We start from the raw sequence: 283,858 nt of genomic DNA on the forward strand, positions 1-283,858 counted from the left end.
AGCGGGGTAGGTGCAGGTCCAGGTCACAGTGGACCCCTTACACTATGTAAACAAGGAGCTTGGCCTTGATCCTGCCCGTGATCAGAGCCATTGAAAGTGAAGGAGGGACAGGATCGATTTTGTGTTTTCCTTTGCAGTTTACTCTGGTAGCTGTGTAGATGGATTTGATGAGAACAAAACCAGTTTGGAGACTGTTTAGGCCTGAACTAGAGACAGAGGTGATCAGATTCGAGAAAGATTTAGGTGCAATTGGCATGGCTTGGTGATTAATGAGATGTGAAGGATGAGAGTGAGAAGGAGTGAGGAATCACAGATGACTTATGGGTTTCTTGCTAGGATGAGTGGGTCCTTGGTAGGAATACCAGCTGAGATAGAGAACACAAAGGAATGAACAGAGGTATTGGGGGAGTAATGACTTGAGTTTGGACATGTTGAGTATTGAGTTTGAAAGACACTGGGTCTTTTCTAGGAAGTGATTTCAGACAGTAAGTGTGATGTATAAAACTGGATTTCAACCTTAAGTTAATGATTTACGCTTCATCAGGCTATGGGCAGTAGTTTAAACCAGGTTACCCTAAGTGCGGTCTGAGGATCGGCAGATCAGCATCGCCCAGGAATTTGCTAGAAATGCAAATTCTTAGGCCTGATTTCAGAACTATTGTATCAGAATCTCAGGGGTTGGGGCCAGGAAGCTGTTTTAAAAAAACTCTGCAGGTAAATTTAAAGTTTGGGAAACACTGGTTTAATTATGTAAATGGATGAGATCTCCCATTGCTGAACCCACTTTTTTTTTTTTTTTTTTTTTCTGGTACGCGGGCCTCTCACTGTTGTGGCCTCTCCCGTTGCGGAGCACAGGCTCCGGACGCGCAGGCTCAGCGGCCATGGCTCACGGGCCCAGCCGCTCCGCAGCATGTGGGATCTTCCTGGACCGGGGCACGAACCCACGTCCCCTGCATCGGCAGGCGGACTCTCAACCACTGCGCCACTAGGGAAGCCCTGAACTCACTTATTAGTTTTAGAAAGGTTTTAAAATATAGAGTCCTTAGGATTTTCTAATCATGTCATCTGTGAATAGAAACAGTTGTTTCCCCTTGTTTCCAGTCTTTGTGGTTTCTATTATTTTATGCCTGATTGCACTGGCCAGAACTTTCAGTCCCGTGTTGATAAGAGTGAGGAGAGCAGACATCCTTGACTTGTTCCCGAGCTTAGAGAGAAAGCATTCAGCCTTTCATAATTAAATGTGATGTTAACTGTAGGGTTTTTGTAGATAGTCTTTATTAGTTTCCCTCTATTTCTAGTTTTTTGAGAGTGTTCATTATGAATGTCTGCCAGATTTTGTGAAATGTTTTTTCTGCATCAGTTAGTAGGATCATAGAATTTTTCTTCTTTAGTCTGTGGATATAGTGAATTATGTTGATTGAGTTTTGAATATTGAACCAATCTTGCGTATATGGAATAAATCCCACTTGGTCTTGACGTATTAGTATTTTTATATATTGCTGTATTGGATATGCTAATATTTTAAGGAATTTTACATCTAAATTCATGGGCGATATTGGTCTGTATTTTTCCTTTTTACTGTTTTTGTTTGATTTTGGTGTGAGAAGTTTCATGTGGGTATGGGTGAAGGGGTCAATTGTATGGTGATAGATGGTAACTAGATAACTAGACTTGTGATGACCACTTTGTAGTGTATACAGATGTTAAACTATAATTCTTACATCTGAATCTTACATAAAAATAATTTAAAAAACTCATGAGAGTAAAACTGGCCTCATAAAATGAGTGGGGAAGCCTACCTTTCTTTCTATTTTCTGAAAGAGAATATTGTTTTTTTTTTTTTTTTTTTTTTTTTTTTGCGGTACGCGGGCCTCTCACTGCTGTGGCCACTCCCGTTGCGGAGCACAGGCTCCGGACGCGCAGGCTCAGCGGCCATGGCTCACGGGCCCAGGCGCTCCGCAGCATGTGGGATCTTCCCGGACCGGGGCACGAACCCGTGTCCCCTGCATCGGCAGGCGGACTCCCAACCACTGCGCCACTAGGGAAGCCCGAGAATATTGCATTTTTAATGAAGTTATTTTTTTCAAGCTTGATAACGTCGTTCTGGAGAATCCCTTAGCGTGGTAGGTGTTAAGGGAAGGAGGGACTGGCCCTGTGCATTCCTCATCCACATTTAGAGTGTTCCTCTCTAGGGTCCCTTGTGCCTTAGTAGAGTGGGAAGCTCAGTCTGGGAGATTCAAAATGTGGAGGAGATGCGTTTTTGATGTGTGTCTTCCGACTCACTGGTATTTTAAGAAACACTAAAGAAAGATTAGAGATTAGCACTTGTGTAAGCAGCTTATAGGACAGCTAAAATCTTAATTACTTTCTAATTACTTAGTACCTGCCCTTTAACTCTTTTCCTGTATATAATTAACAAGACTTTCCCATCCATCAGAAAGGATTAAGAGCTAAGGATTATAGAGCTATGGAACAAAGATTATTTTTTTAGAAAAGTATTTTATGATATTTAGATTTAAATTTGACATATAGGAAGACTCACTCTCTGTGGTGTACAATTCTATAGGTTTGGCCACATGCATAGAGTTGTATATCCACCACTATGATCTAGATACCAAACCATTTCATAGCCCTTCAAAAATTCCTTTCATTTCCCGTTATAGTCAACTCCTCCTCTCACCCCCTGGCAGCCACCAATCTGTTCTCCAGCCCTATAGTTTTGCCTTTTTGAGAATATCATAAATAAAATCAGACAGTATAGAGTCTTTTGACTTTGGATCCTTTCACTTAGCAAAATGTGTTTAATATTCATCTATTAAATAATGTTATTACATTTATGTCACTCCATCCATCTATAAATCTTCTATTTTTCTTTCCCCCCAGCAAGGTTCCTGCTGGCTTTGTTTCTTTTGTCTGTGAAATCCAGGCACACCCAAGCTTCTTCCAGGAAATTACTTGGTTATTGATCACCTTGTTCATAGCTGCGTGACCCTATTACCCGATTGATAAGATCTGAGATAGATAGACCAAAAGTTCACCACACTGGGCAAGGCAATGACCAGTGAAGTGACCTGGTAGAACTCTGTCCAACAGAGGCAGGGGGTGTTGATTGGCTAGTCTACTCCAATCCTCTAAGACTCAGTAGAAGTAGTGGAGGCAGAGCAGAAAGAGAAGCCACTTGGAACAGGGAAACACGATGCACTTCCTGAAGGTACCAGGTGACCAGGTCTTTAGAACTGCAGGGTCTTGAACAATGTTTCATTCTCCACATAGCCTTGCCGAAGCTCACCGTGTTCCTTGTCTTTCATACGCCTCCTTGTATCCCATACTTTTACTCTTTTCATCGTTGTTTCTTTCTAGATGTTCAACATTTTCTTCTTCTGTCATTTCCTTTCTGTTTCAAGAACTTCCTTTATTATTCTTTCAAGGTATTTTGATGACAGATTCTTTTCATCTTCCTTTGTCTGAGGATGTCTTTATTTCCCCTTCATTCCTGAAGGATCAATTCACTTGATAATAGAATTCAGAATTGACAGTTCTTTTCTTTCAGGATGTGAAAAGTGTGCCACTTCCTTCTGGCTTCCACTGTTTCTGATGAGAAGTCCTCTGTTCTTCACCAAAGAAATGGAGAATGTGGCAGGGTTTGACAGATAAGCATCAAGACATCCATGGGTCTGGTGTGTAGGAGTAGAGAAAGATGTGAAAAGTAATGGAGACCAAGGAGGGAGTGGAAAGACCCATCCAGAGACAAAACACCCTGCTGCCTCTGCAAGGTGTTTGCTGTCTTCAGAATCCTCTAATTTTGGTAAATACCAAGGGAAAGATTACTGAAAAAACCCCTTAAGCTGGTTAGCTGCCTATGTAACCTGCTTGGGGCTGCAGGTTAAGAATCATTCCCTGCCTAGAAAGGATACATTGACATTCTTTCTCTATAATCTCATGGAGTACAATTCTCTTATAAGTAACAATTTAGAGAAGCACACTGTAGTTCACTAGCAACGCATCAGAGTAACCAGCAACACAGGCATCTCGGTCCAGGTCTGCTTTGCTGTAGTGGAGTAGAAAGACAGCTGAATAAACAAGATATTTGCAGGGCTGGGCCTTGCTCCTGGCTCCCCTACTCACTTTATATGCAATCTTGAATAAATCGTTTAATTTCTTTATGACAAATTTGTCAAAAGAGCTTAATGATGCTGGCATATGAGTCAAGGTCTATTCAAAACTGTATAAAGTGATGTACAAATTCATATTAGTGGCTCAATGCAATTGGAAGATGGGTGTCAAGGGTCCCACTGAAGGGGATTGTAGTCTGGGCCTCACACCCTGAAGCATTTGGTGCGAAAGATCCAGCAATCAATTCTCGAATAAATATCATCAGTTAAGAGTTCCCAGCTATCACTTGCGCTCTTTCTCTGTCACGTATCACTGAATTTTAGGTTATTCCTGATTTGTGGTTTCATCTGTCTGAGAAAATGCCTATAACACCGATTAGGGAGAGATACTGGTCTTTCTCAATGGCACTGCTCCCAGGATCAATGTCTCCAATGAAGCAGGGGACACTGTGAGAATTATGTGATCATCTGTGTGTGTATATGTGTGTGTGTGTGTGACAGAGAGAGAGAGGAGAGAGAGGGACAGTATGCAAGGGCTTGTGTGTGTCGGGAAAAGGGAAGAATGGGGGGTAAGGACTAAAGTTAACAATGGAGAAGGAAAAAGATTTTGAACTACAATCTGCAAGTCTCCCCTTGGAAATCAACACTTTGTGTGTGAATTCGATACTTATTTATGGACAGGAGAGAGCCCAAGTCCGTTTGTAAGAACATCCAATTAACAGAAAAGCCTGTCCCAGTCTCACCCCACACTCTTGCAGCTTCTTTGCACCTGGGCCGATGCTCCTAAGCCTATGATGATGCGCTTAGGTAGCATGAGGGTATTACAGAGATAAATCAGGATGCAAAGGTCCTTTAGTCATCTACTGTGAAGAAGGCAACTGGACAGCTCATTGGAGAAACACTCAGCTCTGTGAGTATTTCTCAACTTCTGGAGAGTTTAAGCAGGATATAATCAAAGGGCTTTTGTTTGCACGGGGTGGGGGGGTTCAATTTGGCTCTAAAACAAAGAAATGGAAGAAAAGAACACATGAACCTGTGGGCCTGGACCAGGGATGGGGATGGAAATGGGAGAAAACATGGAGGAAATACACCCAAACTTCCTTATAATGCCCTGTGACAAGCTAATGAGTGAAATTTGATTATTACAAGGTCATTGCAAACCTTGATTACTAAATTCACTTAGAAGCAACCCCAAACTGACCCTCCCTTTTGGCGGCTCCATAGCAAACAGTCTTCTGGGAAAGGAGGGATCTGGGGCACTAAGTGACCACAGAGCAAACAGTTCTTTACTCCCAGGGTGTGCTTGAAAACTAAGTCCAGGCACCAAGAGGCTGATGTGGGAGCGTGAGGGTGAGGGGAATGATACCAGAACCAGTGGGGGAATGACCGCAGTGCAGGACAGGTGTGCTAAACCTTCTCCCTCCGAGGTTAAAATGTTTGTTTGCTCCTAGCTGAAGCAAGGTACTTGCTGGATTTTTGGTTTTGTTTTTTTCACGGCTTTGGTTTGGATCTTCCTTGGCTCTCCACATTATTAGATTCTCTCTGCCTCAGCGGGACCCTGGGTGACGTTTATAGGTCCAACCACATCCGTGGAGGAAATTGCTCCTTCGCCTATATTCGCCCCATCCTCGCCCATATCTTTGCTGAGAAAGAGGGAACTCGAAGCCTAGGGCGATAATAGTAGCATTAGAGAACCTGACTCAAGAATCTTCAGAAATTGCCCTTCCTTAGCTGGAATTTGTGGAGCATCACCTGTAGCTTCCTACAGCTGAGCTCTGCTGCCTTGGGTCTAAGGCAACAGTAACCTCAGTTCCCTCAAACCTATGCCTTGAAATCTTACATTGCTGCATCCACTTTCTGCAGAGGAAGAGCTTGTAATTTTCAAAAGGGGAAGGGCTAACCGTGTATTTTTTGTTTGTTTTGTTTGTTTGTTTGTTTTTGTGGTACACGGGCCTCTCACTGTTGTGGCCTCTCCTGTTGCGGAGCACAGGCTCCGGACACGCAGGCTCAGCGGCCATGGCTCACGGGCCCAGCTGCTCCGCGGCATGTGGGATCCTCCCGGACGGGGGCACGAACCTGCGTCTCCTGCATCGGCAGGCGGACTCTCAACCACTGCGCCACCAGGGAAGCCCCCTAACCGTGTTTTAAAAACAGGGAAACCATTCTGTCTCGTGAAGGAATGAATTACTTGGCACTTTGCGAGGCAAAAATGTGAAACCTCTGCTTGCAGCTAAAATCAAGTCTGATACTAGATTCAGGATTATTCAGCTTCCAGGGATGCCCTTGGAGTTCTCAGGAAAGCACAGTCAGGATAAGTTCAGCTGTAGGTGATACCTGTGGCCGACAGGACTGATTTCCAAGGCAGGACAAGGTCATATTTGTTCTGCTCATCCCAAAGATGTTACAGGGAAAACTGGAGGGTAAATCTATGACAGAAACACCCTAGGGATTGGTTGACTGTCCTAGGTACTCAAAAATGAAATATTGTACTCAAAATGCACAATAAATGTAAAAACAGTTATTATTCATAGCGCAGATCCTGAGGGCCATGAGGATTCAGGGATTAGCCAGGCAACTGTTACATAACGCTTTCCAAGGACAATTCTTTTATGTAACGCATCACACTTGGAATTAGTCAGGAATTCGGTCCAAGCCTAGAGAAACTTGCAACTGCAATTTCAGAATTATATAAACATGCAAAAGAAACTCACCAGAGAAAAGGGGAAGTGTAATCAGGGGTACATAGAAGTCAAGTGTGAATTTTAAGTTCTTTGGGGTTGCTGTTAGGGTTGTCAAAGGAATCCAAAGAAGTCCTCTTAAGACAGAATTGTGAGAGCAAAAATAACTTAATAGTTGGGGCATTTGAAGGATGCCGAGGATTTCCCAGCAAGTGCAGGTAGCAATTACCTCTCTGGTGCTTGACAAGGACCCTTCAGCAGATGGCCTGGAGGAAGGGGTGTGGGAGTCCGGGTGAACCTATGTCGAAACCATCAATTTGTTTGCAGGGCTTCCTTGACTGTCAGAAGGTCTACTATAAAAAGGTTACTCCTTTTTGAGTATTTTTCACCGAACACTCTACGTTATTCCCTCTTATTTTCCCCATTACCCTAAAAAGAAGATATTATTTGATTCATTTTATAGATGGAGTGAGACCTAGAGAGGTTATGCAACTTATCCAAGGTCACATAAACAGTTCTGTGGAGCAGGAATTTGAGATTATTTCTATTTGATTCTAAAGCATCTACTCTTTACACTGTTTTGCCCCCTAAAGGGTGATTTGACTGACTAAGGTTACCTTAGCTTAGACCCTCACATTATAGACTTTGGATCTAACATAGTAGAATCCCAGTTAGAGTTGCCAGATAACATAGAAGATGCCCAGATAAATTTGGATTTCAGATAAACAACAACAAGACAAGTTTCTAAGTATAAGTAAGTACCGTGAAATATTTGGGATATACTTATACTAGAAAAAAAGTCATTTGTTGTATAGCTGAAATTCAAATTTAACTGGTCTTCCTGTATTTTTATTTGCTAAATGTGGCAATCCTAAACCTAATAGGCACTCTAGATTAAAGAAAGGAAAGTTTGTAGTTTCTTATTGCTTTGAAAGAATTGGTAAGTCCAAAAGCTTGATCTGAGGGAAATTCTCCAATTTTCCTCTGTGGCTTTGGCGGAGCTGGGACGTGTCTGTTACTGGTGGCACAGTCAGAGAGTAATGCTTCTCTCGGCTGCCCGCCAAGCCACTCCCATGCTCCCAACCACACTTGGGAGAGGCACGAACTTTGCCTGTTTACCAGAGCAGGAGAGGGCCCGCAGCACAAGAATTGGATTCAGGGAGTAGAGGAGCTGGCAGCATATTTTCTAAAGCCACTGAGGGCTTTATGAGGTGAAGATCAGCTGACGCTTTACATATGGTTTGATGGAGAAGGTCACAGGAATGTCACAGGATCTCAGGACCCAAGTTTCAAAGTATTAGTTCTCTTTATTTATTTATTCACTCATCTGACAAATATGTATGTGGCATACCTACTATGGGCCGGGTACTGTTGTAGGTTCTGAGGCTACAGAAATGAACAAAGACTGAAAAAGCAGCCTCATGGAGCATATTCCAGTGGGGGATTAAGACAAGATCCATTGCATGTATAGGTGATCCAGGACCCTGGCCAGCTTCACCATCCCTGGTTCCAGCTCACAGAGTAGTCAATGTGTTTTTATTGAACAAGTTGAGGACTGGCCAGGATCGAAATAAAATAGTAATTGGGGAAGAGAAAATAGGGAAAAATATCTTGGAGGCAAGGAGTTATTAATAATTTTACATGATTTTGAGAGTAATAAGAAAAAGTTAATAAAAGTTACACAATATAAGTTTTGAAGGGTGTGCAGTGTGGCAGAGAGAGAGAAAAGATGGTTAGTATGAGCTAAACATTGTTGGGAACAATTGAAGTTAAGAATATTAGCATAAATCTATAATGAATGAAATATGGAATTCTATGAAAACAAGCTCCCAGGCGGTAGATTATGGACAGGTTGGCTCCAGGTGGGAGATTAAGGCTGTTTGGAAGTTCTGTGGAGGTTTTTCAGAATCTTCCTTCCCAGATTAAGTGCTATCGACTTTTGTTATAGAGTAGGAGAAAGAAAAGTATTCTTTAGCTTAGCATAAATCATGCTAATTCGTTATTACATGTTATTATAACATGTAATAAAAATTTGTTATGTTCTTTTATTTGTACTTGAAGAATGACTATGTACATTTTTGTAGCTAAAATGAAAGTCTGGGAAAATTATATTGGATAGCTCCTTGATTTAGATAGGAGAAAATGTTGAAGATTTCTGAGGAATATGTGGCTAGAAAACTTTATATCTGGCTGTGGAGTTAAAGCACACACTTACTACTTAATCACCCCACACTGTCTTCTGTATGCTTGTGTGTGTGTGTGTGTGTGTGTGTGTGTGTGTGTGTATTGGGATGTATTGAACACTTCCGTGGTGTTGGTACACCAGGTTCAGAGTTTCCCCTATCCAGACTACTACACTGTCATCCCCAGAACTAGGAAAGAAGTCCCTGCATCACATGAGAAGTAAATAAAATAAGGACCATAAAGAACAGAGGCCATAAAAAATGGGTCAATAAACGTTTAGAGTCAGGTTATTTTACAGCTAGATGGAAATATATGTAAAGCTTAAAGAATTTTTCAGTGCTGCAAAGACTGTAGACATTCTTTAGTTCATTTCTCTCCCTTTATAGATGGTAGAACTGGTGATCAAACAGAAGGACATCATTATAATAAATTCACATAGAAAGTTAGTGGCAGATTTATTGGAGCAACAAATCCATCCAGATTTTTGAACTCTATCAGTTGCCAGTTTATATCCCACTCTACTGATCGCCTCCCTTGATGTATACCACATTCTCTTAAAAATCCCTTTAAAAGATAACTTCTCCCTTTTGGTGTCAACACAAGATACTGAGCTTCTTTATCAAGGTGGTTTTCTCCCCACCTCCAGTTTACCGTCAGGGTCTAATACGTAATGGTTCTCATACCTTGAACGGTCTTCTTTTTTTCTCTTACTGTCTAAGGAGCCTGAAAGAAAACCATCAGCCCCCCAAGGACCAGCAGAATGAGTGACAATTCTACTGTGGCCCCTCCAACTTCAAACCAAGGTCCCACCACCCCACGCAAAGGACCCCCCAAGTTCAAGCAGAGGCAGACTCGTCAGTTCAAGAGCAAGCCTCCTAAGAAAGGTGTGAAAGGGTAAGACCAAGATTAAAAATTAGACTTTCTATTGTTTTTTTCCCTCCATATGGCTGATTCACTTTGTTGTACAACAGAAACTAACACAGTATTGTAAAGCAATTACACTCCAATAAAGATCTATAAAAAAAAAAGAGTGCTTTGGCTTTAAGAAATTAATGCTCACAATATTAAATAGACTTAAAAAAATTTCCAGCCACACCCTCTGTTTTCCTGTCTAAGAGAATCTTTGCTGAATCATGTTTTCAGTCCTGGAATCCTTTCTACAGGAAAGGATTCCTGATCTACAGCCAGAATTAACATGGAAAATGGAACCTTCACAGTGACCTGCAACTTGACCTTTCAGACTTTTCTTGACCACTCTCCTTCGCTGATGTGACCTGTGTTTTAATCTGGAACACAGAAACACTGGCCACTTCTAGAACACACCATTTATTTTCATGGCTTCAAATCTTCTCTCTTCAGTTCTTTGTTTTTCTCTTTCTCTTCTTGGCAAAATCTTGTTTATTTTCAACACACACTCATGTTAATTTCTTCTGAAAGCCATTGCTGACTCCCTTAGACAAACATTATCATTGCTTCCATGTTTGCATTTTGTACATTCAGCGATGGTAACTTGTGTTATTTTATATCACATTTATTTCTTGTCATCTGTTCCCTGAGACTGAGATCCCTCAGAGAAAATTTGTGTGTTTGTTTTTTTCCTTAACTCCCAGGGCCTAACACAATGCCAGGGACATAGTAGATGCTTAATATGTACTTTTGGATAAACTAAACAAATGGATAAATTAATCATTTTAATGACTTTCATATTGCTTTCTCATTCTAATTTCTATTTTAAAAAGTGGAGCTTGACTAAATTGCCCCACTGATCTCTCTTTTTTTTTTTTTTTCTGGCTCTCAATTGTCTTGAGCTAAATTTTTACAGAGGGGAAACTATCCCTCCTCTGGGACACATTGTCTAAAACCTGCCTGAGTGCCACTTCCTTTGTGCCAGTTCAATGCAGACAGAAGGGATTTCTCAAATACAAAAACTTAAACTTCTTCTTCTTTCTCTTTGAATCAGGAAACTCTTCACGTGACTTATTCCAGGATCCTTTGGCTCCGATATCAGCTAATGTCTCTCGTATTTTTTTCCATAGGTTTGGAGATGACATTCCGGGCATGGAGGGACTAGGAACAGGTGAGCCACCCGAAGATTTCAGTGACTTTCACCCTTGGAATTTCACCTTTTTTTCTCCTTCAGGCCACATGGGGCATTTGAAAGTTACCAGAAATACCTAAGGCAGCAGATTCTTTAAAGACCTAGAAAAGTGGGGTTTTAACTTAACTTCCAAAATAAGTATGTGTATGCCCAGAGGCTAAAACTCTAAAAGAAATCAGACTTGCCCCAAAGTTTAATGAATCTTTGTGTTTTGTTAAACACTCTTGAGGGCGTACAACGATGAATTGTAGTCTTTCACCGTAGAAGGATTCTTAGAGTGAGTCTAGACCAACTTTATTTTTCAGAAGAGAAATCTGAGACAGAGAGGAATTAAGTGACAATCTGAGACCACAGAGTGAGGTACTGGAAACAAGGGTGGGGCCAGGAGAGCCTTTTCACTCTACAGGGCCAACCACTCCCTCACCTACTTCCTTTTTTCACAAATCCTCTGGCACCCAGAACAGGGCCCTACATACTGAAAGTATCCGGTACAATATTTTTTAATTGGCTAGAATTTTTATTTGTTGGATAATGCATGCAAATTACTGCACATCCTTTTTAAAAAAACTATTTATTTTATTTATTTATTTTTGGCTGCACTGGGTCTCTGCGGCTTCACACGGATCTCTCTAGCTGCGGAGAACGGGGACCACTCCTCGCCGCGGTGCGCGGGCTTCTCATCGCGGTGGCCTCTCCCGTTGCGGAGCTTGGCCTCTAGGGGCGCGGGCTCGGCAGTCGTGGCTCGCGGGCTCCAGAGCTCAGGCCCAGCAGTTGTGGCGCAGGGGCCCAGTTGCTCCACGGCATGTGGTGTCCTCCCAGACCAAGGCTTGAACCCACGTCCCCTGCACCTGCAGTCGGACTCCCAACCACTGCTCCAGCAGGGAAGTCCCCTGCATGTCCTTTTAAAAATTAATAGACGTTATTTTTTAGAGCAGTTTTAGGTTTATAGGAAAATTAAACAGAAAGTACAGAGTTCCTATAGACCCCCTCTGCCACCTTCCTCTCCCTGTACATCGTTTCCCCTATTATTAACATGTTGCATTATCGTGGGGCATTTGTTATACTTCATGACCCAATATTAATACATTGTTATTAACTGAAATAGCTTGTTCATTCTCTGTGTTGTCCAGTTCCTTGGGTTTTGACAAATGCACAATATCCTGTATCCACCATTACAGGTTCATACAGAATACCTTCACTAGCCCCCCAAATCTCTTGTGCTCTACCTGTTCATCCCTTTCTCCCCGTAAACTTCTGATAACCACTAATCTTTTTACTGTCTCTATAGTTTTGCCTTTTCCAGATGGTCCTACAGTTGGAATCATATAGTATGATTTCTTTCACTTAGTAATATTTATCTAAGCTCCCTCCGTGTCTTTACATGGTTTGATAATGCATTTCTTTTTATCACTGAATATTTCATTATATGGTTGTGTCACAGTTTATTTGTGCTATTGATAGGCATCTTGATTGCTTCCAAGTTTTGGCAATTATGAATAAAGCTGCTATAAACTTCCTTGTGCAGGTTTTTGTGTAGCCACATGTTTCCAGCTCATCCAATACACTTTTGATAAATGGTGGCACTCATAGCAATCAGTGTCCTTTCCGGGCAACTCTCAGTTTATCTACTTTTTATTGTCTAATGCCACTCCTCGGATCTCAAATAGAATTTCTAGCCACTTTGATAAAGCTCATATGCTACTCTTTTAAATCAAATGCTTCTCTATTTTGGCCAGGTGTGTATAAGACCAGCAAATTCACTTTTGACTCTGGAATACCTCCTTAACTCTGCCAACATATTTGGAACAGTGGCAAAAGGTTTATACTGATGGAAATTCTGAAGTCTTTGATCTGGTTCTAGTCTAGTCTCTACAACTGTGAGATGTTTTGCTGGGTGTTTAATCACTCTGAGTATCAGTCAGCTTCCCTGTAATTTGGGAACAATAATATCTTATTGCTGATGCAAGAGACTGGATGAGATGATGCCTTGAGATCACTTCTCAGTATGCGGTGGGATATAAGCATTTCAGAATGTAAAGGAGCTTAAGAGCAGTCAGAGAAGCCCAAGAAACACGTCTGGATTGGTAAGGAGTAAGGAGACTGGATTTCCAGACCGTGGGAATTTAAAGCACCCCTATTTCTCACTTTAACCCTTGGCCTAACTAGAATTCCACCTTTCTTCCCTCTTTAGTGGTTTTGTGAGACTCTGTGTGATCAGAGAGCTACACTCCCACAGGATAGCCCCAGTCAAAAGCCTTGGATCATCTCCCCAAAAAGGATGCAGAATAAAACCAACACAAATACCTTGGGAGCCTGTTCTGGGGGAATCAGAGCCCTGCAGAGGATTAATCAACTCGTCTGATCCTTCCTGGGATGAAGGGCCATTCTAGACAACTTCCCGGTCATCTAGACAGCATATGGAAGGGAGGGGTGAGGGCTCTCTGCCTGAAGGATGCCCTTTTGAGCAGAAGAGGCTCTCCTAGGGGTGAGATTGGTTTATAAGTTCTTCTTTTTTCCCTTGCAGATATCACGGTGATTTGTCCTTGGGAGGCATTCAGCCACTTGGAGTTGAACGAGCTCGCTCAGTTTGGGATCATCTGAGGCACCAGAGGTTCTGCCACTCTCAACAGCATCTGCTGTAACTTTGGTTACTTCTGCCCTATTGATCTGCCAGAGTCTTGACATAACAGCTGTCGGAAGTGGTTTCTTTGGCTTACACAGTCGTTTCCCTTAAGTTACTATTAAGAGTTCTCTTAGTGTCAGACTCTCTCATGCAGTATAGTTTAGCTCAGAAGAGTGGGTGAAATCAACTTTTTATAGGGCCTTTCAAACATTACCACTTTTTCCTATCAGCTGGTTAGAAGTCATCAGTATTTCTCCAAAGTTTAAGTCTTTCAAATCTGTTTTAGCTAGGCATTATTTATGATTGGTATTAGGCTTTTAAGATACCATTTATGTCACTCCTCTACCATTTTCTTTAATAAAGGAGATACCTCGAATCTCATGATGAAGTTGTATTAAATGCTATATGCAAATATCTGATGTCCTGTTCTGAGACCCAATTAAACAAAGAAGGCACAGTCACACGGGAAATAAGCACAGTGCATGCAAAGCAGCATAGGATTAAGAGTCAAGTTCCGATTCTGCTTTATAATTTTGTAAATCACGGCCTCTCCGGGTCTAAATTTTACTGGACTAGGTTATCCCTGAGATCTGATGCAGCTTTAAATTGTACAGTTCTGAGTTGGTGGCAAACTGGAGATTTAAACTCAAGACTCTGAGCCTTCTGAGTGCCTTGATTCAGTGGATTGAAAAGATTTGTATCCTTTAAAGTTTAGACTCAGATGCAAAAGATAGGTAGCGGAATCGGAAAAATAAAATAATGGTTTGCTTCACCAGTGAAGTAGTGTCAGATGTAATGTGCACATATTTCCCCAATACTTTCAAGGCAATTGTGCAATTCAAGGGCTGCCTCTGTGTGGCTTGGATGCTTTGGGTACTAGCAGTATTAACTTCTTCATTTCAGTTTTGTAATTTGTGGCAAAAGAATGGAGTAAATTAACTGAAAAGAGAGGCAGGATGATAGAGGGGAAAGAGATTTGGGTTCTAATCCTGCCGCCATCATTTTGGGCAAAGATCTCACTCTTGGGATCCTTCAGTTTGCCTGAATTAAGTAATCTAAGGTTCACGGTAGCGATAAATTCTGTGACTTTGTCTGAGCACGGGAACGAGAGATGCTCAGCGCTGGGGAACATTTCTTCGGAACATTTCTTCGGCTGCAGGCTCTGCACTCACTGTTTCGCACAAATGACATTGTTACCTTCTGGCCAGAAATCTAAAAGCCCAAGGAACACATCTGGATTGGAATGGGGTAAGGACACTGGGTTTCCAGATCATGGACATTTAAAGCATGCCTATTTTTCATTTTAACCCTTGGCCCAACTAGAATTCCACTTTGTTCCCTCCTCATGTTACCGAGTCCAAGCTCGTACTGCTCACTGCATGACAGGCCGAAAAAGGGGCAAGGAAGAGCGACTTTATTCAGAAAGCCAGCAGACCTAGAAGATGGTGGACCAGTGTCCCAAAGAACCATCTTGTCCAGGTTTGGATGCTAGTTTATTTTTCTTTTAAACTGGGGTACAGTTGTTTTACAATATTGTGTTAGTTTCTACTGTACAGAGAACTGAAGTGGAGTTCCCTGTGCTATCCAGCAGGTTCTTATTAGTTACCTGTTTTATACATATTAGTGTATATATGTCAATCCCAGTCTCCCAATTCATCCTACATCCTGCTTTTCCCCCTTGGTGTCCATACATTTTTTCTCTACATCTGTGTCTCTATTTCTGCCTTGCAAACAGGTTCATCTGTACCATTTTTCTAGATTCCACTTATATGGATGCTAGTTTCTTTTCTATAACAAAGTGGCAGAGGTGTGAGGACGTAAAATAAAAAGGTGATAAATTGTTGCAAATATTTTCTGGTCCTGGCCAGACTCTGGAGGGGGTTGTTAATTTCTTCTTTCCTGTAGCCATTCACAGGTGGCCTAGTCAGGATGTTTCCTCTGAGCTTAAACAAAGGCATTTTAGCTTAACATTCAGGCATGGCAGCCAGGGTTCCAGGCGGGCCATTATGCATACTTTAAGTTATAGGAAACATCCCTTTAGTGATTAACTTGTATCAAAAGCAATAAAATACAAAGGTTAAAGTAAAAGAAACAGATCCAGTATGGAGTCAGATTTGTTCTTCCCTATTATACTTAGTGAAAAATAAAAAGTATAAAAGAAAAAGTAGGGGGCTTCCCTGGTGGTGCAGTGGTTGAGAGTCCGCCTGCCGATGCAGGGGACGCGGGTTCGTGCCCCGGTCCGGGAAGGTCCCACATGCCGCGGAGCGGCTGGGCCCGTGAGCCATGGCCGCTGAGCCTGCGCGTCCGGAGCCTGCGCTCCACGACGGCAGAGGCCACAACAGTGAGAAGCCCGCGTACCGCAAAAAAAAAAAAAGAAAAAGAAAAAGAAAAAGTAGGGTATAAATTCAAAAGTAAAGCCATGATATGCAAGGAGTGTAGTGGTAAGGATGTTTTCCCCCCTGCAGGAGCTCATGCCTCCACCCATGTGCCTGTTTTTGAGCAGCTGCTCCGTTTGGCAGCCAGAACCTTCAGTCTGCACTTGCTCATCCCAGTGGAAGGGTGTGCCTTTCACTCAGGGATGCCTGTGCTCTTCTCCAGCTGGGGAGATCTGTCCACATTTGGCTTACTTTGCAAACGTTTCCTAAACATGAAGCAATAATGCTGACACAACAGAATTCACCCAAAGGAACGTAGCCAATGGCCAGGATAGAGAAGGATCTAGAAACCATGCTATGTGAAGAACTGTTGAAGAATGCATAATATTTAGTCTGAAAGAGAAAATGTTCATTGCCAATAAATTTTTTAAAAGTTGCAATGAACAGGATGGAGCAGACCTAGTTCATGTAGGATTCTAGTATTTAGTAGTAAGCTAGAATAGATATAATTTATTTATTTGTTTCCAGTTTATTGAGATATAATTGACATACAATCCTGTATAAATTTCAGGTATACAGCATAATGATTTGACTTACATACATCATGAAATGATTATCACAATAAGTTTAGTGAACAGCTGTCATCTCATATAGATAGAAAATTAAAGAAATAGAAAAATGTTTTTCTTGTGATGAGAGAACTCTTAGAATTTACTCTTAACAATTTTCATGTATAACATACAGCAGCATTAATTATATTTATTATATTGTACCTTACATCCCCAGTACTAATTTATCTTATAACTGCAAGTTTGTATCTTTTGACAGCCTTCATCCAATTCCCTCTCCTCCCATCCCCCACCCCCCCTTGGTTACCACAAATCTGATCTCTTTTTCTATGAGTTTGTTTGCTTGTTTGTTTGATTTTGAAGTACATTTGACCTACTACACTATGTTAGTTCCTGTTACGAAGCATAGTGTAGAATAGACATAATTTAAAGCTTATTCAAGCACTAGAATTTCGTTCTTTCTATTCCTAAATTCTAATTCTATTTTTTCTATTATTTTTAATAAGATACAAGAAAACCTTTATTACACAAATAGCACATGTGAAAGAGATAACGGTAAATTATTACCCCCAGCAAAATCCCGAGAGCAGAGATGCCATACTCAAACAGAGTAATTGGGGAAATTTTAACAAAGGGACTATTTACAAAGGCTTGGGAAGGATTAAGGAGAATCTACAAAAGGTAATAGAGTAACTTGGGGCTAGCAACAATCTTGGGGCTATGTGACCAACATAGATCTGGAGGAACCCTAAGAGGTCAGCTCTAATCATAAGGAAGTGCACCCCCCAACCCCGAGAGGGAGGTGGTCTTCAGTAGTAAGATACAGCCAGCCCACCGTGATCCCATGGGTAACCAGGAGGGGTGGGAGTGAGGCTAATTAATACCCCAATGTTGTTCTCCCATCCTCTCCTTTTCTGTTGATGCCTCCCATTGGATAAACCTAACCTGAAGTCAGGAAGCAAAGGAGCCCATTGATGTGGTGAGTAGGGTTCACCTTCAACACCAAAGATCAGGCGGAAAAGGGTGGAGAATGGATGTAAAGGGGCAAACTGGACATAGCCAGCAGAGCACTAGTATCAAAGAACAGACACTCTTTGTCAACCAGTGATCTTTACTTAGAGTTGGGAAATAGCATGGATACATTTAAAACCTCCAAAGTTGATTCTAATATAAACCCCAGAAGCGGAGGAAGCACAATGTCAAATAGGAAGAACACAATAGATGAAAAAGAGCAATTGCAGAAGGGAATTCTCTAGAAGTTTAGGGTTTGGAGGATTTTTTGAAATCTTCTGACACTTTCTTGATAATAAGAGCCACTGAGAATCTCTTGTTACAAACACATGCAATTTGCACCTCACACCAGGTTTTCTGAATAAGAATCTCCAAGGAAAAGATCTTAGAATCTGTATTTTTGATATGGGTCCCCAATGCTTCTTAATTTGTGTCCGTTTGAAAACACTGATGTGGTCCAAGCCTATATTTTAAACATTGGGGATTAGCGAATTCTTAGCGTATTGCCGTCCAGTGACTGATTTAACTGGCTCTGAGATAGTTCGTGGATGTGCCCCTGGGCTGAACAGCTGGCGTTTGTCAGGTGGAGTAAAATTGAAGCTTTGTTCGCACCCAGACACTCCAAGCACAAAGCTAGTGGCAGAAGCTGAGCTCTGCTGAAGTAAAGAGATAAGGCACCCACACCTGAGGTCAAGGAAGACCCGTCCGTCTGCCCACGCACAGGAAGCCTCCTTGGGGGTCAAAAAGGGAGGGAGTGCCACCCCATAATAAGTGTGGACATGCACCCACAGGCCTCTGCGGTGGGATCCATCCTAGCAAGAAGTTGCGCACGCATGTTGGGGAGCATCCTAGGGCAGGTCAGGTGTGAAAAAAGAAACAGGATAATTGGCCAAAGGTAAACAAAGACCTAGAAGAACCATCCTATATAAGGGATTTAAATCACCTCTTTACTGACCTTCTCCTCATTAGGAAGGACGCCCATACCCTTTCTCTCTGGGTGTGTATTTCTGCCTAGCTTCTGACTTTAAATAAATAAACTGCTTCTCTGTGGGCTCTTGTGTATTTCTGCCTAGCTTCTGACTTTATAAATAAATAAATAATCTGCTTCTCTGGGGGCTCTCCCATACGTTGTGCTGTGTCTCTATGAGTATACTTTGTACCTGTTTTTACAGTTTTTGCCTTCTTGAAATATTCTTACTTTCACTGGGTGTAAGAGCCAGGGGAAGTTTGCTTCAAGCCTCTTGCCCCTGGTGGTCTAGTGGCTAGAATTCCTGGTTTTCATCCAGGCTACCCAGGTCCAATTCCCGGGCAGGGAACTAAGATCTCTCTTCAGGAACGCTCACTGCTTTCTCTCCGAGATCAGTTCCACTTGCCCCCAAAACATATGTAATATGTGTGAGAACAGGGGCTAATAGTCGTGTGTTCTGACTCTCAGACCGTTGTGTGGACTAATAAGATAGACGATGCCTCCCTCCTCCACACCTAACCCAGTTAGGCGCTTCTTCAGTTGCAGAGAATGTCAGAGAGTTCAGAACCTAAGTGTTGGACAAATTCCGAGAAGCTAGAGCCAGACAGCCACCATTATTCCCAGGGGTGACCTTTTGCCGTTGCCTGGCGTGGCCACCCTCCCTCTGCAGCCTCTGTCTCTCACTGTCCTCATCTGCTTCCTCTGGCGGGACTAGGTGGACCAGGGAGAACGAGAGCTTTCTCTGGGCAGGTGAGGCAGTGACCTTCGCTTACCCACCACCCCTTTCCTATTCGTTTGCATCCTTGGGTAGAAGTTGGGGTTGATGGTGCTGGTGATGTAGACACCTACTCCCATTCCAGAGTTCCTAGCATTACAGTTAGAGCAGAAAACTGTATATAAGGAGAAGGTGCTCCTCTGGTGTACACACCCTAGGCAAAGAGACACAGTTGCTGTTCAACAATTGCCACTGGGCTGTTGTAAGAAGATCAAGAATCACCATAAACGGAGGAAAGGAGAGTATTTTCTCGACAACTAGAGACACGAAGGGAAAAGATACACAGACAAGAATAATCAATAAGTCCAATATTTAGCACAAGAGGAAAAATAATCACACAAGACCGAGCAACATAAAAACTAATATTATGAGAACTGAGCAGATATGACACTGAATTATTTCAAGGAGAGAAACAGAAGAGAACTTCTGTTTTATAAAAGGCCAGAGGGGAAGGCTTATACAGGCCATAAAAATTGTGTGTTTGTGTAAACTAGCATGTGCTTTTTTTATTTTAAAAATCTTTATTGGAGTATAATTGCTTTACAATGGTGTGTTAGTTTCTGCTGTATAACAAAGTGAATCAAATATACGTATACATATATCCCCATATCTCCTCCCTCTTGCGTCTCCCTCCCACCCTCCCTATCTCACCCCTCTAGGTGGACACAAAGCACTGAGCTGATCTCCCTGTGCTATGTGGCTGCTTCCCACTAGCTAGCTATTTTACGTTTGGTAGTGTATATACATCCATGCCAATCTCTTACTTCGTCCCAGCTTACCCTTCCCCCTCCCCGTGTCTCAAGTCCATTCTCTAACTCTGTGTCTTTATTCCTGTCCTGCCCCTAGGTTCTTCAGAAGCATTTTTTTTTTTTTTTAGATTCCATACATATATGTTAGCATATGGTATTTATTTTTCTCTTTTTGTAACTTGAAATGAGCTGCTTGACTTCCCGCTTCATTAGGGCAGAGTCAGGCTGCTGAAAACGGAAAATTAAAAGCGAGAATCGTGTGGACAATTGTCCACACCAGTGGACACCATCTCCTTGCGGCAAAGCAGTCGGGAGCGCTCTGTTCTGCCTGGCCCTGCCGCAGAGCACCTGCTAGGTAATCAGCTAATTCACTCGTCTTCTTGGGGCTCAATGTTTGAGGATTAAAGAAAGGATATTGGATGAAATAATTGCTAAGGACCCTTCCGGTATAAAACTCTAAAACTCAGGTAATAAATCTAAACATATTTCAAACATGAGCAAACCATTCTCTTTATGGCCAGAGGTCCAAGGCACTGAGACTGTTTCCAGCTTTTCTCAGAATGAGTGGTTAACTACTTTCCTTTCACATTTCTCCAGGGTCCCCTAAACCAAATCATGCATAGTGCTGCCACCTGCTGTCATGAATGAACACTTCATGAACCCCGGGAAGACCATTTCTATTAGACTTTGGAATCCATTGAGCTAATTCTGAGTTTGTTCCCCCTTATTGACCAGTTTAAACTGTTGTGCTACTTGGCTGTCCACGTTTATCACGTACATGTTTGCCTACACACAAGATAAACATTAAAAGAGTATACAAGTGAACATAGTACAACGTTAAGTCTCTTTTCTACCCAATGCCCTATGTCCATAATCCAATATGACTGTTGTCCTTAAGAAAAGGGGAATTTGTGGCTGAGTAGTATTCCATTAAATATATACACTACGTCTCCTTTATCCATTCATCGGTCGGTGGACATTTAGGTTGCTTCCAAGTCTTGGCTATTGTGCTGCTGTGAACGTTGTGGTGCGTGTGTGTTTCTGAACTATAGTTTTCTCTGGCTATATGCCCAGGAGTGGGATTGCAGGATTATCTGGTAACTCTATTTTTACTTTTTAAAGGAACCTCCATAGTGGTTGTGCCAATTTACATTTCTGCCAACAGTGTAAGAGAGTTCCTTTTTCTCCACACCCTCTCCAGCATTTACTGTTTGTAGACTTTTTGATGATGGCCATTCTGACCAACATAAGGTGATACCTCATTGCAGTTTTGATTTACATTTCTCTAATAATTAGCGATATTGAGCATCTTTTCATGTGTTTGTTGGCCATCTGTATGTCTTCTTTGGAGAAATGTCTATTTAGATCTTCTGCCTATTTTTTGGATATTACTCAGCCATAAAAAAAGAATGAAATAATGCCATTTGTAGCAACATGGATGGGCCTAGAGATTATCATACTAAGTGAAGTAAGCCAGACAAAGACAAATATCATATGATATCGCTTATATGTGGAATCTAAAAAAAAGCTACAAAGGAGCTTATTTACAAAACAGAAAGAGACTCAGACATAGAAAACAAACTTATGGTTACCAAAGGGGAAAGGGGAGGGGGAGGGATAAATTAGGAGTTTGGGATTAACAGATACACACTACTATATATAAAATAGTTGATCCACAAGGACCTACTGTATAGCACAGGGAACTCTACTCAATATTTTGTAGTAACTTATAAGGGGAAAAAAATCTGAAAAAGAATATATATATATATATATATTTATATATATATCTGAATCACTGTGCTGTACACCTGAAACTAACATGATATTGTAAATCAACTCTACTTTGATTAATAAATGAAAAAAACAATAGAAAAGATTAAGAAAAAAGGAAAAAAAGGAATTGGGACACAGACACAGAGAAACACAGGGAAGACGGCCATGTGGCAATAAAAGTAGAGACAGAAGTTATACTGTCATAACTAAGAAACATCTGGTACTACTATGAAGCAAGGAAAGATGCTTCCTTAGAGGTTTTGAGGGAATATGGCCTGACCAACACCTTCACATCAGACTCTAGCCTTCAAAATTGTGAGAGAATTAATTTTCGTTGTTTTAAGTCACCCAGTTGGTGACATCTCGTTACGGAAGCCTGATTTGCCTCTGTTATGGTAGCGTCGTAGGAAATGAATATACTGGTTAAGTCTTGAAAGGAATACGAAAGATAATTATTTCTTCAGTCACCAAATTTTTCGAGCACCAATTCATGTCAGGTGCTCTTGCTAAGTGCTGCAGACATGATAAGGAACAAAACCAGACATAGTCCCTAGCTTTGTGGTACTTACCCTCTAGTTGGGAAGAAATACTTGAAACAAAATTGACATATAAAAAATATTTCAACTGTGGTAAGGTCTATAAGTATTTGTGGCACATAAATCTATAGGCCTATATAGTGGGGAAATAACCGGGTAACGTTGTCGGGACAGACTTTCTCGAAGAAATGACAACTGAAGTGAAATCTGGAGGGAAAACACAATTATCTAGATACTGGGGTAATGAAGGCGTGGCTGATGGGAGAACACCAGGCAGAGAGAAGAGCACATACAAGGGCCCAAGGCAGGAGTGAGGCTGGCAACGACAAGGAATTGAACAAAGCAGTTAACCAGTGTAGGGGGGCAGTGGCAACACAGTGCAAGAACAGACAGAAACAGAAAATGTCCGACACTTTGTGTCTCGTAGGCCACGCCAAGAGTTAGACCTTTATTTATCCATTCTAAGAGAATGGAGGAGAAAGTCAAGATATACAAGTTTAGTCTAAAGAAAACAGCTGGTGGCTGAGGGTGGGTTTGTACATGAATGTGTCCTGGGTTCTTCCCACTTAGATTATCCTGTGTCCTGAGTGCCAGGGAAGAGAGGCCGTAACCAAAGACCATGTTGCTGAAATCTGGGTGAAGAAATTAAGAGGACAAGGGAGCACGAGGATATTCAAACCCCTGGGCGCTGCAGCTTCAATAGTTCAGAAGGAGTACTCCAGACACCCCCAACGTAAGCAGCACCGGCAACATGTGCATCTTTGGGAGCTGACATTGCCCCAAAGAACCCATCCCCCCCAAGAGGGAGGAAAGGAGAATGGTACAAAAACGGTGATGGTCAGTTTTATGTACTAACTTGGCAAGGCTACAGTGTTGAGTTATTCAGTCAAACACTAGGTATGGCTGTGAAAGTATTTTGTAGGTGTGATAAACATCTACAGTCAGCTGACTTAAATAAAAGAGATCGGACTTCCCTGGTGGCGCAGTGGTTGAGAGCCCGCCTGCCGATGCAGGGGACGCGGGTTCGTGCCCCGGTCCAGGAAGATCCCACATGCTGCGGAGCGGCTGGGCCCGTGAGCCATGGCCGCTGAGCTTGCGGGTCCGGAGCCTGTGCTCCTCGACGGGAGAGGCCACAGTGGTGAGACGCCCACGTACAGCAAAAAAAAAAAAAAAAAAAAAAGATCATCCTTGCTAATCTAGGTGGGCCTGACCTAATCAGTTGCAACACTTTCAGAGTAGTACTGAAGTTTCCCTGGAGAAGAAATCTGGTTGTGGACCTGCTTTAGAGTTTCTTGCCTGCCCTAAAGATTTCAGTCTTGCTAGTCAACTCCCACAATCATGTACATTAATTTCTGCCATAAAATTATTTATTTATTTATTTATTTGAAATATAGTTGATTTACAATGTTGTGTTAGTTCCAGGTGTACAGTGAAGTGATTCATATATATATATATATATATATATAAAATATATATAGATTCTTTTTTAGATTCTTTTCCCTTACAGGTTATTACAAAATATTGAGTAGAGTTCCCTGGGCTTTACAGTAGGTCCTTGTTGGTTATCTATTTTATATGTAGTAGTGTGTGTATGTTAACCGCAAACTCCTAATTTATCCCTCTGTGTTTATATCCTAGTCGTTCTGTTTCTGTGGCAGAACATTGGCTGATACAGAAATGAAGTTGTAACAGGTTTGGCTGATAAAGTACCTGCCAGGAATCTCAGAAATAGCTGGAAGGCATAGGGGAATGAGCAGCAGACTGCTTTCCTACTGTGATAATGCAGGTCCAAAGCAGAGAATTTGGCTTTGTGATCGTTATTTTGAACTTGTTTACACTCGGGCTGTTAGGACTTGTGACAGTGCAATTCACACGCTGTTGGAGAGGTTTGGTAAATGCTTGAAGGTTGGGGGAGGTAAGCCTGGTCTCTGGGTGTGGTTGATGGCCATACCGAACTTTTCCTCAAAATATTTCTCTTGGTTCTTTATGCTGTGTAGTTTCTACCAGCAAGTCTAAGACAATTGTCAAGCAAAATCAGGGCAGATTCTTTATAGAACTGGACTTCTACTGCCATCTTGTGGATGTTTAGATTTGCAATCTAGTGCTGACAAGAACGAATATGTAGGCGAATAAATACGCACATACCTTCTTAAGCTATGTGAAAACTGGAAGAGACTTTAGATTGTTCACGGCTGCCCTCATTTTACAGAAGAAAAAGCTTGAGGTCCAGAGGGTGAGATGACCAGTCACTCATGATATTTTCCTTTGGCCAATCTGATGGGCAATTTCGATACATCAGCCATGTCCTCCTTTCAAGCTCAGTAATGAAGACTATGTAAGTCCCAGGCTGGAGGGATATGAGACTTGGAGTGAGAATAAAGATAGGATGAGGTTCAGGAATAGGGATGAGGCTGAGGGATGGTTCTTAATACATTATTTTCTTGTGACTTACATGAAACGTTTAAATAGCCACGTATTATAGTTTTTGTTGGTTTGTTTGTGTTTTGGCTACTTGCAGGATCTTAGTTCCCTGATCAGGAATCAAATCCCCGCCCCCTGCAGTGGAAACGTGGAGTCCTAACCACTGAACCACCAGGGAATTCCCTCAATACATTATTTTGTTACAAAATTAGTGTTATAAAACCAGTGTAAAAATGCGTTTCATAAAACTAAAGAGCTTATTCCAAACAGCAAAGTACCCATTATTCTCTTTCTGTTCTCCACTTCCTAGAGTTGGCTCTTTATCTGCTTCTGTTTTTCATCTTCTTGTAGTTGCCACAACTTTAAGGAATAGATTTATACCTTTATTTAATTAAACAACATTTAGAGACTCCCTGCTGTAGAAGATGAGATATTAACTTATACCATTGGCTACTTTCCCCATCCATTCTTATTCCCTAAATTCAACCCTTATTATTTTTAGGTCTCATGGGTTATCACTATAATTTTGAAAATATAGTTCAAGTGGAATTTCTTCTTACATCAGCTTCAGTCATTGTCTCGAATCTTTGCTTATTTAGGATGAGACTGTCCGTGCCTTTATGCCTCCCTCTGACTTTCCTTCCTCTTTTCCTCATTCTGTCGCCACAACTTTTCTTTTACATTTTCATGGTTTTTAGCATTAGTTTTCTGTTCACTAGCCCTACATGAACCTTATATATTTTTTCCTATAAATTGATTCTAAAAGCAGAACTAATCAACCGCATTTCCATTATTAGGACCATATAATTTTATTTGTTTCAAAGCAAGGCCAAGGGGCTTCCCTGGTGGCGCAGTGGTTGAGAGTCCGCCTGCCGATGCAGGGGACACGGGTTCGTGCCCTGGTCCGGGAGGATCCCACATGCCGTGGAGCGGCTGGGCCCGTGAGCCATGGCCGCTGAGCCTGCGCATCCGGAGCCTGTGCTCCGCAACGGGAGAGGCCATAACAGAAAACAAACAAACAAACAAACGAACAAAAAACCAAGGCCAAGTAGCATGCTTTAGAAAACATTCCCTCCTCCATCCATTCAATGTCTACATTTCCAGGCTGCTCAATGGAACACCTTCCAGGACTAAGGTCAAAAGGACTCTCTTTCTTACATGTCATCAATTACTTAAAGTCCTGTTAAGTTTTTTGTTTTGTTTACTTGTTTATTTCTCATGTTTTTCTATTTTTTTTGGCAAAAGAATGATATGCCTTTGTCACACCCTCAAGTTTATCTGGTTTCACGATTATTTTGTTTATTGTACCAAGTCTTCTGACTGTTTTGGGGAAGTCACCCCTACCAGAGCCTCTGTCCTACTGGACCACTCTGGACTCATTGTTTTCCAACCTTGTTGCATTGCTGTGTCATCCCAGACACACTCTTTTTTTTAGATCACACTTGTGTTTTCCTTTCTGGAAATGTTTACAATTATCTTTTATCATTGGTGCTCTAAAATTTACAAAGATTTTTCACAGCTCCCACTCAGCTATCAGGGAACCCTTCTCTGTTGAAAAGTTCTGTCTTTCTAAGTTTGGGAATCTTTTTTTTTTTAAAACTGTTTCTTTGATAATATCCTCTCCACCATTTTCTCTGTTTTCTTTTCTCTGGGATTCTAAGTCAAAAGACAGGTTCTCTATTTCTCTTATATTTTTTCTCATATTATAGTTCTCTTTATCATTTTGCTTGCATTTTTTGGATGTTTCTCTCTTTTATTTTTCTACTATTTTATTGATTTTTATTTTTTGCAATCCTGTTTTTAACCTCTTTAGTTTTCTCTGCTTGCTCCTTTTTCTTCACATCCTATTCATAGATGTAAAATCTTTTTGAATACCCAAATTCTCTTTTTTCCCCCCTTTGGTTATGTTTTTCTTTTTGTTTATCTTCTTTTTTTTTCTTTCTAATGCCGGTTGTTCTCTCATGTCTGGTTATCTTTGGTTTGTCTCTTGATATTTAAGAATGAAGGATGAGATCTGGTATAGATCTCATAAAAAGGAGAGTGAAAGTATGTAGAGTCTAGTGACAGTTCAATTGCTTAAAGATGTCAGGGCTGCTCAAAGATGTCCTGGCCTGGAGTTTCAAGTCCTTTCTTTCATGTCTTCAAGATGGCTGCTTCAGCACCAGCCATCACATCCATGTTTAAGATAGGAAAGGAAAGTTCCAAATAGCCAGAGAGTAATACACTTACGCCTATCCTCATTCCAGTAGACTTCTGCTCATGGATCAGAACTGTATTACGTGGTTACTTCTAAGCAAAGGGCGCCATAAAGATTTCCAGCTGCTATACAAGGACACCCCTAGGATGAAGGGTCACAGTCACTAGGGTCTGCCTCATTTTCCCATAAATTAGCAGCATAATTTAAACAAATAAATGCCTAAGCTTACAGATTTTCCCCACAAGTATTTGCCAAGATAGTGTATTGATTGATATTCATTGATATTCATTGATATTCATCCCCTAATCTATTCAACAAATACAATAAGCCTTACTCTGAGCCAAGTGCTGTCACAATGATAAGTAAATAAGACATAGTCTGTTCCCTCAGGGACCTTCCCGTTGAGACAGATAAACGGGAACAAAGGGGGAACACCTAAATCAGCTTGAAGCTGGAAGGGCATGGGAGGAAACACACCGTGTGCCAGGCAGTGTTTGAAGTACAGGAAATACAAAGACAAGAGAGGCTCTTAATCCAGTGGAAGAAGAAAGATAAGTGGGACAAGAGATCTAATAGAGGTCTTGTTGCCCGAGGTTTTTCCATTATAAGGCCTGCAGGCCCAGGGAATCATTGCTTTTCTTATCCATTTTAAGACAGGAGTCTCTTAGATGTTTCGTAGGTCAAGCATCTTATGCAGTTCAAAGCTCAGGGCCTCAGAAATAGTATTCTTTCTAATCTCTACAGATGTGCTTAGTTAGGTGTTCTGGCAGAAACACACACACACACACACACACACACACACACACACACACTCTCTCTCTCTCTTCCTTTATCCTCTAGTTTTATGTCTTCTTTCTTCATTCCACCTTTTCTTTCTCTTCTACATCTTCCCTTCCCTCAATAGTTACCTTAAACTCATGGAGTTTCATGACTCCTTCAACCTAAAGTGTTCACCTAGGTCTGATATATAATTGATATGGCCATATGAGTTGTTCAGATATTGATATTTCCACAACATAGGCAAGTAACGACCTCCTGAGCCCCCTAAGTGTTCCCTGAACCCACACGCCCTAGCCTCTTCTCCACACAATCATAAACCAGGGGGTGAATGCCTAACATTGCCTGAGACCTTTAGGAACTCACTCTATTGTCCGTGCCTTACTGGGTATTAAATATTTTTAATACTTCTTCTAAGCTCTTCAGTGGAATGCAGAGTCTGCAAAGCTCAAACGCCTCCAGGGGCCAGTACCTGCAGAAACTGGGTGAAGCTGCCTGAGTAGAACCAGAGACTGTGCTACATTTTGCATGACGTCGACAAGCAGTAGCCACTGGGAATTTGGGCCCAGTATTCCTAGATACTCAGAAGAGGAGTCAGAATATGAGTTTTAGTGTTAGGTATGAGAAGGAATATGGTGAGATGAGTTTTTTCTTAATTTATTTAATTGACGTATAACTGATTTACATTGTTGTCTTAATTTCTACCGTACAGCAAAGTGATTAGTCACACACATATATATTCTTTTTAATATTCTTTTTCATCATGGTGTATCGCAGGATACTGATATAGTTCGTGTGCTATACAGTAGGACCTTGTTGTTTATCCATTCTATACATAATATTGTGCACCTGCTAATCCCAAACTCCCAATCCATCCCTCCTCCAACCCTCCTCCCCCTTGGCAACCACAAATCTGTTCTCTACGTCTGCGAGTCTGTTTCTATTCTGCAGATAAGTTCATCTGTGTTGTATTTTAGATTCCACATATAAGTGATATCATATGGTATTTGTCTTTCTCTTTCTGACTGACTTCACTTAGTATGATAGTCTCTAGGTCCATCCATGTTGCTACAAATGACATTATTTCATTCTTTCTTATGGCTGAGTAGTATTCTATTTTGTGTATATACCACATCTTCTTTATCTATTCATCTATCGATAGACATTTAGGTTGTTTCCATGTCTTGCCTATTGTAAATAGTGCTGCTATGAACATAGGGGTGCGTGTATTTTTTGGAATTCAAGTTTTTTTCAGATATATGCCCAGGAGTAGGACTGCTGGATCTTATGGCAGAGAAGAGTTATTTTTCTAAGTGCTCTAAAAATAATTAAGATTTATATCCATGGCATTTTAAAAAGTTAGTATACATAATCTGTGGATATTGCATAGAGTTTAAATTAGTTAAGGATTAGTAAATGTACGTTATAACCTCAGTTATTTTTTCTAACAGAGGTTATCACAACACAGACACATACACATTTGATTAATTTTCTCCATATTTTAATAGTCATAGTGCCTAGAAGAAGCAAAACAAGCTGGAGTTAAGGCGTCTGTAATATATCTTTTTCCCACAGTAAAAATAAAGTTAAAAGAATCATCTTATGATATTATTTTATCTAGGCAACTAACTGTACACTAAGCTACAAGTAGGTGATTTGCCACTGAAGTTTTAAAAGAAGGATCAGTCCCTGAAACATCTCCTCTAGGTTTTAATTTCTCCTACAAAATCTGTGCCTGCAGCTCATTGCTAAATCTCTTTGAGAGGGATCATTTCAGACACATACAAGATATATCTGGGACACCAGAACATCTTCAGAGAGAGTTTCCTGCAGTCCACCCACCTCAACGAGCTGCATTTGAGCTGATGTGTCAGTATTTTGGCTCTTCCAAGAAAGCAATAAATCTTAGATGTCGTTTTATCAGGTACACGATGTCAATCAGGCTGCTTAATATGAACCACTTGACAGTTGAAACGGTGGCTTATGACAGAGAGGATATTAACGTAAAATGTCAATCCAGGTAAACTGGAGCAATCATGCATTTTTATAAAATTTTCTGTGTGTTCATCACATTAGGAAAAGAAAGTGGATTGAATACCCTCTTTTCCCCATGGACCTAGAGCTACTGGCCATCGATTATGTATTTGTTTGTTGTCCATCTACCCCATTGGAATGTTAGCTCCATGAGGACAAGGAATTTATCTGTCTTATTCACTGTTATAACTATCTCAGCACCTTGAAAAATGCCCGGAAAGAGAAGGACGTCAATAAATACTTCTTGGGTGAATAAATAGAAGGATAAATGAATGAGATGATTTTGTGCATGTGAAACCATGCACCTCAGATTGGGACTTGAACCCATGCAACCAGGACTCGAATCCAGGCAAAACCCAGATTGGGACTTGAAACCACATGGCTGGGACTCGAACCTGGCCCAAACCCACAGTCTTCCAACTGAGATCACACACGTGGTTTCAGGACTTAATGAAGCTCAGGTTCTTGATGTCTCATCACAGAAAGAACTGAGAGACAAAGTGATAGGTAAGAAGCGGATTTATTTAGAGAGAATCACACTCCACAGACAGAGTGTGGGCCATCTCAGAAGGTGAGAGTGGCACCAGGGTATGGGGTTGTTGGTTTTTATAGGGGTGGGTAATTTCATAGGCTAATGAGTGGGAGGAGTATTCCAGCTATTTTAAGAAGGGGCGGGGATTTCCAGGAACTGGGCCACCACCCACATTTTGATCCTATGGTCCATCTTGGAACTGTCATGGTGCCTGTGGGTGTGTCATTTAGCTTGCTGATGTGATCGTATACTGAGGCTCAAGGTCTAGTGGAAGGTGACTTGTCCGCCATCTTGGACCCATTTGGTTCTAATCAGTTTAAGTCATGTCCTCGGGCTATGTCATTGTTTCAAAGGTTGTGCCCTGCCTCCTTCCCTCCTGTTTCACATGGATGGTTGTGAAGCCGAATCTGGCCTCTGTACCCCGACACCAAATTAAATCTCAGAGACAGTTTTGGGTGAAGTAGAAAAGAATAGTTTTATTGCTTTGTCAGGGAAAGGGGGTCACAGTAGGCTAATGCCCTCAAAGCTGTGTGTCCTGACCTAGAGGGACTAGTGAAGAGTTTTATAGTAGTGGTTCAAAGAGGGTGTGATCAGCTCGTGGACATTCTTCTGATTGGTTGGTGGTGAGGTAAGTGGGAGTCAGCGTCATCAACCTTCTGGTTCCAACTGGTCTGGGGTTTAGGGGTCTACGTACTTGTGGGCAGCATACAGTTAATTTCTCCCACCGGGTGTGGTTTTCAGTAACTGCAAAACAGCTCAAAGATATTGTTATGTATATCCCTTGATGGAGAACCAGGACCCTGCCCCAAGGCTGCACTATTGTTTCTCTTGACTGTTTGTCTCTCCCTTGTCTCTGCATCCTCTCCCTTCCCCAATTAACGGAACTCAGGGAAGGTCATGGAGGCCGAATGAAGCCTATTTCCTGTCGTCAAGAAATGGGGGACACGGAAAGGCTTTTGTGCCCAGGAGCCCCACAGGGTCCTGCTCGGTTTCAGTTGCAAAGATCAATATGGCATAAACAGTGGCATTCCTTCTCTGGATAGATCAATGCAAACTGCAGATGCCAGTTGAATTTGAACACATTTCAGTGGGATCAATGTTCTCTTACTTTTACACCTGCTGTGATTTGTGATTCTGCGTGAGTTTACTTGAAGGGGTTGCTAAGAAGATACTGTGCTGATTTATGAAGTTACTGTCTCTCTACTCCAAACCCACCATTCTGTCCTCAGCTTTGTGACTCTGGGTGGGGAGGCTAGTTTCGGTGCCAGGATGAAGGAGGCACCAGGGGCACCTGTGGGGCAGAGGGAGGGAGGAAGACGTTCCTGCTCTTGACAGAAACAGCTCCTGGCAACAGCTCCCCTATCTTGGCAGCAGCCGTGGTGCTGGTTCTAGCCTCCAGTTCTTGCTATGCGCCCCCTACTGTCTGCAGAGGTGTCAGCAGCAGCCAGGCTGCGTCTTCTCAGAAGTCAGCTCGGCTCCCAAGCACCCCTTCTCTACCAACTCCTTCCTTTAATTCCACCTTCCCTATGGTGGTTCCTCCTTCTGGAACTTACGTCTATTACCTCAATGTCCCCTTCTGTATTTTCAGCCTTTTAACACCTATTTAGGCAATTCCTTATAATCGATTATCATTTATTTATAATAAATTCCATCCATTAATGTAATTAGTATGCTTTCAAGTTTTGTTAACTGGACTCCAATGGATAAAGATTCTTTACTGATTTATTCACCATGTTCTTTCTCCCACAACTGTGGATGTTTCTACAAATTCTGTATTTCGAAGTTCTAACAATTCATCACTGACTTGCAGGGATTTTTAAGATTTAATTTTAACTGCAGGGAAGACCTAAATAGACATTTCTCTATCGAAGATATACAGATTGCCAACAAACACATGAAAGGATGCTCAACATCACTAACCATTAGAGAAATTCAAGTCAAAACTACAATGAGATATCACCTCACACAGGTCAGAATGGCCATCATCTAAAAATCTACAAACAGTAAATGCTGGAGAGAGTGTGGAGAAAAGGGAACCCTCGTGCCCTGTTGGTGGGAACGTAAATTGATACAGCCACTATGGAGAACAGTATGGAGGTTCCCCAAAAAACTAAAAATAGAACTACCATACGACCCGGCAATCCCACTACTGGGCACATACATTGAGAAAACCATAATTCGAAAAGAGTCATGTACCACAATGTTTACTGCAACTCTATTTACAGTAGCCAGGACATGGAAGTAACCTAAGTGTCCATCGACAGATGAATGGTTAAAGAAGATGTGGCACATATATACAATGGAATATTACTCAGCCATGAAAAGAAACAAAATTGAGTTATTTGTAGTGAGGTGGATGGACCTGGAGTCTGCCATACAGAGTGAAGTAAGTCAGAAAGAGAAAAACAAATACCGTATGCTAACACATATACATGGAATCTAAAAAAAAAAAAAAAGAAGGTTCTGAAGAACCTAGGGGCAGGACAGGAATAAAGACGCAGACATAGAGAATGGACTTGAGGACATGGGGAGGGGGAAGGGTAAGCTGGGACGAAGTGAGAGAGTGGCATGGACATATATACACTACCAAATGTGAAATAGATAGCTAGTAGGAAGCAGCCGCATAGCACAGGGAGATCAGCTCGGTGCTTTGTAACCACCTAGAGGGGTGGGATAGGGAGGGTGGGAGGGAGATGCAAGAGGGAAGAGATATGGGGATATATGTATACGTATATTTGACTCACTTTGTTATACAGCAGAAAGTAACACACCATTGTAAAGCAATTATACTCCAATAAAGATGTTAAAAAATTTTAACTGCCGCGTTTCTCTTAATTTAAACATATTTTTCTGAGAGTGGATATTTAAATACGTAAAACAAGTGGAGGTATGTACAGAATATAAGTGCCATACTTATGTATCAATTTTAACACATTTCAGTGAGATCAATGTGTTCTTACTTTTAAAAGCACCTATTTTTTAAAATGCTACGTAAAAAACTCAATGGTCCACGGATTCTGAGATCATCCCTTTCTCTATCATATTGGAGGGGAGAAAAACTGTCTATAGGTTTATAATCCTATCCTCAGACAGGTAAAAATTTTTTTCATATGGAACAATTTCAGTAGTTTCCAGGAGCACCCAATCTTGACACACCACTTGCTCGTTCATGCCAGCATCTGCTCAGAGTAAGAGGGATGCAGGTCCATGGACTTTGAGAACCATGTTTTAAGAAACTGTCCTCTCCTGGTGGGTCAGAGTCAGGGCAGCTTTCAAAGTTAATTCTTCATTAGAAACACCTGGGCTGGGGCAGAAAATGTCATCTAAAATGCCTGAAATTCCTTATATTCAATAATTTCACAATTAAGCCCACAGTAGGCTTTCTGTCTCAGAATTGTTGATTGAAGGTCCAGCAACCAACTTGACTTTGGCTATAACAGCATTTTTTTTGTGTTCTGCAAAAGATGAAAGAGTCATGCAGTGGGAAGGTTCAAGCCATCAGAATGGAGTGTCGCTTGCCCAGTGGAGCGGGAGTCAATTCACTTCTCTCCGTCTCACCAGTTACTGTAGCTCTCATCCTTCGAGTGCCTCTTAGGTGCAAAGCAGTATCCTAGGCGCTTCACACTCCTGTCCCTCTTGATTCTCCACAAACCTGTCTTGTAGGTGTTTTGATGACATCGTTTATCATGAGACTTGAACCCAGAATTTAATGCCCCACAACTAGAAAGTAGTGGAGCTAGTTCTTGGTGAAATCTAAGTCTAAAGCCGATGGTTTGCCTTTTTTCTTTCTTCTACTATGTGTACACGAATAATCTTGCAGTGGCAATTTTCCTGTTTTCCATGAATGAGGGCCGCAGAGCACTTATGTCTTCACTGCTTCTAATCTGCATGTCTCTCATGGCTTCCTTTTTATTTCCATCATCTTTCCATTTTCAAAAACAGATACCATGCCATTTCTTATATTTTCCAAAAAATTGTATAGCCTCAGTCTTGATTCTTACAGATGTTCCTTGGAGTTTCAGTTCTGAAGCTACTGATCACTCAAAATTCCTCTTCTATTTAATTTTAGTGTCACATTGGTCTTTGGAATTTCAGGTTTCATGTTTCCTCTATAAGTAGATTTCCAGTGGAAGACGGTGGCTTCCTTTACTGTTTTTCTAAAATTATGTAATTTGGGGATATTTTGTTTTGCAAGCATTGATAGGACATTTATTGTACGTTTGATACTGGTGTGCAGTTCTTACTGCAGTATGAACCTAAAATAGGTAAAAACAGCTGTTTATAACTAAGAGAAACTGAGACTTTCGAGGTAATTAATCAATGTAACTAACTAGATGAGAAAACAGTGGTACCTCCAATCAAAGTCTATTCGAAGACAAAAGCCTGTCCGTCAAAACATTAAAGTCCACTGCGTTCTCACCATCACCCAAAACTTGTCTCAGAGCAATAGTTGACAGAGCACATTCCTGGTTCCCTGGTGCCTCAGTTCACTCCAGAGCCAATGGTACCATGTTGATGCCTGCAGAGCACTGATCTGACTCTACTGTAAATGACTGTTCACTTCTGTCACCCCACCTTGACAGGGTCTTTTTCACTGTTTCCTTCCAGCACTTGGCATAGTGAGGGGCACGTAGCTGGGGTTTAACAAATATTTATTGAATCAACGGTTGAATGATTCTGGGCTCACCAATCATATGCTCAACTTTACCTCCTGTGCCTGCATCTACCTGGGGGAATTTCCATCTGCTTCAACCCCGTCAGATCTCCATCATTAAATATGTGGTGGTTGTCACATCGTTAATAGATATTTGTTGTTGACGAAGCTGATAGACTGATGTGGAGAAATAACTTCCCTGACTACCTACAGAAGCAGTGAGCAATGTCCTCGCATGGACATTGTTATAACTGTACATTTTACTGAGATTATACTGGCTGTGTTGTCTCTTGTTGCAAGTGGCATCAACCCAATTCACACTAGCTTAGCCAAAAGTATATTTATAACTTTTAATATATAACTGGAAAATGGAGTGTTGAAGCTGGCTTCAGACCCTGATGGGTCCTAGAGCTGAACGATCTTGTTTCTGTTTCTGTTGGTGTGGCCCGTCCTTTCCTTTGATTTTGTGTGTCTCACTCTGGTTTCATTCTGCAGAAAGGCTCTCCCCATTTGAGAAGAAAGGAGGGACCGGGGTAGGAAAACCATAAGTCAGTGGTTCTCAAAGTGCTCCCAGCAGAATCAGCATCACCTGGATTCTGGCTGGAAATGCAAATTCTCAGACTTTAACCCAGACCTATTGGATAAGAAACTCTGATAGTGGGAACCAGGAATCAGTGCCTTTTCAAGCCCTCCAGGTAATTGTGATACACACTAAAATTTGAGAAACACTGGTTTAAGGATGGGAACTGGGTCCTGAAATAAACGGACTTCACCCAGTGACCTTTAATGTACAGAAATGGAGAAACACAGAGGTGGCCCCAAATGAGAGCTGTACATCTGGAATTCATCTGAGGTACATGGCACTCATTTGCGAAGAGCCTAATTCATTCACCCTAATTATGTCCTTATCCCTATTTTGAAGAGTCTTTAAAAAGAAAAGGATTTGGAGAAGATTTAGTGATGGATGCTATTTTGGTTAAAGGTTCCACCTTTAAGATGGGCAGAAGAACTGGAAGATAGTGGGGTCTGTGTTCCATACAAGAAAGACATTCAGGGTCAAAATCCCAGCGTTTCATAAGAACTTTGAGAGCTCTGCAGCTTCCCAATTTTACTTTTTGTTTGAGAAATGTTTTTTAAATGTTTTAAAAATTTAAGCACTGTTTTTTTTTTTTTTTTTTTACTCTATAGTAATAGTAATCAAATTCTTGGATGAAAAAGTGTTGTTTGTTAATTAGGGGAGATAGCACAAAAACGGAAAGTTCGGGGAGAATTGTGATCCACTCTGGAACCAGTCTTGAGGAAATAGAAATCCCAGTAAATGAAAACAGAAGCCACAGATCAGAGGAGGAGAAAACTGGCTAAATTCCTTGTATTTCCAGAAATAGAGCCTCCTCCAACCCTGCGGACGCCAAAGGCTCCCCGGGGACCTCAGTTCCCTTAGGACTAGTAACAAGTCACTCTGGAAGGCTGTGTTCTAAATATCTTTCTTTTCAGATTTAACTGTTTTTATTCTTGTTTGGTCTTTTAATTTAAAAAAAAAGAGATTTTCAGGACAGTAAAGATGATGGCAGCATCTTGACAGTAGATGAGCTGAAATAAAGGTTGCAAGAGCTAAGAGAGCGAAATAATAATTATAAATAATAGAACAATTCAGAATGAAATAACTCTAATAATTATTCTGAAGAAAAATAACTCTAAATGATAATAATAATCGTAACATAATAATTGCAAACACTCATTGATCTCTTGTGATGTGCAAGGTCCTTCTGTTGTATTAACTCATTTAGTCTTCGCAACTACTGCCTGTTTTGCAAATGAAAAAAACCGACACAGCTTGTCCAGCTCAAAGAGTATTTGAATATAAACCTGTGGAGTTCTGTCCTCAGAGCTTATGCAGTTTATCTTTCCATAACGCTATCTCCTGAGAGAAAGTGAATCTCATCTTAGTATACAGAAGTTTCCCAACATTTCATGCTCGTTAGTGTTGGGAAAGCCACCACACGTAGTTTACCTTAGAGCTCATCCTGACCCTGTTATCACAGCTAAGACATCAGAGTGGAAATGAACTTCTTACTGAGAAGCATTTCTATCTGCTGACCTTCTACGGGGGTCAGTAGAGCTATCTGTGATTTATATTCTTTTTACAATGCCTTGAACTGTTCGCTGTGAAGGTTAAAGTCTCTTTCTAATGAAATAATTTTTTTTTTAATGGGAAAAGCTAACTTGAACCTAATTTGGAAAAAAAAAAGTACGTGAACTTTTGGAGGCTGCATAACCTGCAACCTGACTGCTTCACAAAACAATTGACATTCACATGTTGAGTTTCACTGGTAATCTCTCCTGGTTCTCCAAGACGGCTCAGAATGTTCATTGTATTTTTGATTTCACTGCTGGCTTAGCTGAAGAGCTGGGTTCTTCTTATCTGAGTGGCATTAGAGTCTAGCAAGATCTTACATCATTCTACAGGAATCAATTTATAAGCTTTGTTTACTTCGAGATTCTAGTTGACACATAACGTTAGCAGCTACAGAATTACAGATAGCATTACCAAAAAGCTATTAGCTATTCTCTTAGAGATAATATTTATAAATGAAATATAATCACCGCCTAAAAGCGCACTGTTTCCAGAACTAAATGCAATAAAGCTAAAGTAATAAAGAATTTACAGTTAGTTCTCCTGGGAGAAGGAGGTCTTCAGCAGAATGGGAAAGAGGCTGGGGTGAGGCCTGGGGCCAGGAAGGGGAAAATAAAAAGAAGAGAAGGGGATCACGAGAGGAACTAGGCTTTTCCAGACAGTGGGTATATTCCAAGCTGCGCTAACAGAGCACACACTGGCGCCCAGAGAGACTGAAAGTCTTCTGCCCTCACTGGGGGGAAGATTTTTTAAAGTACTTTTCCAACCTGTTAGAAACTTTCTCGTGGGAATGCTTTGTTCACAGATGTTTTCCCCAATGATTTCTCTTATTTTCCTGGATAACAGGATTTTAGAAACATTTAAATGAATGCAACTCCAGCAACCTAGATAGTATATAGCCGTTGTCCTTGATGTTTACGTTCAGGTCAGTTAATTATTGAGCAACTACTATATGCAAGATTCTTTTCTAGGTATTTTGAGAGATACCAAGATGAGCAAGATGTGATTCTTGTCCTCAAGAAGCTTAAAATTTCAAAGGGGAGAGAAGACATGTAAGACCGCAATCATTGATATTAGTTACTCTGTGCCAGGCATCGTTCTCAATGCTTTAGACATGTTAACTCATTTAATCCTCACAGCAGCCCTACAAGAAGATGACGTTATTTAATTTAATTGCTGAGGAAACTGAGGTAGAACGTTATTGTATAACTGGTCGAATGTTACACAGCCCAAAGTAAGTTGAAAGGTGAGACAGCGGGAGATGAAATATTTGCCTTGAGTCATACAGCAAATCGCTGTCAGAGCCTGGGCTGTAATTCAGGTGGAGTCTTCTGAGCCTCTGCACAAGACTCCTTTTATTAAACTATGACGTCCTTTTGTGTTTTCCTTAATAATGAATGGGACTAGAAAGGATTTCCACACTCCATCCAAGACTCCTGCTTGCTTGTTCTGAGAAAGCAATTAACTTTAACTCAAACTTTGTTTTTCTGAAGAGCCCCGAAAAGTATCCGCTGAGGGTTTTATGAAACCGTAAGCAGAGAACTGTGTGTACTAATAGCATTTTGAAAGTGTTTTCTGGCTAGAACTAATATAAACGTACATTTACTGTTGACTTTAGGAAGGCCTTCATATGAATATCGGGTTTTGAAGTTTATTTATTTAAAAAAAATCACTCATTTATCTAAAAATGTATGTTTTGGTTTAGCGTATTGGAATTAAAATTTGTTAGATAATGTTTTTATTGGGAAAACTGGTTTTATTTACATAAAATATCTAAAGCATAACTTAAAAGAAATACACTAATTTAAAAAACATCCTCTAAGCGATTATTATGTTTAGTGAAATAAGTCAGACAAAGACAAATACTTTATGTTACCACGTATATGTGTAATCTAAAAATTAAAACAAACGAATGAATATAACAACACAGAAAGGGACTCACAGATATAGAGAACAAAGTAGTGTTTACAAGGGAAGCGGGGAGGGGTGGGATAGGCGTATGGGATTAAAAGGCACAAACTACTATGTATAGAATAAATAAGCAACAGGATATATTGTACAGATCAGGGAAGTATAGTTATTATTTGGTAATAACTTTTTAAAAAAATAATTATTTATTTTTGGCTGCACTAGGTCTTCGTTGCTGAACGTGGGCTTTCTCTAGCTGTGGAGAGCAGGGGTTACTCTGCGCTGCAGTGTGTGGTCTTCTCACTGCAGTGGCCTCTCTTGTTGCGGAGCATGGGCTCTCGGAGTGTGGGCTTCAGTAGTTGTGGCACGCAGGCTCAGTAGTTGTGGCGAACAGGCTTAGGTGCTCTGCGGCATGTGGGATCTTCCCAGAGCAGGGTTTGAATCCATGCCCCTGCATTGGCAGGTGGATTCCCAACCACTGCGTCACCAGGAATTTCCCTTGTAATAACTTTAAATGGAGTATTATCTATAAAAATATTGAATCACTATGTTGTTCACCTGAAACTAATATATTGTAAATCAACTATACCCCAATACAAAAACAAAATCCTCTCAGCATGTTAATTTTCCTAATTTATTTTTAGGAAATTGGCAGGACTGATTACCATCAACTGGGACCCTTAGACAAAAGTGAACAGCAAGTGGTTTCACGTCAATATCGTATTTTTACCTGTCTTTTTCACCTTATCTGCTTTCTCAGTTCCTGGATCGCTGTATTTCCCCTCCAACCACTTGGCATGTCTTGCTTCTGTGCTTTCAGCAGCCACTGAACCTTGACTATTTTCTATTTCAGTCTTTCACATTCTATGCTTTTTCAGTGTTCAAGGGGATAACTGCATGGATAAATCAATTAGTGATGAAGGTTCTGTTAGTTCTCTAGGTCTGTCATAACAAAGTACCACAAAATAGGTGGGCAGAGGTTTATTCTGTCACTGCTCAGGAGGCTAAAAGTCCAAAGTCAAGTGTTGGCAGGTTTGCGGTCCTTCTGAAGGCTCTAGGAAAAGAAATTTCCTTGTTTCTCCCTAGCTTCTGGTGGCTCTCAGCAATCCTCAGTGTTCCTTGGCTCAGAGAGATCACTCCCATCTCTGTTCCATGTTCCTTATGCCTCCTCTGTGTTTTCGTGTCTGAGTCTCCTTCTCTCTTCTCTTATAAAGACACCAGTCACTGGGTTTAGGGCCCACTATAATCCAGTATGACATCATCTTAGCTAATTACTTCTGCAAAGACCCTATTTCCAAATAAGGACACATTCTAAGGTTCCAGATGGACATGAATTGAGGGGACACTATACAGCCCAGTACAATGGATTAGTAAGACAAAGCAGGAGGGAAAGTCTGCTCATCCAAAGAAATATTGTTTAATTTGAGAGGAATTGCAAGGTTTCATCTGCCCAGAGTTACTTCTACTATTCTGTCATAGTTTCCCTTTATGTCTGATTAGAAATGTCCAATGATCTCCTTGAATCTGACACCATCTCCAAAAAACCATGGTGACAAATGCCCACATGACTCAGGAGAAGAGGGAGGGTTACTTTGCTCAGATTAGATCAACTTCGCTAATTATCTTCCTGAAGAGCAGACAGAATTTTGTATGTCTTGAAAGGAAACGATTGTTAACGAGGGGAGAAGCAACTTGAGCATAGTGAAAAGACTCTAGTCTTTAGTATCAGACAAAGCAGTTCAAGTCTCAGTGCTGCCATGTACTAGTTTCCTAATCATGGGCAACTCTCCTGGCAGCAATATCTGGGGAATTAGATTTACATCTAGGGTTGGTTATTTTTAGGATTAAAGAAAGACACAGTAGGTATTCAAAAACAATGTTTTCTACATTAGTAGTAGTAATACTGGTAGTAGTAGCAGAGCAAGGCTGCCAAAAAGGATAGGCTGCTAGTTAAAGAGATGTCATCTAAACTGTATTTTACCTTTATACAATTTTGAAGAAGTTAAGCCTATATTCCATACCCAAGAAGGGGACAGTAGGCTACCTTAGAATGCTGAAACAAAAGATTCAGTATTTACTGGCGTGGTCAGACCTCCAAAGTCCTCATTCTTTGTATGCTGGATTCAGCTTACCCACATCTCACCTCTGGCAGAGTGCCGACGTTGGACCTGCGAACCCTCAGGGCCCAGACTCAACACTTCCCAACGTGGCACAAATTCAACTCCTTTTCTCACAATAATTTTGCTGTGCAGAGAAGGTAATGTGTCAAAGTTGGAGTATTTCTCAATAGCCAGAGGGCTCTTTCAGATAGCATCTTTCAGGATTGTGATCATATGTAAATTTCAGGTTTGTTTTTTTTTACCACCAGCTGGTAGGCCAACTTCTTTCCCCCTGCCTCTCAATCCCTCCCATTAGCCCCTGGTTTCCAAAATAGAGCGCTGGGGTGATGATTGGAACTTGCCATGGATTAAGCCTGGCTGGGTTAGTCCACAAAATCTATGAATGCATCAGAGAAACTTCTGAGAAGTAGCCATTCCACACCAGTTTTGGTCTCTGTATTTCTGTCTCAGTCTCCTCGGTGGATTTCTTGCCCCTCCTCATCTCCCCCCAACATCAGCACCATCATCACCACCAACTTAGCCCCATGGGCTGTGGCCCCGCCTCCGGCTTGTGGTAGAAAACGCTCAGGCAGAGATGTCTTTTTAGCAAATGATCACTAGGGGGCAGCACATTGAAAGGTTTAAAGCCTTTGTATATACTTTCACTGGGTGGATCCTTTAACCTTCTAAACAGTATTTTATTATAAAGGTGAAATGTATACTTTCGCATGAAGTTCTTATCTATTTTTTTCTTAGACTTTCAGGACAAAAGCAGACTGGTGATGATACTGACCTGACACTGAGTGGTTATAGAGATTTAACTAGGCTCTGTGGGACGGTGAAGTACATACAGTGTTTACTTTGTAGAGGTCAAAATACACCTTATTTTTCTCATCCTCAATGACCCATATCCTTCCATTTTGAGGAAAAAAATCAAGAAAAATGTTCTGTCACACAGTTCTCTCCACTTCCTTCAGAGAACTGAAATATCTGCACTGCCAACAGCAAAGGATTTTCTGAACAAAACAAAAACGTGTCCTTGCCAAAGGATAAAAAATAGTTGACCATGGGAAGAGACTCCAGTAGTGAATGGGAACTAACACAGCCCTAAATCCCTCTTCTCTTAGCATGATCCTTATAAGCTTGGGACCTTGAAGTGGAAGTAAGTAGAAATAAGTAGAAACTTATTTAAGAAAAAGGACTTCTATCGCCTTTATTATTTTTTTTATTGATCCATTAATTCTGCCATACACTTTTTTTTTTTAATGTTGAGCCTTCTTTTAATTAATTTATTTTTATTTTTGGCATTGTTGGGTCTTGGTTTCTGTGCGAGGGCTTTCTCTAGTTGTGGCAAGCGGGGGCCACTCTTCATCAGGGTGCGCGGGCCTCTCACTGTCGTGGCCTCTCTTGTTGCGGAGCACAGGCTCCAGACGCGCAGGCTCAGTAGTTGTGGCTCACAGGCCTAGTTGCTCCGCGGCATGTGGGATCTTCCCTGACCAGGGCTCGAACCCGTGTCCCCTGCATTAGCAGGCAGATTCTCTACCACTGCGCCACCAGGGAAGCCCTCTATCACCTTTAAATACATGAAAATAATCTCCTTTCTCTCTTTTTCTGATGGTCACACACACACACACACACACACACACACACACACAGAGTCACTCACACACAACCCACAAGTAGTTTTGCTTTAAATCGATCATGGAGAGGAGAAATGTAGAAGAGCTCCAGCCTATTTATCTCAGCAGAAGAATCAGTGAATCAGACTGTGATGCGCGGGTTGTAGTTAATTGGGATGAAAGCTCAAAATAAACGCAGTTTTCCACGAGCAGTGGTGAGTAGAACTTGTATACCCATATAGTTTCAATCCTATAGTACAAAAAGAAAAGGAGTGACGTGTGTACATGTCATGTTCTGGTAACATAAAGAAACAATAAGAGGGGAAAAATAAAAACTAAATGCCTCTTCAGTTGAAACTGGAAAGCAGTTAGGTAGAGAGCATGGAAAGGCATCAGATGTGAAACAGGCGTCAAGAAGATAGGCAACAAAATTGGTCCCAGGATTTAGCTAAGTGGGAGGGAAGAAAGTACCTTGGATTGGGAGAATTGGAGTCAGAAAGTAAGAAGTTTAAGGAAAATGTTCTTTCAAAAAACGTTAGAATTAAGTAATCATAGCGCATTCAAAATACTGTGACTACGTGTCATGAACACGAAAGTGGAGGGACAATGGGGTGAAAGGATATCTTTGTCCTTTGAGCTGCTTCCACATGAGGGTAGACAGGAGGAACCAAGAACAGAATTGATGTCAGAGAAGGAAGAAAGGATGCTTGTGGCTGAGAGTAAATTGTTCTTTGTTCTTGAGATGAAATGGAATTTTGCAGTGCTAGTTAGAAATTTACATGGCACAGGTCTCAGAATGAATTTTTATAAGTATTTTATTCTGTAGATGGAGTGGAATTAGATGACCCCTGGCTCTGATAGATCCAGCAATAGCAGACCATAGATTTCACATTCAAGTTCTCACATCTGATATGTGTTCCTCACCGTGGGATACTACATTAAAAATAATTTTTGTCTTTTTAATTCTCAAGGCTTTGCCCAACAAGTAATCATTTCCTGTAGTTGCTTGGGACTCATTGGCCCAGAACTCACCTCTGGAAGCAGGAGATCCATTGTGGGACTCACACAACAAACCTTGAGTGTCTCTGAGATGGAGAACTCCATGGTCACATTCCCTTTTTTGCTTTCCTCTCATGGCAAGGCTCTGCTGTGTTGCCAGAAAGCAGCCCTGCAAGTTTAACGTGGCTTTATGGTGTCAAGAACGATCAGTGCATACAATCCAACTAGGCTATTACTTCTGTGACCTCACTGAAAATACCACACCCTCTTGCCCCTCCCACTCCCCACTCCGTTGAATCCTATCATCTTCTCCAACTACCATGGTGACAGAAAGTCCTGATGTTGGTCATTCTTTTGGGAAAATGGTTGTAATAAATATTGTGGCGTGGGTTATTGCTCTAAGTCAAGGTTTTTCAATCTTGACATTTGGGGCACTATTGACATTTGGGGCTAGGTAATTCTTTGTCTTGGGGGGCTGTCCTGTGCATTGTAGGACGTTTAGCAGCGTCTCTGGCCTCTATCCATTAGATGTCAATAGCACAAACTGTCTCCAGACACTGCAAAGGGCACCTAGGGGATAAAATCACCCTGATTGAGAAGCACTGCACTAAACCACTACCTCCCATTAATTTCTCATGAATTGGTCCCAACCGTCTAGCAGGGCATTGAGAAAAATGAGAGGTTTTTAGAGCTCAGGAAAGCCATCAGCTCAGGAAGTCTCAGGGAGTGGCTACAACGTGTCAATATGCACTGACTCTTACGAGGCAGAGGTAATTTCCGGAGAAGCATAGAAGACTGATGAAGCGAAGACAGAGATGAGGGGTATAGAGAAAGACAGCCGAATGGAAGAAGAGATATGAAGCACAATGTTGCTTTCACTCTGGGTCTTACACAGATAACCAGATAGTCAGGAAACCAGGGATCTGGTCTCCACTCTGCTCACCTCTTTGTCTTTAGATCATGGGCTTATCCTTAGTTTCCTGATCTATGAAATGCGGCTATGCTTCCAGACCTGGGTATCTCAGATAGTTGTGTTAAGGTGACATATAAGAACATACTTTGTAATTGTGTTCTCTTTAAAAGTGTCAAGAATCACTATTTTTGTAGAGCTGTGCCTCATGTGTAAGTCAGAAGGCTGAGAGGATGTTCCGCAAATCTGTAGAGGGCTTGGGGCTAAAGAGAGTCAGCTTCATCCTGGAGCAGCATCATGTAGTTTGGCAAAAACCCAAGTCATACTTCGTAACCTAACTCTGGAGTCTTGGGCATAGGGAACCGTTATGAAGGGCATTCAAGAGCGTATATATCTGAGTAGATAGGATAGTAAAACTTAACTGTTAACATCTTCCATATAAAGGAATTTCTATTAATTTCAACGTACACTTATGGGTCTTCTCAAAGGGAAAACCTTAGTCAATACTAGTACTAAGGCCACAATACTGTTTGTGTTCTATGGTAGAAAGAAGAATACTTGCCTGGCAAAAACTTTTTAAAAAGATAGTTTAAGTAACTGTAGACAGAGTAATCATGGAATTTTTTCTCATATTTTATATGGAGAGCTGATAAAATCTTTCTCAAAACAATATTTTTTTTAAAGATGAGGATTGGCTGGTAGACAACAGGGGAACAAGTGAAAACACCAGGTTGAAAACTTAAAGCAAGAAAACCTTTTGGAACTTCCTAAAAGGTTATGTTGAGGATCAGCTCAAGTTTTAAAGAAAGATTTAGTGCTTATTTGTTCAACCCTAGTAAAAATAACTAAACATGTTTGCCTCCGGGAGACTAGACTATTGTACATGGCCAAAAGGAAGAATGACATTAGCTAAGATTAACCCAGTTCTTTCTGGAATGTATGTGTGACAGAATTGAGAAGCTAGGTAGAAGCATCATGACTGGATTATCCTCATCTTCTATTTACATAGGAATTTAGACATCTTCCTTTCTCATTTTCAGCTTTTCTGTTGACCAAACTACAAATGAAAATGTGTGGAATATGCTTTAGGCTTTCTGTATCTGAAATACCTTTGGAAATTGCAGTCATGCTAAATTGGATACTGAGAGCTTAATTATGGTAAGATCTGGTAGGGTAGGAGGTAGCCTTCAGCAGCTGAGATAGCAGACAGCTTTTTGTTTCTGTTTGGTCTTTGGGGATAAATTCAAACCTTCCTCTCTTATACCTCTCTCTCTTTTCATTCCCTCAAGCCAGAAAGCTTAAGCTTTTTGCAAAACGTTGTTACTTCAGTCATCTCATGGGGAATGATTAATCAGTAACCCCAGTTTAATGATACAAGGAATAGAATGGCTAGTTGCCAGAAAGGCAAAGGTGACTTGAAGGATGTTATGAGCTTTTGAGGAAAATCAGTGCTCTAAACTGGCATTAGATCGCTGCTTTATTTCTGTCAGATTCTAGGATTTCAATAAATGCCTCTCCAGAACGGTATAGAGAGTAGAGTAGTGGTAACTTTCAATGGTGAGGTATATTAAAAAATGGGGTAGGCACCCCCAAAGTCTGTGGGTTCCCTATCACTGAATGATTTCTGATAGGAAGAAGAATTTCTTTCCTTGTTAAAGAAACACGCAAAACAGAGGGACAAACCCTCATGATTCCCACTTAACTTGAAATTGTAGGATTTATATGTGGTGTTGGATTCTTGGAACTTTTGGGCGAAAAGTACTGAAGTCATGTTTAAAAAAACAGGTCGATTTTATGTGATACAGCATGGCTGACACTTGAGAACAGTAAGCCCATCCCAAAAAGACAAATACTGCATGATTCCACTTACATGAAATACCTAAGTAGCCAAACTCTAGAAACAGAGAGTATAAGGGTGGTTGCCAGGGGCTGGGAGAGGGGGAAATAGGGAGCTGTTCAACTGATAATAGAATTTCAGTTTTGCAAGGTGAAAAAACTCTATAGCTCTGTTGCACAACAATGTGAATGCACTTAACATTAGGGAACTAAGAAAAGTTAAGATGGTAAATTTAATGTTTTTTTTTTAACCACAATTAAAATTTTTTTAAAGCATTAAAAATTTATTTTAAACTGTTTGGCAAAGAAAAGGACTTTGTTTTAAAATTCTACCATGAATAATTGAGTAAGAGCACAGAATGCAAAGTGTATAGCTGAGCGCATGTGATTACGTTAGTCTATCAGATAAGCTTGCAGATCAGAGAAGGAGAACCACTAAATTTTGAGTACAACAAAAGAACAACAATTCTGCTGCTTCCTGTTGGTTAAGTGACTACATCATGCAGTCATTCAATAAATATTTACTGAACAAAGAGAAGGGCAAATCATTGTGCTAGGTGATGGGGATTCAGCGATGAATAAGACATTTCAATTTCACACCTCAGTCTACTGCAAATTCCCCTTGCTGAGGTTGTCAATGACCTTCTAGTGACGAGCTACATTAGAAGCATTTTTTTACAGAGCCTCATTGATTATTTCCTTCTTCTTTAAACTTTCTTCTCTATTGCCTTCCTTGACTTCACCTTCACCTGGTTCTTTTTCTGCTAAAGCTGTTTCCTCTAGCTACTCCATAAATATTGGTATTCTTCAGGGTTTTATCCTAGACCCTCCCCTTTATTCCAAGTACATACACCCTAGGAAAACTCTTCAACTAGCTAATGACCTCCAAATCTTATCTCCACCTTAAACATCTTTCTCTGGGCTCCAGAATGTTACATCTTATACACTATTAGATAGCTTTACCTGAACGTCCCAAACTCAACATATTTAAAACTCCACTTACTCTCTTTTCTGATGTCCTTCTCTCCTTACATGCTCTTTATCGGGAAATGACATCATCATTAATTTAATTGCCCAAGTCAGAACCTGGGAGTCATTCTATATTTCTTCCTCTACGCTGTCCTCACCGAGAATGACCCAACATGGTCTGTTAATTTCATTTCAAATAATTTATACATATGAGCCATCCTCTCCTTCATTTTACTGTCATTGCTTGAGTTCTCATTTGAATTATTATATTTGAATTATTTCAATAGACATGTTAGTTTCCACTCACCTAGGCTTGACTTTCCTTAATCCATCTGACACATTACTATCAGAATGACCTTACCACACGAAGCTGATTATGTCATTTTCTCTGTGCAAAATTCTTTAATAGTTTCGCATTACCTCTAGGACAAAATCTTTACACCTTTTCAGTGTCTTTTGAGTTCTCTCTCCTTTTCTTAAGCATCATCTCTTACTTATGTTACCTTTGCGTCCTACTCTTAAGCAAAATTGAACTCTTCAGTGTGAGACCATCTCTTTGACAAGAGAGATGCACTTTTCTTAGCCAGTTGGAGTCATATTTGTAAGTGGCTCGTGACTATTATTTTATTGATTTGAAAAGTACACAATTATATAACTCTCTTCTTTCTGTTCAATGTTTCCATAAACCTAAAATTACTCAAAAAATAAAGTCTATTAATTACATGTTTTAAAAGTACACACAATTCCTGAAAACAGGCAAGTAATTAGCTTGCTTACCACTTATGCCTGCTTTATTAAGCCCGTTCCCTGATGATGGGGAACACAAGAACATTAAGAAACTAAGGTAAAGATGATATTAGGGAAACACAGGCAGACACTTTTTTCTTGGCGTCGTTAGTGCCAAGCATTACAGGTGAAGAACTGGTGATCCTTGGGACACTCATGAAAATTTTTCTGTGGAGTGGAATAGAGTCTCAAATGAGCCAGCATTGCCACACTGTTGGAAGCAAATGAATAATCTGCTATTTAAAGAAAAGAAAAATGTACATCTTCTAAGAAGAGAATCTCAATGACCATAATGTTACTTTTGAAAAAATAATATTAATGCTACTGATGATCATGGTAATGATAGCAGCAGCGAACATTTGTTGAAAACTTACTCTGTGCCAGGAACTGAGCATTTTTACCCCTGAGGTAGGTGTCATCATTATTATACCCATTTTCTGGATGAAGGTTCACAAAGGTTAAGTCTCTTGCTGAAGGTCACACAGATCTTAAATAAAAGTATAATGAGAAAGCCTCTTTGGCATTATAGTTACTACTGCCTCTAAGAGAATGTAGAAAAAGAGAATTTTTTCTACATGTTCTACCAAACACTTCTCATTTCTTTACTCCGAAAGCTTTCCCTCATTTTAAGAGATCTGCACCATTTTAGCCAAGATGGGTGAGAGAGACCTTTGTCGTAGTTATTTAAAACCCGGATTATATGAGAGCTGTAGCTTCATCATCTCTACATTAAGCCGCAGCAGGGGGAAAGCTACATGAAAAATGAATATCTGGTAATAAGTAGTCTCTGCCTTGGGCAACATCTTCCCTTTGAATTTAAAAGAGAGAGAAAATAATATATCTCTGTTATGAATGTGGGGAAGGGAAAATTCATAAAACTCAGATCCCTTTGTTAGAGATTCACACAAAACAACAAAGGGAACGCGTAAATGCTTTTTACAGAACGTAAGCTCCTTTTCTGGCTTAGGCTGAACACAAAACGATGTTGTGGCAGGGTTGGTGAAGAGGAAATTAGATAGTTTGAAGTTCTCAACAAGATAGAACACAACCAGACTTATACTGCCTACAAAAACCATTTGGCGCTAGTGGAATGCAGAGAAAGCCTTGAAGGGGAAGGTTCAATGGGTGATTCAGAGCCTCTCCCCTCTCTGCATCCGGTCACACCAGGGCAGTGGGATTACAGAGAGAATTTTCCCTGGGAAAACAAAGGTACGGATGTTCTGACTTCACGTGTTATTGTGTTTTATTCTTTCCCAATCATGTTCATGTTTTATCCTAGAGACAGATTTCTGGGGGCAGCAGGGCGGATACTGTTATCCCTACTTATTCAAGAAAAGAAATTCAGAGCCAATGAGGTTGTTTGTCTGGGCTATGTTCAGGGAGCTAATAAGGGATGGGAAATGTACTAGAACCAGGGATGCTTAGGCTGGTTCTGTACTCATTGCTCATGAGGTCAAAGCAAATAGAGGAAAAGAATGAACCTCAGATCTCCTCTTTCCAAGGTCTAGGTAAGGGCGTGTGAAGTACAGAAACACACAGTGGAAGAAAAGACCATCCCAAGCTCACCAGAACTAACTCCTAGATTTGTGGAGTGATTGTGTCATTTTGGGTTCTTCAGGAAAAGATCCTAATACAAAGATTTTAACACAAGACATTTGATTTGGAGGTGGTGACTCAGGAAAAGCCAGCTGGAGCGTGGGAAATTGAAAGGTAGGGAAGTCTGTCGATAAAGGGTGCATAATCAAACCAGTTACTGCCGTTCGTGACTGGACCTTAATTCTCCCAGGATGTTGAAAATGTACTTCATAGTTTGCCCACCCAAAGGGAGAGGGTTAAGAAATGTTGCAGAGGTGGGTGTAAAGGGGGAACACTGATTCCCCAACACTTCTAGCCAGATTTATGCAGGCCCTCACCTGCAGAGAAAGTCCTCAGAAAGTTGAAAATTGGCTGGTTTTCACTCCAATGATAACATCAAAAGGGGCGTGAGTGGGGACTGACAGCATCTACATCGTAGTACCTCCCACAAAGGTCAAGAGTGGAAGAGAAAGATTGGAAGAGTAGACATAGAGAAGTCTCATTCTTGGTTAGAGAAGGATACTATCATTGACTGAGTTTTCTCAGTATCAGAGGTAATATCAGAAGACCACTTTTTAAAATTTTTCATGAACCTCCCTCCTGCCTCTTCCTTAACCCCTGGCAACCACTAATTTCTTCTCCATTTCTATAGTTTTGTCCTTTTAAGGGTGTTATACAAATGTCATCATATAGTGTGAATCTTTCGGAATTCGATTTTTTTAAACCAGCATAATTCTCTGGAAATTCGTGTTGTTGCACATACTGAGAGTTTATTCCTTTTTATTGTGAAGTATAATCTATGGTACGGATGTAACACACTTTAACTATTCAGATGTTGAAAGACATTTGGGATTTTGCTAGTTTCTAACTATCATGAATAAAGCAGCTAGGAGCATTTCTGCATAGGTTTATGTGTGAGCATAAGTTTTCATTTCTCTTGGATAAATGCCCAGGAATGCAACTGTTAGACTATATAATAGTTTCACGCTGTTTTTTTTTTTTTTTACTTAATTGCCAAACTGTTTTTCAAAGTGGCTTTTACATTTTACATCCACATCAGCAATGTATGAGTGTGGGATTACAGAGAGAATTGCAGTTGCAGTTTCTTTTCATCTTCACCGGCATTGCATGTTGTCATTATTTTGTATTTTTAGTCATTTTGATAGGTATGTAGTGATTCTAATTGTGATTTTTATTTTTACTTCACTAATTATTTATGATGTGGAACATATTTTCATGAGCTTCTAAATATAAAGCCTTGGTTGGATATGTGATTTACAAATATTTTCTCTGAGTCTATTATTTGTCTTTTCTTTTAACAGTATATTTTGCAGATCAAAGTTCTTGATTTTGATTAGATTCAATTTATTACTTTCTCCTCTTATGCACCATGCTTTTAGTGTCAAGTCTGAGAACACTTTGGCTAGTCCTAAGTCCCAAATATTTTATCCTATGTTCTTTTCTAGGCATTTAATAATTTTACATTTAAGTCCATGACCCATTTTTGTATAAGTTAAATTTTGCGTAAGTTAATTTTGTATAAGGTGTGAGATATAGGTTAAATTCATTTTTTGCCAATGAATACTCAGCTGATCCTGCACCATTTATTGAAAAAGTAATTCTTTCTCCATTGAATTGAATTGCTTTTGCTTATTTGTCAAAAATCAACTGGACATGTTAATGTGGGTCAATTTCAGGGTTCTCTATTTCATTGATCTTTGTGTCTTTCCCTCTGTCAGTAATATACTTTCTTGCTTATTTCAACTATATACTAAGCCCGAACATTGGAAAGAGGGATTCCTCCCACTTCATTTTTAATTTTCAAAATTATCTTGAAAAATAAAGGTCTAGAGTCTTTCCCCTTCTGTATAAATTTTAGAGTAAGTTTGTCAATGTCTACATAAAACTTTCTGAGATTTTGATAGGAATTTTGATAAGCATATACATAAATTTAGGGACAATTGATATTTATTATGTGGAGTTTTCAAATCCATGAACATGGCATACTCTCTCCAAGTATTTAAATTTTCTTTGATTTTTTTCCTCAGCATTTTCTCATTTTCACATACAGCTCCCATACATGTTTTGCTACATTTATATCTATTTCATTTTCTTTTGGGCAATTGTAAATGATATGCATATTTTATTTCCGTTTCTACTTTTTCATTGTCAAAATCATTGTCAATATTTTTGTGTGCTGATCATTAATCCTGTGACCCTACTAAAATGTTCTAGGTGGTTTTGTTTTGTAGATTCCTTGGAATTTTCTATCTCTACACGATGCCATTTGCAAACAGAGGTTGTTTGATTTCTTTTTTTTCCAATTTGTGTGCCGTTTCTTTTTTTTCCGTGCCTTATAATTGTGACAGAGAAGAACAAACCTGACTCCATGTTGAATCTGTTTCTTTAACTCTGTTCCCTGTGCTTAGTCATGCTGGCTCTGCACCTTTTTAAAAGAATGTTGCCTGTAGACTGATATGTGCGTGATAGCCCATTTTCAAGGCTCTGACCTCTAAAGGTATAATACTTTTCTATTCATATAGAGATAAAAAGTTGCAAAACAGAAAATAAAAATTGTCTTGTTGCAGGTTTATAGGAACATTGTGACCAGATCTACTTGGACAGCTGCAAAAATAAAGGATTCCTGCACCAAGAAGTCTGTAACAACCAGCCACACCCCCATCACCTTTTAGTATAAAGAAGCCTGAATTCTAACTCAGGTAAGATGGTTCTTTGGGACACTAGTCCACCACCTTCTTGGTTTGCTGGCTTTCCAAATAAAGTCACTATTCCTTGCCCCCAAAACTCGTCTCTCAATTTATTGGCCTGTCACGCTAAGAGCACTATGAGCTTGGACTCAGTAACACTATTGCAGTGACTAAAACTTCCAGTTCTATGTTAAATAGAAGTGAGAGATCCTTGCTTTGTTTCTGATCTTAGAGGGAAAGCATCCTATCTTCCATCATTAAATGTGATGTTAGCTGTAGATTACTTATTGATGTTCTTTATGAGGTTGGAAAAGTCGCCCTCAATTCCTAGCATACAGAGAGTTTTTATAATGAATGGAAGTTGAATTATGTTGAAATTTTTTGGTGTTAATTGATATGATCATATGATTTTTCCTCTTTAGCTGGTTGTTATGGTGAATTAGATTGATTAAAGTTTGAAGATTAAACCAGCTTACATATGTGGAATAAATTCTACTGGGTCATGATGGATTATTCCTTTTATACTATGTTTGATTAGATTTGCTAATATTTTCTTGAATTCCCAGAATTCAACATCTGAGAGTTTCAGATATGTGAATCTTATGACAATCTGCCAGGCTTGGTCTGTCTTATTTGCATGAAGAAAATGTGATTTTAGGAGTACAAGAAAGGGTTTCACCATACATGTTCTCATGCTTGTTGATGACTAAAAAAATTTAAGAGAGGACAAATTATTTTATTCTACAATCAAAAATAAACAGCTTGAAGTGTAAAAACACCTATGGGAAAATACATCAGCAGATTTTAACCTTGGGGAAAGTAGTGATACAGACATCTCTAATTTTGCCCACCGTGAACAGCAACATGTACAAATGTTGGGCATTTACCATTCCTCCCTGTTATCCATTATCCCTGCATTTCCAATCCCCACTCTTTATTAACACACCACATCAAAACTCCGAGACCAATCTTCACAATGTTTAAAATCTTGTGTTTTTTGGTTTTGTTTGTTTGTTTCTTTTTTTTTTTTTAACATGGATGTGTAACATAAATAACGCCTATAGATCTGAGTTGTTCTAGAAGTGAGTTATCTGGGGGAGGAGACGCAAGCCCAATCTGTTTTTCCCTGCCAACAGTTTAAAAACCACTTTCCTAACCCATGTTTCTCTGAAAAATACGTAGGACAATTGCTCAAGGGGAGAGGTAATACTCAAGTAAGTCACTTTCTTTTTCGTTGAAACGATGTACTTCCAAAAGTCTGGATGTGAGAGGCTAATCAAAGTCACTACTACTTTCACTCTCTCTAATTACCTTTAGAACCAAACCAAAACAGGTTATGCAGGACTAGCAAAGGAGAATCTCTATGCAGAAATCATGTTGATATCACTGTAATTAAAAATATGCTCCAGGGCTTCCCTGGTGGCGCAGTGGTCGAGAGTCCGCCTGCCGATGCAGGGGACACGGGTTCATGCCCCTGTCCGGGAAGATCCCACATGCCGCGGAGCGGCTGGGCCCGTGAGCCATGACCGCTGAGCCTGCGCTTCCGGAGCCTGTGCTCCGCAACGGGAGAGGCCACAACAGTGAGAGGCGGGCGTACCGCAAAAAAAAAAAGCTCCAAATCCAAGTTTTGACTACAAACAGGAAGTTTTCTTTGTGAGTCTCAAGACTCTCCTTCCCTCTGATGCTGTCCTTCTGTATCAGTGTGACCCCAATGACTCTCCTGTCACCACAAACAATGTTTTTGGAGGGGAGATTTTGAGCAATTCTTGGAGCTAAAGCTTTAGTAATTGTCACTATATAAACATATGTAATACATGTAATACAAAACCTAAAAGTGACACTACCAAAATAGAAGTTGTGGTAGGGTAGTGAGGTTACAGGATTTTATTCCCCCAGGAATTTTGAAAATAATATTCAAATTTAGAGTTTGGAGCTTAGTGTATTTTATACCTTATTGCTTTGATAGCAGAAAAAGATGTAACTGGGATTTCAGTTGGCCCCATTTACCCTCTTCCAGAGAGAAGGGAACACAGGACTTTTTATGGAAGTGTGGTCTTCTGCTCACCTCCCCACGTTCCTTCCCCACCAGGGAGCAATGAAGGAATGAATTTTCATGACTGCAAAAGACAAAGAAGGAAAGGACAGCTCTGGCATAGTGGGAAAATGACTGTATTTTGAGGCAGGATGCTTAGGTTCAATCCCTGGCCCTGGAATTACTAACAATGTAATTTTGAACAAATCACTTTATATCTCTAGCTACAATTTTCTCTTCTATAAAACAGAACGTTTACCTCTAAAGCGTACCTTGTTAATTTCTTCAGCGGCACACCTACATCTCTCATGTTAGGGGAGAGTCATTTCCTAAATGCAGGTAAATAGCTGTTCACACATGATGGAATTAATCTCTGTGCATTAGTGATGAAAACATTTTATGCATTGGTTCCTGAATTTGCCCAAGCCTTGGAAGTTTTAAGAGCTGAGATTTAAATCCATCCCAAACTAAGTGAATCAGAATTTCCATGGGCAAGATCCAAGGCTCATCTTTTCAAAAGCTCTTCACAGTGATTTTGATGATTGGCCAGATTTGGGGAGACCAGTGCTTTTCAAACTTTAAGGTGCGTGTGATTCACTCAGAGTTCTTGTTTATTTGGAGATTTTAATACATGGACCTGGGGTGGGGACTGAGACTCCGCATTTCTGAGACCCTCAAGGCTCAGGTCTCAGGGGACGCAGATGCTGTAGATGGGGACAGAAGCACCACTCTTCAGGTAGCGAGGAGTTAGATCTCCCTTTGGGTCTTCCTCTCTTTGGAAGGGCAGGTCACATACTGTCAAGGAGGTTCTTTCTAGGAAAAGAGAAACATGACTTCAGCCCAGAGACCCTTTTGGTTATGAGTATGTCAAATGGTAAAGGAACCATAAATTATTTCTGGCAGGACTAAAATATAAATGCTTGAATGTGTAATTAAAATGTCAACTTTAAGAAGATGTTAAAAGAAAAAAGGCAGTTGATCAAATATCATTCCTTGTTTCTATGAGATATTCTGGAAGATAGAGGCAGGAGTCATGGTTTCTTTTGCAAGTTCATAGATAGGGAAACTCGATTATTATAACAATTTAGAATCAGACAATGCTCCAGGTAATAAAATTCCATTTTTATTGGAAGATTTCCTCAACAATAGATATTACTGGGAAATTCCATGTTCAATCATTTAAATTCAGACTTCTCATAAATACTGAAATGGGGTCAGGAAACATTTTAAAAAATCTAAACAAACTTTTAATGTTTTAAATTAAGTAAACATTAAAAGCAATCTCACTTGATGAGTTTATCAGGATCCAAGGTCTCATCTTCAACTTTGTATGTTCAAGACACTGTATTATAAAAGTTAACCATAATATCAAGATTATTAATTTACACTAAAAATAAAGCTGTTTGGTATAACAATTGTTTCCTTCTTCTAATCAATATATATTTTCCTATAGGCAAATTGATGATGATGCTATCTGGAGGCATGGTTTCAGAATGAAGGAATTAATTATATGATCTAAATACTTAATATCATCAAGTTCTGATAATTTGCTGCTTCGATCTCCATACCAGAGTTGCCTTTACGATAGGTAAAACGCACACCTCAACCCATATGAACGGATGCTGTCCTCAGTTGGGACTCTGGCTATAGTCTACCAAAATGGTGGCTCCATGCTGAACACCATGCCCACTGTGCAAGGTGCGTGGGACTTTTGAGTCCATCAGGATACTCTAAGCTTGAGACAGTGAACGACAAAGTCAGTGTTTCTTACTTTACGCTTTTATTCCTGATCATCACAGTCTCTCTTCCTAGTGACACACTGAACACTACTTTTCTCTTCCTTTGGGAGAATAGAAGAAAATTGATCATACTTTTCAGTTCATGGCTAATTATGGCCATGTTTACTTTGTGATATTTATTATTTTCCTTTACCAGCCCCCATGCCCAATTCCATTTTCTTAACCCCTCAGTAGGTACCCACTTTGTATTTGTCATATAAGTCTTTCCAATCTGCCTTCCATAATGTGCTTTAATCTTTGAAAAATATAAGGTGCGATTTTCTTTCAGTTTAATACATATAAATTTAATGCTGTAAAATAAAAATTATAATTGCATTTGTTTTCTTACCATTTTCACACAACATTTATGTTTTGATGACCATCAATGTTCGGAAGTCTAGTTCATGGCTTCTGTCTGTTGCAATAATAATTCCACTCTACGTATTAATATATATCGTTACTTAGCCATTCCGCTGGTGAGACCATGTTAGACCATGTCCACCTCTGTTACCACGAGCACTACTCAGTGAATATCTTGATGCACTCAGCATTTTGACTGAGTTTTTGGGTGTATATGTCCAAGAGTAAAATCGCTGAATTAAAAGGTATAAGGACCTTACATTTTCTATTGGGTTTCCAATATTTTCTTTCCTTATTTCAAGAGTTCCTTGTATATTCTCAGTATTAACTCTTGTCAGTTATAAAAATTACAAATACTTTCCCCAGTCTGTCTTCTATCCATTTACTTTGTTTAAGATGTCCTTTATTTAAGAGAAGTTTCAATTTTTCACGTAATCTAATGTATATATTTAATTTTCCTCTTATGTCTTGTACTTTTAGGATGTTAGTTAAGACATTTTGCACTTGTAAAGTCACAAAGATATTCTCTTGTTTCTTCCTCTTTATTATTTTACATTTAGATTTTTACCTATCTAAATTTTATTTTAGTGCATGGTGTAAGGTAGATATCCAAATTTATTTTTCTCCATATAAAGACCAATTATACTAACAGCATTTACAAAATCACTTCATTCTCTCCCATATATCATATATTAAGTCAAAAGTGTACAAAAGACATTTATGAATTCTGTTCTTGTTATCTGTTCTTGTTCCAGGGGCACTATTTTAATTATTTGGCTTTGTAATGTTGCTTGCATGCAGACATATTTGTTTATCTTTTTCCAAAATGTATTAGTTATGCAGGGATTTTTATTCATTAGTATCAATTTTTGAATTAATTTGTTAAATTCCTTCTTTTCAAAATTTTCTGAGATTTTAATGTAATTTCATGGAATGAATAATTCATAAGTTATTTTAGAAGAGAACTGCTGTTCACACATACACGCACACACACACACACACACACACAAAATCTTTTATATCCTCTAATAAAATATTAAACTTTTCTCCATAAAGGTATTATGCTGTCTTTGCTAGGTTAATTCCTAGGAATTTAATAACTGTTGAGGAATATTATTTTTTAATTGTTGATAGAGGAACAGAACTAAATCTTGTATGTGGCTCTTTTATTAAGTAAAAAAAACAATTTCTTATGTTCAGTAGTTTATATAGTAATTCTCTTGGGATTTCATTAATAAATAATATCTATTTGTCATTATAGCTTTATTTATGTTTTATTTCATTTACAAGACCTACAATACTTTGTTGAGGAGTCACTGTAATGGCAAAAATTCTTACCAGGTTCCTAAACTTATATAAAGTTTGTCTAAAATGTTTATATTATGGCTGTTTGGAAGAAAGCCATAAGGCTAAGGAAGTTCTATTCATAATTTTCTAATAATTGTCACTATTAATAGATTTTTAACATTGTAACAGGCTTTCCTTCCTCTATTTGATATTTTTCTCTTTCATTCTGGTAACATGGTAAATTACTTTGACAGATTTTCTGATGTTTAACCTCTTTGTATTATTGAGTTATACCCTATATTACTACACATTAAAAAAAGAAAAGAAACATTGAGGTATATGGAGATTGATTCTAGTAATACCTTTTTTCCCTGTTAGTTTGAAAATGGTTACAATAAGATATTAAACTTTAAAAAGTTAAATAATGACCTGTTCAATAATAGGGACTTAATATTTTATTTAGGAGTTTTACATCTATGTGATTTTTCTTTAAATAAGTTAATATCATTAGTCACTCTCTTTTATAGCAGGACCGTTCAGTCTCTGAAAGGTAATTTTAAAAATTTAATCTCAAATATATTATAGCTTTATTTTTTCAGGCTTAGAGGGAAATCTTATTTCTCTGATCTCAACCCATTGTCACTTCACATATGCTCTCAAAATTCTATTAAAAGCATACTACTTGGAGAATGCTTCCCCTTTTTTTGGCCTCTTTATGGCAGAACCTGTGAGATTTAGAGCCCTAAGATAAATAAAGCAAGGTAGCTTTTTAAAAATCTTTTAAATTCTTATTTTATAAACCAGACAGATACCCTAGCTTCTGGTAATGGCAGAGTAGCTTAGTCAAGTTAGTTCCTCTAAGATAAAAATTGTAAAGTGTGGACAATACATAAAAGCAACTATTTGAGGGCACTGGAAAGTGACCAGATGCAGGCTAAAGGGAATGTACCCTTGAAAGATGGAAAATGCAGCAGGTTAAGATTTGGAAATTTACAGCTTTTTGCTTGATCACATTTCCCACAAAACTTGGAGTAGGAGACAGCCATAGCTCATTGAAAATATATGAATTAAACCTTCCACTCAAAAAGTTAGAAAAAGAACATCAAAATTAACTTTACAAAAAGCAGAAGGAAGTAATTAGTAAAGATAAATGCAAAAACTAATAAATTAGAAAACAAAAACTAAATAATTAATAAAGAAAATATCAAACATATTTTTGAAATTATCAACAAAATGGAAACCACTTTTCTAGTTTACTTAAAAAGGCAAGCTCTGATGCACAAATACATGATAAAAAGTTGGGAAGTGCATAGCAAGACTAAAGAATTTTAAAACATCATATGACTACTTTATACATCTTTTGGAAAAAAATTGTGAACCTAAATGAAGTAAATAACTCTTTAGGAAAATACAATTTATTAAAAATGACTGCAGTTGAGATAAGACAGCAGATTCAAGAAGACCAGTCTCCATAGAAATAATAGAGAAACTTGTCTAATAGCTTCCCTGCGCAAGAGCACTTGTTTAGATGATTTCACAGGGAAATTCCATCAAACCTTTAAAGAGCCAGATAGGCTCAATGCTGTTTAGGCTATTCCAGTACATTAAAGAAAACCTTTCCAAAATCTTTTATGATGTAAATATAACATTAGTACAAATATCAGACAAAAACTTCACAAAAGAATGACCTATTATGCTTATAAATACTGAGTCAATATTATCAATTATAAAACCATAAAGCACACAGAATTCAATATATGCTACCTTTGTATTCAATAAATTTATTTCAGCAATGCAAGGATGGTTTAATATTATGGGTTCCATTAATCTAAATTGTATATTGATACATCTAAGGAGAAAAATTATGTGGTCATTGCCATAGATTCTGAAAATGCATTCCACAAAAATCAATGCCTACGCCCAATTAAAATAAAAAATATAAGATTAAAACAATACAACATGTATACTCCAATGGCAACATTTTATTTAACAGGAGTGCCTGAAACACCAGACATATTTCTCCCAAAGTCAGAAACAGGACAAAATTTCCTAAATCATTGATAATATTTAACATAGTACCAGAAGCATTACTAATAAAAGCAGACTGTTAAAAGTTATTAAAGACCTAAGAGTTGAAAAAGGAAAGGTACTGTCTGTATCTACAGATAATGTGATTGTCTATCGAAAAAAATGCAAATAATAGAAAACCTTCTACAAAACTAAGATTCCTTAATAAAGCAGAAGAATACAAAATTAATAACTCTATATCTCTCTCTCTCTCTAAATAGGCTTATACTTACAAACAGTAACTAGTTAGAAGATATAATGGAAGAAAAAATCATTTATAATCATAATAAGAAATATAAAATGTGCAATCTGTTTATGAAGTAAGTTTTAAAACATTCCTGAAAAACATAAGAATTGACTTAAACAAATAAAGAGATACTAAGAACATTTAATACCATAAAGATGCCAACTCTTTCTAATTTATATACTTAATAATAGTTCTAATAACCATACCGAAAAGTTTTTTCTTGAACCATATAAATTGATTCAAAAGTTCATATGGAAGAGTAAGTAAGCAAGAATAACCAGAAAAAATTTTAAATAGAAAAATTTGAGGGAAATTAGTTCCATTGTGTATTAAAACAAAATATAAAGCCTCTATAATTAAAGAAGTAGAATATTAATTAATGAACAGGAAAACTAATGGAATAGAATAAAGAAATTACGATGTAGGCCATGAATATGGTAATTCTGTATATGATAAATTTAGAAACTCAAATTTATCAATTAAAAAGATGAACTTTTTAATAAAAAGTATTGGAACAGCTAGTTAGCCATTTGGGAAAAGGTAAAATTATTCAGATCATACATTATAAACTAAGAATAATTCCCAAAAGATTATCACCATAAAAATGGAATTGTACAAATTCTGGAAGAAAGCATTCATGAATTCCTTTTTTGACCTAGGTATAGGGAAAACTTCCTAATAGTAACTCAAAATGCAGAAGCGTAAATGTTGATAAATTTGACCATATTAAAAACAGGGCTTCCCTGGTGGCGCAGTGGTTGAGAGTCCGCCTGCCGTTGCAGGGGACACGAGTCCGTGCCCCGGTCCGGGAAGATCCCACATGCCGCGGAGCGGCTGGGCCCGTGAGCCATGGCCGCTGAGCCTGGAGCCTGTGCTCCGCAGCGGGAGAGGCCACAACAGTGAGAGGCCCGCGTACCACAAAAACAAACAAACAAACAAAAAAACAAAAACCAAACTTCTGCATGGCAAAAAATCAAGAGACAAATGACCCACTGGGGAAAAGACTGTTGCAACTTCTCTCACAGAAAAGGACTAATGACCCTAATATATAACAATATCCTAAATATCAAGGAGAAATAGAACAACTTGATTTTTTAAATGGGCAAAAATACAGATTTCTCAGAAAAGAATGACAATGATCTTGATGAATGAATATGAAACAGTACTGTTCAACCTTACTCATGGTAAGAGAAATGAAAATTAAAATCACACTGAGATACTGTTTCTCGCCATCAGTCTCACAGCATATTCTGTTGGTGTGCTCTGGGAAGACAGGCCTTCTCATACTTTGCTAGCAAGAATGCAAAATGGTATAACTCTTATGTAGGAGAGTTTGCTGCAGTTTGTAAAATTCCCACTAAATTTCCTCCTTTGATTTAGCAATCTCACTTTTGGAAATCTATCATAAACATAGATTTTCAAAAATGAAAAATGATATAATCACAAGGTTACTTATTATGGCATTATTTGTAATAGCAAAGACTAAAGAAAAAACTCGCGTGGTTCTCAATAGGCAATTGGTTGAACAATTAGAGTACAATCACACAATGGAACACTATGCAGTTTTTTAAAGGATTAAAGGTATTAGAAGACTGTGTACATTGAAGTACAGTCATCTCCAGAAAATATGGTAAAGTGAAAAGAACAAGGTACAGAAGAGTGTATATAGAGTGCTTGCTTTTGTATAAAAAAGGGAAATGGGAAAATATATGTATTTACAAAAAGAAACACTGGAGGGAAATTTAGGGTTGATGTAAGAATTCTTTGAATATACCTCATTGAGTTTTGGGTTTTTTTAAACATGTTTATTGGAGTATAATTGCTTTACAATGGTGTGTTAGTTTCTGCTTTACAACAAAATGAATCAGTTATATATATACATATGTTGCCATATCTCTTCCCTCTTGCGTCTCCCTCCCTCCCACCCTCCCTATCCCACCCCTCCAGGTGGTCACAAAGCACCGAGCTGATCTCCCTGTGCTATGCGGCTGCTTCCCACTAGCTATCTACCTTACGTTTGGTAGCGTATATATGTCCATGCCTCTCTCTCGCTTTGTCACACCTTACCCTTCCCCCTCCCCATATCCTCAAGTCCATTCTCTAGTAGGTCTGTGTCTTTATTCCTGTCTTACCCCTAGGTTCTTCATGACATTTTTTTCCCTTAAATTCCATATATATGTGTTAGCATACGGTATTTGTCTCTCTCTGACTTACTTCACTCTGTATGACAGACTCTAGGTCTATCCACCTCATTACAAATAGCTCAATTTCATTTCTTTTTATGGCTGAGTAATATTCCATTGTATATATGTGCCACATCTTCTTTATGGTATTTTTTTTAAATATAAAAATGGTATGTCTTTTGGTAAGAAAATGTCATTTGTGTTATCATTACTATTGTCATTACTATTATTTTGAGATTCATTCTAAAGTAGATAAAGATCAAATCTCCTGGAGTCTGGGATTCATTTTAAAAATAGAAAATCTTGTAATAAAAGAAGGTATACGGAAGAGAGGAAAGAAATATGGCCAAGTGTTGATGTGGGTACTTTGACTCTTTATTTTTACTGTACTCTGTATTTTTGTGTTTGAAACTTTCTTTAAAATGATATCACCCAGTAAGACTGGCCAGAACATGGGGACTGACACAAGAGGCCAGCGGGAAGCTAGGGAGCAGGGGTAGAGACTGACCACAGGCCCAGAATGCTGCCTGGGAATGGGACTGCACACCATGCAGGCTACTGAGCATAAAGACGGCTAAGCCTGGCCACTGCCACCAGGGAGAGCGTGAAGGGAATCAGCTGCCGGTGAGGCAGCGAAATACAGAGAAACACCAACCTCCCAGACAGAAGTAATCACTGGAAACCAGGCCAGAGCGGGTCTCAACAGACCACATAATTGGAGGCAGGAAGAGAATGTTGCCAAGCTTAATATGAAGTTTGCTCCTTGTTTGATTATTTCAGGATAAAATAAAATCAACGAGTAGTTATGTATTCAATCCATAATTGAAGCAATTGTTTCTGGCGTTTATTCAATGTGAGAGGAAAAGATGTATGATCGTTATTCCCTTATAATAATTTCTTATACTACATTGAAATATGTGACGAATACTTCTCAGATTCATGAATACTTCTACTCAGATTCAAAACTCAGAATTCTGTTAGCGTTTCCTTATGTTCCTTTTGCAATCCTTTCATTAATTTTCTTCTTGTTTTCAAGTCTCAAGACCTACATGTTAATTACAGAGCACGTTGAAATACCATATAAATATCAGTACATTTTAAATGATAGGAAGAGGGACCCAACACAACACAAGAATTCTGTGCATTAAATAGGAATCACACGGACTGATGTGGCATGAAATTGACCTGCGACTAAAGATATTGGTTCAAATGACACTGGTATTTTCAACAAAGTGAAGCTGTCTGTAAAGAAGTTATAGTGCTATGTCCTGCATCCAGAAAGGGAAAATGATCTCTCTCTCTTTTATTTTATTTTTTTCTTTTTAAAATGGGAACCCAGAAGTCTGAAGAAGAAGCTTTGCTGGTGTAAAATCCTTGTCAGGCTCGGCAGGCTTGTCAATTGGATTAGCATGTGGGAAGGACTCCTTCCAAATAGTGCAGCCTCAGCCTCCATCTGCAAGACAGGACTTTTCATCCTTCCATTGGCTCAAATTCAGCAACGTCTTCCTCCATGGAGTGTTCACTTACCCATCTTGATCTCTTTTCCTTGCCTCTTTTTAAAATTCAAGGCACTATGAAGCGCAAGCAAATAAAGCTTCCTCGAAGTTTCTAGGCTAGGAGACAGAGTTTTCCAGATGGTTCTTATTTCTTTGCTTCATGGAAATGGAAAGTTGCAGATAGCTTTTCTCTGCTTAAGAATGAGAAGTTACATATAGATGAGAAGAAAAAATGAGGGAGGGGAACCCAAGTAATCAGTCTGTTTTTATTGTGTTTAGAAATAAGAGATAGGCTCTGTTAAATATTTGTAGGTGTGTTCTTGGCCATTACACCCTCAGTGCTCCATTTCTGGTGTATTTACGTGGCTTGACAAAGACAAAAATTAGAAAAATGGATTCTCTCAGCTTGGTATGTGTAATATTATACATTAATTTTAAATTTTTATTTTGGTACCTGTATATGGTTTGGAGATATTGCTAGCCTCACAGGCTTATATTAAACACACATCCTACACACAAACACGCAAGGAGTAATCACATGACCCGTCTCTCATCCCTGCATGCTACTCCCCAGGGAAAATTGTTTAGCAACATGTTTGGATGTGGCTTATAGTATTTTCATCCATGTTTGTGAGTAGTATGCTTATTGGCTATTTCTTGATTGTTTTCAACTTAAGATATTGTGTGATGGCTTCCTACTCTGGAAGATGAAGATTTAGTCCTTTTATATTATATCCTGCTCCCATGCACGTCCATTTCCCATCCTTCCATCACATTTATTCAACACATTTGGTTAGATCAGCATTAGGTTTAGATTATTAGAACCACATACATGTTGCTCACTGAGGCATTTGGTGTATGGAGGTTACATTTTTTCTTGCAGGAGTTAATAATCGACTTTTTAATCCTTTGCTCAGTTTTCTATGTACTATCTAGAAAGTTTAGAAGGTGAGGGAAAGCCTTGAACCTCATGGTGCTTCTGAGGGCATGACCTTTGGAAGCACCAACAGCAGCTTCATTTCTGGAATTTTCTGAGAGTAGCTCTCCAGCTGGCATGTATGTAGAGTCAATGGGGGAACCCTTCCTAGGAGACAGGATTCACAGGCTGCATGTAGCATATAGCTGCAAAGCCTTGGGATCTTACTGGGATGCAGAAAGGGATAAAAAGGCTGCAGAGAAAGAAGGGTAATAAGTGTTGCTTGGAGAAGTTGCATGTTAAAAATGGGAGAAGCTCTACTTATAACAAGCACCAGTGGTTCCATGAGAGATAATTTACACCAAATTCATGGCCAGGGTACTAAGTATATTTTCTAAGGGAAAATGGAAATTAAGACTTTTTGAATATGTGGGAATCAAGGGACAAAAAGAAGGCTTATGGAGACTGAAATGTCTCAAATGCTCTGTCTGAGAGAGAAAGCAGTGCGTGTGGATACATTTTACCCCCAGGATGCGGAAAGCATATTCTGACAACTTCTCAGTGGGCAGTTTCTTAGAAATGAGTTTCAGCTCACAGATTGTGAGCTTCAGACTGTTGTTCATAGACTGAATGGCATCCTGATCTACCGAAAGCGAGACATTTCTCCCTTTATCTCTTATACTTCCTGTCTACCATTCTTTCCAAGGTAATATTGGTACTTTTGTAGGTATGGGTAGTCTTAAATTCTGGAATACAATTTTTCCCCCTAGGAATATACCCACAGGGGTCAAAGATTTGTTTTACAAGTTTTATGGGTATGAAGACAGTGATGTGATAGCCTGTATCCTATTCAGTGTGACTGGAAAACACACGAGTTTTAAAGTTGAAATAACAACAGTTGGGGAGTCGCCAATGGAAGACAGGATCCAGAGCCACCCAACTGCTGAAGAAACCCAGATTCAGTGAGTATCTTCTCAGCTGAGCTAAAGAGAAAACTGATTTTGAATTTAAATTTTTTAGTGCATGAAAAGGATATTCCACTTAGGAATTTAATCTCTCTGACAACTTGATATTTAGACAATCTATGTTATTAATTTTTAGCGTATTATATTATTTGGGATATGATTTATGTTGTCACATATAATCTTGGATGAATTATAGTGAATAAAGTTACTAGGGAATTTGAAATGAGAAATTCACATCCTTATTTTCTCTTCCCTTTAGATGGAGGGTGGATAATCAGAGTCTGTGCATTCAGTGGGTCGTGTCTTTTTACTAGTAAGTAGGGTACTTTGCTTTAATCGAGGAAAATGACACCACTCAGTCAAAAAGGCAGTTGAGTCTTCTAGTCCCCTTGAGGAAAGAGAAAAGGACTTTTCCTAGAAGGTCCACCTGTTCCAGCTAGCTCTATTCCAGCTTCTTGGCCTGCAATTGGGTAAGTTCATCAGGTCAGCCCTGCCTGTTTTTGATGTCTGCAGTTTGGGGTTGGGGAAAAAATGGCCTACTGTGGTGTTAAAATCAATTTTGCCAAAGAACATTGTGCTTTACGAGAGAAGTGACTTCTTATTTGCAGCTGTTTTAAGAGAGAGGAATAGAGTAAAGATGTCTTTGCTCCACTGTGTTTAGTTATAAGTCAAGGTGCAACTTCACCCTAATTATTACCTCTAGTTCCCCAAATGCCAGAGGTGGTATAGTTCGGTAGTTAAAAAAGCAAGGGTTTTGGAGCCGGACTGCATCGGTTCAAATCTCAGCCCAGCTGTCTTATAACCTAAGTAGTCTACTTGATGCCTCTCTGCCTCAGTTTCCCCATCTGAAAAGTGGGGATGATATTTTTTGCTTTGTCCTGTTGATTGAATATGTTAGTTCAAATTAAGCATTGAGAACAGCATCATAATTCATCAAAAGTCAGCTATTATCTTGGTATTGATGAGTAATATCTGAACTAGTGAAAGTACTGTGTTGCTGCTTCACTAACATACTTTTAGCCAGAGTAGAAAATACTCTAAGGTCGATTCTAGACCCCCATTAAAAGGGTTTGTTCATTTAAAGACTTATAAGGAATTTTAACTTTCTTGAGCATTTGCTATATGTCTGGCACCGTATTAAGTACTGATATCATTCTGTTTATTCCCTACAATTCTAGGACATATTATTTCCTAATTGTATATATTGGAGGGAATATTTTTGCATAGTATATTATTTAAAAGACTTAGAGAAGAATCACTTATATAGTTTTTTTTCACATTTAAGTGTTAATGTTATTAATTGGATTATCGGAGTATTGACTTTAGGTATTGGAACATTCGTTTTAGGTATTGTATAGTAAGGTTTTCCCACTAATCCACCTATGCTCCAATCTTTTGCCTTACCCCATTACTCATTTTTATCCCCTCAGGCAACAGCTGTTATAGCCTAGTAGCCTAAATAATATTTCCTAGGCTTAATGTGTTGTAAGCTACCCAAATATTTTTTCTTTAGGGTAGAGCGCAAACTAAACCTAGTTTGACTGCAGGTGTTAAAACTTGTGGGTCTTGGCAGAATTAACAAATTCTTGATGCTGGTGGATAAGCGGAATGCTTGGAACTCTACCCCTTGGGTAGGTTTGTGGCTTGGGAAACTCAAAACCTGTAAAGATGGATGCATGCCAGTCCTTTGAGGTAGAGGCTTTGAATGTTTCTATAGAACCTCTGTTGACCAGCTTCACGGCTCCAATGGCTGCCTGCAAAATAAATAAATAAGGGCTGATGTGCTGTACAAGTTACAAGTACTGTAACTTGCTTATCATGCTGGTTTGAAAAGTAAATGTGTGCATTCAAAACTTGTCACATAGCACACTGTGAATTCCTTTTGAGTCTGGACCATTGTGAGAGAAAATAACTCAAATTTATCTTGGCAAGAGTTCCAGTGTGTACCTGTGATTTGTAAAATTATTCTTATCTGCTTTGCTACAACAATGTCATTACCTGGGTTCCTAGCTATTCATTTACAATCGATTTTCATTATCTTCTGTCACCCTTTTCGAGATTACATGGTAATTACAGAAATATAAAATCATTCAAGTAGACTGAATATTTCTTGTCTATAAATTTATAATATCAGTGAGTAGATAAAAATATCTGCCCAACAGGAATTTATAGTTTAGATAACAGGATAACATGTAAAATATGGACAACATACAGGGCAGTATATAAGTATTCAATGCGACAAATTTCATAGACAAGACATGTGATCAGATAAAGCTTCGTGGAAATGGAATGGCTTGAAGGAAAAGCCCTGAAGAAGGTTTTATGTGTTTGGCGAGATTATTGTCATATGGGAATGACTTGAACTAAGGTATTGTCATAGGATTAAGTTAGGTATGATTGCTAACAATAAGTAGATATGTCAACTGGAGGAAAGGTTCTAATAACTGAGTGGAGATGAATAGATGGGTATCAGAAGAATCGAAATAATTCTTAGGTTTCTGAGGATGGGCCATTTACTCTATTGCTCTGGATAAATTGTGACCTTATCGACACATTTAAGCTCCTGTCACAAATTGATCTGTTGCAAATTCCCAGTTTTCAATGTATTAAAATGTAAAATATATAAAGAAAAACCCCAAGAAACATAAATATCCAGATTTTTGCAGTACAACGCAATGTCCTTTTAAAAAAAAGTTTGTTGTAATTGTGCATTTAATTCTGACAGCAGTTCAAAACACGAAACCAGGGCTTCCCTGGTGGCGCAGTGGTTGAGAGTACGCCTGCCGTTGCAGGGGACACGAGTCCGTGCCCCGGTCCGGGAAGATCCCACATGCCGCAGAGCGGCTGGGCCCGTGAGCCATGGCCGCTGAGCCTGCGCGTCCAGAGCCTGTGCTCCGCAGCGGGAGAGGCCACAACAGTGAGAGGCCAAAAAAAAAAAAACAAGAACACGAAACCACATGTTTTCCTACCCTTCCCCTAAACCTGGGACTGCAGTACTAAAGAAGTATGCTAATTACTTTTACTATTAAAGTATGCTAATTTAATTTTACTATTACTTTCTCCTCTCAAAGTAATAGTAACAGAGACTTGATCAGTTCAGCCTTTCCATGACATTGTGGGTAGGGGTATGAATTATGGAAGCAAACTGCCTTAGTTTGAATCCTGGCTCCCCCTTTTTCTGGCACTCTTGACTTGGTCAAAATATTTAGTTTCTCAGTCCGTCTATACTGTTATCTGTAAAATGGAAATGATAATAAATATCTACATCTTGGGATTGTTCTGAGATGCAACTAATGAATACATGCATTTTAAAAAGTGCTAGACACAAAGTAAGAACACAAATCGTTATATAATTATGGTTAAGCATTACCTATTTTAGTTTTCCGATATATATATATACTTTAATCACTGAAAATTTACTACTATACAGGCTTAGAAAACTCCACCCTATAATACACACACCTTTATGGAATTGCGGTGGTTTTCCATTGCTCTGGATAAATAGTGCCCTTACCTTCAACTATCATCTAAAATGTATATTCTACTGGACACAAAGACTTGCTTTGCTACAAGACTCTTAGCATTTTACCTTGTTTCCCATTTGCCAAGGAGGGAGAAGGAAAAACAAAAGAGGATTTTCTCCCTCCCCTCTAATCCTTTTTCATGACCTCCCACCCCCTAACCCTGCCACACACATAGACATACTGGCACTGATTTATCTTCAGGAGAATATAATAAGAAAACATGAATCAGGACTTTTAGTCTTCCACATTTGAACTTTTGGCCACAACTTTAAACAAATTTGGCATATGTTAGCCATATGTTTAAATGTCAGCCAAGTATTTAGTGTCTAATATTTGAACATAAACTGCAAAGTTTAGAATTGCAGTAGAAAATTCCCTTTTTTGTTCAGAGCTGGACTCACACAGTGGAGTTTTATGTTGTATGATTTGAAGGGCACCAGACAGCCTTTTTCCTGTGTCCAAACAATATCCCCTTTGCCCCTCCTGTTCTCAATGTCCCTTCCTTTGCTGATTATTTTTGGGGAAAATGAGAAAGACTTGCACGCTAAAGCAAGTTGGAGTACTTTCTGTCCAGGGAAGATTAGGAAGCACGAAAACAACCAATACATTGGAACACTTCGGTTGAGTAACAGAAAAGATGGGGAAAAAAAAGAGAGATGGCCCTGAATTAATCTTTGCTCGTATGATTCTCTTGCTTAAAGAGTTTCTGTTTTCACTTATTTCTAAAATTCTCTGAAGGCAGATTGTTTCAGTATATGTCCCCCCTATGTTATCAGGTAAGTCATGGTTATATTTTTAAAAATGAAACCATCAAGGCTGTTAAGAACAAAAGAGCATTAGCTAGATCCAAGGACTATGCCAATATAAACAAGGACAGGCACATTTTCCTTTGACAAATGATCTAACACTTAATGTCCATGATATTGAATGAAAAATATATTCACTGAATGGAAAACAAGGGTAGAGTAACTACCCACTGTTTAAGCATAAATTATACCTTTGTTTCTTCAAAAGTGATGCTGTTTATTTCTCTCTCTTGTTGTTGCCAAATAAGTGCAAATATAGAAGGAAATTCACAAAGTATCTGCAAATCCCATATTCAGCTATGAGAGACTGACCTGACCAAATATCATGATTCCATATGTTTTATTTCCGTTTGTTCTCTTGCACCAATAATTAAGAATGACAACAGACTAAGATTTTTCTTATTTCAATTTAGCCTTTGGAAAGCATTTGTATTTTGGTATAAGTGTTAATTTATAACATATCCATTGGTCTTATCTCTATATTAACCTGTTTTTTGGGGTCTTAGGACTCTTTTTCTTTTGTTTTGTTTTAACTTTAAGCTAAGGCTGTCCTGACTAGGATAGGGCAACAGACGTTTTGAATCATTATGTTCTCATGCAGATAGAAGAGATTTTTAGTCAACTGGCTACATGTAATCTTTCAGCCACTTAAAGAAACACTGCCATACATAGGGGACTGACTCCATGAAGATCCTTAAGCCAAGGTATGATAGGTTGGCTTTGCTTTGGGGATATGAATTATTTATAAAATGAAGAAAGGGTAGACTATAAACACTATAGGTTAAAAACTTCATTCAGCTGTGGATGTGGTAAAAACAGAAAGAGAAACATGGGTCTTGAAGTCTGCCTGACTTTGGTTTAAATTTTAACCTCTGCCAGTACTAACTTTAGACAAGTTACTTAAATTTTTGAATGCCAGTTTCTTTTCTTTAAATGGAGATACGAAAATATTTCTCGAGGGCTAGTGTAAGGGGGTAAAACAATAAAGCATGTGAAATAAAAGTTGGTTGTAGACCATCAATAAATAGTAGATACTAATATTAAGATTATAGATTTCTAAATTTTCTTTAATCTACTTACTATCACCATCATGATTATTCTATACATTCCCTACTTGCTTTTATCCTGGCACTTGATGAATTAGATCTCATTATCCCGAAAATGTGTAAAAACAGATTCAAACTATTTTTGTCAGCCTTCCTTTTTATAAGTTTGCTATGTTACCCACATAAGGATATTTAATAATCAAATAGAATTCTCCAAACCTCTTGCTTTGTAAAACGTTCATTGGGGGTACTGTTCCATTGACTTTGGGTATCTTCTAATAATTCATCTTATTTTAACTTAATAACTTGGTGGAGATTTCTGTTGGAATCTTTCTTCAATGGCTATTCGTTTTCTAAATTCACAGGACACCCCATGATTGACATTGCCACCTTTATGGAAAACAATATTTAAGCATCAATTATATATATATATAAGTATAAGTAATGTACCTTTTAGTAGGATTTATCACTTGCATTTACTTTAGGCCAGGGAAGGGAGCAGTACCTCAATAATTCAATTCTCCATTTTGAAATAGATTCTGTCTTCATGACTGCCTCATGTCCTATCAAAATTATTTAGTGTGTTTGTCAGAATGAAATTAAGAGTGATAAGAATCTTTGTTAAAATAAAAATGACTAAATTAATGTGAGTGATAAAAACTATTATAAAAATTCAATTTAGATCCCAAGGAGCTCAGTTTGGGAGGATTTATTCAAACATCTAGAGGATGGTTCAAGATGTTGTCTTGAATCATCTTGTCTCTTACATTTTAGGCACATAAATTGATATTTTCATTAAGGTTCAGAGCTAAGTAGAAGTAGCTACCATGGGCTATAGATTTAAACTACATATTTTCTAACTTTAAACAATTCTTAAAAAATAAACTGTTATTCCTGTTTAGAGAATTTTATATTTTAATTTATTTTACATATGGAACAAACTTAACATGGATAAAAATAAGACTGATCTATTCAAATTTTGGTTTTACCTCCATTTTCTTATTTGGAATATTTCCTTCTGATTCATTGTGGGTCAGCTCTTCTACTTCAGGGATTTAAATTCTTGATCTTTAGGCTTTTGATATTAAAGGCTTTTAGGTTTGCTGTTTCCCTTGGCAACCAGCTTTAATTGCACAAATAAGAGTCCTTTCTGTGACCATAAACTAAAAGGCTCTTTGTAGTTTACTTTTTAAAATATTCCCTCTCATGTAAGATCTCTCATGTTCTTTTATGTTAAAAAAGTAGAAATTAGTCACTGCTACACAGGATTTGAAACCTTGAGTATATCTTTTTTTTTCTTGTGGAGCCGTTTCTGTTACTTTACTCAGTAACAAATCATAACATTTGTATACTGTCTCACTTATAAATCACTTCAATATTCTCATTTGAACTTTATAATAAGCCTATGAAATAGTAGAACTGTTTAGTGAACGCCTGGCCTGTAGTAGGTTCTTAAACATCGACTGAATGAAATGTAGATATTAATGTCTTATTTTTTAAGATAGGTATTTGAAGCTCTGAGAAGTTAAAATGATTTTTTAAGGTCACTAGGTAGAGTTTGGACTCACTTTCAGCTTTTCTAGGTCATAGGGCAAGGTTCTTTCAATCGTATTATGGCTTTAGTTTTTGTTATTGGTTTTTAAGGTGAAATTTACAGAGTGAAATGTTTAGATATTTAGTGCACAGTTTGAGTTTTGAGAAATGCATTTATCTGTACAACCAACACACAATCAAGATATTGAATATTTCTGTTTCCCCAGCGTTCCTTGGGGACTTTTCCCGTAACTCCCATTCTAGGCAATTTTAACAGAGAAGAGCAAACCTGACTCCATATTGAATCTATTCCTTTAGTTCTAACTTTTGAGCTCTTGTTACCTGTTCTTTAGCCATACTGACGTTGCACCTTTCTTTAAAACTAAAAAAAAAATTTTTTTTAATTTTAATTTTTTTAATGTTTATTTTTAATTTATTTGTTTTCTTATTAGTCATCCATTTTATACACATCAGTGTAGACATGTCAATCCCAATCTTCCAATTCATCCCACCACCACCCCTACCCACCCCGCCGCTTTCCCCCCTGGTGTACATACATTTTTTCTCTACTTCTGTGTCTCAATTTCTGCTCTGAAAACCGGTTCATCTGTACCATTTTTTTAGGTTCCACATATATGCGTTAATATACGATATTTGTTTTTCTCTTTCTGACTTACTTCACTCTGTATGACAGTCTCTAGATCCATCCACGTCTCTACAAATAACCCAATTTCATTCTTTTTTATGGCTGAGTAATGTTCCATTGTATATATGTACCACATATTCTTTATCCATTTGTCTGTAGATGAGCATTTAGGTTGCTTCCATGACCTGGCTGTTGTAAATAGTGCTGCAATGAACACTGGGGTGCCTGTGTCTTTTTGAATTATGTTTTTTTCTGGATATATGCCCAGTAGTGGGATTGCTGGATCATGTGGTAATTTTATTTTTAGTTTTTTAAGGAACCTCCATAGTGGCTGTATCGATTTACATTCCCACTAACAGTGCAAGAGGGTTCCCTTTTCTCCACACCCTCTCCAGCATTTGTTGTTTGTAGATTTTCTGATGATGCCCATTCTAACTGGTGTGATGCCCATTCTAATTGCAGGTTTGATTTGCATTTGTCTAATAATTAGTGATGTTGAACAGCTTTTCATGTGCTTCTTGGTCATCTGTAGGTCTTCTCTGGAGAAATGTCTATTTAGGTCTTCTGCCCATTTTTGGATTGGGTTGTTTGTTTTTTTAATATTGAGCTGCATGAGCTGTTTATATATTTTGGAGATTAATCCTTTGTCTGTTGATTCGTTTGCAAATATTTTCTCCCATTCTGAGGGTTGTCTTTTGGTCTTGTTTATGGTTTCCTTTGCTGTGCAAAAGCTTTGAAGTTTCATTAGGTCCCATTTGTTTATTTTTGTTTTTATTTCCATTACTCTAGGAGGTGGATCAAAAAAGATCTTGCTGTGATTTATGTCAAAGAGTGTTCTCGCTATGTTTTCCTCTAAGAGTTTTATAGTGTCCGGTCTTACATTTAGGTTTCTAATCCACTCTGAGTTTATTTTTGTGTATGGTGTTAGGGAGTGTGCTAATTTCATTCTTTTACCTGTAGCTGTCCAGTTTTCCCAGCACAACTTATTGAAGAGACTGTCTTTTCTCCATTGTATATCCTTGCCTCCTTTCTCATAGACTAGTTGACCAAAGGTGCGTAGGTTTATCTCTGGGCTTTCTATCCTGTTCCATTGATCTATGTTTCTGTTTTTGTGCCAGTACCATATTGTCTTGATAGCTGTAGCTTTGTAGTATAGTCTGAAGTCAGGGAGTCTGATTCCTCCAGCTCGTTTTTTTTCCCTCAAGACTGCTTTGGCCATTCGGGGTCTTTTGTGTCTCCATACAAATTTTAAGATTATTTTGTTCTAGTTCTGTAAAAAATGCCATTGGTAATTTGATACGGATTGCATTGAATCTGTAAATTGCTTTGGGTAGTATAGTCTTTTTCACAATATTGATTCTTCCAATCTAAGAACATGGTATATCTCTCCATCTGTTTGTATCATCTTTAATTTCTTTCATCAGTATCTTATAGTTTTCTGCGTGCAGGTCTTTTGTCTCCCTAGGTAGGTTTATTCCTAGGTATTTTATTCTTTTTGTTGCAATGGTATGTGGAAGTGTTTCCTTAATTTCTCTTTCAGATTTTTCATCATTAGTGTATAGGAATGCAAGAGATTTCTGTGCATTAATTTTGTATCCTGCAACTTTACCAAATTCACTGATCAGCTCTAGTAGTTTTCTGGTAGCATCTTTAGGATTCTCTATGTATAGTATCATGTCATCTGCCAAGAGTGACAGTTTTACTTCTTCTTTTCCAATTTGTATTCCTTTTATTTCTTTTTCTTCTCTGATTGCCATGGCTAGGACTTCCAAACTATGTTGAATAATAGTGGTGAGAGTGGACATCTTTGTCTTGTTCCTGATCTTAGAGGAGATGCTTTCAGTTTTTCACCATTGAGAATGATGTTTGCTGTGGGTTTGTCATATATGGCCTTTATTATGATGAAGTAGATTCCCTCTATGCCCACTTTCTGGAGAGTTTTTATCATAAATGTGTGTTGAATTGTGTCAAAAGGTTTTTCTGCATCTGTTGAGATGATCATATTGTTTTTATTCTTCAATTTGTTAATATGGTGTATCACATTGATTGATTTATGTATATTGAAGAATCCTTGCATCTCTGAGATAAATGCCACTTGATCATGGTGTATGATTCTTTTAATGTGTTGTTGGATTCTGTTTGCTAGTATTTTGTCGAGGATTTTTGCATCTATATTCATCCTTGATATTGGTCTGTAATTTTCTTTTTTTGTAGTATCTTTGTCTGGTTTTGGTATCAGGGTGATGGTGGCCTCATAGAATGAGTTGGGAGTTTTCCTTCCTGTGCAATTTTTTGGAAGAGTTTGAGAAGGATGGGTGTTAGCTCTTCTCTAAATGTTTGATAGAATTCACCTGTGAAGCCATCTGGTCCTGAACTTTTGTTTGTTGGAAGATTTTTAATCACAGTTTCAATTTCATTACTTGTGATTGGTCTGTTCTTATTTTCTATTTCTTCCTTGTTCAGTCTTGGAAGGTTATACCTTTCTAAGATTTTGTTCATTTCTTCCAGGTTGTCCATTTTATTGGCATAGAATTGCTTGTAGTAGTCTCTTAGGATGTTTTGTATTTCTGTGGTGTCTGTTGTAACTTCTTTTTCATTTCTAATTTTACTGATTTGAGTCCTCTCCTTCTTTTTCTTGATGAGTCTGGCTAATGGTTTGTCAATTTTGTTTATCTTCTCAAAGAACCAGCTTTTAGTTTTATTATCTTTGCTATTGTTTTCTTTGTTTCTATTTCATTTATTTCTGCTCTGATTTTTATGATTTCTTTCCTTCTGCTAACTTTGGGTTTTGTTTGTCCTTCTTTCTCTAGTTCCTTTGGGTGTAATGTTACATTGTTAATTTGAGGTGTTTGTTGTTTCTTGAGGTAGGATTGTATAGCTATAAAATTCCCTCTTAGAACTGCTTTTGTTGCATCCCATAGGTTTTGGATCATCGTGCTTTCATCGTCATTTGTCTCTAGGTATTTTTTGATTTCCTCTTTGATTTCTTCAGTGATCTCTTGGTTATTTAGTAATATATTGTTTAGCCTCCATGTGTTTGTGTTTATTATGTTTTCTTTCCCTGTAATTGATTTCTAATCTCATAGTGTTGTGGTCAGAAAAGATGCTTGATAAGATTTCAATTTTCTTAAATTTACTGAGGCTTGATTTGTGACCCAAGATGTGATCTATCCTGGAGAATGTTCCATGCACACTTGACAAGAAAGTGTAATCTGCTGTTTTTGGATGAAATTTCCTATTAATATCTATTAAATCTATCTGGTCTATTGTGTCATTTAAAGCTTGTGTTTCCTTATTAATTTTCTGATTGGATGATCTGTTCATTTGTGTGAGGTGTTAAAGTCCCCCACTATTATTGTGCTACCGTCAATTTCCTCTTTTAGAGCTGTTAGCAGTTGCCTTATGTATTGAGGTGCTCCTATGTTGAGTGCATATATATTTATAATTGTTATATCTTCTTCTTGGATTGATCCCTTGATCATTACATAGTGTCCTTCCTTGTCTCTTGTAACATTCTTTATTTTAAAGTCTATTTTATCTGATATGAGTATTGCTACTCCAGCTTCCTTTTGATTTCTATTTGCATGGAATATCTTTTTCCATCCCCTCACTTTCAGTCTGAATGTGTCCCTTGGTCTGAAGTGGGTCTCTTGTAGACAGCATATATATAGGTGTTTTTTTTTTTTTTTATCCATTCAACAAGCCTGTGTCTTTTGGTTGGAGCATTTAATCCATTCACGTTTAAGGTAATTATCGATATGTGTTCCTATGACCATTTTCTTAATTGTTTGGGGTTGTTTTTGTAGGTTCTTTTCTTCTCTTGTTTTTCCCACTTAGAGAAGTTCCTTTAGCATTTGTTGTAGAGCTGGTTTGGTCGTGCTGAATTCTCTTAGCTTTTACTTGTCTGTAAAGGTTTTGATTTCTCCATTGAATCTGAATGAGATCCTTGCTGGGTAGAGTAATCTTGGCTGTAGGTTCTTCCCTTTCATCACTTTAAGTATATCCTTCCACTCCCTTCCAGCTTGTAGAGTTTCTGCTGAGAAATCAGCTGTTAACCTAATTATGGGATTTCCCTTGTATGTTATTTGTTGTTTTTCCCTTGCTGCTTTCAATAATTTTTCTTTGTCTTTAATTTTTGCCAATTTGATTATTATGTGTCTCGGCGTGTCTCTCCTTGGGTTTATCCTGTATGGGACTCTCTGTGCTTCCTGGACTTGGATGGCTATTTCCTTTCCCATGTTAGGGAAGTTTTTGACTATAATCTCTTCAAATATTTTCTTGGGTCATTTCTCTCTCTCTTCTCCTTCTGGGACCCTTATAATGCGAATGTTGTTTCATTTAATGTTGTCCCAGAGGTCTCTCAAGCTGTCTTCATTTCTTTTCATTCTTTTTTCTTTATTCTGTTCCACAGCAGTAAGTTCCATCATTCTGTCTTCCAGGTCACTTATCTGTTCTTCTGCCTCAGTTATTCTGTTATTGATTCCTTCTAGTGTATTTTTCATTTCAGTTATTGTATTGTTCATCTCTGTTTGTTTGTCCTTTAATTCTTCTAGATCTTTGTTAAACATTTCTTGCATCTTCTCAATCTTTGCCTCCATTCTTTTTCTGAGGTCCTGGATCATCTTCACTATCATTGTTCTGAATTCTTTTTCTGGAAGATTACCTATCTCCATTTCATTTAGTTGTTTTTCTGGGGTTTTATCTTGTTCCTTCATCTGGTACATAGCTCTCTGCCTTTTCATCTTGTCTATCTTTCTGTGAATGTGGTTTTTGTTCTGCAGGCTGCAGGATTGTAGTTCTTCTTGCTTCTGCTATCTGCCCTTTCTCTGCACCTTTTTAAAAGAATGTTGCCTATAGCCTGAAATATACAGGATAGCCCATTCTCAAGGTTCTTACCTCTAAAGGTATAACACTTTTCCATTCATATAGAGATAAAAAGTTGCAGAACAGAAAATAACAATTGTCTTGGTGGAGGTTTATAGGAACATTGTGACCAGACCTACTTGGACAGCTGCAAGAACAAAGGATTCCAGCACCAAGAAGTTTGCACCCCCTCCCTTTTTACTATAAAAGAATCCTGAATTCTAACTCAGGTAAAATGGTTTTTGGTGGGCACTAGACCACCATCTTCTCAGTCTGCTGAGTTTCTGAATAAAGTCACTATTCCTTGCTGAACAACTCATCTCTTGCTTTATTGACCTGTAAGGCAGTAAGCCATACAAGTTTGAACTCAGCAACACTGTTCTGCCTTTTTTTTTTTTTTTTAACCACCATAGCATAGTTTTATCTGGTCTAAAAATACATTCTAATAATGTATGAATATTCTAGTTGTTCCACATCCTCTTTGTTGATATTTAGTATTTTCAGCATTTTAAATTTTAACCATTGTGGTGGGTATATAATGGATCTCATCGTGTTGCAGTTTGCATTCCCTTTGTTAACTTGCTGAGCTTCCTTCATGTGCTTATATGCCATTTGTGAATGTTTCTTAGTGAAGTGTCAAACCTTTCCCTCATTTTTATTTTTTTAATTTTTAAAAAATATTTCTTTCTTTCTTTATTTATTTGGTTGTGCCGGGTCTTAGTTGTGGCAGGTGGGCTTCTTAGTTGTGGCTCTCCTGCTCCTTAGTTGTGGCTTGCTGGCTCCTTAGTTGTGGCATGTGAACTCTTAGTTGTGGCATGCATGTGGGATCTAGTTCCCTGGCCAGTGATCGAACCCAGGCCCCCTGCATTGGGAGCACGGAATCTTAACCACTGCACCCCCAGGGAAGTCCCAAATTTCCCTCATTTTTAAATAGGATTGTCTTTTTGTCATTGAGTTGTAGGCATTCTTTATATATTCTGGATACATAGATTTTGTCAGAAGTATGTGTTGTGAATGTGTTCTCTGAGTTGGTTTGTCTGTTCATTTTCTAATGCTGTCTTGAGGAACAAAAATCTAACATTTTTTTCTTTTGTTGTTATTGCTTTCTGCATTCTGTCTAAGAAATATTTGCCATAACCCAGGTTGCAAAGATATATTTTTTTCTAAGTGTTTTATAGATTTAGATTTTACATTTTGGTCTATAAGTTTAGCATTTATGTTATGTCCATTTTGTGTTAATTTTTCTGTGTGGTGTAAGATAATTGTTGAGGTTACTTTCTTCCATGTGGATAGACAGCTGTTTCACCAATTTTCATTGAAAAGATGTTTATTCCCTTTATTGAATAGTTTTATTTTCTTTCAAGTCAATTGACCATGTAAGTGTGATTATTTCTGGACCATCTCTTCTGTTTGATCCTTATGCCAACACCACAATATCTTAATTACTGTACCTTAATAGTAAGTCTTGAAATGACAGTGTCTTCCAATGATTTTTGTCAAAATCACTTTGACTAATGTAGGCTCTTTGCATTTCCATTTAAATTTTAGAAATAGCTTGATAATTTTGATAAAATCCTTCTGGGATTGTAATTAGAGTGTATTCCAATCTATTTTGGAGAGAATTAATGAGTTAACAGTATTGAGTGTTTCAATCCATGAATTTGATACATCCCTTCATTTACCTAGTTCCTTAATTTCTCTGGGCAATTTTTGTAGTTTTCAGTATATAAGCCTTTAGATATTTGGTTAAATTTATTCCTAAGTATTTTGTTTAGATATTATTGTAAGTAAAATTTTTGGATTTTATTTTACAACTGTATGGTGCAAGTATGTAGACACAAATTGATTTTGCATATTGACTTGTGTAGAGAACTTGCTAAATTCACTTAGTAGTTGTTTCAAAGATTATCTCATATATTTTTATATAAAAATTCATATCTGCAAATAGAGACAGTTTTACTTTTTAATGCAGTTTATATTTTTCTTGGCTTGTTGCATTATATAAGACCATGTAAGGTACTGAGTAGAAATGATATATGGTAATGAATAGAAATGATGAAAGCACATACCCTTGCTTTATTCCTGATCTTAAGATAAAAAGTGTTCAGTGTTGCACCATTAAGTAAGTTGTAGGTTTTTTATAGATATGACTTACAAGATTGAGGAAATTCCATGTTATTCCTAATTTACTGTGAACTTTTGTCATGACTGGTAAATAATTTTGTCAAGTCCTTTCTCTATCTGATGAGATGACCATGTGGCTTTTCCCTTTAACCTGTTATTGTGCTGACTTACACTGATTTTCAAATGTGAAGCCAATTTTTCAGTCTTATGGTAAACATCATTTGGCTAAATTAATATGCTAAATTTGTTAAGGTTTTTTTTTTTTTAGAAACTACATCTTTTATTTAATTTTTATTTTTTTTGATGTTGGGGGTAGGAGTTTATTAATTAATTTATTTATTTTTGCTGTGTTGTGTCTTCGTTTCTGTGCGAGGGCTTTCTCTAGTTGTGGCAAGCGGGGAACACTCTTCATCGCGGTGCGCGGGCCTCTCACTATCGCGGCCTCTCTTGTTGCGGAGCAAGGCTCCAGACGCACAGGCTCAGTAGTTGTGGCTCATGGGCCTAGTTGCTCCGCGGCATGTGGGATCCTCCCAGACCAGGGCTCGAACCCGTGTCCCCTGCATTAGCAGGTAGACTCTCAACCACTGTGCCACCAGGGAAGCCCCTGTTAAGGATTTTTATATATGTTCATGATACATGTTGGTCTGCCGTTTTTTCTGCTTGTAATATCTTTGCTTTAGGTATCAGAATTATGCTGACCTCAAAACAGTCTTGGAATATTCCATCCTCCCCACTTCTACTGAAGGACATTATGTAAAATTGGTATTATTTCTTTCTTAAGTATTTGATATAATTCACTAATTCTGGATGTGGTGTTCTCTCGGTGGAAATTTTTTTATTATTGCAGTTACCATAATAAGAATAAGTCTATTTAGATTTTCTATTTCATATTTTCTCAATTTTAGTAAGTTTTGTCTTTCAAGGAATTTGACCATTTTTCTAAGCTTGTTAAATTTATTGGCATAGAGTTATCCATAAGACACCCTCATTATCCCTTTAATATCCGTTTAACATCCATGGCATCTGCAATTATTTTGTCCCTTCTGTAGCATAAGCCTGACAACTGGTTTTTCTTTTTTGAAATGTTGTGTGTCTGACTTACACTTTGATTGTCGAGGTATCCATTTCAAAGTTGGCTCTTTCAAATAAACACAACATCAGCCACACAACTAGATAAAGAGGCAGTAACCACCTCTCCCTCCATCCAGGCCCCTAATCAGGCTTCTTCGTTTTAGAGATTTTGGTTGATTTACATAACTCGCCACTTGGGGTGCTTGTTTTTCTCTTCTTGTGCTTTAAATTCCCACTCTTACGTTTTAAGTTCACCAACAAAGAGTGAACCTGCAAAACTCTTAGGCCTCCACCCTCAGGCTCAATAAAAGAAGCACAAGCCCAAGCTCTCTTTCTCTCTACCCACAACCTTGCCCTGTGGCCCCAGGCATATGCCATGTACTCTCCAGGACCTGTGAGTAATAAACCTCATTCTTTTTTCAAAGTTTCCTGATGGTTATTGCTGAGGGCCTCTTGCAACTGTAACAAGAACCTGAACGGCCAGTCCAGCCACAACATTGGTTATCGATAGGCTAAAGCTAGTACAAACACCCTCATATTGTTCAGTCGGCAGTTAACTCACTGGTAACTTGATCATTTTGAAGTTTGTTTTTAAGCTTTTTAAGGGTGCTTTTAGAGTCGCTCTTAATTTAGCCCTGTATGTATTCAGCAAGGTTTCCCTGTTCTGGCTCGTTAAAATTTCTATGTCTTCCTGTACAGCTCTCGAATCTCCATTCAGATCATAGACCCCTAGAAACAAGTCCCTGGAAGACCTCACTTACCTTTGTCCTATGCATGTGCATATTAGTATTTGGCTGAAATCTTAAGAGGAGTCATACAAAGATTTTTTTTTTTGGTAGCTCTCTTCTCTTTGATAACCTGCCCTATTCAGCCAATGTGGCAACGTCAGTATGATTTCTGCCTCATCAGCTTATGGAGACCTATGGGGCCAACTTACACCTCAATCAGGAATGTGTCCCAGCCAACAAGTTAAGGTCATTGTTTGGTTCATCTCATGTATTTTCCTCTCTGAGGGATTTTCCTCTGGAGAGATAATAATCTTATGCTGCCTGTTGTACAACATCTGAAAATATTCCTCATATATTTTGTCACAATTTACTATTGTTCACCTTGGAAGAATTACTTGGGTATCAGTTATTTCATCTTGGGCAGAAGTAGAATTGGTTCATGGGCAGGAACAGAAGTTTTACTTAATGACTGTTTTTGAGCTACTTTGTTTCTATTAGATAGCCATAGCTTAAAATAAGTTTATAATTGTACTTTATACTCAGCTTTTCCGTATCATATAACTTAAATAAGCTTAAACGTCCAGGAGAATTTCCTTGCTTCCTTAGAAAGTGCTTCTCAAAGTATAAGTCTAAGATGAGCATCATTTGGGGAATTGTTAGAAATAAAACTTTACTGCTCATCAAAAACAGTGAGTTTGGGACTTCCCTGGTGGAGCAGTAGTTAAGAATCCTCCTGCCAATGCAGGGGACACGGGTTCGAGCCCTGGTCCAAGAAGATCCCACATGCCACGAAGCAACAAAGCCCATGCGCCACAACTACTGAAGCTCGTGCACCTAGAGCCCGTGCTCTGCAACAAGAGAAGCCACTGCAATGAGAAGCCAGCACACTGCAAAGAAGAGTAGCTCCCACTCGCCGCAACTAGAGAAAGCCTGTGCGCAGCAACGAAGACCCAACACAGCCATAAATAAATAAGTAAATATATAAAAAAAACAAAAAACAAACAAACAAACAAAAGCTGTGAGTTTGGGGAACATCTATTTGTGTTTTCTTAACAAGTCCCCAGTGATTCTAATGTGCAGTAAAGTTCAGTTACTACCCTGCCAGGTTTCCGGCTATAGTTCTCCATACAGCGTCATTTTTTTTTTTTTAATTCAAGTATAGTTGATTTACAATGTTGTGTTAATTTCTGCTGTACAGCAAAGTGACTCAGTTACTTTTAATATTCTTTTCCATTCTGAATAGGATATTGATTGTAGTTGCCTGTGCTATACAATAGGACCTTGTTGTTTATCCATCTTATATATACTAGTTTGCATCTGCTAACCCCAAACTCCCAATCCTTCCCTCCCACCCTTACCCCCTTGGCAACCACAAGTCTGTTCTCTACATCTGTGAGTCTGTTTATGTTTTATAGATATGTTCATTTGGGCTGTATTTTAGATTCCACATTTAAGTGATATGGTATCTGTCTTTCTCTTTCTGACTTACTTTGTTTAGTATGGTAATCTCTAGGTCCATCCATGTTGCTGCAGTTGGCATTATTTAATTCTTTTTTATGACTGAGTAATATTCCATTGTATATATATATATATAAACCACATCTTCTTTATCTATTCATCTGTCAATGGACATGTAGCTTATTTCCATGTCTTGGCTATTGTAAATAGTGTTACTATGAACATAGGGGTGTGTGTATCTTTTTGAACTACAGTTTTGTCTGGGTATATGCTCAGGAGTGGATTGCTGGATCATATTGCAACTCTTAGTTTTTTGAGGAACTTCCATACTGTCCTCCACAGTGGTTGCACCAATTTATATTCCCACCAACAGTGTAAGAGTGTTCCCTTTTCTCCACACTCTCTCCAACATTTATTATTTGTAGACTTTTTAGTGATGGCTGTTCGGACTGGTGTGAGGTGATACCTCATTGTAGTTTTGATTTCCATTTCTCTATAATTAGCAATGATGAGCATCTTTTCATGTGCCTATTGGCCATCTGTATGTCTTCTTTGGAGAAATGTCTATGTAGGTCTTCTGTCTGTTTTTTGATTGGGCTGTTTGGGGTTTTTTTATTGTTGAATTGTATGAGTTGTTTGCATATTTTGGAAATTAAGCTCTTGTCAGTTGCATTATTTGCAAAATATCTTCTCCCAGTCCGTAGGTTGTCTTTTCGTTTCCTTTATGGTTTCCTTTGATGTACATACAGCGTCCTTTGTTCTAATTACTGGACTACTTGTTTAGTTTCCTCCTAAGTTCTGTGAAAACAGGAAATGCGTCTCATATTTACCTGATTCCATATTTACCTGATTCCATAGCTTATGCTTGACAAAAAATTTTAATACCTGTGCTGTAGTTGGGTCACTTGCTTTGCCTCCATTTCTTAGAACAGTTCTTTTTCCTTATATTCCAAAGCCCCATATGTCTTCTCCCAAGGTTTTTTTGGACAAGAAATATTGTGTTTTTTAATGACTCTAACTGGTTTCATTGCATGGAATTATCACACTTTATCTTTCAGGGAGAGAAAAATTGACAAAGAAATCTGATACATTTATTTACGGAGTAAACCTGTTTAGAGAAACATTATCTTTGTAGCTTCAAATTTGATTACTCCTTTCAGGTTGAAGCAGACGGGGGAAAGTTCCTTTTCACTGGAATTCTGGCTTTAGGAGCCTTATCAGTTGAGTTTTGTAGCTAGAACAGGCCCTGGTGGAGAAAAGAATACCTTAGGTATAGCTGTTTGTTTTCCTGCCTTAGAAGTAAGATCATACCATCCTACTGTCTCAGGGACTAAGAAAGTTAAAAAAAACAAACAAGCAAACAACCCCCCCCCCCAAAGAAAAAACACAACCCTTTTGCTCAGTGTAATTACAAGCACATTGAAGTAAGGATTGTGCGGTGAGGGTTCTAGGACTATTTCTGGCGCTAAGCTAAATTTCTATGGCTTCATTCTGCAAACTAAACATGATATACCGGGTCCCTTCTACATGAAAACTGTTTACTCCTACTTGTCTTACAGTTTCATTCTGTCTTTTGCATCATACGTTTCTTCTTCTTGACTGGAATATTCCTGTGAACCTACAGATTTTTCAATGTCTTAAAATTTTTTCATCTCTTTTTTTGATCCACACATCTCTACAGCCACTGCAAGAAGTAGCTCATCTTTCAGTTAAAAAAAAAAAAAATCTTTGTTCTACTAAGCATTCCATTAGAACTTACTTACTTTATTTATTTATTTATTTTGGCCGTGCCCCATAGCTTGTGGGATCTTAATTCCCCAACCAGGGCTTGAACCCAGGCCCTCGGCAGTGGAAGCACAGAGTCCTAACCACTGAACCACCAGTGAATTCCCCCATTAGAACCTATTTAAAACAGGAAGGGATGGGGGTCTTTGGATACATAGCTTACATTTTATCATGAATCCTAAGAAATCCTAAATTTTTTCTAAGTTTTAGTATTTACTATCCTTCTGCTAACCTCACAGCCTCAGAATTTTATGCATTGCTATGGCATTTATCAGTTCTCTTTAAGGATATATATATTTAGTTTAAGGATACGTACAATATAGAATGTATATGCATAATGTAGTATATGTTTAGATGCCATTAGAATGCTGCTTTCTCTACGTGGCCTATCTGAATGTCCAAATCTACCTTTCCTCTTTGTCTTTTCTAAATCTAATCAGAAGCCTTTGTTTTATAGGTAGACTCATCACACAAATTTGTTTCTAATATCAGCAGATTCAGAAACGCAGCTTGGGATCCTAGTTTGAAAATGTTATGCTTTTTAGTTTAATATATGCCTATTTAGTGCTTTGAAAAAAATAATCAGAGTGTACAGTGGTTAATCAAATATTCACCATTCCTACAGACATCTCAAGTATCATTTTCTCAATAGCAAATATTGAAAACATTAGCAGCAAATGCTTGTGAATGTCTGTGTCTTGTCTGATGAGAAATCTAGGCTGTATGAATAAAATGAGAGCTTTTATTTTTCCAGGCAAATCTGTTTCCAGTAGAGTCACAGAGAAATCAGTTACCAGGACTGCAAGATTAGTTGGCCACTTATTCACTTATTAAATTACTGTTTAGCAATAGTCATTCCTACTTCCTGGCCCAGGGACACGATTTGACCTTTCATTTTGAATTGCTAAGTGAAATTATAAATTCATGTATTCAATTTCCTACTTGAAAACACTGGTTTTTATGTTTCCTTGGTTATCAAAGTTAATTTTTTTGGATTGATTATACTCAATCTTGTTACATGAGCTCTTGGGGGTGGAGTCAGAGGTTTTATTGGTGTCACAAGAACTCATAAAAGTTAATTGACTGTGCACAATGGAAGCTGAAGTTTCTTTTCTTTGAAAATTATAGCGTGCTGATGAATGTCTGATACTGACATTGCTACTGCTCACATATGGGATTGCTTGAAATGAATTCAATCCAATCATCTAGCAATGACCAGATAAATGCATTCTACTTATTGCTAAAAGAAACCCACCCCAATTAAGTCTGAGGTAGAATTGTAGTGGCTATTCATTTTTACTCTGATGGCCAAAAATTTTTACATTAAAAACAATGCCTTTAGAAATAAGAGACATGCAATATTTTCACATTATTTCTGTCAATGAAAAAACGTTTCCCTCCATATCAGTAAACAAAGGATGTTACAGCCATCAAGCCATCATATTACAGCCACTTCAATGGTGAGCCCTGAGGGAACTCAAGATAGAAACAGGATGCCCGCCATCAAGCCCTCAGCCACTGCAGCCCACCCACCAATGACCCTGAGGAAACTCAGGATGGGAAAACACAGGACGTTGGCCCAGATAGCTGAGGTGCACATCAAAGGAATGATTTCAGTGAGCCCAGACTTTTGTATTTTCCCACACACAGAAAAGGGCTCCATTCATTAACTTGAGACGTCTGGTTTTCTTTAATTAACGGTAAGCATTTGATGTTCCGATTACGTGGTCTTTGTTGCAGAAACTCCTGTATATCCTGGCTCATCCCATACCTCTTCAGAGGAGTCCCTCAAAGCTACCTGAGAGGGTGCGTCCCAGGCTTAAATCCTCAGTTTTGCCAGCCAGATAAAACATAATTCTCAATTTTAGGTTGTGCATTTTTTTCAGTTGACATTTCAATTACTTAATACTTTTACTCTCCTGTATGGAGTCTTGTGAGGTACTTAAAGAAAGGTATAGGAATCTTTTGGGCCTCTGGAAGGAAATATAAAATTAATTCACTAAAATAAGACATACTATAATACAGTATAATTCTCATAAACACTGAAAGAATGATAATGGTTGAAACAGAGTTGATTTAGGTGATACTGGTACCACAAGAAGTAAGGAACACTTGGTGTGATTGCCTTCATACAATTTAAGGCTTTTATTTTCTGTGTATGTTAATCTCTTCTTTTGCAAAATGCCTCTGTATGTCATTAGACCCTTCTGAAGAACTGAAAAGGAAATGATGAATGGGTAAATGCAGTGCTGCATATTACTTCTAACCACCAATATTTGTCAACTAATGCTAGTCTAATGTGTGTATACCAAGCACACTAGCTCAACGGTTAGGCTATGGAATCATCCAGCATTCTAACTCACCACCACGGTGACATTTGAAATATCACATATCCTTTCTGGTCTGTTTCTTTACTTATAAACGAAGGATGTTTAAGGAGATGATCTATGATTCTTTCTGGTATTTAATCTATTTCGTGTTTCACTGATCAGCTGTCTGTTATCCTTTCAGTCACAGCTGTGATCATTTAAAGGTACACAGTTCTTCATGACAACTGGGTTCAGAAATTTCAAGAATATTTGAATAAATATGCTAAATACGTTAGACTTCAAATCTATCCTATTCCTTTCCTAATTTTGTTAAAAATAACAATAACAACAACAAAACCCTTTTCAAGCCAGAAAGGCAGCATTTACCAATCCTGAAAGCAGGATTGCCATTTTTCTATTAGATGGAGTTGATTATACAAATAAAATGTAACTAAGAGCCCAGCTCTGCTTAGAGCTGGTGATTATGGTAGTGGAATTTATAGAGAAAGGAAACACAACCTATGCTAAACACAAACTCCAGCATTAAATAGAGGGGCTTGATCATCTGAAAGTATAAAGTGCCTCTCACTGCTGCCTTTATCCAGGGCCACTCTACCATCTATCGATTCTGGCATCTTGACTTTTTTACCTGAATTGTAAGCAAATTGAGTTTGAAACAGGAATGTAGAGGGACTTGTGTTTAAGTCATTATGAATAACAATGGTTAGCAGGTTGCACTGATTCTTACTATTTAAAAAAAAAGCAGTGTTTACCTTCCCCCCGATGTTTAGGAATAAAACAGCTTTCCATCAAATACGAACCTACATCTGTGACCCTAAAATCAGGTGGTTTGAGACAAGGGAAAAGCTGTGGGAACTGGTAGTCTTCTGTTATTAATCAAGAGCCCAAATGGAGCTGCCTCTAGGTTACCCAGGAAAACTACAGAGGAAGTTGATGTTTCCTTGGCTCCCAAGAGGTTCAGTCCTAACGACTGTGGAGAAGTAATAGTGCTAAGTACTTCCTTCCACACATGAATAACCTTCAATATTTGTATTACTATCTTGAATAGGATCCCTGCAGTCCTCTTACCTTATAAAGAAGGTAGTTACAGTGTATAACTAGATGAGTGGAGTATTTAGCATGATTTATGACAAAATCTCTATCACAGGGTTTTTTTTTTTTGGAAGAAGTATTTATTTATTTATTTTAATATCTTTATTGGAGTATAATTGCTTTACAATGGTGTGTTAGTTTCTGCTTCACAACAAAGTGAATCAGTCATACACATACATATGTTCCCATATCTCTTCTCTCTTGCGTCCACCCTCCCCATCCCACCCCACCATGTGGTCACAAAGCACCGAGCTGATCTCCCTGTGCTATGTGGCTGCTTCCCACTAGCTACCTATTTTACGTTTGGTAGTGTATATATGTCCATGCCACTCTCTCACTTTGTCACAGCTTACCCTTCCCCCTGCCCATATCCTCAAGTCCATTCTCTAGTAGTTCTGTGTCTTTATTCCCGTCTGGCCCCTAGGTTCTTCATGACCTTTTTGTTTTCTTCTTAGATTCCATATATATGTGTTAGCATAAGGACACCCCTCAGAATGGGAGAAAATATTTGCAAATGAAGCAACTGACAAAGGATTAATCTCCAAAATTTACAAGCAACTCATGCAGCTCAATATCAAAAAAACGAACAACCCAATCCAAAAATGGGCAGAAGACATAAATAGACATTTCTCCAAAGAAGATATACAGATTGCCAACAAACACATGAAAGGATGCTCAACATCATCAATCATTAGAGAAATGCAAATCAAAACTACAATGAGATATCATCTCACACCGGTCAGAATGACCATCATCAAAAAATCTAGAAACAATAAATGCTGGAGAGGGTGTGGAGAAAAGGGAACCCTCTTGCACTGTTGATGGGAATGTAAATTGATACAGCCACTATGGAGAACAGTATGAAGATTCCTTAAAAAACTACAAATAGAACTACCATACGGCCCAGCAATCCCACTACTGGGCATATACCTTGAGAAAACCATAATTCAAAAAGAGTCATGTACCAAAATGTTTACTGCAGCTCTATTTACAATAGCCAGGACATGGAAGCAACCTAAGTGTCCATCAACAGATGAATGGATAAAGAAGATGTGGCATATATATACAATGGAATATTACTCAGCCATAAAAAGAAACGAAATTGAGTTATTTGTAGTGAGATGGATGGACCTAGAGTCTGTCATACAGAGTGAAGTAAGTCAGAAAGAGAAAAACAAATATCACAGGGTTTTAAAAGACGGTAGGTTGGAGAGAATTTCCAGAGCATCTGAAAGTCTTATTCATTTCAAACATATTGTGTAATAGTCACATTATACTAGACTACAGTTTTGTTAGTCAGTATAGACATATGTATCTATATCATTTCATGAATATTTATGTTAAATGGTGGCAAAATTCTATGCCAAGCCAGCTTTGCCTATACGCACCTATTTTTTTGCTCCCAGCTGACAGGCTATAATAGATGGCCTACTAGTCTCTTTCTGTATGTTTTGTGCTTGATCCTTCTTGAAAGAGTTACCCTTCTTTCAACACTCCACCCCTGTGCCCCTCTGCCAGCTCTCATACTGAGCTGGCTTTTGCTCAGCCTTCAAGATGTAGTTCCAGGGTTCATTCTCTGCCATGGAGTCCTGAATCCTCTCACACCCATCCTGCTGGATCAGATGCTCTGTCTGTAATTACCTCTCTCAAAGCACAGCATTACATCAATATCAATAAAATGTTATATAATATCAAATGTTATAATTTGTCTTTCTCTTCCAGTAGACTCTGAACCCTGAGGGCAGAAATTTGTCTCATTTATCTTTGTACCTTGTATAATAATACTGTGGCCCACATAACATATAATAAGAGGTCTGCAAACAAAATGAATCAAAATATCAGAAATAACACTTTTTCCCAGAGGGCATATCAGAGGGGTGAAATTGTGGCCAGCATCAAATGTTCATACCACTGGTTTCTCTATGTATAATAGATGTAGTACTACAGAGGTAACTTAAGTATCTTCAAACGGAAACATATGGTATAAATAAATTGTCTAGGATTATCAAAGAAACAAAATAATTAAAAGCTAACAATGAGCTATTGTAATATAAGTTTTCAACTTTAAAAACTCTAATTGCCTGTATTATTTGTGGGCGTGTGCCATCTTAGCTTTAAATTAAAAAGAATCCTGCGCTAAGTATAATCTATAAAAATAGTGAATCAATATTTTTACACCTGAAACTAATATAATATTGTAAGTAAACTATACTTCAATAAAAAGTAAATATATTGGGCTTCCCTGGTGGTGCAGTGGTTGAGAGTCCGCCTGCCCGAAGCAGGGGACACGGATTCGTGCCCCGGTCCGGGAAGGTCCCACATGCCGCGGAGCGGCTGGGCCCGTGAGCCATGGCGGCTGAGCCTGCACGTCCGGAGCCTGTGCTCCGCAAACGGGAGAGGCCACAACAGTGAGAGGCCCACATACCGCAAAAAAAAAAAAAAAAAAAAAAAAAAAGTAAAAATATTACGCTATAACTAAACTCAGAAGTTTGAACCAATGTACTCTTTTCAGCAGGTCCAAATTTACTGTGATTATTCTGGGAGAGACCCTCCAACTGTTAGTCATATTACTGCTATTAGATACTACTAGCATGAGATGGTGAACTGTCTTCTTTTCTCTGATATTCAAGCCATTTATGTTCTTTAAAGATTAAGATCAATCTTAGTGATGCTTCCTCAGGCTCTACCGTTTGAGGGCAAGATCAAAGAGCATGTAATACCATGGGTGGAATTTCAATTTAAAATTATTTTGCCATTCCACCCCTCCTCCCCCGCCATTTTTTAACTTTAAAGAATGTGCCTTGCCGAGTGATTTGCCTTACAATGAAAGACAATTTTAAAGCAATTTCAAGTACATGACAAAATATCTAGAAAACAATTTCCTTGCTTGAAATGTGATTGTCTAGAAAAACAAATTATAAAAACCTGACATTTAAAAAAAAACATTTATTATAATATTTGCAAGTGTCAGACAGATTTCCGTATCAGGTAGACTCTTATTAGGAATCTTGATTTCTTTCTCATACAAGTCTTTCAGAATGGATTTAGAGCACTTACAAATATTGTTTTATAGTATTTATATAATGTTTAAACGATGTTTATAATGTTAAATAATGTTTAGTAATATGCTCCTGATTTACAGTAGAGTTTACTTCCATAATTTTTGGTCATAGTCTATTAGACTCAGATTTCAATACTCATCATTGATTTCATAATTTAAAATTTGATGGGGGGCTTCCCTGGTGGCACAGTGGTTGAGAGTCCGCCTGCCGATGCAGGGGACACGGGTTCGTGCCCCGGTCCGGGAAGATCCCACATGCCGCGGGGTGGCTGGGCCCGTGAGCCATGGCTGCTGAGCCTGCGCGTCCGGAGCCTGTGCTCCGCAACGGGAGAGGCTACAACAGTGAGAAGCTCACGTACCGCAAAAAAAAAAAAAAAAAAAAAAAAAAAAAAAATTGATGGAATCATCCCTCCATGGCCTATATTGTCCTAGGCACTAGGTGAGTGGCCACGGACAAAGGTGACCTTGTGAAGCTTGCGGCCATCTGGACCGAAGCTTTCTGGTCCAGAAATATTTCTTTAGTCTTCTCATTTTTCTGTCTTTGACAAAATCTTTAAAATGTGGGGCCTATGCGGACAAATGATATCAGAGAATTATTTGCTAGTGAAAGGGGTGGGGATTTGTGGGCTGCCCAGCACAGGGGGAGGGAGGAAGGAAATAGGAGAAGATGGGGAAAGTCAGTCTTCTTCCGGCTCCTTTGGAAGCACTCAATACTGTGCCTCTCTTCCTGGTTGTTTTTAAGATTTTCTCTTTTTTTGATTTTTAGCAATTGATTATGCTGTGCTTTGGTGTGATTTTGTTTGTATTTGTCCTGTCGTAGTGTTCAGTGAGCCCGAATTTGTAGGTTGATATCTCTCAGCAGACTTGAAAAATTCTTTGCTAATATTTCTCAAATGTTCCTTCCATCTCCTCTCATATCCCCTTTTGGAACTCCAATGAAAGGTGTCAGACTTTGAGAGAATGTCCTACATGATCTATTCTTTCCATTCTTTTTTCTCTCTGTGCTTCAGTTTTGACACTTCCTATTAAACTCTCTTTGCATGCACTAATCTTGTCTACTGTGCTGGTCTGCTGTTCAACTTATTCAATGAGTTCTTCATTTTAGATATTTTTCAGTTATTGCAAGCTGCAGTTCTAGAATTCCCATTTAATTTTTTAGATTCATATTCTATATTTAAATATTCCATTTTGTATCTATTTTGTCTACATTTTCCTTATCACATTGTTTCCTTTATCACATTAATTATGTTACATACTAACTCCTACACATGAATCATCTCTGAATCTCATTAATTTTTTAAAGCTCTTTTATCACCTTTTCCTGCTTAATCATATTTTGCATGATACATTGTCAGGCTCCACACTATCATGTCTTCCTTTTAAGAGGTATAAATCTTGTTCTGACAGTCAGTTCAATTATTGGCAGATCACTCTGATTTTAGACTTTGTTGGAGCAAGTCTGTTTTGTTTTGTCCCTTCTTCTAAGGTGTGACCTTTCTGGGCTTGGAATCAAAGACTAGATTTTTCACCAAGGTCCCTGCACCTTGGTTTAGCCCAAACTCCAACCTCTATCTCCCCAGACTTGTGTGGTGTTCTCTGCTGGGCCTCTGGGAATTTTGCCCTGTGGGTATACAGCTTAGAGGTTAGCCATGGACCTGAAGGGAATTGTTAACACAGATATTTGGAGTTCCTACTCTATTGTTCTCTATTGTTTGAGGACACTCCCTTCAAATCCTACCTGCCCTGGAAACGCCAAAGACTTGCATCTTCTTGCCAGTAAGAACCACTGCCCTTTGTTTGGACTCCATTTTCCTGCACTGAGGTTTGGAAGATGCCCTCCAGGAGAGCTAGGAAGAGCATAGGGCTGACCTTCTCTTCTCTCCTTCTGTCAAGGATTGGAGCTATGCTCCAGTTGCTGTTCAGTGCCTGCAAAGAGTTGTTTATATGTTTCGTGTTTTGTCTAACTCTTAACTATTGATGACGGTTTTTTTTTTTTTTTTTTTTTTTTGCGGTATGTGGGCCTCTCACTGTTGTGGGCTCTTCCGTTGCGGAGCACAGGTTTCGGACACGCAGGCTCAGCGGCCATGGCTCACGGGCCCAGCCGCTCTGCGGCATGTGGGATCTTCCCAGACCGGGGCACGAACCCGTGTCCCCTGCATCGGCAGGCGGATTCTCAACCACTGCGCCACCAGGGAAGCCCTCTTTTCACTTTTTAAAAAGGATTTAATCTGAAACCTCCATCAAGAACGCTCTGAGATATGTTTTGCATTATAAAGCTTTAAGCATTCTTTCAAACCAACTTTCTTCGAGTAAAATCTTGATGGTGTCATCAAAGCCACGTTGATATAGTGATTCCATTATCCTCTTGCTTGGTAGGAAAAGGGCTTGGTTAAGCCTCACCAAGTTTGCCATGGACAACGGTATGTCCTGGCTGGCTTTTGATAATATAAATTATTTCAAAAAATTTTGTCATAAAGGCTTTTTTCATGGAAAATTCGTTAGCTTTATATTATTAGGCAATCAAATTCCTACCTTATCTCCCAAGAATGTTAAAGTGGGGAGTGGGCAGACTAGGGTAAACTTACTGCTTTTGAGTTTTTATTTCCAACCCATTAGCCCTGCCAATGTAATTTTCAAACTCTTTGCTCTATGGTATCTTCTGTACAAGTTCAATGACTTTCAGTTCATTTGAGACAATAGATTTCATATGGATTTTCAGTCTCCTTAACCTCTGCAGCATTCATCATTAGTAACAACCATGCTATTCTTAATATTATCTCCTTGTATTATTTTGAATTTGTGCCTCTGATAATATTTCATTGGCTCCTTTACTTCATATCCTCTATAGATGAGGGTTTCTTTCCTCAGGGCACATTCTTTCTATATTCTCTCTAGCTATTTGAATAGACTCCTGTGGATTCAACTATCACCACTAAGCAAATGGTCTAAATTTGGAGTCCTAAACATTTTCTCAGGGTCATGCTTCAAACACAGACTTCTTTTTTTTTTTTTTTTTTCGGTATGCGGGTCTCTCACTGCTGTGGCCTCTCCCGTTGCGGAGCACAGGCTCCGGATGCACAGGCTCAGCAGCCATGGCCCACGGGCCCAGCCGCTCCGCGGCATGTGGGATCTTCCCGGACCGGGGCACGAACCCATGTCCCCTGCATCAGCAGGCGGACTCTCAACCACTGCGCCACCAGGGAAGCCCCATAAACACTTTTTAGGTACAGGAAAATCCTTTCTGTGGCTGGAATCTCTTTGCTTCAGTATAGAACCCTTTTTCATCACCCTCAAATCTCCAGCCGAAACTAACTGCGTTCATGAATAACATGGGCAAGTGTTTTATATTTTACTTTACTTTGATCTTTAGAATTTGAAGAGCACTGTGTTTCACATCAAGACCAAAGGATCAAGGACTGGAGAGATCAGCTATCAAGAGACAGACGTGACCACAAGAACAATTTTCTGGAAGCTTGGAAAGAGCTGGAAGCTTTCATAAGCTATGGAATTCTAAAGTATCTTACCTAGAGGATGGCAGGGAGGGTCTCAGTTAATGACTAGATAATAGTGGCTTTACCAAGCATCACTTTGAAAGTATTGTTAAGTGTAGTTTCTTCTTTACCTTGGTATTACTTGAGCTCCTCAAGGATGAAATCCTACCTTATACTTTCTTTTGGTTTCTTCTTCCCCCATCCCTAAGACACAGACAGGTGACTTATAGGATGAAGTTTATAATTGGTCAGTGTGAATGAATGAAATGAATAAATGATGAATTTCAGCTATTTCCTCACCCTTTAGACCCATTAAGTGAGCAGATTACCCTGATTTCAAAGTTGTTTCTTCTTTTAAATTAGAGGTGGGAAGGGAATGTCCTAAATATGTTGCCAATTATAAAGATACTGGGAAACTAGTGCAATAGTTTTCAGATTTTAGCATGCTTCAGAATGAGCTGGAGTGTTCGTTAAAGCAGATTTTGGGGGCTCCACACAGAGATCTTGGGGGGAAGCAAAACCTTTGCACTTCTAATAAGTTCACCAGAGATGTTGATGCTGCTGGTCTGGAGACCACACTTTTGCAATACTGATCAGGGTGATATATTAAAACGTACAGTGTGCTCTTCACCAAAAACATTGCGGGAATGTTCTTGAAATGCCAAAAAATATCCTTCACTTCCCTGTAGCCTAACAAAACAGAAGGTACCCGTATAGTACATCCTTAGCTCTGCCACACACACAGGGTGACCTTAAGTAAACCACGAAATCTATTAGTACTTAAGCTTCTTCTTACAAAGGAGTGCATGGTAACACTCTTATTCTGCAAGCTCTTTCCAATTTTTCTAGAATGAAAACTCTCTGACTACAGAATTGAAAATATATAAGCCTTTTGTGAAGAACGTTAACTAAGCTATAGTGATTTAGTTATATTTTCCCCCAGAAGCTATTATAATATTCTATCATCAGCCAGACCCTGGAATAGTAACAACTGATACTGAGTGTAACTAAAACCAGAAGTTGACCTCGACCAGTCTTTTATGGCTTCTCTAGTACAAAGATATTGAATGTGCCTGATTTAGATTGGGATCTAGGCTCTCTCCTTCCACATCACAGGAGGCGAGGCTACCCAGGGGAATGGAGTCGTTGCCTTCTTTTTTCTGTTCCTCAGGAGCACCTTAGCTCTCGAGACCTGTGCACATTCATTTGGACAGAACAGTCATCCAAAATGAATGAAATAATTTCCCTGAGGTCTTGAAGCAAAAACATTTCAAACTCGATATCTTTTTTTGATTACAAAACAAGATTCATGTTTTAAATTCAACTATGTGGGATAAAGATATTTTTACTCTATTTATTTTCCCCAAAGATTCAAACTCTAGAATCACAATGGCTTTGGGGGGCTCTGCCTATGCAAGGGTTGTGGATTTATAAAAGCCACGTACTTTGAAGGCATTAGCAAGAACTAAGCATTAATTTTGAGCTTCTCTGTGTGGTGACATGTGTGCAATTAGATAACTGTGAGCACTTCAAGTTCACTTTCTCATTATTAGTTTCCACGCTTGTTCATTTTTTAATGGATGACATTGATTGATACTGTCTAGACAAAACAGTTGATTCTATTTCTCACTGTATTGTTCAGGGTGGGAGAGATAGAGCATTGAAAGAGGTCAAGTTCCCCATTTGGCACCCTTTCTCTCCATGCCTTGCAAGACAGACTCCAGCAGTATCAGGAAATCACATCCGCTGTTGGACAGCTCAGATTTTGAGTTTTCTGTTGTGCATCTTTGTGAGTTCTATATATTTGACTGACATTTGGATTATAGCAGTCAGGAGAAAATGATGCAGACAGTAAAAGACTGCAAAATTTTGATGAAAATCATGGTACTCTTAGAGCAATAATATACTTTTAGGCACAAATTACCTTTCCTTGATATTGTGGCAAAAGTGCATTTATGAGTAAGATGAACACAGAAGCCATTTTGCCTGGGACAGTCTTAGTTTATGCCTATTTTCTTGGTAAACTTATTAATTATCCTCTCCTTTGCTCCAAAGTGCTTCAGTTTGGATGGTAAGCAAACTTACACTTGCTAACTTTATTAGCAAGTGTAAACCATACTCAAAAGACTACTTTTTGGTGTGTTTTTCAAAAGTAAGTTGGAAACATTTCCTGATTACTTGTAGGCTTATAGTCTCTAAAACATTGGGACAACAACAGGTGTTTACTTCAGGAAGTAATTAGCCTCTGATTCCAAGAGGATCCCCCATAGACACACTGAAGGTATAATGGTCCCGAAACACAAGATGTGGCATCTGGGTGACACCAGTGCTTTCATCAGTGATGACTGGAAATTTATCACTGGTTGTTTCTATATCTGGAAGAAATGACTTGACATTATACTAAATACATTTTGGATTGCAATTTTTGCTGTCTTCAGTGCAAATAAATTATAGCAAGTAATTTTGAATTATTCAGGAAAAAGAAAGTGTTATGGGTTATATTTATAGGTAAGTGGGTCCATTAGGTAGGGAAGGGCTTCATTATCCATTTGTGTTTATCATTATCTACTTATGTTCATTATCTATTTAAGTCATAGTTACTATTTCTCAATACTAATAAACATCATAAGTTTGTCATAAACATTATATTCTGACAAGCGCTTTTCTGGTTTCAAGGAAATGAAACACGTGGCAGCAACTCTGTTCTCAGTACTGTCTTAGGTTCAAGAGTATATAAAGACATAATTTAAAGTTCAGTAAAGAAGCCTGAGACAATTATACAGATGCAGATTCACAATAAACAGGACATAAGATTATGTGGCAGAATGTATGCCCTGTCAACATTTTAAAGGCATTTAAGAGGAGGCAACTAGAGTCTGACTGCTATTTGGACCTTTGAACGATGCACAGAACACCTGTGCTTGGAGCCTATGTGGCCAATATCAACGCTTTACCAGCACTCACACCGAGTGCTTGAACAAAGTACTGCCGAATTTGCAGTCCAATGAAACAAATGGTGCAGTAAAGAACCTCCTTTTTATGTTGAAGTCAGTTACTCAGACTTAGGGGCCATTTTGCTCTCCATGGAACAAAGCTGCTCTCTGGAAAGTCTGGGCACAGAAACAGAGAGGGAAGAAGAGATTGAAGTAATTAATGCTCTGAGAAAATTAGAAGAAATTGGATTGATATGACTGGCATTAAATAACACCATTTTGAAAAGTCCAAATAACTACCACTGTTAGAACTGACTTTCTTAAAGCTACAGATTCAATTGGAGAGCAAGTGAGTATGTGCTGGGAATTTATTAAAACCCCCTTTCCCCACTTTCCCCTAGGGAAAGTGAAGGAGACAAAGCAAACTGCTTATTTCCAAATTCTGACTGAGGTCGGTCCAACCCTGCAGTGTGAATAAGGCAAGACCACAGATCAATTTACTAACCTCAGATTTTAAAGATTTTAAGATTTAAAAATATCTTAACAACTGGTTTACTTTGGGTCCCATGGAAACAAATGACTGACTTTACTAACTGGGCATTTTAAGCTGGTGGTTTTGGCTCTGTAGTCATGGCTAGAATCAAGGGTCAGAACCAAGCCCTTGATCGTGACTGAGTGGATGCAGACGTGTCAAATAAAAAGTGACATTTTCATCATGGAGAGATACCACGGATTATATGATCCCGAGGTTTAAATTTTGGTTTTATCATTGGGCTATAATTCTACTTCTGGTATTTTGTCCCTTTACTTTCACTCTTTTCTGGGAACATGGCAATTTTCATCCAGAGACTGATCTTGTGTTCAGGTAGCTGATATCTGATGTCTCTTGTTCGTGATCAGATGCTGGTTTGATTTTTTTTTTATGTCCCTCGCCGCACCCTCAGAAGCTCATTAATATAGAAGGTAGAAGCCGTAGTAACTAAAAGCCGAGGGAACGACAATTCTTACGCTTTCAATTTAATACAACATACGGCCAATGAGTACTAAGGTTTTAGAAGACCCTGTCCTCAGGGCTATGGAAACCAAATTCAAACAAGGCACAGCTTCTACAATTAAATGAATGGTGATCTGGTTCACGAGACTGACAAAAACATAAATCACCACAGCACGAGTCAAAAGGGGATCATTGTTAAGCTAAGTAATCTGTTAACACAAAGAAGAAAAAGGAGAAAGATCAGTGAAAGTTTCATTGAGAAGATGACATTTAAGCTGAATCCTTAAGGTTAGGTTGTATTTATTTTTAATACTGTCTATAGGTTATTTTTCTTATCCTAAAAGTTACGCATATGCAGGTTACTTGACAAACACCCAAACTAGTCAGTCCTCCATAATCCAGTAAAAAATAACCAGTTTTAAAAAATAACCAGTTTATTTCAGTTTTTTTCTTTTTATGCATAGTTTTAACATGGTTGAGGTTTATCTGAATTATTTATATCCCATTTATCTTTTAAAAAATGTCGTAAGCACTTTCTTGTATTTTTTAAAACTTTGTCAATAATATTCAATGTCTATATAAAATGTATTGGCCCATACTATAATTTTAAATAAATCTCATTACTGGATATATAAGTGACTTCCTCTTTTTTTCTTGTTGTTGTTGTTTTTGTTGTTGTTATGAGACAGTGCAATTACCTTAATACCTTTGGTATTAAGTCTTTGCTGCATTTTTTTTCTTTCTTTAGAATAGTTTTCTAGAAGTAGACTCTTGAGTGTAAACACTTGAAGGTATAAAAGGGCAGAGACAGAAATAATATTCTAGGTACAGGAAGCAGCGTAATCACAGGCAGGCTATTTCCCTGGTTTGAAAATGACTGTGGAAATATAAACTTCACCTAGAAAGATGACTGTGAAATGTAGAAATGATTTTCCACATAGGTCCTATGTTAACACGTGAATATATGAAAACAGAGCAGAAGTCTGCAGGCATGTTTTAAATTATAAATAGCCTTGTGAATCCCTGAATATAGTAACAGAGATAAGATATTTCCAAATGGGAGAAAGGAAATTTACAGCTGGTCTGGGTGGGCAGAGGGTTGGAAATCATAAGTAAAAAGTGATTTTAAGATGAGGGAATCTGCTAGTTACATGACTTGGTAATAGAGGGACTCCAGAGACCTAAACACACAGTATCCAGAGGCTCTGATTCAAAAATCATGAGAAGAAGAGCTAACAGTGAGGCACCGGCCAAACAAAATTCACACAGAGAATCTAAAGAAGATCTGGGCTTCCCTGGTGGCGCAGTGGTTGAGAATCTGCCTGCTAATGCAGGGGACACGGGTTCGAGCCCTGGTCTGGGAGGATCCCACATGCCGTGGAGCAACTAGGCCCGTGAGCCACAACTACTGAGCCTGCGTGTCTGGAGTCTGTGCTCTGCAACAAGAGAGGCCGCGATAGTGAAGGCCCGCGCACCGCGATGCAGAGTGGCCCCTGCTTGCCACAACTAGAGAAAGCCCTCACACAGAAACGAAGACCCAACACAGCAAAAATAAATAAAATAAATTAGTAAACTCCTATCCCCAAAAAAGAAGATCTTATGTTTCTATTAAGTTAAAAAAAAATCAAACAAATTTAACACTGAGTGGACATAATATTGTTGATTTTTAAAGTAAGTTTTTGTATGATGGATATCAATGAATTTCTATATACTATTGTTTGCTTGCTGGACATTTTTAGGTTTATCTCTCCTCTACACTTCCAATAAAGTAGTTGTGCATTTGTTTTGCTTTATTGCATACTAAGAAGTATGAAGTCTAAGCCTCCTTCCAAATGGTCAATACTTTCTAGATTTTATAACTTTGAGTTGTTGGTGCCTAGATACAAGATCCTTCCTGTTATGCAGAATAATCTGGACATTTGAGATGCAAAGAGCTTCAGATAACATTTGTAATTATTTCTCCATGACTCTCCCAGCATCTGGGTTAAACAATTTTCCCTTTTTCCTTTAGCTATAGCACAAATCACCATTCTTTCCAGGTATGATTCGGCATTGGCACCTCCTCGCAAGCTCTGGAGTGCTTATTTTTTCTCTCTGCAGGGTAATGTGCAGGGTAATGTGCAGAGGTCCTTGTTCTGATGTCCCAGGGTGTTTAACAGTTTAAATATCTACAGGCTGCTGGGAGACACTGACCTCTTGGGATACTGCCCTGGAAGAATCAGAAATTAATGTATCCATCTCCTTCCCTGATAACTTGGATGCATTTCTGCCCAGTTTAAGTAAGGGCTGCCCATTAAAGGAACCTGATAAGTTGATGCCAAGGCTATTTTGAGACAATGTCTGTTCTGGATACAAAACAACAAGATGAATAGAGAGACTTTGTTATTCAGGTGTCTGATGGTGGCCTTGTTATTTATACCATTTTAATTAAACAAGTATTATTATAAAGTTGGTGGGTTGGCAGCCCAGAATGTAGTTTAGGGTTTAGTCTTTGCAGAATTCAGATACAGCGATATGGTTTGTGGACAGGTGCCCAGTAATTAGAGTTGGTGAGAAGAGTTCCAATCTGCTTTAATTGCTCATGGTGTTTTATCGTCACGATCCAATCATTTATCAGCATCGTTATTTGTCCAGCATAATTTCTGTTCCCCACTTTGAGCTGTGATTTTAATGGATTGTTTCTAGCCAAGGTGGTAGCTGGAGATAGGATGTTGGTTCACTATTAATTTCAACTGGAAAGCTAATCAGAGCAGCACATCTCTTGTTTGCTTTTTGTCATTATCCATGCGATATCTGGATGGGTCGTTCTTTGTCTGCTTTGTTCTCACATGTCCTTGGATTATATTCTTTTCCCATAAAAGCTTTCATTGGTGCACTGGTTGACTGGGTGCTTCATATTGACTATTAACTAGAGATTAGGTTAATAATACTAAAGGAAAAAAGTACTAAAAGAGCAAAACTAGAAACACACTTATTGCAGAAAGTCAGTATGGATACGGAATGTCCCAATTTTCCATTAAGAATTGTTTGATAAAGATTGCATAGATAATTAAATCTCAATTTGCCTATTACATGTCTTAATGTTTTTCTATTTTTTCCCCAAGGCCAGTAGAATGAGTTGACTAGAGAAACTAGCAAAATGAATTTTAAGATTCAAATGTTAAGTGATGTCATTTGGCTTAAGGACAGAGGCTGAGCAGATGAATGAAAGCTGGATGCCCCTTCTCCTGAGAGAAATGGAGAAGGACCACCATATTGCTAACTTGGCTGTGGTTGCTGTGTTTATTATATGTTTGTACTGCTGACTTAAGTACCTCATACAATAAAATGTAGCAACAGACAAGCGTTGCTTTTTAATCTAAAAAAAGAGTCCCTGTTTTTAGTTTGGCACTAAAAATGAGCAGGTGGCATCACTTTGTGCAGTAGATGAAGTCTGGAAAATGTGTTTGCAAATTGAATTTTTATTTTAAAGAACCACTTATTAAATTTTCTGGAGGTGGACAATTTTTAAGGGGGATTCTGTAGTGATTTTTTTAAGTAAAGCCAGCAATTCTTTTTATAAATTCAAACCATAATGTTTCCATGTTAAAATAGTATAGTATATCAGGGGCCAGGAGAATGTAACTTGCATTCCAATCCCATCACTCTTTCATTACTTTGCTGTAGAATTGAGAGGATTGCATTAAATGATTTCTAAGAACACATTCATGTCTAAAACTTAGGATTCTGATTTCAATTTTTTAGTGACTGGATTTGTTCAAAATAAAGGAGTATTAAGACTCAATAGATGTTAAACTATTTTAAAGCTGTACCGTCCAATAGGGTAGCCACTAGCCATGTGTTGCTATTGAACTCCTAAAATATGATCGGTCCAAATTGAGATGGGCTGTAAGTGTAAAATACACAGTGGATTTCAAAAACTTAGTACAAAAAATTGTGCAATATCTCATGAATTAATAATTTCATATTGATTGTATGTTGCAATGATCATATATAAGGATATACTGAGTTAAATAAAATATATTAAAATTAATTTCATGTGTTTCTTTCTTACTTTAAATGTAAACCTTTTTAATTTAAATAATTTAAATTTAGGCAATTAATAAGAATCTAATAACTTTAAAATAGAAAATTGTAACTTCCATATATGGCTCACATGTTATTTTCATTGCACTGGACTCCTTTAAAGGGACAGAACGTCCTACAAAGGGACACTCCTGAAGAGCAGAGAATGCTCCATTATTGATGGAAAGCCTTGATGATGTAGAAGACATTCTTTGAAGATGGGATGAAAACATTATTTCCTAAAGTATAGTTCACGGAACATTAGTCCTGTGAGGTGCAGCCCCATAGACAAGTGAGTTTAGGCAACACTTATTGATTTGCAACATTCATTAGCATAATATTAATACTTGAATGGATGAATGCTTTTCTTATATTAACATACCCTGTTCCAATCATTTGAAACATAATTCTCTTTTTTTTTTTAAATGATGACTAGTAGCAGTCTACAGGCTCAAGAAAGTTGTTATTGTGGGAAATGCTGTTGGATTAGATGATCACCAAGTTCCTTTTGTCTCCCCTATGTTTATATAAACTGTATGCATGCTTCTTTTCTAAAAAATCCTTCCTCTATTTTGCATAAAATATTTCCTTTCACTTTTCTAGGCTATTTGAAATATCACCAGTTGGATATGTTTGTGTAATGAATCATCCTCTTAAAAAATACCTGATTTGCCCCACTCGCCAAAGAAAGTATATATAGTGAAGGGTTCAAGGGACAGGAGGACACCAAAATGTGTGGGAAAGATGAGAGGATGCAGAAAAGATATTTATCTGTTTTGAAATGTTATTTTTTAATGTATTTCTCACAAAGAAAAGTGCTATGTTATCGATTAATAGGCTGCCATGGACAAGCTGGGGAACCTAAATGTGGTTTATAACTTTGTATGCCAGGGATATTGCATTCAGCATCCCAAAAAAACAATTTACAAACAAATGTTAGGAACATAAATTGTAGTTGGACACTTCCACTATATAGATTGACTCAGAAACTCAGGGAAGAGAAGCAATCAATATCCTGTATTTACTTCAATGTCTTACCTTGTTTCTCTCAATAAGCTCTTTGCTTCTCCTAACAGTAAGAAGATGAAGAGCATGACAGAATAAAAGTTTTTATGGCAATGTTTATAGGATCTGATAAATCATAAAAGCATCAAGAAGGCATCAACAAGCACTTCCCTAGATTACTAAACAGCGAGGTTTTATTCTTAAAAATACTCCTTCATAGAATAAATCAAATTATTTTCTTCTCTCAGAAAACAGGTAAAGATTCGACAGACACATGTACATACACACACTCCCACACTCCATAAGGCCAAGCACTCATCTGTGTTTCCTAAGGAAAAATAAAAGGGTCTTTGGATTCACAAGAGAACAGAATGGCATTCTCTTGAAATGGGTCTCTAGTGACTAAAGGTACTTGAAGCCAGGGAGCCTGAAATGATATAGGAGCATGGAGAATTTAATTGAAACTATTATTTTAAAATAAAATATTGATACTTTATTAAGAATGGAAAAGATGCAAAATAAAAACCTCTTCTGAGATGTTGAACATTTGTTTTATTCTTTATTTTATTTTTTTTTGGATTCCATACATATGTGTTAGCGTACGGCATTTGTTTTTCTCTTTCTGACTTACTTCACTCTGTACGACAGACTCTAGGTCCATCCACCTCCCGACAAATAAATCAATTTCGTTTCTTTTTATGGCTGAGTAATATTCCATTGTATATATGTGCCACATCTTCCTTATCCATTCATCTATCAATGGACACTTAGGTTGCTTCCATGTCCTGGCTATTGTAAATAGAGCTGCAATGAACACTATGGTACATGACTCTTTTTGAATTATGGTTTTCTCAGGGTATATGACCAGTAGTGGGATTGCTGGGTCATATGGTACTTCTATTTTTAGTTTTTTAAGGAACCTCCATACCATTCTCCATAGTGGCTGTATCAATTTACATTCCCATCAACAGTGCAAGAGGGTCCCCTTTTTTCCACACCCTCTCCAGCATTTATTGTTTCTAGATTCTTTGATGATGGCCATTCTGACCAGTGTGAGATGATACCTCATTGTAGTTTTGATTTGCATTTCTCTAATGATTAGTGGTGTTGAGCATCCTTTCATGTGTTTGTCGACAATCTGTGTATCTTTGGAGAAATGTCTATTTAGTTCTTCTGCCCATTTTTGGATTGGGTTGTTTGTTTTTTTGATATTGAGCTGCATGAGCTGCTTGTATATTTTGGAGATTAATCCTTTGTCAGTTGCTTCATTTGCAAATATTTTCTCCCATTCTGAGGGCTGTCTTTTTGTCTTGTTTATGGTTTCCTTTGCTGTGCAAAAGCTTTGAAGTTTCATTAGGTCCCATTTGTTTATTTTTGTTTTTATTTCCATTTCTCTAGGAGGTGGGTCAAAAAAGATCTTGCTGTGATTTATGTCTTAGAGTGTTCTGCCTAGGTTTTCCTCTAATAGTTTTATAATGTCTGGCCTTACATTTAGGTCTTTAATCCATTTTGAGTTTATTTTTGTATATGGTGTTAGGGAGTGCTCTAATTTCATCTTTTACATGTAGCTGCCCAGTTTTCCCAGCACCACTTATTGAAGAGGCTGTCTTTTCTCCATTGTATATTCTTGCCTCCTTTATCAAAAATAAGGTGACCATAGGTGCGTGGGTTTATATCTGGACTTTCTATCCTGTTCCATTGATGTATATTTCTGTTTTTGTGCCAGTACCATACTATCTTGATTACTGTAGCTTTGTAGTATAGTCTGAGGTCCAGGAGTTTGTTTCCTCCAGCTTCGTTTTTCTTTCTCAAGATTGTTTTGGCTATTCGGGGTCTTTTGTGTTTCCATACAAATTGTGAAATTTTTTGTTCTAGTTATGTGAAAAATGGCATTGGTAGTTTGATAGGGATTGCATTGAATCTGTAGATTGCTTTGGGTAGTAGAGTCATTTTCACACTGTTGATTCTTCCAATCTAAGAACATGGTATATCTTTCCATCTGTTTGTATCATCTTTAATTTCTTTCATCAGTGTCTTATATTTTTCTGCATACAGGTCTTTTGTCTCCCTAGGTAGGCTTATTCCTAGGTATTTTATTCTTATTGTTGCAGTGGTAAATGTGAGTGTTTCCTTAATTTCTCTTTCAGATTTTTCATCATTAGTGTATAGGAATGCAAGAGATTTCTGTGCACTAATTTTGCATCCTGCTACTTTACCAAATTCATTGATTAGCTCTAATAGTTTTCGGGTAGAGTCTTTAGGATTCTCTATGTACAGTATCATGTCATCTGCAAACAGTGACAGCTTTATTTCTTCTTTTCCGATTTGGATTCCTTTTATTTCCTTGTCTTCTCTGATTGCTGTGGCTAAAAATTCCAAAACTATGTTGGTGAGAATGGGCAACCTTGTCTTGTTCCTGATCTTAGTGGAAATGGTTTCAGTTTTTCACCATTGAGAACGATGTTGGCTGTGGGTTTGTCATATGTGGCCTTCATTATGCTGAGGTTAGTTCCCTCTATGCCTACTTTCTGGAGGGTTTTTATCATAAATAGGTGTTGAATTTGGTTGAAAGTTTCTTCTTCATCTATTGAGATGATCATATGGTTTTTATCTTCAATTTGTTAATATGGTGTATCACATTGATTAATTTGCATATATTGAATAATCCTTGCATTCCTGGCATAAACCCCACTTGATCATGGTGTATGATCCTTTTTATGTGCTGTTGGATTCTGTTTGCTAGTATTTTGTTGAGGATTTTTGCATCTATGTTCATCAGTGATATTGGCCTGTAGTTTTCTTTCTTTGTGATATCTTTGTCTGGTTTTGGTAACAGGGTGATTGTGGTCTCGCAGAATGAGTTTGGGAGTGTTCCTCCCTCTACTATGTTTTGGAAGAGTTTGAGAAGGATGGGTGTTAGCTCTTCTCTAAATGTTTGATAGAATTCGCCTGTGAATCCATCTGGTCCTGGGCTTTTGTTTGTTGGAAGATTTTTAATCACAGTCTCAACTTCAGAATTGTGATTGGTCTGTTTATATTTTCTATTTCTTCCTGGTTCAGTCTTGGAAGGTGGAGCTTTTCTAAGAATTTGTCCATTTCTTCCAGGTTGTCCATTTTATTGAAATATAACTGCTTGTAGTAATCTCTCATGATCCTTTGTATTTCTGCAGTGTCCATTGTTACTTCTCAGTTTTCAGTTCTGATTCTGTTGATTAGAGTCTTCTCCCTTTTTTTCTTGATGAGTCTGGCTAATGGTTTATCAATTTTGTTATCTTCTCAAAGAACAAGCTTTTAGTTTTATTGATCTTTGCTATCACTTCCTTCATTTCTTTTTCATTTATTTCTGATCTGATCTTTATGATTTCTTTCCTTCTGCAAACTTTGGGGGTTTTTTGTTCTTCTTTCTCTAATTGCTTTAGGTGTAGGCTTAGGTTGTCTAATTGAGATGTTTCTTGTTTCTTGATGTAGGATTGGATTGCTATAAACTTCCCTCTTAGAACTGCTTTTGCTGCATCCCCTAGGATTTGGGTCATCGTGTTTTCATTGTCATTTGTTTCTAGGTATTTTTGATTTCCTCTTTGATTTCTTAAGTGATGCCTTGGTTATTAAGTAGTGTATTGCTTAGCCTCCATGTGTTTGTATCTTTTACAGATTTTTTCCTGTAATTGATATCTAGTCTCATAGCACTGTGGTTGGAACAGATACTTGATATGATTTCAATTTTCTTAAATTTACCAAGGCTAGATTTGTGACCCAAGACACCATCTGTCCTGGAGAATGTTCCATGAGCACTTGAGAAGAAAGTGTATTCTGTTGTTTTTGGATGAAATGTCCTATAAATATCAATTAAGTCCTTCTTGTTTAATGTATCATTTAAAGCTTGTGTTTCCTTATTTATTTTCATTTTGGATGATCTGTCCATTGGTGAGAGTGGCATGTTAAAGTCCCCTACTATTATTGTGTTACTGTCAATTTCCCCTTCTATGGCTGTTAGCATTTGCCTTATGTATTGAGGTACTCCTATATTGGGTGTGTAAATGTTTACAATTGTTATATCTTCTTGGATTGATCCCTTGATCATTATGTAGTGTCCTTCTTTGTCTCTTGTACTAGTCTTTGTTTTAAAGTCTATTTTGTCTGATATGAGAATTGCTACTCCAGCTTTCTTTGATTTCCATTTGCATGGAATATCATTTTCCATCCCCTCACTTTCAGTCTGTATGTGCCCCTAGGTCTGAAGTGGGTATCTTGTAGACCGAATACATATGGGTCTTGTTTTTGTATCCATTCAGCAAGCCTGTGTCTTTTGTTTTGAGCATTTAATCCATTTATGTTTAAGGTAATTATTGATATGTATGTTCCTATTACCATTTTCTTAATTGTTTTGGGTTTGTTATTGTAGGTCTTTTCCTTCTCTTGTGATTCTTGCCTAGAGAAGATCCTTTAGCATTTGTTGTAAAGCTGGTTTGGTGGTGCTGAATTCTCTTAGCTTTTGCTTGTCTCTAAAGGTTTTAATTTCTCCATCAAATCTGAATGAGATCCTTGCTGTATAGAGTAATCTTGGTTGTAGGTTTTTCCCTTTCACCACTTTAAATATGTCCTGCAATTCCCTTCTGGCTTGCAGATTTTCTGCTGAAAGATCAGCTGTTAACCTTAGGGGATTCCCTTGTATGTTATTTGTTGTTTTTCCCTTGCTGCTTTTAGTATTTTTTCTTTGTATTTAATTTTTGATAGTTTGATTAATATGTCTTAGCGTGTTTCTCCTTGGATTTATCATGTATGCTACTCTCTGTGCTTCCTGGACTTGATTACCTATTTCCTTTCCCATATTAGGGAAGTTTTCAACTATAATCCCTTCAAATATTTTCTCAGTCCCTTTCTTTCTCTCTTCTTCTTCTGGGACCCCTACACTTCGAATGTTTGTGTGTTTAATGTCCCAGAGGTCTCTGAGACTGTCCTCAATTCTTTTCATTCTTTTTTCTTTATTCTGCTCTGCAGTAGTTATTTTCACTATTTTACCTTCCAGGTCACTTATCTGTTTTACTGCCTCAGTTACTCTGCTATTGATATTTTCTAGAGAATTTTCAATTTCATTTATTGTGTTGTTCATCATTGTTTGTTTGCTCTTTAGTTCTTCTAGGTCCTTTTTAAATGTTTCTTGTATTTTCTCTATTCTAGTTCCAAGATTTTGGATCATCTTTACTATCATTACTCTGAATTCTTTTTCAGGTAGATTGCCTATTTCCTCTTCATTTGTTTGGTCTGGTGGGTTTTTACCTTGCTCCTTCATCTGCTGTGTGCTTCTCTGTCTTCTCATTTTGCTTAACTTACTGTGTTTGGGGTCTTCTTTTCGGACGCTGCAGGTTCATCGATCCAGTTGTTTTTGGTGTCTATCCCCAGTGATTAAGGTTGGTTCAGTGGGTTGTGTAGGCTTCCTGGTGTAGGGGACTGGTGCCCGTGTTCTGGTGGATGAGGCTGGATCTTGTCTTTCTGGTGGGCAGGACCGCGTCTGGTGGTGTGCTTTGGGGTGTCTGTGACCTTATTATGATTTTAGGCAGCCTCTGTGCTAATGGGTGGGGTTGTTTTTCTGTCTTGCCATTTGTTTGGCATAGGGTGTCCAGCACTGCAGCTTGCTGGTAGTTGAGTGGAGCTGGGTCTTTGTGTTGAGATGGAGATCTCTGGGAGAGCTTTTGCCGTTTGATATTACGTGCAGATGGGAGGTCTCTGGGGGACCAGTGTTCTGAATTCGGCTCTCCCACCTCAGGGGCTCAGGCCTGAAACCCAGCCAGAGCACCAAAACCCTGTGAGCCGCACAGCTCAGAAGAAAAGGGAGGAAAAAAAGAAAGAAAGAAAGAAAGAAAAATATAAAATAGAATAAAATAAAGTTATTAAAAATAAAAAACATTAAAAAGTAATTAAAAAAGAAAAAAAAAAGACAGACAGAACACTAGAATGAATAGTAAAAGCAGAGCTATACAGACCAAATCACCCAAAGAAGCATATACATACACACTCACAAAAAAGGAAAAAAAAAACCCATATATACATATATATCTCGTTGCTCCCAAAGTCCACCTCCTCAATTTTCGGATGATTCGTTGTCTATTCAGTTATTCCACAGATGCAGGGTACATCAAGTTGATTGTGGAGATTTAATCCCTGCTCCTGAGGCTGCTGGGAGAGATTTCCCTTTCTCTTCTTTGTTCTCACAGCTCCCGGGGTTCAGCTTTGGATTTGGCCTCGCCTCTGCGTGTAGGTCGCTGGAGGGCGTCTGTTCTTCGCTCAGACAGGACGGGATTAAAGGAGCAGCTGCTTCGGGGGCTCTGGCTCACTCAGGCCGGGGGGGAGGGAGGGGCACGGATGCGAGGCGACCCTGCAGCAGCCCGAGGCCGGCGTAACGTTGCACCAGCCTGAGGCGCGCCGTGCATTCTCCCGGGTGAGTTGTCCCTGGATCCCAGGACCCTGGCAGTGGCGGGCTGCACAGGCTCCCCGGAAGGGAGGTGTGGAGAGTGACCTGTGCTCGCACACAGGCTTCTTGGTGACGGCAGCAGCAGCCTTAGCGTCTCATGCCTGTCTCTGGGGTCCGCGCTTTTAGCCGCGGCTCGCGCCTGTCTCTGGAGCTCCTTTAAGCAGCGCTCTTAATCCCCTCTCCTCGCGCAGCAGGAAACAAAGAGGTAAGAAAAAGTCTCTTGCCTCTTCAGCAGGTCCAGACTTTTCCCCGGACTCCCTCCCGGCCAGCCGTGGCGCACTAACCCCCTGCAGGCCATGTTCATGCCGCCAACCCCAGTCCTCTCCCTGCGCTCCGACCGAAGCCCGAGCCTCAGCTCCCAGCCCCGCCCGCCCCGGCGGGTGAGCAGACAAGCCTCTCGGGCTGGTGAGTGCCGGTTGGCCCTGATCCTCTGTGCGGGAATCTCTCGGCTTTGCCCCCAGCACCCCTGTTGCTGCGCTCTCCCTCGCAGCTCCGAAGCTTCCCCCTCCGCCACCCGCAGTCTCCGCCCGCGAAGGGGCTTCTAGTGTGTGCAAACCTTTCCTCCTTCACAGCTCCCTCCCGCTGTTGCAGGTACCGTCCCTATTCTTTTGTCTCTGTTTATTCTTTTTTCTTTTGCCCTATCCAAGTACGTGGGGAAGTTTCTTGCCTTTTGGGAGGTCTGAGGTCTTCTGCCAGCGTTCAGTAGGTGTTCTGTAGGAGTTGTTCCACGTGTAGATGTATTTCTGATGTGTTTGTGGGGAGGAAGGTGATCTCCGCGTCTTAGTCCTCTGCCATCTTGGTCTCCCCTGAACAATTTGTTTTAAATAATTTTCAGGATGGCTTTCTTTGATGTGCCCTCCTTGCTGAATTCCCAACTGAAAGATATATTTCTTTTTCAGCTCAACATTTTTGAGATATAATTCACATACAATAAAGAAGCTAATTTTAAGTTCAAATTGACGAGCTTTAGAAAATGTATGTAGTCATATAACTACCACAGCAATCATAATATAGGCTAGTTCTGTCATTCTAGAAATGTTCCCTTGAGACCCTCTGTGGTCTATTCCCACTTGTTACAATTAATGTAGTTAAAAATATGATTACATTTAAAGCTACCATCCAGCTCTTATTTTCTGTTTATCCCATCTGTTATTTGTTCCTTTATTTCCTCTTTTTTCTGCCTTCTTTTGAATTGTGTATTTCTTATGATTCCATTCTATAAACACTATTGACCTATTAGCTACATCTCTCTATGTTTTTGTTCTTGCTTTTGTTTTTAATGGTCATTCTAAGATTTATAATATACTCATTCAACTTATCACTGCCTACCTTCAAATAATATAATTACATTTTATCAGCCTTTGTTCCACTGTACATATGTGTTTCCATCCACTACCCCCTACCCTTGGCTGCTTTTAAAATGTTCTTTTTCATTATTTTTCAGGAATTTGATTTTGATGTTCCTTGGTGTGTTTCCTCTGCTTTTTTTACTTGGTGTCTACTGAGTTTCTTGGAGCTTATAATTTGAGAAAGTTTTCACTGTTATTTGTTCAAATACTTTCTTCTATCCCACCATCCCTTTCCTTTATTTCTGGGAATATAATTATACGTATGTTAGATTGCTTGATTTTGTTTGAGAAGTCACCTATTCTTTGTTTATTATTGTCTTTTTTCCTCTCTTTGCTTCATTTTGGATTGTTTCAAGTACTATGTCGTTAAGTTCACTGGTAATATTTTTTTAGGATCTCATCTGATGTTAATCCTACTCAGTGTTTTATTATTTCAGATATTGTATTTTCCATCTCTAGAAGTTACAATTAGGCCTTGTTTATAGCTTTCATTTCTGTCCTCATAATGTTCGTGTCTCTTTCTACCTTCTTAGGCATATGTAGCATATTTATAATAACTGTCTTAAGTTCCTTGTTTGTTATGCTGTCATCTAGCATTTCTTGGTATGTTTCTATTGGTTGATTTTTCTCCTGTTTATGGGTCATATTTTCCTATTTCCAGCATTCATGGTAATTTTTGACTAGATGCCAGACATCGCAATTTTTGTATTGTTGGGTGCTGACACCACTTGTTTTATATATTTGAAAGTTGCTAAGACAGTAAACCTTAAGTAGTCTTACCACAGAAAAGAAAAGGTAATTATGTGAGGTGATGAACATGTTAACAAACCTTATTGTGGTAATCATTTGGCAATACACACATGTATCAAATATCATGTTGTACACCTTAAACTTGCACGATGTTTTGTCCGTTATATCTCAATAAGGCTTGGGAAAAAATAGACACTGGGTTCTAAGCACTAACAGAAAATCTTCCTTCTGATTCTATTTTTAGACCCAACAGTTACATAGTCCCAGAGTACAGTAATGTCCAAACCAAAAAATTTATTCTTAATTTTGATCACCCCTGGGAGTATCATTATTCCAGTCACAAAGAAGCAAGTTTACCACCCTTACTACATGGTAATGCAGGGTGAACATAAAATTTACGTGAAATTAAAGAGCAAATGCTCTCTGACCAAAAAAAACCAAACATGTTATAACAGGAGTAATTATATTACCAGGCTCAAATTTTAAAATACCATGGTTCTAGAGCATGAACAAACAAACAGACCAATGAAACAGAACAAACAGTCTCAAAATAGACCCATATATGTCGGAATACAGAATTTGCTAAATGTAGCATGTCAAACCTATGGAGAAAAAAATATTTGTCTTTATTTTTTCTCAGACTGTCCCAATAAGTTATTAGCTCAGGACAACTTTACTCTGAATTCAACTTTACTCTGATTAAATCTGGCCAAGTGAACTGACTAGTTCCTTATCCTCAAAGTGAGCATAGGCTGTTTTAATAAGAAAGGTTGTTTGGTATCATACTTAGAATGCAAGATGTTGTGTTTATCTTTGTATATGTACGTATTACATATATTATTTAAAAGAAAGGTCCTGACTAATGGGTTTCTTCTTTCTGCGCTGTGAGGCATATGAGTACAAACAATATATAGAAAAAAGTCTTGACTCTTGAAAGAAAAGCAATTACCAAAAAGCAAACGTTGGTAGTAGTAGTGTGATGATAACAACTCATCATTATTGTTCAAGAACACACGTTTCCATCATTAAAATACTGTGTGAAAAAAACCGACTTGTTTATAATCTTCATTTGTGGATAAACCTGAGGCATGAGAGGAATAACTAATTTATATTTGTGCAGTCTCGTGTTCTTCTGTAATTTCCACTTGGTACTATTGCCAGTGGTTCTATGTTTTAACAGGTCTGGATTTGTATGCATATGTCTAAGGAAGATGCTGGTGTTGGTGACTGTGAATTTCACTTCCTTAGTGTTTGACTTAAGGTAGCATCCAGGTATCACACTAGGCCTCCTTAGGAGCGTGCTGTTAATGGGCACTAGCTGAGCTTCATCTCCAAGTATAGTACAACAGAATGAAAGAGACTATGTTTCTAGAAGAGGACATTTTAAAAACAATTTTACTCTGCTCTCATTTTCCCTACCCTTGTCTAAATGGACTGAAAATGAATTACAGCCAAGTTACCTACTTGGTCCTTTAAGATGCAATTACCTAAACTTGTAGATCTATGAATTTTTGATATTTTTTCTTACTTCCAAATCCTTTATCCTTTTTCTTTCTCTTAATCCCTTCTCTCTGCATCCCTTCCCTTTTCTTCCTGAAGAATGATACACGTGGCTCTCCAAACTCTTTTAATTACTATACTTACCATCACCTTTCATGTCTCCATCTTTTGGTTCCACGCTATTCTTTTTGCCTAGATATTTTCACCATCTTTCTTTCCTGGATAACTTGTACATACAGTTGGCCCTTGCACAACATAGATTTGAACAGCATGGGGCACTTCTATGTGGATTTTTTTTTTTCCAACAAACATACTGGAAAGATTTTTGGAGATTTGTGATAATATGAAAAAACCTGCCGACAAAACTCATAGCCTAGAAATATCGAAATAATTAAGAAAAAGGTATGTCATGAATGCATAAAACATATAGATACTAGGCTATCCTTACATAGGCATAAGGTGAGTGATATTTAATATAAAATTAATAATGTGTTAGTTTTCTTACCATTTTATAACATTGTGTTCAAAAAATTACATTACAGTACAGTATACTGCTCTCTCCTAATTGAAGAAATTACCTGTCAGCCTATCGTCATGGGTAAGTGTTTTTTAAAAAATGTAAATGTTTCCAATACTGTATTATGAATATGACTGTAATACCATATGCCATACTATTATAGCCGTTCATTCATTAGTGTATAGGCTAGGCTATTGTGAAGCAATCATTTTGATTACACTAGGCTACCATAAAGCATTCTTATTGCAGCTTCCTCGTTATCAATGCATGAAATAAATGTGAATTTCTTTTTCACATGGTCTTTCCATTTTTGACATTTAGCGTTAGTAATATGTATTACATCTACAGTGTTTTGTATCATATAAGACAATATGGCTATAGGTACTGACAGATGATTCATCTTGTAAACCGATGATGTAAACTTACGGTATTGATAACTACAGTACAGTGTTGTAAAAGTATTTTCTCTTCCTTATGATTTTCTTAATAACACTTTCTTTTCTCTAGCTTAATTTATGTAAGAATATGGTATATAATACATATAACGTACAAAATATGTGTCAGTCGACTGTTTATTTTATTGGTAAGGCTTCTGGTCATCGGTAGGCTATTAGTAATTAAGTATTGGAGGGAGTCAAAAATTCCACACAGATTTTCAACTGCGTGGAGAGTCGGCACCCCAATCCCCCGCATTGTTCAAGGATCAACTGTATTCTTCAAGGTTCAGCTCAGAAACCATCAAATGGACTAACATGTCAAGTTACATGCCCAGTTTATCTGTAAATATTTGTTCGTGAATGAATGAAAGCATAAATGAAACAAGTCTTCCCTACATTTTCTCCTTCCTGTATCTTCATCCCACAGCTCAAGAACAAGAGCCATATCTCAGCCTACTAATATACCCTAGTGGATCATAGTCTGGGCTCTACTGTCTGACTTTTTCTCTCTGGGTTCAAATCCTGGCTCTGCCCACTAAGTAGCTGTGCAAACTTGTTTTCCCTTGTGGCTCAGAATCTTTATCCCTACAACTGTGATCATAATACTATCTCTTGCATAGGGGTATTGTGAGAATATGATGAGATAATACATAAGGCGCCTAAAATAGCACCTAAGGACTCTAAAAATGTAGCTATTATTATATTCAAGTGGTTCCAATTTCCTGACCCACCTCCACGGGACCTTCACAAGAACAGAGCTGTTCAGGTGCTTCTTTTCTATATCACATTCACTGATTCGTCAGCTCTGCAACCCAACAATCTCTTGAAGTCTCTCCTAAAACTACAAACTTTTTATGTTATCACAAGAAAGACTGCCTGAAGGTGACAGAATGTGAAAGTTATGCTTTTTATTATATTCACGTAAAATAGTCAGTTACACTGAGTTGTCCAAATGCATTGGTGAATTAAAGCCTCCAACTCTTACAAATTTTTATACATATATCTATGCATTTATAAATACACACATATGTAAAAGATATATATTTCCTTCTAAAATAAAGTGCCCAAATCTTGATATATGGGGGCATAATAGGGAAAAAAGAATCATAAAGCTTTATCAATTATAGACTGTACTTTCTCAATATAAGAATCTGTTTTATATGCATTTATTCAGGTATAGGGAACTCTAATCACTCATTCTTTTCTGAATTCTCCTAAGTGAATTAATTTATCTGAAATATTAGAAGCCACATAGCCAACTTAATGAATCAGAGGCTGGTTCTTCTTACTGTACCTGCCACAAAGCCTGGGCTCCCCAACGGAAGGGTAGTTAAGCCTCATTCTTAATTTTCCTGTTGTTTTCAATGTTGTCTTTCTTCTAAGATGACAAGCAGAGAGAGAAATGAACCAGACACCTCTAATTCCAAATCCTCTATTAGCATTCAATAAAGTCAGGGCTTGGTGAAAAGATTCCTTTCGTCTTTACATCGCCCTGGGCTTGGTGAGAAATGGTCCAGGAGGATTTGAATTGAGGGGTCCTGCTGCCTTTGTTATAATTAAATCTTGTTGGAGCCACAGAAGAAGAATTAGGGTGCAATGATCAATAGATCAAGGAGAGAACCAACTCAAATTGAAATGAAACTCTCTATGACAATGGAAAACTTTGTGAGAGCATGTTTGAATTTAAGAACAAAACAAGGGTTAAAGAAAAACTAGATGATTTAAGATAATTCAGAAAAATCCTCACTTTAAATAGAAACTAAGGCTCTATTCCCTGGTCCAACATCTTAGGTACTCTTCCTGTGTTTTCACTGTATTTTCTATTATCTTAGACTTTTAGGGTGATCATTTGTAGACTTTGACAAGGAATGGAATTTAAAAATGCCTTTGAAAAGACTTCCACCTATCGAAGCAAGGTGAAGATGCCTAAAAATAGCTTAATATGAACACAGCCATTGCAGAATCTGGTGATTACATGTTCAAACTGCAAAAGAGCATATTTTATTCAAGCAGGCAAAAGAGAGATTGTCAGCACTGAAATTGCATTAAAACACTCTATAACTTCCCAGCATATGGGAGGCTGGGACCAGTGGGAAGCCCAGATGTTTCCCAGAGTCAGAACAAGGAATGGAGTATTTTATTCGGGGGGAGAAAAAGGGAAAAAGGGCAAGAAAGTGTTTCCATTTACCCAACCCACCTGAGCAGGGCCTTCACAGGAACAGAGCTGCCTAACTGCTGATTTTGGTGAGCATCTTGTTAATGGCTTGCTTGACGTGCGTGGTAGAGCTGCGTCGCCTCGTCTTGCCCTGGACCATCCTCCGGCGACGTACCTCTCTACACAGCTCGTAGAATATCTCGGTGATGTTCCCTTCCCCGGTACAGGCAGAACACTCGTAAAAAGCACATGCCAATTCTGTGGCCAGCTTCTCCCCTTCTTCTGTACTAACCTGTCTGGAGTGGTCCAAGTCAGCTTTGTTTCCAACCAAGATGAGAGTCACATTCTTGGGCTTTTTGATCTCATCCAGGATGTTCTTAAGTGGCAGCACTTCCTCAAAACTTCCTCGGTCAGTAACGTCATAGACCAGCACAAAGCCTTCCCCCCATCGCATGTGTCCTTCCCTCTGAATGGTGTCTTCCTGTTGGCAAGGAAAATACGGCAGTCGGGAGACCTGGCAGTAATTGCCATGTATAGATGCTGCAGATGCTAACGGTGATCCCTTAATGACTATTCCTTATGTTCAGTGTCATTAAAATTTCTTGGTAGTCTGCCTGAACAAGCTGACCTTCTCAATCAGTTTGGAGTAGAAGCATTACTTAGGGAACTAAACATTTTCTAACTGCATAGAACCTAACTTTCGGCTTCTGATTTTTTCTTGCCACATCATTAAGTGTGTAACCCCAAGAACTACAAAGAAATTATACTCTTAGTTGAGCATATTGCCTCTGAGACTTTTCATCACAAATAAAGAATTGGCCAATAGGTAACAGACAAGTAGACCTTATCCCATCCTTTGAGATCAGAATTAGAGGCATGGCATAGTGAAGTGGTTTTTAATTTTTTTTTTTTTAATTTTTTTCTCTCTTCAGATTAGATTAGCCCCCAGGACAGAAAAACAGTGAAAACTTGTATAGAGAGTCAAACTCAAAGCCTGGGGATTTTGGCTTCTTTTTCTATCTCAACACCCTCCAAATATTATGCAGTCTCAGTAATGACAGAACCTCATTTGCAGTGATTCTCAAAGTGGGTGATCCCTGCTTCCTCAGAAGGCAGCATGTGTGATTTGAAAATGCATTGCCTTTATAGGCTCAAATGATTTCTTCAGGCAAGTATTTCCCCGCTGCCTCTCTTTAGAATCAGTGCTGGAAGGTGAGAACATATATAGGGAGCAGGTAGTGATGAGAAGGAAAACTGTATAATTAGCTGCAAGTATATTTCTTGGATTAAATACTTTAATTCAAGTCTTCTTGGGATCCCAAGTAACTGAAAAGCATCATGAAATCCTTCAGCTGCCTAACTCTCATTCTTAGTGGTCATGCCTAATCTTGGGAACCAAACCTACCTATGAACTTGTTTATAATTTCAGAACGACTGGCTACAAAACAAATTTCTATTAGTTTCATTTTAAAATAAGTTACTATTGTTCAATGATGTGGCTCAAATTTTCAATCGGATGTGGTGAGGTCTGAAAAGAATATTACAGAAGGGATTCTGAAAATGAGGTATTCCAAAAAAAGATTCTAAGGTCATATAAGTTTAGAATATAATACATAGTACATTTCTTAAAGATTCACCTTATACATAAGCATATTAAGGCTCTGAGAACTTCTCCAGTAATGATGTCTGTTTAACTTTATCACAGCATTCCAATGGGAGTTTTGGGAGATCTCTCCAACTCCCCAAAATATAGGTGGGCAATTCTATTCTAGATGATATTATGTGAATGTTATGATATTTTCAAAACCCCTTTGGAATACTGGGTAATTTACATAAGGATGCATTTGCAAATAAGTTAATACTGTTGCAAATAAGTTAATATTGTATTTAAAATAACGAGATAATTAAATTTAAAAAGTCTTTAGGCATCATTAGTTAATTATAGGAAAGTATCTTAATTTTGTTCATATTATGCACATCTCATTTTTATTTGATAAGCTAAATACTTTAGCTTATTCCTCATTCACCTGGCCAGCAGTATCTAGTATCTCCATGGTGACAACTTCATCATCAATGGTTGCTTGGTGTCGGTAGGTTGATTCTGAGGAAAGGTGAAAAAGAAGGGGAAAAGGTAAATAAGTGCATGATTTAATTTGATGCTTAGAATTACCAATTATTCACAGGAGTATGTCTGTTTTTATAGCATAAGGGAATGTGCATCCCAGGAAGTCTTTGCCTCTTATTTTATTCTCCTACGAGGCCAGCTTCCTGATGCTCTCTTCCTTCTAGAATGAGGCCTCTACATCCTAAAATGAGAACGTGATTCCCACAAGTGCATTCTACCTTCATACTCCTAAAACTCCAGTTTCTGGAATCATGTTAATTCCTGTTCCAGACAAGATGGCATATAGACAGAAGCTGTTCATTTCTATCTAGACCTCAACCCTAGGAATGTAATGAACATTAGAGGGAAGTGGATGGCTATCCATGTAAAAAATGACTGTGTAAAGCTATGAGGGACCCTTGGGGCAGTAGAAGGTGGTTGGACCCCAGTGACTGGGGGTTGGTGAGGAACAGTTACCCAACATGGAGGAGGGCTGGGCAGCATGGAGGGGAGAGGGAACAAAGCAGAGTTCATGTTGCCTCTTCAAGGTAGAAAAATGGCAGCAGTTCAATACCAGCCGGAGACTGGTAGGATGATATCAGAGTAGTCCCCAAGCTCTGCTGGAGTCAGGAGAAGTTAGCAGGGCCAACGGCACCAGGTGGCTGCGTGTGCCCCTGAACGTGAAATGGAAACCAGAAGTTAAAATGGTGCTGCTCTATATGAAAACTAGAACAATTGTCATAAAGCACTCAATAAATGATTAAGTTGATGAAGTTCAGCTTGAAGAACTCTCCCTGAAAGCACTAGTAAATGATAAGAAGGCAAATGTGAAAGCAAAATATAAGAGATATGGATAATAGAAATAGACATGTTATTTTCTACTATAAAATGAGCCTCAAAGAGAGAATAAAATCCATAGAAGAATGGAAAATATTTGAGGTTGTAGTGACTGAGAATTTCCTAGGATGAGAGGCATTGAACAACTTCATATCAAAAGGACTGACCTTATAGAGTGGATAAACAACAAGGTCCTACTGTATAGCACAGGGAACTATATTCAATATCCTGTGATAAACCGTAATGGAAAAGAATATGAAAAAGCATGTATATATTTATAATTGAATCACTTCACTGGACAGCAGAAATTAACACAATATTGTAAACCAACTATACTTCAATAAAATAAATTTTAAAAAAGAACTAACAGGACACACAAGGGAAAAAGTCCCATGTCTCAACCTGTTACAACAAAATGTAAGGATATCAATGACAAAGAGGAAAATTTTAAAGGATCTAAAGGAAAAAAGCACATGACCTACAAAAGCATGTGATTCAGATTGACCCTGGGCTTCTCATCAGCAAAACTGAATTCAGGATCCTAATGGAGTCAAGCAAAGCAATGAAACTACAACAAAAGCAATCCAGAATTACAGTTCTAGATAACAACAATATATCAGGTTGGAGGCGGGGGAAGAGACCAGAGGCAGGTTTGAGTGGGCTAATGTACTTGTCTTACTCCAAATGATGACATGACAAAAAAGAAGAACTGAAAAAAGTGAGCAAATTATTCAACTCAACTGTTAGAAGAGGAAAACAGAATAAATCCAAGAAGATATGAGGAAAGAAGTAAAAGAGAAAACATTAGATAAGGTTGACAAAACCAAAGCACAGTGCTTGAAAAATTAAAAAAAAAAAGGTGGGTGGAGGAAAGGTAAAAATCTGGCAATACTGACTAATAAATTAAGAGAGAAGGTGCGATCAAACAAAATTTAGCATAAAAAGGGGAAATAATTACACATTCTGGTGAAATAGTAATAAAAATAATATTATGAACTGTATACCAAACAAATTTCAAACACTTGATAAATTTTGTGAGAGAAAAGAATACACAGATTGTTGCAATGAGAAACAGAACACAAGTAGATCAATAGTGGGTAAGGAAATTTAAATGCCGATTGTAGATTTCTCTTTGTCATAATGAAATAACCACACTCAATTGGCTTTATAGGAGGTTGCTATTAAACATTCAAGAAGCTGTTCTAGAAAAACAAAAAAAAAGAATAGCTACCCATTACACAAACTCCAACAAGAAGTATTGCAAAAGTAATATGAAGAGAAAAGAGAAAAAATTGTAACCTAATTTTATTCTTAAACATAGATTCAAAAATTCTAAATAAAATATTACCCAGTTGAATCCAACAGTGTAATAAGAAAAGTACATCATAAACTAGTAGAGTTTATTTCAGTAATGCAAAGTGTTTATAACTATTAGTGCAATTAACACATTAAAGGACTAAAGAAAAAAAAACACATGATTACCTCTATAGGTAGATCTACAGCATGATAAAGTGTATATAAACTTAAAGTATATGCATATATAGAAAAATACTTTTTTCAAAAAATATGTAATAGCTAGCACATACTGCTTATCATTTGAACACGAATGGTTCTAAACGCTTTACTTATGTTAACTCATTTACTCCTTACAAATATTTCATGCAGTATGTATTACTATCAGATCCATTTTATGTGAAGAAACTGAGGCACAACAACATTTAATAAGTTGCTGAAGGTGACACAGGAGTTAAGTGGTAGGTACAGTTGAGACTGGAACCCAGAAGATTGGCTTTAGGAATTTAGGCTTTGAACCACTGTGCTAAGTAGCAACCGTATTAGATTATGTACCTATGGGAAAGAGGAGGGCAATGAAGGTCAGAGAGGGGATGCAGGAAAAATAAAGTGAAATAATATAAAGGCTTCACATACACATGACATGGTGCCAGGAAAACAGCAGCATGATTAACTGAAGTATTAACTCAATTAACTCAATTATTTGCACTTCAAGTACCCAAATCACTAACCAAGCAACTAACTAAAACTTAGAAGTTTCTTTCTCATCAGGGTAGCCAGTAAACCAGTGTTTTTATTTCATTTCCTATCTGTCTCATGTTTCTGACTTTCATTTCTTCAGCTCATCAACTATTTTACAGTTCTTTTCTGACCACAGTTTTAAGTAACGTTGTTGTAAATCAAGTCTCCTACTCAAAATAGAAGCCACAGAAAGGAAACTTAACTAAGCAGCATAAGCTATAGCCAAGCTAGCCTTCGACCTGCCATCAGTCGTGTGTAATGATCATTGCCATAGGCATGGCCCATTGCGAATGTATTTTCTGAAAAATAAAATTTTAAAATGAAGTTTTGTTTTGTTTTGTTTTTTTTAGACTCCACATATAAATGATAACCTGGCCATGGACATTTAGGGTGCTTCTATATTTTGGCTATTGTAAATAAATGTACAGTTCAGGGAATACAGCCAATAGTTTATAATAACTTTCTATAGTGTGTAATCTATAAAAAATTGAATCACGATCTCGTACACCTGAAACTAATATACTATTGTGAATCACTATTCCTCCATTTTAAAAGATGAAAATGGGATTATGTTCAATAGATTTTAACAAGGGTATTTTACGTTACTGTCATTTTCCTATAATACGTAATCCCTATGTGGTATGTACAATGATTCTCAATTCTAGATCACTCCATCCCCCTACTCTTCTATGTTAAATGGGAGATTATTGTTTTGTCTGATTGAATGCTCTAAAATACCATTTACAGTAGCTACTCATCTAGAAGTTTTCTCTCAGTTATTTCCTTTTCATCTTCAGTGCTCCAGCCTGAAGAGGAGAGGCCAGAGGGCAGCACACAGCTAGGATCCATGCCCTTTTTGTTTCTCTCTCCACTGCTCTGCAGTGACCTTTGCACTGCCTTCCCTTTCAAAGGACTGGCATCAGCCCTGGAGCCTGGAAAACAAGAGTTCCGGGCTCTAGCCCATCTCTTTGCACCAAAAGTTGTCTGACAGGGACATTTTTCTCAGTTGCCCCCATGATAAATAGGATATGTATTTCAACCACAGAAGGTCACAGTAGGGGGGGGAATAAAATATAATGAAAATGGTATGAAGTTGTGCGATTCTTTGGCGGTTTGTTAACCGAAACAGAAACGTTGAAAGGCAGGAAATGAGGGAATGTTAGCCACAGACAGAGCAGCGGGTGGCAGCAGTGATTTCATCTAAGCTGAACACTGGTTTCATGCCATTTGAAGCATTTTTTTCTTTAAGCCCCTTCTCTCTCTCATTAGGAACCCATGTCTACATGTAAAACCGTGGAAACATTGCTTACAGAGGCAAAACCTTGTACATCGTGTGCTAGAATTATCCGAAGATAATTCTAAAAAATGTACTAAGTACTTTGGAGTGAAATTCTACTATTCATTCTAAAACATGAGAATAAGTGTGTATGTGTTTGGAGGGTGGAAACACTTTTCTTTTTTTCATACTAACAGAGAATGATAATTTTTAGTCTCTTTTCTTGAATGTTAGGGAGAATGATTGTTTAAGAGATACTTTGAAGTGAACCAAATATTGTGTACTATAAGGTCAATATTAGTTTCAAGATGGAATTAGGCATATTAAATATATATATATATAAAACATATATCTGAAGTTCACTGTATATGAGAGATACATGATTTATAACCTATATTCATTACCATTTTATAAACAGAAGTATATTTTGTATACTAAAAGAAGCTGATGCTCAAAGGGATGTTTTGTGTGATTAATCCTTTCACTAATTTGGCTCTTCTGCAAATTTCAACATATTAATATGGACATTTGGCTAGTACAGTAACAATGACAGTAATGTTTATTTATGCTATAGTGGGAATTGTACTAACTGGAGTTCTATTGCGGTCTAACCACAGACTAGCCACGTAATCTTGGATAAATTTACTTCTTTGGACTTGCTTCCTTATTTGCCAAATGACGATCTCAAAGTTCCTTGCTGTGCCAACATTAAATAGTTCTGTGAGTTGTCTGAGCACCTCTGCTTTAGTATCCAGTTGAGAGCATTTGTTCCGGGTGTGTCTCTCTCTTAGAATGAGCCTTTCCAAGCAGAGGGAATTGTAATGCAGGCAGGAAGAGCCAATCTCAAAATCAAAGTGTCAGCGTGTCCAATATGTCTCCCACTTCCTACCCTCACTCTTGTCTGAGCCTTTACTAACCAAGTAGAAACCATAATCCATTCAAACACAGGGTAGGGTGCCTCCTGGGTAGTAGTAGCCTCTCTCTCTCTCCAACTGCCCCCAACAAGCATAAGTACACGTACACACACAACTGTACACGATCTAAGCCTTTGTCCGTGTTCTCTACCATGATCAGCATTTTCTGAAGGTAGTATGACTCTCAGAGGTAGAGATTCAGTTCTTTCTTTGGAATCTAATCAGAACACAGAAGCTGTGCTGCACCCAGAGCACTGCTGCCACCTCCCTCAATCAGGGGTTTTTCCTGGCTAGGTGGTCCAAGTCCCAAATCCTATAGGCTCCAGTGGTGGTTTTCGAATGCAATTCACAGACCAGCTCTGGCCTCTGACAAAGATTTCACTGGTCCGTGGCGAAATGAGAAAAATTTAAGGAAAACTAAAATTGTCCAATGTAAGGGATTGAATTTTTTCTTAGACTATATCCTTCAAAACACTTGGAGGCTAATAATATTTCCTTCTTTTATGAAATGTAGCTGCCACCAGAATGTTTAGTTTTCCCTCAGCCTCTGAGCCTCCGTCCCTAACTGGAATTCCTGTGATAGTTCCTCTCCTTAAAAAAAAAATATCTAAATTTTGGGAATCACTTGCTGTTTTCTTTACAGAATTATCTGAAGCAAGAATTATCTGTAGCAAGCATTTTCTTTATAGAATTAGCTCAGAGCAATAGATATTCCCATGTTGTTAACATGTTGAGTGGTGTTCATCGTCTTCAGCGTCTCATGGAGCAATAATTCTGTTACAGGTTGAAAAAAGGCCCCATGTTTTGGAGGAAGGCTGTGCATTCAGAATTCAAAACTGTCCTTTGCAAATATGCCATTTTACTTTCTAGGTAGCTTTCCCTTTGGGTGGTGGTTTTGAAACTCTATAATAATAGTATGGAGTTACATACAGGAAATGCTTGGTTCATCTCGAATCAGATGGATTGGAAACTCCTGTAGGCTAGAACATTAGTGACTTCTAGTACTGAGTGTACACACACACACACACACACACACACATACACACACACACACACATAAACACACACACACACACACACACACACACACACACACACCCAGTTTCCAGGGTGACTGAATGAAAGCCTCACCTGGGAGTGAGTCATCTATCTGATACTCCTGACGTCAGATGAGCACTCTTGTTGCCTAGCAACTGCAATCCTTTTGGAGCAGCACGGTACAAGGTCACTCAATAAAATTTCATTCTTCTTCTTTTTTGTGTGTGTGTGGTACGCGGGCCTCTCACTGTTGTGGCCTCTCCCGTTGCAGAGCACAGGCTCCGGAAGCGCAGGCTCAGCGGCCATGGCTCACGGGCCCAGCCGCTCTGCGGCATGTGGGATCCTCCCGGACCGGGGCGCGAACCCGTGTCCCCTGCATCAGCAGGCGGACTCAACCACTGCGCCACCAGGGAAGCCCAAAATTTCATTATTCTTAGTGAAGGAAGCCCGAGCTACAGATAACTGATGCAGGAGATTTCTATTAATAGCTGTCATTTTTCAGAAGGAATAAAACCAAAGGGAAAATGGTTCACCCAAGACTAATTAAAAAGGAACATTAGTTACTAGAACATATTCAGAGAGAGCTCAAAAATTTTATGAGATCATTTTTTAGAAGCTTCATCTTTCATTGAGATGTACTGGTACAGCTAAATAAAATTATTATTTTTCTATTAAACTCCCATAAATTATCAAGATTCTCAGGGACTATAATCTTTATAAAACTTAGATAAGTAATAAAAATATAAGAGGAGAGTAAGCATTTACTTAGGTGGGGCAAACAATAGATAATGAATGATTTTTTCAAACCAAGTGCATTTTTAGATCCACATATATCATCTTAAGATTAGATTGTGGCTATATTAAAACATGTCAAAAATTATTGATGTTGAAAAACATTTTATTTAAAAGCAGAAATAGAGATGATTAATGAATGTAGAGACATGCTGTTCTCTTAGATTAAAAGATTAAATATTTTAAAGCTGTGAATCTTCTCAAAGTAATTTATAGTTTTAATGCAATTCCAATAAAAATTATGTCATGTTACGATAGAGTTTTAAAAAATTGACCTGGAAGAATAAACTAGAGATAGTAGCCAAGATAATTCTGTAAAAAAGTAAAGAAGGAAGGCTTTCTCTACTGGGTTTCAACATGTTCTCAGGAACATACAATTATCAAAAGAGTGTGGTACTGGCATTGGATGTGAAAAGCAAATCTAGAACTGCAACCTCACATGCATGATCCCATGTATGAAAAAAAGGCAGCATTGGAAGCAGTGGGGAAAGGTGGGGATGGTTCAGTAAATAATAGGAAGACAGTTGGTCAACTATTTGGAAAAGATGTTGGGTCTTTACCTTTTACTTCTCAGTAAAATAAATTCTATAGATTAAAAAGTTAAAGATTAGATAAAATATAAGATCACTGTCTATTCCCTTCCCTGTTCAGTTTCCCTTTGTAATGCTTATCACTATTTGACATGTATATATTTGTTTTTTGACTCTTCTCTCTTCATTAGACTGTAAGTTCAACCAAAGCCCATGTTTTCTCCGTCTGCCTATTGATTTATCCGCAGCACCTAGAATCATCATAGGAGGCATTTAATACATACTTGTCAGATGAATGAGTGAAAGCAATGAAAGGAGGCACAAGGGGGAAGAAAGCCCCCTTTTAAACTGAATGTGTGTAACCTTGTAGTGATAAACACGAAAACAAAAAACAAACCAGGAATCACCTTGCCCCACTTCATCATTCTGAGGAAGGCCAGCTCGGTCTGGGACACTGTGCCTGGTAATGAAATGATGTATGCCTCTCTCTCTCCATATGGATTTCAAAGACATTGACCTTTACAAAACCAGCTGAGGTCCCGAAGCATACCAAACAAAAACTCAAAGGCTTAATTCAGAGTCAAATCGTAGCTTATTTGGAACCCATGGATTTTCAGTGTTATTTTGAAGATGAGAACTAAATAGATTACGAATAAGTACTCTGCTTTGGACTATGAAAAATACATGTGATGAATACCTCATCCATGAACACTACTGCTACTTTCAAGATCCAGAGATATCAATTTTTGCTGCTTTTTTATTTTTTAAATAGGCTTAAATCAGATTCATTGGAGAGAGGAGGGGGAGAAACATAGTTTATTTATACATTTTCCCAAAATGAGCATTCACAAGTTTTATATTACTGTTATCCTCTCCTCCCCATGCCATTCTCTCCCACACCCAATTAGCCACGACCGCTGCATCCTCTTCCTCCCACTAGAATGATGCTACGTTTACTGATGGAAGAGCATCAAGTTGTACCCATTTCCTCCTTGTCTCTGGTTTGACCTGATTTCATTCTATGCATTAAAATTCCACAGGGTTCTAAGCACAGATGGCATGCAACGCACATCCACCTTCTTACAGGGCTTCTTCGCGTGATTTGATACGGCACTTCCCAAATAGCTGCAAGATGCTTCAAAATGTTGCAACAGAAAATGTCATTCTCTCTTTTGGGTCAAAACTTTGATCAGAGAGAAGGATGAAACAAAATTTGACCTACCGAGGGTGGGGTCATATTCCCAGATGAACCGTTTGGTCAGAAATCGCACTACAAGAGCTGTGGAAAAAAAGAACAACATTTCAATCAAATTTGTTAATTTTCTTATAGTTCTTACCCTCATCAGGAAAGAGAAATAGCCCATACAACTATATGTGTTTTATGTTTCCTGGGCATATAAACCCAATACAAACCCGATATATCGATTTATGTTTATTCAGATATTTTTAAAATTTCATATTGTGGCCTAAAAATTGGTGTAATGTTTTAATGGTTTGTTGTGCATTAATGAGCATCTTAGATTTGTTCCTTTAGTCACAGAGTTAAAAACATCACAATGTGAAAATGCGCACATATACAGTTTTTAGCAAAACAATGAATGTAGCCATAAAGCATTACAATATGGATCTCTAAAGTTTGAATACTGATAATGATTGATAAAGACCAGTTAAAATGTGATGATTTTTACTGTAATGAAAAGATATTTGTATTATAAAAAATATTCAAAATTACAGATTTTATTAGTGAATCACTAAAGCTTCTCAAAAGTAAGGCCAATGAAGTACTTACTGTCAGGATCTGGAACTATGCTATTCACTTCACTTGCATGATCTCCTCTACCAGCGCTTCACCCCTGAGAGGCAGGTACTAGGATTGACCCCATTTTTCAGATAAGGAAACTGAGGCTCTGAGAGGTTAACTCATTTAACTCAGCTCACCTAGCTAGTTAGTAGCTGAGTCAGGATGTGAATTCAAGAGGCTGTTTCCGAAGCCTGTAATTTCTCCATTGTCTAAACTGAATTTAAGGCCAAGGCCATCTGGCTAATATTTAACTAGAAGGTGAGTCAGAAAAAGAGCGATGCTTGAGAGAGGTGGATTCTATTGTCCTTAAAAAACCGATGGGGCACACGCTGAACATTTTCTTATTCTTGTATTATAGTTGAAAACAATGGTTTTTAATCTTAAAAAAACCTTTTTTTGGAGGAGAGCATCACAGACAGTTTAAAAATAGAATGTAAGCTTTGGACCCTTTCCCTGGGAAAATGTATATACACACAGTCTAGTATATAATTTCAGCGGGCTCACCAGCCCTGTGAATACCCTTGATGGTCTTTCTGGGATCCCACTGACCTTAACTAAAGAGTCAATGTCTACTGTATTTAATCATTTAAAAATGTCTATTATGGTAGTTTTACTGAAATGCCCTTTATGTAGTAGTCTATAAAGATAATCCTTGGAGAAACAAGACTATTGAGTTGAAAGTCACTGTCAGTCTCTCCTTTGTCCACTGCCTCTGTTAAGATCAACAGGGTATATACCCTCCTACCGCAGTGGTTTATATGAGAGATCCCAGTGCAAATTGCAATGAAAACCTCATAAAACAAGACTACAAGTAAACGTGCCTTGGCTGGAGACTGAAAGCAGCAATGTTCTTTCTAATTACAGAGTGTGAGGCCGAATTTGAGCCAAAATATTTGCAGTGCCTAAAGTAGCAAGGCCACTGACCCTATAATACTTCCCACAGTGAGTGTACGTGTGGTTTGATCTTCAACTTGCAGAGTCTGTCACTGTCCACTCTCTTGAGACTGTCTTTTTTTTTTTTCGTGTAAGAAACTGTAAGCCCTAGACAGATAGTCTTCTGTTTTTCAATTGTCAGTGTTAGTCAACATAACTGCTTACAGTATTCAAAGAGTTTCACATTTTGTCAGAACATGGAGTTTTAACTCAAAAGGTTGTGACCTAGAAAAATTCATTTATCTGGCATCTTCAAGCCATGAGCTATTAAATTAAAAATTTACAAAAAAATTAACAAAATTTTTTACATAACTGAAGTTTGAAGTACCCCAGTTCCCAGACCATTTAAATTTAATCATTTCTCAAAGAAATCTTTATAAAATGTTTTAGACAGGCCATTGCCTTTCAAAACCAAGTATACCGAGTAGAACTAAATCACTCTTAAACGTTTGGATCTTAGTTAAGAATCTTGATTAGTGCCCTGTGTAGTTATGTGGCGATACTTTTAGAAGCTGTAGAGTCATTGAGGCAAAACAATTCTAAAGCGCTAGGGCTTTTGCGTATTTTTAATTTTTGGTTATCTAAATATAATTTTTCATATACACGCATATATAATATTTTCCTCCCTGAAATACCATGGCTTTCTCTCTCTCTCTTTTTTTTTTTTTTTTGCGGTACGCGGGCCTGTCACTGTTGTGACCTCTCCCGTTGCGGAGCACAGGCTCCGGACGCGCAGGCTCAGCGGCCATGGCTCACGGGCCCAGCCGCTCCGCGGCATGTGGGATCTTCCCGGACCGGGGCACGAACCCACATCCCCTGCGTCGGCAGGCGGACTCTCAACCACTGCGCCACCAGGAAAGCCCCATGGCTTTATCTTTTTGCCACGGTTTCCGAGACCACCTCTAATAACCTATCTATAAATGTACTTTGTTACTTTTATTATTCCAAAGATGGATAAGCCGTATTAACAAGCTTGTTAGAATTTTGCCTAATATTGGAGTAAATTAGTTCTGGGGTTTGGTTTTAAACAATTTGTTCCAAGAATATAAAAATGATTCTGGTGCACCTTTGAGTTATCATTTTGTTGTTGATAACATCGTTCCTGCTTACTCCTGGGTTTTGGGCTTAGTTTCAGATTGTCACCTTGTAATGGGCAGTGCTGCTCGGCTTAATCAATGAAATCAATCTACACATTTTTAAAGGGGTCTACATCTTTATGTCATGGTTATTTTAACAAAAGAATCATACATTTAAAAATATTCAATCTACTTCAAATGCAGTAAAAATCATCAAAAGCCATTTTGAAAAATGGACATGTCATATATTCATTTTTTGAAAACATGTTTTCATCTCTCACAGATTATTCATGGAAAAGACAAATGCATTTTATATATTATTAAGTTTTCAATAATATCATAATGTAAAATTATTAGTCAAAAGAATGAAAATAATTTTACATCTTTGGAAATGATATCTGCTAACGGCTTTATTGTTATTTAAATTGAGGTGCGTAAGTGACATTCACCATTTATTGATGCAATTACAAAACTTCACCAGTATTATTTCATCCCTAGTTTTATTATAATTTTATTACGAAATATAATTTTCATATGGGATATATCTTATCAAGTCTCACCTCCTCCACCACGACTACTCTCATCACATGGTTTTACCTCTTAACGATAATACAATTGCTTTCTCAGTGGTGTCCCTATTTTAACTGCACCCCCCAGTACTCCCTTACACTACTCTCCACACAGCAGCCAATGATTCTGTTAAAACTTGAACGAACTCTCACATCTTTTCCCCAAACGTTCGCTGACCTCATCTCATTGAATAAGTATTTTTCGAGTGACTTCTCTGTGCCAGGTTCTGTTTTAGCTGTTTGCAATAATCCAGTAAACAATTGAGACAAAGATCTCTGAACTTACCAAGCTTATATTCTTCTAGGAGGAGACAGATAAAAAATAAAAATAATAAATAACAATAGTCTGTTAGAGGTGTTAAGTGCTATCAGATAAAATAGGAAGAGCAAGGTAAGGGGGATTCAGCATTGGGAGATGAGGGTGTGAGAGTTATTATTTAAGATTGGGTGACCAGGGTAATTCTTGATGTGACCAGGGTAATTCTTGATGAGAAGGTGATAGAAGAAAGAGATGAGGGAAGATATGTGGGGGGAACAGTGCTTCAGGAAGAGGGAACAGCCAGTGCAAAGGCCCTACAGCAGGAATGTGTGCTTGATATGCTCAAGGAATATTAAGCAAGCCAGTATGGCTAAAGCAGAATGAGCAATAATAAGTATAGTAGTTGATTAGGTTATTTCCTGTCTGTCACGATTATCAGTGTAAGCTAGTTTCCAACAAAACGGAAAATTCACTAAGTAGAACTTAATCGAAAGAAATATTATTAAAAGCAACATCAAGATAATAAATAAATAGGATAAAATTCTGTTTATAAGCAAGAGTTAGATGGGAAAGTTTCTATATTAAAATAGCCATACTATTTCTAAAGGTTAACAAGATTGGGATAGTTTTTCAAAATAATTGCTGATGTCATTATCACGATGAGGCAGACATCTGAAGTACCAGCTGTAATGACTAGAATGATATTTTTAAATGAAAATTGATTGGATGTAATCTGTGCAATAAACCAACTTTTAGAAAGAAATGAACTTTTCAAGGTAAATGAAAACTAACACACATGATATTCTTATACTTTAAAAAAATTTAAGAGATAAATTCAAGAGAGATTCAGACAGAACTTTCAAAGGTTACTTTTTAGACTCATATTCTTAAAAAAAATCCTATTATGTATGTCATTATTTTTCACTTATACAATCATGAAACAACTTGATTAACAATCTGTATAATACAACTGTGTTGTAAGATACTTAAGCATATGAGACCTCCTAAATATTTGTGATCATTGTCTTTTCTCTAGGTCTCTTAAAGATGTATCCTTATTATTAAAAATCTAGTCTTTTTGTCTGAAAGGAACTCTTATCTCTTTACTGATGCATATTGAATGTGTTCTTAGTTAAAACAGTTTCCAATTACCTGTCCTTTCCAAACTCTGGCTTTCTCATCTATAATATATGGATAGCAATATCACCCTGTGGCTCATAGTTGATTCTTTTGCTTCTCCTGGATCCTCATATACCTCTGCAACATGAATTTCAATCATTTCCCATACCACTCCTTACATCACCCCACCAGACTGATTGTACTCCTTACTAACATCACGCATATTCATCTCTTAATGCCTCTAATCACATTGTTACTGCTGCCTTGAAAGTCCTTATCTAACTAGTAAAATCCTAATCATCCTTCAAAATCTAGTTCAAATATAACCTCCTTTATGAAACCTTTCCTTTCTTTCTGTATCAGTTAGCAATTGCCATGTAACAAATACAACCCCAAACTCAGTAGCATACAACAATAAGCATTTATTATGGGAAAATTATCATGTGCTTATAGAATTGTGGTCAGTTGATTATCTTGGGAAAAAATCCAACTGAAAAGTGTTTAAAATAGTTAGGTCAGAGTTTTTAGGATAGGAAAAGAATTTCTGCTTCAATTGAGAGTACTTCAAGGAACATTAACTTTCACCTGCCCATTTTGACTAACTTTTGAACTTGCCTTTGATCCTGGTAACACACCCAGTGAAAACCCTTAATTTCATATTGTGCTAAGATGGTGCTCATTATCTCCTACATTCATATCATAATGAAAAGTTATTGTGAATATGTATTAAGTGATGTATATGGTTTTTATTCGGTAACCTGCAGGACTTTCATACAAAATATATTTATTTTTAAATTGTAAGACCAGGTAACTTTTAAATACTTTTAAATGACCTTCCACAAGAGTCTATTTAATTTAGAGCAATTATTTCACGAAGAGTTTTAATTATACTGTGAAAAACAAACAAAAACTTTTGTTATAGGAAAAGAAAGCAGATATGGATAATACTAGCATAATCAGAGTCCATTCTGGGTTATAAGTATATTTACTGCCCGTTATCTGAATTATTTTTCCAATTTTTTTACAACCAAACTTCCCAATGTTTAATACACATGTTAAAGCTTAAAAACCATGAAAAAACATTATAATAAACTTACACAGTATCCCATTTGTGAAACTTCTCAAAATTATGATGCATAGAAGATAGGATGTCTCTCTTTTCCTCTTCTTCCCGTTTCTACTTCATTACACTACTTACACTGTAACTACTTGGCCAGCAAAAAATGTGAAACAATGGTATACATTACCAAGCTTAAATGGGTGGCAAGAGTCAACACTAAATTGCTTTCAGTTTGAATTTCATGAGTGATAGGGAAAATGTCACAATAAGTAAAATATGTGAAAAATCATGAAAAAGAGAAAGAGGAAAGAGTTTAATACCACTTGGGAATGGTTTCCTCACTTCACTAAGCACAGCCTCAATTTAAACAATATCATAAAAATTATAATGGGAAAACAGTAAGAAAAAAATAGTGCAGTTTTGTCGGTATTGTTATCCACCTTCCTTTATTGAGTGTGTGCTATCAGATCAGGTGCTGTGCTGTATCTTTACATGTATATGTTTACTCTTCATTGCCCCATAGCATGGAATATATGCATGTGATTATGTATATGGATACACATATTATAGGTATGTGTGTACCTCAAGGAAGAAATTGAGGCTCAGATTATTTACATTTCTTCCTGAAATATGTGCCCACTTGTCTGACACCAGTGTGTCACCCTCTCTCATTTAGTGGAAGCCCCTCTTTTTACAGATGAGGAATTTGCCACTAGAAAGCTGACAAGTCTTATTGGTATACTCCTCTATTGTTACTAGACTCTTAATTTGAAAAATTTCAGGGAGAAAGTTGTATGTACTTTAGAAACAGGGTCTATTTTGAAGAAAATATATTGTTTAGTCACCTAACACTGCTTTTGTGACCAAAAAAGGGATCAAAACCCTGGTGAAAATAAAGGCTTGAAATGTCTCTAGAAAAAAAGTGAGTTTCTAGACGCTTCTAAACACTCCTGGGCTTCTTTTCTTGCCTTTGTGTGGGGCACTGACCCTACTCCTTTCATTCTGTAATGCATGGTGTACTAACACACAGGGAGAAAATGCAATCATCCTGATGGTATCATTTGGCTTCATCGGAACGTGGTTTGCTGTATGTTTCTTCAAGGTTGCTTTCAAGGTTAATAATTATTATTTTAAATACAATGCAGAGATCCTTACTCATTTTGAGTGTCCCATAAATAATTTCAGGCTGATTTCTTTTTTAACTTTGCACTCTGGAAAGTCCAAAGAAGCTAAAAACTAGTCAGCATATTAAGTAGGTAACCCAGAATGGAACTAAATCAATGAAAGGGAAAAAGATGTATTAGAAAGCAATAGACTCATAGATAATGTTACTATTCACCAGAGCATTTCTACTTGTGGTAACTAGTGAAGGATCACCTCCTCTTTCAAGTCTTCCCTGGCCTTCCCAAGCCGTTAATCACTCCCTATGTGATATGAAATTGTCACTTGTTTCTTCTCTATTATAAAACGTGCACAGCTGTCTTGTAAATTATTCACTTATACTACCTTATGTGTTACAAATTGTGAGTGACCTGAGATCAGAGATTAAGCCTTGTTCACCTTTATCTCCCATGGCTGGCATACTGCCTGATACATGATATGTGCTCAATAAATATTTGAAGAAACCAATGAGGAAACAATTAAAATCTGGATAAATTATTTGGCCCCCGTATTACTACTGTACTCAGGTTGGTACTCTAGTGTGCTTTTATTATCTGAAAACATCTTCTTTACAGCGGAACTTCCAGTGAATATATAGCACCACTTCTCAGGTTCAATGCCTACTTCAGATGTCTATTGAAAACCTGATTCGTCAACCTACAGGACCCTCCAGGCCCCTTCTCTCGGGCCAGAGGAAACCACAGCCCCAGACCTCATACTACTATCAGCCCTAAGTTTAACTCCAAACCTTCAGTGTTCATAAGCGTCAGGGAAATAAAAATGAGCTTACTTACAGAAATAGAGCGAATTCTACCTTAGACCTGTGGAGAGAGTTTATTGCTGAATACATTAATTTTGTAGAACTAAGTACCTATTTAATAACTATATGAGCTGTTGGATTAAAGTGTATATACTCTTAGAAAATACCACTTAAGTAGATTTTAGTTATGATTTAAATAAAGACACTAATGGAACTTCTGGAATGCTAACTATCAGAAGGGTAGTTTGTATTGACTATTGACTACAAGCTTATTTGTTTCTCATAAACACTCTCAAAAGTAGGAATTAATGTTCCTATTTTACACATAAGAAACCTGAACTGAAAAGTAAATAAACTTGTCTATTTTGCAGAGCAGTCAAGTGACAGAACTGATTGAACCCAGGTTTGTTGACTTTAAAATGCATGCTTTTTCTAATGTCCAATATTTACCACTATATTTTAATATTTCTATGGATATGATTTAATTCTGAATGGTTGGAATTGTTTTCCCTATGAGCTTACATCTGACAAAGAGGCATGCTTTGAAGAGTGCATTTTTTCTTCATGACTAGATTTCTTCATCCTCAGTGGAGGGAATATCCATGACCAGAAACCATGGCAACACAGAAAGAGAATATGAATTTCAAGATGCAAGAAGGAAATTTTATATAAATAAGATTTTTGTTTTTCTCTTGAAAAGGTCTTTAAAAGATGGAGCAAAAGAAAAAAACAAGTGTGCAATGATACAGACATAAAGTAGTGTATGATAAGCAACTGTTTTCTTACTAGTTTCCTCGGTCATTAACAAGTTCCTTCTTTCAACAACACAGAATAGAATGTCAGGAAACATTTTAGGCAGTGAAGAAGACAGCACAGAAAATAAGACACGGTTCCTATTTTCGAGGAGCTGAGAATTTGCACTTTTGCATGTTCCAGGAAAAATCAAAAGACATGTGGGTAATTTAGAATGTTGTCTAAGTCCTGTTATGACGCCTGGGCAAAAGAAGGAAGGCCAGAGTGAGGTGAGTCTAACCTACTTAAGTGCCTCAAAGCGAGAAAACCTTCTTGTGTTTTCCAGAAGAGAAAGTGTAATATACAAAATCAGAGTCATATGTATAAAGTGTCAATCCTACGATTGCTTCTGTTCCATCTTTCAGATGGATGGGGTTTGGCTAAAATATAAGAGGAAGTTCAGTTTTACCTTTTTCCTTCCCTCACCCTGACCTCAGTCATCCTCCTGTCAAATCAAGCCTCCAGATAAAATTTCCCTATTCCCCACCCCCTGGATCTGACACTTCTGGTCTTTTGTACTTTATTCCTGGGTCTCTCTTCAACCACCAAGCCCCAAGTTCATGTTCTTCCTTTTAGCAGGCTTCTCTTTCTCTGACTACACTAGTCTCCCCCAAAAAACTTGGGCCATTGTGCCTCAAATCAAGGACTGAACTATGGAAATCTCAGCACAAAGATTTGATCTAGAAGGACCTGTGGGGGACAGCACAACTCTTTGAAGTTTGGGCTTAACAGCTGCAAGTATGGCTGAAACCAAGAATGTGGCACTTTGGAATCTCAGGACCCCTAGTCAAAGCAGACTAAAAGCCCTTTCTTCACTGAAAGGTTATGGAAATAGGCTGCCCTGGAAATGAGATGACAAAAAAAGCACCCGGAAATTGTGTGACTTGAAATGTCAGATCTTTTTTTTTTTTAATTTTTAAAAATTATATTGAAGTATAGTTGATTTACAATGGGCTAATTTTTGCTGCACAGCAAAGTGATTCAATTATACATATATATTCTTTTTCATCCTCTGAAATGTCAGATCTTAAGGAGAGGGGCTCAGAGCAAAGATGTGTGCACAGAAATCAGATTTCAGATTTACTGATATCTAAATTTAATATTTTCAAATGCTTCTTGTATGGCTCTCTCATTAAGTCTTTCTCTCCTCCCCACATATATGAGATTTACACACATTTATTTAATCATTAAATATTTATTTATCACTGTGCTAGACATGAAAGAAAGCAAGACAGAGGATTCCCTAAGCAAGATCTTTGCAATGACTTCATATTAGACCTAAACTGTGAGCTAGGTCTTGGATGAGTTGAAATTGCTAACTTAGGGAGAGTACTGTAAGCAAAGAGCATCATGTTCAAAGGCCTCCCATGAGTCATGGGAGACCCTGGTTCATTTAGGAATCACAAGCGGTTCAGCGTAGGTTGAGTGGTGTGTGGATGGAGCTATGTAGGGGGTAGGTTGTGAGGTTCTTCACAGCCCAGACTATGAAGGAGCTTATATGTCACATTGACGAGCTTGGATTTTACAGTGAAATCTGTGGGCACACACAGGTTCTGACTAGGGAGATGGCTCAATTTGAGCTGGCTACCTATGGAAATTGTTCACTGATTCGTTGTACAAAGTGTGAGAGAGGGATTGGTCTATATGGAATAAAAGTCTGAGTTATTCTCTGAGGCAGAATATAATGGAGAAATTAGTTAAGTGCAAGTGAGGTTGGATTGAACACGTTGAACATGAGACATTAATGAAAACATCCAGGTAGAGAAGTCTCATCTCTCCATCCATCCACCCATCCATCCACCCATCCATTCATCCATCCATCCATCCATCTTCTATGCTTCTATTTATCTACCCATCTATCATACATTCAACATTTATTTATTAAATGCCTGTCATGTCCCAGTCACTGCTGAGCACTGCCCCATAGGCAGCTGACATCATAGCATGAAGCTGGAGAGAGTTGATAATTGCTAGAATGATACTTTCTAGTGATTGGCAAATGCAATGGGCATAGTTAAGATGCTCAATGTAGATAAAGAAAAGAGGTCTTAGCACAGAAGTGCTATCTATCTTCAATGTCATCTCATGGTGACTTCTCTTGATTCTTATGTTCTCCTCCTTCTCAGCTCCTAAAATTTCTAGCTGAACTAAAAAATTTAACAGATCTAGTCAGGGGACAAAAATTTGTTCATATAACCATAGTTTCTGAAGCAGTCCCATCCCCCATCCCCTACTCCCTGCTCTATTTCCTGTGATGGTCAAAATAAATTGACATAAAAAACATTTAAGCCCCATAAAAACATGGAGATTGAGCAATTTAATGGGAATTTTAAATTAATGCAGTATAAAAGTGGTTGCTTTATAATGCCAGAAGTTCAAATGAGATGTAAATTAGTTCCAGATGGGGGTCTAAGGATTGCTTTTATATTATTGTTTATTTAAGCCTGAACATTTTGACTTGTCCTGCATTCTGACAAAAATATCACTCTGAGAAAGAGTTACAGAATTAAAGTCAGTTCTCTGTGCAGGAAATTTTTAAAGATAAATGGTGTAATCTCCAAGAATTATTAGGGAGATGCTTTTGTATCTGAAAACCTAGCCTTGGAGTCTAGCTTCAGTGCATTTCAAGTCTTGAAAATCGACTTACTTTGGGATGGAATGGTAAGGTAAGGATTTGGTACTGACAACAGTGCTTTAGGATGACAAATGAGAATGGGAAAAAAAGCAGGACCATGACTTATAATTCTTAACGTGTTTGATAGGGAGTAGAGATTTGAGAATGCTTGTAGAGTATGTAAAGTCAAGAAAAAACTTTATATTAAATTAAAAATTAGCTTGTATGATTGAATAACAATAAATTTTCCAGAATTTAAATTGAAAGTAGAAACAAGAGAAATTAACTTTGAAATATGGTAATCAGCTGATTTGGCTTTGTCTCTTCATTTGTTTTTGAAGGTTAATAAGTCAAAAGCTATGGATTCTGTGCCCAGGAATTCGAACCAGTTTTATGTAAGTTGGAAATTATTATTCATTTTAATCATAATTCATTTTAATTATAATTCAATTTAATTATAATTTAATTATAAGTGATCCTTAAGAAATAAATTACCAGATTTCCTAAGCCAGAGTTTTAAATTTAATAATTATTTTCATTAAAATAATATTTTATACCAAGCCATTATATTTAAGAAGAATTACCTGTCTTGTATTAAGTATTTTTTCTAAATTTTTCAAGAGATTTGGATATAAAATTTTAATTTTTACTCTTTTTTGGAAGAGGAACGTGTATGGTGTTAATGTCTGAATTTCTTTTCCTATGCTTATATTACGAGAACACACAAGAAATTGGCAACTGGAAACATATGGAATTTGTTGGAGCATAAAACTGATTCAGAATGACTAAATATCCCAGACAAGCAGAGGAATATCTCATATGATCCCCACTGAATGCCTTCTTTTACAAAGAACCAAGGATCTTATAAGTTATTCCTCTCACACATGGCCTCTGCTTCAGACTCATTTTGGTTCCTGCCTATATGGGCACAAATGGATTTAAGAGGCTGTGTCTATGACTCTGGTCTTGAAGACTTACCTCTAGCAACTGGGTGTCTCCATTTGTAGCCCCATCACCACTCCTATTGCTATCTTCATAACCTCATAAGATAAAAACAAAACATGGAGCCTTAAAAAAGTCAGAGTTTATATGGAGAACTAGAGCTTGGCAAAATAAGACTGTAAGTGAGAGGAATTGTCAGAGATTGGGTTGGAAAAGGGCCCACACTATGAACAACATATAAGCCAAGCTAAGATATTTCTACTTATGCTTAAGATAATGAGAAGCCATTAAGATATTATAAACACAAAGATGACATGATCATCTTTTTGTTTTATAAAGGCCACTGCTATTTCAGTGCCAAGGTAAGGCTGGAGACAGGAGGACTAGTTAAGGAGCTATTCCAGTACTACAGAAGGAAAAATTCACTCCTACCCACCAGTAAATGTGTCAAGTCATAATTGGAATTATACAGTATATAGTCTTTTCAGTCTGACATCTTTCACTTAGCAATATGCATCTTAATTTCTTCCATGTCATGTCCTGCCTTGAGAACTTATTTCTATCTATTGCTGAATATTCCATTGTATGGGTATACTACAGTGTATCCAGTCACCAGCTGAAGAACATCTTGGATGCTTCCAATTTGGGGCAATTATGTTTTGGCCATAAATATTCACAGGAAGGTATTTATGTAGACATAAGTTATCAGATAGTTTGGGTAAATATTTAGGAGCAAAATTGCTGGATTATAGTAAGACTACATTTAGCTTTATAAGAAACTGCCAAACTGTTTTCCAAAGTGGCTGTACCATTTTGCATTCCCATCAGAAATGAACGACAGTTTCTGTTGCTCTGTATCCTTGTCAGCATTTAGTATTGTCAATTTTCTTTTGATTTTTTTTTTTTTTTTGCCATCCTATTAAGTGGGCATTTTTATCTCACTGTTGTTTTCTTACAATTCTCTAATGACAGATAAGGTTGGGAATAATCTTTCATGTAATTGTTTGCTGTCCATATATCTTCTTTGGTGAGGCATCTCTTCAGATCTTTTATCCCTTTGAAAAAAATAGACTTTATTTTTTAGAGCAGTTTTAGGTGTTCTGCCTTGCCATCCCTCCCTCTCTCCTAACTCCTGGCTACCACTAATCTTTTTATTGTCTCCACAGTTTTGCCTTTTCCCAGAATGTCATATAGTATGAGAGTTCCTGTTGCTCCACATCATTGCCAACATTTGGTGTTGTCAGTGAGATTTTGGCCATTCTAATAGGTGTGAATGGTTTATCATTGTTGTTTTCATTTTCAAATCTGTAATGACATATGATGTGTAACATCTTTTTATATACTTATTTGGCTTCTGTGTTTTTTCTTTGGTGAGGTATCTTCAGATATTCTGACCATTTTTTAATTGTGTTGTTGTTTTATTTTTGAGTTTTAAGAGTTCTTTGTATATTCGGGATAGCAGTCCTTTATCAAAATATCCTTTGCAAATATTTTCGCTCAGGCTGTGCCTTGTCTTCTCATTCTCTTGAAAGTGTCCTTCACAGAGCAGAAATTTTTAATTTAGAAGTTTTTAATGATTTTCATCAATCATTTCTTTCATGGATTGTGCCTTTGGTATTGTATCTAAAAAGTCATTGCTATACCCAAGGTCACCTAGATTTTCTCCTATGATATATTCTAGGAGTTTTATAGTTTTTCATTTTATATTTAGGTCTATGATCCATTTTGACTTAATTTTTGTGAAGGGTATAAGGTCTGTTATATAGATTTTTTTTTTCATGTGGATATTCAGTTGTTTCAGTACCATTTGTTGAAAGACTATCTTTGCTCCATTGTATTGTCTTTGCTTCTTTGTCAAAGATAGTTGGCATTATTTATGTGAGTTTATTTCTGGTCTTTATTGTGTTCCATTGATCTATTTGTCTATACTTCACCAATACTACACTGTCTTGATTACTGTAGCTTATAGTAAATCTTGAAGTCAGGTAGTTTCAGCTCAACTTTGTTCTTCTCTTTCAGTATTGTGTTGGCTATTCTGGGTCCTTTCCCTCTCCATATAAACTTTAGGATTAGTTTGTCTATGTTCACAAAATAACTTGCAAGGACTTTGATTGGGATTGTAGTGAATCTTTAGGTCAAGTTGGGGAACGTTGTCATCTTGGCAATATTGAGTCTTCCTATATATAAACATGGAATTTATTTAGTTCTTGGATTTTTAAAATCAGAGTATGGTAGTTTTCCTCATATACATCTTATACATATTTTATTAAATTTCTATATAATCATTTCATTTTGGGGGTGCTAATAAAAATGATATTATGGGGACTTCCCTGGTGGCGCAGTGGTTGAGAGTCCGCCTGCCGATACAGGGGACACGGGTTCATGCCCTGGTCCGGGAAGATCCCACATGCTGCGGAGCGGCTGGGCCCGTGAGCCATGGCCGCTGAGCCTGTGCGTCCGGAGCCTGTGCTCTGCAACGGGAGAGGCCACAACAGTGAGAGGCCCACATACCGCAAAAAAAAAAAATTATATTATGGGCTTCCCTGGTGGTGCATCGGTTAAGAATCTGCCTGCCAATGCAGGGAACATGGGTTCAAGCCCTAGTCCAGGAAGATCCCACATGCCACGGAGCAACTAAGCCCGTGCGCCACAACTACTGAAGCCCGCACTCCTAGAGCCCGTGCTCCGCAACAAGAGAAGCCACCGCAATGAGAAGCCCGCGCACCACCATGAAGAGTAGCCCCCACTCACTACAATTAGAGAAAGCCCATGTGCAGCAACAAAGACCTAACTCAGCCAAAAATAAATAAATTTAAAAAAATGATATTATGTTTTCAGTTTCAAATTCCACTTGTTCGTTGCTGGTATAAAGGAAGGCAATTGACTTTTTTAAAAATTTAATTTAATTTATTTATTTTTATGCAACAGTTTCCTATTATCTATTTTATATATATTAGTGTATACATGTCAATCCCAATTTCCCAATTCATCCCGCCCCCCCCCCCCATTTTCCACTCCTTTATGTCCATATGTTTGTTCTCTACATCTGTGTCTCTATTTCTGGGAAGGCAATTGACTTCTGTGTTTTAATCTCATGCTGCAACCTTGCTATAATCACTTATTATATCCAGGAGGTTTCTTTCTCTTTGTCTCTTCTTTTGGATTTCCTACATATATGTGATGGCATTATTTCCTTCTTTCCAATCTGTATACCTTTTATTTTCTTTCCTCGTCTTATTGCATTGGCTAGAATATCCAATACAGTGTTGAAAAGGAGTGGTGAAAAGGTCGTCCTTTCCTTTTTTCTGATCTTAGCAAGAAAATTTCTTGTGTCACACCATTAATTATAATGTTAGCTGTTGGGGTTTTTTTTGGTAGATATTCTTTATTAAGTTATTCCTCTCTATTCCTAGGTTGCTGAGAGTTTTCATCATGAATGAGTGCTGAATTTTGTCAAGTGCTTTTTCTGCACCTATTATTGTGATCATGTGATTTTTTTTCTCTTGCCTGTTCATGTGATAGTTCCATTAGCTTATGTCTAGGTAAGCTAATCTTGGCTATAATTTTCTGTATTCACATGTCTCTCTCTAGATTTCAGGATATGGTATATTGCTCAGCAACTTCAATTTTTTTGATTGGACCTAAAAAGGTAATTGATTTTGTTTGTTCAGCTTTTTTGTTGCTGTTGTAAGGATAAGAGTGATGATTTAGAAGCTCTTTACATTTCAGGGCTGAAATTGGAAGGTTGCTTAGATATTTTACAGGATAAGTAGGTTTCAGAGCTTCTTCATCTTACTGTTATTTCTGCCTTTTCAGTATTCTCTCACTGTTCTTTCAGCTCAGCCATATGTGATATATATTCTAGTATTTTTCATGTGTGCAATGCAAAATGGATTTCACTGACCTACATTGGCATCATAGGACTTAGAAACAGAGTTCAACTAACAAGTATTTAATATTTCACCATTAGTTTTATTTAGTTTTTTCTAACTCTTTCAAGTTACTCATAGTCACCTAACTTTAGACATATACACATATATATGATTACATACTCTTAATTATCCTCTACTAATAAATAAAAATGTGTTAAATTTTTTCATATACTCTTAAACCTACATGTGTTATCTTTTAGTCTTAATAATCCCAGAGTCATTGTTTTCTTCAAATGAACAAGTTATACTTCAGATTCACTTTGCTAGCCTTATTTTCTTTTCAACGCAAATGACACAAGGATATTCTCTTGCTAGCAATTTCTCTAACAGTAAATTGTGAGGTAAGACCAATATCTAATATCTAGAAATTAATGAACACAGAACAATGTTTCTATGTTGCTCACTAGGGTATTTTATAAGAAGATTTCACTTTATAATTCCCTTTGTTCTGAAATAAATTAATTTTAAAAGCTCACCAAATGATTGTCCTGTTCATTTATTTATTATATACATGATCCTAATATGTGTGTATGGCTGGTAATGCTCATGTGGTGTAATTTGAGTGTCAACTATAGATTATTTGGTGGTGAATTATCAACTAGTCTCTTTTTCTATTTTAATTTTTCTAGCATCTTCTCTGGATAATAAAAATAATATTTGGGGTCTAAAGGAGGAGAGAAGAGAGGGAGTGTGGGGAGAGAAGAAATTAAAAAATGTAATACCAGTCCCTCTTGTTAGATAAAATTAAACTACTAAAAAATTCACTGGCGTGTAAGGACATTGATTGGAGGCAGAGACACATCAGAAAAGAAGTGATATGATCTGAGTGCTCTGCAGATAATAGACTATCGGGAGGAGGGCAAGGGAAGAAGTAGGGAGAACAATTTGGAGGTTATTGTGATATCTGAGATCATGGCAGCTGGGACCAGGGAGGAGCCATGGAGGTGGTGGGAAATAATCAGATTTGCTTTTGGACTGGCTACAGAGTATGAGAAGGAAAGAAGGTTGGAGGATGACTCCAAGGTTTATGACCTAAGAAACTAGAAAGATGAAGTGCCCTTTCCTTACATGGGGAAAAACTATGAGTAGGGAAGATTTTAGAGGAAAGATCAGGAGTCAGTTTTGAACAAGATAAGTTTGTGATATCTTTAGGACATGCAATGGAGATGTGAAGAGGTAGAGGATATAGGAATCTGGAGTTGAGGCAGAGATCCAGGCTAGAGATGTAAATTTGCAAATATGTCAGTATAAAGATGGTATTTAAAGACACAAGACTGGATGAAGTCACCTGAAGACCGTATAGATATAGGAGCACCCTGAACTCTGGGGCACCTCTAACCTTTAGCAGTTGGGTTGATGAGGTAAAAGCAGTGAAGGTGACCGGGAAGGTGAAGTAGGAGGAAATCGTAAAGGGTTTAGAATCATGGAAGCTATGCAAAGAAAGTCTTTCATGAAGAAGAGATTGATCAACTGTTTCAATGTTGCAAGGAAGTAAGAGGAGGACTGAGAATTGCATTTGGCTGTGTGAAATCACAGTACGGATGGCAGCTTGATTGGAGTGGGCTCAAGAGAATACAGAGGAGAGGAAATGGAGAAGTAAATGTAGGCTTTTAAGCTATTATGGAAACGTTCTGAATCACATAAAAATCACAGCGATGGACCCATTTCAAACATTTATCAGTCATCATTTTGTTTGACGATACCATTTTTAATCACAGAAATTTAAGATGTTCATTTACTATTTAGTAGTTAAATGTGGAATGCCACAGAAAGAAGAGTAGAACAAAATGAAAGAAAGTTGTAAAATGAAAGAGGGGGACAGTGTTGTGAAGCATTTACTCAAGTGGTTTTTTTTTTAGAAGATTTCTTGGATTTTTTCCCATTCTTTTTTCCCCTTTAAATTAGACCTTGACCTTCACTCCCACAAGGGAAGGTAAGGCAGAGCACACATATAATACAAAGAGAAACCAGACAGTTATTCCTGGATTTTAGCATTCCAGTGACCAAGATTTTGGCATTAACAACTAGATTCTAGACAGAACCCCTTGTCTATCCCTTCGCCCTCCAAACACCCCCATCCTTAGATCCGTGAGATAAGCACTCTTTCTAGTCTAGGAAGAGAGAGGTCAGAGAGAAAAGTAAGTGAAAGAAGTGCTGATGTGGAGCTATATCCCTTTCCTCTTCGGCTGAGCCAGAGATGTTGCAGAAGGGGCACGGGAATTCCTGGTTAGCTTTAGGAGGTTTAGAACAAAGGGACGCCTCTCCTCCGCAACCTGTCTTGGTCCTGAGAGCCCTCTCCAGACCCCTCGTGACTAAGGAGGAAGAGTAGCAGTAGCTCATGGGATGAGTGGGCAGATGCATCTCAAACAGGGTCGCAGAGCCACCGTCCAAGTAGGACCCAGAGCACATACAAAAGCTTGCTCCGTGGCTCGGAACGTGCCACAGGTGTGTCATCAAGAGCCAGCGGACCTGAGCACATCCTATAGTCTGATGAGGGGATTTCAACAGCAGATGTGCTCAAGCTCATCAGCACAGAGGGATGGCCCTGCCCGAATACCAAAGCCAGCAGACACCTTCAGGGACAAACAGTGAAGAACTTCCAATGCTTGATGGAAGCCCCTGAACTTGCACTTCACACAAGGGAATACATAGGCAGCAGCAAAACCCCACAGTGGACCATAAGTCCACGGCACAAAATCTGAAGTTTCAGAATAAACTCATAAAAATGGACGATTTTAAGTTCATTCAGAACACAGGATATGATTAGAGATTGAAATTAGGTAGTTTTAGAAAAATGTATACCAACCACCCGAGCCCACAATTACACAGAAAGTGTGTTTACAAGCTCTTTGGGAGAAATTGTGGTATAGGGAAATACAATACACTCTACTTGAAATGGTAAGAATTAGGTTTGGGTCCCACCTCTGTAACTTTCCAAAGAATTTCAAGCAAGGTAATTATGCTCTCTGAGCTCTAGTGTTCTTATTTGTAAAAGGAGAACAAGTAAATATATCCTACAAGACTGCTGTGATTATAAAATGCCACATTACATATAAAAGTGTTTTAAAAAGTATAAACGTTCCAAAATAAAGGGTAAAGAAAGTGACACCAGATTCTGCAATGTACCAGGCTCCTTGTACTGGTAAATATTATATGTATCTTGTGTTGTATTTAACATATTATATGTAGCAATTATATGTAGCTATTATATTATATTAGTTTATATTACATTATATTTCTGGCTTGTCTGGGAGAGCCTTATTTTACTGCTATTGCCTTGGCATAATTTTTAAAAATGCGGCTTGTACACTCAAAAGTATTTTTGGTTTGGATGATAACTAACATGGTCACCCTGTATATACTTTCCAGATCCTTGCAAGGTAAAGTAGGTATTTTTATTTTCTTTTCATAGGTGAGGTGCCTAAAGTTTAAATGGCTTGAGCAGTGTATCTATGCTCTCACAGTTGGTTATGCTGCTGTATGGAAAATCAAATCTAAGCCCACCAGCTTGAAAGGTCAGTCTGTTTTCCTATCTACTGTGCCCTCATGTAAGGTACAATGTTACTCTTTTGATTTACCTAAGAACCATGTGTATGTAAACAGAAGCAATTTCTCTGAGGCACAGAGGAATGGACCCACTTAGACTGAAGCAGCAAGTCAAAAGCAGAGTGAAGGCTAATCCTTGAATTCCTGAGCAGGCGGCTTCCCAAATCCTGTTTACCTTTAGGGATTTGGCCTTTGCATTGGATTGGCAAACCGTTCAAAAACACGCAGATTAGCTTTAAGCAAATCAACTTAGAAATATTACATTAACAACCCCTCTCTTCAGTTTTCTTTTCTTTTTTATTTTAGTCAAACATTCTTAAAAGAAAATCTCTATCTCCCTCAAATCTGCCTTTTCCTTGGTATTCTAAAGCTTTTAATTGTGTCCAGTTTGTAAATCTAATTTAGTGAAACCTCAAAAAAAAGAAAAAAAAAGGTTATGTTTACTTCAGTTAAGCCTGGAGTAAGGTTCATGCCAGATCTCATTTTAACAAAATGAATTCACTATCCCCTGGTAAACATTGGTTGAAAGTTATAATTATACTGGTGACCAGAAAGACTCTCTGGCTCTGGTTTACAGAATTATTTGACCTTAAGTTAATATTATAAATCAAAAAGATGAAAATCTGGGCCTGAAAATGAACATAATTCATATTGTAAACTTTGCTCAAAGAAAAAAGCCTTTTGCAACATTCTTTAGCTAAACTGTGTCTTTGCAAGCCAAATGAGATGAATATTTGGAGGAATGGTCTTTAGTTAATTCAAACTGAAATAATCTGAATAAAGATGGAGGGAAAGTGGCATCATTTTATAACTGTAATTGTGCAGATATATTTATTTTTCAGAATGGTGAGTGCATAAGTTAGCATCCTCTTATACAGACACAAGACGGGGGAAACTGAAACTCTGAAAAAAAAAAACATGTAAATGTAGAACCTGTATCTGAAATTATGCCCACTGACCCCGAATACCTCTATCAAAATGGGATGAACTATTTAGCAACATTCAACAGAAAACAAAGCATTGCCCCAGAATAATTAACTGAAGAAAAGATCTGAATACATTAGATGGTAGACTGTGAGAAATTCATGTATTAAAATGCTGAACAAGAGAAACCACTGAATTGTTTTTTACTTGGAAGAATGTGTGTTCATAAAATTGGGGCTGAGCCTTCTACCTTTTCTATACAAATGTGTCTCTGGAACCAGACAGCATGTCTTGGAGTCTTGATGGATAATAGTTGTCTGTGTACATGAAACATGTCAAACATATACGTAAAGTACATCAGATTCCCTCAGAATAACGTGGAGGTGCGTCGGGATCTGAGATCCCCTCTCGAAGAGAGAGAGGTTAGGTAGATCCGAGAAAACACTGCCAAAGTTTTGTGAGTGCAGTATCTTCTTAGATAATTGAACTGAGAGGAAAAAGCCAGAGGGAGAAGTTTTCCAGAAGACAAGGCTACAGGTGCGTTCAAAACAAACAAATTGCAAGTGAATTGTAGGTAATAAAGTCAAAGGACACAGAAGGCTAGGCAGACTGGCCATCATGGGGACTTTGGGGGTTTCCAAAAGGACCACCAGAAATGCTAACTGGAATAAAACAAGAAGAGGTGAATAAAGAATGTAGAGACCCAAACCAAAAATGACCTAAAAAAACCCAAAACACAAAACCAGCAAATGATGGGGAATGCCAGTGATGTCAGCACAAGAAGCTTCATAAAGAATAATCTTAGCGTATTAACAATTTAAAGAAAAAGCTTTATGTGAGGTGACTTGATAAATCAGCCATTGATGCCAGGGGCAGAGGCACCGAGGGGACATGAAGTGAATTAAAGAAGGTCACTTTTATTAAAACTACCGATTCCATAGGTATTTAGAGATTTTTTAAAACTCATATATTCCTGCTCCAATATTAATGTGTCTATTTAGCTCTGAAATTTTGGTCTCTACAGTGAACATCAATGCTCTGGACAATGGTTCCATGAAACTCATTAGTGGTCCTTTAACTGTTATTATTGTCCCTAAAAGTAACTGAGAAGAACAAGGCACTGTTTGTTTATTTGCTCTATATTAAATTCTAGAAAATTTTCTCCTATTTTTTTATTAATTCATCTCAGGCTTTCCTTATGTAAGCTGAATTCTGACACTTAACTCTTAGCATTTCATTAGAATATTAAAATGTATCATTATTATTTAAAGCAAAAAAATATGTACCCACATCTATTATAGAAAAAGGAAACACCATGTTAGGCACTGTTAGTGGGGGAGGGGAATGAAATATAGACACACAAAACAGAACTTATACCCAGGGCTTTGCAGTTCTGATGGGGAGGTGGATGCTCACTAGTACCAATAATACAGGGCAGAATGTGACCTGTGTTATACATTGGCGGGCAGAGTTCTCCTCTGTAGAAGAGTATGGGAGATTTAACGCTAATACAAGAAATTCCAGTTTTAGTAATTTATCCCCAAAGATGTTTTCGACAAATACAGAAAGATATGCGTACCTAGGTGATTCCTATGTCAGTATTTAGCCTATCTGTACTGAACATTAGCCATCTTGACAGAATTTGGAGTTAATAGGAAATAAAATATTTAAAAGACAGTGTGTATACATACTTATGTATATGTGTATAAATGATATCTAGGGCCAGCCTAGAGACCCTTACTATCCCCTTCTGTGCCTGTGGCAGACATTACTAATTGATCATGGCATACTTTGCTAGTGCTCTCACCATGGCCTATGATCCTTCTTGACATATTGATCCTGATAGTTGCTACCAATTGACTGAGGCGATGCAAGATGAGTGCATTTTATCATCCAGGATATAGGCACATCCTTGTGCCATGCTCCTCGGATCTGTTGTCGTCCTCGGGAGCAATGAAGGGAAAGCAGTGCAGGTGGAGATCTGAGGTTTCTCACTTTTGCTTCTGCCACAGCAGCTCCTCTGGTTAACATTTTGCACTTCAAAGTAAGATTTCTTTGGGGCAATGGACTTGTTACTAAGAATTTGAAAAATACTAAAACTTTCCAATGTGGTCCCTTTCTGTCTTCCTACAATCTTCCTAATTAATAAAGACAAGATCTCTGATATTAAACAGTTGGTTCTGTGTGGAAAACACAGTTTATGGATGACCATATAACATGCTTCCAAGCACACCAGCAAGCGAACTATCTATTCCATCCATGAGATACTTTGCTGTAAATACCACAACTGTGCTTACTCTTTTTATTCTTTTAATTTCTTGATATTTCATTCACATTATTGTATTTAACTATGTCAAAAATGAGTTATTTTTATTGTGTAAGTAAATTTAAACTTGTGTACTTTCATGCTGCAGAGCAACTAAGCCCGTGCGCCATAACTACTGAGCCGGTGCTCTAGAGCCCACGAGCCACAACTACTGAGCTCACGTGCTGCAAATACTGAGGCCTGCGTGCCTAGAGCACGAGAAGAAAGAGAAGCCAGCGCAATGAGAAACCCGCACACCTCAACTAAGAGTAGCCCCTGCTCACCGCAACTAGAGAAAGCCCGCACAGCAACAAAGACTCAACGCAGCCAAAAATAAATAAATAAATATAAATTTATTAAAAAAAAAACCTCGTGTGCTTTGCAGGAGCAACTAATTATTAACTGATTTTATTTTTTAAATCCAAAAATTATTTAGATCAAACTATCTTTTGTTCTAATGGTTTTAAAGATAAAAAGTGGCCTCTAATTCTCTTATATAGGTTAAAAGTTAACTCTCTAAAGAGTGTAAGTTGCTACAATTATTTTGGAAAAGTATACGGCAATAAATACTAAAGCTAAAAATATGCTTACGCTATTACCCAACAATTCCACTCCTAGGTATTAATCCAATGGAAAGGATTAATCCTTTCCAATCCAAAAGTCATGTACAAGCATTATTTTGGTAGCAATATTCATCATATTAGTCCCAAACTGGAAATCTTCCAAATGTCCAAGAGTAGAATGGGTACATTGTGATGTGTCAATGGCTATAACGCTATACAGTAATGTGGCTAAATCTTGCAAACGTAAAACTAAGTGAATGAAGTCAGACATAAAATGGGTTGTCCTGTATACTTCCATGGATGTAATGTTTAAAAACAGGCCAACCAACCTATGTGCTGGAAATGAACTTAGCAGTGACTGTTGGAGGCATTAGAGACTGGATGCAGGCACGAGGGCACTTTCCAAGGTCTGGCAAAGTTACGGTGCTGACTTCCCAGGTGATCTCATTGGTGAAAATTGGCACAGCTTTAAACTTATGATTTGTGCATTTTTCTATATATAGCTTATACTTCAATAAAAATTAAAGAAACAAAGTAATAGTTAACCCACCACATCCAACCACATCGAAAATAAGACGGCAAGCTCAGGCTTTATAGATAGTCAGATCTGGGCTAGGATTTAGGTCTAGGGGTAACTTGCCACGTGATTTGGACAAGTCACTGAGGTTCTCTGTTTCATGTTCGTTGTCTGAAACAGGGCAAGAATATCTAACTCATAGGATTGTTATGGTTACATAACAATCACATAACAATTCAAGACTTTCCAAGCATGGGCTCTAGGCGTGCGGGCTTCAGTAGTTGTGGCTCGCGGGCTCTAGAGCGCAGGCTTAGTAGGATTGAGCCTATAACAATCGTTACATAACAATTACAGAGTGCTTCCCAGGTACAGAGCGTTCAATGGCATAATGAATAAAGAAGAATGTAGTATAATGTCTAATATATCATCACAATATAGTAATAATGACATCTAATAATTACAGAGTGCTTCCCAGGTACCCAGATCTGTTCTAGGGACTTAATTTTCTCCTGAAAACCCTGCGGGGCAGGGCCTTTACTTGACAAAGGAGGAAACTGTAGAACAGACTTTAGACTCATCCAAGATCACACAGCTATTAGGGGGAAAAGCCAGAATTAAAATTCAATCGGGCTACATACTTAAGCACTGTATTATCTTGTGTAATAAGAACCTAATAAATGGTAGTTATTACTATTACAAGAACAAATCCTGGCAGAGATATGGGAGGCTATAGGGAAAAATTGACTTTGGGCTAAATTGCTGTACTCCATGAGGCAAATGGTGACTCTCGGGTTAGGCTTTGAAATTCTGTGCTAACTAAATAAATAGCTGCTATTATTGTTATGCAATTAGCAGACCTAATTTGAGACAGAAAATGAAAGTAAACAAATGCCGTATTATCATTGCACTTTATGAATTGAGAAAACAGCTGCGAAGAAGGTTAATGACATGCTCATCCTCAGTCCATTAATGCCTGTTCCCTGAGGTTATACACTCCAGGGAAGCAGGATACCTTGTCAGGCTACATCTAAAATCCGTCTTGGCCTTGGTGGAATTCCAGATAATTTTTTTGCCTCTGTCTTTTCAACATTTCCTATAATGAACACACTTTATTTCACTGTGGAAAACTCACTTTAAAAATAAAATGAAGTACAAACAAAGACCAATCTCTGTAAGGCAATAAGAACCACATGTCTTGTAAATGGAAAACATGCCGATTTCTCCTTTGTGTCTTGGAAGCAACTTGCCAGACACACAGTCCACAGCTTTGAACTGTTTACATAAACACACTCAAGCCAAGGGTTTGCACGCAACAGTTAAATTGCACCCACACTGGCATCTGATAGACTTGGAAGGGTAACAACTCGTATTCACTTCAGTTGAATTCACCTTAGGTGTCTCTTACAAACCACACACCAGCAATATTTGTAGTAGACTGTAACATCCCAAGTCACTGAAAGAAAAGCCTGTTCCTGCTGAGGTGGGGGAGTGCTAAGTGGTAGCTAAAGGTAAAATAGAGTGTCCAGGAATTGAGTGACGTAAGAGGATCGTTAATCCACCAGAGGGCACTACCAGTAAAGACAACAATTTCTCAGGAAAAGTGTCCATCCCTCCCACCCTCCAACTGTGTTTTTTTTTTATAAAGATGTATGAAGTTTATTTATTTATTTATTTTGGCCACACGGAGTGGCTTGCAAGATCTTAGTTCCCCAACCTGGGATTGAACCCATGCCCTCAGGGCCCTCAGCAGTGAAAGGGAGGAGTCCTAACCACTGGATGCCAAGGAACTCCCTCACCCCCCAATTCTAAGCAGAGAAAGCTGATGGGATTAGGTCAACCTAATTCCATTTTATTCTGCTTGCTCTTTCTGCATAAATCAGGTGAGGTCTTTCCTCCCTGTGAAGGAATCGATGGACTATGGGTTACCTTTACTCTTATGACTCAAATTGCCGTCATCATTTGATTGTAAACATGTCATTTTACAATAAATGTCGAGTATTTCCCATGGGCTAAGTCCTGAGCTTGTCACCATGACGATAATAAATTAACTACAAGACCACCCTCTTGCCTGCAGGTTGGAGAGAAATAGCTTCTGAGATAACCAAGAGGCACATGAAATAACCCAGGAACTAAAAATATTAGAAGGTTGGTGTTATTTTCTTTTGCATTGCTAATTACTGTTGTTGAGTGATGGGAAAATTGGCCACGGTCATTTTGGAAAGCCATCTGAGGAAAGCAGAGAAGGATGTACTACTAGAATAGGCAGAAAGGAAAGCAGAACCCAGCATTAGCAAAGTCACAGAAGTAGAAATTTCATTACTAATGGAAACTAATGCCTTTCATTTAATATTTCTGGCTGTCTACATTGATTTAGAAAACTTCTAAATGTACCAATTCACCTACTTTAGAGACCAAGTGATATATCTGTCCCACCTACTGTAATAAGTGGGCTTTTCATGTTTTCTGAAGCTGTTATCTATAGTGTTTTATTTTCCCTAACAGAGTAGACTCTGAAGCAAGCCATCTCTGGGAGAGAAACAAAGTAGGGGTTTGCTCCAAGAACAAAGAACACATGACATCACCCCATTTGTGTCACTGAAATTCAAGTCATGTAGCAGTGCCCTAGGGGTGAAGTTTTGTTTTGTTTTGCAGTATGCGGGCCTCTCACTGCTGTGGCTTCTCCCTCTGCAGAGCACAGGCTCTGGACGCGCAGTCTCAGCAGCCGTGGCTCACAGGCCCAGCCGCTCCGCGACATGTGGGATCTTCCCGGCCCGGGGCACAAACCCGTGCTCCCTGCACCGGCAGGCGGACCCTCAACCACTGCGCCACCAGGGAAGCCCCCTAGGGTTGAAGTTTAACACTGACAACCTGAATTGAGAAAACCAACCCAGCTGGAACACCTCCCTGTGGTTTCCCATGTACTAGGAATAGAAATTTGCAATGAACAAATATAGTTTTTAAAATTTAATTTTCCCATAGTATTGGAAATTTAATAGAACGTTTTTTTATTGGAACCAGATTTATACACATATTCTTAGATACTAAAGCCTAATACAATTGTATTACTATTTGGAGGAGAAAAAAGGATTCTTTTGTCATAGTAACTCTTCAGAAATAACACTGCTTTTCACTTATATTAAATTCTCTACTGTTTATGTTATGCTACTTAGGAAAGTGCTATTTTCTTGTTAAATTAATATGTGTGGACAAGCATTTACTCACCACACATCAACATGACCTCCTTATAAGTCATCACTCCTAATATTTATGGTCTAAGAATGAGGTAGTTTGGGTGAGTCACAGATTTATACTTAGCCCAGAGATTAAGAAAAAAATTAACACCACAAGTTCCCTTAAGTAATGGAAAAAATTTGACTTGTTACACATTTATTTTCTGGGTCAGTGTTTTTCCAGCAAGTCCACAGAGCCCTAGGTTTAGCCCAGGTTTCTTTATGTTTTCTTGAAAGGAAGAAAGGGGGGAGTTGTGATGGATGCTTAATTTTAAATTTGATTACAATCGTTTGCTACTTTAAGAGAACATATCTAACCGTATCTAACCATCTAATGTGACGGTTACTATTCTGAAATATATGAAGCAGTGGTACAGACTTTGAATATTACAAATGAATGAAACTGAATTAAGTTTCCCAAGTAGCAGGGCCCCAGACACGTACTTTACTTACAAAAGAGATCCTTTACTCACTCTTTAAACATTTGCTTATCCAGTATAAAAGAGGGAGAGTCTAGTGTTTATAAAATGAAGGGAGAGCGATGAAATTCAGAAAAATGCCAACAAGGTGTATGAGAAAGCTATAGGGAACCATAGTCCCTGGAAGACGTAGGAATAATTGAATAGCATTGATAATTTACAGAAAAAGAACATTCATGGTGCATTACTTTTGGCATCCTATCATCTAAATAAGATGTCTAGAATAAATAAATTCACTGAAGGCAAATTATAGGATTCCCATAAATTTTACTAATAGTTACAAATTATCATCTCTGGTGATTTTTCAAGATAGATATTGTTATGGGTTGAATTGATATTGATATTGAAGTCCTAACCCCCAGTGCCCTTGAATATGACCTTATTTGGAAATAGGGTCTTTGCAGATGATCAAGTTAAGATGACATCATTAGGGTGGGCCCTCATCCAATATGACTACATTCTTATAAAAAGGAGAAATCTGGACACAGAGATAGACAAATACAGAGGGAAGACAGCGTGAAGATACAGGGAGAACACCGTCTGCAAGCCAAGGAATGTCTGAAGCTACCAGAAGCTAGGAGAGAGGCAGGAATAGATTCTCCCCTGCAGCTCTCAGAAGGAACCAGCTGTGCTGCTGACACCCTGATTTGACTTGCCTCCAGAACTGTAAGATAACACAGTTCTGCTGTTTGAGCCACCTAGTTTGTGGTACTTTGTTATGGCAGCCCCTGGAAACAAATCCAGATATATATTCCTGAGCCCTGTCTTTTGGCTTGTCATTTACCACTGAGTCTCCCTGGCCATCAACAGAGCACAGAAGTTGTGTCCAGATTGCCCTTAGATTCAACCATCTGATCCGGTTCTGGATCATGTCACACCGCCATTCAGCTAAGGCAAGTTCCTTTTAGAACTGGCCAGAGCAAAGCAATTAGGAGGGCGATTCTGTTGTAAAAACTCACATATTGCATTATGAAGCCAAACAAATTCTATTTTTATTATTATTCCTCATGAAGGAAGCAGTGGCCCCCAATAATTAGAAAAGAATCAGGGGTTGATTGTATTTCATTTTCTTCAAGGAAAATTTGGCCAAATAGCTAGAGTAGTCTGATTTGTGAAAATTTTGCAGAATGTAAAAAACACTGGAACTGGACTTCCCTGGTGGCACAGTGGTTAAGAATCCACCTGCTAATGCAGGGGACATGGGTTCGAGCTCTGGTCCGGGAAGGTCCCACATGCCACAGAGCAACTAAGCCCGTGCACCACAACTACCGAGCCTGTGCTCTAGAGCCCACGAGCTACAACTACTGAAGCCCACGCGCCTAGAGCCTGTGCTCCACAACAAGAGAAGCCACCGCAAAGAGAAGCCCGGGCACTGCAACAAAGAGTATCCCCTACTCTCCACAACTAGAGAAAGCCCGTGCAAAGCAACGAAGACCCAACACAGCCAAAAATAAATACATAAATAAATAAACTTATAAAAAACAAAACAAAACACTGAAACTACAAGAAGCTACCATAGACATCCACTGATGGCCAGAAGTCTTCTGGTGCTTCCATAATGTGGCAGTTCATTGGTCCCCTGCCCAACAGGGTAATAATGTAGATTAAAACTTGCCTCAGTCACACTCAGAAATCACGTTTATAAACATTACCTCTGATATTGTTTGGGGCAGATGAAGACTTAAAAACTTGCATGCAAGCAGAATTTTTACATTACAGTTTTTAAGATACATTAAACTTCAGAATGGGTCTGCCCTAATATTTGATGAAGGAGCCTTGGAGAAGCTAATTTAAATGTGATGATAGTATCACACATTTTCCATTTTTGAAATATAAGTTACACATGCTTAGGCATTTAGACACTGATGTCACACTGTCTTGATCCTTGCTCTATAGAGACTTGGGAAAGAAACTGAATAGTATATGTATAAAATGATCGGTTATGATGAGAAACTCAGCTAAGACCTATTCAGACTGCATAAATAAATAAATAATAAAATAAAATAAAGAGACCAAATAAGGAAACCTAAATGAAGAAAATATAAAGCAAAAAGAAAAAAAAAAAAAGAAAAAACAAACAAACAAAAAACAAAAAGGAAAGGAAGCAGGCATTGTATTTAGAATATATAAACACCACTAAGTTTTTTCGTCCTTCATTTTCAGGAAGGGTCTATGATGCATTGTAACTATCAGAAAAATATGCACACACCTGGGGCCACTTCTATAGGTGTGACCAGAATCTGCCTGTTGGAAAATAAAGGATGAAAAAACATGAAATTAGAGAAAATGACACATAAAAGGACAACTTAAGTTTCCAGCAAAGTAAATATATGGCTAAGTTAATCAATCCTCCAGCAAAGTCCTCCTGGGATGCGTTTTCACAGGAAAATGAGGGTGGAGAGGATTACAAGAGTCTTGGCTCTGATCTACCCCCGTGGCCTACTGACACGGGCCCAGCTCCCCAGAGCACTGGGGTCGCACTGGAGCAGCTGCCGGAAGAGCTGCTTTCATTGAAATTGAGTAGGAAGGAGTACAGGCAGTGGGGCTGGGCAGAATAATAACTGCCCAATCTTCTGGGACCTGGAAGGGGTGAGGGCTAAAGGGAGGAGAAGGTTCCTGAAGCACTGGGTAGGACACGCTTGGTAGGACCTAACAATCATCTATTTCTAGCATTTAGAGCTTTTCTCCATTCCTGGGGTCACTGCAATTTTCCGGGGGACTCTGAAAGCAGCCAGTTGTTAAGCCAGGGTATTCCCCACTCAGGCTATAAAGGGGTTCATGCTACAGAGTAGAATTCCTAACCATTTTCATGCCATGGACCATTTTGGCAGCCTGTATATCGATTCTCAGAATAATATTTTATAATATATAACATAAAAAGTGTAATTACAAATAAAACCTAGGTTGAAATACTATTAAAATATTTTAAAATATTGATGTACTGTTTTAAAAATATATAAAAACACAAATTTTTGATATAGCAATTACATGCTTCTTTGTTAACATTTTAAATAAGATCTAGTCACAAGTTTAATTAATAATTATCTACGAATTATAATTTCAAGTAAATTATGAGTATAGATGACATTTTGAAATATCAGCAGCAACCGATATATATGACTGAAAATATCTGTGGTATCTATGGGTGACAGTTACCGGTATTGCTAACAACACTGTGCTTTGTATCAACATTTGTAATGGAAGGCAAGGCTAAAGTTCGCTTAAATGAAATTTAAAGGTTAGTGAAAATGAAGATGAAATGTATTCCCATACAAGTTGACAGACCCTCTGAAGACTGCTTGGTTGGTCTGGACCTCAGGTTAGAAACATTGCTGTAGAGGTTTACCCATCCTGATACAGAAGTTTACCACAAATGCCACATCAGTTTTCGAGCAGTTGTATTATGATTACCTACTTCAAAAAAGTGTTAACTTAATCTCTATCTTTCTGGTGATTAAGAAGTCACTTCAAAATCTTGCAGTATGGGGCTTCCCTGGTGGCGCAGTGGTTGAGAGTCTGCCTGCCGATGCAAGGGACACGGGTTCGTGCCCTGGTCCAGGAAGATCCCACATGCCGCGGAGCGGCTGGGCCCGTGAGCCATGGCCACTGAGCCTGCGCGTCCGGAGCCTGTGCTCCGCAACGGGAGAGGCCACAACAGTGAGAGGCCCCCCCAAAATCTTGCAGTATAACCGAGAGGTAACAGTGTGAGGATCAAATACTATTGTCTTGTAGGTTGGAGGAATAGTTAATGAAATCACTGGGTTCAGAAAACAGATAATAGTTTTGGTATTTTCTGTCTAAACCAAGATATGCAACAAATTCTGCAGGAGTGGATGACATTATCACTGCACCATGTGTCCTCAGGGGGGAGAAGAACAAGTAGAGCAGGGTATTCATTACAGTTAATAAAACAGGATAATTAAAGCCTAATGAGACTCTGAAGTCAGGCAGCATTTCATTCAAATCTCAACCCCACCACTCATATTTGGCAAATGATTTTAACTCTCTAAACTTCAGTTATCTGAGCTGCCAAATGGAGATAAAAGTAGTGCCCATCTCAGAAATATTAAGGGATTACATGAGAAAATGCACGGTAATGTATTAAACCAGCGCCTGCCGTAAAGTATCCCTCGCCTGTCGTGAAATGAGAAAAGAAGGACCAGCTACAGATTAATAAACATCTCTCACCCTGTCTTCCCTTTCAGCTTCTTTTCTTGGACCTGCTCTAGGGTCTTCCCTTTAGCGGATGGGCTGTTTTTCATTCTGACCTCTGGATCTCTTCGGTTCAAGAAGGCAGGAAAAAGAAAAGAGGCCGCTTAGATTGCATTTGAGGAAGATGCGTAGGACATAGCAGAATAGCTTAAAAATATTTGCAGTCAGCAGATAAGAGTGTAGGTCTGGTATCAGCTCTAAAATATTTTGTAATTTGGGGAAATAGTTTACAATCCAGCCACCCCCAGTTTTGCTTTGCCAAAATGTCAGCAGGGACATGCAAGAAGCTTGAGAACTAGCAAGTAATTTTTCATACGAATTCCCACTAGCCGGGGTTGACCTGAAGGATATAATTTATGGCCATTCTTGGGAAACAACCATATTCCTGTTTCATGAAAATATGGTACTAAAACTGATCAACTGCTTCCTGTCCCTGAAGTGGTAGCTCTAAACTTACCAGGAGTGTCCCATTTTTACTCTTTTTGGCTTCCACCTTATACTTAAGGATGCAAAAAGTAAAAACAAAACCACAAAAAAGAACTCTAACTCCAAAACACACAAAGATAACTGATGACTAGGAAATGAGAACTTAGGCTGCTTACTTCTGGAAGCTGGGCTTTTCTTTCTTATCACAGTGAAATTCGAATGATGCCATCTGCTGATGGGGAAATTTTGCTTTCCAATTTTTTGGGTCACTTTTTTGGAATATATTTTCAAACTTAGAAAAAACCTACAAAAACAGAATAAACAACTCTCATATACTCTTTATTGAGATTCACTCACTGTTTACTATTTGTTCCATTGGTTCTATCATTCTCTCTTTATATGATATATAATATATATAATTTGCATTTTTCTTTACCATTAGAGAGTAAATTGGAGATATTGTGCATCCTTACCTCTAAGTATTTCAATATATATACTTAATAAGGATATTTTGTAATATAACAAAATAATTACCAATATCAGAAAATTTAACAGTGACACAATAATGTTATCTAATCCACAGTCCTTATTCCAATTTCTTCAATTGTCCCCATAATGCACTTTATATTTACTTTTTTTTCCTGGTCCAGTATCTAATCCAGGATCAAACATTAAAATTAGTTATTATACATCTCTACTCGCTCTTAAATTGGAAGATTTCTTTAGTCTTTAAAAAAATATATTTCAAGCCTTTGACATTTTCAACGAATACAAGGCATCTTGAAGAGTATACAGTTTTTGAATACGGACAAACTAAAATGTCCCTCAACTGGATTTGTCTAGCATTTCCTTGTGACTAGATTCAGCTTATGCATTTGGGGGCAGAAATGCAACAGAAGTGACAGTGTGTCCTTCTCTGTAAATCATATCAGAAGACATATGTTGTTGGTTTGTCCCATCGTTGGTGAAGTTAACTTTAATCACTTGATTTAGGTGGCATTTTTCAGGGTAAAGTTGTTATTTTTCTGTTTGCAATTAATAAATAATTTGTGAGAGATCCTCTAAGACTATGTAAATATCCTGATCCTCGACAAACTTTCACCCATTACTTTCAGCATCCGTGGATGACTCTTACCTTAATCAATTAGTACAATGGCTCCCAAGTGGTAGTTTTCTAAATCTGTCATTCTTTCTACACTTATTGGTTGGTATTCTACCGTAAGTTATTGTTTTTATCAACATAGACTCATATATTCTTATTTTATTCAAGGTTGTAATCCATTACTATCAATATTTTGTCCCAGAATTGTCCAGCAAGTGCCCTTTCAAGCTGGCTCCTGTGTCCTTTTGACAGGCCCCCATCATTTATTTGTTGAGCACAACAAAAATAGTATTTCATTCTTTTGAAAAATTTGCTGCCTTGCTATACAGAAATGAATCTTTGGTTCTTACACAAAGATGATTCATTTTACTTTTACAGGAAGGAGAACAATGATTAATGATTGATTTAACTATGTATATGTATTTTTTAAAGTATGTATTTGGCTTTTCAGGATTTGTGGTTTCTTTATGTCAGTTATTGATTTCAGGCATTTTATATTTATGGAGGCAAGAATAAATCAGGCCAAAGCCAAAACAAACAACAAAAAATTCTAACCAAGTTTATCTTCCTGAGAACGGAAAAAGAGAGACTTGGTGGCTAGGAGACTTAGCCGAGGCCTTAGACAACGAAGGAAAATTGTGATAGTCCATTGTTCACATAAGAAGGAAGAGAGCAGTAGAGATTACCTTAAATGTTGGAAAACGAACAGAGAGAAAAATGCTCATAGCTATTTTTCTTTGTATAAATCTGCAAATATGTTTCATTAGAATGGCGGATATACTCTCTGTAGTTGAGCAGGTTTTTTGGGGTGTTCTATATATATAGTAGCACATTTGTGTCATTTTTGTTTTAAATCCTTTCCTTGATACTGTACTGAAAGAAATAATGTTAGGTTGTGCGGATTTCACTAATTCTCAGTCTGCAGCACTGTGATCCTTGTTGGGGAGCACAGTAGCCTTGTTGGTCCCAGGCCACTTCATGAGCTAGAATGCAGCACATGAGGACTGAAGAGATGCAAGAGATGTGCAGATACCACTGAAATATGGCTCTTTAAAGCTCACATATTTGGAAAAGTTTGTAAAGCCTCCATCCGTAAAGAAAACATAAAAGAACCATACAGTAGAAGGTATGCAGCATTTGGAGTGTGACCTCAGAAATGTCTGTTAACCTTTAAACCACAATTTCATCATCCCTAAAACAGGTATGATAATAATACTTACCTTACCTATCCCACAGGTTATTATAGTAAAAAAAAATCTGTACAATAAAATACTTGGCATGGACAAAGAGTCATATTAATTATGATCACACTTCATTGAAGGACATTTGAGGACATTATATTGAGTGTTGGAAATTAAGAATACATTTGCCCCCATCACATGGATAGTAGCATAGTGGAGATGAAAATTTAAGAACTGAGTTGGAAAAATACATCTTGAGATGCTCAGTAAGCATTAAAGCCTAAAGGAATCATGCTTCTTGCAAGTAGAAACATCACTGAATGTTCCAGTCTATCTGGTATGAAATATGCCACCTCATCACACAGCAAAACCTTCATATATGGGCAATTGTAAGGAAAACCTCATAGTCAATGCAAGTATATTCTTTGGAGCCCCTCTATCTCCCCTTGAAGCACTCTCTTATCTCAGGGGTGAGCTAGTTACTGAAACCCCCTTGTACAGTGCACAGACCTGCTCTCCATACTCTGGGCCTTCTTTCTGCCTTCTTCCCATTTATATCTTGCCTCTTCAGGAACTAGCCAGATTCCCTTCACTCAGTGTGAATGGCTGATGTACTCAATTAATTCTCCTAGAAATACATGCGTTTTAGAAGAGATTTTAGGGATTCATTCATTCATTCAATAGATATTTATCAAGCACCTATTAGGTGTTAGGAGTTTGGACTCTGATCATGCAAGAAGAAACACAATCTCTGCACTCGTGTAGTTACAGTTTGGTGATGAGAGAAATAAACAATCAATAATGTCAATAACAATCATAATAATAACAGCAAACCATATTGTTGAGCACTTACCAATTGCCAGGCACTGTTCTAAGTGTTTTACATAAAAAATCCTCCCCCCAAACACGGACGTATATGCAGTTATTATTCCCACTTCAGAATCTTAAAAATTAAGTCTTGTGAAGCTTAAGTAACTTTCACATGGTTATTACCTGGCAGAGGCAGAATTTAGAACCAGTCTGGCTCCAGTAGCTGTTCTCCTTGGTAAAGAGAGTAGAGGGCATCATAGAAGCATGCTCTAACCCATGCTAGGGTAGAAATGAAAAGCTTTCCTGAGGAAGTGTTGAATAAACTGAGATTTGAAAGATGAGATACTATCTTAATCAAAATGAATCTCATGAAGCTTTAGGGGTCCTCACACAGGACAATGGCAGGGGAATGGGAAGAGGAAGGTTTGAGGGCAAAAGAATCCGGATCTCATAGTTGAAATGTTTAACTACTCTGGTTATGCACAAAACTGACCAAGGCCCATGCATAACCCTGACAAGGCATTGCCACCAGGATAAAACATGGGTGGGTCAATCAGAATAAAGGAAAAAATCGGGGGATCAAGTCTTCCAGTATACCAAAGCTAAGATATTCCAAGCTAAGAAGAGTGGGACAGCTTGGGTCTATGAATACTAACTACACAAACCGAACATGCAGAACCAAAAGCCCATTGGTCTTTTCTCTCACACTTAGCACTGCTTCTAGGGCAAAAGGATAATATTAAGCATGCATCACACATTAAAGGAAAAAAGGGGTAATATGGATGGGAGTATTGAAGTGGGAAAAGCCAGCAGAGAAAAGTTTTTCTTTCTTTGCTCATGACAATCTCTTTTGTTCTCAAGGAGGGAAAATAAAGCATGAACAGTGAAAAAAAAAAAAAAAAGCCAAATTTACTATACAGTTATAACTTTATATTTATGGGCTCTTGGAAATTATCTAGTCCAATTATCTTATTTCACTAATGTGAAAATGAACCCAGAAATGAAAGTCTTGCTTCTGGTCACACAGCTAATTACTGGCACCATGAATAATGGAACCCAGGACTCCTTATAATGTACCAGACCTTGGAGTCCTATAATATACATATGTATTATGAAAAATTTAAATTCTACCATTAGCAGTAGCTTCACAGAGTGATATTCATGGTAAGCCTAAATTTTTGCTAAGAATTTTGACAAACTTTGCCGAAACAATACAAGTTATTGTTTTCTCTTGAGCCCCTGGCTGGGTTAATGAGGATCTCTAGCTTCATGGTGATATGGCATTTCTGCCCTTTGTTGAAATATGACAGATGTAGGTGGAGATGAGTGCTTTCTTTTTGCTGTGAGCCAACAATGCCAGAAGCACTGTAGAAACTCAAGCAGACATTACCCTTGCCAGGTGGCCTGATATTCAGATAGCAGAAAGGAATAACATAGTTGGAAAAGTGGATGACCCAGGCTGTAGGGAAGAAAGGATGGGAATTTACATTTATAATTTTATTTTGTGACTCATTGAGCCATTTTTCCTAGGTTGTATTTCAAACAATGCCAGCTAATTTTAAGATGAAGATATAGATTTGAGATGAAAAGGACACAATGACCCCAAGGAACTAAAATTCAACGTGGATGTGAACAATAAGGCTAGAAAGGGGAAATGTTTCCAGTAGAGGATAGAACATAAATCTGAAACAGGGGAAAGAGAGTAATTTAATAATCATATGGTCTCTGATGCAATTCCACATCTGCTCGGTGGAAGCGTACCCTAGGGTCCTGCCAGGAATACAGAAACCACCATAGATCTTTCAAACTGAAGGCACTTAATAGAGGGAAATTGTTATCCAAAACAGTGGAAGAACTGAGAAGCCGGTCAGGAGACGGGGAGGCAACAGCAGAAAGCTATAACCACAACTAGAGGTGATGGGACAGCAGGAGGAAGTGGAGGGCCTAGCGTTTGAAGACTTCCAGAAGGGGCTGGAGTCAGTGGAGACTGCCTTGTGGGAGATGGGCTCATGGAGGGAGGGGCTTTTTTGAGGTAATGAGAGCTCAAGAGGAAATGTTGATACTACAGGAAACACAGCAAGGAGCAGAGAGAGAAAGAGGGAGACATATGGTGGTTTTCCGTCCTTCCAGCCCTTCAAACTTCTGTCATTGCCTCGTACTGGCCAAACATACCAGGAAGGCAAAGGACATGGGAGCCTACGAAATGTGGTTTCATTTGAGACAGAGAAGAGCAGAAAAAGGGCAGAAATGAATCTGAAATTACTCAGTTTGTTGACCAGAACACATAGCAGAGTTAATGAAGTCTGACTCTAGCAGATCCTGTTCCATTGATCTCTGAGCCAATCCTAAGTGAAGCAAGTTTTCCGTTAGGACCTCTGTTGCCATGGGGTCTGGATTTGTCCATTCTCCTCTTTAGTGCTTTTGAAGTAAGCTCCAAACTCATTGTCTATTTGCCAAACTTTAGAGTTTCCCTAAACAACCAAAGTGTTTGGTCTATTATAAAGTCAACCTCCAGCTCACCACAAGAGTCTACTCTGATCCTGAAACATTTTTCTGAGACTCTGAAAGCCTGTTAATAAGCAGCTCTTATGAACTCCCTCTGCTAAGGGATGTGAGTAAGGCCTGAACCCTTAAATCTGGATGAAGATATTGATCCAAAATGAACAGATCATCTGGTGTATTGGTACAGCCACCTATGGGATGTTCTTGATCACACCAGTGTGTCCCCAGGCTCTGTGTCCCCACCTACCAGGTTGGGTCTCTTTGATATGGTCAATAACAGAATTTCCCAAGCAGCACCATGCCTTCATCCAAAGGCTACCAGCCTTGGGGGCAATACAGCCTCGATTCAGTTCTCTGCACTTGGATCCCCCCTGGCCCACTAAGCAGTCAAATTGAATTTTCCTTCTCTATCTGTCCTTCAGTAATTTGCCATCCACGAGAGAGATTAATTAGCACAAAATAGTCAAAGGTGTATGAGAATAAGATAGAAATAAAACTAAATTTCCTTGGGAAACTTGACATTTTGTCCCTGGAGAGAATCGAAAAGGGTGTGATTGAAGTTTTCCATTGAAGTGCTCTCTTCATAAAGCCAGGGTGCCACTTTGAAATTTTAAATATAAGAGCAAATAGCAAATAATCTTCTTGGCACTGAGGATCAAGGTCTCAATCTGCTCCACCAGAGCAGACTCTGAGCTAAGTAAAGAGGGGGAATGAAGTGTCCCGAAACCCCCAGTGGATTTGAGGACACAATCAGCTCCTCAACCACATTTCTTCTCCCTTTGGCACTTGAGAGCTGAAGATGAGAGGAAGGCTCCTTGCTTCCCTGCTGAGCCCTGATGGCATTAGTCATGACAGGGCAGCAGCCACTCGAAGACTGCAAATTACAGCCCTGTGCCTCTGCATGCAAACTGTCCCAGTACCACTCAAGAGACTAGATTGGAAGCCCATATACCAACCCCTTCTTCTAGCCAACAATCTTTAACTTCTGCCAAGACCTTTTTTCACTAAAATAAAGTTGCTCGGCCTCCAAAAATAACATCTGTTGCTCAGAGTAACATTTTCAAACAACATAATAAACTGTACTTCCAGAAAATATACACTCTGTATCTCCCTAAGGGTCCTCGCAGAATGGATGATGTGGCATTCTGGGCTCCCTCCTTCCATGCACCGCCTGCCCTTAGGCAAATGGTTTTGCTGTCATGGGTGGTGCTAAGAGTTGCCATGTGGAAGGTGCCTTCATGTGCCGCATGCAGTGACCAGAGAGGCTTTAAATAACAGCCCTACCCAGATTTGCTCTGCAAGCTTTCACAAGCAGAATATTTTCCTTCTAAACTGGGGTCATGGTGCCCTGAAGTTAGTACCGGGGAGACCCAAGAAGGTTAAAAAATAACAATAACCATAACACTCCCAACTTGGTACATTTTTAGATTCCCTGAAAATTAACTTTGCTTTCAGGGATCAGCTAACGCCCTCTCTCCAACATCCCAGGATTACTCTGCAATTTGCTAATCTTAGAACCATATCCTCTCCATCTCTCCCTGTCAATCTTCAGAGACAGAAGGAGGTGCCTTGATCATGGTCTGCTCCATGACTATAATAAGCTCCCCTGACCATCTCCTAGGTGTAAGTCACTAATTACAGGAGAACTGGGAGAGGATATGGTGCTGTACAGTCATGAACAGCACTGGAGATAATTCAGAACACTCATTTCTGTATGTACAGGGTGGAGAAGGACTTAGATCCATGAAAACCCATCATTTGTAATTTGGGCAATAATTCCAAAGACACTTGTATTGTTATTAACCTCTTCTGCCTTGGAAGAACCCTAACCCACCCCCAAGACAATGCCTGTCTCTTCTGGAGCAGCTGTTTTCAAAGTTCAGAATCACCTGGAGGGCTTGTAGCATAGAGATTCAGGGACCCCAACTTCAAAGTTTCTGATTTGGTAGGTCTAGGGTGGGGCCTGAGAACTTGCATGTGCAAGATGATACTGACGCTGGTGTTCTGAGGACCACACGCTGAGATTCACATTCTGGAGGGGCCAGCATATATGCTGGCTATAAAATAACCTATAAAATAACCAGCATATATGCTGGCTATAAAATAACCTATAAAATAACCCTTTAAATGTGCCTCAGAAACAAGCAGCCTCTTGAGTTGATTCTGATGGCAGCTGGAATAGAAAAAGGTGCTTTTAAAAAGGTGGCTAGGGCTTCCCTGGTGGCGCAGTGGTTGAGAGTCCGCCTGCCGATGCAACGGACTTAGGTTCGTTCCCCGGTCCGGGAAGATCCCACATGCCGCGGAGCGGCTGGGCCCGTGAGCCATGGCCGCTGAGCCTGCGCGTCCGGAGCCTGTGCTCCGCAACGGGAGAGGCCACAACAGTAAGAGGCCCGCGTACCACAAAAAAAAAAAAAAAAAAAAAAAAAAAAAGGTGGATAATGGATATAAACTTTTAAGATAGATGATATTGTTATATAAATTACATCCAAATAATATTATTTTTTTCATGTAGACTTCACGTTTTAATATTTTTATAAAGACACAAAATCACCTGGTATCTTTTGTTTGTTTGTTTAATCTTTTTACACCCCTCGGGCTATAAAAGTGAATAATGTTTTAATTGGTTCTTTACCCAAATCAAGGACAAAGCCTTTCAGACTGACAACACAAATTTACAATTTGTCCTTTGAAAGTTGAATAAGAGTTAGAAATTATGCCCTGAGAGAAGGTAAGGTCAATTTTCGACCTCATTTTCCCCCTTCATTATATTTGCAAGTTTGGTTTATGATTGCTTCTCATCTAGTTAACCAGTTAAGCTCTTAGCCTTTTTTGTTGTCATACACAGAGCTCCAAGCCTCCACTTTAATAGTACACTGCACCTAAACAAAATGTGTACAATTCCCTGATCTCCTAAAAAGGCTACATTTCCTGAGATTTACGTGTTGTTTTCATGTTCAATATTAATGGTGTGGATGTGTCCCCTCTAGCTTCAATCATCCACCACAAACCAGAATGAAGTATAAGCTCAGTCCAGCCTCTGCCTCACTCAGTCGGCTTGCCTACTTAGCAAGCAAGCAACCCAGCAGTGAACGTCTCCTGTTCTGAGTCTAAAGACTCAGCCTCCATCCAGCTTTAATGCTCATCGGTTCCAGAACCTCCATGGAGCCCTTGACTCACCAGACTTTTTCCATTGTAAAATGGAGCCAATAATCAGTGCCTGGACTACTTCATTGGGTTGTTTTGATGATCAAAATAAGAATGAGATAACATGAGTGAGTGCACTTTGGAAACTTGCCTTAAAAAACAGCAAGGTTTCCATCTTCTTCGTGTCATGTTATGGGTGCCCTGTACTCGCAGTGATGGATTGTTAGTTTGCCCTGGTCCCTGTTCACAGGCTGCATTCCTGCTCCAAGTGAGTGGTTTCTCAAATGTATTCTTGGAGACTGATGTGAGAGGATGACAGCTCCACACCCACTCAACCACCACGGCAGTGCTAACATTTCACTGCTGCAGTATGGGTAATAAAGTCACTTCCAAATACGTGATCCCTCTTAACCCTTAAACCCTGTACAGTTAATGTTAGTTCCCCCAATTTACAGATGAGTAAACAAAGGTGCAGATTCTTATTGTCTTCCCAAGTACAAAGTAAGGGACAGAACCCAGCCCTCTCAAAAATCCATGGTCTTTCCATCACTAAGCTGCTTTTCTTCTGGGAAACCAAATTTAAATAACTAAATGAACAGGTAGGTAGATAGGTAGGTAGATAGATAGGTGGTAAGCAGATAGATGATACATAGATAGATAATGGATGGACAGACAGACAAGTAGACAGATGGCCAACCAAAGGGTGTGTTCTGTTGATACACTAAAGTTTCCTCCTTTGTTTGAGAAGAACATTATTTTAATGACTTTTGGGAAGAAACGGTTTGATTTAGTTTACAAATCAAAGGGATACCAAGGCAGGGAAATAAAACAAGAGAATGGGAGTTACCTCTGGTTTGCCAGTGAAATGAACCATAAGCCCAGACTGTAATCTATAAGGCTTGAAGTGATGAGGTTTAAATGGCTTCAGCTCATGACAGGTTCAATAAGCGCCAACCTATAAAGACAGATCTATAGCGTTCCTTCTAGCTATAAAGGGCTCCCCCTTAAATGTGTACAGAATTTTATTTTTATGAGTTTCTAGTCAGTCATTCATGTGACAGCAATTCCTGGTCTGTACTAAACTTCCTCTTTTAATGATTAATCTACACTTCTTATGGAGAGCAGGAGGTGGGAACATTAACAGAAGCCAGACACCACATAAGCAATGGAACAAGGAGGGCACACACCAACACATCATCCACTTAAAAGTATGTGTGTGTGTGTGTGTGTGTGTGTGTGTGTGCGCGCGCATGTGTGTGTGTGTGTGTGTGTGTGTGTGTGTGTATCAGAGATCTCAGCTCAGGAATTCTGAGGGCACCAGATATTAAGACCCAGCTTGCAAAGTGTTTTGTATTTTTAATTGCTGTAAACCCCATCGAATATAAAGTGAGACATACATATACAGAAATGGCAATCATAACTGAATTCAACTATTCTAATGATAATAAGACTTAGGACCATTTTAACATAAAAATACAACTTTATTTAAATAAAATTAATGTTCTAAATCATTTAAAAATAAATATTAAAAGAGTGAACCCTAATGTAAACGTGGGTGACAATGATATATCATTGTATGTTCACTGATTGTTACAAGTGCACCAATCTGGTGTGGGATGTTGAAGCTGGGGAAGGCAGAGAGGGGGTGGGGTTTAGGAGTTTATATGGGAACTCCCCGTACTTTCCATTCAATTTAGCTGTGAACGTAAAACTGCTCTAAAACATAGTCTATTTTTAAAAAGAAATATTCATAACGTTTTCAGGTCACACTTTCTGGAGTTGTAGCCTTTAGGATCACTGCTATTAAGGGCATTTCACGAACATGCAGGGGCCAGTGATTCCAATCTCTGAGTGAAATATGTTGATCTGAAGGCTAGACTCTAGTTGAACTTTTGGTCACAGACCTTTGTTCTGAATGAATGTGTTTTGTAGAGCATACGATGGGCAGCCGCATGTTAAGGAAGCCTGCAGAACTCTGCAGTGTTAAGGCACTCTGGGTCAAAATGACATTTCCAGCTCTCACTGAAGGTACCAAAACTTTCCCATATGCTCTGCCTACTAACTACTTTAGCTCCCCAAAGAGAAAATGATCCTAAACAATCCCTTTTTAAAAATCGAAATCACTTCCCTCACAACCAGGGGAGGTAGAACCCTATCTGACTGACTGGGGGCCTAAAGCTCTGCAGACAACTTAAGTGAGATTTAGAAAATCTCAACTATATGCATAGGTTATTATTCTCTTTGATTGACCAACACAGAGGCTTTAACTGATGTATTGATTGGTTTTATCACTGCATAACATGAATGAAGCTTTGCAGGTCTCTGACTTATGAGAATCACTGCAGCGTGATGCCACTGTCTTGCTTTGGGATGTGTGTATCCCTCTGTTTGGGAAGCTGTAATCAGAGCTGGTGATTGGAGCTGAAGTTTGGCCTCCTTGCTGCATGTGTCTGAATTGATTAATACTGTTATTTTTTACTCTGTCTTGTGGTCTTCTGATTTCTCGCCACATATCAAGACCTTGAGATCATAGTAGTTATGACACATGGTAGACATTGAACAAATGTTTTCATTGAAAGACTAATGAAATAAATGATGAATAAATGCCAGGTGAGTTCAGAGACCAGATAATTTGAATGATTTACAGGGTTTATGTAAGAACAGCAGATAAGGCTGGCCTCTGGATTGGAGTTAGACTGTGGGAAATCCTGCATGGCCAGCAGAGAAGCCTAAGGGGAATCGATAAAGCGTTCTCAGTGGGGCAGGAACACAATGAAAACAGGAAAGCACGCTTTAGTAAGAATGTGGTTAGGAGCGACGATGAGTCAAAGTAAATATATAATAGACACACCTACAAAGCAATTGTTCTCTCTTTTAATTTTATATTGTTACTAAATTATTTTGACATGCATTTTAGGTTAACCTGAAAAGGTCTTGAAATGTCAATAAAATTATTGTAAATTATTCTGTTTCCTTGAGCTCATACAAATGAGTATTTTGTAAGTGATGGATTTCCACAGGAAATAATATTAACACATTTGAAGAGCGCAACCTACCTAAAATAATGGGAGTATTGGTTAAACATCCTAACGATAAAAATTATGTTAGTAATTGATAAAATAATGATTTGTAGCACTCTAATTTTCATGAAGTATTTTAACATGTATAAGACCTAACACTTTTTGTTTACATTTTTAAGCTATATAATAGCATTTTAAAATTAATTTTTATTGGAGTATAGTTGATTTACAATGTTGTGTTAGTTTCTGCTGTATAGCAAAGTGAATCAGTTATACATATACATATATCCACTCTTTTTTAGATTCTATTCCCATATAGGTCATTACAGAGTGTTGAGTAGAGTTCCCTGTGCTATACAGTAGATTCTTATTAGTTCTTATATAGCCAGGACATGGAAGCAACTTAAATGTCCATCGACAGAGGAATGGATAAAGAAGATGTGGTACATATATACAGTGGAATATTACTCAACCATAAAAAAGAACAAAATAATGTCATTGGCAGTGACGTGGATGGACCTAGAGATTGTCATAATAGCTTTTTAAAAATAGCTTTATTAGAAGATTATAATTATCACAACACAAAATTCACCAGTCTAAAGTGTACAATTCAATGTATTTTAGTGTATTCACAGAGTTGTACAACCATCAACACAGTCTAATTTTAGAATATTTTAATCACCGGAAAAGAAAACCCATGCCCATTAGCCGTCACTCTCCACCCCACCTCACCCGCCCCCAGCCCTATGCAACCATTAATCATTCTGTATCTACAGATTTGCCTATTGTGAAAATTTCATATAAATGATATCATACAATATGTGATCATTTGTGCCTGGCTTCTTTCACTTAACGTAATGTTTTCAAGGCTCATTCATGTTATAACATGTATTAGTACCATTCCTTTTTATTGCTGAAACTATTCCATTATGTAGATATACCATTTTGTTTATTCATTCATCAGTTTAAGGATATTTGGGTTGTTTTCATTTTGGGGTTACTATGAATAATACTGCTGTAAACATCCATGTACACGATTCTACGTAGACATATGTTTTCTTTCTATTGGGAGGGTATATAGCTAGAAGAATTGCTTGGTCATACAGTAACTCTATGTTTAACATTTTGAGGAACTGCTATTTTTTTTTCCAAAGGGCTACACCATTTTACATACCTATCAGCATTGTTTGAGAGTCCCATTTTTTTTTTACATCCTTGCCAATATTTATCACTATCTGTGTTTTTCATTATAGCCATGCTAGTGGGTGCAAAGTGACATCTTATTATGGTTTTGATTTGCGTTTCCTTAATGGCTAATGATGTTGAACATCTCTTCATGTGCTTATTGTTTATTGTATGTGTTCCAGGGAGAAATGTCTATTCAAACCCTCTGTCCACTTTTAAACTGGGTTATTCATCTTTTTTATCATTTAGTGTAAAGTTTCTTTATAAAATTCTAGATATAAGTCCCTTATCAGATAATTTATTTGAATGTACTTTCTCATGCTCTGAGTTGTTTTTTTCACTTTCTTGATAATATCCTTTGATGCATGAAAGGTTTTTAATTTTGGTGATGTCAAACGTATCTCTTTTTCCTTTTGTAGCTTGTGTTTACATGCCATATCTAACAAACTACTCCTTAACCCCAAGTCACAAATACTCCTAGTTTTTCTTTTTTCTTCTAAAAATTTATGTTTTTAGCTCTTATATTTAGATTTATGATCCATTTTGAGTTAGAAATTTTATATGGTGTGGTGCATGTCCAAATTCATTCTTCTACATGTGGATGTTCAGTTGTCTCAAAACCATTTGCTGGAAAGACTATCCTTTCTCCATTAAATTGTTCTCGATACTTCTGTCAAAAATCAATTGGTCATAAATATGAGTTTATTTCTGGGCTGTCAATTCTGTTCCATTGATCTATATTTCTATCCTTATGCCAGTAGCACAATTTCTTGATTATTGTAGCTTTGTAGTTAGGGAATGTGCATCTCCAATTTTGTTCTTCTTTATCAAGATCGTTTAGCTATTATGGATCCATTGAAGTTCTGTGTGAATTTTAGGATCAACTTACGAATTTCAGAAAAAATGTCAGATGAAATTTCAATAGGGACTGCAGTGAGTCTGAAGAAGAGTTTGGGGGGTACTGCCATCTTGCCATCTTAGCAATAGAAATTCTCCCAATATATAAACAGGGGTTACCTTGCCACTTCTTTAATTTCTTTCAGCAACATTTTGTAGTTTTCAGGGTACAAGTATGGCACTTATTTTGTAAAAGGTATATCTAGGCGTTTTATTTGTTTTATGCTATTTTAACTAGAATTGTTTTCTTTATTTCATTTTTGAATTGCTAATTGTCAGTGTATAGAAATATAACGTTTTTGTAACTTGATTTTGTATTCTGAGATCTTAATATACTCATTTAATACTTCTAGTAGATTTGTGTGTGTGTGTGTGAATTCCTTAGGATTTTCTGTATACAGGATCATGCCATATGCAAACAGATATTGTTTTATTTCTTCCTTTCTAACCTGGATCCTTTTACTAAAACATACCTGTAAGTTGCCTTTTATATTTATCTATGCAGTTACCTCTACTGATGCTCTTTGTTTCTTCACGTGGTATCAAGTACTCCCTTGTGTCTTTTCAATTCTTCCTGAAGGATTTCCTTTAGTATGTTTTGTAAGGCAGATATATTAGAGACAATTTCTCCCTCAGCTTCTTCTTTTGGGGGAAGTGTCTTAATCTCTATGAAGCATAGTTTTGCTGGATATTGACTTTTCTGTTGACAGCCTTTTTCTTTCAGCACTTTGGTTGTCTTTCCACTGCCTTTTGGCCTCCATAGCTTTGGAGTAAAAGTTAGTTGTTTTTCTTATTGAGGATTCATTATATACAATGGATAATTTTTCTCTTGCTTCTTTTAGAATTCTCTCTTTGTCTTTGCCTTTTGAAATGTTGACTGTGATATGTATAGAGTGGATCTCCTTGAGTTTATCCTGCTTGGAGTTTGTATCCTACCTGGATGTGGAGACTAATTTTTTTTTTTAATCAAATTTGTGGGGTTTGGGGGCCATTATTTCTTTAAATAATATTTCTGCTTCTTTCTCTCTTCTACTCTGGGATTCCCATTATTTGTATGTTAGTATTCTTAATTGTGTCCCACAGGTCCCCGAGACGCTATTTATATTTCTTCTTTCTTTTTCCTTCCTGTTCCTTACACTGGATAATCTCAACTGACCTATATTCAAGTTCACTGATTGTTTCTTCTGCCAGCTAAAATCTGCTGTTGAGTCCTGCTAGTGAATTTTTCTCATTTTAGTTCTTGTAACTTTAAAACCAGAATTTCTATTTGGCTCTTTGTTTGTAATTTCTCTTTCTTTATTGATGTTCTCTATTTGGTGAGATATCATTTTCATACTTTCCTTTAATTCTGTTGACATATTTCCTTTAGTTATTTGAACATATCTGTAAAAGCTTGTTTAAAGTCTTTGTCTATTAAACCCATGATCTGGGATCACTCAGGGACAGTTTCTATTGACTGTGTGTGTCTGGATGATACTTCCTTATTCCTTTGTGTGTCTCATAATTTTTTGTTGAAAACTAGACTTTTAAAATAAAATAATGTGGAAACTCTGAAGTTAGATCACTCCTTCCCAAAAAAGTATTTTTGTTGTCATTGTTGTTATTATTTTTGTGTCATTGCTGTTGTTGCTGTTTGTTTGTTTTATAACTTTCCCAGACCAATCTTGCAAAGTTTGTATTCTCTGTAGCATATAACAGCTCAAGTATCTGTTCAGTTAACTTATTAATCAGCTAGTGATTGGTCCGAGACTTCTTTAAAAGTCTTGAAAAAATAAGTCTTCCAACCTTTTTTGTCAGACTTTCCCTGTGTGTTGGGACATGATTTCAATGCCCAGGCAGTCAGTTTATAACTCTGCCTTAGACTTCATTTTCTACTTGCACAGAGCTTCAAGATTGGCTAGAGATGAGAGATTTAGGCCCTCTCACATCTTTTCTGGGCATGCATATAACTTTGTACATGAATACAACCTTCTAGATCCCCAGGAACATGTTAGAGCTTTTCAAAACCCCCTATGGATGTCACATTTCCCTTATCTTCCTTTTAAGTCTCTAGTTGCTTGTCTGTAATGTTAAACAATCACTACTGATTTTTTTTGACAAATGCCCTGGGGATAGGGTTTTTCCTCCAGCAGCTGTTCTGAGTCAGATCAAATAACAGCACCCTGAGTGGGCTTTTCCCCAGGCTGTGAGATAAATCAAATGATGACAAGGCTCTGTAGGTAGAACTTTTTGTGGAGCTCCAAACCCAACCTGACTGCTCCTCCATTGACTCCAAGGCTGCCATTTTTCACAGTTATGTGGTTGTGACACTGGTTTTCAAGGTTACTGTGCAGAGTTGGGAAGAGAGTAACAATAGCAGATCAAGTTAAAATGCCACAAACCCTATAGTTCTTAATGAGGTTCAGCAGTTTTCCCCAAATAAGCTATTACCAGATTGTTACAAGATTTCAGTTAATTTCCTGTGGTCTAAAAAGTTGATTTTGATGGTTTTGCCAGTGTTTTCATTGCTTTTATGGGAGGGTGAATTTACAGAGCTCCTCATTTAGCCATTCCAGAAGTCTCCTACCATTATTTATTCTTAAAGAGAAATGTAATTTGATTGAAACTTTTCATATATTATAAGTGATTCTTGATCTTTGTTTTCATCTAATTTATTTAGGTGATTACACATTTTAGTTCAAAGTTCATGAATTTATGACATGTGGCAGAAACCTAAAATTTCCTATTTTTTTCCAGTCCCTTCTTTATATCACATAGTTCCTCATATTATAAATAATATTAAATCTCCTAAGCGATCCTCCTTTCTTTCCCCTTATTTTGATTGTGTTTCTTATCACTGGTACCCAGAACAGAACACAATATTCCTATGCTATCAGACATTTGCAGAACATAGGAGGGCTTTTCCATCTCCCCATAATAGGTATTATGCTTCTATTGCTGTTATTTTTCAGTGTACGCACTTGCTTGAGTATGCGAACATGCACAGATCCATATCAGCTTAAAATAGGACACCGAACAATGAAAATTGTAAAATAGATGCTGAAAAAGTTAGTTTTTCTCTGTTGGAGGTCAGGTACTTAGGTATACTGCAATTTGAAAATGGTCAGAAGGCTAGTCAGTTTGACATCTTTCAAACTGCCTACCACGATGCACAAATACTTTAGGAAATAATGGAAAGAAAAAAAGTCCACTCATCTTTCATGATTATAAGGATACAATTTAAAATACCAGCACACACAAAATTTTACTTGGTACTTTCTTTCGTATTCTTTAAAGATATTTTAATTTAAAAAAACTACATTAATCTAGTTTCGTCTTCTGGGTAATGCATAGCCTTAGAGAACTTTTCTAATAATTGATCTTTCAATAAAAGAATACACTCCCATTGACTAACTACCCCTCACACCCCTTAAGTACCAATAATACAAACAAAAAGGGTAAATACATTTGTTTGTAAACACATTTATTTGAGGGTGGCTACACCTTTCTGATATCTTATTAAAATGTTATCATAATGTGTGAAAATGATTGATTTTATTGAAAACGTCATCACTTAATTTTTCTACATATAAATGATATACAGGTGTTCATAATCCTTTTGATTACTTTCAAATAAATTTAAGAATATATTTTGGCATGATAATTTCTAATTAAAAATTTTAAAACTCATACAGAAAAATTCTCCCTCTGTAATTTAGCTGACGTGTTTATGAATTTCTTCTGAAATTCATACCACTGCTTAATAGAGCACCTCACATTGTATTTCTTTCTGATAAGTCCAATGGCTCCATGTTTGATCATGAAAGGCAGCAAAAACAATCACAGTATTTTAAAATTAAAGACACCTAAGCTGTCAGCTTAAAGGAACATTTGTTTTCAGTCTCCTAGCCTATAAACACATTGGCTACAGCTGAAAATCTAGAGTAGAGACCAAATATATACATATACATATATATATATATATACACACAATATATATATTGAAAGACAGAACCTATAAAGGACATGAGGAATAAAGAAGCAAGAGACAAAATGAGACTAAAATTGTGATCTCTCTTGATTCCATCTCTTTCTTTTCTACTTGTATCATCTATTATTTTTGCTGCTTAAAAGCATGATATTAGGGCTTCCCTGGTGGCGCAGTGGTTGAGAGTCCGCCTGTCGATGCAGGGGACATGGGTTCGTGCCCTGGTCCGGGAAGATCCCACATGCCGCAGAGCGGCTGGGCCCATGAGCCAGGGCCGCTGAGCCTGAGCGTCCGGAGCCTGTGCTCCGCAGCGGGAGAGGCCACAACAGTGAGAGGCCCGCATACCGCAAAAAAAAAAAAAAAGCATGCTATTACACTTTACTGTTTTGCTGTATTAACCAGAAACCCAGAGTACATAGAACAAAGGGAGCTAGAAGCATATATTTAGACATTTACATGCTATCATCCCCAGATCTGCCCTTTTCAGCTTTTTTTCCCAAATAGTTTGAAACCCTTCCCTGGATGACTGAGGGAACAGATTTCACATTTTTACTGCTATATTGGAACAGGAAAGGGGAAAGCTAAATGATAATGGAGGGATACACTGCAATTCTCTCATTTTGACTATGTGTTAAGAACTTGATTCTATAATGAAATAAGTTCAAGAGTAGCTTTAAGCTCTCTAGAAACTCACTAACTACACTCTTCTTATTCATTTCAACCATTCTTCTGACTGAAACATTGTATTTTCCCACTCCACTTAAAATGACACCATCGGGTTTTCTGCAATATTTACTGTTATGTATTTTGGGAGACTGTAGTAAAAATATGAAGATGGGAGCTTGGCAGTAATGAATAGACTTGATCTATACTCTGCAAAGTTAAAGTACGAGAAACGATCAATACAATATCAAGGAAGGTACACAAGACAATATGCGTCTGTTTCTTTTCTTTTCTTTTTTCATTAATTTTATAGACTGTTGTTTTATTTGGGGAGAGAATATGCTTTGGATTCATGAAGGTCTGGACTTGAGTTCCAAGTTTATCTCTTACTGTGTGATCTTATGCAAGTTACATATTATATTTGAGCCTCAACTTTCTCATCTGTAAAATACGGATAATGAAACCTGATGTGAGGGCCAAATCATAAACATAACTTAAATGACTGCATTGAAACGAAAGTTTGACCCCTACAAACCTCCAAGACATTCATCTAGGACACGTGCATAGCAACATTCTCCAAGTTCCTCAGCTTACGTGGAGACTTGGTAAAGGGACCAACCTATTAGAGATGTGAAAAAACTATGCTTTCCTGAAGAAAAGTTATTTATTGGTAAATAACTGTTTTCTTTTCTGGAGTTACAGTTGTATTAAAAATCAGGTCAACTCTTTTATCTCAGAAGAGGTGAATGCCTACAGTAAAAGTTTCTTAATTAATTACTAGAAGTTTGTGTTGAAATTATAACTCTGCTTTCTCTAGTTAGTGTGTTGCCTAAAACACAATTATTTCCCCATGCCCCTGTTAAATGAAGATTTTGGACATCAGAAATGTGAAAGGAAAAGACAGAAGGGAAGGGAATTCCCTGGCAGCCCAGCGGTTAGGACTCTGGGCTTTCACTGCTGGGGCCCGGATTTAATCCCTGGTCATGGAAATAAGATCCTGCAAGCCACGTAGTGCAGCGAGAAAAAAAATTTTTTTTTTTAAATTAAAAAATTCAAGATGGAGAGAAAGAAAGAAGAGAAGGGAAGGCAGAGAGCAAGAGAGAATGTGTGATTATGTTGGGGGAGGTGGTGAGGAAGAGAGGGCGGTAGGAATGAGTGTGTATGTGTGTTGGCCGGGGGCTGCTGTGGGTGGCTACTACTTAGCTATCCTGGGACCAAGGTCAACCCCTCCATTGTCCTAGTTAAATTTGTATTATATTAATTAAATACAACTGCTTCTAAAGACAGCAGCGATTTTCTCCTTACCTGATCGGCCATAACTTTTTGCAATCTCAAAGGCAGTTTAGAAGAAAAGGATCTCCAAAACCAATGTAGTTCAGAAGGGCTGAAAGCTAGGGCCTGGCACTGCTTTTACCTAACTAAATTGAACTGTAGAACTACATTAAGGACTCTGCCGTCAATCACTGTTCAAGTCCAGGATGAGAGCTCTGTACCTGCTCAAATGCAAGCTTCTGCCCCACCATGCTACAGTTAAATGTAAAGATTTTCTGAATTTCTATCAAAAAAATTCTGAAGTGTCTGGCTTATTCCGCTGAATGCATGATCTTCCATATTTAGGTTGCATCGCTCTCCAAAAAACTGTTAGGAAACATTTGCTTGCTGCCACGTAACATCCAAAAATATCAAGGTATTAAGAGAAGTGTGAGAAAATGCCTACGGGTTTTCTTATTCCAATTGCCATCTCTGAAAGCCACAACAGAGTGATTCATGGCTTTTCTCGGAGAAAATTACCAATCAACAGAGAAAGCAAAATGAGGCACTGAGGGATGCAGGGTGGGCAGTTCCAGTTATAGTCACACTTTATCGCAGCTTCGCCACTGCTCAGCGGGAGCTTCAAAAGATCGTTTCTGGACTTTGCGTGAAGCGCCTAGGACAGCACTTCACAAGCTTGGACACAGATCTTGAGGGTCAGTGGCCAGGCCAAAGTCGTAATGTAATGCAAAGCAGATGGGTTGAGTTTAGTAGTTTGGGGAAGAAGAAGGAAGTGACATGAAATTCACCCATATGAACCTATCTGGGGAGATTTCCAGTGCAAGAAAATTAAAGAAAAAGATAACAGTATTTCTTAGCTAGGGATTTAACTTTTTCTAAACTGCAAAGTCAAAAAATCTCATGGGGCTCCCCTGGTGGCGCAGTGGTTGAGACTCCGCCTGCTGATTCAGGGGACGCAGGTTCGTTCCCCTGTCCGGGAAGATCCCACATGCCGCAGAGCGGCTGGGCCCGTGAGCCATGGCCGCTGAGCCTGCGCGTCCGGAGCCTGTGCTCCGCAACGGGAGAAGCCACAACAGTGAGAGGCCCGCGTAACGCAAAAAAAAAAAAAAAAAAAAAATCTCATGGAATACTGTCCTTTCCAACAGAGGAATTCCACATGAAACCTTGGAATTTTACTGCAAAGTGCTGATATAGGAAGTGAACAAAGGTCTGAATTATCAAATTATAAATAAAGATGGGTTAGGAGTGATAAATTAGGAGTTTGGGTTTAACATAAACACATTACTATATATAAAATACATAAACAACAAGCACCTACTGTATAGCACAGGGAACTATACTCAATATGTTGTAATAACCTAGAAGGGGAAAGAACTGGAAAAAGAGCTATATATACATATAGATGTATAACTGAATCACTGTGCTGTTCACCTGGAACTAACACAACATGGTAAATCAAATATACTTCCAAAAAAAACAGAAAAGAAGATAAAGATGCAGCCCTATTTTCAGTGTGAAATGAACGCACAAGGCATATCCACCATGGATCCTGAGAGCCCCTGCCTTGGGCCATTCGGCCCCTCAGGAGCCTTCTTCAAACTACTCCTTCCTATCCTGGAGTGAGAGGTGGGAGAGCTGGGGCCCTGAGTGGGGAGGCCTGAGCTCCTGGCTGGGACTCTGGCCGGAAGAGGAAACCTGCCTCTCTGCACAGTCCTGACAGCCCAGCTTCCTGTAAGTAGTAGCTCCGCAGACCGTGGCCAAGAATGTTCAAATGAAAAGCTCCACGCCCTTAAGGCAAATCCAGTAAATCATCCCCAACACCCTGTAACGGGAGGCACAGGCTTTGAGACTGAAGTCACACTGGCTGAAGGTGATAGGAAGTATGTGGAGCCCTCCTGTCTGCTAGGAACTAGGTGACTGAACCGCCATCTGTTCCTTGCACTACTCATAAATATCCGAGGTGGCTGTCTGCCTCACTCACAGGTAAAAGCCTCACTCAAGACTCCATGGGGGGGCTTCCCTGGTGGCGCAGTGGTTGAGAGTCCGCCTGCCGATGCAGGGGACGCAGGTTCGTGCCCCGGTCCGGGAAGATCCCACATGCCGCGGAGCGGCTAGGCCCGTGAGCCATGGCCGCTGAGCCTGCGCGTCCGGAGCCTGTGCTCCGCAACGAGAGAGGCCACAACAGTGAGAGGCCCGCGTACCGCAAAAAAAAAAAAAAAAAAAAAAAGACTCCATAGGGACGTATCTTCCCCCTCTGATGTGGTAAGGGACGGAAGGGGAGGCCCCTAGCTTTCCGAGTGGAAGGTCGTTAGACAGACCATGAATTATAAGAATATTTCATAAATTCCCAGTCTCAATTCTTCTAATATGTACAAAATGATTAAGAGTGACAATTCTATTGCATCCAGACATTCATTTTTTCCACTTATTCTTTTTCCCTTGGGAAGAAACCAAACACAGATTATCAATAGCTTTGAAAATTTGTTTTTGGTTCACCTTCTGCATCTGAGACTCTGGTTTCATTTAGAACCAGCACATACAGAGCAGGCCAAAGAAAGCCTTCAACACTCACAAGGCAGCGGAGGCCCAGAGCGATTCCCATAATGACTGAGTCATGAGAATTTAACTCAGGAACCCAACCTCCAGTAAGGGAGTCTTCTTCTTCCTGAAGAATCTTAATGATCTGAACAATTTGTGAAATATTAAGCTAGAACCCTTTTACGAAATTTCACATCCAATTCAAAAGCGGGCATGGGGTTTGTTTCCTTCCTCGTGTCCACAGGTATGCCATTTATCGAGATGGCTAATAGCTGAGCTTTGCAGACTTAAAGACAGAGCAATAAGTAATAGTAGGGACACAGTGTAGGGTGTTGGGAGCCAGGGCTGCTAGGTTTCGAATCCTGGTTGTGCCACTTACTTAACCTTCTCTCCTCAGTTTCCCCATCTATAAGCAGGGATACTGTTAACTATTTCATAGAGTTGTTATAGACTTAATTAATAAAATGTTTAGAACAATTCCCGGAACATCAGAAGAGCTCAATAAATGTTAGATTTTATTATTATGTCTGGGTGAACCTACTCTTCATCCCATATAGGAAGAAAGGAAATGATAAAAGCCTGCTGGGGTAGCCCTCTAAGCTTACTTCAATGAGGAGAGAGTAGAGAATGGAAGAAAGAAGGGGAGAAGTGAGGTCACACATACAGCCAGGTGGAAAATGCCCTTGGGAGGTCGTTGCAAAGGTGCGGCCAAATGGCTCTGCTATTCACACAGTAAATTCTGGAAGAATGTCTTTATGGCCACCAGGAAATTCAATCATTTTCTCTTTTATACTTGGAAGAATTAAATTTCAGTTCATGAGATAATTTTATCTCAGAAGAATAAAACAACTGGCAGATTAATCTTGAAAAAGGTCTGGCTTCTTGCTAAAAGAACTCTCCATCCACACCAAGTCCCAAGGGTTAACCATAATGAAATCAAAGAATAGCTGTTGGGTAGTAAGAATTTCAGAGGTAAAAAATAATCGAATATTGACTCCAAGATGTAAGATCACATCATAAGGTACACGGCTTATTTCTTCTCTCCTCATCTAAAGACATTAAACGATATATAATTCCAGGAAAAGTGAGTCAATTGCTAAATTGCAAAACATGTACTTTCTACATATCCACGTTGATTCCAGAACAACACCAATGTCGAGTGCTATAAACTGTTCGTCTTGACTTTCTGACTTAACAATAATGATCTTTCACTTCCTGATGACCTCAGAATATTTTACAGACATTATCTCATTAAGAAAGTAATAAAGGGAGATTCGTGTGCAAACATCATGAAAAAGTGGGATGGAAGCTATGTGGGTTGGAAGCCATAAATTGCAATGAATGTAATAATAATAACTTGAAATATAATAATATAATAACATGTAATACTATATAATGTAATAATAACTCATATCATATCATCTTTAATGGTTTAAAAAATGCCTTTTCAGTCATGATGTCATTTAAATTTTAACATAAACCTGTGAGACAAGTGGGAGAACATAATAATCTGTGATCAAGAAAGCACTATAGCATTCAAATTGACTAATCAACTTAGTTGAGAATTGTAAAAAGTAAATGCTAAACAAAAATAATTTTGTTTACAAATTTAAACGTGTAATGGTATACTCATTCCCCACTTTGTTTACAACTCAAAAATTGGTGTCATCTTCTGGAAATATATGCTGATAAAAAAAGCCTTTCTTTTTAGCAGCCAAAAAAGTGTAAGCATCTATCTCAATTGCTAGTGAAAGAAAGCCAATGAAGGCATGAAATATGGTATTTGATCCAAACTTCTTGTTCAGGTGTACAATTTCTAACCTAGGAAGAATATTTTCTCTGATGTTATGTAAAGTTTTATGCCTTACAGCATGTTTATTTTACAATCTGTCATTCTGAGATTTCAAAAAATTATAAAGCTATTAAGATGTTTTCTTTTCTTTAAATAACTGACCTGCACATACCATTTTAGAAAAATTATTTTATTACAGTTTATCCTAAATCCATAAAAAGCACAGTTCTTACACAGGCCCATGAATAGCATAGAAAGAAAAAGCTCGTCCTGATTAACCCTAAGCTCACACATTTCAGGATTCGCCTGCCATGAACCCAGCTGGGAATAATGCCCAGTTTTATTTCAACTATGTATCTCTTCATCTTCTCTGCAGAGTCTAATGAGGAGCCTGTGAGCAAACACTTAATATCTCTGTCCTCCTATCAGATTTTTGTAGGAAGCCAAGTAACTTTTCCAAAAGTAAAATGTGTGATGTGAATTTATGGAAATCCACTCTATACCGCTGTCACTCCCCAACTCCCGTAACCAAGACACCCACATCAAACCCAGTGACACTTAGCAGTCAGAATATGATGCTGAGGACAAATCAGGGAAGGGAAGAAAGGGGTGAATCACAACACCTTCTATCCCATTTCCTCACACACACCAATAGTCTCCAAAGGGATGCAGGGAGAAAATATTCAAACTTCTGTTTCTATTCATTTTAATCTCTTAAAAATGTCTACATTTTATATTTTTTTAATAAGGCAAATAATATATCAGTACCACAGTGACAGGTGATTAAACCAAACGGGCCCAGTCCAAATAAAAGGGAAAGATGTTCCTTTGTATATAGGACTAGCTTTGCAGGAAAGCAGGTGTTATTTATCCTCGAACGGAAGTTGTTTGCTTTTCTAAACTATCGGCTTGCTTCTTCTTCAAAAAAGAAGTATGACCTGCGACACGTTTTTCTAGAGAAGATACAATAAGCCAGAATGTCTGAAACTTTTTAATCCCTATGCGTGCTACGTGATCATACGGGCCTAATTTATCAGGAATGCACAGAGATCCAGATCATTATTACAAGCTGTAAACCTGGGAAGAGAGTGTGTTTGAACTGATGAATTTAATAGCATCCAATGACAGCAAATCATAATGACAGAGGGTGTGTCGCAAAAGCAGTCAGAGGGGAATTATGAAAAATGCCTATTACCAAGTCAGTTTGGGGGTGACCGTACTTCTTACTAAGTGGGCCAACCCTCAGGAGTTCTTTCAGAATATGAACCGAGGTACTTAAAATGTCTCCCTTAACTGGCATGATCTGAAATACCACAAGGAAGAACGGAGGCAGGCATAAAATGATATTCTGTTTTAGATGTAATTTTATTTTCCCGTAACCTAATATAACACTAGGATGGAAAGTGACAGAAAAGCAGCTCCAGTAATTTGTCAAACACAGACCAAACACTGCACAAGTAGCCTCCTTACAATTCCCCCGACGCTTACTTTATCCTTAAGCCGGCAAAGTCTTAGGGAAGGGTGCACGCCCCTGATCATTTTTTTCCTGGTGGCTATGTTTATATAATATTCATTTCCCCCAAACATTTAGATCTTATGTTGATTGCCACAATTGCTAGACTACACACAAACTGAATCCAAATCATGCAGTGTTTCAACAAGTAGAATATAGAACACGAAATATTTAATTTCTCTCGTCCAGCGGTATGTTCCATATTCCTAAAATAGTGCCCGTTAACAACGTAAACCTCAAATGCGTTCCTTAAAAAGGGATAGTATGAGCTGGGAGAGGATTCTGGGAGCTATAGCTTGATATTCTAAGACCTTCATTATAATCTCCATGGTAAAAACTGTGCCTCTTTCTTCCTTTTCGTAGGGAGGGGGAAAGTCTCGAGTAATTAAATTACCTCCGTTTGTCTGATTATTTTTCCGTCTATATAATCTGGCCCTGGAGGATTCAACTGGAGGTTTCCCCTGAACGCTTATTAGAGGAGTTCATACGTACTAGAGAAAAGAAGTTGTATTTTTTCCAGATAGGTTGCTGAAATTCCAGAAATTGAGTTAAATGAAAAAGAATTTAATCTTGGTGACTTGATCTTGGGTTTAAAGGACTCAGACATACTAAAATAATCTCTACCGATCACTCTTTTTAATGGAAACTAAGACTGATTGAACAACATACAGGAACTTTCAAATACACATGTAATATTATATTTACAGTTCTATAGAGTAGCTGTTAGTTGTTCCCATCTTACTGGAGATAAAACTGAGTCTCAGAGTTTAAGTAACTAGTCTAAGGTCACGGAGCTACATGACTGCAAAGCACATTAATCCCAGGGCTCTCGCTTCTACTTCACACTATGCCACCTTTACTGAGTTGGTTCTAATAAATCAACAACTTCAGTAAAATGCCTGTTCAGAATATTGTGGTCAACAAACACAATATAGTCACAGCAATGAGTCCCAACCTGTGCAAACCCCTGCCCCACACATCTTCTTGAATGTAGAAACTGTGACTGGCTTCGAACCAATGGAATATGGCAAAGGTGATGGGACGTCTGTCCCATAATTATGATGTTACATAAGGCTGGGATAAGAGGGACTTCCCTGGTGGTCCAGTGGGTAAGACTCCCTGCTCCCAATGCAGGGGGCCCGGTTCAACCCCTGGTCGGGGACTAGATCCTGCATGCATACCACAACTAAGAGTCCACATGCCACAACTAAAGACCCTGCATGTCGCAAGGAAGACCCCGCGTGCTGCAACACAAGGTACTACATTAAACACCTGTGAAGTTTAAAGAGTTAAACTGCTTCTTCTATGGTACTGCACTTCTGAAGGAAGCAAAGTCAATCTCCTTAATGATATTCATCTGTGCCAATCTGTAAGGCACAGCGCATCCACCCCCTCAAGGAATGCTGATGAAAGATGAGCTTTTAAATGTTTCTCTCTATGGCATGCAAGAGTTGCAGAAGCCATCAGCAGCATATTGGCATTGCGTGTTTCAACATGAATCCACAGGCTCTGAGGTTTGGTTTGGAAGTCAGAATTCCTTGATTTCCAAGATGGTAAGGTAAATCAGAGTTAAAAGTGGTACTCCTTCTTAATCTCCTCTCTTCTTTCACTTCCTGTCTTCAAATGTGCAATAAACGTGCTCTCACTTGTGGGAGTGATTGTTACCTTGATCCTTGTGGATTCTTCCCTTTACCATATGATGCTGTGAAATTCTACATTGACACTAACGATTAAGTCCAGTGCAGCAGTTTTGGGGAATGCCTACAGGCCTTTATGTGCTGAACGGCCAATGTCCTCATGGGAGAATCTTATGTTTGCTTCGATAAGGGTGACAGTATTCCTGAACGATCAATTGTCAGAAACAGAGGCCCCCTTCACGCTCTTTCCCTCCCTGAATCACCATTTCCTGCCACAATAGTTTTAGAGTTGTCTTACTACTCTGAGAGCATAATATATTAACCTGACAGCAAGGATGAGCACACACAGAAAAGTAGTAAAAACAAACATTCATTCCCTGAAGCTACAAATGACTTGCTCCTGTCTGTTCTGAAGACTTGTAGGTCTGATTAATTCAGTATTTGGAAAACACTGCTGTGTGCTCTCATTCTCAGCTATGATAAGCTAGGAAGGAGTTAGGTAATGAGTGAGAGGTTCAGTGATGCAATTGGAAAACAGACTTTGAGCCTTCACTGTGGGCAACGAACTAAGCTGGGTTCTGTGCTGGGCGATGGCCCTCAACATTGGCTTCTCACCGAAGTCAGAAGGGGAACTTTAAAAAATGCTGATGCCTGGGTCTGGGATGTGGCCGAAGATTTTTTTTGTTTTTTTTTTTCGCGGTACGCGGGCCTCTCACTGCTGTGGCCTCTCCCGTTGCGGAGCACAGGCTCCGGAAGCGCAGGCTCAGCGGCCACGGCTCACGGGCCCAGCCGCTCCGCAGCACGTGGGATCTTCCCGGACCGGGGCATGAACCCGTGTCCCCTGCATCGGCAAGCAGACACTCAACCACTGCGCCACCAGGGAAGCCCAGCAAAAGATTTTTTTAAAAGCTCCCACATAATTTCAATATGCACTGACAGCTTGAGAGTCAGTGGAAAAGGGGAGCAAAGTGAGTATGAAGCGCCTCAGGAAGCTTGCAATTCAATTCAATTTAATGAATAAAAATTTGAACCCTCAATAAACAATCAAAACACTTTTCCTTGGACTTCCCTGGTGGTCCAGTGGTTAAGACTGTGCTTCCACTGCAGGGCGTATGGGTTTGATCCCTGGCTGCGAACTAAGATCCCGCATGCCACGTGGCAAAAAAAACCCAAAAATAAAAACACAACACTTTTCCTTGAGAGGCTAATGGCATTTGACCCCCTCTTTTCAACTTCCCAGTTTCTTTTCTCTGACTACCAGCTAATCTCCACCTTCGGAGGCCTAGCTCTCCATGTCTTCCTCTCCTTTCTGACTCCTGACAGCATTCTGGGCAACTCCAACCTTTTCTTGCGAAAAATGCATTAAAAGAACTCATTTGTTCCCATTCATTCAAAAAATATTTATTGAACAGCTACTCTGTTCTGGGTATTGTGCTTGGCACCAGGATATAAAACAATATAAAACAAAACCAGTTAGTTCTGGCCTTAGTAACTAGAATCTAGTGGGAAGACAGATGGGCCTTTCAGCCATCAGCGTACTTTTTACCCTTTTCAAGGTAGGTACAAAGTTCAAAGGAGAACTTAAGTCTGATTATGGAAGTTGTAGAATGTTTCACAGGTGGAGACCAAGCTAAGCCTGGAAGGATAAATACTACTTTGCCAAGTAAACAGTCAAAGAAGATAGCTTCTTGTGGTTAGAATGAAAAACATAAATAAAATTATAGAGGCGTGAACAAGAATTGTGAATACTGGATCATCTGCTGTGAGTTTGTGAGAACAGAGGGCACGTGGGACAGAAGCAAGATGTAGACCAGCGTCCTCATGCTAAACAAGGCCTTAAGTATGTATTAGGTTCTTGGGAAGTGTCACACATTATGTGTGTGCTCTTCTTTTTTTGTGTGTGTGTGGTACACAGGCCTCTCACTGTTGTGGCCTCTCCCGTTGCGGAGCACAGGCTCCGGAGGCATAATTATTCTCATTTACAGATGAGAGAACGGAGGCCCAGAAAGGTCAAGAGCATTGCTGCGGGTTTCAGGCATCAGTGCTAGTTCTTATCCAGGTCTCACTCCAGAGCCTAGGCATCACCTGCTGCACGTAAGGAGAAAGTGAGACGGCTAGGCAGGTACCCAATTTATAACTGTGTAATCGCTTGGCCTCCAGTGAGAGCTCTTCGTCATTTCTCATCACCAATTTCTCCTTTGGAGTTATGAAACGAACAACCTCTCCCCTTAACAATCCCCTCTCACAATGGTCTTGGCTGTGACCTAGACATCAAGATTTGTAAAGCTCCCTTACCTAGTTCTAACGTGCACCCAAAGGCTGAGAATCAATTGACAGAGGACATGAAAATGGGTAGGGAAGTTCCTTAAGGAACTTGCAGTTCAATTCAGCGACCATCCACCCTGGGAACCCCTCATTCCCCTAGATCTCCTCAGATGCCACTACCTTCCACTGGGGGAAGACACTTCATTTAGTGTCAGGAAGCCTCTTAAGTGTGTATGAAAGCGACGGCATCACTTTTGAGCAGTAATAAGGTATCTTAGGGGAAAATTCTGAGGTTGGACTCTCTGGGGACAATAATGATTTTAAAAGATCTTCCTGTATTATTATCAAAGTGTGGTCTCTGTTACCACAATTAAGAAATCACTAGCATGATGACAACATCGAGAAGTGAAATGGTTGATTTTTTTCCCGTTCAGCTTTGACAGCCATCCATAGTGTCTGGATGTCTGCTGAGCCGTGCGCTCAAGCCAAAGATTAACCCCTGTGCGGGAAACATAAAAAAGCCATGCACGTTAAATTCTAAAGTTTTAAATCTTCGTCTGAGGAGAAACAGGTTAGAAGGAAAATAAAAAATCGTGATATCAATCTGATACATGATTTAGAGAATCTGTCTTGGAGTCAAAGAGATGAGGGAGAAGAGGGTGGAGAGGAGGAGAGTAGGAGGAGGGAGGGAGGAGGGAAGGGGAAGGGAAGGGGGAGGGGGGAGAGATGGAGAAGAAGGAGGGGCGGGGATGCAGGAGGACGAAGGGTGCGGGGAGAAGGTGAGGAGGAACGGGGGAAGAAAGAACAGGGGGAAACTCCTTGATTCAGAAGGAGAAGAGGAAGAAACAAAAAAGACGAAAGGGCTTCCCTGGTGGCGCAGTGGTTGAGAGTCCGCCTGCCGATGCAGGGGGCGTGGGTTTGTGCCCCCGTCCGGGAAGATCCCACATGCCGCGGAGCGGCTGGGCCCGTGAGCCATGGCCGCTGAGCCTGGAGCCTGTGCTCCGCAGCGGGAGAGGCCACAGCAGTGAGAGGCCTGCGTTCCGCAAAAAAAAAAAGACTAAAGATCAGAGGCTACTTTGTCACAGCCATATGGGATAAGTGACAAAGAACAGGCCCTGCGATTAATGAAAATAAGCTGCCGAAGTACAGGACTGTGCAGAAAATAACAAAGCATTTAATTTTACAGTGACAGTTGCAGCTCTGGGGATTTCCCGGAGATTAATGGAGCAGCTGGGAAGAGTCGGTGGCCCTGGGGACGGCCAAAATGATGCCTGTCAAGGAATAATACCCAGGAAAAGCCTCTTGTTAGCTTCGCTCTGAAGCAGAAAATGGAGGAGGACTTGGGTGCTTGCTTTTGCTTTCTTCTTTTTCTTCCTATTAAAAAACATTAACGCAGGGGACAATTTGGCTTCAATTCAGATTCCTACAGAGATCATTAGACGGCCTATCTCCTCTCTCACTCTTCAAGTCTCTTAACTATAGGTAAAACTTTTCCACTACCCCAGGCTAAATTGGGAGTTATGACCAGGATAATTTTTGAGAAGGTGGGAAAGAAGTAACAATAGACTTTTGGAAAATTGGGATTTCAAGAGGTGTTAGAACCAGCATTCCAGTCAACAAGTAGGATTAAGGCACCATGATGAATCCTAAGTAAAAGGCACTACTCTTTTGGGAGAGCAAAGCTTACAACGAACCTGAGAGTAAATGTAGTATTTAGCACAACCAAATGCTAAATATGAATATATTAATGCAACGTTTAAGTATGATTTGACTGGCAGCCAGAAAGTTCTTTAGGTCTGGGGTTTTAGCACTATTACTAATTTGCTCCTACTTCAATGACCAGCCATAACACTGTTAGCTCTTAAGTGTGACAATGTTAGGTACAAATGGGAATTAAGGTCATACACATATACTGCTTTTTCTTGGTCTTTTGGCTATTTCTAGCAGCAAAATGAAATACTTTGAGACCTTGTTTTTTGTTTTGTTTTTTTGCGGTACGCAGGCCTCTCACTGCTGTGGACTCTCCCGTTGTGGAGCACAGGCTCTGGACACGCAGGCCCAGCGGCCATGGCTCACGGGCCCAGCCGCTCCGCGGCATGTGGGATCTTCCCGGACCGGGGCACGAACCCGCGTCCCCTGCATTGGCAGGCGGACTCTCAACCACTGCGCCACCAGGGAAGCCCCGAGACCTTGTTTGCATTGTACTAGGGGAACTACATTGAAGTAAGATTTTATCATAATTTTATAAGACTGCATATTGTTTTCCTCTGCATTATCAGGAAATAAATACCAAAGATACAGGAAACTAGAAAATTTCTTCCCACCAGAGTAAATAAGAATAAAGAACACCAATCTGGGTTCTAGAGTTACAGAGCTAGAATGGGTTCTTGGACGAGCTGTAGTATTATTATAAGGATGAGAAATAGATATACAAAGAGCTGGATAACTTACTTGCCCAAGGTCACAAGGCTAATTAGCGGCAAAGTCAAGACCATAAATTCTGCCCCTCCTTCACCCAATCCAATGTTCACGTACTTCCGCCAGTGTTTTCTTTTTCTCACATGGCCAGAGTTAATGCCTTCTCTGAAGAGATGTCTGTCTTTCACACTCGAACAGAATAGGCTTTTGACAAAGGATAAGAAAGCACATTCTGCTCAAATATCCAAGGTTGGGTAACCACTGCTACTTGGAGAAGGTCACAGTGTCTCTACAGATATATTGAGGAAGTTACACAAACACACAGACAAAGGTTTTGAATCTATTAACATTCTTCTTTGATCATCATGCATGAAGAGATGCTCAGAAAGGAGGCAGTACAAGTACATCAATGAAAAGGGAACGGTCTTTCGGATCAAGTCTTGCTCCAGCACTATAGCTCCTACACTGAACATGTCATTAATTTTTTTCTGAACTGTGGCTTTACCAAGAAATGAAGGTATCCTTTACACACTTAGTGTGGAGATAAAAATGAGATACCATTTAGACTGTATTTAGCACAGAATGGGTACACATAATGTGTGCTTATACCAATGTCTTATTAAAATTGTATTTAGCATGTAACGGGTGATCAATAGTAAGATGTTATTTGCTTTTCCTTCAAAGGGCTTTTCCAGCCCCAATTACAGTTCTCAGAGAGAAATAAATGTTCTACCTGAGAGAAGGAGGAATCTATTATCCCTTCCATAGCTCTCTGCTCTCCACTGGCAGGAGTTAAGAGAACACCCCAACCCCACATGTTCTTTCAGAGTAAAGAGATCAAGGGATCTCTTGACATCAGTCACCAGAAGAAGCCAGGGTATCCCACACTGTCCCTCTTCTCGATAAGTCAAACAGAACTTTCTTTGTTGATGGAGATGTTCTGTATTTGCACTGTGCTACCTGGATTACTGAAATAGTCTCCTAACTGGGGTCTCTGTTCCTATCTTTGTTTTCAATCTCTCTCCCCCAGTGCACACCGTATTGTATTCTTAGTGTAGAAATTAGAGCAGTGTTATTAAAACATAAGCCATATCATGTCATTCCTCTGCTTAAAAAATTCCAATGGTTTTTCATGTCATTCCAGTAAGAGTTAAAGTCTTTACAGTGACCTAAGACGCTATGTGGTTTCACCATCCTCAAGAGTCTCCTTGACCTCTCTCGTCCTCCATTCCTCTCTCTCCAGCTAAACTGGGCTTCCTCTTTGGCGTCCTTTCAGACATAAGATCTTTGCACTCGCTGTTCCCTTTGCCTGAAATGTTCTTTATTCAGATGACCATATGACTCACTCCCTCACTTTCTTCAGATCTTTGCTTAAATGCAGTCTTCTTCCTGACATCTGCTCTGATCAGTCTATTTAGAATTGCAATCCTCAACACTCTGTTTCTATTCCCATCTTTATTTTTTTCCCATCACAGCTATCATACTCTGACATAATGTACACTGCAAATATTCATGTTCTTATTATATCTCTGACCCTTGATAATGCAAATTCCATTGTTCTTAACTATTTTGTTTATTGCCATATTCCCAGAGCCTCAGACAGTGACTAGTATATAAATATTGATTGAGTAAATGATTCTACAGCTAGACTGTTAGGAAGAAAGGGCTTCTGGGAGAGGAATTTTCACAATAAGTGAGGGTTATGAAGTGAAGAGTTTGGTAAATCCCATCCTCAAAAATTTATGAATAAGGCAGAAAGCCACAGTTTCCTAGTTATCACCTATTTCATCAAGGATACAGAACAGAGATCTTGACATTAAGAAATCCATATGATTTCTTAGACTCCGTACATCTCCACGTATGCTCTTTTCATAATCATCTATCCACTTTTTAATATTAATTTTAAATGTTACTATTCTTAGTAATAGAAAGACAGGGAGGAGTTGGGGGTGCATTATATAGAGTCTGGTTTAGGGATTAGATTAGGGGGTTCAAAGAACTGCAAGAATTAAAGCAGCTGTTGACACCTTAAGTGAAGCCTGAAAGACCTTCCATCCACAGGGCCTATGGTAAGGGACATAGGAGAGCACGAAAAGGCAACTTGGGTCTACGATGGGTCCTCAGAGATTCAACAGTGGGAAGGCCTTTAGGCTGCTCCAAAACCTGAAAGCAAATGTCACTGGTCATGGGTTATGCACACATCATAATACAGGGTTGTCCAAATGCAGTAAGATGTTCCTTAATTTTTAAGTTAACCCAGGTTCTGGTACTAGAGCTAAAGAGAGTCTTTGATATTCGGAACCTCCAGGTTAAAAAGCTGAAAAATGTAAGGATAGGTAAAAACAAGACCAAGATCCCTGGTTGAAGACCCTGATAATGGACAGAGCTAAAGATAGGAAATACAAAAGAGGGAATAAAGGCATCTGGAGCAAGTGTACTCATTTTCTGGGACTGCATAACAAATGGCCACAAACGTAGCGGCTCAGACACCCTTTAGTATCTTGCAGCTTCTTGTCCCACCACACTGCTCAGGGGCTCCCCGCGCTGCCACCAAGGGTCAGCCGGGGACTGTGGTCTCATCAGAGGCTTGACTTGGGAAAGATGCATTTTCAGGCCTCCTCGGGGTGTTGGGACAATTCAATTCCTCACGGTTGGGGACCAAGATTCATTTTTTTTGCTGACTGTTGAGGGGAGGAGGGTGTGTGTTAGGGGGCTCTGAGCACCTAGAAGTTACCCATAGTTCCTTGCCACACAGCTGTCTCACAACAAGGCATCTTCCTTATTCAAAGCCAGCAAGGGGAGGGTGTCTCTCTCACTCCAGTTTGCTAAGACAGAGTCTTATGTAATGTAACTTAATCAGAGAAGTGACACCCCATCACCTTTGCCATTTTCTGTTGTTTAGAAGCAAGTCACAGGTTCTACGTGAATTCAAGGGGAAGGGACATGGTTCATTAGGGGTCATCTTAAGGTGTGTCTGTCACACTCACACAAGCATCATCAGAGATCTCCAGATAACCATATTTGAGTCACAGGCCACTGCCATACATGATAGCACCAATCTATGTGCAGCCTAAGAAATGACGTATGGAGTCTAGACGTGGAATTGAACATTCTCCACAGTAAATCTTCCCTCTCCCTCGCCACCCTCATGCAATCAAGCATTGACCTCTGCTGATTATGCCTTCCTGAAACCTCTTAAATCTGTCCACTTTCTCTTTAAAGCCCTCACTGTGGTGTCAAGGCTGTCACCATCCCTTGCTGGGACTCTTGTAGTAGCCTCCTAGTTGGTGTCCCTACCCCTCCACCTCTGCCCCACCTCCCTGTATAATCTGGTCCTCACAAGGAAGCCAGAGTACTTTTTCTAAAATATAAATTTGATAACATCACTCCCTGATTAGAGCTCTTTACTCATTGCCCCTCACATTTTGGTTAAGTTGCAAGCTTCTTAACATCGTCTGGTTTCTGCTTACCTTTTTTTTTTTTAATAAATTTATTTTATTTATTTATTTTTGGTTGTGTTGGGTCTTTGTTGCTGTGCGTGGGCTTCCTCTAGTTGCGGCGAGCAGGGGCTACTTTTCGTTGTGGTGCGCAGGCTTCGCACTGCGGCGGCTTCTCTTGTTGTAGAGCACGGGCTCTAGGCGCGCGGGCTTCAGTAGCTGTGGCTCACAGCCTCTAGAGCGCAGGCTCGGTAGTTGTGGTGCTCGGGCTTAGCGGCTCCGTGGCATGTTGGATCTTCCCGGACCAGGGCTCGAACCCAGGTCCCCTGCATCGGCAGGTGGATTCTTACCTTTCTAGCTCCCCTTGAGCTTCAGGATCCAGCCAAGTTCACTATTTCTTTGTTTTTCCAAAGTTCCACGTTTTCTCCTGCTTCTACTGTTGATACACTGTTTCTACTGCCTGTTACTTCCCCCCAACGCTGCACTCCATCTTTACCCAGTCAGTTTGGCTTGTTTGTACTCATCTTCAGCTCTGTGACCTCTGATCCCCCAAGCCTAAGTTAAGTGTTGCTTCTGTGTTTTCACATAGAACCATGTACTTTTCATGCTGGCACTCACTGATTTGTCAGGAACTGTCTCGCCTGTTAGCTGCTAAATCCCTGAAACGAACACAGTGATTCAACCTAGTGGCTTCTGAATAACTGTTGAATGAACAAATGCCAAGTTTTCTTATAAGCAGCTCTCTTGCCACTGTCCCGGATGCCTTACGCTCATTTATTTTCCAGTGTTGAAAAATATAGAGAGATAACTAAATATCACCGATGCAATAACTTTTCATTTTGAGATAAATTTGGACTTACAGGAGAGTTATAAAAATAGAGAGCTCTGTACACCCTTCCCCCACATTCATGTAATGATAATATCTCATGCAACCATGGTGCAATTATCAAAACTAAGAAATTAACATTGATACCATACTATTAACCAAACTACAGATTTTATTTGGATTTCGTCAGCTTTTGCAATAATGTCCTTTTTTTTTTCTCTTCCAGGATACAATCTAGAATGTCACATTGCATTCGGTTATCATGTCTCTTTAGTCTCCCTACATTTTGTGACAGTTCTTCAGACTTTCCTTTTCACAGCCTTGACACTTTTAAAGAGTACTGGCCAGCTCTTTGCAAAATGCCCTTCAATTTGTGTTTGTCTGGTGTTAATCCACGGTTAGATTGAGGTTATACATTATTGGAAAGACTGCCACAGATATGATGTACCCTTCTCAGTGAATCATACTATGTCGATATGCCTTGCACCTAGTGATTATTATTTTATTTAGTTGTTTTCTTATTTAATTTCCCCTTTAGTACTCGGTTAAGGTGGTGCATGCCAGGTTTCTTCATTGTAACGTTACTATTTTTTCCTTTGCAATTAGTAAATGTTTATTTTAGGGGAGATCTTTTGAAACTATGCAAGTGTCCCATTTCTGCTTAAAACTTTCACCCACGAAATCCATCCATGGTTGCCTGCATAAATTACTCCTGTGATGTTATAATGTTCTATTCCTCTCATTCATTCTATATTTATTAACTGGAATTGTTTTGTAAAGAAGACTTGTTATTTCTTCGTCTTTATTTAGCTGGTTGTTTGTTTATATCAGTGTGGACTCAAGGAGAGCCATGTTATCCATTGAATTATAATCAATACTATTATTGGATTTATGTTGTTATTTGCTTTGCTCAAATTATTCCAACTCTGGCCGTTGGGAGCCCTTTCAGGTTGGGGGATATGTTTCCCTCCTCTCTCATTTTCCAGCACTTTCTTACTTTCTGGTGCCACAAGATGTTCCACGTTCATCTTTCACTTGCCTACCCCAGCCCTGGAACCCCTTCTCCAAGGAATTCTGTTTCCTTTTAGTGGAGAATTATACCTGCCTCTCTGCCATTGTGACAGTCTTATCTGTGCACTCATTCTCATGCTCCCACACTGAAATCCCCTCTTTTATTTCCCCCAAAGAAAGACACACTTAAAATGACAGTTTTAGAAACTCTGTGGGTCCAGGACATAATAACGGAGACACAGCGATACAGTGTAGCGGAAAGAGCGCTGAACCTAGAGCTGGGAGATGTTTCTGATCATCTGGCATTTTGACTCTGGGTCTGGTTTGGAGGGAAAAGTACTGTAAGTACGGGAAACTATAAATACCATCGCAAGGGAGAGAAATCTGCCTCCGAACGCTTGGCTATTACTTCCCCTGCATTCATCCTCCTGTTCCTGAATTTCAGAGGTAGGCAAACGACTGAGGTTATTATTCTATAAAAAGGCATGAATCAGGGAAAAGAGACTTGCTTCTTTTCATCCTCAACTTTCCCACCCCTCCTCCAAGATAATTTGAATCTGAGGTTTTTGCTTTGCCAACAGGAAGAAAGGTACGTACCTTTACAAGAACAATCAAAACACTGACTCACAAACTCGGTGCAAGGATTTAAGATTATTTCCCTGTTTTGAAAAGCTTCAGAGGATTATGCTAAATTATATGCTGAAGGGTGAAAAGGAGACAGTGTGCAGCTGGACTCCCACAGCTCGCCTGACACACACGTACAGGATCCAGGCTGGGCTCTAAACAACAAACCCTGGCTTCCTTCAATGGCACATTCCAGGCCTGCCGTGAAGGAAGGAAAGGCAGAAGACATTTCAGCAGGATTGTAAATGATCCTTTCGCAGTCACTAGAAACAGATCTCTTGAAACACCCTTTTCCTACCCCCTCTCGCATATGGTCTGCTGCCCCTCAGTTCCCCAAATCTATACATTCTCTCCTCAGAACCTACACTTTTGAAAATAGGTTTTATTAGACTATTTTTAATAAAAGAGAAAAAAAAATGTTTTCTGATCTCCTGAAAAAAAATGGTGTTCAAGTGAAATCTGTATGAGGAACGCTTTACTCTTTTACTAGTATTTCATTAGCTCAGATTCATGCACAGTATATAGAGTCTTGGTGTCGTTTAAAAGCCTGGAGCCCATCTTTCCAGGAATGCTTCACATGATGTTCTCTAGGCAGTTGCCAAGAAGGAAGTTCTCCTTTGCTTTATTTTGTTAAAGCAGTTCTGTTGACAGCAGGATCTCTTGCTATGTCCATTTTTCACCCTCTGCTTGCTGCAGGATCCTGGGTTGCTGGTCTGACCACTGAGAACTTGATGAAATCCACAGAGAAAATCGTACCGGTGATGTTATGATTTCGCCACCAACTCGAAATCCACTACCTCTGCAAGACCAATTTCCGGTTGCCAGATGGCATGGAGTAACGTATGTCAAGGAGTCACCCCTTTACATCCATCAGAAATGGAGAGAGTTTTTGGTTTGGTTTGGTTTTTGAAACATCTACCTATATTATCTTTCAGAATACGCTTTGTGGAAAAGCGTAATGCACGATCCAGAAAGCTAGAGAGCCTCTCAAATTAATGCTTGCCAAGTGACTCGGGTCTAGCCCTTCTGCACATCGTTATCATCTTGGCTAATGAACAAATAAGGGTTGAAATGGAAAAATTCTAATTAGCCACCTGGAGACGGTGGCAGAATTGAGGAGATTCCCGCACTGCCTTCAGGTGCGTTGCTTTGGATAAGGTCCAGTATGGCTAAGGATGAGCCTAAGGTGTCAGAAAAGGCAGGAAGTGCCAACACTACCGGATCACCTCCCCTCCCCTTCCCCCCTCCAACATAAGGGGCGATACCCTGGATGCCAAGGGTGCCTCATTAGGAAACAAAGAGTTGGATCAACAGAGGTCATTGGTAATCTCTGAATAGGTTTTGCCCACTCATGTTTTTTTCCTGCTAAGCAGGTGGCTTTTGCCCTGCCCTACAAATGACTGTATCCTGGTTCCGTAGCCCCCCGTGGGAAAATCTCCACTTACCTTGTTAATGCACAGCAAGGCTGGCTGTGGGTTATTTATTCATTTTTCTCCTGTTGGTTTCATTAATTACCCAAATCTATCTCAGATTGAACCGAGGTCGAAAGAAAATCAGTTCAGGAAGGTGGGAGGAAACAGCATCGGCTGCCACGTGGCACCAAACTGAGGCACGCAGCTACCTAGAAGCTGCATCCCTGAAGATGAATACACTGTCCATACGCCATCCTCCTCCCCAGAAGGTTCACAGCTTCAGTTCCATCCTATGTTTCTGTCCCCAGATCATGGCTTAAATTGGACAACGTAAGGCGAAGAGCCACTCAGTCGGATGGTTTTGGGTTTTGTGTATCGTGAGCCACATTACAAGCTAAACAGACAAGCACGTGGAAGGGATGCAGCCATCCGCCCATGAAGCTCAGTGCGCTGCAAACGTGCCCCATCCAAAGCTGAGTGTGTGAGCCCTGACTACCTGAGGAATACAATCCCATCACTTCCTGCCTCCTTTCAGGACATTTAAAATCCGAGAAGGGGGGCTGTTCCTCCACAAGTTTACATAAGTGAGACCTCTCTAGTTAACGATTTGGTGAACAGGATTCATCTTAAGGCAAATGAGAAAGAAGCCCAGGAGAAGAAGGGGCACACCGCCCATCGCAGTAAAATGGTGTAGAGACAAAGCTTTTGTTTATTTCTGGGGAAATAAAAGAACATTTCCTTCTGCCCAGGCAGAGCTTTTCTGACTGAAGAGTTGACCCTGGCTCCTTGGATGGAGATAGTTAACATTATCAGCTTGTTACAAGGTTGGCACCAACATGCTAGAAAATGACACCTTGTCTTAATCATTCTTTTTTCCTGAGCAAGTATTTCTCAAACAGATGCAACCCCACACTTGGGCTTCATATTAGCGACACTGATCAAGTTTAAAACCCTGGTGGAAAGGTCAATCACGTCTCCTCTGCTACCAAGACTGTGGACCTTGCACCAAAAATAGACTAAGAATCAACTCCAGTAAACACATTGAAGGGAAAGCTTTTGATGATCTGTGAGCGTCTGGTTTACACTAAAAACAAAACCCATGCCACTTCTCGGGGCTGAGAAATGGTTTCCAAAGACCGTTAGAAATGGCGACTCTCCAAGTACTGTCAGTAATTCATTCAGAGAAGGGTATTTTGTACATAACTATACTGCAGAGGAGAGGTTATTCTTCAGCATTCATAGCACAGTTTATATTTTAGAAATACTGTGTAATCTTTCATTGTTGCCTCTGAAACAGAACAGTCCTAGGTGAGAATGAGAGGAGAAATAAGAAAGGTCAGGAATGAGGGAGAAAGGTTCTAATCGTAAAATAACCGAACCTCCTCTTGGCTGGCATCTTGAGGGATCCCAGGCCCATTGGACCACAGACCAAGGGTGTCAATCTCATGTACAATAACGATCGCTTACATTGGCTGAGCACTTATTCGTTGTCAGGTGCTGTTCTAAGTATGTTCATGGATTCTTCCACTTAATACTTACAGTCACAACTGAAGCAGTCTTTTATTCTCCAAATATCTATTTAGCACCTACCATGTGTCAAACGCTAGTCTGGGGGCTGGGGCTATTGCTCTGATCAACACACACACAAATGCCTGCATTCTGTAACTTACATCCTAGCGCAGCCAGGATTTGAACCTCAGCAGTCTGGCTACTGGGCTGTAAAACCATCCTAGTTATTAGTAGGTGTCACAAAATGCAGCCTCTTTTGGAGACCAGTGAGAATCTCTTAGATCACCAAGAGTTAAATGTGAAACTCCTGGGAGAGAAACACCTGGGAGAGAAACACCTGGGAGAGAAACACCTGGGAGAGAAACACCTGGGAGAGAAACACCTGGGAGAGATGTGCTTTCTGTGACTGATGTGGCTGGATTGCTCTTCTCGATGGAAATAGGAGTGGGGCCTGAAACTGAAAAGAGCTGGCGTTTGGATTCAGCAGACGCAGGTTCAAGTTCTGGCTCTGCTATATATTCCACGGATGCTTGGGGCAAGTTGTTAAACCTCTCTGAGCCTCGTCTGGAAGAGAGAAATTATAACAAGACCTACATTCTTTGTGTTGTGGTGAGCTATTCAATGAGATAAGAGAAATAAAATACTTTGCCAAGTGCCCGGCATTGTAGGAAGTAAACTATTCTTATTTGTTTCTTATGGACCCGCAAAGCCGGACAATAAAATGTCAGAAGCCGATTGAAGTCATCTTGGAACGTCAGCCCTGCACTGTATAAATGCCTGACTGCACGGACTGAGGCAGAGCAGAGGTCTCTAGCCCATCTGTCTTCAGTGTGTGTGTTCACGGGCACAGGCAGTGCGGAGAGCAAGATGCAGTGCACAGCATCCTGTGTTATCCAGGGGCACCAGAATGGAGCTCCCTGTATCAAGGAGCCTGAGTCTTTTATCCTGTGTCCCCAGCTTTGCTTGCTTTAGGTCTCTGTCCTCAATATGACCAGGTCACGCATGGCCCATAGAAAGCAGAGATGCCTAAAGGTCACAAACCGCTTTGTCTCTTGGTCTGGGTGCTCCAGCCCTGGGGCCTCAGCTCTCTTTCCTTTACAACCCCTGGATCTACTTCCTCTGCTCTCTACCTTCCTGTCCTCTCTCAGTAAGGATGCTTCTATTGATCCGTCCATACGGTCTGACCTGTTTAGCAGCCTCCTTTGGGTGTAGTTCTCAAAGGCACCCCCCTTCTTTACCAAGAGGGGTGCAGGACTCAAATCCCCTTGGGTCACGCCCACTCAAGTGATCACTCAATGCAATTCTCTAAACTTGGAAATTGACCAGTGAGGATTCTTCAGGATATTGATCATCCCCTTCCATTTGGTCGCCCTCAAGGCTGATTTGGGCTCCATTCCTTAGTTTCCACAGATGGTTCTGAACGTCAGGGTAAGGGGGCAAATGTACGCACAGACTCATTCTGTGAAATGCATACTGATTCTCAGCAGGCTCTTAGTGTATGAAATCAAAGCTTCTGGGAGCCACACTCCATTTTCATGAATAAGAATCCAAATGGTCACAAGTTTAGTGCCCTGAAAAAGACACAAATTTGCCATCTTACGCTTCCGTAGGTTAGAAGTCATTAGTGCCTCTCTGGAGGCTCTTGGGGAGAATCCATTTCCCTTCCTCCTCCACCTTCCAGAGTCTATCCATAATCCTTGGCTAAAGGTTCCCTTCTTCTATCCTCAAAGCCAGCACCATTACATCTCTGTGACCATCCCTTCTTCGCCACACTTCCCCTTGACCTCAGCCTCTGACCTCAGCCTGGAAAGGTTCTTCAATGTCAGGGAATCATGTGATTAAGCTGGACTCACCTGGAGAATCTAGGATAGTCTCCCCATGTCAAGGCTCGTAACTTCAACCACATCTGTAAAGTCCCTTTTGCCCTGTAAGATAACATATTCACAGGTTCTGGAGATTAGGACGTGGACATCTTTGTGGTCATTATTCTGTCCATCTCGTTCCTCTCTCTGGCCCCGCAAGGGAATTCCACATGCAAATATATTCATGCCGTCCTAAGGTCCTCAATATTCTCAATCCATTACAGCATCTACTCAAAGTCCAAAAATCTCCTCAAAATCTCATCAGCTCAAAAGTCCCAAATCTCATTATCTACTTCAGATAAACCAGGCAAGGCTGAGGCTCTAGGTGGCAACATAAGGTAGCCTTTTTCTAATGTGCATGTTTTGAAATAATTCAACTGTTTTTATTTCTATAGTTTACACATTTTGTCAAAGGTTTCCACTCCTGATGGCATTCTGAGGCGTTTATTGAAAAGACCATGAGTGTTCTTTTTTTTTCCTGCATGTCCCACTATGTCTACTGTATGCCATTACAATCTTCCCATTCAGATTGCAACTCTCTACTCCCAGGGCAGAGCTAGTTATATGTTTTTCTTATATTCCTATATTCTAGATTTGCCACATATGGAGGAAAAAGCTAAACATGAGACTAAACAGAGACTAAGTATTAAGCCCATTCATATCTCAAAATTTTTCATGTGTTTCAAATGTAGAAACCACTGCCATTCATAATTGGTTGAGGTTCTGATCTTCTGGACTAGCATTCTTAGCCAACACACACACACACACACACACACACACACACACTCACATACACACACACACACTCACACACACACACACACACTCACATACACACACTCATCAAATAACAGTGGAGATTTTTCAATTATCTAATTTGATCTAATGGCTAGTCCAGTATGTTGAAAACATGGAGCATGAAGAATTCAGTTTTGTTTCTAACTTTATCGATACATCTTTATAGAAAGAGCATTCCAAGATTACAATGAACTTGATATTTCTTGGCAAGTTGTTTCTTTTTGTTTGCATGTGTCCCTCAATAAAATGAAACCCTTTCACTGTAATAAAATTACTCTACAGTAATTTTTAAGCCATTCAAACCAGAACATGTTAGAAATAAAACCTATCGATATTGTGAATGCTATTGGAACTGGCACAAGGTACACAGGACTAAACAATAGTCTTAGCTGAGCACACAGACAAAGGCATTTGGGAAATTATAATGACTATCCTGAAGGTGACCCAATAAGATAAAAGTGTTCACTTACTAACTATGGCAATGCTGCATTGCATAAATAAAAGATAATACAAGAGAAATCTTCTTTCATTATGCCTTAAATAAAACCCATTTACAAAAGCTCATGTTTTCTCGTGATGGTTGGCTTGAGGAATTTCTTAATTTGTACTGAACAGCATCTCCTTTTGACTGACTCTGAAAAAAATGACCTAAGAAAACGATATGTAGAGTTTCTGCTTTGCCATCAAGGCTGTTTACACCAATTATACACCCAAAATAGCACCACCATAATGTAAATTTGCATAATGAATTACGGAGTCAAAAACAATCATCAATAATGATGACAGGGGTCCTTTGCCTTTATAAGAAGCGTCGTAGTCTTCAATAATATTTATTGACCTAGAAGTCTCCAGCAATAATTAATCATGAATTATTCATAGCAGATAAAAGATTTCCAGTTATCTGATGGGATCCAATCTGCCTTCATAAAACGTTTGAAGCCTTCTGGCATTTTGCCCCGTGTAGGAGCCCGATTCTTCCAGCTATTTGGTTCACAAGAACATCTTGCATTTCAGTGGAGAAAAAAAACACCCTCTTATTGTGATAAGTAATGAAGCAACTCTCTGCGATCCAATATTTTTAACACACCCCATCATTTAAAATTTTTGACTTAACAATGTATTTTCCTTCATGTTGACATCCTAGGACTTTCACATTTTTAAATAGCTTCTGAGTTTTGCTTTTGGGGCTCTTCCAGGTCAAATTATTAATGTGTCCTCCCTTCCCACCGAAGATGTTTAACACGCTTCACAGTTTTCACATATTCAGTGCTAAGCTCGCCCATCTTTCTGTACAACTTCCGCCTTTCTCCCGTAACACCTCCTTCGCATACAGCTGCGCCTCAAAAGCCCAATAAGTGGTTTCAGCATGAAATCATAGGCAGAATTTGGAATAGAAGTATTATTTTAAAAACTGAGCTGAAGAAAAGTGTAATATAAAGCTAGAAGATCTCTTGGTAGTTTAAGCACCGTTTCCTCTGTTCTGGTTCCTCATTTTCCCTAGTAAAGGTTCCAGTGAAGTAAAGTACTTTTCATGGATACTGATGAATCGAAATGAATGTTCCCAAGTAACAAGGAAGAGAAGACAAGAGAGGGAGAAGGGAAGAAGGCAATCGCTGAGCATCTACAACTCTGCATTGGCATTTTGTTGGAAATTTTCTGAGTACTGTGGATAAAAGCACAGACACCAGAGGCAAACTGCCTGGGTTTGAGTCCTAATTCTGCTAGAGTCTCGTCTCTACCTGTAAGGCCCTGGGCAAGTTATTTACGCCCTCCTCAAGCTTCTCATCTGTAAAGAAGGGATAATAACAGGGCCAATTCATAGAGGAGTGGTTATGATTATGTGAGTTCATATGTGTCAAGTTTTATAACAGCGGTTGGCTTACAGTCAATGCTATAAACATCAGCTAATTATTGCAATTGCTGGTTATCATCAGATCTCATATGGGCTTGGCGTACAGCAGCCCTAATAGAAGATGGTTATTATCTTCTGCATTTTATTGAAGACGAAACTGGGGTGCACTGAAGTTAAGTAAGCTGACCACACACACAGTTAATATATGGCCTGTCAGGCTCCAAACCTGTGTTCCTGCCACTGAAGGGAGATGAAGACTGAAAAGCTGGCTCTGGGGAGCTTTATAAGGGCTTTTCCTGCAACTGAATCAGCAGGATGCCCAAGGCTCTTCACCCTCCCTAAGCATCAATTAGTTCCTACCCCTTTCATTTATTACTTGGTTGTCCTCTTTCCCCTCCTAATTCCAATATTAATGACATATGTGAATTGGTATGAAGAAAACATCATAATTTTGAAAGATAAGAAATGAAAGGGAACCATAAAAATCTCACTGAACGTATGGTATTTCAGTCTCCCACCGCCTCCCTCAAAGCTTCCCCAAGTATTTCCCACTGATTTCTCTCCCTCTTGTTGACTCTTATAGCATTTATGGCCTGAACTCAACTGCTAGAACACTGTCTTGTGTACAGTTTAAGACACTAACTTGCACAGACCTCAAAAAATAAATTTCTGATAGTAAATAGCTTACTGAATTTCACCTTTTGAAAACCCATGATGAGCTTCATTTGAATAAACCCCCTCTGGCCAAGGATTGACCAATTTGAGCCTCAATAAGAATAACTACAATAAAGTCAAATGCAAATTATGACAACAACAAAAAACACATAAAGATGAGGGTGCATCACTTTTGGAGAATGCTAAGGAACCAACTTATTATTTTGACAGCTGATAATAGAGAGTAAGAATTAAACAATTTTTCTGTCTTTCCTATATAAACTGAACCTCACAGGAGCAACACAGTTAAGAGGTTAAGAGGAAGTTTCTCCTTATAAAAATATTCCCGCTAATAAGTAAAGACTGATATGGAACACTTCCATCACCACAGAAATTTCTGTTGGAAAGTGCTGTTCTAGAAAGTCTACTCTAGACAATGAGCTTCAATTGCTACCAGACATTGAGTGACAGAAGTATACAATAACACCTTGCAAAAAACCAAAAAAACAACAACAAGAAAACCTGAATAAAATGAAGCCTCTGGATCTAACCACCAATTTCCTGTAAACACAGGAAATACAGGGGACAGAGGACTGTGTTACACAACACTCTGGGGATCCAGATGGCAAATTCCAGTTTGCAGGACACTGCTTGGAACAAATGATGCACTTTTCTTAACAAAAATAATACCCAAAAAAATTGATGGAGGAGGAAATTTAAATCTCATAAATTCCATGAATTCCATAAATTCCACATGTAAGACATGCATCAAACAAAATTACAGTCCATAGCCTTTATTAAAAGCCTGTTTCAAACAGACTGTAAAATAAACAATTACTAATTTTAAAACAACTGAAGTCTCTCCTTCTGTATCGCTGTTGTCTTTTCAAAAGGGTCCTGAGCCTGAATTGAGTCAAAAATCAATCATTCTAATATTTACAGCTTAGTTGTAACCATGCCATACAATTGATACGGTGTCTATGTCAGTTTCCTGGTTTTGATAATGTATTGCAGTTATGTGAGGTGTTAATCATTGGGGGAAGCTAGGTGAAGGGTACACAAGAGCTCTCTGTTTGTTTTTGCAACTCTGACAATTTTCTAAAAATATTTCAAGATGCAAATTTGTCAAAATCAATCATGGTGCTGGAATCCATACCAGCTGATTTCTAGTTGCAAGTCATACAGGCCCAACAAAACACTAAGGTCCCTGAGACGAGGATAATCATATAATTCTCTGGACTTCCCCCCAAATATTGGCATTTTATTAGGCATATGGCAGGAGGATGAAGAGGGTGGAATAATTGGGAACATAGGAGGAATTTCATAACTATTTGTAAATTGATAAGTGGGCGACATTAAGAAATCATGGGTTAAATTTTGGGACTCAAGGATTTAAATGTATGGTTACTGTGCTCTTGATTTCACCTCTTTTGGAAACTGCTACAAAAACAGTTTCCAATTATAAAATATATGAATGGAAAAATAGTCCCAGGCATTGGAACAGATAACCATTACTCACACTACTAAGTGTGGTTGAGTCTTCCTTTAAAACATCTAACTCAACACATGTTGCCAAATGACTAGGAAGCTGGCTCAGTTATTAGGTTCAGTTGTAATTTACAAGATTCTTAATGGAAAAAGAAGTCAAATGCTTTTCAGACAGATAAATATTCACAATTTTATTCTTACTTTTTAATTTTTGGCTTCACCACTTAAATTACTGTCCAACGGCATAAAGCAGAAGAGAACTTTAAAAAACATTTAAAAAAAAAAACCTGGAAATGCATCACTGAGAAAAAGATGTTATCTTTCTATCCAAAACAGTGGAAACTTATGAACTTTTCTCAATATCGTAGTTCTGTCTACACAACCATTGCGTAAGTTTTATAAATGCCACTGTCAGCAAGCAATTGAAAATTGTTTTTTTCCAAATGTTGGAGAAAGAACAACTATCTTATATTAATTAAAGCTAATCCACATTGGCTTTAATTGAGTGATGGAGCATTGTGTTCATAGGCTCAAGTTTATTAGGTTCAGTTCCTATGTGGTCTACGTAGCTTCTCTCAGTAGAATATTTGGTACCATGGTCTTCGACCATGTTTAACTCCCAGACTCTTAACACTGTAGTTTAGCCCAACCCACCCCTACTGTTGCCAAAGTATCATCTTAAAATCAAAGCTCAGCATGTCACAGTTGTTGAGCTTTACACTTTTTTTTTTTAAACAAAACTTACCTTACTATGAAGCGAATGAAAAATTCTAGTCTTAAGGAACCACAGGAAAAGCTCACATTTGCTCTGCCCCAATAGAGTAATTTTTGGCCTAGTCTACTCCCGCTAGAATGTTAACTTCATGAGTGCAGAGACCCTGTCTGTTTTATTTACCCTGGTATCATTGGTACCCATGACAGTGCCTGGCACTCAATGTTTATTACATGTAGCTCACAAAAAGCTGTATGCTTTTCCAAAGCCGAAAACACCTATTTCAAATGGAAACTGAGTACTTAGCAAACTTAAAATAGTGGTTTCCAAAATTTGGTCCTCAGACTAGCAACATCAGCATCCTCTGGGAATTTGTTAAAAAATACAAATTCTCGGGCTTCCCTGGTGGCGCAGTGGTTGTGAGTCCGCCTGCCGATGCAGGGGACATGGGTTCGTGCCCCGGTCCGGGAAGATCCCACATGCCGTGGAGCAGCTGGGCCCGTGAGCCACGGCCACTGAGCCTGCGCGTCCGGAGCCTGTGCTCCTCAACGGGAGAGGCCACAACAGTGAGAGGCCCGCGTACCGGAAAAAAAAAAAAAAAAAATTATCTGGCCCTACTACAGACCTGCTGAATCAGAACCTCAGGGGTGGTGACCTGAAATATACATTTTAACAAGCCCTCCAGGTGATTCTGAAGCATGCTAAAGTTTGATATCTACCAGTATAATCTAAGGAAGAAAACTCTTTCCAAAATTCAGCTCTGATTTGCATCACATAAACTCAGCTATTTCAGCACAGAAACATACATATCCTGGAATGATTCTCTGGAAAATGACTTTCTGTAAAGACTAGATATGTGGGCCAATAAAAGTTGATCACTGTTATGCACTTTATATAGCAAGATACCTTGAATCGTAAGACAAGAATGTGTGTAAGGCTTCCTCCCAGACAACCTATTTTATGGCAAATCTAAACAGAACTTATTTAATGAACATGGAAGTAACATGATATGGTGTTAATGTCCCCACACCAAGAGTCAAAGACCTTTGTTTTTCTTTACTAGCTGAAAATTATCCAAAAAACTCACTGGGATTCCTCATCATTTCAGTGAGCTAAATAATACCAAAGTGGAAAATTCTATGATTCAGTAAGAGCATCCAGGGCCTAAAATGTTCCAAAACCAACATATTTCCAAATGACAGAAAGAAGAGAAGGATGATACACATGCTGTATCCGAAAAGCTCCTGACAAGCCAGAAGAATAAATTAAATTGAACAAAACAGTATTTTAGAGGATAAGAATTAACTTCCACACCTGAATGGAACAGACACATACTCAGGTACAAGTATGGGAAGATCTGACTCAGCAACAGCATATATTTAAAGAAAAAGACTTCATTTGCAGTATACACCCCATGAGCCAACACTGTCCCCACTGTCACCCTGAAAGCAACAGTGACCTTAGAATGTCTTAGCAGAAGCAAAGTATCTAGTAGCAAAACCACAGCTGTGCTCTTATCTGGTCTGGGCATCCCACATCTGAAAGGCCTGCATTCATTTCCAAGCCCTACGCTTCGTGGAGTGCACAGCTGGAGTGGAACCGCAAGGATGATGCTGTGACCAGAAACCGTGATCTCTGCAGAGCAAGTGAAATCACTGTGAGGAACCAGACAATGAAAAAGAAAACTCAGGCACGGGTGGAGGCATGCTGGTTTATCTTCAGATATGTTAAGGGCTGTCATGAGGAAGAAGAATTTAAAGTGCTCTGTGGAACTTGAAGGGGTTAAAGTCGGTGAGTAGAAACTGATGAACAGACTTTGGTTGCAAAGAAGGTAAAGTAACAGGAAGACTCGTGATAGTTTTATGTGCCAGTTTGTCTGGGCTCTAGGACCCAGTTATTCAATCAAATGTTACTGTAGGAGTTGCTGTGAAGGTATTTTGTAGATATGGTTAACATCTACAATCAGTTGACCTTAAGCACAAGAGATTAGCCTGAATGATGTGGGTGGACCTTATCTGATTACTGGAAGGCCTTTAGTGCAAAAACTGAGCTTTCCCAGAGTGAAAGACATTCTTCCTCTTGCTTGCAGCATTCACTCCTCCCTGACTTTCCAGCCTGTCATCTTTCTCTACAGATTTCACTCTTGCCAGCCCAAATAAATATAGAAAGACGTAATGTGTGTGTGTGTGTGTGTGTGTGTGTGTGTGTGTGTGTGTGTGTGTGTGTTCTACTGGTTCTGTTTCTGTTTCTCTGGAAGACTGTAACTGATACAGTTGCCCAAGGATAGAACGGTCTATTTCTTCTCATGCTGAGTTCCTGTTACCAGAGATATTCAAGCGCAGGAGAGGAAAACACTTTGGCAACAATAAAGAGACCATTTAGAAGATATGATTCTTGATGAAATTATATAGCGCATATAGACCACATACTCTAACTCAGTTTATTCACTTTATTGAGGAGCCAGTCTTCATCTGCTCTGGGAATATAATAATGAGCAGAAATAGTTACTACTCTGCTTTTTTGGAATGTACATGAATCCTGTACTATGTGCAAGGTATTCTAGAACACAAAGTTGGCGCTCAACAGATACTTGTTGAATGAATAATTGAATGAATGAATAAAAACATAGTTTAAGATTATAGGGAAATATATAGATACATATATTTATATATTTTTTGAGAAATGTTTCTATCAAAAATATGTAAATGTTTTAAAGCTTTAATTTTTTAATAAGGATAAGATTTGATTATCAAAAAATTCTATAACATGCCATATTTCTTTCTCCAGTAAGGCGTAAGTCCAAATTATTTTCCTAAACTCTTCTCCTTTTTTGACCCCCTTATATCCTGAGCCTACAAAAACACCCTGACTTCATGTCTATTCATTTCACACATTTGAAAGTGCAAATTCCTTCAGCATAGAATCTACAACCTCTGGATAATCTGTAACGTTATACACTCAGTGGAGGAACCCTCATAGGCAGCTACTGACCTGAGCGTGTTCATCCAGCCTCCAGCGATGGACAGCCGGGAAACCGACCATACTGCTTTTCCAAACACGAATGTTAAGGAACGCAGGGGAAGAACTGCACGGATTTCCATAATAAAAGCATGATAGTATTAGGACCATATTTATATCACACGTGTAACTTTTCAAAGTACCTTCACAGCCTATCCGACCTGCATCACTGCTAAAAAAAAGCAAATAAAAGTATCATTTGACGGATTAATAAAAAGAGAGAGTCATGGATGGGATGAAGGTGAAGTTTAAACCCCAATCCTTTCACTCGGTTCGGCTGGGTGCTTTTCTTTTTCATTAGATCATACTGACAGGACATGGCGCATCATATTCTCTTTTGATAACAACGGGAAATGTACCCTTTAGTAGAAGATGATTCATCAGTCTTCTTACTCTTGATCCAAAGCTATACCAAATGGAATACTGCATTACAGGGGAACTTTCCTACATACACAGGTTGCTGAGAATCTTGGTTGTCTTGATTGGCAGCTTACCCCGTACTCCCAGGGGGCTTTGCCATGCATTGATAATTCACTGATTACTGGAAATTTCTTATGAAAATAAAACCCTTTAGATTTTTTTTTACAAAATTCATATTACAAAAGTCTAATGATCATTTCATTTCCTAATTAAAGGTGTTTGAAAGGAACAGGGTGATACAAAATGAAAACACTTAGTAGCAAAGTTGCAAAAGCCTTGCACAGTCATAAACTGGGATTCTAGACGTGGCTGAGGCTCCAGTAAGTTGGGTGATCTAGGTAAGAATCTCTCTCATGTGTATGTATAGGAGCTTTACCTATTTGCGTATTCCAAGCTGAAATTACCTATTTCAGGCTGCCTTGTCTTCATAATATAACTATTTTCATTTTTAATGGGATGGAAGAAATTATGGCTGTTTTTCTGAAACCACATCAATTTTTAAAGGCAGCTGGAGCAATAGGGATGCGTTTGCACTGGAATTTTGGCTTCAAGGCCAGTACCACCTTGAAAATTTGGCTGATTTCCCCAAACCCATGAGTTGGAGAAATACCAGTAATAAAAAGGGGAATTACAAGGATGATTTACAATTTTCTTCACTCCCTCCCTCAAATTTAGTCTTTGTCTGTTGCCAAGAAAACAAGTCATGATCAAAATGGAACCAATTGGTAACTGATAATTAAACTACAGCAAAATATTTCAATAAATAAATTAGTCATCAGATAAAAATTAAGGACAATTGAATTTTGATAATATATCCCAGCAGAAAAAAGCAGAGACAGAGATATGTCCTTTTGACTTTGAAAAACAGTTCTTGATTTTGTTTTGTTTTCCAGTATTGTTTCTTTCCTAATTATATTTTTCTTGGGAGAAAAGCTTAAGAATTGGCCACTGCCAGCCTACAAAAATGTTTACCCACCAATAAAAAACTGATTTTGATTCTTTTAATTTTCCTTTCCTCTTCTTTCTTTCCTTTCCCTTTCTTTTTCTAAGTCCTTATATGCACGATTCCTCATCTTTGCTTAACTTCCTGGGCACGCAAGAAAAGTCTGCATGACTTAAGCCTAGCACAGAAGTCTGACTTTGTACATATCCTTAGGTATACACCTGCAGTTTGAAAACACCCTTCTGTTCCTCTTGGGGTGGAAGAATCAAATGAAAATAAACTCATTTCGGCTGTTTGTCTCTTTTTGCTTTTCTATCTTTGCAGGTAAAGGAAGGTATAAATGCTTGAAAGCCACAGGTAACCACATCACGGTATTTTATGACAAGAGAACAGCTATTTTTCCAGCATTATCCAAACTTGTCTCAATGCCACCTTCCTCCCTTTGGCCCAGTCCATTAAAAAACAATTACTTCTCTAACGACCATCTACACAGGAACCAATGGACCTGACTTCCAGTAATCTTTAAATTTCAACAACCACTTAGGAAAGGCTTCTTCACACACCCACACACACACACACACACACACACGTTTCCAGGAGCTGTGGAACTTCTGTACCCACCTGAAATACAACCTGTCCCTCTTTTTACCTAAACAAATATTTAAAGAAAAATTACCATGAATATGGAATAATCTTATATCTGTATAATATATCTTATATCTTATATATATCTTATATCTTATATCTTATATATCTTATATCTTATCTTATATCATATATATATCTTATATATATATCTTATATATATATATCTGTATATATATATATATCTTATATCTGTATAAATAATCTGTATAATCTTAGAACAAGAATAAACGAGAACTTGAAGAGTTGCTTGGCAATGTAAGTAGGTAGAAAGTGAGGCACAGGACCACTGCTGGTGCTCACATTCATGTGATGCTCACAGCTGAGGCTATTTCCTCTGCTCGTGGTCCTGAAACTGGACCCAAAGCCTAGGCATTATTGAAGTCACAGATCAATTTGCTATATCTTCCTGGAGAGTCCATTTTAGTCACCGATTTGGGGATAAAATTGTTTTTATATTCAAACAAACATAGACATGTTGTGGATTAAAATTTGCCTATATTTCTATAAGTAATAAAACATGCAAAACAATTACATGATTGTAATGAGATGCTTGCATGACCCAATCCCCTAAGTCTTTCTCCTCCTTCTTTTAGAAGTACTTTGAAGACAATGTTTAAGAAGCATCATACTACACCATGAAGTATAAATGAAGGGAACGAACTGGTATAGCTACTTGGGTAAAGAAAAAGTCCTAAAACACAAAGCTGAGCTCTATAGCATAAGGAAATTGACCTACCTAAGATGCTATTGATATTGTCTTTATTTAATATATATGAGATCTCATAAACATAACTCAGCCAGCAAGAAACATATATGTTAAAGCAGTATCTGGTGCTCAATGGAAAAGTCACATTTAAAATCAGAATTGTCCCTGCCCGTCCCACTTGAAAATAAAATGAAAAAGGCTTTTTAAAACTTTTAATAATTGAGAGAGAGGGGGGAAAGCAAACAAGAACAAGAAAAAGGAAGAAAAAATAAATCTCTTTGTGCCAAGGGAAACGGTATCCCATGCTTGTTTGTGTTTGGCACCCAATTCATAGCCCAGCAACCTGAGTCTAAGAACTTAAGCCTTCACGGACGAGTGCATCAATTGGTTTTGAATCAGAGAATAGCATTACTCCATTAACTTTGAGACTATCCCTTGCAAGAAATATATTTAGCTATGGCACACGATATTTCAGTCCTAAAATGAGAACGTCAACTGTGAAACGCAACTGAAAATTTCAGTTGTTTTTCTCTCGACTCCTCCCACTTACTACACATTCGAATAATGTGAATCCAGGAAGCATTTACATAAATGTGGTGTTCATTCTAGGTTTTATGGCAGGTCTTTTTGCTTTCATTACTTGGAGCCTGCCACATTACAGGCTGGCACACACGAGAAAGGAAATCTATGCCCTACATGCCGTGTTATTACTGGCTGCCTTACCCTTAGCCAGAGAAGGGAAACGTTTACTCTGCTGGGGCAAGAGAAGAAGCAAAGGGCTGGGAAAACTTGGCTCTCCACGTTGAAGATTCCACACAGTGTTCCTCATGCTGAACCAGCAAACTCGCCAAGCCAGGAAGCTCAGTTGAAGACAGAACTGCAAGAACTGCCAAAACTAGACAGAAGGAAGAAGAATCCTCCTGATACAAAAGACCCTGTAAATACTGCAATATATGTACACATACCCAACATGTTTTGTAATTAACACATTATTAAGTTTCGCCTGTGCTGCCGCTTCTAATGTCAACCTGTCAACCAAAGACTTCTGGTTAACGTTAAATTCTGTTTTAAACATGGAAGGCTTATCTGTTACCTGGGCTTAGGAAACCATCCACCACATACCAGAAGCGCTTTCAAATTTAACGGTGTTAATTTATTGATGACACCATAATACTTCTGGCTGTTTTTCCAAGATTTCCAAGATATTAGCCAGGAGAAGTATTGTTATGATCAGCAGTGGTCAAGCTGTAATTGACATAAACCAGACTCTGGATTTAAGACAAAGAGAGAGACTGAGAAAGTGTGTGTGTCTGTGTGTCTGTGTGTGTGTGTGTGTGTGTGTGTTTAGGGTGTGCTGAGCAAGCAATACAAAATTTTTTCTTATAAGCTTTCTGACTTTTACTGAAAACCCAAATATCCACTTGAATGTAGATATATCTTTTTTTTTTTTTTTTTTGCGGTACACGGGCCTCTCACTGTTGTGGCCTCTCCCATTGCGGAGCACAGGCTCCGGACGCGCAGGCTCAGCGGCCATGGCTCACAGGCCCAGCGACTCCACGGCACGTGGGATCTTCCCGGACCGGGGCACGAACCCGTGTCCCCCGCATCGCCAGGCAGACTCTCAACCACTGCGCCACCAGGGAAGCCCGTAGATATATCTTTGATTGTATGGTTTCACTAGATAACTTACAAATGAAGAAGAGCACACCTTGAAAAATTGTAATAATTTAAGCTAATATACTTGAGCACTTACTACGTGCCAGGTACTGTTCTAAGAGACTTGCGTGTAATAACTCAGCCAGTCCTAACAACAACTCTTTGAAATAGGCACTATTACATCCTTCATATAATTGCAGAAATTGAAAATTTAAGTACCTTGTTAAAGTTGCTAAATTCACACAGCTAATAAAGTGTAGAACTGGGAGTCAGACCTAATAGTGTGACTCCAGGTCTCCTGTTCTTGACTCCATTAGCAAATGGCCAATATGGTCTTATTTACCCCAAATTCCAAATTGGTATTGAGCGTGCAGGAAAGCAGATGGGTCAGGTAAGGCTTGAAGCCTCTGAAGTAATTCACACAGACCCAGGTTCAGATCAGAGACGCTCAAGTTTCTACCACTCCAAGATCACAAGCTGCCGCCCCTTTGCAGGAACGTTTGGTGAGAAATGGATTGTTTGAGCCCACGGATGGGTCATGACCATTTGGGGGAGGCATTTGAGTAAGTGAGGAGCTGTAGTTACATTCCAGCAGGTATAATTTCTTGCAGACTTAAAAAAACAAAAGTTACTTATAAATTGAATCTGTACAATAGGAAGGCGAAGGTGGTATACAGTGATTAGGCAGAGATCTCCATATTAATTAAGAACTATTATAAACGTGAATTCACAGTCTGATTTCAAAGTTGAGAGATGAGCTATGAAGTACTCTATGGTTGTTTTCACTGAACTATGGGAAAAGGTCTCAGAACCGTCTCCCATGCATAAGTCAAACCCGTCTACTTTATAAACGGGAGGTGTGGTTACAAGGTCTCAGGAAAACAGCCTCATGTTGAAATAGGAAAACACTGTCTGTTTATAGATGACAGACAAAAAGGCAATTGTTTAAAGGCATGTGGTCTATCACTGTCATTTTCACCTAAATGAAAATAAACACGCATGGTAGAATGTATATAAGGTGGACAGGAAAACCAGTCCAAAGAACAGTCATTAATCAAGAGTCATCGGATTTTCGAGTTGGAAAGGACCTAAATGAACAAGTTCAACTTCTGCCCTTTGCATAAATTAAAACAAAGGTCAACAGAATGTGGACTCTGTGTGCAGGTGTCATCTTCAGCTCTGGGTCTGAGGGCTTTCCCCTAGGGAGAAGGTCTGCAGTGAGAGGACAAGAGGATGGTATGTAGAACCTGAGAGCCCCAATCTTTGAGAGAGGTAGGCCAGTAAAAAGCAGCACATGAAGATGTCTGCTTAGGGTCAATGGAGAGGTGGCAGGAAAGCCAAGAAGTGTGATGTCATGGGAGCCTGGGAAGGAAGGAGTTTTAGGAAAGCGTAAGTGGTTATGTTGAACGGTAACAAGAGTTCTAAGAAGACCAGAACTGAGAAAGATTCATTAGATTGGTTGGTTATTGATCTGTGGTGACCCTCACAAAAGCAGTTTCAGCAGCATGACCACAGTGGAAGATTGCCATGTTTAAGCAATGAATGGGAAGTCCAAAAATGTTAAGACAGTGAGGCAGAACCCAAGTTCAATAACCTTGGAGAAAAGAAAAAGATGGAGTAGTGGACGAAGAAATGTTCGAGGGGAAAATGTCAGTAGAGAATGAGAAGAATCCTTGAAGAAATAATTGAAACAACTTGGGGGAAGACAAAGGAAACTGAGGTCTAACTGATGCATCAGCCTTGACAGGAAGAGATACCCAGTTTGCTCTGAGATAATACAGATGAAAAAGGGTGGGTATACGGTACACAGAGTTAAGTGGTTCTCTCCACTGGATTTTTATTTTTATGTTTCACTTTTCAAATGATGCAGAGTTTATTTTGGTAAATGATATAAGGGTAAAAATTCCCCTTCCCTTATTGCCTGTGTTAAATTTTGCATGCATGAATGTTAAACACTGAGCTCTAAGTCTAGATCCCTCGGTCGTGAAAAATTTAGACCAGCTCTTGTTAGAACATGTCTTCCCACACACGGCATCGCCTTGGTCCTCCACTCACTGGAACAGTTTCCTCACTCTCCAGAGCCTTCCACCAGCTACGGAAATTGTTTGTTCTCACGCCATCAGGAAACACTGAGGAGATTAACAGGGAGTTTAACGATCTTCGATCTCCTGAAGGCTGGCGGTTTCTTAGCCTTGTCAACTATCTTTTTTTTTTTTTTTGCTTGGTTTCTGCCAGAGGCCAGAGCAAGTGGCAAGCAGGAGGAAAGAGTGATGGCAGAAAAGAGCCCTCTTGAGAAAATAAAAAGAGACAGAGAGAGAGAGAGAGAGAGAGAGAGAGAGAGACTTAGAACTTAGAACAGGGAAGATTTATTACTGAAATATACCAGAGAGCTGGTTTGGAAAGAGAGGTTGGTCACAGAATTCAAAGCTGCTCATGCGTGTTTGTTTACGATTATGTGGATGACTTGTACTGGATGATCCGAATGGGTTTCCCTCTACAAACACACACCTACTAGGTGTCTGTTTGAGTCCTTTGCTGAGAGCCAAGAGCTCAATGGGCAAAGTCAATTATGAGTCTTTCCTCCAGTGAGAGATCAAAGCAACGTTATCTGAAAAACCACGTTGCCCTGATATTTCACCAACATGTACTTAACATTGAATTATAAAATCTGAGATCCATTTCTCAAATTGGATTAGATACATTTTCACTTCCACCATTTCACCCTTCATCTTAAAGGTCTGCAAACCTTTACTGAGGTGTGAAATACAAAAGCCTCTGAATTACCAACGTGGGCCACAACTGGATCATTTAAATTCACCCCAGAGGTTCTGGCAATAGCTATCTTACTTGAGGTCACACACGCCCCAGCTTTCACCAGTCCTCCCCAATTTTAGACGTGTTGGGTGATAATACAATTCTGTTTCTTGTAAAGATATATTCCCTCGGCAAGCGTTTATTCAGCACCCAACACATGCTCGACACTGAGCCAGTTTCATCAAGATTGATGAGATATTACATTGGCCCTTCAAGATCTCATATAGAGAAAAAAAGAGCAAATGTATTTTTTGATTTCTACAATCTGATTTCTTTGGAAGTTGAACATCCTTCCTCAGAATACCAAGACCTGTGTTGTATCCATTGCCTTGTGTATTACCAGCAGAGCTTCTTTCCCATAGAGAAGCAAAAGAGGACACAAAACCTGGTTATGCAAAATGAAAATTTCAGATAAAGAGAAAGAGGCTTCACCTGAAAGAGCAACACAGGAGAACAGGAGAGAGAGAGACACACACACACACAACCACCGCAAAAATCTTACCTGACTTGCCCACGCCTGCTCTCCCAAATATTGCCAGTTTGACCTCTGAACTTTTAGCCATGCCGGCTGCTGGTAGGCAATTCACTGTGGTTCAAACTAAAGAGCTGAGAAGATCTTTTTGGTTCCAGCCCTTGGTTTCACCATATCATTGTAAATCAGCAATCCTTCAACAAAAGAGATTTGGGAATTCATAACTGACTGGAGAAAGAAACTCATATTTATTGAAGCATCCCCTACGTGCCAGCACCATTCACTCGATCGACATCTTCCCTGGTGATCTTCACCACAATCCTGCAAGAGGGTTCTAGCAATACACTGTAAACCATTCAACTAAAAAGTGATAGACCCAGGACTTGCACACAGATCTGTTTGGTTCTAAAAAATGCATTTTTACACAAGATAGCATTTTCAAAAGTACTTCCTCAAAGAATGTTTTTTGTCAGTCATTGATAACAAATACTTGCCTGTGAATACATGTATTTTCCACATGTCTGCAAACATCCAATATACATACACACATGGGGAGAGTCACATTTGGAACTCTTATTTCCCTTTGGGCTGAATAATACACATTCATATTAATGTATCCCATTGTAATATGATTGAATTTGCATTCCAAGGTTTAAATTTTATCTCTGTTCACACTGGATCACATGGTTGAGTCATGTGACAGATACCCATGTTCCAAAATTGATATATAACATCTAGATAATATTTTTATATTTTTCTGGGCACAATGCCCTGGTACACAAAAGATAAATGACATGTGCTGACTTCTGATTCCTTTTCTATGACAACCTCAAGTAAATTAGTTTATGGTACTGTCCTGACACTTGGGAAATGACATTATATACAATGTAAGCACATTTCATATAGTTGGATGCTTTAGGAAGGACACCTAGGTCCTTGGTACCATGGAAATGTAAAATTGGAAAAAACCTTGGAGTCAATGGAAAAATCCATCCAGCCTTCCTTTTTGATCAGACAACCATCTAACAACCATCCTGGGTCTAATTTATCACTTCCAGGTATGGGGGGAGGAGAAGCATTATATCAACTTTTTCTTTCTTTCACTCAGAGCCCTTCAAGTAGCCAAGCAGCTATTAGGAACCTTTGCCCCATTCTAGATGTCTACTTTCTAGGAAAATGAGACCCAATCATCTTCCCTGGTTCTTCATGGGACATCTGTTCTTGTTTATGTTTTTCTGACCCTCACCTTCCCTCCTGACCATGTGCAGCTCTCTTCTCTGGTATTTGCCATTTTAATCACTCTAAAAATGTGGCACCCTCTGCATTCGCCCCTTGAGATATGACCTGACAAATGACCCAGCAAAAGTTTCATACGATTCTTCCTCTTCTTCATCTGGCGCTGTAGTTATATTTCAGCACACTCATATTAAGGTTCCCATTTTTCACGTGAATTGCAGGCTCCCCTATTCTGAACTTCTGCTATCGATGTTTTCAACCTAAGTACAAGACTTCACTTTCAAGTCTGTTATCTAAACACATGAACTGTTCCTGCCAGAGTTTTGGCATCTACAAATTTTCAAAAAGAGCTTTTCCAGAGAAAGAAAAAAGTAAAAGTCTTTCTGAAGAAGCATTTCTACAAAGACGTTAACGTGTAGTCGTCTCCTTCATTACGCATCTAAACTATGGACCTGTACCTCACAAATTTTGTATTTGCTGATTTCCACAGTGCCAGAGCTTCCTCCGAAGGACAGAAAGGTCAACAATAACACTGGCTGTTGTTTACTTCAACCCAATAATGAAAAAACTCCCTAGTGATCATTAATAGTACAAAACCCAGAAGCTTTTACGTCTGTAATTTGTCCAGTCCCACACTTTTGGCTAAAGATAAAAAGAATTTCATTATTTGTCATTTTATATGCATTCATCACGAAAAGGCCTCGGGTGAGCTGGGATGAAATGAGAGAGTGGCACTGACATACATACACTACCAAATGTAAAATAGACAGCTAGTAGGAAGCAGCTGCATAGCACAGGGAGATCAGCTCGGTGCTTTGTGACAACCTAGAGGGATGGGATAGGGAGGGTGGGAGGGAGGGAGACTCAAGAGGGAGGAGATATGCGGATATATGTATACGTATAGCTGATTCACTTTGTTATAAAGCAGAAACTAACACACCATTATAAAGCAATTATACTCCAATAAAGATGTTAAAAAAAGAAAAAGATACAATCTAAAAAAATTTGAAAATCAAAAAGAAAAAACAAAGAAAAGGCCTCTATGTTTAAGGTTCAGTGGTTCATCACAGAAGCATAATCTATCGAGATGTATTAACTAAATAAATTCCGAATAAGAATGGCAAGCATTTCTTTGAAACATAGAACATGCAAGTGTCTGGAGCTTGTATAAACAACAATTTGTTATTTCATACAGAACTGTTCATTCCCATGCACATAAAAATCCAAATAATTTACTATCTGATTTACGCCTCAAGAAAGTAGCCATCAAATGTGGTTTAAAAAAAAAAAACCAAAACATTTGTTAAGTTAAATTTTTCAGTAACTCCCAAATGGCCTCAGAGGCATAGGAATTTCACATAAGAAAGAAAAATTGTGTAGGTTAAATTTTTCATACATAACCTCATAAAGATGTAGCTAGTTATTGTAAATCTTAGGTTATGTTTAGAAAAATCCCTTAAAGGAAGACACAAAACTGACATATATCCTTCAACATTTTCTCACATGAAAATGTGAAAAGTTACATTTGATAAAGATAGAAAACAAAGATAAATGTGTAAATTGTTTTAATAAGGGACCTGTTGCCAAGTCTCTGATGTTCAAAATAATTCATGATCCAAGACCTTCCATAACACGGATCGAAGAAAACATTTTTTTTTCATGTTGTTGTGCAGAAATATTCTGGCTGGGTCTTGAAGCTGCCATCCACGTTTTACGTGGACAGTGCTTTATTAGGACAAAAACTTCTCAGTTCTAATCACCCCTAAAGCTAAAATCACACTTAGGTATTTAAGAGATTAAAGGTTTTTCCTAGACATAAAGGTACCAAAAGAAAGCTTAGAAAGAAGAAGAGAAAAAAGCAAGACTCCAAATTCTGTGTTACATTAATGCATGCATTGATTCATCCCGCAGTTATGCTAAATGGCCACCTTCAAGGAGCTTACAATTCAATAGGGCTATGACATTTAGTTCACTAATAGCCCTATTTTCATATTTATTTAAAAATAATGATTTATCCATAATAAATCAATCCCAAGACTATTACACTTATCAAGGTCCATGCTTTCTATTTCCTTTTGGGAAAAAAAGGCAAGCATCTTTATACGGTAGTAGTTTTGTAACTTCTATATTTATGGTCTCATCAAAATAAAGTGCAGGTGTTTAGGGAAGCAAAGAATCTAGTCTGATCGTGGGAATGAGATTCTCTTTGGGCCGCTCCTTCTCTAGCTCTGAAATCAAGTTTTCCTGGTCTCATTGTCAGAAATTCTCCCTTATCACAACGCAGCACGCACAGGAATGAGGATGATTGTACGAGACCCCTGGCTATACCGTTGCTTGGAAAGCAACAGGTATCCTGGAATGATAAACAAACAAGCCCATAGTGGACTGCAGGTCACTTGCTCTCGACCTAGGGAGCAAATGCAGCCTAAGTCAAAAGGGCATTCTCGGTCGGTCTCAGCTCAGACGGAGGGCGCTGTCAAGCTCTGGGAGCCGGGGCTCACATCTCCCTCTCAGTGACCCACAACCCCCGCCTGGGAGGACCCAGTGACCAGGAGGACCGCCCCAGAGGCCGAGCGTTCAGGGGCTCGAAAGGGTCTGCAGGAAGCAATCCCGAAAGAGCCACCTGGGCACGTGCGTGACACTCACCTGTTCATACTCTCCAGGCCCGGGAGAGCCGCGGTCCCCTTGCAAGTTCGGAATCGGTCCTCCGGGACCGCTAACCCTCCCACGCTGCGCAGCCCAGTCTGCGGGGGGCGGGGGGGGGCGTTTCCCAGCTGATGGGCTGCGATCGCGGGTGGGAGAGGCGGCAGCTGCGGCAAGTGCTGGCGGAGCGGCCAGGATCTCCTCGCTGCCACTCGCTCAGACTAGCCGCCGAGGGACTGCGGCAGGACGCGAGCTCAGCCCGGAGAGGCCGCCAGGATGCTGCAGTGCGGCGCTCGGGCGCCCCCTACCGGGGCCAGCGCCCGGCTCTTCCCGCGAGGCCGCCCCAGGCTGGTGAGTACGAACATCCAAATATCCGCCTTCGCGCCGCACGGGAGACAGGCTTCCCTTTGCCCCTGCTCAGTTCCCGGTCTCTAGGTTCCCACAGAAGGACCTCTTTCCTTGGTCAAAACCTTGCGTGTGAAAGCATTACTAGGTGATGTTTTCTATTCTAATTATCCCCATGATACCCGAGAGGAAACTTAGAATAACTTGTCCAAGGCTAGTAAATGGTTGGAATGAAATCCAGACCGGATTGGAAACTGAGATGCTAGAAGAGACATAAATAGTGAATTCAACTGAAATTCATATCTGTATATTTGAGAAAGTTCCAAAAGCTTCACACTGTCCTTACAAGGTCAGCATTTACAACGTTTGAAGTCATCGTCCATCATCCTCAAAACCTAACAAAGATAGTTAATATTCGTGCTGTGCCTTTCACATCGCTCATCTCATTTGGTGTTTTATACCCTCCCTTGAGGTAAGCACTAGTATTTAAAATTATTAGCCTTTCAGAGACGAGGAGGTGAGTTTCAGAGAGGTGAAATCATTTCCCAAAGACTGAGAAACTTTTGATTAGAGGAGCAGGAAACACCTATGTTATTTTTTTCCTTTGAAACCTAGGTGTTTTTAGCAAGATATCAGGTGGCCTCCAGAAAACCACCGCATAGAGCAGACCGGGACCTAGGGCTAAGTGAACAGTCTTCAGCGTGTCCTTGATGAAAGAGAGGTAGCCAGGGAGGCAGTTTCCAGGGCCGGCTGACCTGGAAAGCCACTGCAGACGCGAGTTTTGGGCCACACTGACCGGAACAGCTGGGTCTGCGGCAGAGGTAAGAATTGCCTCTCTGTGCAGGAGTAGTCCTGCAAATTCTTGGAGAAAGCTCAAACACTGTTTGCTCTGTGACTTAAAAAACTACAAATAGAACTACCATATGACCCAGCAATCCCACTACTGGGCATATACCCTGAGAAAACCATAATTCAAAAAGAGTCAAGTACCACAATGTTCATTGCAGCTCTGTTTACAATAGCCCGGAGATGGAAACAACCTAAGTGTCCATCATCAGATGAATAGATAAAGAAGATGTGGCACATATATACAATAGAATATCACTTAGCCATAAAAAGAAACGAAATTGAGCTATTTGTAATGAGGTGGATAGACCTAGAGTCTGTCATACAGAGTGAAGTAAGTCAGAAAGAGAGAGACAAATACTGTATGCTAACACATATATATGGAATTTAAGAAAAAAAATGTCATGAAGAACCTAGGGGTAAGACAGGAATAAAGACACAGACCTACTAGAGAATGGACTTGAGGATATGGGGAGGGGGAAGGGTAAGCTGTGACAAAGCGAGAGAGAGGCATGGACATATATACACTACCAAACATAAGGTAGATAGCTAGTGGGAAGCAGCCACATAGCACAGGGAGATCAGCTCGGTGCTTTGTGACCACCTAGAGGGGTGGGATAGGGAGGGTGGGAGGGAGGGAGACGCAAGAGGGAAGACTTATGGGAACATATGTATATGTATAACTGATTCACTTTGTTATAAAGCAGAAACTAACACACCATTGTAAGGCAATTATACTCCAATAAAAATGTTTAAAAAAATGTGGTATTTCCACATGTACTGACATGAAAATATTTCCAACACAATACAGGATATAGTATATAAAATTTGATATAATTTATGTATAAAACCCCATATAATTTCTATGTGGTTACACAAACATGCACACATGGCTTCATAGTAAATATATGAAGGCTGTAAAGCCAACAAATGAAAACAGTTCCCTGTGGAGAGGCATCTAGGGTTGGTGTTCATAGATAAAGGGGACATTAGGTTTATTTATAATGTTTTAGTTGGTTTTATTGAATTCATCTTATAATCAAGATTGTGTATTATAATTGTTAGAAAACAAAAATTGTATTGTTCTTTAAAAAAATAATGAAAAGACAAAGTTAATATTGATACATGCGTTCTGGAGATGGTTGAAAAAGCCTGTTCAAGGAAAATGGGCCCAGCAACAAAACCATCAGTACAAAAAAGGATACATGGTCGACGTCTACAGAGTTATATCTGTAGAGTTATATCTCTTACGTGAACGCTGCCAAGATGCCTCATACGCTCTTCTCCTGTGGTGGTGAATGATATTTCAGCCAGCTTGCTTATGAAGAGTGATGACAGGAAGGCATGAAAGGGAGTAGAAAGACGCTGTCACTCATGTCTGAAACCGGGAACGGGAGCTGTGCTGCTGGCAGTCCTGCTGGTCCCAGGCATATTAGTGCTACCACAGGGCTGATGGCACAAGGGGCTCACTTTTACAAAAGGCTGACTCCAGTACAGCCCCCTTTAGGTGGCCTTATTGAAAGTACCCTTTTCTGTATTTCACACACAGTTTGCCTTTATTCCTTTCTTTCCTTTAGCCAGAAGGTAGTATCAGGAGATAGCACTGCTGGAGCAAGCACCAGACTTTACAATTAACTTCTTAATATAACATGGAGCGCAGAATTTCAGAGGCGGGCAAAACACACAAACCAAGAAAAAGCTATTTCTAGGTGTTTACCAAAAACATTCGAAGAAAGCAATTTCTTTTACATTTTAGTAGCTTAAAGATCTGCAATTAAAGTAAACTTTTAACTAATACAAGAGCTGAGAATTCTTCAATTCTGATACAAAGAAGTGATTGTCACATCTGAGAGTGGAACCTAAAAGTAACCTAAAACTGGCAGAAGAACATCAATAGAATCTGGATTATGTAATAAAATAAATCTGGAATCAAGGAGGAAAGAGCTTGTTCTCCTACTGCTCATCTTTTACTAGTTGCCTAAAAGGAATGAATTGGGAAGTAACATCAACTATCGGGCAATATAAGCAGATTGATGTAATTATTCCTAATTTCATAACGTAAGACAGTCATTCTTGGATTATACATTTTTGTTTTCATTGTAAAGACTCAAGTTAAAGAAATGCCTCAGATAGGCCCAAGTTAAGATGCTTCAGATCAGGTAAGCAAATCTTTTATCAAAACTAGGTTGAAAAAAATCTTAAGCATCTAAAAATATTCATGGTGCTGTACATAGTAGTCTGATGAATGCACAGCAAAAGAGGGCAAATTTGACATTTAGAGGTTTTCAAGTGTGCTGATTCTGGCTGGTGGAAGAGAAGAGGGATGAATACCCGAGAAGAAGCTCTTACGTTAGAGCATGAATCTATTCTTACAGCATTTTACCAAACGCTATGAAAATGTTTACCTCGTATGAACTGATCTGTCGCCCCAGCCAGAGAGCTTTCTCAAGGACTGGAGTTACGTAGACCAGGCAGGACAAGCCAAGGTGAAATAGGAGGATGTGAAAGTCCAGGGAGTTGTTCAATGAAAGAGGGACAGACAGGCAGGTTTTTTTCAAAGTCAAAATATAGAAGCAAGAATCCGGGACTGGGAGACAAGCAGAAGCAAAGGCTGGTTGGCACTAAATAAATATATACATCTCTTTGTCAATTGTTTATTTAGGAATTCCATCCTCTTTCCCACTCCCCCCCAGATGTCCAGGTGCCCGCGCTGTCCAAGTCCACCATGCTCTCAGCTACGATGACTCTCAGGTCTGTGTTCTCCAGTAAGATACCCACACCATTCACGTCCCTAGTTTAACTCCCAGAAAGTAAATATATTTCTCTTATTCCCAACCTTTCCAAGGGACAGCTCAGGGCTACTTGAACACATAGAAGCCCTGTTATAGTCACCGCATGGCAGAAAGGCTGGGATACCAAACTTAGGATTGCTGCCCTCTGTGGTATATTTCACTAGGCATACCTTTAGAGTGGGGAGACACTATCAGCATAGAATCGACTTATTTAAGAAAATACCCACACATATTAAATAATCATTAAATGTATAGACAGGATGAGACTTGTGTACCCTGCAGACACAGTGTTTAGAGCGCGCATCCTTCTCCCGTGTCGGAGTCAGGGATTCTGGTCCTCCTCAGCCCTGTCCAGAACCTCAGCCTGGCTTGCTACCTCTAGCTGTCACTTAACTATGTTCCTAGATCTTCACCTTTCAAGAAACACTTTTAAAAGTTGGTGTCCGGGCTTCCCTAGTGGCGCAGTGGTTGCGAGTCTGCCTGCCGATGCGGGGTACACGGGTTCGTGTCCCGGTCCGGGAAGATCCCACATGTCGCGGAGCGGCTGGGCCCGTGAGCCATGGCCGCTGAGCTTGCGCGTCCGGAGCCTGTGCTCCGCAATGGGAGAGGCCGCAACAGTGAGAGGCTCGCGTACCGCAACAACAACAACAAAAAAAATTGACTTCCATCATTTACCATTACCTGGAAGCATTCCATAAGGAATGACATTTAGTCTTAGGAGACTAGGGTGTTCCTTCTCCAAAAAGCTTTCACGGTTGTGATGAGGGAGGTTTTCCACGGTCCCTTCCCTGCTATGGTGAGGGAAGCTTTGCAGGGATGTAAAATTCCCTAGCAACCTTGATGGGATATGAAGAATTTGAGACTTGGGTCCTTCCTGGAAGACATTGCGCATTACTGATCTAAACCTTTACTTTATAGTGAAGTGACTTTTATTTTAGAGCTACCTATTAAGTATCCTCAGGCCTGAAAGTATCCCCAGGCCTGCCCTATATGGAGAAAATCCATCACTTGCTGCATTTAATATGTTGTGACAATATACTTACGTTAGTTTTGGTTCAGGGAATAGTTTATCTGTGGGGTTAATAGCAAGGATTTGTGAATGGCAAGGACAGAACATGGAACTATTTAATTATGCATTTTCATCTCTGAATTAGATAAACTCCATAAGGTTTTAGACAGTTGTGTGTTTCTACATTTTGATATAAAACAGCAGGCTCAAAATCTGAAATACAGGTAACAATCAGGCTAAAGTACTTGCCAGTTTCTTTTAACCACAGATGCTATCTTGCTCCACGGGCAAAAAAATAAATTAGTATAGATGAGCTGATACATGGTAAATTATAAGCACTTGAATGAACATACACAGCTTAAGGCAGATATGCATTATTCTCATTTTAAAAGTAATAAGAGGAGGGCTTCCCTGGTGGCGCAGTCGTTGAGAGTCCGCCTGCCAATGCAGCGGACGCAGGTTCGTGCCCCGGTCCGGGAAGATCCCACATGCCGCAGAGCGGCTGGGCCCGTGAGCCATGGCCGCTGAGCCTGCGCGTCCGGAGCCTGTGCTCCGCAACGGGAGAGGCCACAAGAGTGAGAGGTCGGCGCAAAAAAACAAAAACAAAACAAAACAAAAGTAATAAGAGGAAATAAGTGATTTGCCTCTTGTGCCCAGCAAGTTACAAGATGAGCTCCTATAAAGGTGTCACCAAGACACATTATTTTTATTATAATGCAATAGACTTCCAAATAATTGTGCTCAGACTGTAACAACTAGATTATCAACCTCATGTTGCCAATGTGAGTAAACACAATCATCTCCAATACACAGACAGCACTTTTATGAGGTTCTAATTTCTTTCACTCTACCATTAGCTTCATTTTAGAGATAAAGAAAGAGAAACCCAGAATATCTTGTCTGCATTTACAAAGTTGGTAATTATTGGATGCTACTTGGTTATATTTTCTTAAATATGGAATATGGATTTTATTTTGTAAAATATATATTTGAACCTTTAGTCTTTTACTTCTAGGTTATCTGTATCATTTATTTATTTAATGAACATTATTTAGGCTCTAACATAACCAAGCACATAACTGGGCTAGATTCTGAGGATACGCCAGGGAATAATTCAGACACAGTTCATTGCCTATAGAATTTACAGCATGTTGGGGGAAAGAGCATATTAAACAAGTTTTAATTCTTATGAAACACTTTCAAGGTGTTTTTGTCACACTTGCACCCTATTTAGTCACAGATATAGTGTGTGTATTTGCACTTGCATTCTGTGTTCTACGACCTACTAGTAGACCGAGATACATTGAATATTAGTTTGGTGGTAACTTCTCTGAATGAACCAACTCATCAGCTGCACATAAAGAGGGCTGGTGGTGTTCAGGAGACAAGGATTGAAATCAGTGAAATGGGAAGGCTCTGAGCCTGAACTCCAGTGCAGAAACCTGGAAGGATGAACATGAACAAGAATACAAAGGCAGGAAAGGGAGTTGGGGGTATGTTGTTAGGAGTAAATTCAGCATTTGCAGAGGCAGAATCCATGAGCTACATTCAGTAGAAGAGAGCAAGGGATGGTTAAGACACGGTCAGAAGCAAAAGCCATAGTCAATCTCAAAAGGACAGTTGTGACACGGAAGGTAAGCTGGCTGGTGAATGCTGCCTTTAATGCAGTAACTCAAAATTTCCCTTGAGAGACTTCTCTGGGGCTATTCTAGTCCAAGAGAGGAGAGTATTTCCCGATAGAGTCCATCTCCTGAATACAACCAGGAATCAACTAAGAAAGCCTTTTCTAATTCCAATGAAATTAGGAGGGGAAGAGGTGAATCTTATTTTTTCTCAGCAGAAAAATATCACCTTCTAGGTAAAGACTAACTTTCGTTGGATAAATATTTTAATAATGTGATTGGAGAAGAGCTAAGATTCTCAAAAGGTAAGTGGAGCACCAGAGGATAGTTGATAAATTGCCTTTTTTTTTTTTTTTTTTTTGCGGTACACGGGCCTCTCACTGTTGTGGCCTCTCCAGCTGCGGAGCACAGGCTCCGGACGCGCAGGCTCAGTGGCCATGACTCACGGGCCCAGCCGCTCCGCGGCATGTGGGATCTTCCTGGACTGGGGCACGAACCCGTGTCCCCTGCATCGGCAGGCGGACTCTCAACCACTGTGCCACCAGGGAAGCCCCGTGAGTAGTTCTTTAAGTGAGATCATTTAAATTTTGGGTGGAATCTGAATTTGTTGGGACAATAGAAAATAATTTAGAGATTTATGGGGAAAATATCAAGAAAGACACCTATTGGCTGGTAGTTAAAGAATCTCTTGGAGAAAAAATCTAATGGAGATTACTATTAGGTTGTTTCCTATGAGCTGTGGAAGTGAATTTGCCCTTTTAGTTCCCCAATTAAAATCTTCATTGCTCCCTAATGCTTCTGTGAAGTCCATTTGACTTTGGAGCACATGACTGAGTATTGAGTCCTTATTAAACTTGGTACAGGAAAAAAAATATGTTTTTCAGATGGAGAGCTATATATAAATTACAGTATTAATAAGAATAGATGTCACTTAGCACTACTATGCCCTAACGCTTTACTTACGTTATCTTATTGAATTTAATCTTTACCCCAATTATATGATTTAGTGTACAGTTCTGGTTTTAATTGCCTTGGCCTTGAATTGACACATACTACTATTTCTCATCTTCCATTGGCAAAACTTAGTTACGTGGTTACACTCGATATAAAGGGAGCCCAGAACTGCAGTCTCCACCTTGACAGCCTCTTCTCTACTTTGAAACAGAGAGCATACATTCGCAAAACAGCCAGCCAACCTGGCCACATCAGCCAGGGAAGTAGGATCCCTCTCATGTAGATGAGAGAACTGAGTGCCTTCCCCAATGGCACACAAACAAAAGTGGAAGATCCTCCTCCATGCCAGGTATTTCTTAGATGCTGAATGTTCACGTTTCAATTTAAATTTAAGGCAAAGATTCTTTAAGTGAAATGAGTTAGATGAAATAAAGTTAAGTTGGCAGACCCAAATACCAGAATTAAAAGAGAGCAGAACCAACTCAAAGGAATGAAGGAACAGCCTCTTTATGTACTGCTGAGGAATGAACTACAAGATACGTTGATAAATGGGAAAGAAGGAGCAAACCAGTACGATACAATTTGTATATTTTTAAATTGTCTTTATGCACACGCATGTGTCCTCATGCATACCTAGACAAGGCGCTGGTACAGTGGTTTCTTCTGGGGAAAGGAACTGAAGGCTTGGAGAGGAACTTGCCTTTCATTATATACAATTTATACTTTTTGAATATTTTATTGCGCCTATGTAATTACCTATGAAAAATTTAAAATTTAAGTTAAACTACAAAAAGTATCAGAAGAGAACATAACCCTTTGAGAATTGCTGCCCTATCTCCAGGATGGAGAGAACTCTTTAGTACTAACCTTCTACCCACACTCTTTTGGCTGGTGTGGGAACCTACATGTATATAGTACTCCTGACTCCCTTTGACTTGAAACTGTAGTGATTCCCGGCAACCTTTGGGGCATTGACCCTGGTCCCATGGCCAATAAACAACTCTGACGTGGTTCCACTTCCCCACTTCCTGGCAATTGAACCATCCAAGTTGACTGAGCACCAACAGAACCTGCATCACATTTACCACTTGTGCCTTGATCAACTCCCCTGAGACTGAACGTCTAGCTAGACTTTCTGGATGACTGGCCCAGTGCAGCACACATGTAGAAGATCTGCAGAAATGAACCAAGATGTACAATAGGCAAATGAGTGATTTGTGGACAAAGGATAATAAGATTTCAAAAGTGAATTCCTACGATTAAGGATTTTAAAGACAACAAAAAAATCACTTTTTTCTGTTCACATTTATTGGAGAAAATTGTTAGTGTTTTTTATGCCAATTGTCTAGTCAAGTCAAGCTTTACCTCAGCCAAAGCTGATTTTCCCAAACATGAAAGCAAACAACTTAAAAATAGCCTTGAATGGAAATAATTACTACTTTATATGATTAAGAAAGTATATCTTTTTGCCAGAAAGTCCCTTTTCTACTTGGCAAAGACCTAATTACCACTGCTCACTAAAAGAGAATTGATGCATTTGTTGAAATTTCTAGATTCCAAAGTTTAAAGTTGTTTACTAGAGTTTAGAAAATGCTAAAGGTTATCTTTCAGTCCAAAATGACTTCACAGACAATAATATAGTTCCAGTGATGGATAAAATATTGTTCAAGCCCTTTTGTCTTACTTTTGAGCCTTTTTTTTTTAAGGGAGAGAATGCAACTAAACAAATATGGAAATTAATCCTTAATCCTAAACAGTTAAATCTTCATTTAAAATTATATATACAATAACTGTCTCCATTAGAAGTTAAATACTTTGAACCACAAAGTCAAAACAAAATTTATAATTAAAAGCTTCTCAGACCCTAGGCTCTCTTAGGATAAGTTATACCACATTCTTTAACTAGAACATGATGCCCTGCTTAGAAGGCAGATGGAGAAATATTAATTTGACTTTTCATACAAACTCAAATTTTTCATGTTGTTTGGGGTATGGTACCCATTGCATACATTCTTTAATTCATTTGTATATTCATTCATGCCAGACAAACATTTTTAAGATTATTCATTTTAATTGCATTTGGACAGTAAAAACAGTCAGTATACAATGTGCTCATTCTACTTCAGACTAAAAATGGATGTCTCCACTCAAACGTCAACTTTGTGAACCAAATAAGAGAAACAGCAATAACGTTTAGTATTTAGATATACGAGAATGAAAATGAATACTGGCTGCTTTCCTAATAGTTTTTTGTTCGGCTGGTTGGTTTTTGTTTTTTTATTTCCAATTTTGATTTTTTATTTAACTTCTCCTCTTAGTCCCACAGAACTTTCAAACTGAAATGTGCCCCTTGGTGCTTTCCATTTGTTAGATTGTATTACTGGTCAAATGAACTAAAGACAATTGACTTCTATTTAAAGAGTTGTTTCATGAAGTTTTTGGTTCACCAGCACTTTTAATCTTATTATCAATTACAGTATGTCCCAACATGAACTAATGCACTAATGGATTATGTCTGTCAAAGAACAGGAACAAAAGGAAGCTTCATCTCTGGTGGAGAAGGATATATTGCGGTAAGACTTTGCCTTTTTTCTTCAAAATGCTGTGATACCAAACATCTATCTTTCCCTTCATCTCTGTGCCCTCCCCGCAAACTCCTTTGCAAGTTCCTCCCTACCTTACTTCTGGATACTGAAGTTCCTTGGAGCCCTTAAATGGGTCTCTCTATTTTCTCTCTCTCTTCCTAAATTTTCTTAAGCAGTCCTATAGTGTAAATGCTATCCCTGTCTCTGTGCAGATGATGCCTACATTTATATAACACTATAATAACTATGACATTTTCCTTGTCTGGAGCAAAGGCTGAGAGCAATGCAATACTGTGCAAGGATCTTAGAGGAGAGGCTAAACCAGGTGGGAAGGTGACGCTGAGGGATTGTGAAACCAGCACCACCGTCATTAGACTGTCAGCTGCCTTCAGAATCTATAAAGGAAAGCAGGGAATCCATTGGAGGGTGCAGCGGCCAATAGTACAGGTTTCTTTGGAGTAAATTGTCAGTGTGTTGTATATTTCTCCCTTGTTCTCCGCCAGCCATGAGGGTGGGAGGTATTCCTTTCTCACTTAAAGCCTGTAAGTCAGGATCTGTAGAACCATTTATAGTTTAGCACACAGGTTTTGAAACACACGACTGGTATCGGAGTCCCTTGAAGGACAAGAGCTCCGTAAACGGAGGAAAGAAGGTGGGAGTGGGGTGAGTTGCAAGTTGACAGACTTAGAGGAAAGATGTATGTTTTCCAGGTGTCAAAGGTGAACTTCATGAGCTGTCTTGAAACAGGTGACTTCCTGTTTCTCAAGAGGACTTCCTGCCAGGAGTGAGGTGAACTCTGCATGCATTGGCTTGGAGTGTACCAGCTGTTCCCTTTCACCCCACCCAGAAGGCACCGGTGCCACATTTCAATTATACCAGTTATTTCTCCTCTATCCCACCAACCCCTTGAAATCCTGCAGAGACCCAGAACCATCCTACGCTACTAGAAGAGTTAAGGTCAGTCCCCACTCTGGGACTCAGAGTCCAAAAGCAGGACAGCTGGTGGAGTGCAGACATTTCAAATAGAAAGTATCTGGAACTTAGTTTGAAAACGATAATGGCTTTGTATTCTGCCTGATACTGGTCTTAGAAACCCTGAGACTTCCCCATTCCGGTGGAAGGAAAGAACCATTCAACAGAAAGGAGTTAAAAAGGCAAGTTGAGAAAGTATAAAGCTGCTGTCTTCTTTCAATCTGCTGGATGCAGGTACTTTCAAGGAATGGTTGCAGGTTTATGTTATGTCCACGGGTGAAGATCTCTGAGCTCTAGAATTAAATACCTAGCTGAACATTTGACATCTACATTTGGTTGCTTTGTAAGCAACTTTAGCTTAGCAGAGCCAAAAGTTGATTGCAGCTCCCTCTCAAAGCTGATCTGATTCTTCCTCCAGGCTTTCCCGCCTCCTTACAAGGCTTCCTCGTCGACCCAGTTTCCTAAGCGAGAAAACCAAGGGGAAATCCCTCTCTCCTCCCACCATGACCTTCTTCTATATCAGCAAGTCCTGTTGATTCTGACTGATTGGTCTGGTAACAAATCCAGCCTCATCTACCTATAACTATTGTTATAACTCTTGTACGGGGCACAATCATCTTTCACCCAGGCAACACTAAAATGATCCCCTAAGGGTATCTCTACATCTAGGGTTGCTTTTCTCAATCTTTCAACATAGCAGCCACTGTGATTAATTATGTAACCATTTTATTAAGGTGCCTCAACTCCCAGTATTTGCTGAGATACTGTTTCCCACTGAGTAGTATCTTCCTGGGTAATATCTCAGCTTGATTCTCTAAGTTTTCAGTCATTTTGGATCAGTTGGTCTCATTCAGCTCCTAAGACTCAGTCCTGTTTATCTGAGGCCTTTAATCTCATCTGCAATTCAGCTGTTCTGCCCACCCCACCAGTCAGCAGGATGCTGGCAGTTCACGTGGCTCTGAGCAGAGGCGTTTTACTCTTCTTGACTCCCTCCCTGGACCTGGGGTAGGGAGAAGAGACTAGGGTGGTAGAGTGCTCTCTTTTGTGACCAGCTTTGCAAGGCCTCCCCTGCCTCCTTGTTTGCTTGGTAACTGCCTTTCCATCTCATTGTCCATGACCTGCAGGGGATCTCCTGGGCACCATCAGTCTTTTGTTAACATCCAGCCACGTCTTCCATTGCCCTGCCACAGCAGCCCCCAGTGTACCCTCTTGAGCCACACGAACAAGCCTACATCCTTTCTCTAAAACCTCTCCCACTCCTGCAGGGAGATGTGAGATGTAAGCTCCTCCCATCTCAGAAGCCGGGAACCCATGGCGGGGGTGGGTGGAGGCTCTCAACATCCATTTCCCTCTGATTCTTTATACCCTTAATTTGTAGCACGGAGATGGGCAAACACTGGTGAAGAGCCCACAGAACCAAGTCCTAACTGTCAGGCTCCCCTCATACCTACTCCTCCCCCCACAACAAACTCTGAGGCTGATTAGGAAGGAAGAGAAAAAGAAGATGGAGGTTACGTAATAACCACATTGCCAGGTTCTAAGAATCTCTGAAATCAGTTCTAACTCTGTTCTTCCTAGGATCCACGTAAACCAATACATTTCCAACTGGAGCCTGTTTAGTTGGGTTTCTATCACCTACAAACCAGAAAATAGTGACTCCTACTACTACACATAAACCAGAGGGATTTATCTAAATGCGAACATAGCCAAGGACCGAGCTCAACAGCAAACGTGCCAGGAGTGCTTCCTATTCTGGTACGTGGCTTTCTGGCTGCTGTGGGCGATTGTTTGTTTGCTTTGTTCACGTTTGTCTTCATTTCTGTTTGAATAGTACAGTGCTACTAAAAGCATGGTCCCTGACAGAATAAGTACAGAAATTGAGAATTGAGAGCAATTTGCCATTGACATAACTTTCAAACATATGATCAGTGAACTCATCTCACTGAAAAAAAAAAAAATAGACCAGTTTGGGTGTTTTCTTTATATTTCATTTTCCTAGTAATTCATTCTTTTTTGCAACAGTAGCAGTCTATGGGAAAGAAAGAAAGAAAGAAAGAGAGAAAGAAAGAAAGAAAGAAAGAAAGAAAGAAAGAAAGAAAGAAAGAAAGAAAGAAAGAAAGAAAGAAAGAAAGAAAGAAAGAAGGAGAGGGAGGAGTGAAGACAGGAAGGAAGGAATGAAAGAAGAGGAAAGAAAGCTAGCTCTTTACCACAAATAGTTTGAGTTACTGCACTAGTATGTATTATATATTCTCTGTAAACTGACTGAAATTCTTTTATATAAAGTGGTAGAGGATAAAATAAGTACACAAACACACAACTTCATAACTTTGATTCTCTTAACTGGCGAATTACTCTTCCTCCCACTGATGTTCTCTTTGCCACCCCCACCAGCTATATGCACCTACTGTTTTCCCCACCTACCTGGCCAATTTCCTCATCACCTTACTGCCAACCACCACAGCTGTCTTCAACTGAGTTGCTTGAAATGCTGTTTAAACTAAAGTGAACATATATCATGGTTCCTAAATAAAAATGCTCTTGTGTCCCACAATAGATCATGATCTTAAATAAATTTTATGCCCTAATGACTTGTGCCTAAATTCTTTTATAGTTTATCATAAAATTGCATTCGCACCTTTTCAAGTCCAACATTTCACAGGTTATATATAGGGCTTCTTTCTTTAAGCTTCAGGAAGATTAGTGAACTAGCTTGCATTAGGAAAAGCAAATACTAAGAGAAACAAGGAATAAAATGTTTACATAATGGTGGTGTTACCCATTTTTCTGAGTGCAATCACTTGGAAACTCTCCTTCTAATTAAAAAGAAAGATAGACAAATTAAAATTGGTTGGGTTTATCTCAATTTGATTGTAGTGGTTCACTCAATACATACCAATAAGAAAATACTTTGTTACGGATCAGCTGAAGGATTGCCTTTCCCTCAATCACATTTGGCTTCTTATCAATGTTAGTATGGAATTAGTTTTCTTTTCCACATGGAGAAAATATGCCAATGTATTTGTCTACAAGATAATAAGCCAAAATCCGGAAACATTTTTGTCCTTATATTTGGGTTTCCCATCCACTTGGTTAAAGATTTGGTTAAAACGAAAGCATAGAAAATAGAGAATGACCAAGGGGTCGGGGGGATAAACTGGGAGATTGGGATTGACACATACACACTACTATATATGAAATAGATAACAAATAAGGACATACTGTATAGCCCAGGGAACTCTACTCAATGCTCTGTAATGGCCTAAATGGGAAAAGAATCTAAAAAAGAGTGGATGTGTGTATATGTATAACTGATTCACTTTGCTGTACACCTGAAACAAACAAACACTGTAAATCAACTATACTCCAATAAAAATTTTAAAAAGAAACGAAAAAGAAAACAAAGAATGTATTTGGAATTTTATGAGTTAAGAAATCTTAAAAAATTTTAGTAGTCAGTTTAGTGTATAGAAATATATTACCATAAACTATGAATGCTTAATACGGTTGAAAGATTCTAGAAATCAGGGAAGATAAAGACAGGACAGCAATGAAACAGAGAGGAGACTTGCAAAGAGATTGTGTGTGCACATGCATGTGTGTGCGTGCGCATGCATGTGCATGTGTCTGCACATGCATTGTGTGAGCGTGCATGTGTGTGTGCATGCACGCATGCATGTGTCTGAGCATGTGTGTGAGCGTGCATGTGTGCGCGTGTGTGCATGTGTGTGCGCACGCGCTTGTGTGTGAGTGTTCATGTGTGTGCGAGCGTGCGTGAGCACACGTGCATGTGTGTGTGTGTGCGCATACATGTGTGTGTGTGTATGAAAGTGAAGGAGGAAGAGAGGTTCATGGAAGGAGAGGAAGGCTGTGGAGACAGCTCACAGCAATTTTTTTCGAAAGTTTTAAAGAGGTCCAAACATTCTTTATCTCCTCATCCTCCAATTTTACAACATTTTCCATTTTCTCCACTTCCCCTCGTTCATTACCACTTATCACTTGAAAACGCATCACCAAAGGGAGAAATGCAAGCTGCCTTTCTGATCTCACTGCCGTAGCAGCATTCCGGGACTTCACCAGCAAGGAACTGAACGCAGAGACTCTGCATCCTTCCCATCCCTTCTCCTCTGCTCACTTCCCATCTCCTTGGCATCCTTCCTTTGCTGCCTCTCCCCACACCCCACAACCTTAAAAAACAGACACTCAAGAGCGAGCTATGGTGAAGGTTGTTGTGAAGAGATTAACAAAAATACAGACTTTGAGTCAAATATTATTGCCTTAGAGACCCACGCGCTAACCTACGGGATATACTTTTCATCTCATACTCTCACCAGGCATTTCTGGAACAGCTAATGTACTGGACTGGCAACGTCTTTCCTTTCTCTACTTTGCAATTGTGGCAGTTTACCTTCTCCCTCTCCCAAGCTGAGAGTTTATCATTGAACTGGTGGATGGTAGAAACTGTTACAAGGCCAATCGATCTTGTGCTTTAAAAAAGCCTAGGCTCATTAAAGACATTATTTTATGCTTCCAGAATGTGGAAGGGAGAAGAAGTATCTTTGCAGGGAGACAGTGAGGGTGAGAGTGGGAAGAAAGACCCCGGCATCTCCCCAGGGTGGGAAGAGGATGCTTTTGGGCCATGCCCTGGGGCTCTAGGCACTTGAGTTTCAGCACCAGCAAAGACCCTGTGTCTCAGTCGATGAAGGAATACCACGGCTGGACTTCAAAAGACCATGAGGACTTGTGAACAAGGGGCATCTGAGCAGGGGCAAGTGTGGATCCCATATTGAAAGTACCTTCTCAAATATTTGCTTTGCATAAAACCCCAGGACCTTTGCACAACCCTGGAGGGCTACCCAGAGTTTAGCAAGAGAGATTGGTGGCATAGGAGTTTAGAGTTGGATTTAAATTAATTTCAGCAATAGAAGAAACATGGCATTTCTTGCACTGAAATGTGTGCCCACTCTGTAAGTATCATGACTACAAAGAGATATAAAGAACAAAAAGTACTTAATCATATGATATATATTTATATAGATATATAAATATATATCATATGATTATATAATCATTATAAAAATTACCTCTCAGGATTGCATGTGGGAATTAGAAACCTTTCCAAGCAAACCTCTGTTTCCCCTTTAAGTGTCGTGAATGTTCAAAGTCAGGAATTCTTCTCTAACTTGTGTGTTTGCAGAATTCTAATACCTATGCTTCTGATTTTCCAACTAGTTAGAAACTAAAGAGAGCTCTTTGCTTTCAGTTCTCTGACATGACTCACAGTGGAATTGTATCTAAAACAGTTGCCACCTTGACTCTTTGAAGTAGGACTACAATCCTATACCACAGTGTGAGAGCCGAGTTTCCTCACAAATCAGTGACAGTGAACTTGCAGGGTCACATCAGGCCCTCAATATGTATTCTCTCTAATTCTTTTTTTTCTCTCTAATTCTTGATTCCCCTTATTTAGTAGTGGGTGTCTGTGTGTGTGTCTGTGTGTGTGTGTATATCTGATAGGGGATAATTCCATTTATTTTTCTATAACATTACCATTTATCATATTTAGACATTTTTCCTGTGTCACTGACCCCTCCATTCCAGGAATATGTTGTTTCTCCTCTCCACACTAGAGTGTAGCAAGGGAAAAACTTAGCTAGCAATTTCACTCAGTGGTCTGATAAGTGCCTTGTTTATAGCAGAAGGACATAAATGCATATTTACATATATCACTGGCAAGATTTCCTTTACGTATCTGATGGACATTAATTTGGACTTAACTAGTTTCCTATAAAAAGAAATTGCATGGGACCAAGGAAGAATATTATGTGTTTGAATAATTTTCTCTGCCTGCTGTAGACATTAAATTAAATTTATATGCTAATTACGACAATAATGGCCCTTTTGATGATTCTACACTACAAGCATCAACTGAAATGAGGTCCCTAGTTGGCACTGAGAAAATCAAAGGATCTTAGTCTGAGGAGTAAATATGTGATTATAGTGATTATATGTGAATTGTGATTATATTCTTGAATAAAGAAAACAGATTGGGATTTACAAGTTTCCTCTGAGGATCAATTAATGAATTAACACCTATTGAAGACTGACGGGGTTTCTGGAGCTGAACAAATTACTTCATCAACCTGCAAAAAACATCACTAGTGGACTGAGCCGTACACTGAACCCAGCCGAGCATGGCCCTCAGCAGAGCAATTAAGCACATGGAATTTATCTTCACTGCGCATGGCATCTGCCTTGTATATTCTGGAACACTGTTCCTGGCTCTGTCACCTGCTAGCTGCATAATAATAACCAAACAATCTACCTTCCCGAGTTTTAGCTTCCTAATTATAAAATGGAAAATCATTGCCCTGTTTATGGAGAGTCTCCAAGAAACAAGGAGCAGGAAATTACTTTTAAAATTATTAAACAGTCTACAATCATACAATATTATTTCTCTGTTTCATTTTTTTTTCTCGAGACTTTCTCAAGGGGTTGTTTGTTCTCATGATTTCTCATTCCTCTTTCTTTTTCTTCTAAATCCCCATTCCAATGACCCCACATCGCTAAATCAAAACAATGGCCAATTCTCAGTTTTCAGCTTACTTAACCCCATCAGAGTATATGACACAATCAACAGGTTAGTCCATTTTCCTTGAAAATTTTTCTTTCTTTTTTTAAAATATTTATTTATTTATTTTTGGCTGCACTGGGTCTTCACTGCTGCACGCGGGCTTTCTCTAGTTGCGGCAAGCAGGGGCTACTCTTGGTTGCGGTGCGTGGGCTCCTCATTTTGGTGTCTTCTCTTGTTGCAGAGCACCGGCTCTAGGCGTGCGGGCTTCAGTAGTTGTGGCTCATGGGCTCTAGAGCGCAGGCTCAGTAGTTGTGGCGCACGGGCTTTGTTTCTCCACAGCATATGGCATCTTCCCGGACCAGGGCTCGAACCCGTGTCCCCTGCATTGGCTGGCAGATTCTTAACCACTGCGCTACCAGGGAAGCCTGAAACACTTCATTTAGCTTCCAGACATACTTTCTTGCTTTTCTCCCTAAATCACTGGCCGTATATTCTCTAGAGGTTCTTATCCTTCTCCCTAATATTTATCCAAGGGCTTAAGACTTCTCTACACCTGTTTCCTTCTGTTCTCTCTACACTTATCTAATATCATGACTTTAAACGCCATCTCTATTCCGATTACTCCCACAGCAGTCCAGACCTCCCTTGCAGACTCCAGACTCATATTCTACTGATAACTCCAATGGGTTATCAATATATATATATCAGATCAACATTTTTTACACCTTAAATTTACACAGTGTTATATGTCAAATGTATTTCAGTTAAAAAAAAAAATTGCACTAAGTACCTTAGCTAAAGAGAAGAAACAAAGATAAAAATTGTGAAAGGAAAAAAATATTTCATTATTCACAGATGGTGTGACTGTGAACACAGAAAATCTTAAATACTCTAAATACATTATCAAATTAACAGGAGAATTTAGTGAAGTATCTGGATACAAAATGAATATATGAAAACTCCATTTTTTCCTATACAACAGAAGAAAACAGGGAAAGAAGTATCACTTACAATAGCGTTAAATCATATCAAATTCTGAGGAACAAATAAAAGATGTACAAAATCTCTATGGAGAAAATTAGAGTTTTTATTGGAACTCTATAATAATTAAATTAATTAATTAACCTAATTAATTATATAATTAATCAGTTAGATAATTTAAAAGACAAAATTAAAAAGAGAAGTAGGCCATGTTTGTGGATACAATATTTTACAGATATCAACTTTATCAAAATTGACCTATGCATTCCATGTAATTTTATTCTAAATTTTGGATGATTCTAAAATATATAGGAAAATGTGAAGAGCCAAGAAGAGGCAAGCCCTTCTGGAAGAAGGAAAATGTTAGACCAGAACAATCCTTTACCAGATATCAAGATTTATTTGAAGCAATGTTAATTAAAAAGGTATTCTTTTAGCACAGAGAAAGGCAACAGAGACCACTGGAACTGATCAGGAGTTCAAAAACAGGTCCATACTTACATCAATCTGAAATATGATGGAGACAGCATGACATATCAATGGGGAATTGGCAAACTTTTCAACAGATGGAACTAGGACAGTTAGTTGGATGGACACACACACACACACACACACACAAGGATATTTCCAGGTAGATAAAGAACATAAAGACAAAAGGCTAATCTATCAATGTTTAGTCAATAACCTAAGATAATATCTTCATGAAGTCAGGGAAGAAGAATATTTCTTAAAGAATATGCAAAAGCCACTAAGTATAAAGGAAAGATCTGTTAACTCAACCACATTCAAATGAAAACTATGTCATGCATAAAAAAAATTCTGAGGAGAATAAACAGATAAGCCATAGAGAAGGAAGTTGTATTTGCAACATATATTTTAAACAAAGATCTGGTATACACACACAGATCCTAAAGTTATTGATGAAGACCCCCTCCCAAAAGAAAAAATGGCGAAAGAGATTTCAACAGCTTCTCTTCAGAAGAGGAAATCCAGTTACCTGTTTGGGCTGAATTGTTTTGCCCCAGAATTCATATGTTGAAGTCCAATACCCAGGATCTCAGAATGTGACCTTAAGTGGAAATAGGGTTGTTGCTATATGTAATTAGTTAAGATTAGGTCGTACTGGAGTATGGTGGGCTCCTAAATCCAGTACGACTGGTGTCATTATGAAGAGGGAAAATTTGAACACAGACACACACAGGAAAAACACCACGAGAGCATCAAGGTAGAGCTGGAGTGATACATCCATACACCGAGGAATGCCAAAAATGAGCCAGTAAACCGCCAGATGAGGAGAAAGGCGTGGACCAGATTCTCCCCACAGCCCTCAGAAGGAACGAATCCTGCTGGTCCTTGATCTTAGGCTTGTCACCTCCAGAACCATGAGATCATAAATTTCTCTTTAAGCCATCCATTTTGGGGAATGTCGTTATAGCAGCCCTAGCAAACTAATGTGTGGTCAATAAACCTAGGGAAATGGGATCAGACTAGTGATTAAGGAAATGAAAATAACAATAATCTATGTCTACACATCGACTAGATGGGCAATAGTACAAGATCAATTAATAGTGAGAATATAGAGCATGAGGGACTGTCATACACTTCTGCTGACTGCTATTTTCAAACTAGTTTGGAACAACAGTTCGATAACATCCAGTAAAGTTAAATGCATACATAACTCCTTAAACCAGCAATTCCCCTCTTAGGCATACACCCTAGGAATTAATCAGTGAGCATATTGACTTCTCTGCACCAGGATACATACATTAAGAATGTGTAATAAGAAGCAAAATGAGAAACAAACTTGATATAGATATAGATATATAGATATAGATAACAAAATAAATAAACAGATCAGGACAATCTTGTTTTTCATTAAGTCATATCTGACATACAAACTTATATTAGTTTCAGGTGTACAACATAGTGATTTGATAATTTTATCCGTTATAAAATAAGCACCACAATAGTCCAGTTACCATCCATCACCATATTAGATCAGAATATATTCATACAATGAAATACCTTGCAACGATGAAAAGAAAGAAACTAAAGATACATAAAAGAACAAGGATGACTCTCCCAAACAAAATTTTAAGTATCTGATGGGTATGATTACCCAGGTGTTTGCTTCATAATTATTAAACTGAATATATATATATATATTATGTAGTTTTCTCTGTTTAATTCTATTTCACAAAAAAAAAATCTAAATTTTTTTTATTGGGCAGAGAAGAGTCATTCGACCACCCTTAATTGCACAGAATCTGAAGGGGTAAAAATACGATAATAGTAGCAATGAGATTCTGTTTTAGGAGAAAGAAGAAAACAGGTATTTGGTAAGGCGTTAACAAGTGTCTGCTGAACATATGCTATTCATTATTTGAGATACCTTGAGTGCAATTATAGTTTTAAAGGTATGTATTTTTTATACAACTATGTGCATAAATGAAAGCCAACTACTTCATCTGATGGTCAACCAAAAATAAAAGGAGATCTGTTTGAAAACTTGAAGTAGAAATTTGCTACACTGAACTTACTAAGAACCAATATGTCCGCGGCTAACTTGACTCATTTCTAAAGGATTTTCAGGAGACAGTGTGCATACTTTAGGGCTAATCCCTGTGTGAGACAGATGTAGACTATCCCACTTTGTGGATTTGGCTTTTTACCCAACTTGGCATAGTGTTCTGGAGGCTGGCTCCTGAAGTATTTCCTGACTGCTGAAACCCTGAGGATATAAAACAGGCTTACACTTTTCAGGACTTGTCATTGAATTTTCACCCCTTGCCCACTTTTTCTAAATTCCAGAGGTTTTTGGTAATTCGCTTTTTGTAGGTTGTCTGAGTCGACACTTACCCACCATCCCCTTCTCCCTAGTAACCTTCTCTCTAGGGGTGGCCTCATGGGAGTGGAGAGAGACACATGCAGAAGTCTCCTATGTGGGGCTCCTTGGAAAACTTGCTTTCTTGGTACGAAGGGACCTTCTCTTTGTATGGAGTTCTGTAGATACACTGGCAGATGTATCCTTCCACGATGAAGCAGCAAGCTTGAAGACCAAAGCAAACATACCACAGATTGTGGAGCAGAAACTTGGATCAAATCGTGCTCCCTATCAGCACTGCTGAACAGCTGCAGGGACCACCAACCTCCAGGCTCCTGACATCACACACCATCAGTTGCAGAGGTGCATCTCTAAGATAAAGTATTTCCAGAACTATTAGAACGGTAAAATTATTTCTCTTCAGGGAGATAAACAGGCCCCATCTAGAACCCTGTCATATAAATTATTGAGTAACTGTCATTTGAAATTTGACTTAAAATCAATAACATACCTAGATAAAAGATAACTTCAAAAGCAATTTTGAAATAAACTCAGTGAATTATAAAATTGTAATGTCTTATATTTTTTTAAAAAAAACAGTGAAAACTAAAACTAAACAAAAATGCTAGCAATGAAGAAGACTTCCAATGCTGAAGAAATAACACTGGTTTCGAAGCAGTTGTTTCTGAAATTCATTCCAGATCTTTTTTTTTTTAACCTTGAAAAAGTTACTTAACATCTTAGTCTCCGTTACATCATCTGTTAAATTAGTTAATAATTTCTTCCTTACAAGATTGTTGTTTTATGTGGAAAATAGCAATTCCAGTCCTGTTACATGCTACTTATTCAATAAATAGTGGCTATCATTGAAGTTTATAAAATCAAGTCATTTTCTAAGGTCACTAGTTATGTTATCTTGAGGTTATTGATTTTCTTCCAAAAAAAAAAAGTGGATTGAGTAAAATGACTCCCTAACATAACACGCAGTTGGCCCCTATCATAAACCCACATCACATCAGTGGAGCTGTAGAGAAAGAATATCATCCCTGGGTTCAAGTCTCAGCTCTGACCTTGCCCAGCTATTTGACCTTGGGCAAGTCAGTGAAGAAACCTCAGAAATCCTTTTGTGTAAAACTCTGGAGTTGAGTGGATATGATCTCTGATATGACCTGAAAATTCCCTTTGAATTTAAGGGACCAGTTACTTGAGGCAAAAGCACTGGGTTGCAATCATGTGAATGTAAGTAGCTAGCTAATTTCAGAGGAAAAGAGAATCTGAGAAAGCTCCTACTCACATGACAGTAAAAAATGTGACCATGCAAAAGAGCCCACGGCAACATAGCTTGGCTTCGTCTAGTTGTTCCTAAGGAAGCATTATGATGCCCTGTGTGTGTGGTCTGGGTCTCAAGCTAGTTGAACTGCTTAGAAGAATTTGATCTACTATGTTGTACATCTGGTTTATTTGATTTACAAATTCAGTGCTTAGCAAGATGTTATTAGATCTGTATTTGGGAATTTAAAATAAAATCTGTATGTGTCTTGGGTGATTAACCATTTGAGACAATCCAGATATATTGAAATTGTCATCGTAGTTTAATACGTCCAAGGGAATTTGATTAAATATGGAATGATGTTTGAAAAAAGTTTGATATGATATGTCAAATTCAAAAAAGCATCTTTTTCCAAATCCCTATATGTTAAAAATAAAATAAGATCTTATAGAAAAAAAGAAAGTCTTAAAATTTAATTTTCAAATGGTAACTTTCACCAAAGAAATATTGATTAAAATCCAAGTATTAGAGAGAATCCTTGTTCTTGCACAAAGTCCCCATCTGTATTATCCCCTTCAGTATTTTTCTTTCTCTAGCTCTGGCTAATTCAGAGAAATTCCCACAGAAGAGGTAAATGATTCCCATTCCAAGCAGGCGGGCACACATCTTTGAAACAGAGTTTTATTCCAATGCCTGCGTTTGTAGTGCCACCTAGTGTTAAAGAAGGATAATGACATCTTCAGACGTCAAGCAAGGAATCATTAGGTATAAAATAAGCTACAAGGATACAACATGGAGAATATAGCAAATATTTCATAATAACTATAAACGGAGTATAACTTTTAAAATTGTGAATCATTTTAATGTACGCCTGTAACTTATTTAATATTATGCATCAGCTATACTTCAATTAAAAAATTGTTCAAAATTGAAAACAAAAAAATACTCAAGCAAGGGTGGGGTCTAAAGCTCCCATTTTTCCCTCTGATGGTTTATGAAATTTTGTATTTCCTTTTTAATATCCCCATAGCACATTCTATTTGTGTCACTGACCGTATTTCTTGGCTTTAGGATTAGAAAAACTTCTGCCTTCAAAGAGCTTGTGTTCTACTGGAATTTTTATTTCTATCATGGCATTTACTATAGTCAGTTCCTATTGAAATTTTTTATATATATATATATATATATATATATATATATATATATCCACCTCTCTTCCTGCCTGTGAGCTTTCTTTCCTCCAAAGTACTTCATTACTAAAAGGCTTTGCATAGAGTCAGTATTCAATAAATGCATGTGGAATCAAATAGGTGTTCAAAATAATTTACAAATCAATTCATTTGATAATTTTAATGAGCTGGCTTTTCTTTAGATCTTTGGTCAACAGCTATTCTGTTTGTCTATTGTATGCTGGAAATCACCCTGCTGTGCACTTTCTGACTAGAATAAGAGGTAAGATAGTGGAATTTCTCTTCCTTACCATGAGAATGACTTAATTTGATATTTATACCATCTCTTCCTTCTGCTTTTCCTATGCATTGATCTTATTTTCAGGCAAGCTTTCTCTTCGTGGCAGCAAGATGACTAACAATAGCTCCATCTTTTCAGCAAACATAGTAGAAAAAGAATACCTTTTTCAGTGTGTTTCTGTCAAAGTCCCAGGATGAGTTTGGATAGCCCTGGTTTAGGGCAGTTCCTCGTCCCTAAAACCAATCACTGTGTCCAGAGGAATATGAGACTCTATTAGCCAGCCTGGTTCACGTCTCCCTGTGGTCAAGGGTAGAGTGAGCTGTATCATAAATGCCATGTGGACCTAGAGAACAGTCGCTGGAAAGATACACTGAGAGAGTGTTGCTGTCATTCTGTGAGAGGATGGGGTTCCCCCTCCCGGAACACACCATCACAGGTCAGTAAGGAGGATGAGTGCAGAGGATGGGGATACAGTAGATCCCCTATATCCAAACCTTCAAGGTGCGAATTTTCAAAGACGTGAATGTGTGTTCGCATGCCCAATCGCGTAAGTTCACATGTCTGCATACATTGTCACGTGTGTGCATCCCCTACAAGTGGTTGTGTTTTTGTGTACTTTACTGTACAGTAGTACTGTATCTTTATTTCAAGCCCAGGATGTCCGGAAGCAAGCGTAAAGCCGATTGTGTTAGTTGAGTACCTGGGCTAACTTTGTTGGACTTAACGAGCTAGTTGGACTTATGAACACTCTCTCAGAACGGAGCTCATTTGTATGTAGGGGGCCTGCTGTACTGCAATAAGTTGCCAGCCACAGGAACTTCAGGTTAGCTTCAGTCTGACTCCAGACTGGAGCTTTGTGAGATAGTTCTTGGGAAAATAGGCACGTAACCCCTCAATTATAGGTGAATAAAGAGAGTGGTACCTACTTTTTGCCTAGAGAAACCTAAAGGCAGGAGGCTATGGACTTGCTATGATGACAGGGCAATGTGAGAGGGGACAAACTTCACCCCGACCATTTGTCAAGGCAAGGAGGCCCCCATGGGCCAATCAGATGCCCTGGAAGATAACGAGGACCCCAGTCAAAAAAATGCGTCCTGCCAAAATGGGATGATAGTATAGAGAGGCTGAGGACATACAGAGAGTGCGTCACCCCAGTCAGAATCCGCAGAGACTGGTCCAGTCGGAATTGTGCGCGAAGCGTGCAGAGTATTCAAAAAATTCATCACAGCCCCACACCAAATGGCAGCATTCAAACATGCGACGAGGTGGGGACCATCCACTGAACGACGCTAGTTGCATTTTTCTGGAAATACACCAACCACTTTCCCTTCTACTCAGAGGGGCCAGGAGCAAAAGAGAAAATGGAGAAGGGGGAGTGAAAGGGTCAGGACAAACAATGAAAAAACAAAACAAAACAAAATTCAGCTGCTTGGATCATTGCAAAGGGGCCTTGTCAGGGGGCCCAACAGTGGCTGAAATCCAGCCAGCCCACCATGACTGGGGGCTCCTCAAAAGGATCATTTTTAAATACTAAGGTGACTTTTGTGCAGCTATGCCCTCGATCACACCCTTTTCCCCACTACGGGCCCCCTTGCCCTGATTCAGGGCTCGGCTGGATGAAGGAAACGAGTTTTAAACGGAAGGGGAGATTAAAGTTTTTATTTAGATTTGACTGAACATTTTCATACCTGAAAATTAATCATGTTCTTATAGTACCTAAAAGTGACTGGAAAACTGTGGAATCACCCAAATTAGAATGAACAGATGGGGAAGAGAGGAGACAGAGCAAACATGAAAGTAATGGTTGGAAAAAAAATCTGAAACTATGTTTAGGTTATGCCTTTCAAGTTCAGCTCATTCATTAAACTGTTTACTTGCAGGCATTTATGGTCTCTTTTCCCCATCTCTGGATTTATAAATTTGTATAAGTAATATATTCATCACTCGGCACTCACCGGGGGCAAAAAGTTTTATTTCTTTGAAAAACTAAAACAATAAAAAAAGGCCCAGAAAGGAAGTTAATAATTACTGATGTATATTATGGATTGTGCAAAAGTCCCCTTTATCCCCTGAATGTTCACGGAAATCCTAAGGCATGAAATTGTTTAACAGTTGAGGAATTTGAAGGTCCAAGATGGTGAGAGATTTGGCCCAAGTCAAAGCAATTGTAAATAGCGGAAAGAGAATTCAAATTTAGTCCTATTTAAGTAAGTCCCCTACATACGAATGAGTTCCGTTCCAAGGTGTTCATAAGCCCAATTTGTTCCTAAGTACAACAAAAGTTAGCCTAGTTACCCAACTAACACCATCGGCTCTAGAGTACCGTAACAGCTACATTGCTGCTGCTTCTACGTTTGCTTCTGGACATGCTGGGCTTGAAATAAAGATACTGTACAACTGTACTGTATACAGTACTGTGCAGTAAAGTAGACAAAAGCACAACTACTTGTAGAGGACGCATGCACGTGACAATGTGCACCAGACACATGACCTAACTTAACGTGACTGGACACGTGAACGCACGTTCGCATCTTTGAAAGTTTGCAACTTGAAGGTTCATATGTAGGGGACTTACTGTGGGCCTTTAATTTCTGATACACCAGCCTGTGAAAGTAACAGCAATTGTAAGACTGGCCGGCCTCGTCTACATCTCCATGGACATTTAGCACTTGTGTTGAAGCATACATATTGGCTCTTCAAACCTCAGTCTGCCTGGAATCACCCCATAGCCTTGACAAAGGCCAAGGTGACTAAGAGGAAAGGGGTGTGCACAGTTTGGTTTCTAATCCAAACAGCTGAAGAGCAGGGAATGTGCTTACTTACTGAACCATAAATCAATAAACTTCATAACAGTTACCCTTTAATGGGGAAGCAGTGCATTTCTTTCCTATTTGTGGAGAAAGACTCTTTTTTTAAGTAAAATTAATGTATTCAAATTCCATCCTCATTCCTGGGAAATGTATCCCTTCAGCTGTCTGTTCCTTTTCCTTTTCTCTTTGATCCACTGAAACAGTGTTTTTTTGATACTATTTAAAAAATGACTCTGCAACATCCTCTTTTATTCTCCTCCTGACAGTTATGTGATGTTTTCTAGGAGACAGGAGTTACATTTCTTCAGAGAAAGTTTTCATCTTCTGTTCCAAGATTTCTGTCTAAGTTGCTCTAGTAATTGGGCACTAGAATCTTTTTTTCGATTTCTGAAGTATGAAATAATATCTTCTGCGTTCTATTTCAGTTAGTTTAATTCTTTTACTCATTTATGTCAATTATTTAGGCCACAGTCAGGATTACAGAATATCAGAAAAAAAGGGGCTTGGAAACTTTCTAAACTATTTCTTTTAATATATGAGGAAATAGGAAAGTTGACTGCTATGTCCCATATGACACAGCTAATAAGTGGTATTACCTGGAGTGCTGTGCTAAGAGTGATTCTGAAGTCGTATCTGCAGACCTTGCTGAAGAGGGCGCCATGACTTATTAGATTCTCTGTCATGGGTGTGGTATAGGGTGTGACAAACACTTGCTGTATCCTTTCTACACCCTGCTGTCTCCTAAAGCAGTGCTTCGTAAACTTCAATGTACATACGGGGTAAAATGCAGTCTGAGTCAGTAAGCCTGGGGTGGGTCTTAAGTGTCTGCCTTAAATTGGAGATCAAGGGTTAGCAAACTCCAGCCAAATCCAGCCCACCGCCTCTTATTGTAAACAGTGTTTCTCTGGAATGCAGTCCACATCCATTTGTTTACATATGATCTATGGCTGCTTTCAAGCTACAACAGCACAGTAGAGGAGGTGTGGCAGAGACCAGATGGCCTGCAAAGGCTGAAATATTTACCATCTGGCCATTTATAGAAAAAAAAAGTTGCCAATCCCAGTCTTGGAGCATGGGTTGCCAACCTTGCTCGCATGTTACAATCACCTGGGGAGCTTTTAAAATTCCAGATGCCCAAGCCACACCCCAGGCCAATTAATTCAGAATCTCAGAAGGGGTAGGGCATCATTTTTTTAAAAAATCATTTTTAAAAAGTCTCTGAGAAGTTGAGAACTACTGTTCCAGAGCAAACATTCACAAATATTGGTGAGCAAAAGAGTCACCTGACCCGACTTAAAAATGCAGATTCCAGGGCCACATTCCAGAGAGTCTGGTCTGACAGGCCTGACATGGGGCCCAGATATCTACATAAATACACAAGTGCATCTCACACAGGGCCCCCAGGACCTCACTTCAGAAGTAACCAAGTATAGTCTTGTCAGTGTCATAGAAACTTTCTTGAAAGTTCTGTATCAGCTCAGGTGTTTACAGAATTATGATTCACAGCAGTGAGTCATTATTATAAAGTACATCCAGTACCAGGGATTGGACTTTTTACCAAGAAAAACGATCCTGCACACAGAATATGTTTCACTGGTGCCCTGATTTTGCTTAACCTCTGAGCTTAACCTCTGTCATTACTGCCACGTCCTACAGAAGAAAAAGACAAGTTTTCCCAGAATGAGTCACAATCTCTACGATTTCGCTTGAGTTTGCTTTTATAAATATGGAAAAGAGATGTGGATAACATCAAAATGATTCAAAATCTCTTGGAGAAATTTGGATTCCTGACTGGGTTTGGGGTTGTAAAGATTAGTTAGCAGGATTAATAGCTCATTTTCATTCCAATGCAATATTGAAAAAAATATAATAACCAGCTTCTAGGGTATCAGTACAAGTGAACCAAATCTTTAATCAAATATGGTAAAAGTATGCTAGATCCCAGCATTTGGTCACTGCACAGTCTGCCCCCTGGCAAGAACATCAGATCAGCAGTTTATATGCCCCTTCACTCTCTACGTGTGCAGGAGTGTGTGTGGCAACGTCTTTCAGAGAAAAGTTCCTCCCAGTTTGGGGGCATTACTTGGACAAACAAGGGGATTAAAGCAGGAGGGCGATTCCCACTAAGCCTGGCTTTCTCATCTGCTGACAACCAATAGCATGGCTTCAGCTAGGTCTTCCGCGGTCTCATTGACGAATCACCATTTCATCACTTATTTATCCTTTGTTTACCTTCCTGTCTACTAACGGTTTGTTAGAATCCTCGTTGATTTGTGTGTTTAGAAATCTGTTTCAATTGAGGGTGCAACCAGGCAAAGGGAAGCAAAGTGGAAGAAAGAACACGTGACGTATTGATCGTCTGCTTTTGTTTCCTGAGATTCAAAGAAAACAGAATATCTCCTGTATTTTGAACAAAAAGCCTGCCATACACCTTTCTGGCAGCAAAATTCACTGGGGTACGTGAATGGAAGATCCAGCCTTCCACTGGACAAACATTTGTGGAAAGAGTGAAATGTATTATTGTTGTTGTTTTTCAGAAGCAGAGATGCTGAGCATCAAAGGGTGGGGCTGGAAGGAAACAGGCCCCTTCACCCTGCATTGTGATGAAGAAGCACGGTTCTAAAACAGGCAATTGGCGGCGGCTTGCTGTTCCCCACGGCAGTTGCAGAATTGAGAAAATCAGCAGATGTCATGCCTCTTTTGGCCACCAGATGGGAGGATTTCAGCACATTCCTGCAGATGAACCCATGCTCTCCCCACCAGGGTTAATAGACGGTCATGATTTCGGCTTGACTCTCTCCTCTCAAGAGATTTCACACTCTAATAAATGAAATACAAATATGGTTCAAGGACTTACGTTTCATAGGTTTAAGATGTCAAGGGTCAGCCCTTCACATAATGTAGTTGGCATCCACAAAAGGAAAGCTATGGAAAGGCTCTGGTTTTATTTATTAACTGGTCTCTCAACTCTCTCACTGCATGAAGTCTGGGGCCGTTCTCTTCCACCAAGGCTTTCTCAGAAGGGGCAAGTAGTAACGCTGCCATTGTGGACACAGCTTTTGCAACTCCAGAGAAGAGCATGGCGAGAGAGGAGGGGAGGCAATCTTTCATGGTAGAAGTAAAGGGAAATGTGGGAGAGGGGATTGTGTTTGCACTTGGAGGGAATGAAGGGCAGACATGGAAGTGGGTCTTACTGGGCAGAAAACTATGAACACGTACAGCTCTACCACATCGATTCATCCGCGTGTGCAACCAATCTTTATTCAAAACTATTGATTTCGGGCTTCCCTGGTGGCGCAGTGGTTGAGAATCTGCCTGCCAATGCAGGAGACACGGGTTCGAGCCCTGGTCTGGGAAGATCCCACATGCCACGGAGCAACTAGGCCCGTGAGCCACAATTACTGAGCCTGCGCGTCTGGAGCTTGTGCTCCGCAACAAGAGAGGCCGCGACAGTGAGAGGCCCGCGCACTGCGATGAGGAGTGGCCCCCGCTCGCCGCAACTGGAGAAAGCCCTCGCACAGAAACGAAGACCCAACATAGCCAAAAATAACTAAATAAAATAAATAAAATTAAAAAAAAAAAAAAGCTGAATAGGACCTTAAAGAAAAAAAAAAAAACTATTGATTTCCTAGGCAGTGTGATGGTCCCTAGGAATGGAAAGATGGACAAAACAGGGTACTACCCTCAAAGAGCTCATCTATATCTAGAGAGGACTGAGAAAAAGAAAATCTGCAAATGACAACTTGACTAAAACACAAAGAGAACCAATTACAGAGCAGTTGGGAAAGAAACTGGCCAAGTTGCAAGCAGGTTAAGAATAACGAGGGCAGCAGGTAGGGATTAACAGGAAGGGAGAGACGACTGTGAGATCAAATGCAGGATTAGAAAACAAAGTCACCCTAGGGAGTTGAGGGTTTAACATTTGCAAGCCAGTTGGGACCCAATGTGGGACTGAAATAAAAAGCAAAAACAAAACAACATAACACTTAGGTTTTGATAGTGACCCGAGGACTGGCTAGCCATATAAACTTAGCTGTCAGGCAAATCTTTCTGAGCCCAAAGTCCTCCTCTGTAAGATGGAGCCTGCAATGACTAACTCAGGGGGTTAGTAAGAATGTTAAAGGGAAAACATGAGTGAGTGTGGCTGGCACATAATTGGTGATTACAGAACATCTGTCGCTTTACTTCTCTGTCAAAGCTTTTACAAAGTTAGCAGAAAATACAAGAAGGGCAAGGGACCCCCAGGCTGGGCACCCAAACCAGACATGCATTCACCCCAGACCTTCCAGATACTCCTCAGCACTTGGAACTGTAGGAAGAATAACGGTGACGCCCTGGGCTCAGGATCCTGATAAAGACAGAAGCATTTCACCAGGGAGGCATGGAAAGGAGCCACTTTGCTCGTTTAACCAACGTAAACATGAAGACACACTCCTTGTGACAGACAGATACAAAGAGAGGCAGAGAGAGTGAGAGAAACTAGACTGTGAATCTTCCTTACTTTACCATCTCATGTCCCTTTCCCAGCAGTCACCATGTGACACTTTGAGATGTATTTGTCCCACTTTGGGGTTGTGTGTGTGTGTGTGTGTGTGTGTGTCCCCATTTGCACATCTCCCCATAGATCTGTACATATAACCCAAATACTGCTTGCCTCCAGCTAAAAATCCTGTCTTTGCCCCTTTCCAACCTGGAAACTGAATGTAGCCTTTTTCTATGGTCTACATAAAGGAAATTCACTCTCTGAAGTACTGGGGGGCTATGTCAAATTTATCGATGGGTTCCTCTCCCATTTAAATTGTCTTTAAATGTTCTTCCATCACTACCACCAATTGGGGGTCCTCTTCTCTTTGACCTTCCTCCACACTGCACTGGGCCTGAACCTACTCAGTCTCCCGCCTCTATCTTACCTCACCTCTCTTCCCTTCCCCATGAACTTTGACCCTGGGGCTCAGGCACTTTCTTAATGTACAGGGGTCTTCTCTTTCAATAAAGGTGGTCTCTTCCCACAAAATGATTCCTGTACCAGTAATTATAAAGATTAATACTTTGGTTCATATTATAATGTCTATACAAATATGATCACATACCTAATTGTATATATTTATGTATACATTTGTTTTTTAACATAAAATGGGATCATAGAGTCATTTTACACACCCTGTTTTGTGATTTTTCAGTTGCTCCTCAATTTTATATCTTGTTTATCTTTCCAAGTCATTGGAAATAAATCCAACTCATTCTTTTTCATTGCTGCATACAATTAATACTTCAGTGAGAGACAAGGTAGATTTCTTTGTGCTCTACTTTGGTTAATGGAAAGATAACAACATAACAATTCAGAGTTATGATGAGAATTCATCAGCTAAGATATTAGAGACGTTCAGTTGCTTAGAATTGAAGAACTATATAAATAATATAAATGATATTGGCTATATAAATAATGCTAGTAATGAAAATTGCTAATACTTCATCCACATTTTGCTATGTACCAGGAGCAATTTCTAGCCGTTTGTATGCATCATAGAAATAACCTGCTACGGTTATTCCACAGGAGTAACCCACTACGAAGTAGGTTATTCCCATTTTACAGATGATCATTCTGAGGCACAGGAAAGTAGATACATTGCTCAAGGTAACACAGACTATAGGTGACATTGCCCAACTACAATAAGTCTGGCTCTAGAGTCTGTGTTGTTAATCCCTGAGCTATATATCGTTATGTCCAACAGGAAATACGCTGTGCAGACTTGGTTGCCAGGGACCCAAATTGGTGGTCATTGACCAAATTTGCTAAACATTCTCACTTCCAGGTGAGCTCCAGCTGACCATGTTGGAGCCCTCCCTCCTGCTCCAAACTCGGCAGCCAGGCCCCAAGAAGACAGGTAGCAACCAGGAAGAACAAAGGGGGCAAGGTCTGCTGAACAAGGCATGGCTGGAGGGTAAAGTGGGGCAAACAAAACCAAAAAGAACTAAGAGGAGCTGAATGCAAGAATGCAGAGGAACATGGCCAGGCACCTGGCTCCCCTGAGACAGCCTCTGGGGTGAGCATGGCAAACCTCAGCAGCTCCCAGCTCCAATAGCTGCAAGACGGCGAGCTGCCAGAGAGGCACTTATGACAGCCGGTGCTGGGAGCACTTACTCAGACGCATCCGGTGTGTGTCTACGAGATATTAGGTGGAAATATGTGGTCAACGGCAATGAACTGGCATATGCCCCGAAGCGGGCCAGCCATTGCCGGAAGCCAGACCTCCTGCCAGCTGAAACCTAATCTCCCTTTCCTCTGAGTGCCTGCCACACAGCTAATTGATTCTGCACGCTTTACCCCTTTATAACAGACTCTCTAACGAAGAGGAAATATTTCTTCCTTGTGATGATTGAACAGAAGTTCAGAGTATCACCTAGCGGGACCACATCCATGTAACACTAGGGCCAGAGATCCAGCAGACAAGGGCAGTGCCCTGCAGACTGCATGTCACAACGCTGCTAGTGTCATCCTTTGCCATCAGCCCCAGGGAGGCCAGCAGAGAAAGCATGAAACCAGTATGGGGATGGTCAACGTGATCCTTAGAATTGATGAGATTCCTCTTCTGTGAGAAATTCTTACAGATGATGGATTGTCATTGTTGCCAGTTGGCTTCAAGATCTGAGGGGATTGTAGTCTACCAGCTAGCTATCTCAAGGTACTATGGGTATTTACTATTGTTTGGGGTATTTTTTTTTCTCCTTATAAGAATGCATGACAGATGCTCTTGGTGTCCCTTCCAGATTCCCCTTACCAGGCCAGAGTGCCTATCTTCCAGGTACTGTGACTTGCTTTCCTCTCCAGAAGATTGCCACCTCACCAAGAGATACCTGGGAAATTTTGCTGTTCCCCCAACTGGTCTATGGCCCATGACAGACTAAAGTGGGGCTTTAACAGCTGGGTCTCCTTGCCTCTGGGCAGGTCAAGACCTGTTGCATTTACACACACAGATTCCCTGTGGGATCTGTCTGAGGTTAAGATTCTCCTAACATTACAATTTTACTTAGCTTCTTCTCCTGCCCTTCCTCCCCTGCAGGTTTTTCCTGAAAGCATCCCCTTAATAAATCACCTGTACAAAAGTCCTTGCTTCAGGCTCCACTTCTCAGGAACTTGGCCTAAAACAGCATATAGGACCTTTGTCAACAAAATCCATAGGTTATGCCTATGGCACTACAGGCAACACAATGCAGTGTTACTCAAACCCTCAGCTATTCACCTACCACCTGCACTATTTGACCATATTTGCATACTACTGACACAACTATTTACCTAAGAGTTGTTTTTAAAAAGTTTTCAAACTAACTCCTTTTTAAAACTAATATTTCTTTTTTTCTATCTTCATTAATTAATTTTTTTAACATCTTTATTGGAGTATAATTGCTTTACATTGTTGTGTTAGTTGCTGCTGTATAACAAAGTGAATCAGCTATACATGTATACATATACTCCTCTATCTCTTCCCTCTTGTGTCTCCCTCCCACCCTCCCTATCCTACCCCTCTAGGTGGTCACAAAGCACTAAACTGATCTTCCTGTGATATGCGGCTGCTTACCACTCGCTGTCTATTTTACATTCGGTAGTGTATATATGTCATTGCCACTCTCACACTTTGTCCTAGCTTACCCTTCCCCCTCCCTGTGTCCTCAAGTCCATTCTCTACACCTGTGTCTTTATTCCTGTCCTGCCTGTAGGTTCTTCAGAACTATTTTTTTTTTTAGATTCCATATATATGTGTTAGCATATAGTATTTGTTTTTCTCTTTCTGACTTACTTCACTCTGTATGACAGACTCTAAGTCCATCCACCTCACTACAAATAACTCAATTTCGTTTCTTTTTATGGCTGAGTAATATTCCATTGTATATATGTGCCACATCTTCTTTATCCATTCATCTGTCAATGGACACTTAGGTTGCTTCCATGTCCTGGCTATTGTAAATAGCGCTGCAATGAACATTGTGGTACATGACTCATTTGGAATTATGGTTTTCTCAGGGTATATGCCCAGGAGTGGGATTGCTGGGCCATAGGGTAGTTCTATTTTTAGTTTTTTAAGGAACCTCCATAGTGACTGTATCAATTTACATTCCCACCAACAGTAAAAGATTTGTTTGTAGATTTTATGATGATGATGGCCATTCTGACCAGTGTGAGGTGATACCTCATTGTAGTTTTCATTTGCATTTCTCTAATGACTAGTGATGTTGAGCATCCTTTCATGTGTTTGTTGGCAATCTGTATATCTTCTTTGGAGAAATGTCTATTTAGGTCTTCTCCCCATTTTTGGATTGGGTTTTTTATTTTTTTGATATTGAGCTGCATGAGCTGCTTGTATATTTTGGAAATTAATCCTTTGTCAGTTGCTTTGTTTGCAAATATTTTCTCCCATTCTGAAGGTTGTATATTCACCTTCTTTATGGCTTCCTTTGTTGTGCAAAAGCTTTTAAGTTTCATTAGGTCCCATTTGTTTAGTTTTGTTTTTATTTCCATTTCTCTAGGAGATGCGTCAAACAGGATCTTGCTGTGATTTATGTCAGAGTGCTCTGCCTATGTTTTTCTCTAAGTGTTTTATAGTGTCTGGCCTTACGTTTAGGTCTTTAATACATTTTGAGTTTATTTTTGTGTATGGTGTTAGGGAGTGTTCTAATTTCATTCTTTTACATGTAGCTGTTCAGTTTTCCCAGCACCACTTATTGAAGAGGATGTCTTTTCTCCATTGTATATTCTCACCTCCTTTATCAAAGATAAGGTGACCATATGTGCATGGGTTTATCTGGGCTTGCTATCCTGCCATTGATCTATATTTCTGTTTTTGTGCCAGTACCATACTGTCTTGATTACTGTAGTTTTGTAGTATAGCCTGAAGTCAGGGAGCCTGATTCCTCCAGTTCCATTTTTCTTTCTCAAGATTGCTTTGGCTTTTCAGGGTCTTTTGTGTTTCCATACAAATTGTGAAATTTTTTGTTCTAGTTCTGTGAAGAATGCCATTGGTAGTTTGATAGAGATTGCATTGAATCTATAGATTGCTTTGGGTAGTATAGTCATTTTCACAATGTTGATTCCTCCAATCCAAGAACATGGTACATCTCTCCATCTGTTTGTATCACCTTTAATTTGTTTCACCAGTGTCTTATAGTTTTCTGCATACACGTCTCTTGTCTCCTTAGGTAGGTTTATTCCTAGGTATTTTATTCTTTTTGTTACCATGGTAAATGGGAGTGTTTCCTCAATTTCTCTTTCAGATTTTTTCATCATTAGTGTATAGTAATGCAAGAGATTTCTGTGCATTAATTTTGTATCCTGTTACTTTATCAGATTAGCTCTAGTAGTTTTCTGGTAACATCTTTAGGATTCTCTATGTATAATATCATGTCGTCTGCAAATAGTGATGGTTTTACTTCTTCTTTTCCAACTTGGATTCCTTTTATTTCTTTTTCCTCTCTGATTGCTGTGACTAAAACTTCCAAAGATATATTGAATAATAGTAGTGAGAGTGGGCAACCTTGTCTTGTTCCTGATCTTAGTGGAAATGGTTTCAGTTTCTCACCATTGAGAACGATGTTGGCTGTGGGTTTGTCATATATAGCCTTTATTAGGTTGAGATAAGTTCCCTCTATGCCTACTTTCTGGAGAGTTTTTATCATAAATTGATGTTGAATTTTGTCAAAAGCTTTTTCTGCATCTATTGAAATGATCATAAGGTTTTTCTCCTTCAATTTGTTAATATGGTGTATCACATTGATTGATTTGTGTATATTGAAGAATCCTTGCATTCCTGGGATGTGCTGCTGGATTCTGTTTGCTATTATTTTGTTGAGGATTTTTACATCTATGTTCATCAGTGATATTGGCCTGTAGTTTTTTTTTTTTGTGACATCTTTGCCTGGTTTTGGTATCAGGGTGATTGTGGTCTTGTAGAATGAGTTTGGGAGTGTTCCTCCCTCTGCTATATTTTGGAAGAGTTTGAGAAGGATTGATGTTAGCTCTTCTCTAAATATTTGACAGAATTCACCTGTGAATCCATCTGGTCCTGGGCTTTTGTTTGTTGGAAGATTTTTAATCACAGTTTCAATTTCAGTGCTTGTGATTGGTCTGTTCATATTTTCTATTTCTTCCTGGCTCAGTCTCGGAAGGTTGTGCTTTTCTAAGAATTTGTCCATTTCTTCCAGGTTGTCCATTTTTTTGGCATATAGTTGCTTGTAGTAATCTCTCATGATCCTTTGTATTTCTGCAGTGTCAGTTGTTACTTCTCCTTTTTCATTTCTAATTCTATTGATTTGAGTCTTCTCCCTTTTTTTCTTCATGAGTCTGGCTAATGGTTTATCAATTTTGTTATCTTCTCAAAGAATCAGCTTTTAATTTTATTGATCTTTGCTATTGCTTCCTTCATTTCTTTTTCATTTATTTCTGATGTTTATGATTTCTTTCCTTTTGCTAACTTTGGGGGTTTCTTTGTTCTTCTTTCTCTAATTGCTTTAGGCGTAAGCTTAGGTTGTCTATTTGAGATGTTTCTTGTGTCTTGAGGTAGGATTGTATTGCTATAAACTTCCCTCTTAGAACTGCTCATGCTGCATCCTATAGCTTTTGGGCCATCGTGTTTTCAATGTCATTTGTTTCTAGCTGTTTTTTGATTTCCTCTTTGATTTCTTCAGTGATCTCTTGGTTATCTAGTAGCGGATTGTCTAGCCTCCATGTGTTGGTATTTTTTACAGTTTTTTTTTCCTGTAATTGACATCTAGTCTCATAGTGTTGTGGTCAGAAAAGATACTTGACACGATTTCAGTTTTCTTAACTTTACCAAGGCTTGATTTGTGACCCAAGATGTGATCTACCCTGGAGAATATTCCATGAGAATTTGAGAAGAAAGTGTATTCTGTTGTTTTTGGATGGAATGTCCTATAAATATCAATTAAATTCATCTTGTTTAATGTGTCATTTAAAGCTTGTGTTTCCTTATTTATTTTCATTCTGGTTGATCTGTTCATTGGTGAAAGTGGAGTGTTAAAGTCCCCTACTATGATTGTGTTACTGTTGATTTCCCCTTTTATGGCTGTTAGCATTTGCCTTATGTATTGAGGTGCTCCTATGTTGGGTGCATAAATATTTACAATTGTTATAACTTCTTCTTGGACTGATCCCTTGATCATTTTGTAGTGTCCTTCTTCGTCTCTTGTAATAGTCTTTATTTTAAAGTCTGTTTTGTTTGATATGAGGATTGCTTTTACAGCTTTCTTTTGGTTTCCATTTGCATGGAATATCTTTTTCCATCCCTTCATTTTCAGTCTGTATGTGTCCCTAGGTCTGATGTGGGTCTCTTGTAGACAGCATATATACGGGTCTTGTTTTTGTATCCATTCAGCCAGTCTATGTCTTTTGGTTGGAGCATTTAATCCATTTACATTTAAGGTAATTATCAATATGTATGTTCCTATTACCATTTTCTTAATTGTTTTGTGTTTGTTATTCTAGGTCTTTTCCTTCTCTTATGTTTCCTGCCTAGAGAAGTTCCTTCAGCATTTGTTGTAAAGTTGGTTTGGTGATGCTGAATTCTCTTAGCTTTTGCTTGTCTGTAAAGGTTTTAATTTCTCCGTCGAATCTGAATGAAAGCCTTACTAGGTAGAGTAATTTTGTTTGTAGGTTTTTCCCTTTCATCACTTTAAATATGTTCTGCCACTCCCTTCTGGCTTGCAAAGTTTCTGCTGAAAGATCAGCTGTTAAGCTTATGGAGATTCCCTTGTATATTATTTGTTGCTTTTTCCTTGCTGCTTTTAATATTTGTTCTTTGCATTTAATTTTTGATAGTTTGATTAATATGTATCTTGGCATGTTTCTCCTTGGATTTATCCTGTATGGAACTCCCTGTGCTTCCTGGACTTGACTGACTATTTCCTTTTCCATATTAAGGAAGTTTTCAAATCTAATCTCTTCAAATATTTTCTCAGTCCTTCTCTTTTCTTCTTCTTCTTCTGTGACCCCTATAATTCGAATGTTTTTGCATTTAATATTGTCCCAGACATCTCTGAGAGTGTCCTCAATTCTTTTCATTCTTTTTTCTTTATTCTGCTCTGTAGTAGTTATTTCCATTATTTTATCTTCCACGCCACTTATCCGTTCTTCTGCCTCGGTTATTCTGCTGTTGATTCCTTCTAGAGAATTTTTAATTTCATTTATTGTGTTGTTCATCATTGTTTGCTTGCTCTTTAGTTCTTCTAGGTCCTTGTTAAACGTTTCTTGTATTTTCTCCATTTTATTTCCAAGATTTGGGATCATCTTTACTATCATTACTCTGAACTCTTTTTCAGGTAGACTACCTATTTCCTCTTCATTTGTTTGGTCTTGTGGGTTTTTACCTTGCTCCTTCATCTGCTGTGTTTTTCTCTGTCTTCCCATTTTGCTTAACTTACTGTGTTTGGGGTCTCCTTTTCGCTGGCTGCAGGTTTGTACTTCCCGTTGTTTTCGGTGTCTGCCCCCAGTGGGTAAGGTTGGTTCAGTGGGTTGTGTAAGCTTCCTGGTGGAGGGGACTGGTGCCTGCGTTCTGGTGGATGAGGCTGGATCTTGTCTTTCTGGTGGGCAGGACCGCATCCGGTGGTGTGTTTTGGGGTGTCTGTGAACTTAGTATGCTTTTAGGTAGCCTCTCTGCTAATGGGTGGGTTTGTGTTCCTGTCTTGCTAGTTGTTTGGCATGGGGTGTCCAGCACTGTAGCTTGCTGGTCACTGAGTGGAGCTGGGTCTTAGTGTTGAGATGGAGATCTCTGGGAGAGCTCTTGCAGATTGATATTATGTGGGGCCGGGAGGTCTCTGGTGGTCCAGTGTCCTGAACTTGGCTCTCCCACCTCAGAGGCTCAGGCCTGACAGCTGGCTGGAGCATCAAGACCCTGTCAGCCACACGGCTGCTATTTTGATATTCAGATTGGCATCCAGAAGCAAATTTTCAGCTTTTAGATCACGACGAACAGTATTCCAACACTGGCAAAAATAGACAGCTGCGACAATCTGTCTGAACTTCTTACAGGCCTCCTTTTCTGCCATTCTGTCATCAAGACTAATATTTCTGAAACCATAAGTTTGAAGTGCTAATTAAAATTTTAATACACACCGAAATGTATATATTCATCTAAATATCAATTCACCAACCACCATCCTATGCATATGGACCACATGTTTACAAACATGATAAAATTAAAAGTACGTTTCTATCTCACTTGAAAAATCTGTTTTTACTGGTTTATCATACTACTGCAGAGCTGTGCTCATGTTAGACATGGAATAATTTATTGTTGATTTTTAAAAATTCAATACATACTTTTAAATTTTATCTTAATTCCTGATCTTGCTAATAGTCCCAAGAGAGAAGATGATGTCATAGAATAAAAAGAGGAAACAAGTATCCATTTTTAAAAAGCAGAAATAATTCAAAAATCCTTTGGTATCTGTGTCTTATCTCCAATGTTTAAATTTTTCTGGGGTCATTTGACAACATGTTTCTTTTACATAGAAACATCTCATTTAATGATTAAATTGAGCTTTACTTAACAACGAGAAGAGAGCTTCTTGAAACTTGAAACACTTACTGCTACGATGATTATCTGACATCATGAAGCCCAGATGCTTTTCTCAGAGGAAGAAGAGGCATCAGTGTCCATCTGCTCAAGTTACTGGGCAACATAGCACGGACTCTTGACATCATGCATCTCATCCTCTGAGCTGGGGCAATGCAGTTAGAATGGGTGCTCAGAGTCACAATTCTCACAGATGGAAACTGATGTCAAGGATATAATCTTCAAAGAGAGACTTGTGGTATGGACTTTATCACAAGTGTGGGTAACCAAAGGCAAACAGATAACGTGGAACCTGGGATGGTGGCTCTACCTCCTGACTTTTCCCATCTTGACTCTATTGCCTTTGGAATTTTTAATGGCTCTTTTGACAAACAGAGTATGTCAATGTGAAGGTGGTGAACCAGTTGTCAACAAAATACTTTAGGTCAGGACTTTGCACCTCATCTCCAGCATAATGGTCTTTCTCAACCATTCAACCTTCACATATTCCTCCTGGAACAATAGTAACACTGAGGGGCTAGAAGCCTGAGGTCTACTCTATCTTGAAGAGCAAGCTTTGTACACTTGCAAAAATTGCTAGAATTATGCATGTTGAACCAGATGGGATAAGTTTAACATTAGAGACTGTGAAAAGGCAACCTGCACTACTTGATGTTTTTTTCCATCAGTGAATGCCTCATTGAATGACAAAGTCTGCTGACAGCTGAACTTGAGATCCATTAATATATCAATTCATCTCTTTGTGTGTTTTCCTGTGTGAAAAAGTACATAATCTAGGTCTCATCCTGATATTTAATCTTGAAGTAGCAAGGAGGCTTTTTAATAAGGAATTTGTTTTTATTTTCCAATAGTTACATAAGTTTAAATTTTTCAATATGATCCTTGTATGTTCATTCATTCCTAGAAATGTCCTCAGTATTAAGGTTTTAGTCCTGGGTAGATATATTTTTCTTGCAGGCTCTTAATGGTTGCAGTAGTTGCTCACATGACCTGTCTTTGCTTCTATCACTCAGTAGTTATAACCTTGGGAATCTAATTCCCTCTTTTCTTGTAGCCCTCTAATTTATCTGAGTAAGCACCATAACACAAAGCCAAACCAGTCCTCTCTGAGTTGTGAGATATAGATCAAAATATGAGAATTTTGAATTATATATTTTAAATTAAAAAGATAGGCAATTAAGGTTTACTAACTTGTCATATGTGGATAGATACAGGTGCTCAAATTTACTCTGTATATAAGACAGGCTTGTGTCACATGTGGTGACTGAGGTAAGCTGGGGGAAGGGCAGATTGTAAGTACAAAGAAGATCACAGTGCTGACTTCTTGCCTGAGACTTCATGCAAGAAACTTGGCCTAAACATAATAATTCATAGGTCAACAACAAAAATTGGCAGACACTTCTATTCCTAGTTTGAGCTCTTTATCAAGCACCTCAAGAGGAAGAGACAATGAGGATGTAATCAGATAAGACAAGAAGGAAGCCAAAATAATTCATAATTATTGAGACTATTTGATTCTCACATTAGGTGTATTTTCTGCCTTGAAATGTAAGCTAATGATTATGTGGAGCCATCACAGTTCGTAAGACATTCAGAATATAAGCATCCAGAAAATGCAGACAAACCCTTACAATTTTTTCCACTGATGTTTCAAGCCACATAAAACCCAATTTGCTGGCCTTTTCAGTGAACACAAGTGACTTGCAGTGATATGCTACCCATAAAATCTGTTTCCTAAAATAAAAAAATTTAATCTGTTCCTTCAAGGTAAAGATTTTAACAAGTGAGAACCTACCTGCTTTTATAAAGAGCTCCTTGTCATGCAAAGTACATTTTGAGAACTGCTATCTGCTAGTGTTTGCATCACTGTGTGATTTTGTTTCTAAAAATGATATGTGTGTCATCTATGAAAACTCTCATATCTGTACACTTAAAAATATGACCACGGATTTACTTAAGTGGTTTCAAAAAATTTCCGTATAAAAAGTTTTGATGCATTTTAAATCGTTTTCTTAAAATAAAAAAACACAACATAGTTCCACTTATTTTCAAGAAGCATGAGTGCATCTGGGAAATACAACAGCTATGTTCCAAGAAAAATGTATGTATAATTGATGGATGGAACACAAAAATCAGTACCATGGTATAATAAGCATGGACGACTACGTACTTCATTCACTTGCATCTCTATATATTTGAAGGCATCTTTTTCAGATGTGATAGCCATTCAAATCAATTTTCAAAATAAAATGAATTTAGGAACTTCTATTTCTGGCAAAGATTGAGTAATAGTAACCAGATTTACCCTCTAGCTTGAAATTGTTTTCTTAAATAGACACAATAAATAAAATTATCATTTTCATAACATGATATGCCTGGAATTCAAGCATAAAGAACAGTGTTTCATGACAAATGGTAAACAAATAAAATACACCTATAATTGTGCCAACTTGCTGCTTTAAGAGAGTGTCTTGCAGGAGCTAAAGGAGAGGAAATCTAGGTGGAGCCAAGTTGAAGAAACAATCTGAGAGTCTGGGAAGACAAAATTGGTTAGAGTTTACAGGACAGAGTACCAGAGAAGAGAGCGCTGCAAAGTGAGATTACCCCAGAGATCTGCAAAAGATCTATTCTCAAGTGATCAGCAGAACACTTATCAGGGCATGCATGTGAGGAAACTACCCATTTCCAGGAAAGAACCACTTGAAAGGATTAGAAGGAACAATCGTCAGTGCCCAAATAGGGTTGGAGATAGTTCTAGTTCCCACTAGCCAGATTGAAAAACCTTGTAATGAACAGTGCACTGGGTAGAGTACTCAAAAGTCATGAGGTATTGCCTCATGATGGGGATTAATTTGCCTGCTCAGGTCCCACCTAACAAATCAAAACAGTTTCAACAGAATAACCTATTTCCAAATAACTTAATTACTTCCCAGACCTAATTCAAGAATATTTAAGTAGAAATCCAACATTTACAGTGCCCAGGAATGTGAAATTCATAATTTGTGATATCCAATAAAAAAATCACCAGTCACTCAAAGAAGCAGGATAAAACTCACGATAAGGAGAAAAACCAGTTAATTGAAGCTGACCCAGAATTCTAAGAGGTGTTAGAGTTATAGCAGACAAAAACACCAAAGCATTCATTATAACTGTGTTCCATGTGTTGAAAAAGTTAAGTTGATACCCAGAAGATACAAAAAAGACCCAACTCAAATCTTTGGAGGTGAAAAACATAATGTGTGTAATGAAAAATAAACTAGATGGGATAAACCATAGATTAGACATTGCAGAAAGATTAGTGAATTTAAAGACATAGCAATAGAAACTACCCAAAGTGAAACACAGAAAATGAAAAGAACATCATTGAGCTCTCAGACAGCTTCAAGCATGTAAGTGGAGCCCCCAAAAGAGATGGGATGGTGGTACAGGAATAAATTTTGGATGACATATGGGCAAAATGTTTCTAAATTTGGGGGGCGGGGATATAAATCTAATAATCTCAACAAATGCTGAGTATGTGAAATATGAAGAAGATCACACCAAAGCATATCAAAATCAAATTGCTCAAAACCAGTGATAAAAAAGAAAATCCTAAAAGCAATCAGATAAAATAAGAATTGTTAGATACAAAAGGACAAGGAAAAGAAAGACAGCATACTTCTTATTAGAAATGATTAAAATGAGAAGAGAGTGGAGAAAAATCTTTAAAATATGGGGAAAAAAGCTACTGCCAGCCTAGAATTTTATACCCAGCTAAAATATATCTCAAAAGTGAAGGCAAAATAAAGACTTTTCAGACATAAAAATTAAACTAACTTATCTCCAGCTATCTAAACTTTAATAAATATTAAAGTTAAGTTCTTTGGGAAGAAGGAAAATTATATGACATGGAAATGCAGATCTACGCAAAGATATGAAAATCATTGGAAATGTGCCAATATAGGTAAATACTTAAGATTATTTTTTATTATTTAAATGTTCTTAGAGAATAGTAGGCTGTTTAAACAAATAATAATGATGTATTATTGGATTTATAATATATACATAAAAGAAACGTATTACAATAATAACACAAAGGATGGGAGAAGAAAAATGGAAGTATACTACCAAGAGGGATTGATAGGATAGAGATGTGTACTAAAAACCCTAAAATAACGACTAAAGTAACACAAAAAGAATGGTAGTTAATAAGTCAAAGGTAGATAAACTAGAATTATAAAAAATATACAACTTGTCCAAAGGAAAATAGAAAAAGTAGAAAAAGGAAACAAGGAACAGATAGAAAAAAGAGAAAACAAGATTGTACATATAAATCAACTACATCAACAGTCATATTAAATGGAAATTATCTAAATACCCAATTAGAATCCAGAGATTGACAGGTTGGATAAAGTAAAACCTATCTATATGTTTTCTCTGAGAAAAGCCACTTTAAAAATAAAGACACAAGTAGATTAAAAGGAAAAGGATGAAATAGTTTATACTATCACTAATCCAGAGAAACTAGAGCAGCTATGTCAGTACCAAACAAAGAAGATTTTTAGAGCAAAGAATATTGCCATGCATAAAGAGAATCATTTCATAATTATAAAGAACTAAATTCATCAAGAAATAATAATACTAAACTTTTATGTCCCTAATAACAGAGTTTGTATATACATAAAGCAAAAATTGATGAAACTGTAATGAGAAATAGAAAAAGCCATAATTATTTTTGGAGACTTCAATGCCCCCTTTCAATAATTGATACAACAACTATACACAAAATCAGTAAGCATATAGAAGACTTGAACAACACCATCAACAAACCTGACCTACTATTTGACATCTACAGAGCACTTTACCCAATAGCAACAGAATATACATTATTTATAAGTACACACAAAATGGTTACTAAGATAGACGATGGGGCTTCCCTGGTGGCGCAGTGGTTAAGAGTCCGCCTGCCGATGCAGGGGACACGGGTTTGTGCCCTGGTCTGGGAAGATCCCACATGCCGCAGAGCGGCTGGGCCCGAGAGCCATGGCCGCTGAACCTGAGCGTCCGGAGCCTGTGCTCCGCAACGGGAGAGGCCACAACCTCATGAACATAGATGCAAAAAAGTCTTTTAAATTACTTTTAAAATTCCTACGGCTGTTTATGTATTGAAAGGTTCAATATTATTAAGACGTCCATCCTCTCTCCAGCTGATTTACAGATTCATCACAGTCCCTATCAAATCCCAGCAGGCTTTTCATAGAAATTTACAAGCTGAGATTCAAATTCTTACAGAAATGGAAGGGACCTAGAATAACAAATCAACTTCGAAAAAGAACAAATTTGAAGGACTAATACTATTCATACTATTAATACTAATAACACATAATATAAAGCTCAGTAATTAAGACAGTGTGGTATTGGCTTCAAGATAGACAAATAGATCTTAGGGATCCAAAGAAATTTCATAACTGGATCCCTGCATTCATGGACAACTTATTTTCCACAAAAGTGCAAAGGTAATTCATTGGGAAAAGATAGTCTTTTTAAAAAATGGTGATATAAAAAATGAATATTCGTATACTTAAAAAATCTTTAATCCATTTCTCACATCGTATACAAAAGTTAATTCAAAATGGATCACAGACCTAAATGTAAAGTCTAAAACAATAAATGTTCTGCAAGAAATCCTGGAAGAGAATCTCTTTGACCTACAGTAAGGCAAAGATTCTTAGCTACAACACCAGAAACATCATCCAAAAGAAAAAAGCATGATAAATTGAACTACATTTAAATAAAAGTCTTCTGCTACTTGAAAGACACTGTTAAGAGAATGAATTACAAGGAATAGGCTGGGAGATAATATTTGCCAATTGCGTACCTGAAAAAGGACTTTTATCTGAAATATATAAAGAACTCCTGGAACAAATAGTAAGAAAACTAGCAACCAAACAAAAAAACAGGCAAAATATTTGAACACATCACCAAATAAAATAAACAGATTGCAAATAAGTACATGGAAAAATAGTTACATTATTAGTCATGAAAGTAATGCTAGTATGGTAAGAGGTACCATAACTTATATTACAAATTATGAACATACTATGTTTTGGCAAGGGTATGGAGGCACTGGAACTCTCATACACTGCTGGTAAATGTGTAAAATGATACAATCATTTTGAAAGCCAGTTTGATGTTTCTTAAAAATTAAACATGCACCTACCATATGACCCATTCATTCCACTCCTAAAGTATTTACCCACAAGATATGAAAGCACATGTTCATTCAAAGACTTGTACATGAATGTTCATCTCAGCTTGATTTGTAAGAGAGACAAACTGAAATTGACCCAAATATCCATCAATGGATGACTGGATAGACAAATTGTGACATGTCAATACAATGGAATTCTATTCCTCAATGAACTATTGACAGATGCAGCAACATGGATGAATCTTAAAATTATGATGCTGAAAGACAGAAGCTAGACAAAAAAAGGGTACCTATTGTATGACTTCATTCATATAAACTTATAGAAAATGTAAACAAGTGGGTAGTGACAGAAAGCAGATTGGTGGATGCCTTGCAATAAGGAAGGGCAGGAGAGAGGATTTATATACAGGTACATGGAAACTTTTGGAGGTGATGGATATCTTTATTATCTTGTGTGTATTCATTATTTCAAGGGTATCTACATATACCTACATCAAAATTTATTTAATTGCACATTTTAAATATATGTGTGTACCTTATGTATATTAATTATACTTCAACAATGATATTAAAAACATTTTAAAAATTAAATTTGGTACAGACATTGAATCACAGAGCATATCACAAAATGTTCAAACTATAATTTTTAATATTAGTGAAGCCTATTCAGTAGCATTGCTCTCACTAAAAATTATTGTTTGTAATATGTTTTCTTGAGCACTGAATGTTTTTATTTTATTAAAAATAAAATACTTAAAATACATTGTTATATTTAGCTATACCTCATCCTTAAATGTATATTTGTGTGTATTTAATAAAGTACATATTTTATTAGAATAGTTATACATTTATATAGTTCATAAATTTAAAACATAATCATACATTAATGTTGCAGTACTTTTTCTAACTCATGAAAGTGAGAGTTTAAAAAGGTTTAGAAGCTATTGCTTGAACAATGTAAGGTTACAATATTAAAGGCAGTAAGGATAAATGAAGCTTCAAAGGATATGCAGGTAGGCAAGTGCTATTCGTGTGGCTAAGTACAGAATATAGCTTGAATGAGCTTAGGGAACTAATCTGTCTCTAAAAACAAACACCTCAGTATACATTAGAAACCAGCCTGTTTTCCATTTGGCTACATCAAAAGTTCTTACTTTCCTTCCACTAGTGGTTTTGATCAAAGTTGCCTTGAATTTTTCTGTACCCAAACAGGTATCTTTTTTCTAGCCAGCAAAATGTATTCCCAGTATAGATTATGTTAGACACATGGCTCTTCTGATTCTCTTCTGCTACTGTGTTATCTTTCTCACGTAGATAACTACCTCTAAACTATATACCTTCACTTTCAGTTTGAGTCAGATATCTTCCAGCTTTTTGTCCCGGGGGCTAACCTGTGCAGACTACATCAACCGGCTCACTTACTTTTGATTTGGTCTGCCAGTGGGAAGACTTGGAAGGAGGTTAAAAATTATGAATGTGCAATTAAGAATACATGCAGGGAGGGTGGGAGGGAGGGAGATGCAAGAGAGAAGAGATATGGGAACGTATGTATATGTATAGCTGATTCACTTTGTTAAAAAGCAGAAACTAACACACCATTGTAAAGCAATTATACTCCAATAAAGATGTAAAGAAAAAAAGAAAATCAGTTGTAACCAATACAATAATAAATTAAAAAAAAAAGACAGTGAGACAAAGAAAAATAAAAAGAATACATGCAAAGATGTGAAAGTTTCTGGAATGTAATTCTGACCATTTAACTTGCCTGTTGGGCTGGTGCAGAGACAAATAGGTTCTGGGAGAATGGCAGTGAATTATTGCAAACTTAATCAGGAGGTGATGCTAATCACAGCTGTGGCTTAGAATGAGGTATCTATTAGAGAAAATCAGCACAGTTCCTGGTATGTAGCTATTCTGGGTATGGAAATGCCTTTCCTGTGTGCAGGGCTTTCATCCAATGACCAACTGTCTACTTACAGAAAATCTTATTCACTGCTGTGATATCCCATCCAACATCACATCCAGGTGGGATACCTTTATTTCCTTGGAAATGCAGCAATGGACTCTTCCCACAATTCACTGATGTTTCATACATCTCATTACCCAGAAAAAGCAAGCAATAGAGTGGTCTGTTGAAGACTCATAATAGCACCAGCTGGCATACATTCCTTAGATGCTATTCTAGGATCAATAGCTTAGGCGCTATTCTATTGTACATGGTATATATCTTCAGGCTACCAATAAACAGTATATGGAGCTGCGTTCACAATATCCGTCAAGGATGGAGGTTAGCCATGGCCTCAACAACCTAGCTGCCCTTTCACCAAGACTGACCTGGCTATCACCCCACCCCTGAGTGCCTAACATGTTAACTACATGAAGTCAGTGCTGAGTCCCTCCCATGGCATTATTTTCCACACTTTGAGCTTGCTACCTCGTGGCAGGTTGATTACATTGGAACTCTCCCATCTTGAAGGTCAGTACTTTGTCCTCCGGAACTGGTTTCTTTTCCTTAGATCCAAATGTTCTCTATCTTCTTTTTCTAAAAGAATATTTTCTCTTTACGTTTTCTGTAATGCTAAGGTGAAGCAGGAAAAAATGTGTTTGACTCCCTTTAGTGGAAAAGGGATCTTCCTTATTGAGGATCAAACTGAACATTAATCCACTTCAGTTGTGCATGTTTGTGTCTGTGTATTCTCATTACCTAGCTTCCTAGCAGCAGGAGTTCAGGAATTCTTTTTTTTTTTTTTTTTTTTTTTTGCGTTATGTGGGCCTCTCACTGTCGTGGCCTCTCTCGTTGCGGAGCACAGGCTCCGGACATGCTGGCTCAGCGGCCATGGCTTATGGGCCTAGCCGCTCTGCGGCATGTGGGATCTTCCTGGACCAGGGCACGAACCCGTGTCCCCTGCATCGGCAGGTGGACTCTCAACCACTGCGCCACCAGGGTAGCCCCAGGAATTCTTTTATGTTCATTATATAGTAGCCACAAAAGTAACTGGAAAACAGTAGCAGGCAGAAATATTTTAAGAAAAAAAAAATTGGGGATAAAGATCTAAAATGAGGACCATCTTAGTATTAATTAAAATGTGGTGGTTGCTATTAGTCATTTTGACTATGAAATGCCCACTCTAAGGCTCAGTGACACTTGGCTTTCTCTTATAATAAACAACCATTTGCCCTGTTTTCACAGAATAGATTATAGTAACTATATGCCACATACAAGCACACATAATAGATGCTTCACTGCAATATTGAAGGTGATCTCTTCTGTATAGTCTGGATGAATGCTTTCTACATTTTGTAATGATGCTTGGGACAGTCCTGGGGAAAAAAGTCAGCTGTGATCCTCCATCCTTTTGTATCACCTGTTTGTAACCACTACTAACCCTACCAGCATCTTTTAGAAAACTGAAGTAAGACTACAGACAAAGGGTATATAGAGAGCTGGGGGAAGGCTTTGTTGTAGGATGCCAGCCCTGTTCCCATCCATGGGGAAGGAAGGGGAAGGTATATTTCTGGCTACATGCATATGAGTGGCTGGCAGAGGCTCTGAAGCTAATGAGACTTAAGATCCATAACCCCTTCCAGAACTCTGGGATGCACCCTATCAACACGTTGCCATGGTCACCCGTTTTTATAAAATTTGAAAAAGTAAGGTTTTTAAATTGAAGTAGTTAGGACACCTTTCTCTTTACACTCTGACTTCCCCTCCACTGTACAATTTCCGCTCCCTTTTGAATGGCTTGGAGCCTCAGTCATTTTTGAGGTCTGGCTAAAGGAAAAGTGAAGCGGGAGAGCCATTTACTGTGGGTTTAGAAACATATTTATGTAGGTCACAGTCACTTTCATGAAATAAAAAATTATTGTCAGTGTAGGAATATCTTCCAGGAATCCCCCTAGTACCCACTGTCTGACAGTCCAGCATCATGACGCAAAGACACAGCACCAAAAAGAAATATTATTTACAAACAGTGCTCAGCATATGTGAGCACAGGCGGAATCTGAAAAATTCTTCCAATCATCAGACATTAAATTGTAAGGAGAGGTTTTATCTTCAGTACTGTGTTAACGTGGATGTTCTCTCCTGTCAGAAATATTCTTAAAATGTAGCATATCCAATTATAAACAGATCACATTGTTTTCTTTCTTGATGGCAATGAAACAATATGAAATCAGAATTTGTGTCTTTAAGGTCCAAAGCAAATGTTTTAGGCATGCCAAGTATTAACAGTAAAATATAAGTTTTGATCATCCATGCTGGAAGAAAAACTGGATTATATTTCTATTCTTTAATTGAAAATGATATTGCAATATTATTTTCAAACAAAGAGGCAGCCAGAGTATGCACCAAAAACAATAGGCAAAAATTAGAACAAGAATATGGCAGAGAGGGACTTCCCTGGTGGCGCAGTGGTTAAGAACTCACCTGCCAAGGCAGGGGACACGGGTTTGAGCCCTGGTCCAGGAAGATCCCACGTGCCGCGGAGCAACTAAGCCCGTGCGCAACAACTACTGAGCCTGTGCTCTAGAGTCCGTGAGCCACAACTACTGAAGCCCACGTGCCACAACTACTGAAGCCCGTGTGTCTATAGCCCATGCTCCGCAACAAGAGAAGTCACTGCAATGAGAAGCCCGCGCACCGCAACGAAGAGTAGCCCCCGCTCGCCGCAACTAGAGAAAGCCCGCGCAGCAACGAAGACCCAACACAGCCAAATATTTAAAAAAAAAAAAAAAAAAAGAATATGGGAGATAAAAGTATACGTTATTTTTCTGGATTTTTATGATGTTTGTACAATTATTAACTTAAAATTTTATAGTTTGTTATGATTTTTTTCTCGTTCTAAATACATTTACTTTCACGCCTAATTTTGGATTTTCCGTTTTTATTCTTTTTCTTTTAAGGCTCCCCAGATTGTATAAGCTTTGAGGTCTTAGATCTACCTCTGGGCTCTGAAGTTGCTTAGTGTCAGTTCATAGAATCATTTGTTCCTCATCAACACACACTGCTGGACTGTCACCATACATAGGGCCTAGTATGTTCATTCTACTTGGCTCTATTAAGATGATTTGGAAATTTGATTTTAGTTACTTCTAGAGGATGAGAAATAGAATTGTTTATATTTGAACTCCCAGGATGCACTGGGCTATGACACATCCCTCACAAATAAAACGAAGTCCTTTTCAATATACTAAATAGAACAATGGAAAATTTTTAATATTTATTTATTTTTAAAGATAGACATACCTACATTTCTCTTGTTTCCTCATGTTTTATGTCTTCAGCGTCAATTTTCTGGACTCTTTTATTAATTATTTAGAAACATTTCACACAAAATATGAATGTATCAAAGTACTTTAAATTCTCTCTGATATGATTTGAGGGTAGATATAAATGAATAACTCTTTCCCTTTGAGATGGGATAAATTATCATGTCCTGAGATTTAGAATATCAGAAAGACAAGTGACAAAAAAAATGCCCTGGAGTAAAAGTTGGTGCTTGTTTGAATCAGAAATATAAAAAATGTTTTTTTCCTGTATGTTTTGGAATCAAATCATGCATAGATTTGTGTGTGTGTGTGTGTGTGTGTGTGTGTATGAAAGCAAGCAATCGAGACACATTTCTTTCTTTCATATATCTCTGCTAACCATAGTAGGTTAATGGAGACCTCTGGCTCCTTTATTTTGATACAGATGTCACTAACTTCTCTCAGACATATTTTAATTGTTAGTTTCTAATGAAATTCATAATCCTAAGGGAAAGTTAAACTCACTGAAGGATCTTCTTGGCGCACTACAGATTATTAAGCAACAGAAATGCCTGATACTGACATAATTAATAATATTACATGGAAAGAAGTTATTCCACAGGACGGGCAAAGAATTGAATGTATTAGTTATTATACAGAATAAGATAAATTTTCTAACCTATCATCACTCCAATGTAATATGCTTGCTGCAATAATATTGATTTTTTTTCAAAACATGGACTGAGAATACTTTATTTGCAACTCAAAAACTCATAGCCATTGTTATATACTTGTATTCTGTCATTGCTGCCTGAGTGAAATTGGCCAACCATGATGGTGGCATTGTTCTTCGTAATGTGGATCTAGTTTGTGGAACTTTTTCCTACAGATATTTATTCTGATAAAATAGTATCCGACTACTCTTTTATATCTATTTCAAACGCATTTGTGGTGTTCCCACTTATATCCCCAATATTTCCAGGTCTTTAGTAAGTAATTCATTCATCTATTTTTAAATTAATCTGTAATGTTCCAAATCTTTCTTATAATTGGTGGCTTTTCTGTGTGTATCTATTTTGTGTAAATTTTAAAATAAAGCCAGTGGGCTCATCAAATATATTCTCAATGTAAAATTTTTCAGCATTACAAAAGTATGTCGAACAAAGTATAAAAACTTCCTTTCTGCATCCACTCTGCCCTCTTTAGAAATCAAGTCTTCTGGCAGTTTTTCCTATCCACTTACATAATGAATATTTTTGTACAAGTGGCATTACATCATATATAATTTTCTGCAAATTAGTTCTTCTCCTCAACAATATCTGGGTGATCTTTACATTTCAGTATATGTAAGAGCATCTCATTATTGTCAACAAATTTCCTTGGCTTTATTTTATGTTTGCTAACCTTTAAAATTACATGTGGTACTCATTTATTTTTTAAGTCTCTGTAACACCAAAATTCAGACCAGCAAATTTCAGGGCATTCATTATTTTCCACACTTCACTGGGTAGATGCCACTTTCACAAACAATTCATGGAAAGTGTAACATTTAGTTATTGATCTCTTAGTATTCCTAAATATGTTTTTCTCATTGAGCGCAAGTAATGACATTTAATTTTTTTGCTTCTGAGATGATCTGCATTTTCTGTAGAAGAAATTTTCCATATTAATTATTTCTAAATTCCATTGCCCAGAAGCATGAGGCTTCTATTTCTTAGCAGCTTTGGGGCTTTCTCAGAGCCTGGCATATGCTTGAACTTTTCTTTGCACATCTGTAAGTAGACAAATGTCCTTCATGTTGGTATGCATCTTTACTCTTATTTTATGCCCCAGTTCCATTTTGTGACTTGATAACTGGAGGTAATTTCATGCTTTACGAAGAACTTTGAAAGGTTTGGGATATGTTGTTCTTAAGAAATGGAAATGCAGACTGTTTAGTTGCTGCTGTTACAGACATTATGTGACATGGTAATTCAGCATCAACTTAGTTTTTCTACCATTTTAAATTTCAAAGGTTATAAGGAAAATTCAGAAGAGACATATGTTACCCATGCAAATAAATCACTTTTCACTAAGTCATTGTCAACATGGTCACTTAATTTGTGAGACCCAGGAAGTCTGGAAATTGGAAATAAATCTTCTGCAGCTTTTAAAACCATGTTTACCTCACCTTGCAGTTATCTAAAAAGTGACTATTAAGTAACACTGAGGTTTTATATTTAAGCCAATGAAAGCAATAAGAATTCATGATATCAAAGATAGGCCAGTGTATTTAGTTTAGGATCAAGAGCCCAACACTAGTTGATATGGATCAATGGGGACCTGCAAGAATTAGTAGCTTCAGGAGTAAAACAAGGAGATTCCCAGGACATCCTTCAGCTCTTCAAGGGCATTGCCAAAGGACCCCAAGACTCCAATATTTAATTGGCTTCTTATACTCAAAGTAATTGAGCTCATTTGACTTTATAAAATCTTTAGATATATCAGTAATGGGATTTTTAAAAATCATTTTTATATCAAAGTTTCTGAACATGAAATTTTGCCGATATTGCTGTGGTTGTAAAACAGAGTAGATACATGTATATTTGATTTTTGCATATCTATTTTCAACACTCTAAAAATAACAATATTCACACTTGGTTTCTGCTAAAAATTCCAACTGAGAGTTTTTCCAAGAATAAGGAATAGAAAAATAATAAAAGTAACAATGTTTATAACCACAGGACCTAGCCAAAAATACTGAACAAATAGTAGACACTTAATAAATACTGTTTGAAAAAGAGAATAAATGAGTGAGAGCTTTTGTCTAATCAAGGGTCCAGCTAATGACAAAACAAATACTAAGCCAAAAAAGAATGAAAACTCTATTGACAAAATGTTTAGTAAAGCATGTATACATGTAGACATTTTTATTTTGATACTTATCTATATGTACATATTCAGATTGCTCTATTAAGTTAGGTTATGATATTTATTTTATAAACTGCTCATACTATCATACAGATTTATGGATAGGTAGACAATTTGTCTTCATCCTGATGGAGGGGGAAAAGGTTTTTCCATCCATGTTGCTGCAAATGGCATTATTTCTTTCTTTTTTATGGCCAAGTAGTATTCCATTGTATATATACATCTCATCTTTATCTATTCATCTGTCTATAGACATTTAAGTTGCTTCCATGTCTTGGCTATTGTAAACAGTGTTGCTATGAACATTAGGGTGCATGTATCTTTTCGAATTAGAGTTTTCATCTCTTCTGGATATATGCCCAGGAGTGGGATTGCTGTATCATATGGCAACTCTTTTCCTAGTTTTTTAAGGTAAAGGAACCTCTATACTGTTTTCCACAGTGGCTGCAGAATTTACATTCCCACCAGCAGTGTAGAAGTGCTCCCTTTTCTCCACACCCTCTCCAGCATTTGTTACTTGTAGAGTTTTTAATGCTTAAGGTGTTTTAAAAATTCCAAAGGACTTCTGAGCATGCAGTAAGGAATATGGGTCTGCATGGGTCAAAAGAGTGTTGTATGAAGACTGCTGATATAACTCTTTGGATCATCTGCATAGATGGGGATTGAAACATAGTCATACATTAGATTGGCTAGGGCACAGATAGAGAGGAAAACAGTAGAGTTTAGGGCTAGGCTTTGAAAATTGCAACATTAAATGTACAGGAAAAAGAGAATGATCCAGCAGGGAGATTTCAAAAGAACATCCAGAGATATCAAAGAAAAACCATTAATGTGCAGGGTTATGGAAAGCCAGAGATGAGAGTGTTTCAGAAAGGCGGGAGAAGCCAACATAGCACATACTGCAAAGTGATTCTTAGTGAGAGCAGTGCTGGTGAGATGACAGGGGTAGAAGCCACACCAGAGTGGTTTGAAGAGTCAGCAGATGGTAAAAACAGAATGGAGACAGTCTACGCAACCCTTTGGAAAATATCGCCATGAAGGGGCAGTGGTGAAACATCAAGAGAAAGAAAAGATAGCAGCTGAGAGCATGAATGATTCAGTGAAGGTTTTCTTTCCTTCAATTTTAAAGATATGAATGTGGTTAAAAAGCCAAGGGATGGAATACATGAAAAGGAGGAGGTTTAAAATAAGAAGGGGGGGAAGACTGGAAAGAATGGGTTCTAGACAATCGGTGGTAGAATTAGACTTAGGTGGTTATTGAGAGAGAGCTGCTTTTTTTTTAAACAAGAGATATAGGAACAGATATGGGTGGGATTATGTTTACTGTCAGGGAAGACAAAAAGTGTTGTCATTTTATGGCCTCTATTTTCTCTGTAAGGTAGAAGGTGAAATTGAAAAGGTCTGCAGGGCAGAGAACTGGAGGAGTGAAGTGAGTAGAAATGGTTGAAAATGACCCTTGTAGTGTATGACAGTGAGTTAACAGAGACTAACCATAGGCTTGACATACATTGATCCCTGACTGGATTTTATTCCAATCGTCCTCTACCCATACGTTAAATGCTTACCCTTGCAACTTTCTCTGCAGTATCCAGTTACCAAACAAAATGATGAAATCTCTACATTCAACTCCCTCTCCCAAACGGCTCCTTTTACAGATAGTCACACTACATAAACATATCTAGAAATGTACAGCTTCAAAATTATGCCTTTTATTCATGTCCCTTTATGAGGAAAATATTCTTCCCTCAGGCACTGGAATTTCCCCCAGAACATTTGTGCCTTCCCCCAAATTTTTCTTCTAGATCCTTCTGCTAAGACACATAATGACACCAATCTATCGGTGGCATCCCCTACTCGTCTTTAGACTATAGTCATCTTCACCCTATCTCTCACAGATTTGAGAATATTATTAATTGTAATTTTTATCATGAAAAATTGATTTGGTGTAATTGACCTGGAGTAAGATTGTCAATATGCAGTATTATTGTGCCTCTTGGTAAAATCAAGCAGTTAAGGCAGTGCATTTGCAAAGTATGTGATTAATATTTTCATAGATTCTATGAAATCACTATGACCAAATTTTCCATAATTATATATTGGCAACCACTTTTTAATAACACAAATATAGACACTATGTGTGTCACCTAGTAGACAGTAAATGCTGTATTCCATTTTTAATTTGAACTGAAGTAAAGGAAGAAGAGAAGGAATGATCTGCAGACACTATTTCCACTTAGCAAACAGTATGTCTTGTTTTATTTATAAATTATATTCAAGTTTTAGTCATGCCTTTTGGCCAAGCTAAAGTGAATCCTCCCACGCAAGATGTTAATGCTTTACATTATAATTAGTCAAGAAGGCTAGTTATTACCAAACGTAAAATAGATAGCTAGTGGGAAGCAGCCGCATAGCACAGGGAGATCAGCTAGGTGGTTTGTGACCACCTAGAGGGGTGGGATAGGGAGGGTGGGAGGGAGGGAGACGCAAGAGGGAAGAGATATGGGAACATATGTATATGTATAACTGATTCACTTTGTTATAAAGCAGAAACTAACACACCATTGTAAAGCAATTATACTCCAATGAAGATGTAAAAAAAAAAAAAAGAAGGCTAGTTATGAAGAAAAGTTAGATGGTTATATGATAACAATGTCTGGGTGCTCGGAAAAAAATTATTATAAAAGTTCATTAGCCAATGCATATAAAAAATATAAAATAAAACTGCATAACTTAAAGCTGTTTCATGTATTTTATTTTTTTAATTTTAGGGCTAGTAAAGAAAATGTTAACAACACACAGCATAGAATATAATTGAAAGAATAGTATCTAAAAATGACCATCTGCCTTCCTAATTTAGGATCACTCATCTATAGCCTTCAGTTTGTGTCCTATGTTAAATATCTGCTCATGTTTTCAATCTATGTTTTCTTATTCCTTTGAGTGGATGATTTTGTATCATGAAACCTATACCTTGTAATAAAATACTCTTATTTAATTTTTCTTAAAACCATGTAAGGGTCAAGTAAAAAAAAAGATAGGTCCCTTAATAGAAATTATTTAGGAAGAAAAAAGAGGCAATGGGAAAACAGTTTCCATATAAACGCGAAAATGTCTTTCTGTAGTGAATTTCACTGTTTTTCAAGTGTGGCAAGAATAATAAGTCTTGGCAGTTGGAACATGCTATTCACCTGAGGGCTGCCAATCATTCTCATTTTGAAAGACAGAATTTATGAATTGTCAACACCTCTTTTAGGCGAGAAACCAGTGTTCATCAAGAGAAAAATGAAAACAAATGCTCAGATGAATTGAAAATCAAAATGCTGCCTGGTCATTACATGTAATCTACACCTCCCACGTTTTTTTTTTTGTTTTTTGCGGTACGCGGGCCTCTCACTGTTGTGGCCTCTCCCGTTGCGGAGCACAGGCTCCGGACGCGCAGGCTCAGCGACCATGGCTCACGGGCCCAGCCGTTCCGCGGCATGTGGGATCTTCCCGGACCAGGGCACGAACCCGTGTCCCCTGCATCGGCAGGCGGACTCTCAACCACCGCGCCACCAGGGAAGCCCCCAGTTCCTATGTTTTAACAATTGTAATATGTGAGATATGGATGATAAAATGCATGGCTGTTACTGTGCTTTTTAAGTGGATTATATTCCAGAGATCAATGGCTTGAGTTTTTTCTTCATTCTATAAAAAGTAAACTATTTCCCATTGAGCAACTCCCATAAATATGCCTCTGAAACACCGAAACTGCTGACAGCCTGGTAGGCGATTTCAGTAGTGGAAGCCAGGACTAAACACACTGAACTACATTAGAGCTGGTCCCTGGAGGACAGAATTGAACTTCCTTGGCAAGGGCACGATAAGAGTTCCATTTGACTCATTAAACCTCTCATAGGGATTACAGCTCCTTCTCTGTAGCTGCTATTGCTTCTCTTTGTATAGAAGAGATAGATGTGAACACATAGTACTGGGTACTTTTTTACTTATTTAGGAAAAACAGATTAAAAAAAAAAGATCTTCCAGTTTCTTGCTCATTAACCACCTTATTATTATTTCCTAAGGAAGTAGAAAGCTTTATTTCATTTTGTGAGAATTCATTTTTACATGCCTGTCTTAAGGCATGCAAGAGATTCTTTTTTATCCGCATCTATTATTTCTCCTGGAAATGCAGCATTACAGGGGAAACAGTTGGCGATTATGATATCAGCCTTCTTTACCAAGCAGTGTTGTTGTGATAATGAAATCAGAACAAACATTTTGAAGCATACATTCCTATATGCACTTTATGTTGCCCATGGACATTCTCGCTGATTTGGAATCTTGGAAACAGCAAAATAAGATTCACCATCCTTTGGAAGTATTACACTGGGAAACCAACCAGTAGTTCAAAGAAAAACACAGCAGGCTCTATGAATTGAAAACCCCACACAGCTGATGATAGAGCATTCACATTCTTCTTGGGTGTCTCTCCTGGACAGACTCACAAGCCTGTTATTGTTTTAAGTACAAAAAGAAAAAGAATGAAACTATTTTATTCAGCAATGGCTAAGTAAAATACTTTTCTCTGGAGAGAACATTTTCTGTGATTACGAAATAATACCCTCAGTCCTCAGGGCACCTAATCACAGTGTGATTGAATACAGTGTAATGGAATATTAATAATGTTAATAACTAATACTTTACTGGGGAATGCCTTACTCTTATTGTTTATTGCTTTATTGTTCTCCCAAAGTGGTCCATGTGTACATATTTATGAGGGCATAAAGAGCTAAGCAAATTGTGATATAAGTGATAAGGAAAAAAATAGAAAGACAACATAGCAAAATATGATTATTACAAAAACGTGCATCACTGTGAAAGTTCTTTTTGCATTTACAAGATGAATGTATGATTAGTAGGCTATATTTCTAATATCCTACGCACATCAGTTAAGCCTATATCCATGTATCTACACACACATGCATATATATACACACATATGTATATCTTCATATATATCCATAGTCCACAACATGGACACACATACCCTTTAAAATCAAACTCTATTCAAAAGAAGAATTGTTGGCAAATTATGAGTGTGATTTTGTCCCTGGCCGAAACATCTTTTTTGTTCTAGACATAAGATAATTTTAGTGCCACTTTTGGGTGTGGGTGGGAAGAGAATGCTGCCTTCTTCCAGCACCAGAATGCTGGTGCTTCAAAATAAAAGGAAAACATACCAAACCAAAGCCCTACAAGTGTAGTCCCAAGAATAAAATTTTCAGATAGCCCATGAGTCTGACCTCGAGGGCTGGAGAAGCAACTAATATTTTCTCAAGAGAAAGAGAAGAATGGACGTAAGGGCACTAAAGTGAGCATATGAAAAGGAAGGTGACAACAAAAGAAGTTTCTAAAGGAAGGCATCAGAGACAATATTCTCACATAAATTCAGACCATTATTCTAGATTTATGCATATAAGAATTTAGCACACATATATACTTGTATAACTATATTCAATCTAAACCTTTCTCAGATACACATACACATACCAGCCGTCTGTACATACAAACATGGAATCGTTATGTTGTACATCTGAAACTAATATAATGTCATATGTCAATTATAGCTCAATAAGAAAAAATGCACAGAATGGCCCCATGTACCTTTCCCCAGTTTCTTCCAGAGGTAACATCTTACAGAACTACAGTAGGTATTAAAACCAGGAAGCTGACCTCGGTACTGTTCACAGACCTTATTCAGATTTCACCAGTTTTACATGCACTCGTGTGCGTGTGTGTGTATGTTTCTGTGCAATTTTATCATCTGGGTAG

General features: G+C 38.7%; 2 protein-coding genes across 2 annotated transcripts; one reads left to right on the forward strand and one right to left on the reverse strand.

Moving 5' to 3' along the window:
* Positions 1–9,734: 9,734 nt before the first annotated feature.
* PDE6H (phosphodiesterase 6H) lies at positions 9,735–13,673 on the forward strand (the record flags this gene model as incomplete). The annotated part of the gene is made up of 3 exons (XM_082665851.1): positions 9,735–9,868; positions 11,011–11,051; positions 13,597–13,673. The coding sequence occupies 3 exons, from the start codon at positions 9,735–9,737 to the stop codon at positions 13,671–13,673; spliced, it is 252 nt and encodes an 83-aa protein (XP_082521977.1).
* A 102,736-nt stretch (positions 13,674–116,409) lies between these two features.
* Positions 116,410–223,260, reverse strand: RERG (RAS like estrogen regulated growth inhibitor). The gene is made up of 5 exons (XM_082666646.1): positions 223,067–223,260; positions 219,215–219,378; positions 128,419–128,475; positions 119,699–119,772; positions 116,410–118,152 (listed from the first exon to the last, which is right to left on the reverse strand). Exons 2-5 carry the CDS (start codon positions 219,273–219,275, stop codon positions 117,745–117,747), a joined length of 600 nt encoding a protein of 199 aa, XP_082522772.1. The 5' UTR covers positions 219,276–219,378; positions 223,067–223,260; the 3' UTR covers positions 116,410–117,744.
* Positions 223,261–283,858: the final 60,598 nt, after the last annotated feature.

This window comes from Grampus griseus, assembly GCF_964374135.1.
Source record: "Grampus griseus genome assembly, chromosome: 11".
In the NCBI taxonomy this organism is placed as follows: domain Eukaryota; kingdom Metazoa; phylum Chordata; class Mammalia; order Artiodactyla; family Delphinidae; genus Grampus; species Grampus griseus.

Bases quoted from the DNA above. Each gene is read 5' to 3' on its own strand.
- RERG (XM_082666646.1), bottom strand. From the start codon at position 219,275: ATGGCTAAAAGTTCAGAGGTCAAACTGGCAATATTTGGGAGAGCAGGC. The intron at 128,476-219,214 runs GTAAGATTTTTG...TTTTTTCCACAG, and splicing joins AGCAGGCGTGGGCAAGTCAG to CTCTTGTAGTGCGATTTCTG. The intron at 118,153-119,698 runs GTGAATGAGGAA...CCTTGCCAACAG, and splicing joins TACTAGATACTGCTGGCCAG to GAAGACACCATTCAGAGGGA.